Source organism: Delphinapterus leucas, chromosome 2 (genome assembly GCF_059928025.1).
Source record: "Delphinapterus leucas isolate spDelLeu-1000000601 "Yukka" chromosome 2, BTC_Dleu_Yukka2, whole genome shotgun sequence".
Taxonomy (NCBI): domain Eukaryota; kingdom Metazoa; phylum Chordata; class Mammalia; order Artiodactyla; family Monodontidae; genus Delphinapterus; species Delphinapterus leucas.
Window position 1 is genome coordinate 60,508,550 of NC_143130.1, and position 288,358 is coordinate 60,796,907.

Sequence of the window (288,358 nt, forward strand, 5' to 3'; positions counted from 1 at the left end):
AATAATAAAAATCACTGAAAGAGATGGGCAATTTTACAAACAGATTGAAGCATAGATGTATTTTAACTCAATGGGAAAAGATGGCATATTTAATAAATATCTTGCCCTAATCGATGTTGTTGGATGAATATAGAATTGGATGCCAACAATATGCCTTATAGAGGAATAAATTTCAGATGGGTTTTAAATCTGAATGTTGGGTAAAAAGTCACATCATACAAATAAATATTAGGAAGGCTATCCAGAAAGGCCTTCTTAAGTCAGACAGAAATCCCAGAATGATAAAGAAATAGATTGGCAGATTTGGCTACATGATAAGCCTTTAGCATATTTTCTTTTGGTCTTTTATATCTGCACTTTTACATTCTTGAGGTGATGCTATATATGATTTTCTTGTAACTTTTTTTACTTCCTTGTTGTTTCCCCATGGCATTTAAAACTTCAAAAATTCAATTTCAGTGTCTCAATATTCCATTTTATGCATGTGCTCTCATTTATTTAGAACTTAAAGTTTTTGAACAAAAGTCACAATTCCTTGAAATTATGTTTCAAAACTAGAAAACACATTCTATAACCTCTTGAATTGAAATTTGACATAGAAGACACATGGCATCCAGGGGTGCCAACTCTTAGGATGAGGCAGTTGGGTGCCATATGCCAAACTAGATCCTGTGCTCTCACACTCCTGTGGGAAAACAATGTTTAATGAGTTGTTAGCATCATTTGTTATAAATAAGGAAGACAATTACTAGGCCCTCTCTCTATACCATACCTACAGATAAGTAGAAGCTGGAGTACACTATCCCAAGGACCAGGTGCTGATTACAGATATGTGGAAATTAATGTGTGAAATCAACAAGGTATCCAGGAGATTTTCCTCTGATAGTACCCTAAGAATTTTTAGGAGTTTTAAGAGGAAGAATAAAAATTTGATTCTGGGGACTTTGCTGGTGGCACAGTGGTTAAGAATCTGCCTGCCAGTGCAGAGGACACGAGTTCCATCCCTGGTCCAGGAAGATCCCACATGCCACAGAGGAACTAAGCCCAGGTGCCACAACTACTGAGCCTGTGCTCTAGATCCCGTGAGCTGCAACTACTGAGACCGTGTGCCAAAATTGCTGAAGCCCGCACACCTAGCGCCTGTGCTCTTCAACAAGAGAAGCCACCGCAATGAGAAGCCCGCGCACTGCAACAAAGAGTAGCCCCCTGCTCGCTGCAACTAGAGAAAGCCCACACACAGCAACAAAGACCCAATGCAGCCAAAAGTAAATAAAATAAATAAATTTATTTTAAAAATTTGATTCTTCAAAATTATGGCAGTGATGTCCAAGTAACATAATGTTCTGGGACAGATGACCAGAAGGAAGGAGGGCAGCTTGAAGTGGTGTTACTACAGGTGAGTGTAGGTTCCTACTTCATTTTCTCTCTGGATAGAGTTTTTGTGGGGAGATGCTAGACATCATACATCTGAATTTTTGCAGTGCACTTAGTAAAGATGTAGCATAATGTAACTAAATTAAATAAAAACACACACAAACAACAAACAAAAAACTGCACTCAGGAGATTTGGGTTCAAATCCCTAAAGTGTCAACTACCTGTTGTTAATCGTGGAGAAGTCACTTTACCTCTGAGATCAAGTTTTCTATTTGTAAAATGAAGGTGCTGGATTTTAGGTTACTTCTAGGGTCCCTTCAAGCTATAACTCTCTGCTCTTGGAAATGCCTCATGGCAGTCCTATGATAATGATGGAAAAATGTAACCTTGATTTACCATTGCCATGACCAAAGAACACATTTTCTGTTAGTGATTTAGTTAAGCCTAGAAATGGGTCTTTAGTAGTTTGCTATGAGGCCATGTTTTCCTCCCTGTCTAGCTGTTTCATAAATGCTATGGAGCAGGGGTGGGCAAACATGCAGAGTTAGGCCCACAAGTGGAACCAAAAGGAGTCCAGATGACTTCTGACAGACAGGAGTTGTGGTGTGCTAAATCTAATCCAATTAAATTCAATACTGATGATAATGGAACAGTAAATTTAGGTTGAAAGATAAAATCAAAGAAACAAAGAACAGCTATTTAACACAAGAGGATATATGGGGATATATGTATATGTATAGCTGATTCACTTTGTTATGAAGCAGAAACTAACACACCACTGTAAAGCTATTATACTCTGATAAAGATGTTAAAAAAAAAAGAATAACAATAAAAAAAACAAGTAGAGAAAAGGAAACCCTTTCACTGTTGGTGGGAATGTAAATTGGTGCAGCCTCTATGGAAAACAGTATGGAGGTTCCTCAAAAAACTAAAAATAGAGCTACCATATGATCCAGCAATTGCACTCCTGGGTAAATATCCAAAGAAAAAGAAAACTGTAATTTGAAAATATACTGTACATGCAACCCAGTTTTCTTAGCAGCATTGTATACAATATGCAAGATATGGAAGCAACTTAAGTGTCCATCAACAGATGAATGGATAAAGAAGATGTGGGGTGTATGTGTGTGTGTGTGTGTATATATATATATATATATATATATATGAATATTACTCATTCTGTGTATACACACACACACACACACACACACACACACACACACACACACACACTGGAATATTACTCAGCCATAAAAAAGAATGAAATTCTGCCATTTGCAACAACTTGGATAGACCTAGAGGGTATTATGCTTGGTGAAATAAGTCAGACAGAGAAAGACAAATATTCTTTGTTCTCACTTATATGTAATATAAAAATAAAACAAACAAATGAACATAACAAAACAGAAACAAATATAGAGAACAAACTAGTGTTTACCAGTGGGAGAGGGGAGGGAAGAGGAGCAAGATAAGGGTAGGGGATTAAGATATACAGGCTAATATATATAAAATAAATAAGCAACAAGGACATATTGCATAGCATAGGGAAATATAGCCATTATTTTATAATAACTTCAAATGGAGTATAATCTATAAAAAATATTGAATCAACTATGTTGTACACCTGAAACTAATATAATATTGTAAATCAACTATTCAACAAAAATAAAATAAATTCTTAAAAATTTAAAATAAAAAAATGTTTAAATAAATAAATTTTTTAAGAAAAGCTGTCTCATAACCAGTAGCTTCATGCCAATTTCTGAAGCTACAGTAAACAGAATGGGAGAAATGGGTCCCAACTAGTCAAGGCAGTGGGCTTCTCTATCCTGTGGGCCAGATCATGTCTGAAGGGTTCTTGACCTGGGCTTCTCTATCCTGTGGGCCAGATCATGTCTGAAGTGTTCTTGACCTGAGCAAGGAAGGTCTAGAAGGAAGTAATCTCCTGATACCTGGGAGATTCTGTTAGAAATGGAAAGGAAAACTACTGCATGTTCTCTTATCCATGATAAAAATCCGTTGGGTGTATTTGTGTGGGTCTATTTCTGGGCTCTCTATTCTTTTCCATCAGTCTCTATGTCTCTCTCACCATGTATCTGTATGGTAAACCTTAATATTGTGTAGATTGATTCCTCCCACTTTATTCATCTTTTTCAAAATAGTTTTAACTATTCACATTCCATTGCCTTTCCACATAAGTATTATGATAATCTTATCTATATCTACAAAAAAAACGTGCTGCATTTTGAGAGGAATTGCACTAAACCTGTATAACAATCTGAAGAGTATTAGCACCTTCATATTAGTACATTAGTATTAGCATGTTGAGTCTTCCAAGCTATGGACACATTGTGTTTCTTCATTTATTTAGATCTTCGATTTCTTTCATTATTATTTTGTAGTGTTCAAATTACAAGTTCTATACATAAACTAAATATTCATTTTTAAATGAGTAATTATAAATAATATTGTATTTTTAATTTCAGTGTCCACATGTTCATTGATAACATAGAGAAATACACTTGATTTTTGTATGTTGATTTTGTATCATGGGACCTTGCCTTCTGCACTTCTTTGTTCTAGGAGTTTTTGTAGATTCCTTGAGATTTTCTACATAGAACATCATGTCATCTAGAAGTAGCAGAAGTTTTCTTTCCTTCCTGCCAATGTACACTGTTTATTTCCTTCTCATACCTGTTAAACTGTCTAGAACACCTAGCACTATATTGAATAAGAGTGATGAAAGTAGGTGTCATTGTTTTGTTGCCAATTTAGCAGAAAAGCATTCTGACTTTCACCATTAGGTATGTTAGTTGTAGTTTTTTGTAGATACTCTTTCTTAAATTGAGGAAGTTACCTTGTATTCCTGTTTCTCTCAGAATTTTTACATTGAAGGGGTGTTGAATTTTGTCAAATTTTTTATGCATCACTTTATATGATCATGTAATTTTCCTTCTTAGTCTGTTAATATGGTGGACTGCATTACTTGACTGTCAAATACTGAACCAGCATTGCATCCCTAAAATAAACCCTGCTTGATCGTGGTGTATAGTTATTTTTATATATGCTTGATCTGTTGGCTAATATGTTGTTAAGGATTTTTGCATCCAAATTCATGAGAGATTTTGCAGACTCCAGCTTCTCCTTGTATCCTCACATGGCCGAAAGAGAGTGAGAGAGCTCTCTGGGGTCTCTGATAAGGGCACTAATTCCATTCATGAGGGTTCCACCCTTATGACCTAATCACCTCCCAAAGGCCTCACCTCCTCATAACCTTGGGGGTTAGATTTTCAACATATGATTTGGGGCGTAACGTGAACATTCAGTCCATTGCATTAACCTTGATCATTTGATTAAGTTTGTATCTGCCAAGTGTCTCTAGTATAAAGTTGCCATTTGTAATTAATAAACATCTTCCTGGAGACATTTGAGACTACAATGGAGATATCTTCTTTCTCATTATACCTTCAAGTTGGCAAGGTGTGAGGTCTCAGAGGCAACTCTTGAAGCCATCCTGTTACACCACTGCATGAAGTCGGGTTGCCCGGTGATGGTGGTGTCAAGAGAATAAGCAGGGAAAATGAAAGAAGGCCATTCTCTATCAATGTCAGGATTTTATGGTTGCCCAGGTTGGGGAGAAAAGAGGAGAGGTAAGAGACAAAGAAGAAAAGAGAGAAGAGAGGAGAGACTAACTCATAGAGAAAGAGAGACACCTAAAGGGCCCATGGAGATGGAGAGGGAGAAGGGAAGGGAGAATCCAGTTTTTAAATCTTCATTGATCTGGTCAACAGGCATGTTTTACAAGGAAGATAAGTTCTCTTGTCTTTGAGGTACCAGTGAGGTGTACAGGTGGACATATTTTCAGGGAGTTGTGAATTGAAGGGTAGAAAAGAAAACAAGACAAGAAACTTGGGAGTCATCTGAATGGATCAGTTATCTGAAGGAGAGAGCTGAGCCAGGGACAGATTTGGGAGAACACCCATAGTTTGTTGGAAAAAGGGGTTTGAGAGAAACTGAAGTGGAGGGGAGATGAGGAGGGATCTGGTCATGAAGGATGATGGTATTGTGTATGAAGAATAGTTCCAGATGGCAGCTGTGTTCTGTTGTGTAAACTAAGGGCTGAAAGGTTAGTGACTTGGTGACTTTTGTGACTCTGGTTTCGGTTGGGTAGTAGGGACAGGATCCAGAGTTGGGTAGGGGAGATGGGAGTGCAGAGAATGGAGGAAGGGATGAAGAGAGCAACGAACAACAATTCTTGTGAGCAGTTCAACAAGGAATTGTGTTTGATAACGTGGCAGAAGGAAAAATAACTGTAATGTCACCTATACTAACAGTGGCAGCCAGACAGCACTCTGTTGCTAAAGAAGACTCATAAGGCCCCAAACGACAATACTTACGAGTCCACAGGTTATTGCTGAGAAAGGATATAATACAGCAACAAATATGAAGGTCGGGACTGCCTACCAGGAAGAGGCTCCCTCCAACTGGCCTCCCCTGCAGCAGAGACAATATGTAACTTCTGTCTTGGAATAATAGGTGGTTGCAAGGAACGCCTCAAAATGAGGCAGCCCAAATGGAGTCTCAGCTGGGACTTCTTATACCCCGCCAGTCACATAGGCACATTATTGCTACAAGACCAGCTTCAGCATCACAGCCCTCCCTCCACCTCACTGAAACTAGATAAAAACCATCCATCTCACTGTTATCCATAAACAATGCTGACAAGCTGGCTGAACCCACCCTGAAATTCACCTTGGAGCCATGGATCAAAAAAATGTACCAATATTCATCACTGCATTAAATACACCTCTTACATCAGCAAAACCGCTGAGGCTGATTCCAAGATGGCGGAATTAATCCCCATAGCACATCCCCTCTATTAATGTTATCTCATTAAACTCTTACAACCTTATCTGTTTAACAGGTACTATTACTCCTACTTTTAGAAAGGAAAACGTGATGCATAAAAAGAATAAATAAGTTGCCAAGGTAATACAGCAAGGAGGGAGTTGTCTCTATGGGACAGGAGGTCAAATAAAAGATGCCTTTTCAAGAAGAGCCCCCACCCCACCCCCCATTATGTTTGAAACAAGCTGAGGAAAAAACTAGCAGAGAGGAGGAGCTTGCAGGCATTGGGAAGGGAGGGGCAAAGGGATAATTGCAGAAGGTGGGTCTCTTGGGAAACAAAAAAAGGATGAGTTCCTGAGACTGCGTGAGAAGAGAGAGGGGATGGAATGTGTGGAGGCCAGGCCCAGGGGGTCTGCAGTGGGTAGCTCAGTGGTTCTCCAACCGGAGGGCTCGTGAAAACACTGATAGGCAGCCCCCCTGGTGTTTCTGATTCAGCAGGTTCTGGGTGGAGCCTGAGAACGTTAATTTCTAACAAATCTCCAGGTGATGCTGATGCGGTGGTCCAGGCACCCACTTTGGGAACCACTGCTCCGTGCAGGTGGGTCGGGTCGTCTGGAAGCAGAGGAGCTGGGATGGGAGGATGGGGTCCTGAAGGAGGGTCACCTCCTCTGGGACAGCCACAACGGGGAGCCTCACCGCTCTTGCCTGTCTCCCAGCAGAGGTCACGATACCAGGGAAACAACATAAATTAAAGGTATCAAAGGTTGCTAAAGGTCAAGATGTTAGAATAAAAAGTGTTTCCGCTGCTTAGCTTCCGTGTGAAAATTTCCCAGTTTAATGAAGAACAGGAGAGTAACCATTTTCATTCCTGATGTGAAAAAAAATTTCATCTTGAATAAGAAATGTAATTGTCACAGTATAATTTCAACCATTTTGAAATAGAAAATATCCCCGGTGGAGAAGGGAGAGGTTAGGAAAGAAGAACGCTTGGCTGCTATTGTTGGGAGAGAAGCAAAGCCCTCTCTGGAGGAGCAGTAACAGGCCTGTGGGCTTGGTTATCACAGAAGGACCTTCAGGCAGGCAAAACGCCTCTGGGGCTCCAGGAACATGGGGATGAGCTGACCACGGCCTTCCAACAGCAGGATAAAATATCATTAGCACCTCAGAGCATCTCAAGAAGAGGCACAATGTCAAAGCTTTGACTTGCATTCAGATTCTAGGTGACTTACTGCTGTGTGACCCTGGTCAGGTTACTTAACTCCTCTAGGCCCAGGACAGGTAGTCATTAAAGTAGGCATGCTAGCCCCTGTGGCACAGAATTATGGTCAAATATAAGCAGGGAGCAAATGGACTGTGGCTGGCATGTTGGAGACGCTCAAAAAGTCCCTTTTCTGCTTCAAGGTCAAACAGAAGACTCTTCAATTTCAAGCAGCTCTATGTCTGATTTTCTCAAAACCTGGTATGCAGTCACCCCTGAGGCCCTAAAATCACCGACCCTGGGCCTCTGTGGCCACGTGGTGGCACAGGCTGGTCTAGCGGGCTCCTCCCGACAGGGTTGGCCTGGCGTTTTCCCTTCACGGACCCTGTCCTGCTCCCAGATCCAGGCGTGGGGGAAGCAATTAGGGGCTGAAGGGCTCACTTCTAGGCGACAAGAGGCAACAGCTAGGACCCAGAGACCAGCAGGTGTGACATTTGCCTCTGTCTGTGAGTTGGTCTCAGAGGGCCCCGTGTCAGGTTTTCCAGGGCAGAGCGGCACTGCATGCCCTGTAGCCTCATGCATGTCCAATTCCAGGTGGCCCTAGATGTGTATGAGGAGGTAAATGTCTGGCAGGTCAATATTGCCTGGACAGTGACCACTTTTGTACTTCTGTCTGATTCCAACCTGCTTGAGACCCTGGGGTCTACTTTGCCCACCACCCTTGAGGGGACAAAAGGACCCCCTCTTTTTCCCATGCTGCACCCGTTTTGTTCCTTTTGATAATAAAATGCTTGTAGGTTGCCAATTTCAAACAAACGAACAAAAAATAACAATGCCCCAGGGATGACAGAGCTGGAAGGGCAGGAACGGAGTGAGTGGCTGGGCACAGCTGGGTGCTTTGCTGTGTGGTCCTGAGCAAGCTGACTGGCCTGGGTTCCGGACCATCAGGTGGGGTGCTGCGATGCTGCAGGGAGCAGAGCTGGGGAACACGGGTGAATACAGTCTCCCGGCAGCTGCATCAATATCACTGCTTTGACAGCCAGGTTGGTGGAGCAGAGTGGCTTCCACTGGAGTGGGACATGTAAAGGTTGCTGACACATCTTGTTAGAAGTTGGAGGGTTTCTTCATTGCTATTCACTGAGCACCTCCTGTACCCTTCCTACAAGGATGAAACTCTGGCTCTGAGTTGAAAAAGCAAGGCTTCGACTTTAGAAAAAAGTAGGGGAAATTTCAAGGTAATAAACAGTGGAAATGTGAAATTGAGATGCACCCACTGGAAATGCTTTAGATTGTTAAAGGAAAGGAAAACTGTCAAGGGCAGATTGCTCAGGGCCAGTTTCATGAACCTGGTGCAGCGTGAACAGCGTGTAGGAGTGATTCTGCCTAGCCAAGAGAGTCGTTTCAGATCCTACAGAGATGGGCGCCCATGGGTTGTCCTGATGCCTTCCAGCCCGGCAGAGCCCACCACGAAAGCAGCTGGCATCCTGGATGGAGCCCTAGGCCCAGAGCAAGCCCTCTGGCCTGCATGCAGTGTCCCCGTGTGGTGACCCGGGTCACGGCCCTCCTGGGACACCCACCTAGTGATAGTCGCTGACCCACATATGAGTAAACTGATAAACAGGGTCATTGTAGATTATCCACAGAAAATAGAGAGGGTGAGTCATTGAGGATAAAGGTCGGGGCGTATTCTTTATAAAGAGTGGTCCTGGGAGGCCTCTCTGAGGAGGGAACATTAAAGCCAAAGGATGAGGAGAAGCTGCCTTGGGAAACAGGCAGGGCAGAGGGAAGGGGGCCTCTCTGACATCCTGCTGTCACCTTGAGCCACCAGTGGGCCCCAAGGTTGGTGTGAAGTCCACATGGTGAGTGTGCTTAGGCAATTTAAAGCAAGTAGGGGGAAAAAGCTGAAAGAAAAAGTATTATCCATCTCAGAGCTGAGAGTGGGGTTGGCAGGGGGGTCAGGAAGCGTGCAGGGCATCGTCTTTGCAGGCGCAGCTCACGCTGCTGAGAATTCTCCTCCAGGGCAAAGTGGAAGGAGAGGTCTGTGCCCCCCCCCCCAGCCCTCTCCTCAGCTGCAGCCATGAGAATGCCCTGAGGGAACTCATGAACACCTAGTCCAGGTGCACAGAGCAGTCACTCAATAAATACCAGTCCCTGCCCCTTCTCTTGGGAATTCCTCAGGGTGTAGGTTCCAAGCCCAGCATCTCCTCTCTCTTCTCTGGGCCCCTGAGGCTCAGCAGGGAGCAGGCTGCCCTTCAGGCCCTGCTCTCCCAGCCGCTCTCCTGTTTCAAGGCACAGGGTCTTCAGGGAAAATATCCAACCTGCTTATACCCCACCTTCCACGGCTTCTCGCAAAGTAGGTGGTCAGTGAAAGTCTTCTGGTTGGATGATCAGCAAAGATTTCTTGCAGGATAAGGGACTTGAAGGGACCCTGGCTTGTGAAGGGCAGAGGGGCATTAGGATAGGTAGAGGGAAACCCGATGGAAAAACACAGCAGAACCTAGGTGGGAGTGGGAGGCACCAGGGTCTGGGTGGTCTGAGGGAAGAGGCCACCTCCAGGGAGGCCAGAGAGCCCCTGTGCGTGGTGACCTGCCTGGGGCCACCTGGAGTCTATCGGGCAGCCTCTGGGCCGCTGACAGCCTGGCTACCCTACTGGGTGACCACAGCTCCTTTTCACCTGCTGTTTGCCAGCAGTCAGGCCTGGGAGCGTGCCTGGTCTTCTTTCATCTTTAGCCCCTCTCTGTGCATATATTTTTACTTTAGAATAATGTCACCTTACAGCCGTGAGCCCCCTTCCGTCCCCGGAGTATTTTCAGAGGGCCCTCCCCATTGGTCTCTACCAGGACCCTTGGGACAGCGCAAGCCCATGGTAATAGATGAAGCAGAGTTGAAGTGGCTTCCCAGGGCCTCACCATCACGGTGTCCAAGCCAGCCACATCCTGCCTTTCAAGACAGCAATACGGGTCTAAAATGGCTATTTGATTTTAGAAACTTGTCTTCCAGGACTAAAGGGCATGCAAAGCATCAACACCCTTCCTTTTGGCTGATAGCCTTTCTCTCCCCTCACTGTGTTCTTGATCTAAACTTGCTTTTAAGTCACTGCAATGTTCTTGCATTTCTCTCTAGAGGAACTTGCATATTGAAAAGCACTTCAGACTCCCAAACCTTTACATAATTTATTACAGACATATTTTGTGCTTGCAATATCTTACGGTACAAAAAGAGAATCTCCCTTTTGTTTCCAGAAGTTGTTACAGACTTTTCCTGAATTTAAATTTCTTGAAACTTTAGCCAGGACGTGCTGCAAGTTTTGATTCCCTTAGAGAACTGGAAATCAAAGTGGGTTCCAGAAGGACTGAGGCCTCCACATTTTTTCTGTGCCTTCCTGAGTGGCAGAAGAACTGAGTGGTCAGTGTGTGAATTAAAGCCCGTTTCATAGAAATTCACTTTTCTTTTAAAGCTCTGAGGAAGGCTAAGAAATAAAGCCTGTCCCAACACATGTGGGTGAAGGTTATGTGTGGAGGAGGGCCCTGCGTTTTTACAGCAAGCGAGCCAGGCCTCCGAGGTGCACAGGCTCTGGGAGCCCAGGAGATGCTGGGAGGAACAGAGAAGCTTCATGAAGAACAGACATTCAAGCCGGGACGGGAGACCTCCCTCTCTGGGTTCTTGTGGGATTAAAAGAAATCCTGTGATGCATTCAGCCTGGTACCTTGTATGTAGTACGTGCTCAGTAAATAGGAGCTGCAGTGAAAACTCATAATCGTCACCTCTGCTAGAGTTTCTATGCCATCCACTAGCATGAAGTGGATGATGAACCTGGGGGAGAAATGATTTAAAATTTATTTTATTGAAGTATAGTTGATTTACAATGCTGTGTTAATTTCTACTGTATAGCAGAGTGATTCATTTATATATATTTTTTTCTTTCAATCAATTACGGTTTATCACAGGATATTGAATATAGTTCCCTGTGCTATACAGTAGGACTTTATTGTTTATCCATTCTATGTATAATACTCAGTAGTTTGCCTTCATGATTCTGAAATATTATTGTGGGAGACTTTTTATCCCACCTGACACTTCAGACAAAGGCACCTCTCTCTGTGGAGGCTTGAGAGCAGAATTGATCAGCCCCATGTGGTCCCGCTTCTGTGGGTCCCTTTCCACCCACCTCCATGCCTGGCACAGGCTTCTGTAGGCTCCAGGACCCAGCGCCAAGGATGCCAGGGCTGTGCCCAGGCTGTCTGCTAGCGGGTCTGCCTCTGCAACTCAGTTTAGTGCCTGGTTACTTCCCCTTTCGTCTTGGGCCCAAATGTATTGAGAAACAAATTGGTCGTTTGTCCAGACCACTGGGTGTTTTACACTGACAGGTTCGTGGTCCGAAGCAAGTCAGTAAAATTAAAATTTGGTACAACTAGCCCTCTTCTCTTTCACCTGGTCTTGACATTCCTTCTCTAGGAATCTTAGAAGTGGCTTTGTAAGATTGCTGCGAAATTTGTTGAGATTCTACTGGTTTTAAAGACTAATTACAGACTAATTGATATTGCAGTACTGTCTGTCTACTTGTCCAGGAAATATTCTCCCTTTATTGGGTGTCCATTCATGTTTTTCAGTGGAGTTCTATAGGTTTTTCAGATGATTCCTATACCTTTGTTATTAGTCTTTTTCATAAGGACCTTGTAGGACTTTTTACTCTGCATATGACTGTTTTCTTTCCCTCTCTTTTTTTTTTATTATAAACAATAGCATATGGACAAAGAAAATGCATTGAAAACTATGTGAATGGTTTAAAGAACAAAATACACAGCCATGCACCCATCACACAGGAGGAGCACGATTGTACCCCAGAATTCATGGATGTCCCCCATCCCCAACCCACAGAGGTCACCCCTGTCCTAAATCACCTATGTTTACACAGATCTCCCTCAACTTATGATGTGGTTACATCCCAATAAACCCATTGTAAATGGAAAATATCCCGAGTCAAAAATGCATGTAAGGGGCTTCCCTGGTGGTGCAGTGGTTGAGAGTCCGCCTGCCGATGCAGGGGACACGGGTTCGTGCCCCGGTCCAGGAAGATCCCACATGCTGCAGAGTGGCTGGGCCTGTGAGCCATGGCCGCTGAGCCTGCGTGTCCAGAGCCTGTGCTCTGCAACGGGAGAGGGCCACAACAGTGAGAGGCCTGCGTACCGCAAAAAAAAAAAAAAAAAATGCATGTAAGGACTTCCCTGGTGGTGCAGTGGTTAAGAATCCGCCTGCCAATACAGGGGACATGGGTTCGAGCCCTGGTCTGGGAAGATCCCACATGCTGCGGAGCAACTAAGCCCATGTGCCACAACTACTGAGCCTGTGCTCTAGAGCCCACGAGCCACAGCTACTGAGCCCATGTGCCACAACTACTGAAGCTTGCATGCCTAGAGCCCATGCTCCACAGCAAGAGAAGCCACCGCAATGAGAAGCCCATGTACTGCAATGAAGAGTAGCCCCCCCACTCGCTACAACTAGAGAAAGCCTGTGCACAGCAACAAAGACCCAAAGCAGCCAAAAATAAATAAACAAACAAATAAATAATGCATTTAATACACCTAACCTACCAAAAATCATAGTTTAGCCCAGCTTCCTTGAAACGTATGCAAAACACTTATATTAGCCTATAGTTGGGCGAAATCCTCTAACACAAAACCTATTTTATAATAAAGGGTTGAATATCTCATGTAATCTATTGAATACTGTACTTAAGTCAAAAAAACAGAATGGCTGTCTGGGTCCAAGATGGTTGTAAGTATATCGGTTGTTTACCCTTGGGATGGGGTGGTTCACTGCCACTGCCCAGCATCTCGAGAGAGGATCGTACTGCTTATCGCTAGCCTGAGAAAAGATCAAAATTCAAGAGCTACCATATGATCCTGCAATCCCACTCCTGGGTATATATCCAGAGAAAAACGTGGTTCAAAAGGATACATGCACCCCAATGTTCATTGCAGTGCTGTTTACAATAGCCAAGACAAGGAAGCAACCTAAATGTCCATCAACAGAGGAATGGATAAAGAAGATGTGGTACATATATACGGTGGAATATTACTCAGCCATAAAAAAGAATGAAATAATGCCATTTGCAGCAACATGGATGGACCTGGAGATTATCATACTAAGTGAAGTAAGTCAGACAGAGAAAGGCAAAAATCATATGATATCGTTTATATGGGGAATCTAAAAAAAAAGATACAAACTTATTTACAAAACAGAAACAGACTCACAGACTTACAGAGCGAACTTACAGTTACCCGGGGAAAGGATGGGGGGAGGGACAGATTGAGAGTTTGGGATTGACATGTACACACTGCTATATTTAAAATGGATAACTAACAAGGACCTACTGTATAGCACAGGGGACTCTTCTCAATACTCTGTAATAACATAAATGGAAAAAGAATTTGAAAAAGAATAGATACATGTATATGTATAACTGAATCACTCTGTTGTACGCCTGAAACAACATTGTTAATCAACTATACATCAGTATAAAATAATTTTTTTTAAATTTTGAAGTACGGTTTCTACTGAATGCATATAAATGTCACACCATCTTAAAGTCGAAAAAATGTAAGTGGAACCATCATAAGTCCGGGACCGTCTAGCTTGCCTAGCTAAACAGTGCCCGGATCTGCCTGCTATTTGCACTTTATATAAGTGGATTGTGTGCATCCTTCTGTGGCTTGCTTCTTTCCCTTAATATAGTTTATCTATCCAGCCATGTTGATGCTTGTAGCCGCCATGCACTCATTTTCCCTGAAATCCGGATTCGGCAGTTGATGAGCATCTGCTGGTTTCTGTGCTCATAGGAGCTTGTGTCTGCCCTCTGGTGCATGCGTGTGAGGATCAAAGGATGTGGGAGAGTTCCTGGGTGCAAGTGCATTACATCTAGGTCAGGATGTGCAGTTTGCGCCACAAACAATTGCACAACGTTTGCCTTTGACCAGCATCAAAAGAAAGTTACATTTTCTCCATATTATTGTCCATACATGGCGTTGTTCATTTAAAATTTTTTCCCAGTCTGGTAGGTATAAGCTATTATCTCTATGCGGTCTTATTTTTCATTTATTTTCATAAAAATTAGATTGTCAGAATTTTGTCCGTGTCTATCGCTTTTTTGTTCTTGCATTTCTGCAAAATTTCTACTTATTTCGATGGCCTATTTTTCCATTGGGTTGTTTGTCTTTTCTTATTAAATCTTAGGAATGCTTTAAATCATCTGAGTACCATTCCTTAATCAGTGATACGTTTGGTAAATATCTCCTCACAGTATGTGGTCTGTCTACTCACTTTCTTAACAGTTTTAAGACGCGAAGTTTTAACGCGAAGCAGTTAATAATTTATTTTAGCCATTTATTTTAGCCATTTTAGTCTTTTTTTTTTTTTTTTTTTTTTTTGTGCGGTACGCAGGCCTCTCACCGTCGCGGCCTCTCCCATTGCGGAGCACAGGCTCCGGACACGCAGGCTCAGCGGCCATGGCTTACGGGCCCAGCCGCTCTGCGGCATGTGGGATCTTCCCAGACCGGGGCACGAACCCGTGTCCCCTGCATCGGCAGGCGGACTCTCAACCACTGCGCCACCAGGGAAGCCCAGCCATTTTAGTCTTATTTTAAAAATTCTTCCTCTAAGTCATAAGAAATTGCCTATATTCTCTTCTAGAATTTATGTAGTTTAGCCTTAACTTAGAAATTTATTTTTGGTATGGTGGGGGTCCAATTTCATTATTTCAGTTTGCATAATAACTTGTCTTAGCATTGTATCGTGCAAAGTCTGTTCTTTTCCAACTGATCTGTAAAATCATCTGTCATGTATTAAATGTCCATATATATGTGATCCTTTTTCAGGTTTTCTATTCTGGGCTGCTTCTCTATGTGTCTATCCCTGTACCAATGACACACTGTCTTAACTTCTGTCATTTTGTGATGAGTCTGGTTACCCTGTAGGGCCTTTATCCACCTCACTCTTTTTCTTCGATGTGCATTGGACTTAGAGCTTCTAAATGCACTTTGGAATTAATTTGCAAGTCATATGCATGTGCACACCCCCCCATACCCTCCTACACACATGCCCTTTAAGATATTGAATGTAATTATATTGCACCTATAGAAGTATAATGTTTCCTAATCTATATCTCCACTTATTCAGACATACTTTATCTCCATGAGGTTTCTGTACACTTTTTGTTGCATTCAGTCCTGCATACTTTATATTGATGCTATTATAAATGGCATTTTTTGCTTTATTTTCAAATCTTTTTGGTTCATACACACAGAATTGATTTTGTGTATTAATTTTATATCTGAAAGCTTTTATTAACTCTAATGATTTATCAGCAAGATTATTTTCTATGTATAAAGTCATATTATCCACAAATAATGACAGGTTTCTCCTTTCTTTTAAATTTCTCATACCTTTTTTTTTAATTAATTAACTTATTTATGTGTCCTTACTGCACTGACTAAGACTTCCAGGAGATTGGTGACCTTCAGTGGTGATAGTGTGACCTTATCTTATTCCTGATCTTAAAGGAAAGGCAGTTAGCATTATTCAACATTTCACCATTAAGTGTAATATTGTAGTCGTTTTTTGAACGATATCCTATATTAGGTTAAAGAGCTTCTTTTCTATTCCTACTTTGCTAAGAGATATTTTCTTTTATCATGAATAAATGTTGAATTATATCAGTGTATATCTTTTGAAATGGTCATCTGATTTTTCTCTTTAATTTATAATGTGGTAAATGTATAAAGTCAGACTAGCCTTACACATTGATTTTATTTTGTTGGCTATTAATATTACTTTAAGATTTACAGTTTTAATCTTAGAATAAGATAACTCACTTTGTCCTTTTATTTTTAACCTTTAGTTTTTAATAAAAATCAGTTGATTAATCTAAATAAATACTAACTTACCATTTCTTTTAACTCACCATTGCTATTGTATCTCACCTTCTCCTGTTGGATTTATTTTTCTTTTTATTTGAGTATTTTCTCTGTAAATGTTTTCAGGAGTCTGTGGACAATGAATTTTCTGAGCCTCTGTGTGTCTGCATACATACATCACCTTTTGTCCATATAGTCCTAGGTTCCAAATTTTACTCCCCTCACCCCCTGTCTTAAAATATACTTCTCTTTGAATGCTGTGTGGCCAATGGAACAATCTTTAATTTGATTCTCATTCTTTTGTGTGTTTGTTTATTTTGAAACTATTTTATTGTGGGAAAATATACATAAGATAAAATGTACCATTTTAACCACTTATAAGTGTCCATTTAGTAGTATTAAGTACATTCACATTGTTGTGCAACCATCACCACCATCCCTTCCTAGAACTTTTTCATCTTACCCCATTGAAACTCTTTATCCATTAAATCCTAACTCACAATTCCTCATCTCCCAGCCCCTGGCAACTTCCATTCTACTTTCTGCCCCTAAGAATTTAACTACTCTGGCTACTTCACATAAGTGGAGTCATACAATGTTTGTCCTTTTATTACTAGCTTATTTCACTTATAATGTCCTCAAGGTTCATACATATTGTAACAAGTGTAAGAATTTCCTTCCTTTTTTAAAAAAATTTTTATTGGAGTATAGTTGATTTCCAATGTTGTGTTAGTTTCAGGTGTACAGCAAAGTGAATCAGTTATATGTATACATGTATCCACTCATTTTTAGATTCTTTTCCCATATAGACCATTACAGAGTATTGAGTAGAGTTCCCTGTGCTATACAGTAGGTCCTTATTAGTTATCTATTTTATATATAGTAGTGTGTATATGTTAATCCCAATCTTCCAATTTATCCCTCCCCCTCCTTACCTCCTGGTAACCATAAGTTTGTTTTCTACATTTTGGAAGATCTAAATAGACATTTCTCCAAAGAATACATATAGATGGCTAAAAAGCACATGAAAAGGTGCTCAATATCACTAATGATTAGAGAAATGTAAATCAAAACTACAATGAGGTATCACCTCACACTGATCAGAATGGCCGTCACCAAAAAATCTACAAACAATAAATGCTGGAAAGGGTGTGGAGAAAAGGGAACCCTCCTACACTGTTGGTGTGAATGTAAGCTGGTACAACCGCCAGGGAGAACAATATGGAGGTTCCTTAAGAAACTAAAAATAGAACTACCATGTGATCCAGCAGTCCCACTCCTGGGTATAGATTCAGAGAAAACATAATTTGAAAAGATACGTGCACCCCAACGTTCATTGCAGCGCTATTTACTTTAGCCAGGACATGGAAGCAACCTAAATGTCCATCAACAGAGGAATGGATAAAGATGTGGTTCATATATACAATGGAATATTACTCGGCCATAAAAAAAGAATGAGGGGACTTCTCTGGTGGCACAGTGGATAAGCCTCCACGCTCCTAATGCAGGGGGCCCAGCTTCAATCCCTGGTCAGGGAACTAGATCCCACATGCATGCCGTAACTAAGAGTTCACATGCCACAGCTAAAGAGCCCATGAGCCTCAACTAAGGAGCCCTGGAACCACAACTAAGGAGCCCACCTGCTGCAACTAACAGCCAGTGCATCCAAATAAATAATAAGTAAATAAATATTTTTAAAAATGTAATAATGCCATTTGCAGCAACATGGATGGAGCTAGAGATTGTCATACTGAGTGAAGTAAGTCAGACAAAGACAAATATCATATGATATCGCTTAAATGAATTTCCTTCATTGTATGGATAGACCTTATTTTGGTTATGTGTTCACTCATTGATGGGTACTTGAGTTACTTCCACCTTTTTGCTATTGTGAATAATTCTGCTATCAACAAGGCTGTACAAATATTTGTTCAAGTCTCTGCTTGAACAGATAAACCCAGAAGTAGAATTGCTATATCATATGGTAATTCTTTGTTTACGTTTTTGAGGGACCACTATATTGTTTTCTATAGAGGCTGTACCATTTTACATTCCCACCGGCAATGGAAAAGGGTTCCAATTTCCCTACATCCCTACCAACACTTGTGATTTTCTATTTGTTTGTTTTTTTAATAATCATCCTAGTGGCTATGAAGTGGTATCTCATTGTGGTTTCAGTTTGCATTTCTCTAGTGATTACTGATGTTGAGCATCTTTTCATGTGCTTATTGGCCATTTGTATATCTTCTTTGGAGAAATGGCTATTAAAGTTCTTTACCCATTTTTAAACTGGGTTGTTTGGGTTTTCTGTTGAGTTGTAGGAGTTCTTTATATATTCTGGGTATTAATCACTTATCAGATATATGATTTGCAAATATTTTCTCCCATCTCATGGGTTGCCTTTTCACTCTGTTGTTGGTATCATTTGATATGAAGATTTTAATTTTGATGAGGTCCAATTTTTTTGTTGCTTGTGCTTTTGGTGACATACCCGAGATATCATTGCCAAATCCAACGTCATGAAGATTTCCCTCTATGTTTTCTTCCAAAAGTTTTATACTTTTAGGCCTTACATAAAGGTTTTTTGATCCATTTGAGGTAATTTTTATATATGGTATAAGGTAAGGGTCCAACTTCATTCTTTCATATGTGGATATCCAAGTTTTCCCAACACGGTTAATTGAAAAGACTGTCCTTTCCTCATTGAATGGTCTTGACACCCTTGTCAAAAATTACTTGACCATATATGCAAGGGTTTATTTCTGGACTCTCTATTTTATACCACTGATCTGTCTATATAGCTGTATTTATGCCCAGACCACACTGTTTTGATGATTATAGCTTCATAGTAAGTTTCAAAATCAGGAAATGCGAGACCTTCAACTTTGTTCTCCTTTATCAAGATTGTTTTGGCTACTGATTCTCATTCTTTTGCATTTAGTGTCTTCCCATGTCTGTTTAAGAATTCAGCTAGGTTTATGAGGATGTGTGATTTATCCATGTGGATGGGAAAGGTCAAAGGAGAAACCAGCTGGGGGTCTGGAGGCTCAGGACCTGCAGGGACAGGATAGGCCATCCCCAGGCTCTGGGCACACCCCCTGACGGGGGCAATCCCTAGATGCAGGTGAGATCCTCAGACTTCACCCAGAACCTAGGTGTTAACATGGAGGAAAGCAAGGTCCCTGTACCCCATGTGGTATAGTCTCTGTAGGGTGCACAGAGGTGACCCAGCTCCTTCCCCTCACCTGTGCAGTCATGGTCCTCCTAGCTCACAAGCATCCTGGGGGTCTGATGACTGAAAGAAAACCCCACATTGCAGATAAGCAAGTGGATCTCAGGCGTCAAGATGCTGTTCATAACACTTGCCCCCATCACCACTGGGGATCACCTTGCACTCACCTGGACTGAGGTATGGTCCACAGGGACCCTCCTGACTCAGGATGCTATCAATAACACTTTGACCCCACACTGGAGCCTGGTGCACCCTACCAGGAATGAGGAGTGGTCATCAGCCTGACCTCTCAAATTCCCTGAGGATCACACCACAATCCCAGCAAGGATGATGAACAGCTTCCTAACTTTGTGATTCCCCATGGACTGTGCCACCTGAGGTTCTCCTGGGATGTCAGAAGTTGGGGTTCTGTCTGTGAGCGCCTCTGTGCACCTGCCCTGGAACATCAGCATAGCCTGTGAACTTCTCATGGCTCTGACCTCACAGTCACTTCTGTGAGTTGACACCTGCCTGGGAGACTTTTCCATTTATCCTGACCTACCCCCCAATGCCTGTATTTATTTAAAAATTAAAGGGTGGGATGGTGTGTGAAGGAGGGAGATTCACTATCAAGACCATTTCAAGTTCAAATTCTATCTTGATTGTGGTGGTGGTTACACAGTTGTACACATTTTGTTAAAATACATGTATTTTATTGTATGTAAATTATTTCTCAATAAAGTTAATTAAAAATTTTTAAAAGAGCATTTCAAGTTCATACCAAATATTTTAAATCATTTTAAAATTTGAAATATACAAATTTTAAAATATTTTTAAAAATTCTTAAATTTTAAATTCTCACTTTTAATGGAATGTGAATATTCTCTTTTATTCTTGTCTTTTCCAGAGCTCTCAGGGGCTGTGATCTCATGCCATTCACTGGGGCAATAATGGGCCATTTCCAGCAGGGACGATGCTGCGTTGCCCCCGGTGCCTAACTGCCACCCACCTCCAGAGAATCTCAGTGTCTGAAAAGTAAGTCCCGTGTTCATGGGGCCCCTTGGGACCGTGCTGGGGGGCCAAGTGCAGTCAACATCTCCAACAACAGAGCTTGTAGTGGTCCTGGGAACAAATGACCTGAAAATCAGGTTTAAATCCAGGGAGGAATGATATGTTAATTTATCTACTAAAGTCCATCAAGAGGAAATTGTGAAATGAATTTCGTGTTGCATTAAGATTTGTGTTTAGAATAGTAAACATTACCCTTAAAAAGAATGTGGCTGTAGTGAATGACCAACAGGTGATTTGATTTACACTAATGCAAAATTTATTAAGCAACTTTGTTGCCATCTGTAGCTATCATGATTGATTTTTAAAATGTTACGAGTCATTTAAACAAAAGACAAAAGTCTCATCTTAACATATTAATTGCTTTTATTTTTAATGTTCTTTGTTTTTGTCCAAAAATAGAATTTTTATCTAGCTGATATCAGAGCATAGCAATTCTTTTGCCTTATGACTCTTCAAACAAATATCTTCACTTACTTTTTTGCCTACTTTTCTTTTGATAAACTTCAGATTTATAGGAAAATGGAAAAATAGTATAGTGAATACATATAATCTTCACTCAGAGTTACCAGATGTTTACCCAAATACACACGTGAACAGATACATACACACATGGAGAGATTGTAAATATGGATTTGTGTGTTATGGATGTGTGTTCAGTTTTTGTCTCTGAATCATGTGAATCATGGGAAAGTAAGTTGCAGACATCATGACATACTTTGTAAATATCTCCTAAGTTCATAGATTGTCTTCTTCAAAGGTATACTATGATACCATTATCACTGTGGAAGTCAACACTGATAAAGTAACATTATCTAATATATAGTCCCAATTCAAATACCCCTGGTTGCCCAAAGTACTCTTTATAGCTGTTTTCCCTTATCTAGAATTCAATTACATGACATGCACTGAATCTGGTTATGTCTCTTTAAACCTGAACCAAAACTGTTTTTTGTGGTGCTGACTTTTTTTTTAAGAATCTAAGCCGTTTGTTTTATAGAGTATCTCACAGTTGTCTGACTGTTTCCCTCATGCTTAGCTCCAGGTAGACATCTTGTGTATTTGCCTCACATCAGTGGTCCCACCACATTATCGTGACCTGGTATTGGTAGTGAACGGTTCACCTGGCTAAGGTGATTTCTGCCAGAGCTCTCCTTTATGATGTTACCGTATTTATTCTTTTCTAATTAATAAGTAGTCTGTGGGGTGAGCTTTGAGACCATGGGAATATTCTCTTTCCCAGATAATTTTCACCCAATGGCTTTAGCATCCATTGCTGGTTGTATTATGATTTTTCAGGCCATGGGAATATTCCCTTTCCCAGATAATTTTCACCCAATCGCTCAATCAGTGCATCAGACTCTCTTTCCTGTCACATAGTCCTTCATTTTTCGCTTTTTCCACGGCTGTGAGATATCACACAAGAGAGTATCTGGGTGGTCAAGAGAAGGACTCTGAAATCAGACCATCTAAGGTGTGCCCCCTTGTCTCTGTCATACCCTGACCCGATGACCTTGGGCAAAGGCTTCACCTCATAAACCCTCAGTGCCCTTGTCGTTAACTCTGGAGACAAGAGTAAGTCCTGCGAGAGGTGTCCGGCAGGTCTGGAGCCATGGTTGGTGCTCACCGGGTATTATTACAGAGGCAGGGAGGATGGCTAAGTGCCCATTGGGTACTGCACCACCCCTGAGATGGTTTGTAAGCCATGAAAGCTGATTAAGACCTTTGGCCAAAAGGCTGATGAACCTGAACAACAGAGCAGAGGATCCCCCTGGTCTGAGTGCTCATAAGTGCTCATAAATCATAAGTCCCTGCGGTTAGGAGGTTGCATAGAGAAGCAAACTCACCATGGCAGGAAGCATCCACCAGCGAACAGTGTCCCAGTGAGGTGCCTCCACCACTGTTCTGGTTACTTCTCACGCTCTCCGTCACACTCCCCTCCTCCCTGCGCCATGCCTGGACCTCCCTGGCCTGCTGTCTGTTTGCGTTTCAGTCACAGGTTACTAATTGGACTTCTTGTCTGAAGGTTATTAGATTTCTTTCTGTTTAGATTAAGTACCCATGGTTTTATTGAGCTCTCTGGCCATGGAATCTTCCTTGAGAATGTTTTAGAAATTTTACCAAGGAAATAGCTTAGGAATATACATGTGATTTACAAGCTACACATGGACATGGATTAGACTGGGTCTAAAGGAGGGAAAAAAAGATTGCCGCTGGAGAACACTTCTAGCTAGAGTATTTTCAGAATGCTTCCTCTGTACATTTTACTTGTCTCGTTTTCTTGCCTGCAATGCTTTTGTTTTCTTTTTTTTTGTTTTTGATTAAAGTATAGTTGATTTACACTGTTTTGTTAACTACTGCTGTACAGCAAAGTGATTCAGTTATACATATATATACCTTCTTTTTTTATATTCTTTTCCATTATGGTTTGTCACAGGCTATTGAATATAGTTCCCTGTGCTATACAGTAGGGCCTTGTTGTTTACCAGTTCTCTATGTAAAAGTTTACATCTGCGAACCCCACCCTCCCCCTTGGCACCCTTCCCCACAATTCTTAAAAGCAAATGAGGGCTGCTCTGATAAAGGATGCCTGTGGCTGCATCCAGCGTGCTTCCTGCTTGTCAGGCTGAGCTTGTGGGATGTCTCTGTGGTGTCACCTCTTCTCCTGCCTCCTGGGGTGATGCCAGCCTGGCTGGCCCATGGTTAGCCAGGGCAGGCTAGGTCCTGCAGACCCGGGGGTGACACCTCTGTGTGGGGCATGGACCCCAGCCCAAAGCTCCCCTGAAGTCTCCCAACTCCTCCTTCCGTTTTCCTCCTTCTTAGCCGTTCACGAGCCGGGGACCCTCTGCCTGTCTCTGTGTCCCCTTGGGATGAGCTCCTTGGGGAAGGGACTAGGGTGCAAGTGTGACATAATACTTGATGGGATGGGTGAAGCTCAGTCGAAAATCAAATCTCTGCTTCTGCAGAAACACAGAAGAAATCACTTGGGTTTCTTTGTTTTTTTGAAATATAGTTGATTTACAACGTTGTGTTAGATTCAGGTTACAGCACAGTGATTCACTTATACATATATATATATAAATATATATATTCTTTTTTTACGTTCTCGTCCATTATAGGTTATTACAAGACATTGAATACAGTTCCCTGTGCTATACAGGAGGTCCTTGTTGGTTACTTGAGTTTCATTTGAACACATGGATAGAAATATCAGGGCTGCCTTTTTTCCGTTTCCCAAAGTGCACCCTGGGGAATTTCTGCCCACTTGGAAACCTGAGTTACCTGGTTTTGTGTAAGAGGCACACTCCCAGCCAGTGTGCTTGAGGATGGCACGGAGGTGGCTTGAAGCCAAGGAGAAGCCCCTCTTGGAGAAGCCTCCTCCCAGAGCTTGGCAGGTCCTGGGCCTCGCGGGGGGCCTCCCTGGCAGCCCTGGGCCGGGACCCTGAGTCCCTCTCTTCCCACTCCCTTTTTTCCACTTCCTCGCCCCTGACAGGAGCTGCGGTGGTTGGGGTGGCAGGGGGAGTCCTCTCCTGCAGCTGCTTGCCTGAGTCCTATAGGAGCTCACGTTTTTCTGGGGCAAGTGTGAGCAGGGCACTGTATTTGTCTGTGTCACACACACCCACACCTCCCCAGGAAGGACAGACCCTGCAACAGCCCCGGACTAGCTGGCATATCCGGGCCATGAGGAAGGACGGCGGAGCGGGGGGCCTGAGGTCCACTTGGGGGACCAGGCTCTGCCCACGGGTGCCAAACTGTAGGGCCGTGGGGTGGGGATGCTGTGCTCCACCCATGTGAAGCGTAAGCCTGTGGGCTCTGAGGTTCCAGGGTCTCAGGGTCAGGTGTTCACTCCCACTCTCCAGCAGGGTGGCCACGACCCCCAGGCTGCCCGGGGTTGGGGGGGGTCAGCAGTGTCTGGGGGGGGGGTTGTCCTCCCAGCAAAAAGAAAAAGAATTATTGAGATCAGTTGCCTCAAACTTGCTCTGACATTTCCTCCAAAGCTGCAATGCTTCTTATTTGGTCTTGATCCAATGCTTCGTGTTTGAGTGAAACTGGTTTCACCATTCTTTCCTCGGGGGAGTTGTACATATATATTTTCTGCTTAAAAATGCCATTTCTTTCTTAATTCAAACAGTTGATCCCATATCTTTAACTTCGTATGCATCCATTTAAGTATAGAAACAACCTTTTAAAAATTATGAGTTCTTTTTTATTTACAAAACAGAAATAGACCCACAGACATAGAAAACAAACTTACAGTTACAACCGGGGAAAGGGGGTGGGGGATAAAATCAGGAGTTTGGGATTAACATATACACACAACTGTATGTAAAATAGATGACAAGGACCTACTGTATAGCACAGGGAACAATACTCAATATCTTATAATGACCTATAAGGGGAAAGAATCTGAAAAAGGATATATATATATATATAACTGAATCACCGTGTAAAACAGGAATTGCTATCCTCATTTCAAAGGTGAAGCAGTGAGAGCCAGGGACGAAATTGATTGTCCCAGTTTATTTGCAGGGCTGTTTGCATTTGTATTTTAAGATAAGTGTTCGTAGTGACTAAAGATTGGAACTCAGGTATCCAAAGAACACAGTTAGTAGCTTAAACACATTCAGGTCATAAATTTGTCAGGTTAGTATAGGAAGCTGGTTGGGTTCTTAAAAATCTACCTATCTCAATGTCAGCTATTATAAAATGTTCAGAGCCATCCAGGTTGATGGATGTCTATAAATGTCTTTTTCCTTTTTATTTGTTTGTTCCTTTGTTTAGGTAAACTGGCTTGTTCTGTTTGGAGAGATAGAAACTTAGATAAGACTGAATTTTACCGGTCACTAACACGTGAATATTCAACAAATAGGAGCCTGTTAAAAAGCCCAAAAGCTGAAATTCTCCTGTGCTTGTGAAATTTAATTATGTTTTAATGGAAAAGAACTATGATATCTATTCCCTTTGTTTCACTTACTGTAAGTATGCTGGAAACTTCCAAGTGTAAATGTCCAGCTCACTGGAACTTCTATCTAAATGTCCCTTAGACCAGGGGTCCCCAGCCCCTGGGCCAGCAGACGCCTGTTAACCATCCGCAGCCTGTTAGGAACCGGGCCGCACAGCAGGAGGAGAGCGGCGGGCGAGCAAGCGAACTTCATCTGCTGCTCCCCATCGCTCCCCATCGCTCCCCATCGCTCCCCATCCCTCCCCATCGCTCCCCATCACTCCCCATCCCTCCCCATCGCTCCCCATCGCTCCCCATCTCTCCCCATCGCTCCCCATCGCTCCCCATCGCTCCCCATCCCTCCCCATCGCTCCCCATCCCTCCCCATCGCTCCCCATCCCTCCCCATCCCTCCCCATCGCTCCCCATCCTTCCCCATCCCTCCCCATCCCTCCCCATCGCTCCCCATCCTTCCCCATCCCTCCCCATACCTCCCCATCCCCATACAAAATCTCAGTTGTCTGTGTTCTGTTCCACTGAACTGTGTATCTATCCTTTCCCAAATACCACGCTGTCTTGACCACAGTAGGTTTATAATGCATTTTTAAACGGGTAGCGTGGATCCTCCAACTTCTCCTCTTTTTTCAAAATTGTTTTGGCTAATCTGGTTCCTTCATCTTTCCATATAAGTCTTAGAATCAGCTTGTCCATGTCTACAAAGAATCCTGCTGGGATGTTGAATGGGATTGCATTAAATTTGTAGATGATTTGAGGGTAATTGACAACTGTATTGTATTTTACAATCCATGCAAACAGTACATCTCACCATTTATTTTGGCCATGGTTGGTCTCTTTTGTTGTCTGAGTTTTGTGAGCTCCCTACAGTTTTGTTCCTGGAATATGTACTTGCTCTGTTGATCTCCAGGCCTGTAAACATCCTGTTCTATCTTTCTGGCTCTGTCCATACTTCCTCCACCCACACTCACATGAAGACCAGGTCTCTTCCTCTTCAGTTGAAGAATTCCTAGTTCTTCTGTGGTTTGCAGATGAGAGGTAACTTCCTCAGCTCCCCCTAATTCTCTCCTCCATGCCAACGTAGGACAGGCTTGTCTCTCTCATAGCACTAAGCACCACATAATGTCACTGCTTCTTTAATTTGTTCCTTTCAGCCACCAGCCTGAATACTCTTTGAAGGCAGAGCCCAGGCCTGATTTTGGATTGTATGCCTGGCACACAACACAGAGAAAGGGCTCAGTTAACAGCAGTTGATTATGGAAATGTAGAAATAAAGAAATGAAGGGAAGTGAAGGGGGAAAATAAACTAACAGTTAATGAGGCGCTAGTCTGTGTCAATCACTGTGCAGGGCAGAGATAGATAAATAGATTGATTGATACAGAAAAATTAGATCGACAGAAAGACAGTAAAACAGATAGACATAAACATGTAGAGAGAGAGAGAAAGATAGAAGAAGGTGGACAGACAGACAGACAGATAAAAGCAGAAAATCAGATGAATACATCGACAGACATATATATGTAGATAGACAAATGGGTTGAAAGACAGACATAGAGACCAGCAGATAGACAGACAGTTACTAGATTAGATAAACAGTCAGATAGACAGACAGTAGTAAGATAGATAGAAAATCAGGAGAAGGGGGGGTAGACTGACAGTGAGAAAGACAGATATTTATATGAATATATAGTGAGATAGATAAACATATAATCAGATAGGAGCCAAACAGAAAATGAGAGAGATTGAAAGGTAGACAGGTAGGTAGATAGGTGAGTAGGCAGATATGTAGGTGGGTAGAAATAGAGAAGGAAGGAAGGGAGGGAGGAAGGGGTAATATTTTTATTTTAGTTAATCTAACAAAACTCTAAGGAAGGTGTGGTATATTCCCCCCCGTATAGGTGAGGAAATAGATTCAAGGGGCTTTAGTGACCGTCCAAAGGTCATTCTTGCAGCGAATGGCAGCACCCAGGTCCAATCGGCCTGGCCTTTCTTCTTTGCTTCTCCAGTTCCCATCACTGCCTGACCAATCTGAGCCTTTCCTTTCTCTTGTTCCCTTCTGCTTGCATACTTGAGCCCACCTGTCATTTCTTGCTTACCTAATTGAATAGTTTCCGTGGAAAACAATGCTTCAAGTAATGTGTATTATATGAGCACAAGGGCAGAGAGCTCAGAAGGCCAGAAAGTAAAAGGAGGGCTGTGCCTCCTTCAGACATTTTCCTACACATGAGATTCTTTTTCCCTTCACTACTTTTAATTACTCTATAATACATGGACATTCTCATGTGCCTTAGAGAAATTTTCATATTGACACCTCTGAGGCAGGTCATGTCCTGGTGCCATAGGTGATGCAGCCGTTCCCCTTTGACAATCATTTTGGATATTTCTAACCGTGCTGCAAGGAACATCCTTATTCACACATCCTTGTGCACTTGAGCAAGGCTGACTCTATGGAAGATACCAAAAGGCAGAAGTACAGAGCTACAGGTTATTCACATTTAAAAAATTATATACTGAACAAAATGCCCTCTACTGACCTCACCATGAGCCCCATATATTCCCCCTAGCGGTGGAAAAAAGGACCCATTTCACCTCACCAGAGCTGATCTTTTCAAACTTAATTTTTTGAGGGGCCATTCTGGTGGGGTAGGGGCTGGGTGGGCATGGTTAATGGTTATCTTATTGTTTAATTTGTATTCCCCTCATTATTACTAAGGTTGATTATCTTTCCATATACTGATTTGTCATGTGAGCTCCCTGTAAACTGCACATTCATAAAATTTGACAAATTTTTCTTGTTCCATGTGTCTTTAATTATTCGTATATGTTCACTATTCTGAATGTCAATCCCTTGTTTATTATATATTTTCCAAAATTTTCTCCTGTTCTATCTAATTTTGAAGTTTTTACAGGATTTTTTTGTCATTCAGAAGTTTATTGATTTGGCATTTTTGCTATTATTTGTTTTATCACATTTTTCTGTGATGGGCTTTTGCTTTTTGTATCTTAAGAAGGCTTTCTGTATGAGTTAGGGCAGGCTAAATGCTACGACAAGCATTCCCCAAATCCTGGTGCTTTAACAAAGTACAGTTTTATTTTTTGCTGTATGTCAGCCCAGTGTGGGTAGCATGGAGAGCTCTCTCTCCCATTCTGTCTCTCTCTGTCTCTCACTCTGTCTCTGTCTCTCTCTCTCTCTCACACACACACATTTTCCATCCTCTCTCATTGGTCTCTGTCTGCCCCTTTCCACACTACTTTAATCAAGTACTTTATGTTGGATGTGTGGTGGAACACACTTCTGCATCCACTTTGAACTTTATCAAAAGCGCTTTGGAATTTCTTGCTTCTTTATTCTTCTAAGTTTTAGAAACTGTCAAATTCCATAAAAATTCTGTTGTGATGGCATTGAATTTATTGTAAGAATTAGAATCTTAAAAATATAGTCTTCTCATCCATTTATTTTTCTTTCTTTCCTTCAATAAAGATTGTTTTCTGTCCAAAAAAAAAGTTTCTCTCATGTTTGTTGTGTGATCCCTAGTTAATTATAGAAATTTTAATGAAATGGATCCTTTTTGTTTTTTATAAAAATGATTAATTGGCTAATGTTAGTATGTAAAAAAGGTATTGATTTTTGTGTGTTGGTCTTGTTCCAGCCATTTAAAATGTTCTCGTTTGTTCTAAGACTTGGTCATGGGCTTGTTCTGAACTTTGATGGCATTGCTTCTAAAGTTTGCATTATTAGGTAGGATCATTGTTATAAGTTTGGAATAGCCTTTAATAAGTAAAGGAAGTTTTCTTCTATTCCTGATTTGTTTCGAGTTAGTATAATGAAGGATGTGAGCTTTTCAGCATCTTTTGAGATGGCCATATGGTTTTTCTTCTGGAAAGTGTTAATATAGCATGTTAGCATTTGGCTAATATGTTTGGCTGTTAGTAACAGAGAGACAAAATAATAGGGGGTTTAATAAGAGGGTAATTTGCTTCTCTCTCGTGAGTCTGGGGTGAGCATTTCAGGGATGGCAACTCCACAAATCCCCAGGACTGCCTTCCTGCCAATTGTATCTCCCTGTACCCTTACTCCAATATCAAAGACCCTCGATGGGGCTGGGACTCCAGGGCCCTTCTTTGTCTTTTTATGTCTTTTTCTACAGTTGGATTCAGTTGCTAATCTTTTAAGGTTTTCATCTATGTTTATAAATGACATTGGCCTGTGACTTTCTCTTTTCTGTTGCTTCTTTTCTAATTCTGACATCTGAATCGTTTTCTCTTCATGTAGCAACTAGGAATAAGTTCCACTATAAATCACCAAGTATTTGACTTATTTGGCTTGAACAAATAGGTATTCATATGAGAAGAATGATGGGAAGTCCAGAGGGGTGAGGTCTAGGGCCTGGGCAGATGTTCAGTGATACCATCAGGGATGAACTTGTAACTCCACCAAACTTGCACTTTGCGTCTTGTCCTCTGACTTTCTACAATACCTCATAGACCCAAGATGGCGGGTATTCTTGGAGATGGTATTTCCTTGCTTAAGGCAGAAAGGAGGAGGAGAGGCAAGTGGGAAAGGACTGTCAGTTAAGCCTGACCCCTTCTATCAGGGAAGCAAAATCTTTCCGATAAACTCAACCCAGTTGACTCCTGTCTCCATCACATAGACCAGAATCGTTCAGTGTGGCTGCATCCAGATCGGTGGATCCCAGGTCAAGGGGGAGAGATTACCAGCAACTGGCTTTGACCCATTTTGATTCATCCCCTGGTACTAGGAATGTTTTCAGTCTCCCAAACTCAAGGGTTCTCCACTGCGACCTGATAAACCAAGACTTTACCAGCAGTAGGCTGGTACACTAGGCTGGTAAAGTCTACTAAGAAAATGAATGAGTACCTTTCCATTTCTTTCTACACTCTTGATCCATTTTTCACTCTGTTACCAAATTTTTGTGTCTTTGTTTTCCTAGCACAGCACCTCTCCATTCTCTACTCAGAAACTCCCAGCAGTTTCCCACTGGCCTCGTGTTAGAGTCCAGATACTCACCCTGACAGCCAGTGGGTCTGACCCTGACCTTTACCTGCAGTCACCATGCCCACAGCTCTCCTGCTCATGGTATTCCTGGATCTGGGGACATACAAGTGGGTTTTTGCCTCTTGGCCTGTGCTCATGGTGCTCACCGAGCTTGGAATGTCTTCTTTTCAGCCTTCCTAAATCCTCCTCAAAAACTCATCTTACATTTGGCCTTTTTCATTCTGCCAGGCAGAAGGAACTGCCCCCTTTCTAGTATCCTAATGATTTTGTTTATAAATCATATTATAGTGTTTATACTAGTCTGAGTGGAATCATGGTTATTTTCGAGCCTACCCATCAGAATGGAGTAGGAACTTGAATTTAATGTTTTTATTTCGTTTGTTCACTCAGCAGATTTTCTTAATTTCTGATATATTCCAGCTCATGGTGATGTTAATGCAAAAAATAGGAACCCTGCCCTCCAGGACAATGCTCAGAGAGAGAAGGAGGCAAGTAGGTCAGCAGTGGCAGCCCAGGACCTATACACCTGCTTGAAGTGTTCCTCTCCTGTCATGAGGCCATGGAAGGAGCCTGACCCTTTAGGCTTTTCTTTAGACTCTTTTAACTCGATAGCAAGTACATCGTTTCCCAGAAGACCTGAATAAGATGATTGAAATCAATAGTAGAAGTATAAACCTGATTAGTGAGTTGCTTGGATCTTTTTAAACCCTTGTTGATGCCATGTTAGTCTGGTTCAGACGTAGATTTTATGCCTGTGTAACAGCTAGATTTGTGAGGCTGGAGAATAAAAGCATAAATCCTTCAAAGCGAGGGAGTCTTGCAAGCATTCCAGTGCTGGAGGCTTGAATTGTGCAGGGAAGCTCTGCTGGAGATTTGCAAGGATGCAGTTATGCTCTGACATCCAAGTGCCCTTGGAAGGTGATCCTTCCTGGGAGTGGGCACCTTCCACAGTTGCAGGGTTGTCACTGTCCTCTACAGGTCAGAATAAGCACCACCATGTCTCATGGCCTTAAAAATGTACTTCCATCTTCAAGTATTATCTTCAAAATGGGTGATTATTATTTCTTGTGGATTCTCTAAGAATTGTCTTGTCTTTAATTTGAGTTCAGTGTGGGAAGCAGCATGGAAAAAGCAGTCTGTAACTCTTTGGGGATCTTGAGCCTTGAATGTGATGACAGCTGTACATCTGTTCTCATGTTAAGAACTGTTGAAGAATTAGAGATTTCACTTATTAACATGTCATTTCCATGCACACAATAGAAAACCTCAGTAGACCCTGCACTCAGTACTACTGCCAAAAGTATAAATTTTCGGAGAGACTTTTTTCCATCTTTCCATCCTGGGAGAAAAATCATTAAAAAGGTGTGATTGAGTGTCTACTAAGGAAATGTTTTACTTCTGATCATACATCGATGCACATACTGTGTTTCAAAGGCACCATACATTTGGACATGAGAACATTTGAAGACCCCATACCATTATAAAGGGTTGGTGAATGGCAACCTTAGGTGTAAGTGGGTCTTTGTGGGGATCATTACTCTGCTACTGGGCTCTCTGATCTTCAGTAAAATGGAACAGAGCCACCTGCTTCGCGGAGTTGTTGTCTGAATGAGAGTTAACCCGCCCATAAAGCCCTTATATACTCAACATCACCCTGGGCCCTTGGCAAATCGTAGTTGTTTTCCTCATTTCGCTATAGAGAGGGTTTATACCCATGGGAAGAATGTTTTTCATTGTCCAACTCCTTTCAAATAAATTTGGAAACTAAGATGAAATGGAATAAATCTGTAGGAAAGTACAGTCTAACACAACTGAATCCTATAGAAATAGAAAGTCTAAACAGGGTAATTTCCATAGAAAAAAAATAGAGGAGGTTGTAAAGGGTTCCCTTCCAAAGAAGCATCCGTAACAGATTGATTCACAGGGAATATCTACCAAACATTCAAATATTAGGTGACTTCAATGCTACTTAGGTTATTGCAAGAGAATTGAGAAGAAAGATAAACTTCTGATTTTGCTCTGCGTGTAGAATGTTGACTGTGAAACTTGACAAAGATTGCACATAAAAATAAAAACCATGTATCAAGCTAATGCATTAATATCAACATAGGAATTTTGAATAAAAACTAGCAAACTAAAGAAAAAAGCACACAAGAAAAGAAATACCAATGAATGATTAAAGGAGATTTAGTCCAGAAGTATGAGTAAGGTTTACTATTAGAAGTTTATTAATAGATCTTAAGAAAAATATCATGTGAAAGTCAACATCCATCCATGATAAAACTATTCAGTAAGGTATATGGGTACTTTCTAAACATATGTACACATGTGTGTATAGCCCAAAAGCCAGCAGCCAGCATCTTACCCAGTGTGGCAATACCACTAAAGTTAGGAGCAAAACAAAGATGCCCATTACCTCTATGAATAGTTAATATTATACTGAATTAGTCAATTTGATCAGGTAAGAGAAAACAGAGGCTTAAGAACTGAAAATTCAGAGTAACAATCTCTATTTGCATATGACGTGATTGTATATCTAGCAAACCAAAAATAAGTGAAAAAAAAGACCCATGGATAAATTTCTGCAAACATTAATTAAGAATTTAGTGAAGGAGCAGGATATAAATTTAACAGCCAGAAGTCAATAGCATTGTTTATAAATATGATAACCAGTTAACACACATAATGGGAGAAAAGATACCTTTTATGGATACCTAGGCATAAATGTAACAGGAAAATACAGAAATAGACCCAATTGCGTATGCAAATCTACCATATAGCGATGAAGACATCTGAAATCAGAGGGGCTTCCCCACTGATGGGTTTTTTTTTTCCTAAGTGGTATTAGAATAGCTGGATAGACAGGGAAAATGATAAAATTGGATCCATTCCTCACTTGATGCACCAAGATCAAGTCCAACTGCATCAGCGCTTTCAATATAAAAAAATAAAACCCTTCAGTTAGTAGCAGGAAACATGAGTGAATTCCTCTATAATCTGGCAATGGGAATTTTTTTTTCAGATTAAGAGTCAGAATCCAGAAGCATTAAAGGAAAAGATAGAAAACTATATATAAACTAGTTTTAACAGACACATTTTAGAACAGTTTTAAGTACACAGCAGAGTTGAGCGGAAAGTATGGACAATTCCCATATAACTCCTGTCCCCACACACGGAGCCTCCACCGCTGTCAGCATCCCACACCAAAGTGATACATGTGTTACAATCAGTGAACTTACACTGCTACATCCTCATCAACCAGGGTTCATAATGTACATCAGGGTTCACTCTTGGTGTTGTGCATTTGTTGGTTCGAAACCTTGGGAGTTCTCAGGGAGAAATTCAAAGCTGGCCCACGTTCTCATATTTAATGAAACTTAACTTACCCAAGGAAAGAAGCAAACAGATAAATGTGTGGAGTGCTTTCTAGGAAGTTGGATGGTTCTTTACTCTATTTGGTTATATAAACCTTATCATTTAAGGAGCTTATCATTTAAACTTGACATCAACTTGCTGATTTAATAAGGAACAAAAGCCTAATGCATAATAAAATGTGAGGGAAGTGCATTTTTAGCATTATTTCCATTTTAGCAATATTTCCCAAAGTGTGGAATAGCCCAGCCTGTGGATAAGCCTGGCCCCCAGCCTCCACATGTGACGTGCACAGTCCTCTGTGTGTGTGTGTGCGCGCACAAGAGAGATCTGCGTGTTAAGAGGGTGTCTCCGTGGCAATAGCTTTTGTCCTATCTAGTTGGGGTCCCTGCGTGTGTAGCGTGACAGAGTTTACACTGTCACAGGGGTTATAGGGTAGCACCGCTGCGACCGAGCACGACTGCGGTTGGTTGGTCAGGAGTCAGGCAGGACGCTGAGGGGAGCCGCACAAGAGACATCCTCGATGTGACAGACAGACCAGAGCACCTGTGAGTGTGCAGGACACCCTCCCAGGACTGTGGCCTCAGGGAATCAGGGGCCTGGGAGGGAGAGAGGGAGCCAGGGGTTGTGACAGGCTAGGCCAGGCTACAGTTGCCCAGACAGAAGGGCATGGGAAGGACCTCTGTGCTCTGGGCTCCCGGGTGACCCTCGCAGGGCTCCCAGCAAAAGAACGGCCACCTCAGTCTCACTGCCTGTTGAGGGGAAGGTAAAAGGCCGAGGACAGCTCTTGTCCCAAGAGGAAGACCAGGACACATCCCCTCAGCGCCACCCAGCTCTCCCTTCTCAAACCTCCATCACCTCACACACAGAGAGGAATCATGCAAATACCTTCTCAATAGATAACCAGCAAGGACCTACTGTGTAGCACAGGGAACTAATCTCAGTATCTTATAATAACCTATAAGGGAAAAGAATCTGGAAAAGAATATATATATGTATATATTTATATATATGTAAAACTGAATCACTTTGCTATACACCTGAAACTAACACAGCGTTGTAAATCAACTATACTTCAATTTAAAAAAATAAATAAAATCATTTATTAAAATATATAACATATATTTTTAAAGAGCACATAAATTATTTTTTAAAATACCTACTCAAGGATAAAGAGCGTGTCCCCCAAAATGTTTTTAGGAAAATGCCTAGCCAGGGGCCTGGTCCTCAGGACGTGGTTAGTGACTCTTCTGATTCTCAGAGAGTTGCCCCCATGCTGGTGGTTTGTGACCAGAGCCAAGGGTACAGCCCCCTTGTAGGCACATAGGTGGCCCTCGGGAAGGGAGCTGGCAGCTGGCGGCCCCCCACCATGGCCTCAAGGGAACAATGCTGTGTTCACTGTACCTGCTGCATAAGCCACAGAGACACCCCCGCCCACGTGGAGTCGTCCTCACAGGGCGGCTGGGAGCAGGAGAAGGGCAAGTTCATGGCTATGTAGAAATGGAAGGAAGGACTCTCGGTTTCATTTTCTATCAATTTTCACATAACAACCAGAAACTTCTGCTCTTCTCTCTTTTTTGAGACATTCAAACCACAGGATGTTACAACAGAAAGTGTCCTTAGCTCACTTAACCAAAGCGCTGTATTTTGCAGGGAAGGGGCCGGAGGCTCCAGGATGAGCTTGGATGGTGAGTGCAGAAGCAACTCCCCTGACCCCCCTGCCTGGGCTCCCCACAGAGTCCCACTGTGCATTTCCAGGCCTCCACTTCCATCTGCCCTGGACTCAGGGACTGGGGCACAGCCAGGAAGGAGGGTGCCTGTCATCCTGCCTGTGTCATACTCAGCAAGGTAGGGGCACACCGTGCCCCTGGTGCTGTCGGGAACGAGCACCTGCCTGTCTGCATCCATGCCTACACGTAATCAATTAGCAAACCTGCTGGTATTTCCAGCGGGACTGGGCGAGAGCAGTGAGAAGACATGCATCCCCTCTATCATCCAGGCTAGCTCTTCAGAGCTTCCAGAGGCAGCAGTTCGGTTCCTCAGTGGAGACCTGGGCAGGACAGTGTTGTCCTTATCATCACCGGTTGGATAATAGCTCACTTTTACTGAGCATGCGCTGTGGGCCGGTGTGTTTCATGCACTAACTCCTTCAAACTTTAGATCGGCTAAGAGGTACTATTATGATTTTAATCCACCAATGAGGAAGCTTAAACAGTGTACCTGAGGCCACACAGGCAGTGGTGGTGGAGCCACTTTGGCACCGAGAGACTGATTCCAGGGCCAAGCCCCATCCCCAGACTGCACTGCGTCTCCTAAGGCAAAGCCACAGCGGGAACAGCTTGACACACCCCTGTCCCCAGGGCAGGAGGCAAGACCCTCAGAGAAGTTCTGTCCAAGGGCCAAGATATAGAGCTGGGATATGGCCACCCAGGCCCTCACAGGGCTAGAACGGGCCAGGGGTGCCTTGGCCATGCAAGGCAGGTCGAGGGGCCTAGCAGTGCTCTCTGGAGGGCTGGCATGGGGCAGTGGGGGTGAGGATGGCCAAGGTGGCCAGGAGCCCGTGTCCCCACTGGCCTGGCTCCTCCTGTGTCGTCACAGCGCGTGAATGTGTGGCCTCAGTGGCATTAGGTTTAAGAAATAAGTCTTCAAGGGGACGTGCACATTAGCCTCTTGCACGCAAATGTTTGTACTTGAACGTGGCGAAAAGGTCATTTGAAGCCCACCCTTTAATTTCTGTCTGTGTGGAGGACAAGGCACAGAGGAGGAGGTGTGGGCATGAATCTGCATTGCAGCGTTGGTGAAAGCCGGTCTTGGTCCCAGGTTGGCAACCTGGTGTAAGTGTAGAAATGATTTAGGTTGAGTTATGCGCAACAGCCAAAAGTTGGAAACAACCAAGGGTCCAGCTACAGATGAATGGCTAAACAAGGTGTGATCCGTCCATATGGTGGATTATTATTCAGCCTTGTTGTGGCCTGCATTCTGTGACCTCCCAAAATTCATATGTTGAAGCCCTAACCCCCAATGTGATAGTATTAGGAGGTGGGGCCTGCGGGAGGTGATAGGGCTTAGGCGAAGTCATGAGGATAAAGCCCCCATGATACAGCTAGTGCCCTTTTGAGAAGATACCAGAGCGCTTGCTCACTCTGCCACGTGAGGACCCAGGGAGAAGGTGGCATCTACAAGCCAGGATGTGGGCTCCCACCAGACACCGGAGCTGCTGGCACCTTGATCTCGGACTTGCCAGCCTCCAGAACTATGAGAAATCAATGTCCCTTGTTTGAGCCATCTGGTCTGTGGCATTTTGTGACAGCATCCTGAACTAAGATGAGCCTTAAAAAGGAAAGAAATCCCAACACCTATTACAACACAGATGCACCTTGAAGACACCATGCCAAGCAAAATAAACCAGTCACTGAAGGACAGATATTATGTGATTTACTGATAGGAGGCTCCTGAAGCCATCAAATTCAGAAACAGAAAGTAGAGTGGTGGTTTCCAGGGGCTGGGGGAGGGGGGAAATGGGAGTTATTGTTTAATGCGGACAGAGTTTCTGTTGGGGAAGATGAAAAAGTTCTGAAGATGATGGTGGTGACGATGATGCACAATAATGCAGAATGTACTTAATACCACTGAACTGCACACTTAAAACGGTTAAAATGGTCAATTTCATGTTATGTATGTGTTACAACAATAAAAACATGCAAGATTCAATGTATTGATGGGGTGCTTACTATTAAGGTTGAAAACAGCTCTGTAATGGGAAAGGGATCCTCACTGAAATATAAGTACTTGCTACAAGGAAGAAATTTGAGACACCACCCCCCTTGCAGAAGCCCCCAGACGTGGGAGGTGATGGCCACCCAGTAAGTAGGTACCTGTAGGGCCCAGGAAGGCAGCGGGCTTGATGCAGGCAGTCAGCCGAGCCCCAGGTGCATCTCCTGTGACACGAAGCAAAGCCTCAGCCTCTGGCTGACTGTCAGGAGAGTAACATGCTCTTCTCTTCTGCTTTGTCCCCCAGGTGGCAGTGACCAAAGAAGAGGCTCTCCTGGCCAAGGCCCCAGTACATGGAGAGAAGGAAGACAGCAATCTTCTAATTGGAGCCATATACATTAGGTCAAAGCATTTTCTTATTTTCGAGCCACACCAACTCAAAAATCACACCCCAGTCAGAGCCATGTACAAGCTGGTGTAGTAACAGTGAGTGTCTCTGAGGTCACAGGCCCCACTGTCTCGTTCCTCCATCCTGGCACCTTCAATGAGCTTATTTCTCCAACTCTTACAAATGCTCAGGTGGGCTCAGAGAAGTTACACAGCATGACACAGCTCATCACAGGGGCAGAGCTGGGGCTGAGATTAGGCTAGCATTTCTGGCTCTAAAGCAGCAGCAGTCGGCACAAACCTAGCCCTCTGAGCAGAGCCCATCCAAGTGCTTATCCTGAAAAAGGAACGGGACACTCATCAATAGCATGGGATTTAAACTCACCCCACGACATGTAAAGTTAATTACATATTCATTAGGATAACATTTTCCATCACCTTTACTCAGCAAACTTTCTGTGAAGGTCCAAATAGTAAATATGTTTAGTTTTTAAATTTTAATTTGATCTGTTTATTTTATTTATTTATTTATGGCCACACTGCGTGGCATGCTGGATCTTAGTTTCCCGACCAAGGATCAAACCCATGCCCTCTGCAGTGGAAGCGCAGATTCTTAACCACTGGACCTCCAGGGAAGTCCAGTATGTTTGGTTTTGTGGGCCTTATGGTCTCTGTTTTAACTGCTTGACTCAGACACGTGCACAAGCAACCACAGACAGTACGATGAGTGGGCGTGGCTGGTTCCAATACAACTTTATTCACAAAGTCAAGTGGTGGACCATACTTTGCCAACCCCTTACTGAAGGAGACAGAGGGTGCATTTGTGCTTTATCAGGCATGACTGTATTACCACTGGTGGCCCTGGTTCACTGGTGGGAGTCACCCTCACATGCTGTGTGCTGGTTGGTTTTCCCCAGCAGCCGGCTGGCACAGTCGGCCTGTGGTCAAGCTGCAGGGCACTGTTTTATCCCCCTACCTGGGATTCTTCTGCCTAGGAAATCTGAGACCTTTATGAATTTTGTTGGATTGTTGTCGTGAGAATGACAACTCTTGGAAAGTTGGCGAACGGTTTGTCCTCTTCAGCAAGTGTAGTATTTCTGTCGACTCTGGATTGATGTGGAATCTTTCCTGAGAGCCAAGTGAGGGGGAGGGCTGAGGTGGGCACAGGGATGGGTCAGTGATAAAGGCGTAGGTGGGATATAGTGGCAACACAATTACATTTGTGGAAGTGTTACACGTCTGCATAACTTGGAAGGGGATTAGAAATCTAGCGACTCCAAATGAATCTTAAGATCCGGTGTTTAATTTTTCTAGACCAACCTAGACCATCCTTTTCAATCGGTAGTCACTGAAATAGACAGAACGCAAAGTAGGAAGCACTGAGCTGGGAATGCCCCCTCTCTCCTGTGGCAGCTACAAAGGGAAGACATTTGAGTCTGACTTTTATAATTTATTGTCACACATCAGGCAATCAGGCAATGTCCCACATTAGCTCAAATATATGGCACAGCGAGCAGAACTGGTTTCTTCTCTCCATCATGTTTGCCTCTCTGTTCTCTCCTGCAGATGGATGGTTTCTAGCCTGCTTCCAAACCCCACCTCGGCTGAGTGTTGGGCGGCCCTTCTACACGATCCTATGACTCTTGATATGGACGCAGTCCTGTCAGACTTTGTTCGGTCCACGGGGGCAGAACCTGGTCTGGCCAGAGACCTGCTGGAAGGTAGGCCTCCTCCAGCCCACCCCCCAACCCAGTGACAAAAGATAAGAAGGTTTCTCTTACCTGACGAGGGTGGTACTTGGACTCCTAAAAAAGCAAAAGAAGGTGTGGATGATGAAATCACTTTTGTTATTCTTGTCTTTCTTTGGGGAATGGAATAGATCACCCAACTCTCTACAGTAAAAGAGCAGAAGGCATTAGCTAAGCTTTGCTTTGCGTTAAAGCTTACACATACCGAGTCAAAATCTACCAATACCTATTTTTTAAAGAAAATATATCTAGTAAAGCAGAAATTAGAGAACATTCAAAAAAACACTTTTATTGGAGACCGTAGCTTCTTATCTTTGTCTTAGCTGAGACAAAAATACTTTAGGCCAAAGTTTTTGGTGAAAGAACACCTAATAGCCAATAAAATAGTTGAAAATAATTCACAAGCAAGAAGGCAAATTCATCCTCAAGCTTTTAGAGTAGATGCCATTCACTACATGAAAAATGTGCATAGTCCATATTTAGAATGTTTTCAGATAGTTATTCGGCTATAGTCATAATAAAATAAAAAGTAATGTTTAGTTTCAGTCTCTAGAATGGATTTACTTTGTGTATTTTTGAAATTTCTTTTTTCGTGGTGGGGTGAAGGGAAGAAGTGGGAAGAACCAATTACAACTTCTTAGGAGCGTCCTGTGTGTGAAAGGGGAAAATTTTTAAACAATTAATCTTTGCTTCATATGTATAAATTCCTACTTGTGAAATTAGCAAATACTTGGTCAAGTCGTGTTAAGTCACAATGATTCCTTCATTCACTTAGGGAAAAATATGAATTACTGTAGATTTGTATGACTGGAGGTAACTATTCGATCCTATTGAAAATTAGCCGCTTATTGGGGGATTCTGATAAAATGGGAGTAGTTTTTAAATTTCCCTGAACCTCCCAGAATTTCAAACAAACTCGGGGTTTACCATAAAATATGCTTAGAGAATATCAGTGATATATGTGAATCAAAGTGCTGTTCTAACATCTCCCTGATAGCTTTCACTGCTTTTCTTAATTTCAGTGAGCAGTCATATGGGGAAGTACGTTTACAGTGAGATTGGCAACAAGGGCTGGGGTCAAGTCCAGACTCAACATTTACTGGCTACGAGATGCAGGGCAAATTATTTCATTTCCCTTGAGCCTCAGTTTTTTTTCTGTACAATGAGCCTAACCCACTTTCCAGGGTGATCGTAAACATTAGGAGTTGTGATGTAAATGCTCAGGTGGAGTGAGCAGCGTGTAGAGATGCTCAGACAGTAGCAGAAGATCTTGTCCGTGGTTGCCCTCTTTGCAACTAGTACTGACCTCGCTGCTGAGGACTGGTTAGGCTTCAATTGGAAGCAAGAGTTGTCAACTCTTTTCTTTTTTCTTTAATTTTATTTTTTAAGGGAAAATACAGGAAAATGACTTTTTGTGTACAGTTCTAAGAATTCGAACATGTGTATAGATTTGTGTTACTATGACCGCTCTCAGAACACAGAACTGTCGCATCACCCCCAAGTACCCCTCCTGCTCTCTTTAACGCTGTGCCTTCCCCAACCCTGGGCACTGGCAACCCCTGCTCTGTTTTTTTATCACTTTGGCTTTGTCTCTTTCGAGAACTTTATATACATGGAGTCACGCAGAACCTAATCTTTTTAAACGGGCTTCCTTTCACTCAGCGTAATTATTTTGAGATTCATTTGAGCTGTTGTGTGTATCCATAGTTTGTTCCTTTGTTCTACTGAGTGGTACCCATTGTAGAGATGGACCATGGACTGTTTAGCCATTCACCTGTAGGGGGCATTCAGTTGTTTCCAGTTTTTACAGTTAGACTAGAACTGCGATACTCTTGAGAACAGGGGTTTTGTGAACACAGTTTTAATTTTTCTAGGGTAAACACAGGGGAGGGATTGCTGGTTCACATGGTAAGTATATGTTTAACTTTAAAAGAAGTTGCCAAACTGTTTTCCAGAGTACAATACCGTTTTGCATTTCCACCAGAAACGTGTGAGAGTGCCAGCTGCCCCACATCCTCACCAGCTCTTGGCTTTTTAAAAAAAAATTTAGCCATTGTAGTAGGTTTGGAATGGTATTTCCTCATCATTTTAGTTATCATTTCCCTAGTGACTAATGATGCTGAATTTTTTTCATGTTATAATTTTTCATCTGTGTATTTTCCCTGGCAAAATATCTGTTCAAGCCTTTTTCCTATTTCTCAGCAAAATTAGGTTGCTATTTTTTTTAGAGTTGAGTTTTGAGAGTTCTTTATATATTCTGAGTATAAATCCTTTGTCAGATACGTGATTTGCAAATATTTTCTCCCAGTCTGTGCTTGACTTTTCACTCTCTTAGCAATGCCCTTGGCAGAGCAGAAGTTTTTAATTTTGATGAAGTCCAAGTTATCATTTTTTTTTCTTTTATGGATCATGCTTTGGATGACATGTCTAAGAACCTTTGCATAACCAGGTCATGAAGATTTTCTCCTGTGTGAACTCTTAAAAGTTTTATACTTTTATGTTTTCATTTAGATTTCTGACTCATCTTGAGTTGATTTTTGTATAACGTGTGAGATTTAGGGTAAGGTTCATTTTTATGCGTATAGATGACTGGTTGTTCAAACCATTTTTTGAAAACCTTATCCTTCGTCCTTTGAATTGCCTTTGCACATTTGTCACAAACCAACTGAGGGTATCTGTAGGAAACTATTTATTGATGCTGGTTCAGTTCCACTGATGGCTATGTCCATTCCTTAGCCAATACTCCACCATCTTGATTACCATAGCTTTGTAGTGAGTCTCAAAATCAGCATGATTCTTCCAATTTTATTCTTCTTTTTCAAAAGTGTTTCAAGTATCCTATTTTTTTGCCTCTCCATATAAACTTGAAGATTGGGTTACCTCTATCTATAAAGTTTCCTGCTGGAATTTTTATTGGAATTATGTTAAATCTATAAATCAATGCTAACTATGTTACGTCTTCCAACCCATGAAGTCAGTGTAGCTATATTTTCCATTTATTTAGGCCTTATTTCAGTGCTTTCATGAACATTTTGTAGTTTTTAGCATATCAGATCCTGTACGTATTTTGTAAGATATATATCTAGGGAGGAATTGAACTTCTGTAGATGGTATTTTTTTTAAGTTCGGTTTCTAATTGTTCATTGCTCGTATATAATCAACATGCAATTGATTTTTCCATGTTGCCCTCATATCCTGCAATCTTACTAAACTCAATTATTTGTTCAAGAGTGTGTGTCTGTGTGTGTATTCCTTGAAATTTTCTATGTAGACAATTATGTTGTTTCCCTTCCAATGTGTATGCCTTTTATTTATATTTCTTACCTTACTCTTATTCTTCACTTATTCCTGTTTATTGCACTGGCTAAGACTTCCAGTTAGAGGTTGAATAAGAGTGGTGAAAGGGAACATCCTTGCCTTGTTCTTGATCTTAGAGGGAAAGCTTTCAGTCTTTCAGCTTTATATAGAATGGGTTTTTGTTGATATTCTTTGTCAGGTGAAGGAAATACCTTTCTGGTCCTAGTTTGCTGAAAGTTTTATCATGAATAGTTGTTAAGTTTTTCCCAAATGCATCTTCTACATCAGCTGATATGATTGAGTTGTTTCTATTCTTTAAACTGCTAATATAATGTATTGCATTGATTGCCTTCTAATAGTAAACCAGCCTTTCAGCCATTATTTCTTTAAAGATTTTTTCTGCTGCACATTTTTCTCCTCTCTTAATGGGACTTGGGTGATATAAAGGTTAGACCTTTTGTTATTGTCTTACAGGTCCCTACAGTTCTACTCAATTTGTTTTCCAGTCATTTCTCTGTCAATTTTTCAGATTGGATAACTTCTGTTGATCTACTTATAAATTTACTGAATCCCCTGTCATCTCCATTCTGTTACTGAGCCCATCCAATGACTTTTTATTTTATTTGTTGAATTTTTTCATTTCTAACATATCCACTTGATTCTTCTTTATATCTTCTGTTTCTTTGCTGAGACTTTCTGTATTTTTCAAGAGTGTTTGCTCTCTCTTACTGGTTAGAAAATATAATAACTGCTTTAAAGTCTTGGTCAGTTAATTTCAATATCTATGGCATCCCAGCATTGCTATTGAGATTTCCCTGGGTTTTTTGGTATAGTGAGTAAATTTCTATTGTATCCTAGATATTTTGAATATTATGTTTTGAGACTTTGGTTGTTTTTTAAATCTTATGGCAGATATTGTTATTTTTGTTTTAGGAAGTAATTAACCCCGTAGGGTTCAGACCACAAGTCCTCAGTTCCCCAAGACTTCTGTGGATCGTGGTTTCGACTTCAAGTCTTTGAGAAGTGCTGTTGGATCTGTCTGGTGTATGTACCACCTACTGGCCAGTCTGGGACTTAGGCAAGTCGTCTGTCCCATATTTTACTGCTCCAAGTCTCTGGAGTCTATTTAGGGTCAGATCCATACATGTGCAGTTCAGGGGTAAACCCAAGAGTTCATAAACAACTTTAAGGGGTTGCTTTCCCAAGCTCCTGCCTTATCATAATTGCCTCGATAGTTCTGCGTCCCTGGGACTCTGCTCTCCAGCCCTTCAGCCAGCACCCTGAGGCTGTGTTTGCCCCGCACTCCTGCACACTTGATTTGACTGCACCCATCTCAGAGCTGAGCAGAGGCCAGAGAGAGAGCAACAGCAGTGGGGCTCGCCACACCCGCTGGGATCCACAGCTCCTCTGATTAGAGAGGAAGGTTCTCGGCCTTCCTGTTCTGATTTCCTGCCATCTCCCATTGCTGCCACAGGATTGCTTGAGGTCTGGGGCACAAGAGAACTGAGGAAAAAAATTTAAGAAAAAAAAAGATAAATAAGGGACTTCTACACTCTCTCTGAACATTGTAGACCCCCTTCCTGCTTCTTGAGCCAGAGGAGAGGTCTCCTCTTGGAACCAATGCCCACTTCTGAGTTCTGGGCTGCACTGAGTTCACGTCAGAGAGACTAGAAATAAAAAGTGATAAACTCACCACCAGTTCTGTGGTCTTCTTCCTCAGTCTGCCTGCTCTCATTACTTCTCTGAATAATGAAGTAATAGGTGAAGTAATAATGAAGTAATAGTAGCAGGTGAATAGCTGCTTTCAGTAGGAGAGACGCAGTGGGGTGTCCTTCCTTCATATACCCTGGAACCTGTCTTCTGTTTTTACAAGTGGGAAGACCATGGTTACCTACGTATGGTGGGTTCTTTAAATTGTCAAAGTTATTTGGGTCAAGATTTTTCTAAAAGTCAGTGTTTCAAAGAACAAACTATTTTCATTGTGAGGTCTCAGATCTTTCTAAGGGTAAAAAAATTTCAATGATGGCAGAAGCTGGGTGAAAGGTACGTGGACCCTCTCTGTAGTGTTTTTTAAACTATTTGTGTGTTTTTATGGAAGCAACCTAAATGTCCATCGACAGATGAACAGATAAAGAAGACGTGGTATATATATACACACAATAGAATACTACTCAATTATTCATATAAAAAAGAATGAAATAATGCCATTTGCAGCAACATGGATGGACCTAGAGATTATCATACTGAGTGAAGTAAGCCAGACAGAGAAGACAATTATCATATGATATCACTTACATGTGGAATCTTAAAAAATGATACAGATGAACTTATTTACAAAACAGAAAAAGACCCGCAGACATGGAAAACAAACTTACAGTTACCAAAGGGGAAAGGTGGGAGGGGATAAATTAGGAGTTTGGGATTAACAGATACACACTACTATACATAAAACAGATAACCAACAAGGATCTACTGTATAGCACAGGGAACTATACTCAATAGTTTGTAATAACCTATAAGGGAAAAGAGTCTGAAAAAATGTATATATACCTACACATATATGTGTGTGTGTGTACGTATAACTGAATCACTTTGCTATACATCTGAAACTAACACAACATTGTAAAACAACTATACTTCAATTTTTAAAAAGAGTAAAGTAAAAAAAAAAAATTGTGTTTTTAATTAATTTATTTTTTTAAAAAATAAAAAGTTAAAAACACACAGTGATGGGAATCACAGTACAGCAGAGGAAGGGCAATGAGAAGAAAGAGTAGCAGAGGCTGATAGAAATCCGGCAAAAAAGGCAGGATAGGGACAACGGGATAAGCAGAGACAAAGGCAGAGGAAGTGAACAACAATCAGCCTCTGGGTGGAAGGGTGTGTCCTTACCTGGCCGCGGGCTTCCCTTTGCCAGTTGGTCAAGTGGTCCTTCTGAAACAAAGGTCAGGTTGGGTGACTTTGTTTCCCAGATTCCTCTGATATCCCCTCTACCTGCAGAATAAACTCCTTCACAAGCCACTCAAGTCCCTTCAGCATCCAGCCCTGCTCCATCCCTTCTACCTCATCTCCCACTGCATCCCTTCACCATCCTTCTCCCCAGACACACCATACACCTCTGTGCTTGTGTTTAAGCTCATGTCTAGTGCTGCCCACTCCCCCGCACACACACTCCGTCTCACCCTTTATTCTACTCCTCTTCCAAGTTAGACCACAAGCTCCATGACAGCAAGGACCCTTCCAGGTTTTGCCCACTTTGTCCCCCCACCATTGGCACATGCTAGCCCCTCAATAGTGTGATCTGGCTTCTGGGAACCAGGAACAAGCAACCAGCAGGAAATCCTCATGTGCATGGAGACAAACAATAAACAGCATAAATGAGTTAGATGGTATTTTAGTGGTTAATGCCATGGAGAAACCCGCATAAGGGGAGCAGGTATTGGGTGCGGGTATGGGTGCAATTTTAAGTTAAGGTTGTCAGAGAAGGCCTCACTAAAAAAAATGGAATCTGAACAAAGATTTGAGGTATGAGAGAGTGGATACCCGGGAAAGAAGTTTCTAGGAAGAGTTGGAATGAGTTGGTCATTCCTTGCCATTCCTCAGAACTTTGTAGACTTCTATTACAACAGATATTTGGTTGTGTCTTATTTGATAATTGATCACATACTTTTTTTCCTCATTAAATTAGAAGTTCTTTGGAAAATAATCTGAAAAAGAAAAAATACATATATACATATATATGTGTGTATGTACGTATAACTGAATCACTTTGCTATACATTTGAAATTAACACAACATTGTAAATTAACTATACTTCAGTTTTTTAAAAAAGTTAATAATGGAACCAATCTAAAGGGAGTTTCCCTGATTAAATTAAAGGGATATATAAAATATAAAGAAAAAGGAGTTCTTAAAAACAAGGGCAGTAGCATTGATGACAGTAGTTAGCATTTATGGGGCATTGTTCTATATCAGACACTAGGCTCTTTAAATGTGATGTCTTATTTAATCCATGCAACACATTAACAAAGTCTTAGCTTTCCCATTGTAGGCAAGAAAACCGAGGCCAAGAAAATTCCTTGAATTTACAGTCAGGACATAGCAGAACCACATGTGAATCCACTTGTGACACTAAATACCAGGTTTTTTTCTGCAAAACCGGATCACCTACCATTGATTCCTGTACCCACTGTGTCCTTGTAGAGTATAGCAGCATTTCGCATGCTATGTCCATTCGGAAGAATTTTAATGAATCACTGGAGGAATGTTTGAGTAACCCATTTTATGATGTGACTAATTAACTTTCAAATAAAGTACCACTTCAAGAGACCACAAAGACTCTTCAAAAACTAGAACTAATAGCTAACATTCATGTGCCAGGCACTGTCTGGCCACTTGACATATATTAAAAGTTGGTTAAAAAGATTTTCGAGTGGGAGGCCAAACACGTGGGTTCTTAAAGTGTCAGTTCCCTACTTAAAGAGAAAGCGACTCTCACACTTCTACAATAACTGTGAATTTCAGGCCTTACAGCTTTACCAAGATATTCTTTCCATGCCTCACTTATGTTGCTATCCATGGGGGACAAATATCCTTAAGCAAAGAAGCCAGGCTGCATTTAGAAAAAACATTAACTGGAAATTAACATCTCACATGTCCCTAGTCTAATTTTTCAGAATCTTTGTGGAATTTTCAAAATTAAGGACCATGGTGACAAGTGAGTTAAATCGTATTCTCAAAAATATATGTGCACGTAGGGAAGCTGTCCACGTATTTTAAAATGCATGTATGTTTACCAGTTGAGTTGGTAATTTGATAACCAAAGTTTCTAAAGTTGTTTATGAGGAAATATACCCTTTTCCAGTACTGGGTTCCTTGGGTTTGAAGTATATTTAGTTTGGAAATATGCAAATGGTGGTCCAGCTCGTATGGAGAGGCAACTCCCAATCACTTGCCAGTCATATTGACAGGTAATTCCATTAACCTTTATGTTTGGCCTTTGAAAATGTTCCTATGATACAGGGACAGCAGCTGCTGGCTTGGATAAATGCAGTAATGCTCCAAAGCATACACCCAAGAAATGGGGGAGAGATGGAGGCAACTCAGGGGAGCATGTATTTAGCAGAAGTCTCTCCTTAGCCTGACAGCTGATCATCCACCCCCAGCAAACCCACAAGGCTGCCATGGAACATTTCACAGGTGGGAGGAGCCCAAAGGCCCTCTGCCTGGAGCCTGGCCAGTCGCCGTGGCTGACCCAGGATGCTTTGGCTCCAAGAGTCACACTAACTTATTAAACACCCAGGAAACCAAAGTGGGCTCCAGAATGGTCACACTTTTAATTACAGTGAGAAATAAAAGTGTCCCAAGGCCAGATTCACCACATGTATTTACCCAGAGCATCCTTTCTCTGCAGTCAAGCTAGATCTGAAGCCCAGTCTTGAACACACGTCACCTGATTTACCAGGAGAATTCACTGCTCTAACTTTTTTCAAATTTGCATGATTAGAGGGCTGCTGTGAGCAAGTCCCACGTCCCTGAGTGGGAAGAAAAAAGCAGCCTGGTGACTGTGAATCCTGAGTGGGAATTAGAGGAGAAGGTCTGATGGCCTCTGGCCAGAGCCGGGATTACTTTTGAATCTAGAAATGATTACTGAAATGAAACCACAGGTTCCTCCCCCTACTGTCCGGTCCCCAGTGGGGGCAGCTCTGCCGTTAGATTAGTCGTATTTGAAATAACCAAAAAAAAAAGTCCTCTCCAGGATCCAATTTCCAAGACACCTCCTCTGGCATGGTCCCATTCAGGAGGAAACATTTTCTCCTTAGACGGGTGAGTGTATTTAAATACTTGTGAAAACAAACTGAGACCATTAGGACTACGTGTGGTAGTTCCGTTCTGGCACGCTAATCAATTAAGTAGATCCCTCGTTTCCTTTCCCTTAGGGAAGATTGTAACCCCAGGTACCATCACTGGCTGCTTGAAATTAAATGCTTCCTCTCTGGAAAGCCAACCACATCCACTTCGGTCTTTCTGGAGGATGTCTCCACCTGAGCTACCCACCTTTTTGTGTTCTTCTACCTTGCTCCCCTGATAGGCATGTTCCTCCAGGGCTCCTAGCCCTGTGTACTCAATAACGCAGACTAAATGGAATTTCATTGAAGAGGCATCCCCAGCAGCTTGTGGGTGGACTTCTTAATGGAGTATGTGATGCAGTCAGTAGGATCTGTGTCCCTTTAACCCCCTCCAAGTGTCTTCACTGCCACTCTCCCAGCCTCTTCTGCCCCTAGTCAAGCAGCTCACTGCTCAATACCTGATGATATTGAAGAATTATTGTCAGTTAGTTTTAGGTGTGATATTGTTACTGAGGTTATGCTAAGAAATGTACACACACTGAAATAGTGATGGATGAAATGGTATCACTCTGAGATTTGGGAGGTGGGGGAATGGGTGAGATTAGAAATGAAACAAGATTAGCCATGAGCTGATTATTTATTAAAACTGGGTGATGGATGCACATGGGTTCATAATAATCTTCTGTATATTTCTGGAGGCTTATACAACTTTCCATAACAATAGTTTAAAAACAGCATCAGGAAACTTTTGCTTCCAGCCAAGATGGAGCATTAGGAAATGGGCTTACCCTCATGCTTGAGAAAAGAGAAGAGAGCAGTGTGTAAGAAACAAGCCACTGAACTTTAGACAATGAAGGACAGTGATCCCTGAAAGATGGGAAACATACAAGGGTAGTCCTGTGGTTGCGGAGCTCATTGTCTTGAGAGTGTTTCCAGGATGTGGTGTGGAGAGAAGGATCCGAGATGGAGCCCAGCAGACTGCCTGTCTTGAGTCAGAGCTGAGAGTCGGGGAGTGAGGGAGATCAGAGCAGAGAGGAGAGAGATGCACAGGAAGAACGCCAGCGATGTACCAAGGGTTTGCCTCTGCTACTTGGCATGTGTGTAAGGAAGTTATGTGCAGCTGGGGAAAGAACCAACTAAGATTAGAGGGAACAGTGCCCACCAGCAACACAGAACTAAGTACAGTGTCTGTGCCCACCCATCAAATAGGAAAAGCACCGAGTGTGATTTCTAGAAGGGTGTTGCCTCAGTAATGGCAAATAATTAACCCTGGAATAAAAACTGCCCTGGTCACACCTAAAACCATAGAAGCAAGACCCAAAAGGATTAAATTGTTTCCAAGAAATGTAACTACATTCCAGAACACAGCTGAGTAATAGTTATTGGAATATAAACTCGTCCAGCACCAAACAATATAAAATTCACATTGTCTGTCATCCAATCAAAAGTTAGCAGGAATGCAAAGATGTGGGAAAGTATGACCCATAATGAGGAGAAATTATTCAGTCAAAACCAACCTAGAACTGACATAGATGGTAGTATTATCAGACAAGGACATTAAGAGTTATTAAAAGTTGTAAAAACAGCAGAGTTGAATAAATTGTATTCTGTATGTTCAAAAATCTAAGTAAGGATGTAGAAGATATTTTTAAAGACCCACATCAAACTTCCAGATATGAAAACTACATGAGTTTAAAAATTAACTCAATGAGATTAAGAGCAGATTGAATATTACAGAAAAACAAAGATTAATAAACATAGAGGCATAATAATAGAAACTATCCAAAATGAGACAGAGAAAATAAAATTAAAGAAATTTAAAGCATGTCAGTGAGTTGTGGAAGAAGTGCAGTTAACCTAAAATATGTGTAATTGAAATTCCTGAAGAGGGGCGTGAGGGACAGAAAAAAATAACTGAAGAAATGAGCAGTACGTAGGGGAAATTTCTATCACTAACCTTGTTAGAAAAAAAGAAAGGCCTCAAATCAATGACCTCAGTTTCCACCTTAAAAACTAGAAAAAGAAGAGCAAATTAAACCCAAAGCAAGCAGAAGCAATGAAACAATAAATATCAGAATAGAAGTAATGAAACAGAACAGAGAAAAATAATAGACAACTCAATGAACTCAAGAGTAAATTCATTGAGATCAATAACACTGATAAACCTCTAGCCAGATAATCAGGGAAAAAGAAGATAAATTAACAATATGAAGAATGAGAAATTACCTTAGTACAGATTGTATAGACACTAAAAGTATTATAAGGGAATATTATGGACAAGTTTATATTAATAATTACAACAACTTAGATGAAATTGACAAATTCCTTGAAAGGTGCAAACTACCAAAGGCGATGCAAGAAAAAGTAAATAACCTGGATCTCTCTCTATCTCTTAAAGTGATTTAAGTTGGAGTTAAAAGCCTTCACTCAAAGAAAGATGCAGGCACAGACACTTCACTGGTAAATTCTACCACACACAGAAGAAATTACAGCAGTTTTACACAAACTCTTCCAGAAAATCAAAGAAGAGCTATACTTGCCAATCCATGCTATGAGGCCGTAGTACCCTAATACAAAACCAAACGGTCCAGAGCAGATGTTCCTCATGAAGATCAATATGAAAACTCTAAACAAATTTTTAGCAAATTGAATTCAGTAATATATAAAAAGTATAATACATCATGACCAAGTGGGTTTTATCCCAAGAAAGCAAAACTAATTTAACATTCAAACATCAATCAATGTAATTTACCATATTGACAAACCAAAACACAGAAAACTATATGATCACCTCAATAGGAATGTAAAGAGTCTGACAAAATCCAACATTCATTCCTGATTTAAAAAATAAAAACTCTCAGAAAACTAGGAATAGAAGGGTACTTTCTCAATCTAATGTAGAGCATTTACAAAACAAACAAATAAGCAAACAAAAAGCCCTACAGCTACCAAGATACTTACTGGTGAAAGAAAGAATGCTTTCGCACTAAGACCAGGAACAAGACAAGGATGCCAACCCTCACCACTATATACATCATTTCCCTGGAGATCCTAGCCAGTGTAGTCAAGCAAGAAAATATAATTTCAAAAACCATCTAGATTGAAAAGGAAGAGTAAGCTATCTCTAGTCACAGAAGGCATAATGACCTATGTATAAGATCCAGTGGAATTTACAAAAAGTTATTGGAACCAATAAGTGAGTTCAGCAGTGTTACAGGATACAAGATTAATATGCAGATGTCAATTCCATTTCTGTATATCTGCAATGAATAATGGAAATTGAAATTTCAAAATATAACTTTTTCAATAGCATCAAAAGATATGAAATACTAGGGATAAATCTGACAACAGTGTGTAAGACCTATACACTGAAACTACAATGCATTGCTTAGAGAATTAAAGACCTAAATGAAAGGGGAGTTGTTGCACATCCATGACATCTCAATATTGTTGAGATGTCATTCTCCCCAAATTGATCTTTAAGCTCAACACAATTCCAGTCAAAATCTTAGCAGGCATTTTCTTGTAAAAATTGACAAGCTACTTTAATATTCAAAGAGAAATGCAAAAACCTAGAATAAACAAAAGAACTTTGAAAAATTAGAGCAAAGTTGCAGGCTAACAATATCTGTTATTAAGAATCATTATGGGGCTTCCCTGGTGGTGCAGTGGTTGAGAGTCCGCCTGCCGATGCAGGGGACACGGGTTCGTGCCCCGGTCCGGGAAGATCCCACATGCCGCAGAGCGGCTGGGCCCGTGAGGCATGGCCGCTGAGCCTGCGCGTCCGGAGCCTGTGCTCCGCAACGGGAGAGGCCACAACAGTGAGAGGCCCGCGTACCGCAAAAAAAAAAAAGAATCATTATGAAGGTCCATAATCAAAAGAGTGTGGAATTGGCATACAGATAGAGAAATAGATCAATGAAACATGGGTAAGTCAAGAAATAGCTCATATGTATTGACTCCTGAAATCCAGTAAAGAAACGAAGGCAATTCAGTGCAGAAAAAATAATCTTTTCAATAAATGACGGTGAAATAATTGGATATTCATGTACAAAAAAAACCCACTTTGAGCTATACCTCACGCATATACAAAAATTACCTCAAAATGGATGATAGACCTAAATGTAACACCTAAAACTCAAAAATATTTTAGAAAAACGCATAGGAGAAAATCTTAATGGCCTTAGGTTAGGCAAAGTTTTTTTTCCAGCTTTATTGAGATCTAATTGAAAAATAATATTGCAAGATATTTAAAGTGCACACATGATAATTTGATATATGTATACCCTGTGAAAGGATTTCCTTACCAAGTTAATTAACACATCCATCAACTGTTTGCCTTTTTCCTTTTTTTTGTAAAAGAATTTAAGCTCTACCCTCTTAGCAAATTTCAGTTATATAATACAGTGTTATCAACTATAGGAACCACATAATACATTAACCCCTCAGACCTTTTTCATCTTATAACAGAAAGTTTGTACCCTTTTACCAACCTCTCCCCATTTCCCCCACCTCCCAACCCCATGAAAACCACTTCTCTACTTTCCATTTCTATGAGTTCAAATTTTTTTTTAAGATTCCACATATAAGTGAGATCATACATTATTTGTCTTTGTCTGGCTTATATCACTTAGCATAATGCCCTCCAGGTTCATCCATGCTGTTGCAAATGACAGGATTTCCTCCATTTTTAAGGCTGAATAATATTCTATTGTGTATATATATTTTCTTTATCCTTTCATCCATCAGTGGACATTTATGTTGTTTCCATATATTGGCTATTGTGAATAATGCTGCAATGAACACGGGAGTACAGGTGTCTCTTGGAGATAATGATTTTGTCTCCATAGGATAAATACTCAGGAATGGGATTGCTGGATCCCATTGAACTGCCGGATATGGTAGTTCAATTTTTAATTTTCTGAGGAACCTCCATACTGTTTTCCATAGTGACTATACTAATTTACATTCCCACCAACAGCTCACAAGTGTTCTCTCTTTTTTCCGTATCCTTGCCAGCATTTGTTATCTCTTGTCTTTTTTAAAATAGACATCCTAACAGATGTGAGGTGATATCTCATCATGATTTTGATTTGCATTTCCCTGATGATTAGTGATGTCAAGCACCTTTTCGTATATTTGTTGGCCATTTGTATGTCTTCTTTGGAAAAATGTCTATTCAGGCCCTTTGTACATTTTTTAATTGGATTATTTGGGGGATTTGCTCCTGAGTTATAGGATTTCTTTGTATATTTTGAATATTAACTCCTTATCAGATATGCAGTTTACAAATATTTTCTCCCATTCCATAGGTTGCTTTTTTATTTTGCTGATGGTTTCCTTTGCTGTGCAAATGTTTTTTAGTTTGATGTAGTCCCACTTGTTTATTTTTTATTTTCATGCCAAATCTAAAAATCGTTGCCAAGACAAATGTCAAAGATCCAACTCTAATTTTCTCCTGAGAGGTCTTTAGGTCTTAGGTCCCAGTCTTAAATCAGTTCTGGTTGATTTTTGTATATGGTGTAAGATAGTGGTCCAGTTTCATACTTTTGCATGTGGCTGTCCAGTTTTCACAACACTATTTATTGAAGAAACTATCCTTTCCCCATTGTGTATTCTTGGCACCCCTGTTGAAATTAGTTGACTTTATACAATGTGGGTTTAGTTCTGGGCTCTCTATTCTGTTCCACTGACCTATGTGTATGCATTTATGCCAGCACCATACTGTTTTTAATACTGTCACTTTGTAATATAGTTTGAAATCAGAAAGTGGGATGCCTCTAGCTTTGTTCTTTCTCAGGATTGCTTTGGCTATTCAGGGTCTTTTGTGATTCCATACACATTTTAGGATTTTTTTCTACTTCTGTAGAAAATACCTTTGTAATTTTGATAGGGATGGCATTGAATCTATAAATGGCTTTGGGTAGTATAGACATTTTAACAATATTAATTCTCCCAACTTAATGGAATCTCTTTCCATTTATTTGTGTCTTCTTCAGTTTCTTTCATCAAATTCTTATAGTTTTAAGTGTACAGATCTTTCACTTCTGTGGTTAAATTTATTCCTAAATAAATGCTATTGTAATTTTCCTTTCTGATGATTTGTTGTTGGTGTATAGAAATGCAAATGATTTTGTATATTAATTTTGTATCCTGAAAATTTACTCAGTTTGTTTATTAGGTCCAACAGCATTTTGGTGCAGTCTTTATAAATATAATATTATTTTTTATACATAAGATCACGTCATCTGCAAATAGAGACAATTTTGCTTCTTCCTTCTGATTTTGATGCCTTTTATTTCTCTTTCTTGTCTAATTGCCCTTGCTAGGACATCCAGTACTATGCAGAATAAAAGTGGTGAAAGTGGGCATCCTTGTCTTGTTCCTGATCTTAGAGGAAAATCTTTCAGCTTTTCACCATTGAGTATGATGTTAGCTGTGGGCTTGCCCTATGTGGCCTTTATTATGTTGAGGTATGTTTTCTTTATACCAATTTTGTTGAGAGTTTGTATCATGAAATGAAGTTAACTTCTGTCAAATGCTTTTTCTGCATCTATTGAGATGATCCATTGGTGATATAGATATCCATGTTATGATATTTATTCTCCATTGCATCAATGTGATGTATCACATTGATTGACTTGTGGGTGTTGAAACATCTTTGCATCCCTGGAATAAATCCCACTTGATCATGGTGTATGATCCTTTTAATGTATTATTGAATTCAATTTTCTAGTATTTTGTTGAGGAATTTTGCATCTATGTTTATCAGGGATATTGGTCAAAAATATTCTTTTCTTGTATTGTCCTTGTCTGGCTTTGGTATCAGGGTAATGCTGGCCTGATAAAAGGATTTTGAAAGTGTTCCTTCCTCTTCTGTTTTTTTCTTGGAAGAGTTTGAGAAGGATTGGCATTAGTTCTGCTTTAAATGTTTGCCAGAATTCATGAGTGAGGCCATCTAGTCCTGGACTTTTCTTTGTTGGGAGGTTTTTGATTACTGATTCAGTCTCATTGCTAGTAATTAGTCTGTTCAAGTTCTCTATTTCTTCATGATTGAGTCTTAATAAGTTTTATGTTTCTAGGAATTTTTCCATTTCTTCTAGGTTGTCCAATTTGTTGGCATATAATTGTTCATAGCGGCCTCTTATGATCCTTTGCATTTCTGTGGTCTCAGTTGTAATGTGTCCTCTTTAACTTATAATTTTATTTATTTGAGTCTTCTCTTTCTTAAGTCTAGCTAAAGATTTCTCTGTTTTGTTTATCTTTTTAAAAAACAGCTCTAAATTACCTTTATTTTTTTCTATTGTTTTTCTGGTTTCTATTTTATTTATTTCCACTCTGGTATTTGTTATTTCTTTCCTTCTACTATGGGCTTACTTTTAGTCCTTTTCTAGTTCCTTGAGGTGTAGAGTTAGGATATTTAATTGAGATCTTTCTTTTTTCTTAATTTAAGCATTTATCATTAAAAAGGTCCCTCATAGAACTGCTTTTACAGCAAATCATAAGTTTTGGTGTGTTGTGTTTCCATTTTCATTTGTTTCAAGATTTTCTTTATTTCTCTTTTGATTTCTTCTTTGACTCATTGGTTGTTCAGGAACATGTTTTTAAATCTCCACATATTTGTGAATTTTCCAGTTTTCTTGTAATTGATTTCTAGTTTCATACCAATGTGGTCACAAATGATACGTAGCATGATTTCAGTCTTTTTTAATTTTTTAAGACTTGTTTTGTGGCCTAACATATGACCTGTCCTGGAGAATGTTCCATGTGCACTTGAGAAGAATGTGTGATCTGTTGCTGTTGGATGGGATGTTCTGTATATGTCTGTTAGGCTTATGGGTTCTAAAGTATGTTTAAATCCAGATGTTCCTTTATTGTTTTTTATCTAGATGATTTATCCATTGTTGAAAGTGTGATCCTGAAGTGCCCTGCAATTATTGTTTTGCTGTGTATTTTTCTCCCTTCAGATCTGTTAATATTTGCTTTATATATTTAGGTCCTCCTATGTTGGGTACATAGTTATTTACAAATGTTATGTCCTCTTGATGAATTGACCCCTTTATCATCATATAATAACCTTCTTTGTCTTTTGTTACCATTTCTGACTTAAAGTGGTTTTTGTCTAAGTATGGCTACCCCAGCTTTCTTTTGGTTTCCACTTGAATGGCATATCTTCTTTATCCCTTCATTTTCAGACTATGTGTGTCCTTAAAACTGAAGTGAATCTCTTATAGGCAACGTATAGTTGGGTGTTGTTTTTTCATCCATTCAACTACTCTTTGGATTGGAGAACTTAGTCCATTTACATTCAAAGTAATTATTGATAGATAGAGACTTACTTTTGCCATTTTGTTCATTGTTCTCTGGATTCTTAAAAAAAAATTCCTTTGTTCCTTTCTTCCTCTTCTTCTGGCTTCCATTATGATTTGATGATTTTCTATAATGGTATTCTTTTTTTTTTTTACTTTATCTTTTGCATATCTACTGTAGGCTTTTGCCTTGTGGTTACCATGAGGCTTACATAAAACTTATTGTATTTATAATAGTCTATTTTAAGCTCAAACAACTTAACTTTGAACACATGCAAAAGCTCTACATTTTTACACTCCTCCACATTTCATATTTTTTGTCAAAATTTCTTTATACATTCTGTATCCATTAACAAATTATTATAGTTGTCGTTATTTTTAATACTTTTGTCTTTGAACCTTTATGATAGAATTATATGATTTACCTACCACCATTACAAAATTAGCATATTCAAAATTTAACCTTATATTTACCTCTACTAGTGAGTTTTATACTTCATATATTTTATGTTACTAATTAGCATTCTTTTGTTTCATCTTGAAGAATTCCCTTTAACATTTCTTGTAAAGCTGGTCAAATGGTAATGAAAGTGTTCAACTTTTGTTTGTCTGGAAAACTCTTTATCTCTCCTTCAATTCTGAAGGACAACTTTGCTGGGTAGAGTATTTTTGGATGGCAGTTTTTGCCTCTCAGCTCTTTGAATACCATCCCACCCCTTTCTGGCCTGCAAAGTTTCTGCTGAAAAATTTGCTGATAGTCTTATAGAGATTCCCTTGTACGTAACACATTGCTTTTCTCTTGCTGCTCTTAAGATTCTCTCCTTGTCTTTAACTTTTAACAGTTTCATTATAATATGTCTCAGTGTGGGTCTATTTGGATTGAGCTTGTTTAGAACTCTCTGGGCTTCCTGGATCTGGATGTTCTTTTCCCTACATTAGGGTAGTTTTCAGCCATTATTTCTTTGAATAAACTTTCTGCCCCTTTCTCTCCCTTCTTCTCAAACCCCTGTAATGTGTAATTAATCCTCTTGATTGTGTCCCCCCAAAATCTCTTCACTCTTTTTCATTCTTTTTTCTTTTTGCTCCTCTGATTTGATGAATGCTCTGCTCTGTCTTCTGGTTCATTGATCCTTTCTTCTATTTGATGTAGTCTGACGTTGACCCTCTCTACTGAATTTTTCAGTTCAGTTACTGTATTCTTTAGATCTGTGATTTCTGCTTGGTACTTTTTTATATTTTCTCTTTGCTGAAATTCTTACTTTGTTCAGGTGTTGCTCTCTTGACCTTGGTGAGCAACTTTATGGCCATTATTTGGAATTCTCTATGATGTAAATCACTTATCTCCATTTCATTAAGATCTCTTTCTGGAGATTTATCTTGTTCTTCTGTTTGAAATATGTTCTTCTATTTATTCATCTTCCTTGACTCTCTGTGTTAGTGTCTGTGCATTAGATAAAACAACCACCTCCCCCAGTCTTGGCACGGTGGTCTTGTGTAGTTAGATGAAACTTACCATTCAGCCCAGCCTAAGCTTTTAATTGTCTCTCAAAACTTTGTGATTTTTCCAAGCTGCCTTTTTGTTCTTAGTGGCTCCCAGAAGTTGAGAATGTGCCAAGACCTGTCAGTGTTCCAAGGGAAGGATCATAGTTAGCACCTAGATGCAGGCCAATTAGAAGCTGGACCCACAGGCACCTGCTGGGGAAGTATATAGTTAAGGTCCTTCCAGGGACAAACTTAGAGAAGAGCCAGTTTTTCCTGCTCCCTCTGTGCCAAGCCTGGGTATATAGCTATGGTGTGTGTGTGTGTGTGTGTGTGTGTGTGTGTGTGTTGGGGTGGGGTGGAGGTGGGGGGGTGCTCCTGTACCCATTAAGAACTGTTTCTTCATTTGCTACAGTCCTGTGGGACTTATGAATGTAAGTCCTATTGGCTATCAGAGTGAGGAGATCCTGGGGTCCATTCCTCATTCAGCAGCCACAAAATATGGGGCTCTAGGCATGTGTACAAGTCCCTTCCAGGGAAATATTGATGTCTTGGTTTTATTGTTGGAGCTGGCTGGAGGAAGAAGGTGGGGGAGGTGTCCATCAGTTTCCCCAGTCTCTGGGGAAGATCACTTCCAACCCCTAGATACCTTCTCTCCCTCAAGTAGCAGCTTTTAAAATATGCAGATAGGGCTTCCCTGGTGGTGCAGTGGTTGAGAGTCCACCTGCCGATGCAGGGGACACGGGTTTGTGCCCTGGTCCGGGAAGATCCCACATGCCGCAGAGCGGTTAGGCCCGTGAGCCATGGCCACTGAGCCTGCGTGTCCGGAGCCTGTGCTCCGCAACGGGAGAGGCCACAACAGTGAGAGGACCACGTACCGCAAAAAAATAAAATTAAAAAAAAAATTAATAAAATATGCAGATAAACCCCTTTCAGGGAAAGACTGAGAGAGTGGCATTTTAGCTTTTGCTCCCTCTGTACCAGGCCTTGGGATGATAACCTGTTAAGAACTACTTCACTTTCTCTAGTCCTATGAAATTCATGAGTGGAAGCCCTGTTGGCTCTCAGATCCAGACAATCCAGGGACCTATCCCTCAGGTGGCAGCCATAGAAGCTGGGGTGCAGATGAGGCTACAAGCTCCTCCAGGGAGATATTGGTGACTTGGAGTGGGCTGGAGGGAGAAGATGGATAGGGTGTCTGCCAGCTTCCTAGGTCTTCAGGAAGCATCATAGCTGGCCCCTAGATGCGTGCTAAATTAGAAGCCTGGCCCTCAGGCAGCTTTTAAAGTACACAGATAAACAGACCCCTTTCAGGCAAAGACTGGGAGATGGACGTTTTTGCTTCTCCCTCTGCACTGAGTCCTGGTGGTGAGGGGATATATACAGTGAGGTGCCCATTAAGAACTGCTTCTTTGTTTGCTATAGTCTTGTGGGTCTCCTGGATACAAGCCCCACTGGCTTTCACATCTAGGTGTTTGGGGGGGGTCGATTTCTCAGATGGGAGTATTAAAATTTGAGGAGCTAAATGTGGGGTCCAAACCCTTTGCTTCTCAGGAAGAAGCTGGGGGTTAGGGATTCCCCTCCCAAATGTATGACACAGTACTAAGGTAGGGTTTATGGCAAGATTGTGTCTTAGCCTTTTCTTCCTGTTTCAATGTGGGTATTTTCTTGTTCACCGGATATGTGAGTCACATGACTTATTTCTGGATCTCTCTCAGAGGGCATTGCTCTGTGTTTAGTTGTACTTTCAGTGCATCTGTGGAAGGGGGGGGGTTGCTCCAGAGACTCCTGTGTTGCCATCTTAGTTAACTCACCTAGGCAAAGATTTTTTAGATATGACCAAAACCAAAAACATGATTCATAACAGAAAAAATGATAAATTGGACTTCATCATAATTAACAACTTCTTTTTATAGTGTTAAGAAAACTAAAAGGTAAACCACACATTGGAAGACAATACTTGCAAACCATAGATCTAATAAAGGTTTTGTTTCCAAAATGTGTGTACGGAATTCTCAAAACTCAATTAAAAATAAAACTACCCAGTTAAAAAATGAGCAAAAGATTTGATCAGCCACTTCACCAGATAAGATAAATGAGTGTCAAATAAGCACATGAAAAGGAGCTCAGCATTATTAGTCATTAGAGAAATGCAAATGAAAACCAGAATGAGATACTACTACACATTTATTGAATGACTAAAGCCAAAAATACTGACCATAGCAAGTTTTGGCAAGCTCATGGAGGGACTGGTATCCTCATACACTTGTGGCAATGTGAAATGCTTCAGCCACTCAGAAACAATTTGGTGGCATCTTAAAAATTAATGTATCTTAGCATGCAACCCATCAATTTCACTCGGGTATTTATTTACCAAACAGAACAGAAAGCATTTGTCCATACAAAAACTTGTACAAAGATATTCTTGTATTTATTTGTAACAGCTAAAAACTGGAAACAACTCAAATGTCCATCAACAGATAAATAGATAAAAAATATATGGTATAGCCATACAAAGGAATACTACTCAGCAATCAAGAGGACTGAACTATCCATACATGCAACAGCGTTGATGAGTCTCAAGATAATTATGCTGAGTGAAAGAAGCCAGACAGTACTTACTGTACAATTCCACTTATATAAAACTCCAGAAAACGCACACTCATCCATAATGACATAAAACAGATCAGTGACAGCCTCAGACAGCACAAGGGGGAGCAGGCCAGAGGGATCACAAAGCAGCCCGAGGAGTCTTTTGAAAATGATGGATGTGTTCACTATCTTGATTGTGGTGATGGTTTTGTAGTATATACGTATGTAAAAACTTACCAAATTGTATACTTCAAATATGTTCATTTTATTCCATGTCAATTTTATAAAGCTATTAAAGACAGCACCTGGAACCTGGGATATGGGGTACCATTGCCCTCACTTATGGCTGAAATGACCATGCTCCCCTTCTCCATGCTCGGGGGAGACCAACAAGCATCTGGGCAGAGGCTGTTCCTCCTGTGCTTGGGTAAGCAAGGTGACTGAGGGGAGAGTGCCCTTCCCAAAGGACCTCCATGTGTAGCCACAGCTGTCCTTGCAAATGCCAGACAGCCTAAAGTGAACAAATGTCACAGTTTTCAGATCTTCACTTGCTTGTGAGTCTCACATTTAACCTTCAGCTAAATCAACTTTTAGAAGACCAAACTCATGCTCTAAACCTTAGAATTGTAACATTTACATTCTTTTAGGTTGAATGAGATAGTCCCTGGGCCGTGTTTCCCAAAGTATTGTACACACCCCACTGTCTCCTTTTTGAAATGTCCAGTTAACATTAACCACCCTGGAAATGCATATCCGGGGTAGGGCTGATGAGGGCTCCACATGAATGGCCTCTGATGAACTCATCTCTTTCTGAGGTAGAGAGTAAAACTGACATGAAGCAAGTATAAACATTATATTCCAAGTCCATGAAAACATTGTCAAAATAGACACTGTCTAGCACCCCCAAGTTATAAACAGTTTCATACAGACAGACCTCACTTCTCTCATATGTCCTGCACTAGTTTACATGAAAGTAAACTTTGTGCTGTCTCCTCCACATTCTACCAGGGTTGGTTTGTGTGCCCAGATATGGCAGAAGTGATGGGATGTCCCGTCCAAGATTACATTGTGAAAACATGCAGAAAAGTTGAAAGACTTATTCAGTGGATGCCCATGCACCTACCACCTATATTCTACAATCAACATTTTATTCTACTTGCTTTATCACATGTATTTTCTCTGTCCATTCTTCTCTCTACCCATCAATCCATCTAATTTTTCATGTATTTTGAAATAAGTTGCAGATATGTCACTTACATTTTACCTTAAATACCATCGACTAGGTTACAATATTTGTTTATGCTTCTTTTTTAAGTAAAATCCATGCAATAAATGCACAAACCTTATGTGTACCACTAACAAATTTTGCAAAATGCACACACTTGTGTGACCCAAACTGTTAACAAAATATAAAGTACTACCATGGTTTCAGAAAGTTCCCTCACTCCTTTTCCTAGTCAAAACTCATCCCCACATCTCCCCAGCCCCCAGTGACCATTGTTCCAACTTTTTTCCATCTTGATTGGTTTTGCTTGTTCCATAACCTCACAAAAATCGAATCATCAGTATGTGCTGTTTTTGTGCCTGTTAATCTCACTGAGAATGATTTTGAGATTCATTCGTGTTGTGTATTCGTGTAGTTCATTTCATTGCTGAGTGGTCTTGCAATTATGTGTATATACCACAGTTCATTTATTTGTTCACTGTTTGATGGGCATCTGAGTGGTTTCCAGATCTGGCTATTATGAATAAAACTGCTACAAACATTCTTGTACAAGTCTTTTTATGGATATGTGATTTCATTTTTCTTGGATAAATACATAGGAGTAGCTATCTAGGATCATAGGTAGATATAGCTGGATCATATGTGGGTATGTGGGTATGTGTTCAGTTTTAGAGAAACTGCAGGACCTTTTCATATAATGTTTGTACTGTTTTACACTCCCACTGTAATGGTGCATGAGAGTTCTAGTTGCTCCATAATTTTGCCAACACTTAGTACTGTTGTCTTCTTTACTTCAGCCATTCTGGTGCACATGTAGTGATATCCTGCAGCACTTCTTCTTAAAATTAGGAATGTTTACGTCATCAAAGTCTAGTGTCATGGTGCATTTGTTATGCATTGCTACATACTGAATAATCCCAAACTTTAGCAGCTTAAACCAGCAATCATATATCTTCTCACACCATTTCTGAGGACTAAGAACCCAGGCATGGCTTAGCTGTGTGGTCCTGGCTCTATCTTTCATGAGGTTGCAGTCAAGTTGGGGTTATGTCATCTGAAGCTTGACTGGGGCTGGGGGATCTGCTCCAGGCTCCTCACATGGTAGCCGGCAGGTCTCCACTCTTCACTGGCGCTTATTGGGGGACATCAGTGTCTCACTACATGCCTGAGTATCCTCAGAAGATGTGAGTTGATTTAGAAAGAGAGACAGAGGGAGAGGGATAGAGGGACCCCAAGATGGAAACCACAGTATTTCACAATGTAATCTTGGATGAGACATCCCATCACTTCTGCCATATCTGGGTACACAAACCAACCCTGGTAGAATGTGGAGGGGATGGCACAAAGGTGTAAGTAACAGTAGGTAGGATCCCTGGGGGGCTGTCTTGGAGTCTTGCTACCATACATGGAAGAAGATAGAAACAGCTACTGGCAGGGGAGGGAAATTGTTGTCAGGGCTGATTGGAATATCAATCAGCTGAAGTGTTTCTGTGAAATTTGCTGAAGTTGGTTAGACTATCCTGTATCCAAGTTCTAGTCCACCACTTCCTGGCCTGCTAGGATCACTGGACAAAGGAGTTAAATCTGAGCCTCAGTTTCTACAGATGTAAAATGGTGGTGTGATTAAATGAAATCATGTATGTACAGCACCAAGCACATAAAAGGGTCCCAGTAGAGGGCAATTATCAATACTTCATACACATGGCAGTTTTATGCCCTTCACACAATGTAATTTTATTTCATTTCAGTGTTGAGGACTAGATGTGCCAAAGTCCATCTGGAAAGATCCCAATGGACTACTGATAAGCCCTTGGAAAAGACCAGTTTCAGATTCATTTTCTTTTTATTTCCTGATATTTAGGAAGTTTTATTCTATCACTGTGTATCATTTGCCTTATTAGTCATGGTTGTTCCTCTAACAGTTTGTTGTGAACTGTTAATGTTTATGTCGTGATTTTGGAGCTATTAGCATACTTCCCTCTTCTTCTTGCCAGAATTATTTTGGTGATAATAATCAGACCTATAAGAATAAATACCACTGCTTTTAATTTGGTATTAAATTTGGACTAAGAATGAATCATAATAGGCTAATTTAAAAGGTACAAGTGTATAAAACTACATACTTATTTATATTTTTATATTTGTATTTATAAATATGCTATTTATATTTTGTTGCATATTAATAACTTTTTCCCTGCTTTTTAATAGTTCATTTCTTTTTAATAAGTAAAGCATGCACATAATACAAACCCTAACAGGGACAAAATGCTGTTCAGTGGAAAGCCTCTCCATCTCCCCTTGCTCCCATTCTTCTAGTTTCTATCCCCAGATGCTTTTAAAATCAAATGTATTCTACGTAGCCACCTAACATGTCACATTGTGCAAAACCTGGTACAAAGTCATTTACAAAGTATTTGCAATTTAAAACCAAAAAAATAATGTTTTAAAGGTTCTTATTGAAGTATTGTATGCACATAGAAATTACAAAACTTATAAGTATACAGTCTAATGAATTCTCATACTTCATCACTGATAACCATCACTGATAACAAATCAAAAACTATGACATTATCAGTAGCCCGTAAGTCCCTTTCTTTCCCTCTTCCTGTCACTAACCTTCCTTCTCCCCACAGGTAACCACAACCATGGCTTCTAATACCTTAGATTAGTTTTTTTCTGTTCTTGACCTTTGTATACATGGAATCATACAATATATTCTTGTGTGTCTGGCTTCTTTTGCATATAGATGGAGATGGAGAGAGATAGAGACAGAGAGAGAGAGAGAGAGAGATCCGTCTTTCCAGGGTTATTGATTATGTTAAGTCTTTCCAAAGAACAACCTTTTGGCTTTATTAATTCTTTCTATTGTTAGTTGTCTATTTCTTGAAGTTCTGGCCTTATCTTTATAAATGCTTAGTATATTTGGTTATAGTTCTATCAACTCACTGATTTTTCTTTGTTTTAACAATTTTTTGTTCCTTTTTCTCCTTCCTTTGTTATCTTTTGGTTTAAATTGCTATTCTTTTTAACTAATTAACATGGATACTTCCATCAGGGATTGGCAAATTTTTCTGCAAAAGGACAGATAGTAAACACACTAGGCTTTGCAAGCCATGTATGGTCTCTGTCACATTCTTTTTTAACTATTTAAAAATGTAAAAGCTGTTCTTACCCCGTGCATCACACAAAAACAGGCAGGCTGGAATTGGCCTACGGGCCATAATTTGCCAACCCCCAACTTAGATTATTGATGTTCGGTTCAACCTCTTCTTTTCATGTATTTATATTGAAGGCTAGACATTTCTGCTAAATTCCCAAGCTTTTGAAAATTTTCCATTTATCTTTTTGTCGTTGATTTCTAACACACACACAAAACAAGACAAGCGCAAGCACTGACTGACTCATCTGGTAAAGATACAACAAACCACCTTTGGATTCAGTTTATTACTTATATAGACAGTGAAAGGAAGAGTAGCCAGAGGTGCGAGGCCCTAGGTCCTCATCGCTCACACCAAGAAGGGCAACACCGAAACACTGGAGCCACATGTCTGCAGTGTGAGCCATGGGATTCCCATGGCTGAGGAGCCGACTATAGGCTGCATTTAAATCTATACTAATTTCATCCTCTTGTTCTGAAGAAGCACTTTGTTCAAACCTCCAACTGTGATTGTGGACGTGTATATTTCTCCTTTATTTTCTGTTGGCTTTTGCTTTGTATACTTTGAGATTAAGTACATTCAGTCTTGTCACATCTTCCTATTGGACTGACTCCTTTAGAATGATAAACACTTTTTCTTCTAACTTTATTAAAGTTTTATTTTCCTTAAAATCTACTTTTCCGAAATGAGTATTTCTACATTAGCTTTCATTTGGTTAGTGTTTGCACATATATGTTTTTCTATCTTTTTACTTTCAACCTTCCTGACACCTTGTATTTAAGATGTAGCTCTTCTAAGCAATATATAATTAGGGTTTTTTTTTTCATCCAGTCTGATAATCTATCTATAACATGGAGTATTTCGTTTACCTACACTGGATGTGATAACTGATATATTTGGTTATAGATCTGGCATCGCACTGTTTTCTGTTTTTCCAATCTGTTCTTTGTTCCCTTTTTCCATCCTTCTTGGCTTATTTTGTATCAATCAAAATGTTTATTATCAATTTTCCCCTTCTAGTTTATTAGCCATGCATCCCTTCCTATTCTTTTAGCAGTTACTGTAGAGATTATAACATGCATCCTTGACAACAGAGTTCCCCTTAAATTAGTGCCTCTATGACACTTCAGATAGTTCAAGGAATTTAGAATTTAACTCCATTTACCCCCTCCTGTCTTTCATGCTAATGCTGTCCCGTAATTTGATTCTATTTTAAACCCCATAAAGCAAACATTATTCTCTATGGAGTCAGTACTCATTTAGACATTTAGAAACTTTCCACTGCTCTTTATTCTATCCTGTACCTCTGGGCTTCAATCTGGGATCATTTCCTTCTGTCTAAAGAACACCCTTAAGTATTTTCCTTACTGTGGTCCACTAGCAATAAATGCTCTCAGACTTTGTTTACCTGGATTTTTTTAAATTTTGCTTTTACTTTTGGAAGATAATTTTTACAAGATATAAGGATCTAGACTGGCATTTGTTTTCTTTCAGCCCTTTGAATATATCATTCCATCTTCTTCTGGACTTCATTATTCCATTGAGAAGTCAATGTCTATCTCCTTATTGCTCATTTGAAGGTAATGTGTCTTTTTTTCTCTTCCTGGTTGTAAAATTCTGTTCTTCATCTTAGGTTTCCAGCAGTTCTATTAAAATGTGCCTACTTGTGTTTTCCTTCTGTTTTTCCTCCTTGGGGTTCATACCACTTCTGAATCTGTGGCTTGGTATCTTTCATTAATTTCAGAAAATTCTGTCGTTATCTTTTTAAAAATATTGCTTCTGTCCCATCCTCTATACTGTATTCTTTCTTTCTAGGATTCAATTATATGTATTTTGGATCTGATGCTCCTTGTCTGTGCTTATGCTTATGCACTTACACTTATATTTCTTGTCCACCACCCTCCCACCCCCACTTTGACTGTGCATGCATATGTGTATGTGTGTGTGTCTGTATGTGCACATGCACACACAAGCTTCAGACTGGAGTTTTCCTTCTGACCTGTCTTCCAGTTTATTAATTCTCTTTATGTGTGTACCAAGTCAGCTCTCAAACATACCCATTGAGCTCTTATTTTTAGTTATTCTATTTTTCAGTTCCAGAGGGTCCACTTGGCTTATTTTATATTTCCCAGTTCTCTGCCAAAATTCTTTAATTTCAACATATTTGTTATAATTATTTTAAAATATATGTTTGTCTAGATCTCCTGTTTTTCTGTTCCTGCTGTTTGATTTTCTGTTATTTTTCTGTCCTGTCTTAATTTCTCATAATCCTGATCATTTTAACAAATGCTGGCTATTGGATTAGATATTAAAATTTTGTGATACAAATTTAGGCTCTGGTTTATCATTTTCCAGAGGTGATTCAACTTGTTTATTTCAGGAAGTTTGGATGGGGGTATTAGCAATGCAAGACCACTTTAATGAGAGAATCAGAGATTTAAGTGATCTGAAGTTGGACTTATCTCTATACTATGACTGCTCTACTTCTAGTTCACTCTGACTCTTGGGATACCATCCTTTCAGTTCCCAGCTGAAAGCCCAGGGTGTTGACCAAGGTCTGTTCTTCTCCATGGGCCCTGAATTCTAGTTTTTGTCTTCCCAGATCCAGATTTGTTGAAAGCTCTGCTCACCTTTTCAGCCTCTGAGCCACTGCTCTCATCATTGGTGATACCTGCAGTGGGGAAAGCGGCTCTCAGTGCAAGGCTCACCTCTCCTATCTTCAGCCTCCTCCCAGATCTTAGCCTTAAAATTCTTCACTGCCCTTGTATTCTCTGATGTCACCTAACAGCCTTCTTTCTTACATTTTGCCATGTTTTCTAGTTATTCCAATGTGAGTGTTGGTCTGAAACAACCTAGTCCTCCATTGCCAGAAACAAAACTCCCAAATATGGTTTGAGTTTGTTTACTGTGATATCACTGATCAATGCTTCAGTATTAGAATAAGCATGCAGTAGTTTTGTATATGATATTTTTTAATCAAAGAATCCCAAACTGGCTGATGTCAGCATTATATAGCTATTCTTGAAATAGAATAGTATTACTTAACTCACATGTGGAAAAGGGTGGTTGTAAATATTACCTATTTAATCTCCAGATGGACTACTGCCTTCCAAAACAGAAGTTGTACATTAGACAGTTAATGTGACAGATGTCAACATCAGCTATGTAGCTTTACAGGATTGTTGTTTACACAGATGAATTGTGTACAGGATGTATAATTCCATTGTTGTTAGATGTCATACATTTTGGCAGTAAAGGGAACTTTTCAAAACCACGAACACAGATTGTCTGCCATGGTTTACATTTTACAAGTAATGTTAGAAAATTCAGTTAATTTTGTTAGCCATCTACATTCTGACCAATTTATTTTAAAGAACTCCATGTACCAACAGTACTAAGTGACTTCCCATGTTGAGAGGAATTTGACATGTTTCCAACTCTCTACTTCTGTGCGTTTGTGTGTGTGTGTGTTTATAACTGGACGCCTCTAAAAGCCTGCCCCAGGTCTGCAGCACTTTGTATCTCCCTGAGGCTAAAATCAACTTGCCAGGGCTTTGCAAGTGAAGATGGTAAAATAGTAAAGTTTCACAATAACTCTGTGGATCTAGCAAGAGATGCTGATGTGAAATCTAGGTTATTCTGCGTTTGCTTGGGCCAAACATTGCAAGCCAAGAGCATCCATGACTGGAATATTAGGATGTATGTGGACCACTGGATTCAAACCGGTGATTTTGGTGGAGGCTTATCTAGATGTTTAACTTTGGTTGAGATAAATGAGCTGTGTTCTTAATAATGTTCTTCTGTAATGGAGACTGGACTCTAAGAATATCCAGAAAGGCCCACTGATGTTGATACTGGCGCTGCTCCCATGGTGTGACATTCGTGGGTTCCCCATAGCCGCCATGGAGATAGCTCAGTACTGGGGGCGTGAGCCTCATCCATCATCACTTCCTGCCTATGTGTAGCCAGCACAGTCTTTCTCGTGGTTGGAGAAAGGCAGTGGGGTGGGAGGAGGGCCCTACTCCAGAACCAAGGCTGGCAGACTCTTCATGCAGCACTGGGGCAACCACACGGGAGTGTAGCTATCGGAGTTCCTGACTTAAGTAATGGAATGTTTGGCCCGAGGCATAGATTAAGCCCTTCCAGAAAACGAGTCTGAAAAACTAACTGATCGTTCTCCACTTTCAACAGTTCATTCCATGATTTCAGGCCTCAGTTCCCAGCAGATTTGTGATGGGGGTGGGTGAGCATGAAGGTGCCCCAGCCATGCAGGGTCCACACTGCTGGTGTGCGTGCACATTTAGAACTGCCCCCGGCCCCACCCCTTCAGGATGCAGGCTCAGAGCCTACCGCGGAGCATCAGTCATCTGCTCATCTGGGCCTGGGTGGGGCACTCAGAGGAGGGCAGCTTGGGTTTCAAATGCAGGCAGCCCCACACAACTGAATGCATGCGTGGCTGCAGTCCCCAGCGCACCCCTGTGCATCCAGTGCATCCCCCACATCCTTCACGATTCAGCGACCCTTTGTGTCTGTGGCTGCCCTGAGGGAGACAGAGTAATAGCTGCCCCCCAGGAGGCTAAGTGTGTACATGCAACAGTACACACACACACACACTGCACAGTCACCATCCATACCCACCACACACACACACACACACCACACAACATATTCACCCTGCACACCCACCGTTCAACCCCTGCCAGACAGCACACACGCTAATCACATAATACACATCACACACACATGACACGTGCACACATCTCATGTGCATGCATATATCTCACATGCATGCACACTTTACATGGGTGCGCATGCCCCTTTGTGCACACACACCGTGCACTCAGATCTCACATGCACACCACACACAATGTGCACACACAACATACAACATACGTATCATGCACCAGTCACACCACACATGCTATGCAATCCAGGATATAATACACCACACACACCCTACAAGCCATACATACCACACATGCAAAACACCCCCTCACCCCCACCACAAATGCATGCAGAGCCTACACACAGACCTCACACATGCCACACAGCACAACACATGGCGTACACTCACTGCACATGCACATGCCATCGACAGAAACCCATACCCACTCCACCCCCACCCCACAAATAACTCACACATGCGCAATACACACACACAGGACACACGAGCGTGCTCTGCACCATGAATCTGTCAGCCCTTTCTCTGCCTCTGCCTTTGATCCTGTGTCCTGGCCCCTCCCTGTCCCCTCTGACCACTCCCTGAGGGCCCTGTGTGAACAAGAGCAGAGTAAGGGCCTCATCTGGACAGAAAGAGGAAAAGAATAGGTTGTAAATGTTTCAGTTGGGATTGAAAACATGTATATATATTATAAATATATAATGTATACATATGTATATTTTAAAATGATACACACACATAACTTTTGTGCTTATGTACAATTTGCTGTTTCTGGACCTTAAGAATTCAATTTGTGTCTCTCTACCATAGTGACAGGTAATTTGGGAAACACACAGAACATAGAATATAAAATCTGAATGTAATATGTACATAAAACTTGTCCACACTGGCTCTTGTTCTTGGGCCCCTGGGACCCCATTTGTCTTCCTTCTCACTTCCCAGGCAACAGGAAGCTGTGGTCCAGAGAGTGAGCATTTTACACACCTGGGTTCCAGGTGGGGCTACATTCCTTGCACCTGTGTGAGCTTACCATGCTGCTTGATTTCTTTAAGCTGTTTGGTTTTCTTCAAAGCCAAAGCAGACATCACCATCATCATCCTGTCTACAGCAGGACTGTCATGAGTATTAAAGGAGATGTCAGGTGTAAAGTAGCACAATTCCTGACACATAGTAGGTATATGCAAATCCCTCCCATCACAAACAAACTCAAAAGCAAAGAAACAGACAAATATAGAAGATTGGGCCTTCTCCTGTGGCTAGTACATTCTAGCCACACTGAACCCCCAGGCCGGAGCCCCATCCTCAGCACTCCTCAGCTGCCTCCCTCCTGTGCTGCCCTGCATCCCTCCTCAGCTGCCTCCCTAACCTGCTCCTCATGGTCTTGCTCACAGAAGCTTCTGGCTGCTGCGAAGGCTCACTCGGGCCTGACAGTCTCGGGCAGGACCTGCTTTCCAGTCCACCAGCCCATCTAAAGCCCAACGAGTGGAGGTGAGGGGCGAGGCTTTGTCTGTCTGGGCTTGGTGCTTGACCTGGCCCTGAGCGCCCTCCCCTGGATTCCCCAGTGGGAGCCACACGTTGTTCTTCCAACCCATGTTTCTGGCCACCTGCATGAGCCAGTTCCTGACTCCGTGCACCTTAGGTAAAGCTCTCCTTTACGTGCTGCCCTGGCAGTTGTTTGCAAGCTTTTTTCTTTTTTTAAATTCTTTTCCATTATGGTTTATTACAGGATATTGAATAGAGTTCCCTGTGCTATATACTAGGACAGTGTTGTTTATCTATTTTGTACAAAGTAGTTGGTATCTGCTAATCCCAAACTCCTAATTTATCCCTCCTCCACCCCTTTTCCCCTTTGGTAACCATAAGTTTGTTTTCTATGTCTGTGAGTCTGTTTCTGTTTTGTAAATAAGTTCATTTGTATCATATTTTAGATTCCACATATAAGCGATATCATATGATATTTGTCTTTCTCTGTCTGACTTACCTCACTTACTATGATAATCTCTAGGTCCATCCATGTTGCTGCAAATGGCATTATTTCATTCTTTTTTATGGTGAATATTCCATTGTCTATATATACCACATATTTTGTATCTATTAATCTGTTGTTGGACATTTAGGTTGCTTCGATATCTTGGCTATTGTAAATAGTGATGCAACGAACATTGGGGGGCATGTATCTTTTCAACTTACAGTTTTCTCTGGATAAATGCCCAGAAGTGGGATTACTGGATCATATGGTAACTCTATTTTTAGTTTTTTCAGGAACCTCCATACTGTTCTCCATAGTGGCTGCACCAATTTATATTCCCACCAACAGTGTAGGAGGGTTCCCTTTTCTCCACACCCTTTCCAGCATTTATTGTTTGTAGATTTTTTTGATGATGGCCATTCTGACTGGTGTGAGGTGATATCTCATTGTAGTTCTCTGATAATTAGTGATGTGGAGCATCTTTTTATGCGTCTGTTGGTCATCTGTATGTCTTCTTTGGAGAAATGTCTATTTAGGTTTTCTGCCTATTATTTGATTGGGCTGTTTTTGTTATTGAGTTGTATGAGCTGTTTGTGTATTTTGGAAATTAAGCCCTTATCAGTCACATCATTGCAGGCTTTTTTCTGAATGTGGTTTGTTTCTTTTTTTAACATCTTTATTGGAGTATAATTCCTTTACAAAGGTGTGTTTATAACAAAGTGAATCAGCTATACATGTACATATATCCCTGTATCTTCTCCCTCTTGTGTCTCCCTCCCACACACCCTATCCCACCACTCTAGGTGATCACAAAGCAAAAAGCTGATCTCCCTGTGCTATGTGGCTGCTTCCCACTAGCTATCGGTTTTACATTTGGTGTGTATATATATGTCCGTGCCACTCTCTCACTTTGTCCCAACTTACCCTTCCCTCTCCCCGTGTCCTCAGGTCCATGCTCTACGTCCGCATCTTTAATCCTGTCCTGCCCCTAGATTGTTCAGAATTTTTTTTTTAGATTCCATATATATGTGTTAGCATAGGGTATTTGTTTTTCTCTTTCTGACTTACTTCACTCTGTATGACAGACTCTAGGTCCATCCACCTCATTACAAATAACTCAATTTCATTTCTTTTTATGGCTGAGTAATATTCCATTGTATATATGTGCCACATCTTCTTTATCCATTCATCTGTCGATGGACACATACATTGCTTCCATGTCCTGGCTATTGTAAATAGAGCTGCAATGAACATTGTGGTACATGACTCTTTTTGAATTATGGTTTTCTCAGGGTATATGCCCAGTCGTGGAATTGCTGGGTCATATGGTAGTTCTATTTTTAGTTTTTTAAGGAACCTCTGTACTGTTCTCCATAGTGGCTGTATCAACTTACATTCCCACCAACAGTGCAAGGGTGTTCCCTTTTCTCCACAGCCTCTCCAGCATTTATTGTTTGTAGATTTTTGGATGATGGCCATTCTGACTGGTGTGAGGTGATACCTCATTGTAGTTTTGATTTGCATTTCTCTAATGATTAGTGATGTTGAACATCCTTTCATGTGTTTGTTGGCAATCTGTATATTTTCTTTGGAGAAATGTCTATTTAGGTCTTCTGCCCATTTTTGCATTGGGTTGTTTGGTTTTTTTGATATTGAGCTGCATGAGCTGCTTGTAAGTTTTGGAGATTAATCCTTTATCAGTTGTTTTATTTGCAAATATTTTCTCCCATTCTGAGGGTTGTCTTTTCATCTTGTTTATGGTTTCCTTTGCTGTGCAAAAGCTTTTAAGTTTCATTAGGTCCCATTTGTTTATTTTTGTTTTTACTTCCATTTCTCTAGGAGGTGGGTCAAAAAGGATCTTTCTGTGATGTATGTCATAGAGTGTTCGGCCTATGTTTTCCTCTAAGAGTTTTATAGCGTCTAGCCTTACATTTAGGCCTTTAATCCATTTTGAGTTTATTTTTGTCTATGGTGTTAGGGAGTGTTCTAATTTCATTCTTTTACATGTAGCTGTCCAGTTTTCCCAGCACCACTTATTGAAGAGGCTGTCTTTTCTCCATTGTATATTCTTGCCTCCTTTATCAAAAATAAGGTGACTATATGTGCGTGGGTTTATCTCTGGGCTTTCAATCCTGTTCCATTGATCTACCTTTCTGTTTTTATGCCAGTACCATACTGTCTTGATTACTGTAGCTTTGTAGCATAGTCTGAAATTCGGGAGACGGATTCCTCCAGCTCCATTTTTCTTTCTCAAGATTGCTTTCGCTATTTGGGGGCTTTTGTGCTTCCATACAAATTGTAAAATTTTTTGTTCTAGTTCTGTGAAAAATGCCATTGGTAGTTTGATAGGGATGGCATTGAATCTGTAGATTGCTTTGGGTAGTATAGTCATTTTCAGTGTTGATTCTTGCAATCCAAGTACATGGTATATCTCTCCATCTGTTGGTTTCATCTTTAATTTCTTTCATCATTGTCTTATAGTTTTCTGCATACAGGTCTTTTGTCTCCTTAGGTAGGTTTATTCCTTGCTATTTTATTCTTTTTGTTGCAATGGTAAATGGGAGTGTTTCCTTAATTTCTCTTTCAAATTTTTCATCATTAGTGTATAGGAATGCAAGAGATTTCTGTGCATTAATTTTGTATCCTGCTACTTTACCAAATTCATTGATTAGCTCTAATAGTTTACTGGTAGCATCTTTAGGATTCTCTATGTATACTATCATGTCATCTGCAAAGAGTGACAGCCTTACTTCTTCTTTTCCGATTTGGATTCCTTTTATTTCTTTTTCTTTTCTGATTGCTGTGGCTAAAACTTCCAAAACTATGTTGAATAATAGTGGTGAGAGTGGACAACCTTGTCTTGTTCCTGATCTAAGAGGAAATGGTTTCAGTTTTTCACCATTGAGAATGATGTTGGCTGTGGGTTTGTCATATATGGCCTTTATTATGTTGAGGAAAGTGCCCTCTATGCCTATGTTCTGGAGGGTTTTTATCATAAACGTGTGTTAAATTTTGTCAAAAGCTTTTTCTGCATCTATTGAGATGATCATATGGTTTTTATCCTTCAATTTGTTAATATGCTTTATCACATTGATTGATTTGCATATACTGAAGAATGCTTGCATCCCTCGGATAAACCCCCACTTGATTATGGTGTATGATCTTTTTAATGTGCTGTTGGATTCTGTTTGCTAGTATTTTGTTGAGGATTTTTGCACCTCTGTTCATCAGTGATATTGACCTGTAGTTTTCTTTCTTTGTTACATCTTTGTCTGGTTTTGGTATCAGGGTGATGGTGGCCTCGTAGTATGAGTTTGGGAGTGTTCCTCCCTCTGCTATATTTTGGAAGAGTTTGAGAAGGATGAGTGTTAGCTCTTCTCTAAATGTTTGATAGAATTTGCCTGTGAAGCCATCTGGTCCTGGGCTTTTGTTTTCTGGAAGATTTTTAATCACAGTCTCAATTTCAGTGCTTGTGATTGGTCTGTTTATATTTTCTATTTCTTCCTGGTTCAGTCTCAGAAGGTTGTGCTTTTCTAAGAATTTGTCCACTTCTTCCAGGTTTTCCATTTTATTGGCATAGAGTTGCTTGTAGTAATCTCTCATGATCCTTTGTATTTCTGCAGTGTCAGTTGTTACTTCTCCTTTTTCATTTCTAATTCCATTGATTTGACTCTTCTCCCTTTTTTTCTTGATGAGTCTGGCTAATTGTTTATGAATTTTGTTTATCTTCTCAAAAAATCAGCTTTTAGTTTTATTGATCTTTGCTATTGTTTCCTTCATTTCTTTTTCATTTATTTCTGATATGATCTTTATTATTTCTTTCCTTCTGCTAACTTTGGCGTTTTTTGTTCTTCTTTCTCTAATTGCTTTAGGTGTAAGGTTAGGTTGTTTATTTGAGATGTTTCTTGTTTCTTGTGGTAGGAATGTATTGCTATAAACTTCCCTCTTAGAACTGCTTTTGCTGCATCCCATAGGTTATGGCTCATCATGTTTTCATTGTCATTTGTTTCTAGGTATTTTTTTATTTCCTCTTTGATTTCTTCAGTGATCTCTTGGTTATTAAGTAGTGTATTGTTTAGCCTTCATGTGTTTGTACAGATTTTTTTCCTGTTATTGCTATCTAGTCTAATAGCATTGTGGTCAGAAAAGATACTTGATATGATTTCAATTTTCTTTAATTTGCTAAGGCTTGATTTGTGACCCAAGGTATGATCTATGTTGGTGAATGTTCCATGAGCACTTGAGAAGAAAGTGTATTCTGTTGTTTTTGTATGGAGTGTCCTATAAACATCAATTAAGCCCATCTTCTTAAATGTGTCATTTAAAGCTTGTGTTTCCTTATTTATTTTCATTTTGGATGATCTGTCCATTGGTGAAAGTGGGGTGTTAAAGTCCCCTACTATGATTGTGTTACTGTCGATTTCCCCTTTTATGGCTCTTAGCATTTGCCTTATGTATTGAGGTGCTCCTATGTTGGGTGCATAAATATTTATAATTGTTATATCTTCTTCTTGGATTGATCCCTTGATCATTATGTAGTGTCCTTCCTTGTCTCTTGTAACATTCTTTATTTTAAAGTCTATTTTGTCTGATATGAGAATTGCTACTCCAGCTTTCTTTTGATTTCCATTTGCATGGAATATGTTTTTCCATCCCCTCATTTTCAGTCTGTATATGTCCCTGGGTCTGAAATGGGTCTCTTGTAGACAGCATATATATGGGTCTTGTTTTTGTATCCATTCAGCCAGTCTATGTCCTTTGGTGGGAGCATTTAATCCATTTACATTTAAGGTAATTATCGATGTGTATGTTCCTATTACCATTTTCTTAATTGTTTTGGGTTTGTTATTGTAGGCCTTTTCCTTCTCTTCTGTTTTTGCCTAGAGAAGTTCCTTTAGCGTTTGTTGCAAAGCTGGTTTGGTGGTGCTGAATTCTCTTAGCTTTTGCTTGTCTGTAAAGCTTTTAATTTCTCCATCAAATCTGAATGAGGTCCTTGCTGGGTAGAGTAATCTTGGTGGTAGGTTTTTCCCGTTCATCATTTTAAATATGTCTTGCCACTCCCTTCTGGCTTGCAGAGTTTCTGCTGAAAGATCAGCTGTTAACCTTACGGGGATTCCCTTGTATATTATTTGTTGTCTTTCCCTTGCTGCTTTTAATATTTTTTCTTTGTATTTAATTTTTGATAGTTTGATTAATATGTGTCTTGGCATGTTTTTCCTTGGATTTATCCTGTATGGGACTCTCTGCACTTCCTGGACTTGATTGACTATTTCCTTTCACATAGAGGGAAGTTTTCAAGTATAATCTCTTCAAATATTTTCTCAGTCGCTTTCTTTTCTCTTTTTCTTCTGGGACCCCTATAATTCGAATGTTGGTGTGCTTAATGTTGTCCCAGATGTCTCTGAGACTGTCCTCAATTCTTTTCATTCTTTTTTCTTTCTTCTGCTCTGTGGTAGTTATTTCCACTATTTTATCTTCCAGGTCACATATCTGTTTTTCTGCCTCAGTTATCCTGCTATTGATTCCTTCTAGAGGTTTTTTGTTTGTTCGTTTTTTGTTTTTTTTTTTTTGTGGTACGTGGGTCTCTCACTGTTGTGGCCTCTCCCGTTGCGGATCACAGGCTCTAGATGTGCAGGCTCAGCAGCCATGGCTCACGGGCCCAGCTACTCCATGACGTGTGGGATCTTCCTGGACCTGGGCACGAACCTGTGTCCCCTGCATCGCAGGCGGACTCTCAACCACTGCGCCACCAGGGAAGCCCTAGAGTATTTTTAATTTCATTTATTGTGTTGTTCATCATTGTCTGTCTGCTCTTTAGTTCTTCTATGTCCTTGTTAAACGTTTCTTTTATTTTCTCCATTCTATTTCCAAGATTTTAGATCATCTTTATTATCATTACTCTGAATTCTTTTTCAGGTAGACTGCCTATTTCCTCTTCATTTGTTTGGTCTGGTGGGTTTTTACCCTGCTCCTTCATCTGCTATGTGTTTCTCTGTCTTCTTATGTTGCTTAACATACTGTGTTTGGGGTCTCCTTTTTACAGGCTGCAGGTTTGTTGTTCCCATTGTTTTTGGTGTCTGCCCCCAGTGGCTAAGGCTGGTTCAGTGAGTTGTTTAGGCTTCCTGGTGGAGGGGACTGCTGCCTGTGTTCTGGTGGATGAGGCTGGATCTTGTCTTTCTGGTGGACAGGAACGTGTCCGGTGGTGTGGTTTGGGATGTCTGTGACCTTATTATTATTTGAGGCAGCCTCTCTGCTAATGGGTGGGGTTGTGTTCCTTTCTTGCTAGTTATTTGTCATAGGGTGTCCGGCACTGTAGCTTGCTGGTTGTTAGTTGAGCTGGGTCTTAGTGTTGAGATAGAGATGTCTGGGAGAGCTTTTGCTGTTTGATATTACATAGAGCCTGGAGGTCTCTGGTGGACCAATATCCTGAACTCGGCTCTCCCACCTCAGAGGCACAGACCTGACACCCAGCCAGAGCACCAAGACCCTGTCAGCCACATGGCTCAGAAGAAAGGGAGAAAGAAAGAAAGAAAAAGAAAGGAAGGAAGGAAGGAAGGAAGGAAAGAAAGAAAGAAAGGGAGAGGGCAAGAGGGAGGGAGGGAGGGAAAGAAAGAAAGAAAGAAAATATAAAGAAATAAAGTTATTAAAATAAAAAAGTGAAAAGTAATAAAAATAGAGAAAAAAGAAAGAAAAAAAGAAGTGAACAACCAAATCAATAAACAAATCTACCAATGATAATAAACTCTAAATACTAAACTAAGATAAACATAAAACCAGAAACCAGTCAGTCACATACAGCAAACCCCTAGTCTACAGTTGCTCCCAAAGTCCACTGCCTCAATTTTGGGATGATTCGTTGTCTATTCAGGTATTCCACAGATGCAGGGTACATCAAGTTGATTGTGGAGATTTAATCCGCTGCTCCTGAGGCTGCTGGGAGAAGTTTCCCTTTCTCTTCTTTGTTCTCACAGCTCCTGGGGTTCAGCTTTGGATAGGCCCTGCCTCTACATGTAGGTCGCCTGAGCGTGTCTGTTGCCTCTCAGACAGGATGGGGTTAAAGTAACGGCTCTTTAGGGGTCTCTGGCTCACTCAGGTGGGGGGGAAGGGAGGTGTATGGAATGCAGGGCAAGCCTGAGGTGGCAGAGGCCAACATGACGTTGCAACAGCCTGAGGCACACTGTGTGTTCTCCCGGGGAAGTTGTCCCTGGATCACAGGATCCTGGATAGTGACCTGTGCTTGCACACAGGCTTCTTGTTGGCTGCAGTATCAGCCTTAGCATTTCATGCCCTCTCTGGTGTCCACAGTGATAGTCGCGGCTCACGCCTGTCTCTGGAGCTCGTTTAGGCGGTACTCTGAATCCCCTCTCCTCACGCACCCCGGAACAATGGTCTCTTGCCTCTTAGGCAGTTCCAGACTTTTTTCCAGACTCCCTCCCGACTAGCTGTGGCACACTAGCCCCCTTCAGGCTGTGTTCACGCAGCCAACCTCAGTCCTCTCCCTGGGATCTGACCTCCAAAGCCTGAGTCTCAGCTCCCAACCCCCATCCACCCCGGCGGGTGAGCAGACAAGCCTCTCAGGCTGGTGAGTACTGGTCGGCACCAATCCTCTGTGCGGGAATCTCTCCGCTTTGCCCTCTGCACCCCTGTTGCTGCGCTCTCCTCCATGGCTCCGAAGCTTCCCACCCGCCGCCCCCCATCTCTGCCAGTGAAGGGGCTTCCTAGTGTGTTGAAACTTTTCCTCCTTCACAGCTCCCTCCCCAAGGTGCTGGTCCCGTCCCTATTCTTTTGTCTCTATATTTTCTTTTATCTTTTGCCCTACCCAGGTTCATGGGGAGTTTCTTGCCTTTTGGGAAGCCTGAGGTCTTCTGCCAGCGTTCAGCAGGTGTTCTGTAGGAGTTGTTCCACATGTAGATGTATTTCTGATGTATTTGTGGGGAGGAAGGTGATCTCCACGTCTTACTCCTCCACCATCTTGAAGGTCTCTGAATGTGGTTTTGACTAAAATCTTAGGGAAGGCCCACAGGTCAGATGGGTGGAGCTGCTCTGGCTGCCACAAGGGCCAAGTGCCTGAGCCTCCCTTAGGGACAGCATCACTGCTGCAGAACCACTAGGCTCACTGGGCCCCCAACAACCACGTCCCCGGCAAACCTATTCTGGCTCCCTTGGAACCTCCAGGGTTCACCCAGCCCATCCGAGCTCAGGCCGTGGCAGAGCAGGCAATTGTCATGCTTTTCTGAAAGCCTGAGAGCTCCTCTACTTTTCCTGACCCCCCACCATCCATCCATCCATCAGGAAATCCTGCTGAATTCCCTTCAAGAAGCCCTAGCCCTTCCACTAGGACCACAATCCAAGCCCTATGAGCCTCTGTCTCCTTCTCTCTGCTCTTCTCTTCAGGGTAAAATGTAAAATATGAGTCATTTACATAAAAATTTTAGGTTCAGCTTGTCAGGTTCCCAAATGAAAACAATTGTCTGGAATTTGATTGAGATGGCATTGAGTCTGTGAGGACCTGGGGTAGGACAGCCCTGCAGTGGAGAAGAGAGCTGGAGGACTTTGAGTACCTGCCTTCCAGCTGCAGTGAGGGACCGCGAGGAGAGATGAGCCATGTATCACAGGAGAGGCTAGAGTCCGGAAGTGGACCCACAACATTGTCAACTGATGTGTTTTTAGAAAAGTCACCACGGGAAAGGAAAGGAAAGTCTTTTCAACAATAGGTTCAGGAACACCTATACAATACTATGTTTAAAAGTAAAGAAAGAAAAAAGAACCTTGACCCTCTGCCTCATACCATATACGTACATTACTTCAAGGTAGGTTGCAGACTAAACATGAAGCAAAAACTATGAAGCTTCTAGAAGAAGGCATGGGGGAGAAAATCTTCATGACCCTAGGGTTAGCAAACATGCTTCAGAGAGGCCAAAAAAGGTACTAATGGTAAAGGGGAGAACAAAGGATAAATTGAATTTCATCAAAATCAGAAGTCTGTGCATCAAAAGTCACTGTTAAATGGCGAAGTCACAAACTGGGAAATAACATTCATGAAACATATCTGATAAAGCACTTGTATACATATAAGAACTTCAAATTATTAGTAATGTATAAATGTATAAAATAATATATAATTTATAAATATCAATAATATATAAACAGCAACTGAAGATTAACTATAAAAATAACCCAATAAATATGTGAGCAAAAGACTTTCAAAAAAGAAGATATGTGAATGACCAGTAAGCACATGGCAAGATTTTCAAGTCAGTCACTTGAAATCACTACACAGTGATTTCTATCTGTGTAGTGATAGAAATACTACACAGATAGTGTAGTATCACTACACAGCCACCAAAATGGCTAAATTTAAGAAGACTAAGAATACCAAGTGGTGGGATTCCCTGGTAGCGCAGTGGTTGAGAGTCTGCCTGCCAATGCAGGGGACATGGGTTCGAGCCCTGGTCTGGGAAGATCCCACGTGCCGCGGAGCAACTAGGCCCGTGCGCCACAACTACTGAGTCTGCGCGTCTGAAGCCTGTGCTCCGCAACAAGAGAGGCCACGAGAGTGAGAGGCCTGCGCACCGCGATGAAGAGTGGCCCCTGCTTGCCGCAACTAGAGAAAGCCCTCGCACAGAAACGAAGACCCAACACAGCCAAAAATAAATATAAAAATAAATAAATAAATTTTTTTAAAAAAGACCTAAAGAAGAAATACATGGTCAATATCTTTAAAAAAAAAAAAAAAAAAGAATACCAAGTGGTAGGAGGATGCAGAATAATGGAACTGTCTTGTGTTGCTGGTAGGAGAGCAAAGTGATAAACCACTTTGGAAAACACTTTGGCGATTTCTTATTAAATTAGGAATACACCTTCCCCTTGATCCAGCAACTCTACTCTTGGGTGTTTACTGCAGAAAAATGGAAACAGATGTCCACAAAACAGCCTGTACTTGAATGTTCATAGCAGCTTTATTCATAATCACCTAAATCTAGAAACCACTAAATGCCCCTCCAAAAGTGAGTGGATGGACCAAGCATGATATACCCATACAAAACAGAATACTGCTCAGCAATAAAAAAGAAATAAACTGTTGATGCTACAACATGAATAAACCCTAGAGACCTTAATCTGAGCGAAGAGGCCAGACACAGAAGAGTTCCTATTGCGGGATTCCATTTAGATGAAGCTCAACACAGTAGCTATGTGATAGACAAAGTTCTAAAGATGCCCCCACAATTCCCGTTCCCTGCTATTCAGTCAGACAAGGATCCAGGTGCTGCTGGGAATGGACTTCGCAAGTCGAACTCTGGTTGCTCATCATCTGACTTTAAAATAGAGAGATTTCCTGGATTTTCTGGGCGGGCACAAGGTCATCTCAAGGGCGCTTGAAAGCAGAATTATGAGGCAGTGAGTTCAATGAGGGAGAAAAGGTCAGAGAGATCTGAAGTGTGTAGAGGACGCCACCCACCATCGCTGGCTTGAAGAAGGAGGAGGGGCCCCAAGCCAGGGAACAAGGGAGCCTCTGGGAGCTGACGGTGACCTCCTGAGAGGGACCCCATGCTGCTTCCGTGCAGAACTGAATCCCACCACAAGGCGGAGGAGCCTGGAAGTGGATGTAGCCCTGCCCACACCTTGACCCTGAGATCATCAGTGGATGCTGGCCTAAACCACGAAGTGTGTGATCATTTGTTACGAAGCGATAGGAAGCTACCACTGAGGGACTGAGAAAGGATGTGCCCCCTTCCTGGTGCGATGGACGTGGTCTAGGTCTTGCTGTGGCCGTGGTTACACACATGGGCACTTAAAACCATCGAACTCAACATGAATCTGGGCATTCATTCCACAGTGTATATAGATGCCACGAATACGTTAAAAGAGTCAAGAATGTCAGAACATTCTTTCTGCAGCTGCCAGTCTGCCAATGGTCTCATCACCCCCAAAACAAAACCCTGCGGCTCTGCGGCACCCACTCCATGCTTGGGCTGCCTCGCTCCTCTGTGGATACACGGCAGCCACACAGGCCCATGGCAGGGGCTGGCCTCGCTGTTGTAATGACTGAGAATGCTGTCCTCCAAAGGGCCTCAGGACTCCTTCCTTATTTCTTTGGACCTCTCACTTTATTAGGGAATTCTTTGGTGCCAGAATGCTTAACCAGCACAGAGTAGGTGCCTCCTGAATCCCGTAGAGTGCACGCACAGGCCTGCTGGGCAGGTGTGGTATCCTGGCCCTCAGGCCTTACAGAGCCCGTGGGTCCCCACCCTGAACCCAACTCTGCCATCACCCTCACCTGCTTCTCCTGGACGCTCTGCCTTCTCCACCAGGGAACCTGAGAAGGGTGAAGCCACTGCGCTTCCGAATCCCAATCCCTATGTGGTTATAACTTGACTATTATTCAGCATAAGCAGAGAATATCCTAGGAGGCCAAGCAGGCTTCCTCTCTCAGCTGTGCAGACGGCTGACTGCCCGGGGCAGCTGTTTAAATGTGCTCTCAATGGCTCACTTTGAGGGGCCAGTCCTCCTCAAGGGCCCTTGCTCCCCAGGGAAGAACCTGGCTGGGGTGTGACGCCTGGACCCCGGTGGCTGAGGCAGACTCCATTTCCAGCCTTGGGGTACATATACACTGTGGGAGGGAGCTGGTGGACCTCCTGGTAGGATTGGATGGAAAAAGCTAGAAGGCTTTCTTAGAAGCCACAGATTGTTGGCAAACATCCAAGAGACATAAAGTGATTTACTTCTTAGCTCTCCAGGATTCAGTTTGATTTCAGTTTTAAACTGCTACCTCTGGAATTTTTAACAGAAACAATTAAACCAAAAGGAGTAAATTTCTTTCTTTCTTCTTCTTATTACTTTTTTTTGTAAATTTGTTTCTTAACGACTGTGCAGCTCCAGGGCACAGAACACAGAGCCGGGACCTCACTCAGGGTGGACAGGCACCAACATTAGAAAGTCAGCGAAGCAGACTGGAATTTTCAGGACTGAATCTTTCCTTTGGACAGTTGACTCGACTGTCTTTGATTTTATGAATATCAGTATCCAGATTCTTTTTTTTTTTTAAACATCTTTATTGGAGTATAATTGCTTTACAATGGTGTGTTAGTTTCTGCTTTATAACAAAGTGAATCAGTTATACATATACATATGTTCCCATATCTATTCCCTTTTGCGTCTCCCTCCCTCCCGCCCTCCCTATCCCACCCCTCTAGGTGGTTACAAACCACCGAGCTGATCTCCCTGTGCTATGCGGCTGCTTCCCACTAGCTATCTACCTTACGTTTGGTAGTGTATATATGTCCATGCCACTCTCTCACTTTGTCACAGCTAACCCTTCCCCCTCCCCATATCCTCAAGTCCATGCTCTAGTAGGTCTGTGTCTTTATTCCCGTCTTACCCCCTAGGTTCTTCATGACTTTTTTTTCTTAGATTCCATATGTATGTGTTAGCATACGGTATTTGTTTTTCTCTTTCTGACTTCACTCTGTATGACAGACTCTAGGTCCATCCACCTCATTACAAATAACTCAATTTCATTTCTTTTTATGGCTGAGTAATATTCCATTGTATATATGTACCACATCTTCTTTATGCATTCCTCTGTTGATGGACACTTAGGTTGCTTCCATGTCCTGGCTATTGTAAATAGAGCTGCAATGAACATTTTGGTACATGTTCTCAGGGTATATGCCTAGTAGTGGGATTGCTGGGTCGTATGGTAGTTCTATTTGTATTTTTTTAAGGAACCTCCATACTGTTCTCCATAGTAGCTGTATCAATTTACATTCCCACCAAGAGTGCAAGAGGGTTCCCTTTTCTCCACACCGTCTCCAGCATTTATTGTTTCTAGATTTTTTGATGATGGCCATTCTGACCGGTGTGAGATGATATCTCATTGTAGTTTTGATCTGCATTTCTCTAATGATTAATGATGTTGAGCATTCTTTCATGTGTTTGTTAGCAGTCTGCCATCTTCTTTGGAGAAATGTCTATTTAGGTCTTCTGCCCATTTTTGGATTAGGTTGTTTGTTTTTTTGTTATTGAGCTGCATGAGCTGCTTGTAAATTTTGGAGATTAATCCTTTGTCAGTTGCTTCATTTGCAAATATTTTCTCCCATTCTGAGGGTTGTCTTTTGGTCTTCTTTATGGTTTCCTTTGCTGTGCAAAAGCTTTTAAGTTTCCTTAGGTCCCATTTGTTTATTTTTGTTTTTATTTCCATTTCTCTAGGAGGTGGGTCAAAAAGGATCTTGCTGTGATTTATGTCGTAGAGTGTTCTGCCTATGTTTTCCTCTAAGAGTTTGATTTCAAGATCAAAGGCCAGAAGCAACAAGGTCCTACTGTATAGCCCAGGGAACTATATTCAATATCCTCTAGTAATCTATGATGGAAAAGAATCTGAAAAAGGATATATGTATATGTATAACTGAATCACTTTGCTATACAGCAGAAATTAACACAACATTGTAAATCAAGTATACTTCAATAAAATACATGTTTTTAAAAAAAAGATTAAAGGCCAGGAAATCTTACTTTAGTTGATGAAGCTGCTGCTGCTGCTGATGATTTCGGTGAGAAGCATGAGACTGGCTGCAGACAAGGTGAGAAGCCTGAGCCCCAAGGATGCTGTCTGCAGCATGAGGTTTTATCTTGGACAGGTCTCCATCTTACCTGAAGTGATAGTAGGGACGGTGTGGCTTAGACACCAGGCAGAATGGCAGGCGGGGTGTGTGACTGGGTACAAGATGCCCACGGAATTCATTTGTTTGTCTTCCAAATCAAGTGATCCTTAAAATAATCCTTCTGAGACTGAAATCAAATTATGCATTTTTTAAACTTCACCGGAGAGTATCATTTTGGTCCTCTCTGGTCACAGCCTGCAGCCCAGCCCCGCTGACCCCTGTTGTATCAGCGAGCCAAGGACGGCCTCCGAGGTTGGTTTGTTCTTCACTGCAGGCTGAGACCGCGGAGCTCCAAAGCCTGCCCGCCCAAACTCATGTTTTTACACATCCAGTTGTTTTAAACACAGCCCCATTGAGCACACCGTTAGCCGTTGAGAGCCTGCCTGCTTTGCATTCCCTGCAGACCTTCCCCCAGCATCTGCTCACTGTTGATAAGACTGAGCCTGTGGCTGTAAGACCCCAAGCCACTGCTGTCCTTCAGACCTCCCTGACCTCGAGACTCCCCGGGCTGCTGAGCGATATCACCCGACACCGAAGCCTCCACTCCATCCCTGTCTCCCTGGGAGTCCCCTTGCGCTCCTCCTCTTCTGAGTAGAGACTCCCAGGTAGCCTCTGGACGGTCTCCTGCTGGGAGATGCACACATGTCGGAGCATTGCCCAGGAAAGCTCGCTTGTGCCCCGGCTGCCTGCTGCTCATATCTTTTTCCCTTGATCAGCCCCCACATCTCTGGAGCCCCCAACACCTCTGCAATTCTCTGGCAAAAGGTGATTTTACAAGCCTCTGAGCCTTCATATATGCTGTTCCTCTTTTTCTGGGAAGTCTGCACTCCCCGCTCTTGAATAATGGGGGTGTCGGCCTCTGTGCAGACCCCCCCTCTGGCTCTCTGTCCACACCTCTCAGCCATTCCAGTCCACAGCATCAGCTCACGTCTGTCTTACCTTTGCCCTGTTGGCCTCTTAAAAGCATACATGAGGGGACTTCCCTGGTGGTGCAGTGGTTAAGAACCCGCCTGCCAACATGCAGGGGACACGGGTTCGAGCCCTGGTCCGGGAAGATCCCACATGCCGCGGAGCAACTAAGCCCGTGTGCCACAGCTACTGAGCCTGCGCTCTAGGCCCGCAAACCACAGCTACTGAGCCCGCATGCCACAACTACTGAGCCCGCATGCTGCAACTACCGAAGCCCGTGCGCCTAGAGCCCGTGCTCTGCAGCAAGAGAAGCCACCTCAATGAGAAGCCTGTGTACCGCAACGAAGAGTAGCCCCCGCTCGCCACAACTAGAGAAAGCCTGTGCACAGCAACAAAGACCCAACGCAGCCAAAAAAAAAGGTACACATGGGTCCTTACATTTATATCATCAGCACCTCGGGATGTCTCAGGAGCTGGGTGTCTGCTGAAGACTCCTCGTAGTGCAGCATCGGGGCAGTCCCTGTCCTGAGCTTCTGGCTGTTCGGTTTAGATGTTGCTTCAGCTTCTCTGAAGCTGTTTCATCATGCACTTGCATCATTGTTTAGATTAATTGTGTCCTGAGTGTACAGAGCCCAAGCACCTGGAAATGCAAGAAAGTTATGCTTTGTTTATAAGCTCTGGAGAGTGTGAGACCCCAGAATAGAACTTCTCGGACTGTAAGTTCGTAGTCATTTATGTATTCACACAACAATGTAATAATTTCATTTGTGGAGTAATTCAACAAATCTGCTGTGTATATAGAAATTATCTTTCTTTCATTCAGTTGCTGTATATGCATGACCAAATTGAAGGTTGTCTTTTCAGAATTCTTTTATTAGTATGTTTTAAAATATACTAACTAGATTATATTTCACATCACTGTGACATTGGTAGTTTCAATACTTACTTTACAGGCTAACACAAAATACTTATCACTCGATGCTAAAATTGAATGTTTTCATTTACTTTTCTATATTATTTAACCAGTTGCCCAAAGTGGTTGAGTTCAAAATTCATTTTGGTTTTTGAATATGTGCATATTTGTTCAAAACAAAACCAAAAGGGAGCCAATTAATTACCTAGACAAACAAGCCATGTTTACCCAGCATTCAGGTAAACTGAAGCCTGCATTTTAATGCTAATTAAATTAATTCAAACATTAGTATGAATTCCTCAAAGAAAATTAAGAAAATACAACAAAATGAGGAAATAAGATCACTCATGATCATACCCTTTAAAGAGAATCCCAGCGATGTTTTACCATCTCCTCTTTCAGTTCTTCTTATACATATGTATGCATACACGTATGTGCAGATGTAATACACACATATACATGCCCAGGATTTGTTGTATATATAGACATATTTTTTCAAATGTTTGCAGTAGGGACATCTAGTGGTTTGCCAAAGTCCGTCCCCTTCTCCCTGAGAGGGACCTCCATCCCCCAGGCCCCTGGACTTGGACCAGTCACGTGATTGGTTCCCACCATGTAAGGGCCATGACAATGACAGTCACGGCCAGCACAGCCCATCTGAGGGGATGAGGCTTGAGGGGCGACCGTAGTGGAGCAGGGGACAGATGTGTGAGCTTCTGGGCTCTACCCCCTCTGACTGAGGGGCTAGGGTCCCCAGGGTAGCCTTGGGGGCCACGTGTTACAGGCGGCCCCTGGATCTCAGGGTGACCATACGGAGTCTGCGTGTGAAGGGAACACACCTTCTGCTGTGAGCTACTGAACAGGGGCGGGGTTGGGGGCTGCCGATTACCGCAGCTTAACCTACACTAACTAGTACATTATTTTTATTAAATACTGAGACAATACATAATCATATTTATCAGAATTAATTATAAAAAGAATGCACTTTTAAAGCACCCAGCTTTTAAAATGGGGGAGTGGAATTTGTCATGAACTTGGAAGCCCTCTGTGGGTTTCTCCCCAACTGCATCTCATTGCCCCTCCCCACCACAGTCCCCACCACCTGGGTTGTGGGTTCACTTGCATCACTTGTGCATCTTCAGGGTTTTACCCACTGTGTCTGTACCTCTAGTCGATACTCTGTTTCAAGTTGCATGTTTTGAACTTTGCATAAATTGACTGAGACTATATGAATCTTTAGGGACTTGCTTCTTTCCTGCAACAGTATGCCTCTGAGATCCCTCTGGGCTGTTATGTGAAGTTTAATTGACTTTTCCTTGCTGCATAACACTCCATTGTTTGAAGAGACCGAAATGTTCATTGGTTCATTCTACTTTCAATAGACATTTGGGCTGTTTCTTGTTTCTGCTGTTATGACCCAGGGCGCCATGCACGCTTTTTAAAGGCTCCTTGGGCATGTGGTGGGTGCAGAGGCGTCTCTCGATATAGGAATTCCTATATATGGACCATGGGGCCCAGAGTCTATGGCATTTTAGAGGGAATGGCTGAGAACAGCCTCGCTGATGAGGTGGTACCTCAGGAGAGACCTCAAGGAGCTAAAGGAGAAAACAGTGCTGGTGTCTGGGACATGAGTATTCCAAGCAGAAGGAAAAGAGCAAGTGCCAGGACCCTGTGGCCAGACAGTCCTAGCTAGGAGACCGGAGCAGCCGCATCCCCAAGAGGAGGAGGTGACATCACAGGGTTGTCACAGGTGCCCCGGGGCCAGAGAGCAAAGAATCTGGGGGTGACAGAGAGGAGTTATTTGGAAAGTTACTGGAAGTCTCTGGGGTTGAAAAGGAGAGGAATATGACAAGGTTTCCATTTTTAAAGGGCCACTCTGGCTGCCTGGTGAGCAGGGCACAAAGGAGCAGCGGGGGCCGGGAGCCTCTTGCAATAATCCAGGCAAGAGGTGCAGCTGACCTAAGGTAGGAAGGGTGGAGATTCTGAGAGGGGATTAGATCGAGAGAATATATTTTAAAGCCTAAAGGATTGGCTGGTGTGGGCTGTGAGACTGAGAACAGACTGAAAGTTGACGGCATGGATTTTCATGTCAAAGTCAGTCTCTGTGAGGCCAGAGGCCAGAGGAAGCTCAAGCCTTGGGCTTGGGCTACATCAGGCCTGGGCCGCCCTTGGATGCCTGGATTCATTTGCCTGAGCTGCTGTAACCGAGGGCCACAGACTGGTCAGCTTAAACAAGACACTTCTTCTCATCATTCTGGAGGCTGGTAGGTCCCAGAACTGGGCACAGGCCGATGCGGCCTCTGGTGAAGGCTCTTATCCTGGCTGGCAGACTTCTGGCTGTGTCCTCACATGACCTTTCCTCTGTGCCCTCATGGGGTGAAAAGGGAGAGATCTCTGAGGTTGCTATCTCTTCTTATAAGGACACCAGCCCTATTAGGTTAGGGTCCCAACCTTTATGACCTAATATAACCTTCATTTCTCTCTCCAAATGCAGTCACCCTGGGGGTTAGGGCTTCAATATATGAATTTTGGAGGGACACAGTTTGGTGCACAGCAACCTCCAAGGTGAGATGCTGAGTCAGGAGTTGACCCAGGGACAAAAATCCAGGGGAAGTCAGTACGCAGAGGGAGGAGCCTGACAGGACAACCGGAGAGCGAGTACGGATGGGGAAGGGAAGGGGCCCCAGGGCTGGAGGCCTGTCAGCAGGCAGAGGTCGGGAGTCTGAGAAGGATCCAGAAGGAGACCCAGGAGGACCACGAGTGGGAAGGAGGCCAAACAGAGCGTGGTGTCCTGTCCCAGTGCCATACACAGGATGTGGTCAAAGAAGGGAGTGATTGCCTCTGAGGGTCTGTGGGAGCCATGGGTACAGGTCACAAGGGTAGCATCAGTGGGGGGTGGGAATGGGGGACCAGGGCTCAGGCAGTGATGGTAGGGGAACGGGTCACAACAGTGAGTGCAGAGAACAAGTCTAGAGTCCAGCCTCAGGTGCCTGTGTCCCTGGGGTCATTCCAGATCCCCCACTCCTTTGGCTCTGTGGCCAGTGTTTCCCATAATAGTGTTGATTTGGTCTCTTGTGTCTGAAATTCATAGTGTATACGTTATTAGCACTTTTATCTTGTTTTTTCCTTTTTACAGTATAGAGCTTCAATTACTTAGCATAATGCATTTGAGATCTGTTCATGTTTTTCCATGAATCAGTGGTTTGTTCATCCTTACTAAGGAGTATCCACTGTATGGGTGAACCACGGGGGTTTTTATGAGCAGTTGCCCATTTTGGTATTTATGAATACAATCACAGAATTTCATGTGAACATAGGTCTTCATTTCTCTTGGGTGAAAACGTAGGAAGGAGATTGCTAAATCACGGAGTAAATGTATGTTCAACTTTATAAAGAACAGACAAACCGGTTTCAAAGGCCATATCCTGTTGCATTCTCATGACAATGTATGGAATTTCCAGTTGACCCACATCCCCTCCTGCACTTGGTATTGTCACGTTTCTTTAAACAGCTCTAATAGATGATAAAAAGTGTGGATTTGGTTCCTGCTTCCAAATCCACTGAGCACCTGCTTCCAGTGCAGCCACGCCTCTAAACAGCAGAAGCCTCTACACTACATTGTTTCCTAACTTTTAGAATCTTAAGACTTAGAGTACTCCTTAGACTTTCAACCATCTCTCCTTAAGGTTGCCAAGACTGGGGCTCAGAGAGGAGACAGAGATTCCCAAGGTCACAGAGCAAAGTCAAGGCAGGCCTATGATGAGAACATGGTGCCCAATGCTGGCTGCTTTTCCCACGGGCCTTGGACTCACACGGGCTAGTATGCAGGGCACCCGGGGCAAACACCTGTGCTCCTCATGGCCCTGGGAGGGTCTCATGTAGAAATCCCAGCTCCCAGTCATTGGAGGGCTTGCCAGTTACTGCAGCAGAGCTGTGTTTCGAATTTAGAGATATTTGACTCATTCACATTGTTTGTCTAGGATATAGACATTCATTCCAGTTAAAAGTTAGTTAATTTTAGAAACGGACTGTCTCAGCTGAGGCTGATGGGTCCCAGTTATCAATCTCCCCTCTCTGTGTGGCCTTTGTGGTCTGTATCCATAGCCCCATGTCTCCATGGTCCTTCTATCTTAGAGGAAAGAAGCTGGATAAATGCATTTGCTCCTAGAGTAATATTAAGGGTTGGATGACAGGCACCTAATAGTAACTGGCCAGGAGCCTCCCCCCAGGGACAGCACAGGGTGGACCAGTATGTCCTTGCCCTTCAGAATGTCTGCCAAGCATCCACCCAGACCCCACCTACCGTTCTCTATTTTTTCTGTATTTTATTATGTCCATCCATATATGCATACATGTGTAATATTGCATTAATAGATTATAACATACATATCATTTATTTCTTTTCTGCTTGGTTCCCCGTACCTTCTTCTCAGCTGCTAGAAACCCATATTAGCAACCTTATATGTATACTTCTGTATTTTTCTCCAAGCTCAAATAATTATCTACAGATATGTATGTAATATATATGTATAATATATACATACACACATACTTATGTACGTGTATGTGTGCATACACATATGAATACAGTCAGAATCTGTCAGGAAATCTTGAGCTTTGCAAGTGTGATGGATTTTAATACAGGCACCTAGATGCTCACATCACCACTGAAGGGTTGGGAGAGGGAAGGCCAGGGAAACCACGGAGAGAAGCAGGTGAGAAGGGAGTCACCCTCAACCTCAGGGATGTCACCGGGGTCGGGCTGCTGTCACCATCTCCTGCATTAAAGCACTAAAGCCCTTCTTGGAGGGCTTCCTCTGGAAGCAGCTGTGACTCACGGGCTACTGAGGACAGGACTCCCCAGAGCCCCCCGACCCCGGGAGCTGTGTGTCCCTGCTGCTCCTCTTGCAGCCTTGCAAACCTTGCATGAGTGCTTCTTGGAACCTGTCAGGAAAACAATCTGGGAAGTGTCATTGCAGGCTTCTTCCCCATTTCCAGAGAATGAAAAAGAGGGGTGCAGGGGAGGCAGCCACTGAGTTGGCAATGGGCTCTCCGGCACTCACCCCTTTGTCCAATCCCCATCCATATACATCCTTTGACGCATATCTAAATGAGCAAGCAGCACATTAATGTCACATCCTGCCTACTCCACACCGTCCATCATGCAGGTAAAAATGCTTCACTTCCCACCAACCGTGGAGACAGGAAGTCCACGAGGCACTGGACCCATCTTGAATTTTGCTTATCCCTCACCTGGTTGGATTGTGACCATCTCTGATAAACTGTAACTTGAGGACTGAATTAAGAGCTTATGCTTAGCCTTCCTTATATTCTATGACATGGAAGGGAGAAGGGTACTCGGTTCATCTTACCGATAGATAAATAACAAAGTGAGGGGGAAAATCTGCAAGCCGTTGTGGTCTTGAACCTGGCCCCTGGCCGACTCTGGTTTGGGTGTTTGTAATGCCTTCCCCAGGGCACTTGCCCTGCTCTACTTGCCCTCACCCAGCTCCCAGACCTTCATATCCAGAGTCTGTGCCATTAACTCAGGATCCTTTTCTGCCATTCGCATGCTGGGCAGGTCCTGGTTTAACAGTTGTAAAATCTACTCCTCTGCGCTTCCTTCAAATTTCTGCTGGCGAAATTCTTGCAGCTCTTTTGATGTTTGTGAGACCTCTTCCCAGGCCATCTTCCTAGTTACAAATCTGAAAACTAAAAAGAGCTGGGCATCTCCCTGTAGGGCATCTGCACAGGCAAGGTCATTGCTGGGTCTTCAGACAGCAGGGGGCTAGCCTCAGTCAAGGGAGGAGGGGTGCTTCTGCTGGCTCAGGAGACTCAAGGCCCCCACATTCATTAGAACCCACCTCACTGTTCTCAGGACCCCATGCAGCTGTGAAGCCCTCATCCTTCCTGCTCACTGTCCTACCTTGTTCATGGGAAACCTGGCAAGGCTTTGAATTAAGCTTGCACAACTCAGCCACTTGCAGCAGCAAAAAGGTCTAGATTTGGAATCAACAGCATAGCTATATGAGCTCAGAGGTTCCTAAAGGGAGGTCGTGAGGGCTCTGATTCCACAGCCGTGCCTGGAGCCAAGCCCCTCGCGCCTTTTTGTCCAGCATGCTGCCCGGTGCAGTGGGAAGGGGAGCCCACCACAGTCCTGTTGGCTCTCCCACAGTGGCAGAGAACCAGTCTCATCTCTGTACTTCTGCATTCTTGGCACCGCGTCCAGTACCACCTGTATCCATCAGCATTGGGTGGGGAAGATGGAAGCCACTCCAGTATTCCCGGGGGGATGGGAGCTAGAGGGTTAGGAAGCCACAGAAGTGTGTACCCTTGGAGGAAATTGTGCTCAGGACGGGTTGCTGTGCAGAGCGGTCGCCGGCACTCACTGGGAGTCCTCGCAGCCTCAGGGGTCCCAGGCACCTCCACCACCACCCACCCAGTGGCTGGATCACCAAAGCAGGAGCTTCTCGGGGCGTGGCCCCAAACCTCCAGCCAGCCTCACGCCTGCTCTCTGCCCAGGCATCTGCTCGCAACCCTCTGTAGAAAACTGGCCTGAGGTGCTCCTCCAAATCTTGCATGAATACCTATCACTGGAGCCCGTCCCAGAACAATAACCAGGAAGGGGATTCTGGGAACAGCTCCGTGGGTTCCTCTCCTGCATTGCAGGCAGGGTGTGCAAAGACAGCGGGGGCAGGAAAGCACGTGGATGCTGGGCATGGACCAGGCAGGGCCGGTCCTTCTGTCACCAAAGGTGATTGTATAGAACACACTTTCATCGTAGTGCTTCTCAGTCAACAATCCTTCACTGAAACCCCCTCACATCAGTTGTATGTGCACATTCATTCTCTTCAGTGGCTGAGTAATCTCCACCTGTGGATTACCGTAATTCAGCCAGCCATTCGACCAGTCAGCTTGGTCCTGGACACCTCCCTCCCCACTCCCTCCCTGAGGGTCAAACACTGGGAGAACCCCCACCTCTCTGTCCTCACTGTCGCCGGGGGGGCACCTCATCTCTCATCTGTGCTGGTACAGTCACCGCCTAACGTTCCTTCTGCCTTTAGCTTGGCCCAGTTCTAATGCAGTCTGCTGTTTCATCAGAGTGATTGTTCTTGAATGCAAATACTTAATTTTTCTACAATAAAAATTTGATCCAGCCCCACTCCTGTTGGGGAATGCTTCAGTGACTGGTCTTTGTCCTGGGATAAAGTCCAGACTTCATGGCAAACTTCACAAGACCCTTCAGGGAATGCGCTCTCTCAGCATCTCCGTCTCCCTGCATCCTTCAGTTTCCCTAACCAGGCCTCTCCTGTCTTCTCCCCTCTGGGCTTCACTCACACATAACTGCCTTCAGTGTTTGAATGTGCCAGGTGATGATACTTCCAGGTTTACTCACGTGCTATCCTCTCTCTGCTCACCTGCTCCTGACTTTTTGCCAAAATAGCTTTTACTCTGCTATGAGGTCTCAGCCAAATAAGACATCCTCCAGAGAGCACCTCTGATCATCCTCCAAGTCTGAGTTAGACGTCCTCCTATGTCAGACCCTGTACTCATGCACAACACTTAGGTCTCATTGTAGTCCTCTGGTCTCCTGACTCTTTTCTCTATATTAGTTAGCTGGTTGCTGGCAGTAATCTATCCAAACTCTTATTCAGCTTCTTTTTTTCCCCTCACTCAGCTATTCTTAGCTCTTGTCCTTTTCATGTTCATGCTTGTTACCTCATGTTTGCAAGATGATTGCCACAGCCCCAGGTCTCATATCTGTGTTCCAGTCAGTAAGAATGGGGAGTAACAGCACAAGGCAACCCTCCTCTTAAGTCTACATTCCTTTAAATCAGAAATAAAAATTCTTTTCCGACACCTCCCAACAGAATTTGGCCCAGATGTGAGCACTGAGGAATGACAACATCTAGAGATTTAGTGAAGGAGGAAGAGACGCTGTTAAAGGAGAGGAATAGAGCAGCCATTGGAGTAAGAGAATGTAGTGTCTTGAAAGAAGTGAGAGTGACAGACACCATGCTGTGCATTAGATACTGCTTCCCCCACCACCCCAAAAAAGAGAGTGAATCAAGAAGGAGGCTGAGAGGTCAGCTATATGAATGGGGGCAGATCAGTGACCTTGGATTTGTCTACATCAAAGTCATTGGTCATTTTGAAAAGAGCTGCTTCATAGAGCAGTGATCACAAAAGCCATCCTACAGCGAGTCAGAGAATTAAGTTTCACAAATATAACATCTCTTGTCCTTCAACCTTTGTTTAAATTGTCTGCACATACTAGCCTCTCTATAGTTGGCAATGGAATACAAAATAATACTAATGTTTTTTAAGTTTTCTATATGCAAAATATCAGTCATATAATTTGGTTATATTGTGATTTTTTTATATTTGGACAAGCATCTGGTGAACTATGACCTCTTGGAAGATTAGTTGAGGCAGCCTTTGGACTAATTTCCTTCTACACATTTCTATAAAAATAAACTAACTAAAACCGATCTTATAATTACCAGCTAGCTTAGAGGACTGGTTATTTCAATTGGTTCTATTTCTGTCTGCATTTAATGGCCCGGAAATTTGACATTGTTTCCTGCAAACGTAAATAAGATCTTCCACTTATAGCAATATGGCAGATGAAACATTATGGAAAAGTTCTCACTCAAAATACTTAAAATACTGGGTAATTTACTTTAAATCCTTTTTAAATTTTATTTACTGTTTGTTTTAGATAGTTAATGTATTCAAACAGTTCGAAACTTAAAAGAGGAAGTGTACGCCCTTCTGTGCCCTCTACCCGACTCCTCCCTGACCCCTGGGTCACCACTTGTGTTAGTTTCTTATTTAGCCTTCCAGTTTTTGTGTAAGCAGATGCAAGTAGACATTCATATATGTATTTTTCTATCCTTACTCAAAAGGTGGTATTATGAATATTTGACACCTTGCTTATTTCACACCTAGTGTATGCTGGAGACCTTCCTGTGGACCCACATCATTCCTTCATGTAACAACAGAACATTATGTCAGGGGAGTGGACTGTGGTTTACTTAATATTCTTCTATAGATGGACACTTAGCTTTTTTCCATTATTTTGCTGTTGTAAACAATGCTGCAGTGACCGTATTGTACATACCTCATATTTATGTGTATAGGTATTTCTATAGGATAAATTCCCAGAAGTGGGTTGGCTGAATCACAGGATAAGGGTGTTGTAATTTTGGTGAATCCTGGGAAATTGTCTTGCTTGGGGGATATATCATTCCATAGTTCCACCAGCCAGCAGCTGAGCAAGATGGTTTGCACACTAAATTGGTAACCAGGTGGTTGCCAACTTTTCATTTTGCCCCTCTGATATGTGTGAAATAACTTCTCGGATTTTTTCTAGTATATTTGTAAATTGCATTTCTTTTGTGAATAAAATCAAGCATCTTTCCGTATGTTTCATAGACATATGAAATTCTTTTTCTGTGTGAACTGTCTGTTCATGTCCTTTGCCTGTGTGTCTTTTGAGTAGTTAATCTTTTTTTTTTCTTATTGGTTTCTGGGCAAAACACATACACATACACACATGCACATGCATGCACACACACCACACAGGAGAAAACAGAGGGTGTCATGTCTGCTCTGTGTGCCCAGATGGGGAGCCACAGCTGCTTGGGGCTCACAGCTGAGACCTCTGCAGGTGACATCCCAGCCAGAGAATATCACCTCACCCAAGACTCTCCCCCTCCTGGGGGCGCCTCCATGTGGTGCCTTCTTTATGTCTGAGTATAATGGCCTGGCCCCTTACCACACTGTGGACACCTCTGAAGGGCCACCCCCACTCCCATGCCACCTGCCAATTCAGCCAAGGCCCTACTGAACCTTCTTGATGGGTCAGCTGCTGCTCCCACCCAGTCCTGCCACCTCATCCCCCACAGCATGCCCCCTCCTCAGATTTTCTTGGGAACAGAACTGCCTCAGAGATGACGCCTTGTATGTGATAGGAGTTGCAAACATTTTCCCAGATTGACATTTTGTATGTATTTAAGTCTCTCCAGGACTTCCCCTTACATTCCATGGTTTTGTCTGATTGTTCATATACCAATTGTTGAGGCAGTGGAGTGGGTTTGGTGACTGCAAGTGCCCCTCCCTCCTTACTGCTCTTATGTTTCAGAGCCTCTCTAGTTATTCTTGCTTAGTTTTCCAAATGAACTTGAAACTCAGTTTGTCTGATTCCAAGAAGAAAAAAAAAACGTGCTTATATTTCTTACAGGATTATATTAAATTTACAAATTAGCTTAGGAAGAAATGATGATACTGAGTCTTCCAAACTAAGAACATAGTGTGTGCGGTTCTACTTTTGTGCCTTTCAGGGATATTATAATGTTTCCACCTATGTGTTTTACACATCTCTTTTAAGTTCATCTCTTGGTATTTTTTCTTTTAGTTGCCATCATAAATGGAATGTTCTCTTCCATTATGTCTTCTAACTTATTTTTGTTTATATAAGAAGGCTATTTTTCATGTATGTCAGTTTTGCATCAAGGCTGTTCACAGACTATGTCTGGCTCTCTGCCTCCCCCTAGTGGGGACATGAGTGCATTGCCCCTCCTGGCCCCTGTAGTTGGATGGTCCCTTTGACTAGTTCTGGCCACGGGGTTGTGAACACAAATGAGGTGTCACTTCTGAGCCAGTGTTTGATCCTTAGTTGGAGATGCTCCAGGGATCTCTGTCCTTCTGCCACACTGATGGGCGGTTTTTAAGAGCAGCTGCTCTGTCAGCCTGAATCCTGAAGTGAGAAGGTGTGACACAGATCTGGGGCCGACCCACAGCAGACTCGTGGGCTGAGCAAAAAGCAAACCTCTGTTGTGGTTGTCTCACGGGTTTAGAAGCTATTGCCATAAACAGCAGGTGTTCTTTTGTTAATAGTCCATGTCAGTGTGTTTATCTTAGCATCTCATGGTAACTTCTGTTTTATATGGTTTCTACTTTTTATTTAATATGCATATATTTGTATTTCTTATGTCTTGTTTTAATATGTGCTGGGGATTTGTTCTAACCGGGTCTGGTAAGACACACACACAGAAATGACTGTCATGAAGCAAGAAAGTTTTACTCCCAGTTCCCTAGAGGCAGGAGGCATGGCACCCAGGGCCACCTGGAGAAGCACCAGGGTCAGAAGGCAAAGGGGCTGAGGGGAACACGTGGGCTAGGATTTACTATGGTTTCTGCAAGGAGGAATGGGCAAGATGGGGTAGGTGGATTTAGTATTGGCTGGTGTGAATCATTGCAGCAGGTTCCAGGGTGGAGGGGCTGCCATATGCTGTCTCTGGCCTTGGGTGTTTAGCACAAGGGAACATTGGCCCAGAGCATGAGGGCCTGACAGAGGAGGTGGTTGGGGGTGTGGACTCTGGATTGGCTCCTTCTTCATATGAAAGGCATGCTTGCAGGAGAGTCATTTGCCATCACCAAGAATTAGAGAGTTCTGAGAAGGGCGATTTCTCCCAGGTCAGCAAGACCTCAAAACTACAGAAAATAAAAAAGCAGGATTAATTCATCTCCACTGTGGACTGAACCCTTTAGCATTATAAAGTGGCCTTCCACATCTTACTTAATGCCTTTTGACCTAAATTCTATTTGTTTGATATAAGATTATGATCCCTATATTGCCTTTTGTTGTTATTATTGTTGCTATTGTTTTATCTTTGCCTGATAAACCATGGTTCCTCCCCTTTAGTTATAACCTTTCTGAATCACTTTTCTGAATATATCTCCCATATACAGCACAAGTTGATCTTTGTTTTTGAGGTAATATGACAATTCTTTTCTTTAAATAGCTGCATTAAACCTGTTTAAATTTATTGCTATGACAGATATGGTTGGTCTTAATTCTGTCGTATTATATTTACTATTAATATATAAATATTTAAATGACTTTCACTGTATTTTATTAGCTTTTTATTTTTAAATGTTTTTCTGATATTTAGGAAAGTTATGTTTTTTATCTAGTGGTTACTTTTTAAAATTCTACCTTTATGTACTATCCTCTTTCCCTTTTTCCTTTTTTTTAATGTAATTATTTTTTATTGAAGTATAGTTAATTACAATGTTGTGTTAGTTTCAAGTATATAGCAAAGTGATTCAGTTATACATATATATGTATTCTTTTTCAGTTTCTTTTCCATTATAGGTTACTATAAGATATTGCATATAGTTCCCTGTGCTATACAGTAGGTCATTGTTTACCTATTTTATAGATAGTAGTGTGTATATGTTAATCCCAAATTTCTAGTTTATCTCTCCCCACCTACCCTGCTATCACCGTTGGTAACCATAAGTTTGTTTTCTGTGTCTGTGAGTCTATTTCTGTTTTGTAAATAAGTTCATTTGTATCATGTTTTTAGATTCCACATATAAGTGGTATAATATGGTATTTGTCTTTCTCTCACTTACTTCACTTAGTATGATAATCTCTAGGTCCATCCATGTTGCTGCAAATGGCATTATTTCATTCCCTTTATGGCTGAGTAATGTTCCATTGTATATATGTACCACATCTTCTTTATCCATTCATCTGTCGATGGACATTTAGGTTGCTTCCATGTCCTGGCTATTGTAAATAGTGCTGCAGTGAACATTGGGGTGCATGTGTCTTTTCAAATTAGACTTTTCTTTAGATATATGCCCAGAGTGGGATTGCAGGATCATATGGCAACTCTATTTTTAGTTTTTTAAGGAACCTCCATACTGTTCTCCATAGTGGCTGTACCAATTTATTTCCCACCAACAGTGTAGGAGGATTCCCTTTTCTCCACACCCTTTCCAGCATTTATTGTTTGTAGATTTTTTTGATGATGGCCATTCTGAAGGGTGTGAGGAGATACCTCATTGTAGTTTTTTTTTTTTTTTTTTTTTTTGCGGTACGCGGGCCTCTCACTGTTGTGGCCTCTCCCGTTGTGGAGCACAGGCTCCAGACGCGCAGGCTCAGCAGCCATGGCTCACGGGCCCAGCCGCTCTGCGGCATGTGGGATCTTCCCGGACCGGGGCACGAACCCGTGTCCCCTGCATTGGAAGGCGGACTCTCAACCACTGCGCCACCAGGGAAGCCCCTCATTGTAGTTTTGATTTGCATTTCTCTAATAATTAGTGATACTGAGCATCTTTTCATGTGCCCGCTGGCCATCTATATGTTTTCCTTAGAGAAATATCTATTTAGGTCTTCGGCCATTTTTTTTCGAACAATATGTTCATTTTATTTTATTACATTTTATTTTTGACTTGAATAATATATATATTTTTATATAGCATGTTCTTATAAGTCATCAGTTTTATACATATCACTGTATACATGTCAATCCCAATCACTCAATTCGTCACACCACCACCCCCACCCCCCCGCCACTTTCCCCCCTTGGTATCCATACGTTTGTTCCCTGCATCTGTATCTCAATTTCTGCCCTGCAAACCAGTTCATCTGTACCATTTTTCTAGGTTCCACATATACATGTTAATATACGATATTTGTTTTTCTCTTTCTGACTTACTTTACTCTGTATGACAGTCTCTAGATCCATCCATGTCTCAACAGATGACCCAATTTCGTTCCTTTTTATGGCTGAGTAATATTCCATTGTATACAGGTACCACATCTTCTTTATCCATTCGTATGTCAATGGGCATTTAGATTGCTTCCATGACCTGGCTATTGTAAATAGTGCTGCAATGAACATTGGGGTGCATGTGTCTTTTTGAATTATGGTTTTCTCTGGATATATGCCCAGTAGTGAGATTGCTGGATCATATGGTAATTCTAATTTTTGATTTTTAATGAACCTCCATACTGTTCTCCATAGTGGCTGTATCAATTTATATTCCCACCAACAGTGCAAGAGGGTTCCCTTTTCTCCAAACCCTCTCCAGCATTTATTGTTTGTAGATTTTCTGATGGTGCCCATTCTAACTGGTGTGAGGTGATACCTCATTATAGTTTTGATTTGCATTTCTCAAACAATTAGTGATGTGGAGCAGCTTTTCATGTGCTTCTTGGCCATCTGTATGTCTTCTTTGGAGAAATGTCTATTTAGGTCTTCTGCCCATTTTTGGATTGGGTTTTTTGTTTTTTTAATATTGAGCTCCATGAGCTGTTTATATATTTTGGAGATTAATCCTTTGTCCGTTGATTCGTTTGAAAATATTTTCTCCCATTCTGAGGGTTGTCTTTTCATCTTGTTTATGGTTTCCTTTACTGTGCAAAAGCTCTTAAGTTTCATTAGGTCCCATTTGTTTATTTTTATTTTTATTTCCATTACTCTAGGAGGTGGATCAAAAAAGATCTTGCTGTGATTTATGTCACAGAGTGTTCTTCCTTTTTTTTCCTCTAAGAGTTTTATAGTGTCCGGTCTTATATTTAGGTCTGTAATCCATTTTGAGTTTATTTTTGTATATGGTGTTAGAGAATGTTCTAATTTCATTCTTTTACATGTAACTGTCCAATTTTCCCAGCACCACTTATTGAAGAGACTGTCTTTTCTCCATTGTATATCCTTGCCTCCTTTGTCATAGATTAGATGACCATAGGTGCGTGGGTTTATCTCTGGGCTTTCTATCTTGTTCCATTGATCTATGTTTCTGTTTTTGTGCCAGTACCATATTGTCTTGATTACTGTAGCTTTATAGTAGTCTGAAGTCAGAGAGTCTGATTCCTCCAGCTCCGTTATTTTGTTTTTTGTTTTTTATTTTTTTCTTTTTTCGGTACGTGAGCCTTTCACCGCGCAGGCTCAGCGGCCATGGCTCATGGGGCTAGCTGCTACATGGCATGTGGGATCTTCCCAGGCCGGGGCACGAACCCGTGTCCCCTGCATCGGCAGGCGGACTCTCAACAATTGCGCCACCAGGGAAGCTCACCAGCTCTGTTTTTTTCCCTAAAGACTGCTTTGGCTATTCGGGGTCTTTTGTGTCTCCATACAAATTTTAAGATTTTTTGTTCTACTTCCGAAAAACATGCCATTGGTAATTTTTAGGGATTGCATTGAATCTGTATTTTGCTTTGGGTAGTATAGTCATTTTCACAATACTGATTCTTCCAATCCAAGAACATGGTATATCTCTCCATCTGTTGGTATCACCTTTAATTTCTTTCATCAGTGTCTTATAGTTTTCTGCATACAGGTCTTTTGTCTCCCTAGGTAGGTTTATTCCTAGGTATTTTATTCTTTTTGTAGCAATGGTAAATGGGAGTGTTTCCTTAATTTCTCTTTCAGATTTTTGATCATTAGTGTATAGGAATGCAAGAGGTTTCTGTGCATTAATTTTGTATCCTACAACTTTACCAAATTCATTGATTAGCTCTAGTAGTTTTCTGGTGGCATCTTTAGGATTCTATGTATAGTATCATGTCATCTGAAAACAGTGACAGTTTTACTTCTTTTCTAATTTGGATTCCTTTTATTTCTTTTTCTTCTCTGATTGCCATGGCTAGGACTTCCAAAACTATGTTGAATAATATTGGCGAGAGTGGACATCCTTGTCTTGTTCCTGATCTTAGAGGAAATGCTTTCAGTTTTTCACCATTGAGAATGATGTTTGCTGCGGGTTTGTCATATATAGCCTTTATTATGTTGAGGTAGGTTCCCTCTATGCCCACTTTCTGGAGAGTTTTTTTATCATAAATGGGTGTTGAATTTTGTCAAAAGCTTTTTCTGCATCTATTGAGATGATCATATGGTTTTTATTCTTCAATTTGTTAATTTGGTGTATCACATTGATTGATTTGCATATACTTAAGAATCCTTGCATCCCTGGGATAAATCCCACTTGGTCATGGTGTATGATCCTTTTAATGTGTTGTTGGATTCTGTTTGCTAGTATTTTGTTGAGGATTTTTGCATCTATATTCATCAGTGATATTGGTCTGTAATTTTTTTTTATAGTATCTTTGTCTGGTTTTGGTATCAGGGTGATGGTGGCCTCATAGAATGAGTTTGGGAGTTTTCCTTCTTCTGCAATTTTTTGGAAGAGTTTGGCAAGGATGAGTGTTAGCTCTTCTCTAAATGTTTGATAGACTTCACCTGTAAAGCCATCTGGTCCTGGACTTTTGTTTGCTGGAAGATTTTTAATCACAGTTTCAATTTCAGTGCTTGTGATTGGTCTGTTCATATTTTCTATTTCTTCCTGGTTCAGTCTTGGAAGGTTATACCTTTCTTAGAATTTGTCCATTTCTTCCAGGTTGTCCATTTTATTGGCATGTAGTTGCTTGTAGTAGTCTCTTAGGATGCTTTGTATTTCTGTGGAGTCTGTTTTAACTTCTCCTTTTTCGTTTCTAATTTTATTGATTTGAGTCCTCTCCCTCTTTTTCTTGATGAGTCTGGCTAATGGTTTATCAATTTTGTTTATCTTCTCAAAGAACCAGCTTTTAGTTTTATTGATCTTTGTTATGGTTTTCTTTGTTTCTATTTCATTTATTTCTGCTCTGATCTTGATGATTTCTTTCCTTCTGCTAACTTTGGGTTTTGTTTGTTCTTCTTTCTCTAGTTCCTTTAGGTGTAAGGTTAGATTGTTTATTTGAGATTTTTCTTGTTTCTTGAGGTAGGCTTGTATAGCTATAAACTTCCCTCTTAGAACTGCTTTTGCTGCATCCCATAGGTTTTGAATCATCGTGTTTTCATTGGCATTTGTCTCTAGGTATTTTTTTATTTCCTCTTTGATTTCTTCAGTGATCTCTTGGTTATTTAGTAATGTATTTTTTAGCCTCCATGTGTTTGTGTTTTTTACTTTTTTCCCCCTGTTATTGATTTCTAATATCATAGCGCTGTGGTCAGAAAAGATGCTTGATATGATTTCAATTTTCTTAAATTTACTGAGGCTTGATTTGTGACCCAAGATGTGATTTATCCTGGAGAATGTTCCATGTGCACTTGAGAAGAAAGTATAATCTGCTGTTTTTGGACGGAATGTCCTATAAATATCAATTAAATCTATCTGGTCTACTGTGTCATTTAAAGCTTCTGTTTCCTTATTTATTTTCATTTTGGATGATCTGTCTGTTGGTGTAAGTGAGGTGTTAAAGTCTCCCACTATTATTGTGTTACTGTCGATTTCCTCTTTTAGAGCTGTTAGCAGTTGCCTTATGTATTGAGGTACTCCTATATTGGGTGCATATATATTTATAATTGTTATATCTTCTTCTTGGATTGATTCCCTGATCGTTATGTAGTGTCCTTCCTTGTCTCTTGTAACATTCTTTATTTTAAAGTCTATTTTATCTGATATGAGTATCGCTACTCCAGCTTTCTTTTGATTTCCGTTTGCATGGAATATCTTTTTCCATCCCCTCACTTTCAGTCTGAATGTATCCCTAGATCTGAAGTGGGTCTCTTGTAGACAGCATATATACGGGTCTTGTTTTTGTATCCATTCAGCCTGTGTCTTTTGGTTGGAGCATTTAATCCATTCACGTTTAAGGTAATTATCAATATGTATGTTCCTATTACCATTTTCTTAATTGTTTTGGGTTTGTTTTTGTAGGTCCTTTTCTTCTCTTGTGTTTCCCACTTAGAGAAGTTCCTTTAGCATTTTTTGTAGAGCTGGTTTGGTGGTGCTGAATTCTCTTAGCTTTTGCTTGTCTGTAAAACTTTTGATTTCTCCATTGAATCTGAATGAGATCCTTGCCAGGTAGAGTAATCTTGGTTGTAGGTTCTTCCCTTTCATCACTTTATGTATATCATGCCACTCTCTTCTGGCTTGTAGAGTTTCTGCTGAGAAATCAGCTGTTAACCTTATGGGAGTTCCCTTGTATGTTATTTGTCATTTTTCCCTTGCTGCTTTTACTAATTTTTCTTTGTCTTTAATCTTTGCCAATTTGATTGCTGTGTTTCTCCTTGGGTTTATCCTGTATGGGACTCTCTGCGCTTCCTGGACTTGGGTAGCTATTTCCTTTCCCATGTTAGGGAAATTTTCGACTATAATCTCTTCAAATATTTTCTCTGGTCCTTTCTCTCTCTCTTCTCCTTCTTGGACCCCTATAATGCAAATGTTGTTGTGTTTAATGTTGTCCCAGAGGTCTCTTAGGCTGTCTTCATTTCTTTTCATTCTTTTTCTTTATTCTGTTCCACAGCAATGAATTCCACCATTCTGTCTTCCAGGTCACTTATCCGTTCTTCTGCCTCAGTTATTCTGCTATTGATTCCTTCTAGTGTATTTTTCATTTCAGTTATTGTATTGTTCATCTCTGTGTGTTTGTTCTTTAATTCTTCTAGGTCTTTTTTTAACATTTCTTGCATCTTCTTGATCTTTGCCTCCATTCTTTTTCCAAGGTCCTGGATCATCTTCACTATCATTATTCTGAATTCTTTTTCTGGAAGGTTGCCTATCTCCATTTCACTTAGTTGTTATTCTGGGGTTTTATCTTGTTCCTTCATCTGGTACATAGCCCTCTGCCTTTTCATCTTGTCTACCTTTCTGTGAATGTGGTTTTTGTTCCACAGGCTGCAGGATTGTAGTTCTTCTTGCTTCTGCTGTCTGCCCTCCGGTGGATGAGGCTACCTAAGAGGCGTATGCCTCTTCTGCCATTTTTTGATTGGTTTTTTTTTTTTTTTTTTTGTATTAAGCTGTATGAGCTGTTTGTATAATTTGGAAATTAAGCCCTTGTCAGTCACATCATTTGCAAATTTTTTCTCCCATTCCATAGGTTGTTTTTTTGTTTCATTTATTGTTTCCTTTGCTGTGAAAAAGATTTTAAGTTTAATTTGATCCCATTTATTTATTTTTGGTTTTATTTCTGTTACTCTATGGGATGGGTCCAAAAAAATATTGCTGAGATTTATGTCAAAGAGTGTTCTGCCTATGTTTTCCTCTAGGAGTTTTATAGTATCTGGTCTTACATTTAGGTCTTTAATACATTTTGAGTTTATTTTTGTATATGGTGTTAGAGAATGTTCTAATTTCATTTTTTTACATTTAGCTGTCTAATTTTCCCAACATCACTTATTGAAGAGACTGTCTTTTCTCCCTTGTTTCTTGCCTACTTTGCCATAGATTAATTGACTGTAAGTGTGTGTGTTTAGTTCTGGGCTTTGGACGTCCTAGCCATAGCAATCAGAGAATAAAAAGAAATAAAAGGAATCCAAATTGGAAAAGAAGAAGTAAAACTGTTACTGTTTGCAGATGACATGATGCTATACATAGAAAAAGATACTACCAGAAAGCTACTAGAGCTCATCAACGAATTCAGTAAAGTTGCTGGATACAAAATTAATACACAGAAATTTTTTGCATTTCTATACACTAACAACAAAAGGTCAGAAAGAAAAATTAAGGAAACAATCCCATTTACCATTGCATAAAAAAAATACCTAGGAATGGACTTACCTAAGGAGACAAGAGACCTGTACTATGAAAACTATAAGACACTGATGAAAGAAATTGAAGATGACACAAACAGATGGAAATATATACCATGTTCTTTGATTGGAAAAATCAATATTGTTAAAATGACCATACTCCCCAAGGCAATCTACAGATTCAATGCAATCCCTATCAAATTACCAATGGCATTTTTCACAGAACGAGAACAAAAAATTTTTAACTTTGTATGGAAACACAAAAGACCCCAAATAGCCAAAACAATCTTAAGAAAGAAGAACAGAGATGGAGGTAGCATACTCCCTGACTTCAGACCATACTACAAAGCCACAGTCATCAAAACAGTATGGTACTGGCACAAAAACAGACATATAGATCAATGGAATCAGTTAGCTTTTTATTTTTTAAAGTTATATTTTTATCTAGTGGTTACTTTTAAAACTGCTACCTTGATGTACTATCCTCTTTCCCTTTTCCTTATAGTTGGTTCCAATGATCTGCCTCAATAAAACTAGTTTATATCTTCTTCCTCCTTCCTCTCTCTCTTCTACCATCCAGTTTAGTTAGTAGTATGTCATTCACATGTTTCTAGTGTTTTCCTTTGTACTATTATGTATGTTCACATATTTATATTTGATCTGCTGACTTTAAGTACTATTTTGTACTCCCATGTAGTACAGCTGAAGCAACTGTAAGTGGACTTTACTTTCTACTTTCTACCATTTTTTTGTGTGTGTGTGGTACGTGGGCCTCTCACTGTTGTGGCCTCTCCCGTTGCAGAGCACAGGCTCTGGACGCACAGGCTCCGCGGCCATGGCTCACGGGCCTAGCCGCTCTGCGGCATGTGGGATCTTCCCGGACCGGGGCACGAACCCATGTCCCCTGCATCGGCAGGCGGACTCTCAACCAATGCACCAACAGGGAAGCCCCTTTCTACCATTTTTGTTTTGGCAGAATGTTCTCCTCTGTCATTTGTATCTGTACCTTTGCTTTTACTTAGCTGTACAGTTAACTACATTTAGTTCTGCCTCAATTTCCCTTTGCCAAACCTCCATTCATTCTTGATTGGCTGGAACTCATCTTCTAGTAGTTTTCTCAAGAGAGATCCATTTGACTAATGTTTCCTGAACTCAGACCTGTTTTAAATGATTTGTCTGTAGCCTTTATCCATGAAGGAATGGCCTATATGGGTATAAGCATTCTTAGCTCACACTTCTTTACTTCTTTCAGTATCTTGTAAATGTGGCCCATTATCTTCAGGCATTGAATTTGGCTTCCAAGAAGTATGTTACCAGCCTGACTGTTTTTCCTTTTTGCTGAAATATTCAAATAATTCTCTTTATCTTTAAAACATAATCATATTATAAGGCTATATCATTGTATTGATTATACTAAGACAGTTTCCTCATATACAATGTGCCCTTTCAGTGTGTAGGATCAAGTATTTATGTCAGAAGTTCTCTCTTTTGAAAGGCTCAATCTGTGATTGCTGGTCTTAGATTTCTCTCCAAAAACTACCATCTCCTCTGCTCCTGATTTTCCTCCTCTTTTCCCTGATTGGATACCCAAGATCACTCTATGATGGCTATCCATTTTTGTTTCTTCTTAATTAATGAAAGGATATTGAGGAGACTGTATGTTTTAAATTGTTTTAGTATTTACATTTGTGTGCAAATAATTTTTTCTGAAATGATGAGATAAAGCAGAATATATATGCATGGTACCATGTATTTTTTTAATTTCTCTTTTTAAGAATCAGCAAAAGAGGGAATCACAAGCACCCAGAATGTGAACCACAGTGCCTGTCCAATGTGATATGGTTTCATGTGACAAACGCTCTTCCTTGTCTTAAAATTTCGTGAAACTTTATTATCACAGCATTTTACAAATTTAGTTAGCATATCATTTTGTTGAGGTTGCCTGATTATAAGGAAATAATAAAGTACCTCCATATGGTAAAAAGAAGTTTTCTATTTTAATCATAGCTTTAAAATTATTTTTTCTTTTCCATTGTTTTAGATTTCTTAACTTTGGGCTCCAGTGATGTGTACATGGCATTTCCTTCACCTATAATCTCTATCTACCATTTCCCTGTAACCCTTTGTTTCTTTATTTCTATTTCATTTTGCTCACTTTACTAATTTTCATTTTTATGGTCCTTACTGTGCTATCTGTACTTGTTTTCTGTCTGGTCCCTTATAACTGGACTTCATCTCTGAAATTAACTCTTTTCTTTTTTCCCTGAGTTTAGTCAGTTCCTGTTTCACATCTTCCTGTGGGCTCATATATCTCTGCTTCATCATTTTCCTTAATGGATGTAAAGCTTTAGAGACAAAACAAAATAAGCTGTTTAACCTGAGATCAGACCCTGCTTGATGTTCCTCTTAAGACAATAAAAAATAAAATGAATTAAAAGTTTAAAGCACAAGCACATCACCAGTAAACTGTGCTAGAGGGTAAAACCTGTACCTGCTGGTACCCCAGTCACCTGCTGTATGTGACAATAAAAAACTGAGGAAGCACCCGGAAGGAAACATTTATCAGGCAACTGTCTCCATCTCCTTGAGGTCTTCCAGACAGTGATACTGTCCTACCAGAAATACTGTCCTTGGAGAAATACTGTTGGAACATCACTGGAAACCCTCAGGTCGGCTGCAGGAGAAAAATGAATATTTCTAACTGTGCAAATTACTCTTGCAAATAAATTAGGATTCTGTGCATATAGAATCAGACAGGAATAGAGATTGGATAGTTGACTAGCATCTTCCATCTTTGAACATTTGGCCTTGAAGCTTAGGATACAAACTGTAACTAGATTTATGATTATTCCCATAGAGATGGACTTAATCTTCAAAAGAGAATATATTATAAATTAAGAGAAGAAAAGAAAAACAAGAAGAAAAGTGGAGGGAATCCATGTGCTTTAAGGACAGGGAAAGGCAAAGCAGCCAGAAAAGGGGACATGGAGTGTTTAGAGTCATAGTAAAGACGTCTGTTAAGATGTCGTGTTGGAGAGAAGCCTTCTGGTGTCCTCCCAGCAGCCTGGTGTCTTGCCGGTGTTTGGGAGATGGCAAAAGTGACACCTGAATGAGAATTTCACATAGTACAGGTGAGTCTGTGGGGAACAGAGCAAGGACCCAGCAGGTGAAAACAGTGGCAAGGTGGGGATGGAGGGATCTGGGAAGTAGGGCAAGTCCTGTTATGGAGTCATGATGGGCGGCCACGGGAGAGGGAGGTTTCAAGGGTGGTCAGCAGCCAGGAGCCGTGACTCCCAAAACAAGGTCAGGTTCAAAGGAACTGTAGCCCCAAAAGCTTAGGTTTTGATCAAGACAGACCTGGATTTGAATCTCAGTTCTGTCACTTTCCAGCTGGATCTCAACCATAAGTGACAGAAGTTAGGCATAAGTGAAAATTTATCATGAATGGTTGTAACACTAAGAGCTTTCTGTGTGCTAAGAACTTTACAAATGTAGTCTCCTCGCCTCACTTACTCCTCCTAGGAATTTTCATCAGGTGGATTTTATTATCCCAATTGTTCAGAAATGTAACCCAAGGTTTCACGCGGTGGTATTCTGTATTCACTGTCACAGAAGTAGCCAGGAGGTAGGTCCAGGCCCAAAGCCTGAGCTCTTTACTGATCTGCTGGACCGATGCCCCCCTCTAATGAGTGTTCTGGCTTCAGGGCTCACAGCCTGTGGCCACCGCAGTCACCTGGCTATGGATTCCATCTGGCCTCAGCCCGTTGCATCACTGTGGTGGTGTCACCATGGTGGGCCTCTGTGCCCTTCCACCTCATCCTCCCTCCATGCAACACCTTTTGGGACTCTCCAAGACTTACAGTGGAGAAGATGAAAGGGATCTTGAAATGTATGCTCTCTGAGCACCAAACCCTGCTCCCAGGCCACCAGAGGCCCACTCCTGTCCCTCTCCTCTAGGTTTTGTGCTTTTAGATACAACCTGTACAACCCGCCAGTGTCAAACTCATCCCTGGGGCGTCCCCTGTCCACGCGTCTATCCATCACCACTGGCATTCCTGGTTGTCCTGAGCTGCAGTCTTTGGGACTGGGCAGAGCAGGAAGCAGATCTCGAGGGGGCTCTGACCCCCTAAACATCTGATGAGTGTGTCTGTCTTCCTTCCGTCTTGCTTGCTTCCCTCTCAGTGGCCTCTTGGACCCTTTTCAAGTGCACAGACCCTGGAGTCCTGGATCCTTGAGGAGTTCTCTAAAATCTGAAATCAAGCACTTGGGGATCGTTTGGGAGCTGGGCTTTGTGGACAGTGCCACCCCCTCCTCCATCTTCGCTCTCACCTGACACTGGATCCCCGTTTGCTAAGAGGTGCGGCCCAGGTTAGAACCAGGATGCTTGCTGGTTAAGGATATGGGCAGGTGTGTAGCAAAGTGAACAGGAGCCCAGGGCAGTGATGGGAGAAGACAATGTATGCAAGAGCAAGTGGGAAAAATCAACGAGTGAGAGGTCCCCAGGTGGGAGAGCAGAGCAGACCGGCCTTTGCTGATGGCTGGACACGTGCTTCTCAGCGTTGCCCCAGCTGATCCTCTAACAGAGGCACACGTTGCCCCAGCTGATGCTCTAACAGAGGCACCCCCACCCTGGAGTTCTGGTCCACAGAAGCCACGCGTGAGCGCTGTGGTCCTGCCTTCATACTCGGGCCTGATCACCTGTGATGGAACGTGAATCAGGGGGCTCTGAAAGGGTCTCCTGTTGGGAACAGACAGGAACAGCAGAACAGGCTCTTTCCAGTTGGTGGGAGAAGCACAGTGGTCTGGCTCCTGAAAGCAGGAGCTAGGGGGCCACAGCTCTGCCAGGACTGGGTCTTATGTCCATGGCAGCCCTGCAGGGGAGATGCAGCTTGGTGGACAGATCCAGAATGGAGGGTTCATATGCAAACACTATGGTGTAGCAATCCTCTAAGCCTCACTTTCTGTTTGTGTGGAGCCAGGACAATGCCTGCTCCTTGTGGGGCTTGGGGGCGATGACACCCCCGGCTACACCTGGGTGCTCCATGCGGGCTCTTTCCCTTCACAGCCAGGATTCGTGGGGCTGGTGTCATTGCTAATACACACTCCCATATTTAACGTGTTTGCATTTCGTGATAGGATCGCAATCCGGGTGCTTCTCCTCCACCTCCCCTCTCCTTGACCTTCCTCCCAGACACAGGTTTGGCCCTCCCTGGGGCACCTGCCACCCTTGGCCCTACTTTAGGGCAAGGTGCCCACCCAGGTCATTGCCCCTGCTAAGGAATAATGTCCCTAAGGCAGGGCCTTGTCTTGCCCTTCTTGGACTGCACCCTGGAACGAGGATGCCCATTTGATAGACACAAGCACTTAGACTCGAAAGCACTTAGACAGGCAGTGTGTGTACACTGTGATTGTTAGTCGTGTGTAAGAGTGAAAGTGCATGCTTGCATTTCTGCTTCAGCTGGTTACCCTAAAACGACTCTCTCATCACCGCCACGTTGCACGATACAACTACTAACAGTAGTGGGGCTGCATTCCACCCATGTCCCCACCTGTCACCACTTACAAAAGTGCCCCCAGATCCTGGGTTTTTTTGAATAACCCGGATGGTTTCATTTCCTTTTCTTCCCCACTGAGATGTGCAAAAATGCTTCAGTGGTGTCTTTGTTAGCTGACTGTGGAGGAAAAAAATATGATTAAATTGTACATGTCCATGTGATAGAATTTAAACATTTTGATTGATAGTATCAAGTCTGCAGCAGAAAAAAGTAGAAAGACCAGAGGAAGATGTTCAGATATTATTTTAGACGTTCAAAGCCTCATTCTGTTGTCTACACCGCATAATTCATCGTATTGTTAGTCGATATAGTGAATATTGCAATTTGAAGTTAATTCGGAGAGGATAAGATTTTATTCACTCTTTAAAATTAGAGCTAAGCTTTTAATTCTTTGCCTTTAAAAAGCACATGGTTGGGACTTCCCTGGGGGTCCAATGGTTAAGACTTCGCCTTCCAATGCAGGGGGTGTGGGTTCAATCCCTGGTCAGGGAGCTAAGATCCCACGTGCCTCCTGGCCAAAAAACCAAAACATAAAACAGAAGCAAAACTGTAACAAATTCAATAAAGACTTTAAAAAGTGGTCCATATCAAAAAAAAAAAATCTTTAAGAAGCACATGGTTGCCTAATGGAATCGGATGCGGTGTGTGCCACCTTCTTCCTTCTGTTAGAAGTCCACTAAGTCTTAGAGTCAGGGATTAGAGCCTCCACACTGAGTCCAGCCCCCCATGAGCTCCCCCTCATGCTGTGAACCCCCAGCACCCATCCCTGCTGAGCGCTGCCTGGGACGGGCACAGCTGTCCCGCTTGGAGTCTCACCCAGTTCAGCACCTGAGCTCTGAGTTTGCCTCCCACCGAGCCTCCCACACAGCCCTTTGGAGGCTCTGCCCTCTCCAAGCTAAGCTTCAAGAAAAAGGTGAAATACTGAGCAAAAGCCCAAAGAAAACATGAGAATTCTTTTCATTCCTTTTTTTTTCCACTGGGAACTTCTTTTCCATTTTTTTTTTTTTTTTTTTTTTTGCACTCAATGTTTTGCTCCCCTTGGAAATTAAGCTCTATGACTTGGTTTTCAGAGGCGTGGAATGTTCTGCAGGGTGTGTGAATCTAAGGGTAGCATCCTTAGATACTACATGATGTACTACCGTAGGTACATCACGTACTTCAGAGGGATGGATCTCAGGCGTGGGTGTGAAATTCTACTCTTAGAGAGTACGCGTCAGGCCATTTTACTCCTTCGAAAGCTGAGAACTAAAACTACACAGGCCTACTGTATAGCACAGGGAACTATATTCAATATCTTGTAATAACCTACAATGGAAAAGAATCTGAAAAAGAATAGATCTGTGTATGTGTATGTATAACTGAATCTCTTTGCTATACACCTGAAGCATTGTAATCAACTATATTTCAATTTTTTAAAAAAGTGTCTTTTCAGGGTAATGAAAAGTGTTCTGGGATCGTGTAGTGTGGATGGTTGCACAACTCTGTGAGTATACTAAAAAGCACTGAGTGAAAAACCAAAAACAGAAAAGAACCAAAAGAAAAATGAGAACTACTGGTGGGGAGTTCATGACTGAACACGTGCTAACAGAGACCCTTCTTTGCGTGATTCTTTCCTAAAATGTGACCATTGTTCATGCATCAGTATTGTAATGTCTTGTCATTTCTCGTCTCCAGGCAAAAACTGGGACCTGACGGCCGCTCTGAGTGACTATGAGCAGCTCCGACAGGTGCACACAGCCAACCTGCCGCCTGTGTTCAACGAGGGCAGGTGCCCCAAGCAGCCCGAGCGAGAGCACCCCCCACCTGCGCACACGGCCGAACGGCCCTGCCCGCCCAGGCAGGACGACATCGCCCAAGGTACCAGCTGAGGGACCCGCCCTGCACCAGCTCCCTGGCCAGCACTCCCTGGCTTGCTTGGGGGCTGGGGAGGGGGGAAAACAGAAGGGCGAGGTCATCGCCTCCCAGCTGCAGGCAGATGGGGCTCTCTGGGCACCACACCTCATACTCCTTTACAGCTTCCGTTCCCGCCTCAGAAAAATTGGAGAGTGTGTCCACTTCTCTGGGACCCCACATTCCTCCTGGAGTCCTGGTTTTTCCAGACCCAACATCTCTGCTCCCTGCAATTATTTCTCAAGTAGCATAGAAGCCTCCAAACCTGTTCGAGATTGATGTTCATCATCCGATGTGCTTCGTTTTCCATGTCTTAATTACAGAAATGAGAAAAGCTCATTGTAACGAAGGAAACAATGCGAAGATCTATGAAAGAAACATAAGAGTTTTCTTCTCCACACCTCCCAAACCTCAGGGAGACTGACCAGTGGTCCCAGCTTGTTCTGTCTTCTCTGCTCCTTCTTAGTTTGCTTGTTCAAGGTGCAAACGCATCAGAGTCGAATGCACATAATGCACTTGGCAGAGTGCTTGTTTCATTGAACAATAAATCACAAACATTCTCTCTAAATATTTTATTCCACAGCATATGATCATTTTTAAACCATGCCTGTTCATCGTGATTCTGATTTTTCTTGGATTTTGTTGTTGGTGGTGGTTTTTGACACTATAGGCACTGCTAAAATAAACTTTATACCTGTAATTTGTATGTACTAGTGCTGTTATTTCTATAGGTTGGCATTTCCAAGGTGGATTAGCTGTGCCAACACATGTGTTTTTTTATTTGATAACTTCAAGACTTCGTTCCCAAACACATTTCTGTTCACCATGTGTGAAACTGGGTGTTTCCCTTCATTCTTGCCAGGACTGGGCGTTCTCATGATGGTTTTACATTGTTTTTCTACTCCGAAGGGCAAAAATAGTGTATTTTAACTTTCATCTTGTCATTTGCTTGTTAGCCAAGTTGGATTTCCCCCTCTGTGACATGCTTGTTCACATACTTTGCCCATTTCTCCATTGATTTGTTTGCATTTTTCTTATCAATTTGTAGCATTCTTTATAATGAAGACTATAAAACATTTTGTGTATATATATATATATGTATACACATGTCTATATATACATCCCACTGCATTTTTTGCCTTATGACTCTTCACAGAGTATTCTGCCTTACAGAATGTTTACATTACTATACATTCATGGCTAATGGGTGTCCTTTTTCACTTTAGAAGTTCTCCTGGAGTGCAAAGTTACTAGCATGTGTTCCCATATTTGTTTTTAAACTTTGTTCTTAGGTCTTATAATAAATTTGAAATTTTTACGAATAATAGCTAAGGATCTAGTTTTGCTTCTCTGGATTGAGAATGAGGTATTCTAGCACATTTACTGAATAAAGCATTCCTTTCCCACTGAACTAAAATGCCAACTTTGCTGTACATTAACTTCCCCAAAATGTATTTGGCTCTGTTTCTGGACTCTGTCTCTTTGTGTGCCCACCCAGCCTGTTACACTTGACTCTTGTAGTTTCATATAGTATTACTCTCTGCAAAGGCAAGTTCCTTTATTGCTGTTCTTTTCCAAAACTTTTTCACTATTTTTGGATATTTATTCTGCCATAGTAACCTTAAAATTGGAATTCTGATTGGAATTGGATTGGATTTTTATTTTATTTTAGGAATAATTAGCATAATGTAATATTGTTTTTCCATCCAAGAACATTGCATATACCTCTGCATTTATTCACATTCTGTTAAGAGTTTAGGCACAGAGAAAAGCAACTTACTTTTTGTATATTTATCTTTTATCCAGTCATTACATAAGTTCTTTTATTAATACTAATTATTTGTTCTCAGAGAATATCTTGGGTTTTCTAAATATATAATCATAGGATCTGAAATAATTTAATATTCCTCTTAAAATTTACACAATGAATTCCACTTCTCCTATTGTATTAGGTCAACCCTCCCAAACCGTTGTGAGTCAATGTTGTCTGTTTCTTTTAGCTCAGCCTTATTATTCAAGCTACATTGGAATCTCTATCTTGGATTATTCTTCTATGCTTACTCTGTTGTCTAGAAAAGCCACACTTGAGTTAGAAAGTTTAATACTCATTACTTGTTTCTTCTCTTAGCTTCATCCTTTCCACTACGCTTTGGGGCTGTATTGGTAGGTGCATATGTATCCGTAATTGTTAGGTCATCTGGCTCTAATATGCTTTGTTACCAATATTTAGAGTGTCTCTTTGTCCCACATAATTGTTTTTATCTTTATTTTTTTTATTTTTTTTTAATTTTTGGCTGCATTGAGTCTTAGTTGCAGCATGCAGGATCTTCATTGAGGCATGCGGGATCTTTCATTGCGACGTGCAGGCTCTTCGTTGTGGCAAGCAGGCTTCTCTCTAGTTGTGGCGTGGGGGTTTTCTCTTCTCTAGTTGTGGCATGCAGTCTCCAGAGCACGTGGGCTCTGTAGTTTGAGGCATGCGGGCTCTAACTGAGGCTCACGAGCTCAGTAGTTGTGGTGCGCGGGCTTAGTTGCCCCGCGGCATGTGGGATCTTTGTTCCCCGACCAAGGATTGAACCCGTGTCCCCTGCATTGGAAGGCAGATTCCATACCACTGGACCACCAGGGAAGTTCCTGTTTTTATCTTTAAATCTGTTTTAGTTGATGTTAAACCTCTACTCTGCCTTTCTGTTGGTTCATATTTGGAATGACATTTTTTCAGCCATTATTTCAACCTTTCCTCATCCTTTTATATCAAATGTGATTCTTGGAAGTAATTTATCATCAGGTATTATTTTATTATCCAATACGAGTCTGTCTTTTAAGCAGTGAATTTAATCCACTTACTTTATTTTTATTATTGTCGTATCTGTGCTGCTTTATGTTGTGTGTTTTATTCACCATGCTTTTTGTATGTATCTTTCTCCTTTTCTATCTTTTCTGGCTAATTAAATTTTTCAACTGGCTTGAAAGTTATACATTCTCCTTATGTTATACTTACCCCTGTTCTATTAAAACCTATATTTAGGTTTTCTCCCTATTAATTTTTAAAACTTATCAACAACTATATTTTACCCTGAAAAAGACATGTGTCTTTGTTTTTATCTTCTCCCTCCTGCCTCCATGTGCCCTCAAACATATTTAGGTTCTTTCTGTTGCTTGTTCAGACCACAATCAACTTCTTTATTTACTCACATTTATCTTTTGCTGAAAGAATACTTTTTCAAAGACTATTTTCTAAAAGAATTTTTGCATGATCAATCTCCTAACGCTGTCAGTACCTAGAGGAGTTTACATGACATACTTAAATTTTTGTTCAGCAGAATAAGAATTCTGGGTCCAAATTATTTTCCTTTAAAAACATTCCATTCCTCCATTGTCTTCTTGCATCTTAATTTCACATCTTCTAAGAGATTTCCTTCACTTGCTCTTCTAACATCCTAATTTATTCTTCACATGAATCCGTTCTGTTAATCAGCATTCACATTATTTCATTCCAAATTAGCCTTTCTCATTATTATTACTATTTCACATTCTCATATTCTCTCTCTTTGAACATATTTACTAGGCTTACTTTATTTTTTTTAAAGTCTTTATTGAATTTGTTACAATATTGCTTCTGTCTTATGTCTTGGTTTTTTGGCCCCAAGGCATGTGAGATCTTAGCTCCCTGACCAGGGCTTGAACCCGCACCCCCTGCATTGGAAGGTGAAGTCTTAACCATTGGACTGCCAGGGAAGTCCCATCTACTAGGCTTACTTTAAAATCATGTCCTCCTGTGCATTCCAGCCCCGGGTACTTTGTGGACTTTCTGTAACTGTGTTTGCACTGCTCAGATGTTTCCTAAGTTTTCCCTGTGAACACACAGCACCTTGCAGTTACCAGCCATCTTAGCTCATGGTATCAGGGGAAAGGGACAAAGACATGGGCTCTGGTTTGCCTTCCTGTGAATGAGAGCATGGGGGGAAGCACACTCAAGTTGGTGAGTTCTGAATGCTTTAATATGGGCTCAAAATGTTCTCCACTGGCTCTCTTCCCCACAGTTGGCTTTATTCCTTAGGGAACTTCTCAGCTCATCTGTTCTAGAAATTGCTCATTTGCAGGGGCTACCACCTTCTATTCTGTCAGCTCACAGGGGGCGTAGGAGAGAAGAGAGAAGGCTCCAGGCCTGGCCAGCCCACCTGTTCCCATCGTGGTTGGAGCCCCATCCCAGCTGAACATAAGCATTGCCCTGACGCTCTTCCAGCTGGCTTTGGCCAAGGTGGGGCTGGCCCACGCTGTGGTGGTGATGGTTCAGGCAGTGAGCCACCAAGGGCTAGCTGGGGAGAGGAAAGGCACAGCCAGAACACCTGCCCTCAGCCCCCACCCATGGAACCCAGCCCACTCCCACTGTTCTGCTCCTGTGGGCTTCCTGGGTGGATTAGGAAGAGGGTGCTTAGCTGTGGTCACTGACTTGTCGATCTTGTTGTATTGTTCTTAAGTTCTCCTTCATTCTGCCCTTAGTTCTGACTCTGGTGGAACCACCTCTTCTAATCATTTGGTTCAGTCTTTCCCCCAGGCCTTCTGTGACTGTGTGTTCCTTCAGAACCACACAGGACCGCCTCCTGACATCTCTCATGCAGTGGAAGTCCAGAGAGCTGACAACTTGGCAGTTCCTGCCCTTTTCAAGTGGCAAACAATCTAAACCATTATCTCACCCTCCCAGGAAAGGGGCTAGAAGGATCCTCTCTGTTTTCACACAGATTCCAGAATCAGGGCCTTATACTGATACCTGCTGCTATCTGATTTTTATCAGATATTATTTAAGGGGAAAAAAAAGAGAAGTCTATCATAAGATAATTTCATTAACTGAGGCTTGTGAACAAACATATGTATTTTTAATAAAATAGAAATTGTAATTTCTGCATTAGATCTATATATCCTTTAATTGAATTCTTCCTGAAATCACAGTGCCCTAAAATGGAAAATAAAGTCCTCCATATTCTAAATTCTAAATCAGCAACAATGACTCATGAACCAAATCTGGCCACTGCCTGTTTTTTTTAATAAAGTTTTATTGGAACCCATAAAACTTGATTTATTTATTTGCTGTCTATGGCTGTCTATGTCTGCTTTATTTATTTATTATTTATTCACTGTCTATGGCTGCTTTAATACTACAAAGACAGAGTTGAGTAGTTGTGACTGAGACTTGTATGGCCCACAAAGCCTAAAATATTTATATCTGTCCCTTTTAGAAAAGTTTTGTCTACCTGCTTTAAAATATACCCAGGATTTGTTTTACTCAGGTATAGTGAGACACGCAGACATGGACATGGCTATCTTAGGGGAAGCGGTTCTTATACTCACAGTTCCCTAGAAACAGGAGGCATGGCACACCCTGAAGGGACACACGGGGAAGCACCAGGGTTGATCAGGAGGCCAAGGGGACAGAGGAAAACAAGGGCAGGAGCCTGTATTGTGTTTCTGTGGGAAAGATAAGGCAGGGTAAACAGACTTAGGACTGGCCAGTTTGAGTAGTTTCTGCAGCTCTCTGGGGCATAGGGGCCATCTCTCGTTGTCTGGCACCTGAGCCTGGGGTAATTAGGGCAGGAACATGGCTTGCTGGTGTAAGAACCAGATAGAGAAGGTGATCCAGAATATGGGCTCTGAGTTGGTTGGTTTGCATAGGAAAGATGTGCTCCTGCGTGAGTCCTTTGCTATCTCTAAGAATTGGCTAATTCTGTAGGGAAATCCTCTCCCCATTCACGGAGGCCCTGGATGCCAGAGCCTCAAGAATACAGAAAATAAGAAAACAGAGTTAAGACACATCCCCTGGCCTAAATCATAGATGGTTTTTTTTTTGTTTGATTCTTTGTTTTGGGTTTTTTTAATTTATTTTTTAATTGAAGTATGGTTGATTTATAATGTGTTAATCTCTGCTATACAGCAGAGTGATTCAGCTACACATACGTATACATCTTTTTCATACTCTTCTCCATTATAGTTCATCACAGGATACTGAGTATAGTTCCCTCTGCTACACAAAATCATAGATGTTTGAGTTGGCTTTGTCAAGGGATGGGAAATTCTCTAATTCCCTCACTATTTTTTTAAAAGCTCTCTGTACTTCTCTGGGGCATAACTTTGAACATGGTAATTCCTGTTTTATTTATTTTATTTATCCTTCCAAAGGAAGGATTGCTGCGTTCATGTTTAAAGAATCAGTTTGTGAGTGTGTCTGTGTGTGTGTCTGTGTGTGTGTGATTACATATATGCATTCATGGACGTGGTAGTTGGGAGGAGTTAGAATTAGGAGTGTATGTTTCTTGTTATATGATCTTTAACATAATTTACTTTTAGTTCAAAAAGATTTTTCCCTTCATGTGAAGTCTTCATGTGAAGATTCCAAATACTTAATATTTGGAACAGCTTAATAGCATCATATTACACTGTGAGTCACAACGTTTCCAAGGTCCTCATCAATTGGCAATAGGTGCTGATTGATAAGCCAAGAAGGCGTATGGATGACCCCACCCAGCACATTCCCTCTGTTGGGAGAAGTGCAGGTTCACGTCACCTCAGGTGTTTGAGCAACCCATCGGGTCCTGAAGGATGGGGCAGTTCCTACTTTCCCAGATTCCAGAAGGCAAGAGATGTGACCTCAGCAAGGCTTGTGAGGGGGAGAGGGGCAGGGGGTCTCCTCTAATCCCGCACTGGGGGAACTGGACCAGGCACAGGACAAGTGGCTGACCCACGTGCTCTGCAGATCCTCTACCACATGGCCTCTTTGGTCTGCTGTTTCTTCTCGTCCTTCTTCAAAATACAACATACTTAAACACCTTGAATTCATCTCAGAATGAAATTGAAGGTGAATCAAAACTATCCGTTTGATAGACAGACACTGTCTCTGAGATGTACTGTGAAGAATAAGACCATCATTTTTTGAGATTGCCATGACAACAGAAAATCCAGGCAGAGAAGCATGTAATGGCTTTACATTTGTGTCCTGGGAATCTTCATGCAGGATGTGTTTATCAGAGTAATTTTTTTAACCTCTTTATTGGAGTATAATTGCTTTACAATGGTGTGTTAGTTTCTGCTTTATAACAAAGTGAATCAGTTATACATATACATATGTTCCCATATCTCTTCCCTCTTGCGTCTCCCTCCCTCCCACCCTCCCTATCCCACCCCTCCAGGCGGTCACAAAGCACAGAGCTGATTTCCCTATGCTATGCGACTGCTTCCCACTAGCTATCTATTTTACGTTTGGTACTGTATATATGTCCATGCCACTCTCTCACTTTGTCTCAGCTTACCCTTCTCCCTCCCCATAACCTCAAGTCCATTCTCTAGTAGGTGTGTGTCTTTATTCCCGTCTTACCCCTAGGTACTTCATGACATTTTTTTTTCTTAGATTCCATATATATGTGTTAGCATACGGTATTTGTCTTTCTCTTTCTGACTTACTTCACTCTGTATGACAGACTCTAAGTCCATCCACCTCACTACAAATAACTCAATTTTGTTTCTTTTCATGGCTGAGTAATATTCCATTGTATATATGTGCCACATCTTCTTTATCCATTCATCTGTTGATGGACACTTAGGTTACTTCCATGTCCAGGCTATTGTAAATACAGCTGCAATGAACATTGTGGTACATGACTCTTTTTGAATTATGGTTTTCTCAGGGTATATGCCCAGTCGTGGAATTGCTGGGTCGTATGGTAGTTCTATTTTTAGTTTTTTAAGGAACCTCCATACTGTTCTCCATTGTGGCTGTATCAATTTACATTCCCACCAGCAGTGCAAGAGGGTTCCCTTTTCTCCACACTCTCTCCAGCATTTATTGTTTCTAGATTTTTTGATGATCGCCATTCTGACCAGTGTGAGATGATACCTCATTATAGTTTTGATTTGCATTTCTCTAATGATTAATGATGTTCAGCATTCTTTCATGTGTTTGTTGGCAATCTGTATATTTTCTTTGGAGAAATGTCTATTTAAGTCTTCTGCCCATTTTTGGATTGGGTTGTTTGTTTTTTTTGTTATTGAGCTGCATGAGCTGCTTGTAAGTTTTCGAGACTAATCCTTTATCAGTTGTTTCATTTGCAAATATTTTCTCCCATTCTGAGGGTTGTCTTTTGGTCTTCTTTATGGTTTCCTTTGCTGTGCAAAAGCTTTTAAGTTTCATTAGGTTCCATTTGTTTATTTTTGTTTTTATTTCCATTTCTCTAGGAGGTGGGTCAAAAGGGATCTTGCTGTGATTTATGTCATAGAGTGTTCTGCCTATGTTTTCCTCTAAGACTTTGATAGTGTCTGGCTTTACATTTAGGTCTTTAATCCATTTTGAGTTTATTTTTGTGTATGGTGTTAGGGAGTGTTCTAATTTCATTCTTTTACAGGTACCTGTCCAGTTTTCCCAGCACCACTTATTGAAGAGCCTATCTTTTCTCCACTGTATATTCTTGCCTCCTTTATCAAAGATGAGGTGACCATATGTGCGTGGGTTTATCTCTGGGCTTTCTATCCTGTTCCATTGATCTATATTTCTGTTTTTGTGCCACTACAATACTTTCTTGATTACTGTAGCTTTGTAGTATAGTCTGAAGTCAGGGAGCCTGATTCCACCAGCTCCATTTTTAATTCTCAAGATTGCTTTGGCTATTCGGGACCTTTTGTGTTTCCATACAAATTGTGAAATTTTTTGTTCTAGTTCTGTGAAAAATGCCAGTTTGATAGGGATTGCATTGAATCTGCATTGAATCTGTAGATTGCTTTTGGTAGTAGAGTCATTTTCACAATGTTGATTCTTCCAATCCAAGAACATGGTATATCTCTCCATCTATTTGTATCATCTTTAATGTCTTTCATCAGTGTCTTATAATTTTCTGCATACAGGTCTTTTGTCTCCTTAGGTAGGTTTATTCCTAGATATTTTATTCTTTTTGTTGCAGTGGTAAATGGGAGTGTTTTCTTAATTTCACTTTCAGATTTTTCATCACTAGTGGATAAGAATGCCAGAGATTTCTGTGCATTAATTTTGTATCCTGCTACTTTACCAAATTCATTGATTAGATCTAGTAGTTTTCTGGTAGCATCTTTAGGATTCTCTGTGTATAGTATCATATCATCTGCAAACAGTGACAGCTTTACTTCTTCTTTTCCGATTTGGATTCCTTTTATTTCTTTTTCTTCTCTGATTGCTGTGGCTAAAACTTCCAAAACTATGTTGAATAAGAGTGGTGAGAGTGGGCAACCTTTTCTTGTTCCTGATCTTAGTGGGAATGGTTTCACTTTTTCACCATTGAGGACGATGTTGTCTGTGGGTTTGTCATATATGGCTTTTATTATCTTGAGGAAAGTTCCCTCTATGCCTACTTTCTGCAGGGTTTTTATCATAAATGGGTGTTGAATTTTGTTGAAAGCTTTCTCTGCACCTATTGAGATGATCATATGGTTTTTCTCCTTCAATTTGTTAATATGGTGTATCTCTTTGATTGATTTGCGTATATTGAAGAACCCTTGCATTCCTGGAATAAACCCCACTTGATTATGGTGTATGATCCTTTTAATGTGCTGTTGGATTCTGTTTGCTAGTATTTTGTTGCGGATTTTTGCATCTATGTTCATCAGTGATATTGGCCTGTAGTTTTCTTTCTTTGTGACATCTTAATCTGGTTTTGATATCAGGGTGATGGTGGCCTCATAGAATGAGTTTGGGAGTGTTCCTCCCTCTGCTATATTTTGGAAGAGTTTGAGAAGGATAGGTGTTAGCTCTTCTTTTAGTGTTTGATAGAATTTGCCTGTGAAGCCATCTGGTCGTGGGCTTTTGTTTTCTGGAAGATTTTTAATCACCGTTTCAATTTCAGTGCTTGTGATTGGTCTGTTCATATTTTCTATTTCTTCCTGATTCAGTCTCAGCAGGTTGTGCATTTCTAAGAATTTGTCCATTTCTTCCAGGATGTCCATTTTATTGGCATGTAGTTGCTTGTAGTAATCTCTCATGATCCTTTGTATTTCTGCAATGTCAGTTGCAACTTCTCCTTTTTCATTTCTAGATGTATTGATTTGAGTCTTCTCCCTTTTTCTCTTGATGAGTCTGGCTAATGGTGTATGCATTTTGTTTATCTTCTCAAAGAACCAGCTTTTAGTTTTATTGATCTTTGCTATCATTTCCTTCATTTCTTTTTCATTTATTTCTGATCTAATCTTTATGATTTCTTTCCTTCTGCTAACTTTGGAGTTTTTTTGTTCTTCTTTCTCTAATTGCTTTAGGTGCAAGGTTAAGTTGTTTATTTGAGATGTTTCCTGTTTCTTAAGGTAGGTTTGTATTGCTATAGACTTCCCTCTTAGAACTGCTTTTGCTGCATCCCATAGGTTTTGGGTCGTCATGTCTCCATTGTCATTTGTTTCTAGGTATTTTTTGATTTCCTCTTTGATTTCTTCAGTGATCACTTCATTATTAAGTAGTGTATTGTTTAGCCTCCATGTGTTTGTATTTTTTACAGATCTCTTCCTGTAATTGATATCTAGTCTCATAGCGTTGTGTTCGGAAAAGATACTTGATACGATTTCAATTTTCTTAAATTTACTAAGGCTAGACTTGTGACCCAAGATATGATCTATCCTGGGGAATATTCCATGAGCACTTGAGAAAAATGTGTATTCTGTTGTTTTTGGATGGAATGACCTATAAATATCAATCGAGTCCATCTTATTTAATGTATCATTTAAAGCTTGTGTTTCCTTAATTATTGTCATTTTGGATGATCTGTCCATTGGTGAAAGCGAGGTGTTAAAGTCCCCTACTATGATTGTGTTACTGTCGATTTCCCCTTTTATGGCTTTTAGTATTTGCCTTATGTATTGAGGTGCTCCTATGTTGGGTGCATAAATATTTACAATTGTTATATCTTCTTCCTGGATCGATCCCTTGATCATTATGTAGTGTCCTTCTTTGTCTCTTGTAACAGTCTTTATTTTAAAGTCTATTTTGTCTGATATGAGAATTGCTACTCCAGCTTTCTTCTGATTTCCATTTGCATGGAATATCTTTTTCCATCCCCTCACTTTCATTCTGTATGTGTCCCTAGGTCTGAAGTGGGTCTCTTGTAGACAGCATATATACGGGTCTTGTTTTTGTATCCATTCAGCCAGTCTGTGTCCTTTGGTGGGAGCATTTAATCCATTTACATTTAAGGTAATTATCAATATGTATGTTCCTATTCGCATTTTCTTAATTGTTTTGGGTTTGTTATTGTAGGTCTTTTCCTTCCCTTGTCTTTTTTGCCTAGAGAAGTTCCTTTAGCATTTGTTGTAAAGCTGGTTTGGTGGTACTGAACTCTCTCAGCTTTTGCTTGTCTGTAAAGCTTTTAATTTCTCCATCAAATCTGAATGAGATCCTTGCTGGGTAGAGTAATCTTGGTTGTAGGTTTTTCTCCTTCATCACTTTAAATATGTCCTGCCACTCCCTTCTGGCTTGCAGAGTTTCTGGTGAAAGATCAGCTGTTAACCTAATGGGATTCCCTTGTGTGTTATTTGTTGTTTTTCCCTTGCTGCTTTTAATATGTTTTCTTTGTATTTAATTTTTGACAGTTTGATTAATATGTGTCTTGGCGTATTTCTTCTTGGATTTATCCTGTATGGGATTCTCTGTGCTTCCTGGACTTGATTGACAATTTCCTTTCCCATATTAGGGAACTTTTCAACTATAATCTCTTCAAATATTTTCTCAGTCCCTTTCTTTTTCTCTTCTTCTTCTGGGATCCCTATAATTTGAATGTTGGTGCGTTTAATGTTGTCCCAGAGGTCTCTGAAACTGTCCTCAGTTCTTTTCATTCTTATATCTTTATTCTGCTCTGCAGTAGTTATTTCCACTATTTTATCTTCCAGGTAACTTATCCGTTCTTCTGCCCCAGTTATTGTGCTATTGATCCCTTCTAGAGTATTTTTAATTTCATTTATTGTGTTGTTCATCATTGCTTGTTTCCTCTTTAGTTCTTCTAGGTCCTTGTTAAATGTTTCTTGCATTTTGTCTATTCTGTTTCCAAGATTTTGTATCATCTTTACTATCATTATTCTGAATTCTTTTTCAGGTAGATTGCCTATTTCCTCTTCATTTGTTAGGTCTGGTGGGTTTTTACATTGCTCCTTAATCTGCTGTGTGTTTTTCTGTCTTTTCATTTTGCTTATCTTACTGTGTTTGGGTTCTCCTGTTCGCAGGCTGCACGTTCGTAGTTCCCGTTGTTTTTGGTGTCTGTCCTCAGTGGCTAAGGTTGGTTCATTGGGGTGTGTAGGTTTCCTGATGGAGGGGCCTAGTGCCTGTTTTCTGGTGTATGAGGCTGGATCTTGTCTTTCTGGTGGGCAGGTCCACGTCTGGTGCTGTGTTTTAGGGTGTCTGTGGCCTTATTATGATTTTAGGCAGCCTCTCTGCTAATGGACGGGGCTGTGTTCCTGTCTTGCTAGTTGTTTGGCATAGGGTGTCCAGCACTGTAGCTTTTGGCCATTGAGTGAAGCTGGGTAGTGGTGTTGACATGGAGATCTCAGGGAGATTTTCACTGTTTGATATTACATGGAGCTGGGAGGTCTCTTGTGGACCAGTGTCCTGAAGTTGGCTCTCCCACCTCAGAGGCACAGCACTGACTCCTGGCTGGACCTGAGAGGCACAGCACTGACTCCTGGCTGGAGCACCAAGAGACTGTCCTCCACACGGCTCAGAATAAAAAGGAGAAAAAATAAGAAAGAAAGAAAGAAAATAAAGAAAGAAAGAAAGAAAGAAGGAAAGAAAGAAAGGAAGAAAGAAAGAAAGAAAGAAAAGAAAGAATAAAATAAAGTAAGATAAATTAAGTTATTAAAATATAAAATAATTATTAAGAAAAATAATTTTAAGTGGAAAAAAAAAATGGACGGACAGAGCCCTAGGACAAATGGTGAAAGCAAAGCTATACAGACAAAATCTCACACAGAAGCATACATATACATACTCACAAAAAGAGGAAACGGGGAAAAAATCATAAATCTTGCTCCCAAAGTCCACCTCCTCAATTTGGGATGATTCGTTGTCTATTCATGTATTCCACAGATGCAGGGTACATCAAGTTGATTGTGGAGCTTTAATCCGCTGCTTCTGAGGCTGCTGGGAGAAATTTCCTTTTCCCTTCTTTGTTCGCGCAGCTCCTGGGGTTCAGCTTTGGATTGGGCCCCGCCTCTGCATGTAGGTCGCCTGAGGGCATCTGTTCTTCGCTCAGACAGGACGGGGTTAAAGGAGCCGCTAATTCGGGGGCTCTGGCTCACTCAGGCCGTGGGGAGGGAGGGGTACAGATGCCAGGCGAGCCTGCGGCGGCAGAGGCCAGCATGACGTTGCACCAGCCTGAGGCGCGCTGTGTGTTCTCCCGGGGAAGTTGTCCCTGGATCACGGGACCCTGGCAGTGGCGGGCTGCACAGGCTCCCGGGAGGGGAGGTGTGGATAGTGACCTGTGCTTGCACACAGGCTTCTAGGTGGCGGCAGCAGCAGCCTTAGCGTCTCATGCTGGGTCCATGCTGATAGCCACGGCTCATGCCCGTCTCTGGAGCTCCTTTAAGCGGCGCTCTTAATCCCCTCTCCTCGCGCACCAGGAAACAAAGAGGGAAGAAAGAGTCTCTTGTCTCTTCGGCAGCTCCAGACTTTTCCCGGACTCCCTCCTGGCTAGCCGTGGCGCACTAGCCCCCTTCAGGCTGTGTTCACGCAGCCAACCCCAGTCCTCTCCCTGGGATCTGACCTCCGAAGCCAGAGCCTTAGTTCCCAGCCCCCACCCGCCCCGGTGGGTGAGCAGACAAGCCTCTCGGGCTGGTGAGTGCTGGTCGGCACCGATCCTCTGTGCGGGAATCTTTCCGCTTTGCGCTCCGCACCCCTGTTGCTGTGCTCTCCTCCATGACTCTGAAGCTTCGCCCCTCTGCCACCCGCAGTCTCTGCACACGAAGGGGCTTCCTAGTGTGTGGCAACCTTTCCTCCTTCACAGCTCCCTCCCACTGGTGCAGGTCCCATCCCTATTCTTTTGTCTCTGTTTTTTCTTTTTTCTTTTGCCCTACCCAGGTACGTGGGGAATTTCTTGCCTTTTGGGAGGTCTGAGGTCTTCTGCCAGCGTCCAGTGGGTGTTCTATAGGAGCAGTTCCACGTGTAGATGTATTTCTGATGTATTTGTGGGGAGGAAGGTGATCTCCGCGTCCTACTCCTCCGCCATCTTCTCCTGTCTCCCAGAGTAACTTTAATAAAGGTGACCTATCTTAAAATACAAGCCTCAGTGGAGGAAGCTGAGTGGATTGCTTCTCACTTTAAAAATATAAATGCGGGCTTCCCTGGTGGTGCACTGGTTGAGAGTCCGCCTGCCGATGCAGGGGGCATGGGTTCATGCCCCGGTCCGGGAAGATCCCACATGCTGCAGAGCGGCTGGGCCCGTGAGCCATGGCCTCTGAGCCTGTGCGTCCGGAGCCTGTGCTCCGCAACGGGAGAGGCCACAACAGTGAGAGGCCCGCGTACCACAAAAAAAAAAAAGAAAAAGATATATATATAAATGCATAAAAACAAAGGCAGTCCCCCGTGTAGCATTTCATTCCAGAGGAGGGCAGCTCTGTTGAGCTGAATTCCATGTAGCTTAAGACCCAGGAAGCAAGTCTGGTGATCTTTAAGGATGCTGAGCATTTGTGTGGCGGACTTACGCTTAGCCTCCTTCTAAGCGGTTTCATGACTAAGTGCCATGTGCCAGGCTGTGGTGACGTTAGCCCAGCATGAGGGAGGCCTACAGAGAACACTGGGGGGGTGGCAGGGCTGGTGCGGCGGGTAATGGGTGTATGGGTGTCCATGGGTGTGCCTCTGTGTGCGCATGTGCGCGTGTGCCGCATGAGTGTGTCATGTGTGTTTACACGTGTGTGTCATGTGTGCGTGCACGTGTATGTGTGCGCACGGGTGGGGTGTGTCATGTGTATATGGTCACATGTGGGATGTGTGTCGTGTGTACATCCGCGTGTGTGAGCATGTGTGCGCGTGTGTCGTGTGCACACGTGTGGGATGTGTCGAGTGCTCATGCAGAGGCCTGCATCTCTCAACCCCCCTCGTCTCCCTCCCCCCACCCCCACAGAGAAGCGGCTCTCGCGCGGGATCTCCCACGCCAGCTCAGCCATCGTGTCCCTGGCGCGGTCCCACGTGGCGAGCGAGTGCAGCAACGAGCAGTTTCCACTGGAGATGCCCATCTACACGTTCCAGCTGCCGGACCTGAGCGTGTACAGCGAGGACTTCCGGAGCTTCGTGGAGCGAGACTTGATCGAGCAGGCGACAATGGTGGCTCTGGAGCAGGCGGGTAAGTACCCCCCAGGCAGGTCCGCCTGGTCGGGAGGAGGGGCGGGGGCGAGAGGGATGCGCGATCCAGCTCCACACGCTGTCGGGCTCGGGTGCCTGCGGGCCCTGCCCGGCCCTAGCCTGGAGCCGGTGGATGTGGAGCAAGGACCACGTGGTGCCCAGATCTCCTGAGTGTTCCCTTTGTCGCTAATACAGCCTGGCCAGGTCAGCCCCCCTACAAAGAGAACCCTAGGCTGCTTTGCCTTACTTCTCTCCTTTCCCATCCAATCCCTGGCCCCCAGTTGGGTGCGGAACAAAAGATAAGAAAGACCCTGTGCTTGGAGAGAAATAAGAGACCCTGTCAATTCCTGTGGACACAGGCAAGTTAGGTGACCTCTTTGAGCCTCAGTGCTCCAGTCTGCAAAGACTTGGAGAAGACGGATGCCAGCCTGGTGAGGCTGTGCTGTTAGATGGCACGTGCCCTACCAAGCTGCTTCTCTCCCACCCTCACCGGCACCCCAGCCTCCAGGTTAAGGAAACATAAAATTTGACTTTGGTTTCTTCCCTCTCCTTAATGTTTCTCTGACATCCTGATGAGGATGAGATTCAGGGAGCAAACCAAAACTTGTCTTCTTTGAAGTGCCTAAGGATAAAATAACTAGTTCCAAACAAATTCTGCAACAGATGTTGGTTCTTCCTGAGAAGCGCGGCCCCTTTCTCACTCATAATCATTTGCATTGTAAATCTTTGCACAGTCACACGTTCAGGGGGTTCTCAGACATGCATGTAGAGGATTCTACGCCCTTCCTCTCAGGCCCCTGTGCATCTCCCGTGGGGGCACAAAATCCACACAGGTAAAGAGGGGACGGTGGTTAGTGGGGCCTTACTTGTGCTAGGCAACCTGGCGGTCAGGTCTCAGCACAGGGCTCGGGGGCCTCACCTGTGGCGTGTTTGCTTTGAGAACAGGATCTGCAATCCTGATAACTGTGTTGGATCTGATGTTGTGACCACGGAAAAATCATTTTCTCGGCTGCTGCACAGCTGCCAAAAGCAACCCAGAGACCGACACCCACACCTGGCTCTGTCTTACCTCCAGGTCTTTTACTGATCGACAAACATAAAACAGCCTCTCTAGATTACCTGCAATCTTAAAGCCCTCCTTCTGGAGGCTGGTTATTTTAAAGATGACTCTTTGAGAGTAATTCAGATGAGATATTTTAAACCAAAGAGTCACTATTCATAGAGAAGGGAAAATTGGTATAGGTTAAGAAAGAAAATATTTCGTGAGCTAATTTCTCTTGAAGGGTACGGCAGCCGAGCCCTTGCCAAAGTTCAGCCGCAAGCGTTGCCAGTAGCACCGGTAATTGCTGCCTCATTTAAGCTGAGTCCTGGGACTTCCCTGGTGGTCCAGTGGTTAAGAATACGCCTTCCAATGAACGGGGCGCGGGTTCCATCCCTGGTGGGGGAACTAAGATCCCACATGCCACGGGGCAGCTAAGCCCACGCACCACAACTACAGAGCCCACGCGCTCTGAAGCCCATGCACCACAGCTAGAGAGAAGCCCAGACGCCACAACAAAAGATCCTGCATGCCTCAACTAAGACCTGATGCGGCCAAATAAATAAATAAATAAATATTTAAAAAATAAAAACTAAAGCTCGAGTCCTGGTAAAGGGCATGGATTCCACCGTGCCAGCCTTTTCCGCCAGCTTTGTCATGCTCAGCAAGAGCCCTTGCTCCTTTGGAAGGTCTCTTGTGGGGTTTTTTCCATAAATCACATATTAGTTTTTATCACTTACATTTTACCTTCCAGACCGGCATTTGCAAAGGGTGCTATTTTACCCTAACTGTCCAATTTTGGAAAACACCTTTTACAAACCCAAACTTAAGGAGTTAAGATGCTACATTCGCCCACAGTACCTTATTTCCGTCACGTGCCAAGAGGATGGAGAGAAGGGACAGCAGGGTGGCCCACCCGGGGCTGCGGACAGCACCCCATCAGTACCGCAGGAGGCCTTGGGGAGGCCAACTGGTGCCCCGGCCTTCAGGAATGTGATCCTGGGCAAGGAGGGTCTGACCGTCAGGGTTCAACGAGGACTGGAAGGTGAGGACTGGAAAATCACAGAGGGCAGAATACACGTTCATTCCTCTCCCCCTGCCACCACCACCGTCCATCAACTTCTCTGAACTTCTCTTTAAGCGGTAGACCCGATCATCCTTCAGGCTCTTTCCGTGCCAGATCCTGGTGGAGATACTGGCTGAGGCCGGCGAGTCCTGCTCAGCCCCCCACCCCAGCTGAGTGAGGAGGCCAGGCGCTGGGAGGTGGCCCAGGCTGCGCCCCTTGGGCCCTGCTGTCACTCTCCGTGGGGCAGACAGAGCTCCACCGAGGAACAGTAGGGAGAAAGCTGCTCACTGTGGCCAGGTGTAGCGTGTCCATTCCTCCGTCCAGTAATTAGTGCTCAGATCGCTGTGAATCAACCATTGATAATCAATATTATTTACTGTGTTCATGGGAGATGGAAATACAGATGTCAAAAAAATTTTAGAGAAAAATATCTACTTGTTCAAGACATAATTCAAGTTGTGTTTGGAAGGAAATGTAAACTCTGTCCTAGGGCCTCAGGGTGGGGGACGTGCCCCTCCCCGGGGGCTGGATGGGAACCCAGGGCTCATGTGGTCCAGAAAATGGGCCAAGGACTTCCCTGGTGGTGCAGTGGTTAAGAATCCGCCTGCCAGCGCAGGGGACACGGGTTCGAGCCCTGGTCCAGGAAGATCCCACATGTTGTGGAGCAACTAAGCCCGTGCACCACAACTACTGAGCCTGCACTCTAGAGCCCGCATGCCACAGCTACTGAGCCCACATGCTGCAACTACTGAAGCCCACGCGCCTAGAGCCTTGCTCCTCAACAAGAGAAGCCACCACAATGAGAAGCCCGCGCACAGCAACGGAGAGTAGCCCCCGCTCACTGCAACTAGAGAAAGTACACATGCAGCAACAAAGACCCAACACAGCCAAAAACAAAATAAACAAATTTTTAAAAAAGAAAGAAAATGGGCCAAGAAGATGGCCTGTGTTGCCTATGGTCCAGCTGTCCCTCCCAGGGACCCAGCTCCACTCCCTCGGAGCCCAGCGTAGGGCGGGTATCCAGAATGGTCCTCCAGCTCCCCAAGGCACGTGGGCAGCCCCACCTGTTTGAGGAGTCTGTGTATCGAGTAGTGAAGCTTCACCTCCCACAGAACCCACAGGAGAGGGAGTGCCATTCTCCTCGGGCCTTAAAACCCCGGAGGGCATGACGTACTCCCACCCCATGACAGTTGGGGACAACAGGAGGGCCACATTTTCAGGACATAAAACCGCTGACCTCCTGAGAGAGGAAGGAAGATGAGAATGCAAGAAAGCATTTGTTTCTCAACCGGGTTATCCTGCTGCATTCACACGTAAGAAGACGCAGAAATCATGGGTCTCTCAGTTTGGAAAGTAACATCTGGCACCCCTTTGGGATACCCCCACAGTGTGGATGAGATGGTGTGATGCTCCAGCGAGTTCGTGGCTCCAAAGGCAGAGGCATGTCTGCATACAGCAGTTACTGCACACACGGGACACTGAGGTCTAGACGTCAGAAAGTGTGGGGACACCTCTGAGTTGTGGTGTTGAGTCTGTCTCCACGGGAGGAGAGTTGGATTGGAGCAAATCTGGCAGAGAAGCCCTGAAATGTGCAGGTTTTCATGTGAGTCAGCGCAGCCCCGCCTTATCCCAAATCAGCTGAGAGGCCCCCTGGAGCCTCACTTCCTTCCATCTTAAAGTCGTAGGCAGGACAGCTGCCAAGACAGATTCAGCCAAGGCAAGCTTGACCTGCACTCTTACAGACACCCCACCCAGGTGCTGGGTGTCCCATCGCTGCGAACAACGCAGGTGAAATTGCTGCGCTCATGGAGATGAAGTTCTAGTGGGGAAGAAAGGTGACAAGGTGGGCCATCAATATGGCGTGAGGCCACGAGGTAGGGGCTCTGAAGTGGAGGGAGGGAGCACGAGGCAGGGCTCTTGAGGGCAGGGAGGAATGAGCCATGGACACCATCAAAGCCTTGGCACATTTAAGTAAGGCGGGACACGGGAGCGGATGGAGTGAGGACTGGAGGGGTTGGAAAGGAAGGTGAGAGAATGGTAGCAGGGGCCAGGGAACACTCCTGAGCCTTGGGGTTCACAGAAGGGAGGCTGTGCAGCCCCGGAAGGGCTTTGAGAAGGGGTGGTGACGTGTTTGGATTCACACTGACACGTCCTGGCTGCCGTGTTGAGAGTGGACTCTGCAGAGGAAAAAGGAGCAGGAACAGCGTGGTGGGCAGCTGCTGCGTTAGCCCAGCGCCATGGGGGCAGCAGTGGAGGTGATGAGAAGCAGCTAGATGTGAAGGCAGGACCAGTTTTGAGGAAAGACCTGCAGGTCTCGCTGATGGATTGGATGGGGCAATGGCAGAAAGAGAGGAGTCGAGCGTGACCCTGAAAATGTTGCCTTTAGCACATGGGTAGATGGTGGTGCTGTGCAGAGATGCAGACCCTTGGAGGAGGGGTTGGGGGGGATGGAGAAGCAAAGTCTGAGATCCTGGTGAGACTTGGAAAATTGCTGTCCAGTTGAAAATGTGGGTGTGGAGCTCAGGAACAGTCTGGGCTAAGGATGCAGATATGGGAGTTAGTGTGGGATGAAATCTGCAGGAGGGATATGCCCATCGTAGGGGCCTCCCACAGCACCCCTGACACAGCCCTGTGCACTGTTGGGTACCAGGTGGATGAGGGAGTCTGGAGCATGGGCAGAAACATAAGGGAGACAGACCAGGAGCAAATCATCACAGTCCCATTGGAGGAAATCTCAGAAGCACGTGCACAGCACAGTGATGCCCAGAGAAGGGAGGTCAGTGGCGCTGGGTGTGTGGGGTGGCTGCAGAAGGGCAGGGATATTAAAGGGAATCACAGGGTCATATTTAGGGCAAAAATGTGCTCGTCTTTCTGCTAGAGAATTGTCCCATTGTTTTCTTTCATCTAAGTGTCTTCATGGGTGACAAGCAAAATGACATCTTTTCTTTTTTAGCATCTTCATTAGAGTATAATTGCTTTACAATGGTGCATTAGTTTCTGCTGTACAACAAAGTGAATCAGCTATACGTTTACATATATCCCCATATCCCCTCCCTCTTGTGTCTCCCTCCCACCCTCCTTATCCCACCCCTCTAGGTGGTCACAAAGCACCGAGCTGATCTCCCTGTGCTATGTGGCTGCTTCCCACTAGCTATCTGTTTTACATTTGGGAGTGTATGTAAGTCAATGCCACTCTCCCACTTTGTCCCAGCTTACCCTTCCCCCTGCCCGTGTCCTCAAGTCCATTCTCTATGTCTGTGTCTTTATTCCTGTCCTGCCCCTAGGTTCTTCAGAACTTTTTCTTTCTTTTTTTAGATTCCATATATATGTGTTAGCATATGGTATTTATTTTTCTCTTTCTGACTTCCTTCACTCTGTATGACAGATTCTAGGTCCATCCACCTTACTACAAATAACTCAATTTCGTTTTTTTTTATGGCTGAGTAATATTCCATTGTATATATGTGCCGCATCTTCTTTATCCATTCGTCTGTCGATGGACACTTAGGTTGCTTCCATGTCCTGGCTATTGTAAATAGTGCTGCAATGAACATTGTGATACATATGACATCTTATTTTAAACTATGCAGTAACCACCCAAATTAAGTGGTCCTATTATCATGTTACTTGGAAAAGGCAGAATAAGTGATTAATGGCCCCTCACCACTACGTAATACTACAGCCTTCCCTTAGTGATGTTCATCTGATTTTCATCTCTGTAGGAGCTCAAGATTTCTTTTTTGTTTTTTAACATTCACAGTATTCATTCCCATGTTTTTTTTTCTGTTCTTAAATGAAGTCATTGTGTGGGGAGATGTGAACTACCACCCTGTCCAAGCTTGGAATAGGAACTTTGAACCATATTCTCAATCCCACTTCTCCTGCAAAAAATCCTTTATCTTGGGCATCCCATTCTGGATCTAGCTGGAGATGTTAGAATAGCACTGGGCCATTTTTGTTCTCCAGAGGCTGGAAGGTGCTGGCATTTACCATAGCTGGGTGATCTTCCATAGTAGCCACAGCTGACTAACAGCCCCAGGAATGCTCTCAACTGGGTAAGAGTCTTAACTTCCAGGACCAAACTTAAATCAAACCACTAAAATCTTGCCTTCCATCCCCTAGCCACATAACTAAGTCTTGTTGTGATTCAATTATGTGAAAAGTGTGACTGGATATGTGGGCTGAATTGATATTTAGAAAATGATAAATTTCCCATAAGAAATGTGAATGAAAGGTAGCATGTCTAGGGAAGGTGGCTTGTTGAAGATGGCATTAATTCTCAGATCACAAAAGGTTAATTCTAGGTGTAGGAGATTCCTTCTAGATGAAGGATGACTTCTAGTGTGCAAGATTACTTCGAGATGAAACATGCGGTGCTGGTGAATTCACACCACCGTGCTTCCCCTCCTGTGTCCAGAGTCCTGGGCAAGGTGGGGAAACAGCCCCCCTGGAGGAGGGGGCTTAGGGTCTGATGGGAGCAGATTCTGTCTGGTTAAGCCTGGCTTCATGGGGTGCCCTATTTGACATATATGAGCAGTTAATTAGTGCTTAAGTTTTTGAAGATAATGAAGTGTCATCTGACACACATGCTGATTTCCAAGGCATCCTCTCCCTGACCTGGGAACACATTGGTGACCAGCCCTGGGACATATTTTCTAGAAGGTGAGCGTGGTGGTGAAGAGGAGGAGGCTTAGAAGGAGAATTTGGGCAAGAACACTGTCTGAATTGTATCAAAGGGGCACCTTTTCAGGTGGTATTCCCACCCCGAAATGTACGTGCTTCCCCTGATTTCTCAGAAGCCCCAGGGAGAGCCTTGAATCATTGCGGGGAGACAGTGCTAGTTACATTAGGATCTCAGATCGTGAGGTGAACGGGAAGGAAAAGAAGAAATCTGTGTTCTAGAGGATGAGAGTGGGGTCAGATAAAGCGGCTTCTGTAAGTTACGGGAGTGCGTTCCCTTCCCTCTGGGCAGGACAGCCCCACGCCTGACCTCGTGTAATGACGCTGTCTCCCTCAAGCTCAGGTCACACTTTCTCTCCGTCCTCCCATCAGCACACGGGAGGCCTGGGGGGCCCAGACCCCATCTCCCAGTGTGTATCAGCCATCCTGAGCCCAAGCCCGGCACAGAGATGCAGTTCTGCCAGAGGTAGACACACCTGCAGAGGGCCTGTGGAGTACATGATGCAGTACAGACATACAGCAACCTGGGGGCAAGGATTAAGCGTGCTTGGGGACACCACTGAAAAGAAGTACTCCTTCAAATCTCTGGAAGTGACTGGGGATGAGGTGGCCGGCAGTCCCTGCACCAAGGTCCCACATCTCCAGGACTGAGGGGCAGTGACAGAAAGTTGATGCTGCTAAGTATGCCCGGCATGTCGCTGGTGTGGGTCCCTAGAGGGAGGGTGCAAGTCTGGAGGGAGGAGAGATGGCTCAGAAGTGACAGGGGGAGCAGGGGCGCTCCTGGTCCCTGAGGGGTATGAGAGGTGCATCCATGTTGTTAAGTGTAATTATAGTTTATTTTTTCTCATAATTAGTGTTGCAATGTACAGGCAGACCTCTGATTTTTTGGGTCTGGTTCCAGACCACCACAGTAAAGCAAATAATGCAACAAAGAAAGTCTCACGAATTTTTTGGTTTTCCAGTGCATATAACAGTTATGTTTATACTATATCGTGCAACAGCACATTTAATAAACCAATGTACATACCTTAATTAAAAATACTTTATTGCTAAAGAAATGCTAACCATCATCTGGGTCTTCATGAGTCATAGTAGTAACATCAAAGATCACTGATCACTGTAATAATATAATAATAATGAAAAAGTTTGATATATTGTGAGAATTACCAAAATGTGACCCAGAGACACAGTTAGAGAAAATGCTGCTGGAAAATGATGCTGACAGACTTGCTTGATGCAGTGTTGCCACAAACATTCAGTTTGTAAAAAGCTCACTAAAGCCAAGTGCAATAGAACAAGATGTGCCTTTGTGCACATACTACAAATTATTTATCCATCATATTATGATGGACGTTTGGTGTCATGGTCAATCTGGGCTGCCATAATAAAACACCACAGACTGGGTGGCTTAAACAACAGAAATATATTTTCTATCAGTCCTGGAGGCTGGAAGTCCCAGATCAAGGTGCCAACTGATCCTGTTTCTGGTGAGGGCTTTCCTCCCGGCTTGTATACAAGCACCTTCTTGTCTTCATGTGGTCTTTCCTGTGAAAGACCCTCGGGGGAGAAAGGGAGGCAGAATGAGCTCTCTGGTGTCTCTTACAAGGACATTGATCCTGTTCAGATCAGGGCCCCACCTTTCTGACCTCATTTAACGTTAATTACTCCCTTAGAGGCCCCATCTCCAAATATAGCCACACCAGGGTTAGGGCTTCAACATACGAATATGGGGGAACACATTCAGTCCGTAACAGTTGGGTTGTTTCCAATTTTTGATTATTGTAAAGAGTGTCATTATGGAATTCTTGTACATGTTTTCAATGAACACATGAATATGTTTCTGAAGATACATACCTAGGAGTGGTATTGTTACGGAGTCCAAGCTCGTACTGCTCTCAGCACAATAGGCCAATAAATCGAAAGATGAATTGTTGGGGCAAGGGATAACAACTTTAATTGGAAAGCCAGGTAACCAAGAAGATGGTGGACTTGCGTCCCAAAAATCATCTTGCCTGAGTTAGAATTCAGGCTTCTTTTATACTAAAAGGGAAGGGAGTAAAGTCAAACACTTCCTGGTTCCCATCAGCCTCCGGAGGGGAGGTGTTAATTTCTTCCTCCAGCAGTTATTCACAGGTGGGCCTGGTCAGGATGTTTCCTGTGAGCTAAACAGAGGTATTTTAGCTTAATGCTCATTACCTGGGAGGCAGGGTTCGCAGAGATGGGCCGTTATGTATAATTTAAGCTTAGAGGAAACATCCCTTTAGTGATTCATTTGTAATAGAACACAAAGTTTCTTCCCTATTACAATATTGCTGGATTATAGGATTTACATATATTCAGCTTTATAACAGTTTTTCAAATAGTTTTCTGAAGTGTGGATGTACCATTTCGCTCTTCCACTGTTGAGGGTTCTGGATAGCCCACATTTTTTGTCTTTCCATTTTAGTCACTGTGTTGGAAGTGTGGTAGTCCCATAGTGGCTTTAATTTCTATTTTCTGGTGGCTGATAAAGTTGAGTACCTTTTCATGTTACTGGCCATTTGAATATCCTCTTTTGTTGGGTGCCTTTTCAGCATTTTGCCCATTTTTACCTTTGTCTTTTTGATTGATTTGTGGGAATTCCTTACACATTCTGAATATGAGTCCTTTATCAGATGTGTATCACAGACTCCACCCACTCTATGGGCTGCCCTTTTACTCTCTGACTGATACACTTTAATGAACAGATGATCTTAATACTAAAGTAGTTAAATTTACCTTTTTTTTCTTTACTTCGAGAACTTCTATTTTGGTTTAAGAAATCTTTGCCTACCCCAGGTTTCTGAAGATAAAAACTTCTGCCTTTCACATTTAAATCTACAACCCACCTAAAAATAACTTTTATATATGGTGTGACATGTGGTGAAAGTCCGTTTTCCCGTATGTTTACACACCTGCCCTGGTACCATTGTTGAAACCATTCTTTCTCTATTATGCTGCAAGGTAAACTTTGACATAAAGCAGGTGATTGTATATGTGTGGTCTGATTCAGACTTTATTTTGTTCCATTGGTATTTCTGTCCTTGGAACAAAATGACCACAGTTTAAGTCTTACCATGCAGTGTAAGTCCTCCAGCTTTGTTTTTCTTCTTGTGATTTGTCTTTGCTATTCACAGCCTTTGCATTTCTATATAAATTAATGTATATGAACTCTATATAGAATAATTATATATTTAATATGGAACCTATGTAAGTTAATTACATATAAATTAATCTATAGATCAATTGAGAGAAAATTGATATCTCTGCAATGTTAAATCTCCTAGTCATGGTCATGGTATGTTCCTTAATTCTCTCACAAATATTTTTTAGTTTTCAAAGTAAAGGACTTGAATGTTATTCATTAGATTATCTCTATGCATTTTATGTATTTTTTTATTGTAAAACACATCTTTCAAATGCCAGCAACAGCTGAGATATAGAAATACAATTTCTTCTTATTTATTGATCTTGTATTCTAGAACCTTTCTAAATTTACTTATAAATTCTAGTAATTTGTAGAATCTTTTGGACTTTCTAGGTTCATGACCTATAAACCGCAAAGAATGATAGTTTTATTTTTTCCTTTCCAGTTGGTGGGGGGTGGTTCTTTTTGTCTTGTTGCATTGGGTAGACCCTCCAGGAAATTTTTGAATTGGAGAGTTAATAGCAGATATCCTTGGCTAGTTTCCAGTCTCAGAGTGAAATTTGTACTATTTCACCATTAAATATGATGTTAGCTGTAGCATTTTTGTAGATACTACATATCAGATTAAGGCAGTCACCTTCCATTCCTGGTTCGCTATGTTTTTATCATTCATAAATGATATTGAAAGTTATCAAATGCTTTTTCTTCATCTGTTGAAGTGATCATATGATTTTCCTCCTTTTTTTCAGTACACTGGTGGATTATATTGTTGATTTTCAAATGTTTACCCACTCGTACATTCCTGGAGTAAACCTCATTTAGTTATGATATCATGCCTTTTGTGTATCGTTAAATTTGATTTGCTAGTGTTTCGATTAGGATTTTGACATCGATGTTCATGGGAAATATTGATCTTTCATCTCCTGTAATGTTCTCATTAGGTTTTATTTTTTCTTTTGCATTTCAGATAAACAACTAATACTTTATTCTAGTATAAGTATTCCTTTTTTTAACATCTTTATTAGAGTATAATTGGTTTACAATGATGTGTTAGTTTCTGCTTTATAACAAAGTGAATCAGTTATACATATATGTATGTCCCCATATATCTTTCCTCTTGCATCTCCCTCCTTCCCACCCTCCCTATCCCACCCCCTAGGTGGTCACAAAGCACCGAGCTGATCTCCCTCTGCTATGTGGCTGTTTCCCACTAGCTATCTGTTTTATATTTGGTAGTGTATATATGTCCATGACACTCTCTCACTTTGTCCCAGCTTACCCTTCCCCTTCCCCGTATCCTCAAGTCCATTCTCTAGTAGGTCTGCATCTTTATTCCTGTCTTGCCCTTAGGTTCTTCTGACCATTTTTTTTTTTTTTAGATTCCATATATATGTGTTAGCATAGGGTATTTGTTTTTCTTTTTCTCACTTACTTCACTCTGTATGACAGACTCCAGGTCCATCCACCTCACTACAAATAACTCAATTTCATTTCTTTTTATGACTGAGTAATATTCCTTTCTGTATATGTGCCACATCTTCTTTATCCATTCATCTGTCGATAGACACTTAGGTTGCTTCCATTTCCTGGCTATTGTAAATAGTGCTACAGTGAACATTGTGGTACATGACTCTTTTTGAATTATGGTTTTCTCAGGGTATATGCCCAGTACTGGGATTGCTGGGTCATATGGTAGTTCTATTTGTATTTTTTTAAGGAACCACCATACTGTTCTCCATAGTGGCTGTATCAATTTACATTCCCACCAACAGTGCAAGAGGGTTCCCATTTCTGCACACCCATTCCAACGTTTATTGTTTGTAGATTTTTTGATGATGGCCATTCTGACCGGTGTGAGGTGATAACTCATTGCAGGTTTGATTTGCATTTCTCTAATGATTAGTGATGTTGAGTATCCTTCATCTGTATATCTTCTTTGAAGAAATGTCTATTTAGGTCTTCTGCCCATTTTTGGATTGGGTTGTTTGTTTTTTTGATATTGAGCTGCATGAGCTGCTTGTAAATTTTGGAGATTAATCCTTTGTCAGTTGCTTCGTTTGCAAATATTTTCTCCCATTCTGAGAGTTCTCTTTTCATCTTGTTTATGGTTTCCTTTGCTGTGCAAAAGCTTTTAAGTTTCATTAGGTCCCATTTGTTTATTTTTCTTTGCATTTATATTTCTCAAGGACGTGGGTCAAAAAAGATCTTGCTGTGATTTATGTCATAGAGGGTTCTGCCTATATTTTCCTCTAAAAGTTTTATAGTGTCTGGCCTTACATTTAGGTCTTTAATCCATTTTGAGTTTATTTTTGTCTATGGTGTTAGGGAGTGTTCTAATTTCATTCTTTTACTTGTAGCTGTCCAGTTTTCTCAGCACCACCTATTGAAGAGGCTGTCTTTTCTCCATTGTATATTCTTGCCTCCTTTATCAAAAATAAGGTGACTATATGTGTGTGGATTTATCTCTGGGTTTTCTATCCTGTTCCATTGATCTATATTTCTGTTTTTGTGCCAGTACCAAACTGTCTTGATTACAGTAGCTTTGTAGAATAGTCTGAAGTCAGAGAGCCTGATTCCTCCAGCTCCGTTTTTCTTTCTCAATATTGCTTTGGCTATTTGGTGTTTTTTATGGTTCCATACAAATTGTGAAATTTTTTGTTCTAGCTCTATGAAAAATGCCATTGATAGTTCGATAGGGATTGCATTGAATCTATAGATTGCTTTGGGCAGTAGAGTCATTTTCACAGTGTTGATTCTTCCAATCCAAAAACATGGTATATCTCTCTATCTGTTTGTATCATCTTTAACTTCTTTCATAAGTATCTTATAGTTTTCTCCATACAGGTCTTTTTTCTCCTTAGGTAGGTTTATTCCTAGGTATTTTATTCATTTTGTTGCAGTGCTAAATGGGAGTGTTTCCTTAATTTCTCTTTCAGAGTTTTCATCATTAGTGTATAGGAATGCAAGGGATTTCTGTGCATTAACTTTGTACCCTGCTACTTTACCAAATTCATCAATTATCTCCAGTAGTTTTCTGGTAGCATCCTTAGGATTCTCTATGTATGGTATCATGTCATCTGCAAACAGTGACAGCTTTACTTCTTCTTTTCCACTTTGGATTCCTTTTCTTTCTTTTTCTTCTCTGATGGCTGTGGCTAAAACTTCCAAAACTTTGTTGAATAAGAGTTTTGAGAGTGGGCAACCTTGTCTTGTTCCTAATCTTAGAGGAAATGTTTTCTGTTTTTCACCATTGAGAACGATGTTAGCTGTGGGTTTGTCATATATGGCCTTTATTATGTTGAGGTAAGTTCTCTCTATGCCTACTTTCTGGAGGGTTTTTATCATAAATGGGTGTTGAATTTTGTCAAAAGTTTTTTCTACATCTGTTGAGATAATCATATGGTTTTTCTCCTTCAATTTGTTAATATGGTGTATCACATTGACTGATTTGCATATATTGAAGATCCTTGCATTCCTGGGTTAAACCCCACTTGATCATGGTGTATGATCCTTTTAATGTGCTGTTGGATTCTGTTTGCTAGTATTTTGTTGCGGATTTTTGCATCTATGTTCATCAGTGATACTGACCTGTAGTTTTCTTTCTTTGTGACATCTTTGTCTGGTTTCAGTATCAGGGTTATGGTGGCCTCATAGAATGAGTTTGGGAGTGTTCCTCCCCCTGCTATATTTTGGAAGAGTTTGAGAAGGTTTGGTGTTAGCTTTTCTCTAAATGTTTGATAGAATTTTCCTGTGAAGCCATCTGGTCCTGGGCTTTTGTTTGTTGGAAAATTTTTCATCACAGTCTCTATTTCAGTGCTTGTGATTGGTCTGTTTATATTTTCTATTTCTTCCTGGTTCTGTCTCAGAAGGTTGTACTTTCCTAAGAATTTGTCCATTTCTTCCAGGTTGTCCATTTTATTGGCATAGAGTTGCTTGTAGTAATCTCTCATGATCCTTTGTATTTCTGCAGTGTCAGTTGCAACTTCTCCTTTTTCCTTTCTAGTTGTATTGATTTGAGTCTTCTCCCTTTTTCTCTTGATGAGTCTGGCTAATGGTTTATCAATTTTGTTTATCTTCTCAAAGAACCAGCTTTTAGTTTTATTGATCTTTGCTATCGTTTCCTTCATTTCTTTTTCATTTATTTCTGATCTGATCTTTATGATTTCTTTCCTTTTGCTACTTTTAGGGGGTTTTTTGTTCTTCTTTCTCTAATAGCTTTAGGTGTAAGGTTAAGTTGTTTATTTGAGATGTTTCTTGTTTCTTGAGGTATAATTGTATTGCTATAAACTTCTCTCTTAGAACTGCTTTTGCTGCATCCCATAGGTTTTGGGTCATCATGTTTTCATTGTCATTTGTTTCTAGGTTTTGTTTTTTTTTTTCTTGTGGTACGTGGGCCTCTCACTGTTGTGGCCTCTCCCTTTGTGGAGCACAGGCTCCGGACGCGCAGGCTCAGCGGCCATGGCTCACGGGCCCAGCCACTCCGCAGCATGTGAGATCTTCCTGGACCGGGGCACGAACCTGTGTCCCCTGCATCGGCAGGTGGACTCTCAACCACTGCGCCACCAGGGAAGCCCTAGGTATTTTTTGATTTCATCTTTAATATCTTCAGTGATCTCTTGGTTATTTAATAGTGTATTGTTTAGCCTCCCTGTGTTTGTATTTTTTACAGATTTTTTCCTGTAGTTGATATCTAGTCTCATAGCATTGTGGTCGGAAAAGATACTTGATATGATTTCAATTTTCTTAATTTTACTAGGGCTTGTTTTGTGACCCAAGATATGATCTATCCTGGAGAATGTTCCATGAACAGTTGAGAAGAAAGTGTATTCTGTTGTTTTTGGATGGAATGTCCTATAAATATCAATTAAATCCGTCTTGTTTAATGTATCATTGAAAGCTTGTGTTTCCTTATTTATTTTCATTTTGGATTATCTGTCCATTGGTGAAAATGGGGTGTTAAAGTCCCCTACTATGATTGTGTTACTGTTGATTTCCCCTTTTATTGCTGTTAGCGTTTGCCTTATGTATTGAGGTGCTCCTGTGCTGGGTGCATAAATATTTACAATTGTTATGTCTTCTTCTTGGATTGATCCCTTGATCATTATGTAGTGTTGTTCTTTGTCTCTTGTAATAGTCTTTATTTTAAAGTCCATTTTGCATGATATGAGAATTGCTACTCCAGCTCTCTTTTGATTTCCATTTGAATGGAATATCTTTTTCCATCCCCTCACTTTCTGTCTGTATATGTCCCTAGGTCTGAAATGGGTCTCTTGTAGACAGCATATATACGGGTCTTGTTTTTGCATCCATTCAGCCACTCTACTATGACTTTTGGTTGGAGGATTTAATCCATTTACATTTAAGGTAGTTATCGATACGTATGTTCCTATTACCATTTTCTTAATTGTTTTGGGTTTGTTACTGTAGGTCTTTTCCTTCTCTTGTATTTCCTGCCTAGAGAAGTTCCTTTAGCATTTGTTGTAAAGCTGGTGTGGTGGTGCTGAATTCTCTTAGCTTTTGCTTGTCTGTAAACTTTTAATTTCTCCATCGAATCTGAATAAGATCCTTCCTCAGTAGAGTAATCTTGGTTGTAGGTTTTTCCCTTTCATCACTTTAAATATGTCCTGCCACTCCCTTCTGACTTGTGGAGTTTCTGCTGAAAGATCAGCTGTTAACCTTATGGGGATTCCCTTGTGTGTTATTTGTTGTTTTTCCCTTGCTGCTTTTAATATGTTTTCTTTGTATTTAATTTTTGATAGTTTGATTAATATGTGTCTTGGCGTGTTTCTCCTTGGATTTATCCTGTATGGGACTCTCTGCACTTCCTGGACTTCACTGACTGTTTCCTTTCCCATATTAAGGAAGTTTTCAACTATAATCGCTTCAAATATTTTCTCAGTCCCTTTCTTTTCCTGTTTGTCTTCTGGGACCCCTATAATTCGAATGTTGGTGCGTTTAATGTTGTCCCAGAGGTCTCTGAGACTGTCCTCAATTATTTTCATTCTTTTTTCTTTCTTCTGCTCTGTGGTAGTTATTTCCACTATTTTATCTTCCGGGTCACTTATCTGTTCTTCTGTCTCAGTTATTCTATTGATTCCTTCTAGAGTATTTTTAATTTCATTTATTGTGTTGTTCATCATTGTTTGTTTTCTCTTTAGTTCTTCTAGGTCCTTGTTAAATGTTTCTTGTATTTTCTCCATTCTATTTCCAAGATTTTGGGTCATATTTACTATCATTACTCTGAATTCTTTTTCAGGTAGACTGCCTATTTCCTCTTCATTTGTTTGGTCTGGTGGGTTTTTGCCTTTCTCCTTCATCTGCTGTGTGTTTCTCTGTCTTCTCATTTTGCTTAACTTACTTTGTTTGAGGTCTCCTTTTCACAGGCTGCAAGTTCGTAGTTCTCGTTGTTTTTGGTGTCTCCCCCCAGTGGCTAAGGTCGGTTCACTGCGTTGTGTAGGCTTCCTTGTGGAGGGGACTGGTGCCTGTGTTCTGGTGGATGAGGCTGGATCTTGTCTTTCTGGTGGGCAGGAACACGTCTGGTGGTGTATTTTGGGGTGTCTGTGACCTTATTATGATTTTAGACATCCTCTCTGCTATTGGGAGGGGTTGTGTTCCTGTCTTGACAGTTGTTTGGCATAGTGTGTCTAGCACTATAGCTTGCTTGTTGTTGAGTGGAGCTGTGTCTTAGCGTTGAGATGGAGATCTCTGGGAGTGCTTTAGCCATTTGATATTATGTGGAGCCAGGAGGTCTCTGTTGGACCAGTGTTCTGAACTTGGCTCTCCCACCTCAGAGGCATAGGCCTGAAACCTGGCTGGAGCATGAAGACCCTGTTAGCCACATGGCTCAGGAGAAAAGGGAGAAGAAAAGAAAAGAAAAGAAAGTTATTAAAATAAAAAATTATTAAAAATATAATAATTAAAAAGTAATTAAAAAAAGAAAGAAAGAAGAGAGCAACCAAACCAAATAACAAATCCACCAATGATAACAAGCGCTAAAAACTATACTAAAAACAAAACAAAAACACGGACAGACAGAACCCTAGGACAAATGGTAAAAGCAAAGCTATATAGACAGACTCACAGAAAGAAGCATACACATACACACTCAGAAAAAGGAAATATATATATATATATTAAAAAAAAGAAGAGAGCAACCAAATCAATAAACAAATCTACCAATGATACTAAACTCTATATACTAAACTAAGATAAACATAAAACCAGAAACAAATTATTTTCAGAAAGCAAACCCCAAGTCTACAGTTGCTCCCAACGTCCACCACCTCAATTTTGGGATGATTCGTTGTCTATTCACGTATTCCACAGATGCAGCGTACATCAAGTTGATTGTGGAGGTTTAATCTGCTGCTCCTGTGGGATCCTCCTCTTTGTTCACACAGCTCCCAGGATTCAACTTTGGATTTAGCCCTGCCTCTGCATGTAGGTCGCCTGAGGGCGTCTGTTCTTTGCTCAGAAAGGACAGGGTTAAAGTAGCAGCTAATTAGGGGTCTCTGGCTCACTCTGGCCGGGTTGGAGAGGGAGGGGTACGGAGTGCGGGGCAAGCCTGCAGCGGCAGAGACCAGCATGACGTTGCACCAGCCTGAGGCGTGCCGTGTGTTCTCCTGGGGAAGTTGTCCCTGGATCACGGGACCCTGGCAGTGGTGGGCTCCTGGGAGGGGAGGTGTGGATAGTGACCTGTGCTTGCACACAGGCTTCTTGGTGGCTGCAGCAGCAGCCTTAGTGTCTCATGCCCATCCTGATGTCCACGCTGATAGCCACGGCTCGTGCCTGTCTCTGGAGCTTATTTAGGCAGTGCTCTGAATCCCCTCTCCTCACGCACCCCAAAACAATGGACTCTTGCCTCTTGGTCAGTTCAAGACTTTTTCCCGGACTCCCTCCTGGCTAGCTGTGGCACACTAGCCCCCTTCAGGCTGTGTTCAAGCAGCCAACCCCAGTCCTCTCCCTGGGATCTGACCTCCAAAGCCTGAGACTCAGCTCCCAACCCCCATCCACCCCGGCGGGTGAGCAAAGAAGCCTCTCAGGCTGGTGAGTGCTGGTCGGCACCGATCCTCTGTGTGGGAATCTCTCCGCTTTGCCCTCTGCACCCCTGTTGCTGCGCTCTTCTCTGTGGCTCCGAAGCTTCCCCCCGCCACCCCCCGTCTCCCCCAGTGAAGGGGCTTCCTAGTGAGTGGAAACTTTTCCTCCTTCACAGCTCCCTCCCAGAGGTGCAGGTCCCGTCCCTATTCTTTTGTCCCTGTTTTTTTCTTTTTTCTTTTGCCCTACCCAGGTACGTGGGGAGTTTCTTGCCTTTGGGGAAGTCTGAGATCTTCTGCCAGCGTTCAGTAGGTGTTCTGTAGGAATTGTTCCACATGTAGATGTATTTCTGATGTATTTGTGGGGAGGAAGGTGATCTCCACTTCTTACTCCTCCACCATCTTGAAGGTCTCTCTCTACATTTTTATTTTTTTTTCGGTATGCAGGCCTCTCACTGTTGTGGCCTCTCCCGTTGCGGAGCACAGGCTCCGGACGTGCAGGCTCAGCGGCCATGGCTCACGGGCCTAGCCACTCCACGGCATGTGGGATCTTCCCACACCGGGGCACGAACCCGTGTCCCCTGCATCGGCAGGCAGACTCGCAACCACTGCGCCACTAGGGAAACCCTCTTTCTACATTTTTAATGTTTCTTTTCTAACTTCCTGAGATGAATGCTTAATTCATTAATTCTTAGCCCCTCTTCTTTTCTCTTATAAGCATTGAAAGTTATTAATTCTCTCTGATTATTTTAGCTACATCCCACAAGTTTTGAAACGTAGTGTTTTCACTATTATACAGCCCCCAAAATTTTTCTAATTTTCACTTTGATTTATTCTTTGACCCATGAATTATTGGAACTGTTTCTCAATTTCTAAATATATGGAAAATCTTTGAAATATTCCTAGTTACTGTTATTATTGACTTCTAGCTTAATTGCTCTGTGGTCAGAGCACATGGTCTATATGTGTACATACTTTTGCTTTATAGCCCAAAATATGGTTTATTTTTTAATTTTCCATGTGTGTTTGAAAAGAATATAGTCTTCTGTTGGGACTGCATTGTTTTGCATATGTCCATTTTGTCATTAATTGTGTTTTTCAAATTTATATATCTATTTTTTATACTTGTTCTTTTAATTACTGCGAGAGATGCATTAAAATCTCCCATTGTGATTGTACACTTGTCTGTATCTTCTTTTATTTTTATAGATACTTAATCATATCTAAATCTGAAGATATGTTATTAGATACAGCAACTAAAGTTACATATTTATGAATTGAGTTACTTAACATTGTGAAGTGCCTATTTAATTCTAGTTATGCTTTTTGCCTTTGATATTAATACAGTTATCCTAGCTTTCTTTATGTTAAAATTTGCACCATTTGTCATACTTTAACCTTTAGCACTTTGGATGCCTATGTTTTACGTGTCTTTTGTAAACAGCATGTGGTTGCTTTATTCTTAAAATCAGTTTGACAACTTTTATCTTTTAGTGAATGCAGTAATTTTTAGTGTAACCACTATTTATCCCTGTTCTATGTGGGTTTTTTTCTTCCTTTACAAGCCCTCCTTTAAATCTTCTGATTATTTTTTAATCATTTTATTCTTTTCCTCTACTAGTTTTGAAGGTATACACTCTCTATCAGTTATTGAGAGGTTGCCTTAAAAAATCTAACATGCATATGAATCACATCTCAGATTAATCAACATCTTAACCTATGCCCAGATAATACTGGGACCTTACACTGGATTCATTTTATTCACCACCCCTCCTGATTTATAAGTTAGTGTCATTTATCGATACTTTAGTTCTGTGTTTTTAATCTCATCAGACATTATTATTATTGTTTTATGCAGTCAGTGTTCATTTAGCGTTACCCATATATTTACCATTTCTGTTTCTCTTCATTTCTTCTTACATATCAGATCCTCCTTCTATTTGAAGTTCATCCTTTAGAATTTTCTTGGATGAGTGTCTTCTGTGTTACTCTCTCAGTTTTTATTAGTTTTAAAATGTGTTTGTTTTACCCCCATTTCTGAAAAACATTTTTCTTAGAAATAGTATCCTAGGTTACCAGTTATTTTCATTCAGCACATTGAAGATATTATTCTGTTTTCCATTGTTTCTTTTGAGACATTAGCTGTCAGTCTGCCACTCCTTTGAGAATAATCTTTTTAAAGTCTGCTCTAAGATCTTTTCTTTGTCTTTAATACTCTGCGGTTTCACAAGAATTTGCTAAGGAACATATTATTTTTGTTTGTTTTACTTGAAATGTCTTAGCCTTATTAAATCTGTGAATTTATTTCTATATATTTCTTTTGGAAAATCCTCAGTCAGAATCTCTTCACTATTGCCTTGCCTCATTTTTTTCCAAATTTCAGTTAGACATTGTTAGAACTTTTCAATCTGTTCTTCTTGTCTCATAACCTCTTTTTTGTATTCTCTCTCTCTGTCTTTTTTTCCCTCTTAGTTGCATTCTGGGTAATGTCTTCTGACTTATCTTCAAGTATATTAATTTTTTTCTCAGTGATGTCTAATCTGTTATTAAACTGATTCTGAGTTTTTTATCTTAATTGTCATCTTCCATTTTTAACTTCTATTTTTGTTTTCCAAACCTACCTCCTATTCTTTGGTCGTGTTCTGTTTCATTCTTTTATGTCTTTAACATTTTAAATATACTTGTTTATAGTCTCTAGCTGACAATTCTTAACCTCAAGTTCATAGATATCTATGAATAGCTGATTTTGTGTCTGTGGCTCTTACATAGCTTGTTTCCTGTTAGGTTTGTAATTTGGGGTTGTGAGCAGGACATTTATCTGTGGGAATCTTGTATGGCCTGTGTTGAGAGTGTACTCAGTGACGTTGAGCAATATATTTGTTTGATCGTTTTTGCCAGACTCCCAAGGGAAATTACCATCTTATAATCAACTTTTATGGTAATTTCTTGGCTTAGGGGTTCCAAGCCACAAATCAATTTTAGCTCAAATCAGAGCCAAGTCAATAATTACAACATTTATGGGAGAAGTTGTTTTGGGCTTTCTTTTTTTTTCTCCTGTGCTAATCCCAGTCTAGAAGAGACAAATGTACTTCTCAGCTTCCTTTGCCAGTAGGAAAATTACTTCTAATCCTTGGACTCAAGGAATAGTTTTTGAGGGTCCTAACATTATGTTTGGGGGAGTAGGGAAGGGGTCCTCAATCCCAATTCCCCACATCACAGGCCTCAAGGCCTTTTTTCTGGTTCTTGTGTAGCGATTAAATGGGCAAAATGTCTCCACCCACAGGTAGTTGCAGGTTAAGAGCATATTTCTAATTTCCATTCCATATTTATCTTTTGGTCATTAGGGATTTACCACACTTTATTTCAATCTTAGATATATGTTTCAAAGGATTGTTGACGCAGAGGACTTTTATTTTCTCTGATCCTTTTTTCTCTTTAAACCTATGTCCTCCCCCTTGTCTCAGAGATGGGAGCTTCTCTCTTCTAACGTTGGATGACAAAGCCTTCCTCTCCCACTGTCTTTGCTGTTCTACACACATGCACACAATTTAAAATAATTTATTATTTTGAATTACTTTTTGTTAAGCCTTACAGAGAAATTGAGAATAATTAAATAGAGAATAACAAAAGTAAATATCATGGGAGGTTGTAGGGATGTAAGAAATAGTTCAGAGTGTTTAGAGTCATTTTCTTTGGTCCCTTGGACTTGGTACCTATAAGGCTAGCTGAGCTCCTATTCCTCCCTTATATTCCTAACAGGATTCCTTTCCCCTTACACCTACTCAACTTTTTTCTTTAAAGTCTCTTTCTCCAAATACCACAACCTAAACAATGAAGGTAGGCAAAAAAATTGTCATGCTATTTGCAGACACCTACTTGATTCAAGAGTGTAATTTGCATTTCCAATGACCTCTAGACAGTGCTTCTCAAGCCATGTGTACCGAAGGGCCACTTTTTAAAAAATTCCCAATGTGCTATGAACTGATACTTCTATAAAATTCAATAAAAGTACTGCAGCGAAATAAAATTAAAAAACAAACAGGCAGTAATTTTAAATGGCCAATGGTACTGTCGCCTGGGTGAAGTTTGATGGTGCAAGGAGGGTGATGAGACAGGGTCACTCTTGGGTTGGAGGAGGGAGGAATTAACCAAAAGTGAACAAAGTTGTGAGTCAATCAGAAAATGAACAAGGTTCACCTATGTTCACACCCAAAGAAGTGGTGGACTGTCTTCTCTTTCTGGCACTCACCTCTCAGAATCAGATGGCCATACACCATTATGTGAAGCTTTGGATGAAGCAATGAGGTGAAACAAGGAAACAAGCAAAACCTCTAAAAAAAAAATACTGCAGCAAAGCCCAGTAGAAGCTCCTAGATGGCTCCTCACCTCCTTGTGCACCAATGGACCTTACGGAGCAGTACCAGGCAGTCTGCACAAAAAGAGCTTCCTTTTCTTAGATGTTTCCTCTGTGAATGCAAAAGCAACCCTGCTTACCCCCAAAAGGACCTTAGTATGTGAAGGTACTTTTTAAGCCAAAGGGTATTGGTTCATTCAGTCATTTACCGTTGGTTTATTTGTAAGTACACTCCTTGATTTAACCAAGGGTTTTGAACCTGTTTTAACAAAAACACATATACAATGCTTTCTATACGTCAAGCCCTGTTTTAAGTGATTTTCAAATGTTAAATAATATATTATTCATAAAAACTCTATTAGGTCAATACTGTTACTATCCCCATTTTTCAGAAGAGGGGACCAAGACACAGAGAGGTTAGTAACTTGCCCAAGGTCACACCACTAAGAAACAGTGGAACTGAGATTTGAACTCATGAAGTCTACCCCCAGAGTTCCTGCACTTAACCACTCTGACAGCTGCCTCTCCAAGCCCTTCACTATATTAGACCCTTTGGTCTCAGTTCTTCAAATACAGATTTTCCAAAGCCCACTTTATGGGTGAATAATTCATTCCAGCATCATCGTCAACTTTGGCCATTATTGCATAAAGCTCTGAATCAAGGATGAGCAGGTCTTCTGTCTCCTTTGTGGGAAGAGTGATGATTGATTAGCATGTCTGCCTTGAAAAGGATGGTGATTTATGAATGTTGTCTGCATGGATGTGAAAGGGCATGGACATGATATGTGTCAGAGGAATCACCTGTAAGCTTCAGGGCTCTGTGCCTCTGAAAAAATAAAACATTATAACCAAACTGTTAAAATTCCAACTCATCTATTGAAGAGGAGAAAATTTCAGTCCAACAAGTATCAGTTAGGTTCAGTCCAACAAGCATCAGTTAGGTTCCCCCCAAATATGTTTAACTGAATTCAACCAATCTTTTAAAACTTAAGACAAGTGAGTCAATTCCTTTACAAGTGAGGAATTGTCTTTGGCACCAGAATAGAATGTCTCCACTCATATGTGTAAAACTGCGGGACAGACTCACATGGCCTTCATTTTCAAATCTACGGAAAGTTGGAAGATTAGTATCTATAAATCTTGCACCAAGAATCACCAATTTTCAGTTTTGTCACATTTGCTTTATTTCTCTCTCTCGCTCTCTCTCTCTCTCTCTCTCTCTCTCTATATATATATATATGTATAAAAATACACATATATATATAAAAAACTTATACATAAGTATATAAAACTTTTCCTGAACCATTTGACTCTGTATTGCAAATATGTATCTTCTGAAAATTCTCCTATAAAACCAGAACACTATCACTCCTAAGAAAAATAGCATTCACTTAATATGCTATCTAATACAGAGCTCATATTCATATTTTCCCAGTTAGCCCCCAAATCTCATTTTTAATTTGTTTTTCATTCCAAGACCCAAAGTTTCTGTGTTGCATTTGGTTATGGCTCTTTAGTCTCTCTACAAGAATGTCCCATATCTTTTCTTTTCTTTTGTTTTTTGTGATAATAATTTTTTGAGTCCCAGCCAATTATTCCATATTCCATTCCTCTATAAGCTTGCTCTGCCTGGACACTGGTGAGCCCAGAGAGTGGGGGTGGGAGGGAGACAGAGACCACAGGGGAAGGAACATGGGAGAGAAGGAGATAATATGGTTTTGATGTAGAAACTAGAGGCAGAGCCTTGTGCACAGCACACATTTTTCAACATTTAATGGCATATTAATGTTGCTTATGATATGACTTAAAAGACATTATCTTCATGTTACATAATGAAAAAGTTACCAAATTCATGTGGTGGTCCCTCTGGGGAGGAAGGAATGAGAATGAAAATTGGGGAGGCACATAAAGGGAACTTAAACTTGATCTTTAGTGTTGTTTTCTTTTATTCAATACATTGAAAGGCATGAGCTGAAGCAGATTATGACAGAGAGTTGGCATTTGCTTGGTCCTGAGGGATGGGAGTATTGCTCTCAGCCCTTTTTAAAACTTTCAAAGAAAAAATAGATAGAGAAACCAGCAAGAGAGAGCAAGAGCATACCGGAAAGGGGGACTGGGTGCCCCTGGTCTCTCCAAAGAAGCCTGGTAGAAGGACTGGTCTGCGACTTCATAGACACACACACACACACACACACACATATATTTTGGCCCCGCTGCACAGCATGCGGAATCTTACTTCACTTGAGCTGCAGCTCTGCTACTTGGTGAAGAATCTGTTTTTTGAAATGATAGCGGCTCAGAGACGTTAAAACTGCTTGCCCCAAACTCAACCATGTCCGACTGAATTAGACCAGCTTTGTTCATGATCTGATTTTGCCCTGGGTGAGAGGGCTCCTTTAAGAGTCAGTGCACCCTGGGTGGTTTATTTCTCTCCCTGAGTCTGTTTCCTCGTCTGTAAAATGGGAACATGCACCCCACACAGAGCTGGCGGGCGTACCGTGGGTCCTGCTGTGAGCAGGAGAGACCCTAACACAGCCTGCGGGAGTTCCACCTTTCCATCCCACATTTTTATACCCCACACACAGTAAGTCTGGGGGCAGGGCTGGCAGCTCCGCAGTGTCCTGGGTGAGGGGGAGTGGGGAACCCAGGCACACCCACCTTTCTGCTCCTCCCTCCTGTCCTCGGCTGGCAGGTCAGTGCTGCCTCCACTCGGCTATAGTGTGGCTGTAGATGCACCCAGTGACACATCCTCACCCAGCATCATCCAGGGCAGCAAGGGAGAGGCCCCATGTTCCCTTTTGAAGGGCGACCAACAATTTCCCAGTAGCTGCCCAGCACATTTCCTGTTACATCTCATGGGCCAAGTGGCAGCCTGTGGCCACACCAACGCCCGTCCCTGCCAAGGGGCATGGAGCTACACAGATTGTCTTGAACACATCAAACTTGGCTCTCCACAGGGCCAGGCAGGGAATCTCCTCTCACCTGAGAAACACCAGACAGATCAGGGGTTTGTGAGTAAGAATGGGAGGTCAGTCATAAATGCAGACCACAGGCCTCTTAGCATGTCCCCTCCCGCTCCCCCCATTTCCATGACAGGCCCCCAACCCCACCCCGTCCGCTGCACCTACTGGCTCTTGCGAGTAGCCACTGCCAACTCAGACCCCATTCAGAGGATGGATGGGGTCCAGCCACTTTCATATTTGATGTGTCGGGCTCTTAGGTGTGACAGCCACTCTGTTGAGTTTCATACCTTATAAGCAAGAATCTTGTCATTTTCTTTCACTTTGTGGCAACCCAGTTTTCATTTCTCCCAGCCTGGTTGTTTATAAAAAGGCTTTGTAAAAGTAAGGTGAGACAGGTTGCTAATTCACAGTCTGGAAAAACAAAATTACTAAGTGCAGACATGTTGTTTCTAATTATGTCTCCAACCAGCCATCCAGGGGCACTGTCACGTGAGGCCCTTGATTGCATTTCTCATTTAGCCTTAGTAAGATGACTTGCGCATGGCGAGAATTTACCAATTTGTTAGCATAAGCATCAGTGTCTTCATGTAATAAATGCTGGTCTATTTAATTTTGTAATGTTAATTTTAATACGTTCTCCTTCAGAAATAAGGGTACCATTATTTTATATTAATAAACTCACTTATCATTAAAATGCAGTTTCTGAATCTTAGTCAAAAAAGCACTGTAGAGCTGATAAGTACCCCCATTTAAATGAAACCCTGGCAAGGTTTATTATATTAAACTTGGTTAATGTGGTAATCTATTAGGCTCTGACTCTCTCTCTGACTCGGAACTAAATGTACTTTTGAGGCCCTTAATTTTCTAGTATTACTTGCAGTTCTTATCCTTCATGTTTCATTATTTATTTACTGAAACAATAACACCCTTTATTAAAATGTATTCTTAATAATGACAGATGGCTTATTAAATAATGTGATGCCCCTCCAACTGTTCCAATCCTCTTAGTATTATTCTTTCCTAAAAGAAAAAAAAAGTTTTAATTAAGTACTTTCACAACTTGTTGGAAATAGGTATCATAAACATTCTCACGGGCTTCCCTGGTGGCGCAGTGGTTGAGAGTCCGCCTGCCGATGCAGGGGACACGGGTTTGTGCCCTGGTCCAGGAGGATTCCACATGCGGCAGAGCGGCTGGGCCTGTGAGCCATGGCCGCTGAGCCTGCGTGTCCAGAGCCTGTGCTCCGCAATGGGAGAGGCCGCAACAGTGAGAGGCCCGCGTACCGCAAAAAACAACAACAACAACAAAAAAAAATTCTCACTTGATTGAAATTTCACAAAGAGTTGAAGGCCCTAAGAGCTGACCATTAGATTTCATTCCCAAATATGTCACTAGTAATTTCACATAACATTAGAAATATAAGATAAAACCATTCATAAACTGGAAACAATTTTACAAGCAATTTTAATATAACCCAGAAATGGTCAGGATGGAATTAAATTTTCCGGCCAGCTCTGTGTAACCCCCTACACTGTTCATCCTGATCATTACTAGGGAAGAGCTGAATGAGGATGATCCCTTTCTAGGGCAGACATACAGTGAGCAAACTGCCATACTAAGGCACCATTATGGATGGGATGTTTGTGTCTCCCCCAAATCCACATGTTGAAGCCCTAACACCCCGCTCCATGTGATGTTATTTATAGATGGGGCCTTGGAGAGGTAATTAAGTTTAGATGATGGCAAGAGGGTGGGGCCCCATGATGGAATTAGTGTCCTTCTAAGAAGAGAAAGAGAAACCAGAGTTTGCTCTCTTCCTGCCATATGAGGACACAGTGAGAAGGCGGCTGTCTGCAAACCAGAAAGAGAGCCCTTGCCAGCACCTTGCTCTTGGACTTCCAGCCTCCAGAACTGTGATCAATATATTTCCACTGTTTAGTCCTCCCAGTCTATGGTATTTTGTTATAGCAGCATGAGCTGACTAAAACAGGTACACACCCAGAAGAGGAGAGAGGGAGAGCCAGAAATCATTTGAGTCTCTTTTTTAGAGGACAACCCAATATTCAGCTGTACCCGATGCCTGGGGGTGGTAGGGAATGTGGAAAGCTCATTGCATATCTCCACTATCAGCCCATCACTGAGTGCCCTTTTTATTTATTATTATTTTTTTTTTTTTGCTTAATATATCTTGAAGGTTTTTTATTGTCAGCACATGGAAACCCATCTCATTCTTTCTTTTTTTTTTAACGTCTTTATTGGAGTATAATTGCTTTAAATGGTGTGTTAGTTTCTGCTTTATAACAAAGTGAGTCAGTTATACATATACATATGTTCCCATATCTCTTCCCTCTTGCGTCTGCCTCCCTCCCACCCTCCCTATCCCACCCCTCTAGGCAGTCACAAAACACTGAGTTGATCTCCCTGTGCTATGCGGCTGCTTCCCACTAACTATCTAATTTACGTTTGGTAGTGTATATATGTCCATGACACTCTCTCACTTTGTTACAGCTTACCCTTCTCCCTCCCCATAACCTCAAGTCCATTCTCTAGTAGGTGTGTGTCTTTATTCCCATCTTACCCCTAGGTACTTCATGACATTTTTTTTTCTTAGATTCCATATATATGTGTTAGCATACGGTATTTGTCTTTCTCTTTCTGACTTACTTCACTCTGTATGACAGACTCTAAGTCCATCCACCTCACTACAAATAACTCAATTTCATTTCTTTTTATGGCCGAGTAATATTCCATTGTATATATGTGCCACATCTTCTTTATCCATTCATCCGATGATGGACACATAGGTTGCTTCCATGTCCTGGCTACTGTAAATAGAGCTGCAATGAACATTGTGGTACATGACTCTTTTTGAATTATGGTTTTCTCAGGGTGTATGCCCAGTAGTGGGATTGCTGGGTCATATGGTAGTTCTGTTTGTAGTTTTTTAAGGAACCTCCATACTGTTCTCCATAGTGCCTGTACCAATTCACACTCCCACCAGCAGTGCAAGAGTGTTCCCTTTTCTCATTGTCAGACTGAACGTGGCCTGGAAAGCCAAAAGCATATCATGTATTAGTTTCAAGGGTCACAGTGGTGTGGCCTGAGTTAACTCTGTTAAAAGTGTCAACAGCGGTGAGGCGAAGCTGACAGTCAGCCCTCCAGGAGCAGGCAGGGGCAGGGCATCCTCCTCCACCACAAGACAAACGGGTTGACTTGGCAGGAGTCCCAGGTGTGTCATGCAGTGGCAGCCTCTGCATCAGACCTAGGAGTCCTTCCTTCATTGGCCCTGTGTGGTGGCAGTCACCATGTGCAGTGCAGCAAGGGGTCCAGGCAGCAGTGGTGGTGGTCTGAGAGGTGCAGCCTCAACAAACAGCTTGATTCCAGTTAGTCTCATCGGAGGACGGGCCCTCACCATGCCCGTGGACAAGACTGACCCAGATAGTTTGATCAGCATGTGTGATTTCTCATCACATTTCCTGGCTCCAAAAAAGTGTGTCTTTAATCTACCAGTCTGTAGTTTTCCAAGTAACAGACCAAACCAGTAGGCCAAACAGCCCAAGGGTCAGTAAAGACATAGCAAACTTCCTCCAGGGAGTGCTGGCCAGAGCTATGAGAACAGACTTGAGCCCTGCCCACTGGACAGAATGACCAAGTCCACTTTGGTATCTGCAGAGCTGGCACTGGAGCCACACAGCCACCATGGTCCAGCCACCACTACCAGGCTCAGCTTAGCTGATGCATCAGTGCACAGCCTAGGCATTCAGGGGCTTCCTTGCGTCCAGGGCCCTGCTGAGCCAGCAGCTCTGCTTCAGGCTCAGAGTGGGGGATAGTTTCTTCCAGAGGGGCAGCTGCTACTTCATGTAAAACCCAGAGGCTGCTGTGACCAGGCCTGCTGTGTGATTGAATACACCATTTGCATCTGACGAGTGATGCTCACTGGGCCCTTCTCACCTTGTTTTGCACTGAAGCTGAGTTGACGACCCCAAAATGGGAATATCAGGCCAGGGTCACTGGGCCTCCACGGGGGAGATGTCCAGTTTTGGCTGGAGTCCAGCAGCAGGTTAATTGCAGCTTTCCCAAAGGGATGAACATGGTAGCCATGTCAGGGATGTGACAAGTCTGAAACCCCAAGGGGCACTTCTGGGTGGATGCCGCCTCCCCTTGCCAGAGGTTCCGGTCAGCGAGAGCACTGGCCACAGACACTTGGAACTCAAAGGGCCCCCAAAAGTAGCAAATATGCCAAGAGTTTGCTGGACCACTTCCAACATAGCCTGATAGGCTGGCTCTACTCACAGGAGGCTGATTTGCAAGTTGGAGGTCATAAAAGACCAACTAGAATGCCCAGCTGAGGTACATTGCATCTTCAACCCAGAGCCTAAGGAGGAGCCTTCTTTTGGCAGGGGGGGTGTGGGGGCTGAAGATACAGCAGTTTTCCTTGACTGCCAGAGGGATTGAGCATTGCGAATCCCCAACAGCATCCCAAGGAACTTGACTTGGCAAGGAGGCCCCTGAATTTTGGGGGGACTTATCAGCCACCCAGCTGGCTGAGCTGTGATTTCACACAGTTCAGGCCCCGAGGCTGAGCTTCTGATGTGCAGGTCAGCAGTCACCATCTACAAGGTGAAACCTTGGACACAGTGGGTAGAGCCCTCACATGCAGCCGTGACCCATCCACAAGGAGTAAATGGCAGGAGCATTTTCCCCATTGGCCCTTCTCTACCTTTGGCTCTTCTGGTCAGGAGAATCCCCTCTGGCACTTATGGGATGGGATGTCCATGCATGTGGACTTAATCCCTGTGGTACATTCAAGTGTAGAAGCAGCAACAAGATTGCCCTGGATTAGACCCAAGGGCGCTACCGCTCACAGGATCCCGCGAGCTTCTGTTCCCCACTATGAGCATACCCAACCCCCATCAGTTGAACTCAGATGCCCCTTCCCCCTGTGACTGTGTGGGATGGTGACTTTGGCACCTTTCTCCAACATAGCCATAAAAGTTTGAGCTCCTCTCCTCCATGCGGTGTCCCAGCTCACTTGGACAGGTACATGTGACCTCTGGTCCTCCTCTGGGGCAGGGAGACCTGGGCCCCATCCCTACGACTTTTCATGAAAGCAGCTGATGTCAGGGTAGAGAAGTAGGGAGGGGCCAGGAGGTACAGAGGGAGAGAGCCAGGTGCAGTTACTTTCACATCTGAGCACTTTTGCAGTTCAGCCAAATGAACTTCCAGTGGTCTGGTCCACCAGAAGCCCTGTATCAACTTTGGGGGCTCCTTGGAGCCACACAGGAAGGGAGTGAGCATCAGCCCCCATTCAGCCCTACCTCTCACTGCTTCACCTCTAAACAGTTGTTGATAGGACAGTTAGGCCCTTAGTCACTGGCCCTTGGCCTATCACCTGGGTAAGAGAGTTCCCTACAGGATCCTAGGGCATCTTTTCCCATCTCCTAACCTAGCCCAAGAGGCCCCATGTCCTGTCTATTTTAGAAAGCCCGGTGTCTGTTGGAATCTCATCCCCATCTTCAAAAACTGTCCAGAACTGTGAAGATCCTACTCTGCTTGCAAGCTAGCTAGTCAGCCCAACACAGGTTCAAGGATGCTGGCAAAAGACATGAGACTCCTGGGTCAGAGACAGAGGACTTCATCACTCACAGCATAGCAAGCAGCACGAGTTCCATGTTTATGTCAGTTTCCCTTGCCCTCCAAACCCCATGGGTGTTGCAGAAGCAGAGATGGGGGGATACCATGCACACAGTGGATTTGTGTCAAAGCTCAGAGCCCCAAGCTTAGGAAACCCCAACACAGTCAAGTCAGTTGAAAATATAACAGTACTAAATGTGTATACACCTAAGATTTAGCCTAAAATATATATAAAGCAAAAATTGACAGACTCGAAAGAGAAATAGACAAATCTAAAATCAAAACTGGAGATTTTTAACAGAATTCTCTTGATATATGATAGAATCAATATTCAAAAAAATCAGTAGGGATCAAATGAACATAAATAAAGAGCTTAACCTAATTTACATATATACCACATGGCACCTACCAATTGCAGAATAAATATATATTTTTTTCAAGTAAACAATTTTCCAAATTGACTACATGGTGGGACATAAAGATTGTAACAATAAATTTCAAAGGATTTGAAATCATTCAGAGTATGTGCTCGGACCACACAATGAAATATCCCTCTTTATCTCATGTCTTAATGATGTCTACTTCATCTGATAGCAGTAAAAGTTTACCAGCTTTACTTTTACTTATTTTTGAATGATATATCTTTCTCTGCCTACTTACTGTCAAATTTCTGTGTCATTAAATTTATAGTTTCTTTTGTCAACAGTATATAGTTGGTTTTTAAGGAGGGCTGACAGTGTCTTTTAATTGGAATATTTAGTCCATCCACATTTAATATAAATGCTCTTTTGGTTTAAATCTGTTATCTTGTTGTTTGTTTTTTGTTATTGTGTTTCTTTTTTCTCTTTCTTGTACTCTTTTGAATTATTTAAGAATGTTTATCATTATGTTTTCCCCTCTACTATCTTGTTAGTTATACATTTCTTATTATTCTTTTTGTGGTTACACTAGAGTTTACAACATGCATTTTTGAGTTATTAGAATTTATCTTAAGTTAGCACTTTTACCTCTTTCTGGTCAATGTATGAACCTTAGAATTTATGTCATTTGTTACAGACTCCCATATTTTGTGTTGTTGCTGTCATGTGTTTTAATTCTACATATAATTTGATCCCCAAAAGCCATTACTAGTATTGCTTTAAACAATCAATATTTACCAACATATTTGCCCTTTCAGGTCTCTTTATTCCTTTTGTATACCCTGCCTCCCATAGAGTCATTTTCCTTCTGTCTGGAGATCTCCCTTTAGAATTCTTTACTGCAGGTGTGCTGGTGATGAATTTTTTCTTTCTATTTTTCTGGGGTATAGAATTCTAAATTGGTAATAATCACCTTTCTTCAAAACACCTTGCTGAGATTACGATAGAAATTGCATTTAATCTATGCATCAATTTAGAGAGAATTCACATCTTTACTGTGTTAAAAGTCTTCCAGTTCATGAATATGGTATGTCTCTCCAGTTGTTTAGATCTTCTTTGATTTCTTTCATCAGCATTTTATAGTTTTTAGCATACAAGTACTGAAGATGTTATTTTATACCTATACTTCAGTATTTAATTTTTGAGCTATTGTAAATAGTATGATATTTAAAAATTTGAGGCCCATGTGTTCAGAGTTAGTATGTCAAAATACCATTGATTTGTATATGTTGATCATGTATTCTGTGACCTTGACAAAATCATTTATGAGTTATAGTATTTTTTGTAGCTTCCTTCTGATTTTCTACATAAACCATCCTGTCATCTGCAAATAAGGACAGTGCTAGGTCTTTCTTTCTGATATGTGTTACTTTTATTTCTTTTTCTTGACTTATTTCACTAGCTAGGACTTCCAGTACTATGTTGAAGAGCAGGTAGAGAGAGAGCATCCTCACCTTTTCCCAGTCTTAAGGGGAAAGAATTCAGTCTTTAACATTTAAGTATGATGTTAGCTGTATGGTTTTTGTAGATGTTCTTTACCAAGTTGAGAAAGTTCCCCTCTGTTCCTAGTTTTAATGGGAGTTTTTGTCATGAATGAGTATCAAATTTTGTCAAATGCTTTTCTGCATTGATGATATGATCAAGTGATTTTTCTTCTTTAAACTGTTAATATGGTGAATTATATTAATTGATTGATTTTCAAATATTAAACTAGCCTTGCATCCCAGTAATAAACCCCACTTAAGCATAGTGTATAATTTTTCTATAAAAATGCTGAGTTCTACTTGTTTATATTTTGTTAAGAATTGTGTATCATATGCATGAGTGGTATTGATCTGTACTTTTCTCCTTTTTGTATTTTCTTTGTCTGGTTTTGGTATCAAGGTAATACTGGCCATTTTCTGCAGGAGTTTGTATAGGATTTGTTGAGTGTGTCTATTTGTATAGTCTTTTTAGTGGTTGTTCTACATATTATGTTATATACACATACTTTATCAAAGCATACACATAAAGTGCTGACACTTTACCACTTTTATGAAGCATAGAAACCTTACCTGCCTTTATGCTCCTTTATCCTCCACCATCTATAATTGTCTTAAATATTTCTTCTACACACATTGAGACAATGTTATAATTTTTTCTTCATCAGACATAATTTAGAAAATTCAAGAGGAGAAGGAAAGTCTCTGTATTCATTCATATTTTTGCTCTTTCCATGTTGTTCCTTCCTAATGTTTGAAGATTTCCTCTTTTGTCATTTCCTTTCTGTCTAGAGAACTTCCTTTAGCCATTCTTTTAAATTAGGTCTACTGGAAACCTAAATTCTCTTAGTTTTCCTTCATCTAAGAATGTGTTGATTTCCCCTTTATTTCTGAAGGATACTTCTGTTGTACATAGAATTCTGGATTGATGGCTCTTTTCTTTTAGCACTGGAAAAACATTGTTCCACTTCTTTCTGATCTCTATGGTTTCTGATAAGAAATTCACTGTCATTACAATTGTTTTCCCCATATAGGTAAGGAGTTGTTTCTCTTTAGAAGCTTTCAAGGCTTTTTCTTTGTCTTTAGTTTACAGAAATTGGACTATGATGTGTTTTGGCATGAATTTCCATAGGTTTTTCCCATTTAGAATTTTCTCAGCTTCTTGAATTCATATATTTATAGTTTTGTTTGTTTACAAAAATTGGGAAGCTTTCAGTGATTATTTCTTTGAATACTTTTCTCAGCTCTACCCTATTTCTCCTCTCCTATGGGACTATGGTCACGTGATCTTTTTTAGTTTATTTTCTCTCCATTATTCAGTTTCTGTAATTTCTATGTTATACCTTGTCATCCACATATTCTTTCTTCTATTCTCTCCATTCTGTTATCGAGCACATCCATTGAATTTTTTTAACCAATTGTTGGATTATTTTAGTTCCAAAATCCTAATTTGGCTTTTCTTTGTATATTCTTTTGTTGTTGTTGTTGAGACTTTTTTTGGCTGACATTTTTCTTTTTTTTTTCATTTGTTTCAAGCCTGTTTGTAATTGCTTGTTGAGACATTTTTTATGATGCCTGCTTTAAAATCTCTGTCAGATAATTCTAACATCTGTGTCATCTGTGTTGGTGTTGGCTAGTTGTCTTTCCTCATTCCATTTGAGGTCTTCCTGGTTCTTGGTGTAAATAATTTTCAGTTGAAAATTGTATATTTTGAGTATTAAGTTATAAGACTCTGAATCATTTAAATCTTGTGTTTTAGCAGACCTTCTCTGACACCATTCCATTAGGTGTAGGACGCCATTGATTCACAGACATCAGATGGGGGTGGACGTACACGTTTTCCACACTGCCTCTGCTGGAACCTAATGTGGCATGGGCTTCTTGGTACTGCTGGGCGGTAGTGGGGGAACCTCATCACCATCAGATTGGGGTGAAAGTCCAGGCTCCCCATATGTTCTCCATTTGGTAAGGGTGGAATCCTCATTACCATCCAGCAGGGTTCGAGTGCTGACTCCACACCACCTGGCAGTGGGGGAGGGGGTAGAGAGTGACTCATGGCAGCCTGGCAAGGATGAAGTCTCAGCTCCCCACTTGGCCTCTGCTAGAAGAGTGGTGGGAGGGCTACAGTTTGTTCTGTGGGTGTGGCTGGAATAGAACAGCTGTTTTCTAAGCAGTGGCTGTCTGGCTAAGAGGCCCCTCTCCTGGTGTTCTGACTAGAGAGAGCATGATTTTTTTGACAGCCTCCATTATTTCCAGATTGCAACCTTCTCTAGCATCTACTCTGGGGTTTGTGAGGCAAAGAGGAACCCAGGGCACCTACCACCAGGTTGTGCCTCAAGTCCTGATGTTCCTAGCCAGTCTGCCTTCTTCTCTCCACCTTTCAGTCTTCCCATGTTGTTTTATACGTAACGTCCAGGGGTTTTAGTTGTAGTTAGTAGAAAGGGCAGTGGAGAGGATGTCTACTCTGTCTTCCTGCAAGCAGAAGTCTCGAGATGTGTTGATGAAATTTAACATGACTTACCAAAATAGCTACAATGTCAGACAAAGACAAATATAACATGACATCACTTATATGTAGAATCTTAAAAAAATAATAATACAAATGAACTTATTTACAAAACAGAAATAGACCCACAGACACAGAAAACAAATTTATGGTTACCAAAGGGGAAAGGGGGGATAAATTAGGAGTCTGGGATTAACAGATACACATTACTATATATAAAATAGATAAACAACAAGGACCTACTCTATAGCACAGGGAAATATATTCAATATCTTGTAATAAGCTATAATGGAAAAGAATCTGAAAAATTATATATATATATATATATATATATATATACATGTATGTATAACTGAACCACCTTGCTGTACACCTGGAACATTGTACATCAACTATACGTCAATTAAAAAAATTAAATATAAACCATACTCTCAAAGGTGTGTATGCATCAACAAAGAAGGATGGTATTTTTTTAGAAAAATAAATTTTGGGAGGGGAAACTGTGTTCAAGGAAATTACACAAAGAAAAATTTTACATTTTGTGTAAAATGTGTTCCCAGATTCAAGGAGAGAAGGCTTTAGTCTTGAGTTTCTTGCTAGTTGATGGGAGAATTTGGCCGTTTTTTATCTTAGGAAAAAAATCTATATTTTTTTTTAGAATAAGTAGCCATAACCCTCCACCTTACCAATGAAGTTCTCTAGAATCCTCTAGAAAATCATCCGCCAATGTTTAAGCTTACTTAGCAAACATCCCTGCCTGTCCTGGGATTCTAAACGTGAGCTTCTGTTCCAGGTCGCCTGAACTGGTGGTCCACCGTGTGCACGAGCTGTAAACGGCTTCTTCCTTTGGCCACGACAGGGGACGGGAACTGCCTTTTACACGCTGCCTCACTGGGTAAGCCCCACAGTGTAGACAGAGGGTGGCAGTGCCCAGGCCTGCTCTGTGCGTCATTAAAGGACAATCATATACTAAGTAGAGCCACGTGCATTACTGTCATCTGGAAGAGTCCCCAAGGGATGGAGCCAACAATTCCTGCCCTTCTTGTCAAGCAGCTGGCAGGCTTGGTGGGGACATAGAGCACACACGAGAAAAGACCTGTCCTGATAGAAGGAGGCCTGAGCAGAGCTGCAGGGATGGGCATTAGACATCGTGATCTAGAGCAATCAAAGAGGACTTCCTGGAGGAAGTGAGATTTCACTGAGACTTGAAGAACTTGAAAGACTATAAAAAAGGACCTTCCAGGCAGGGAGACCACATAGATAAAGCAGAAAGGCAGAAATTAACGTGGTGTTTGGGGTCGGGGCTAAGCCCTGTTGGGCTCGAGCAGGAAGTCTGGGGAGCAGTGCATGAGGTTGGGTAGGTCTGGGGCCACCACATTGACTGCAGCTGATGCACTCAGACTGACAAAAAGACAGACATAGGTACTGCTTGGGTAAATAACATGGCACAGTCAGAATACACCACAGAGAGGTCAGCAACCTCCTCCAATGGAGATGCGAGCTTCCTGGTTACAAAAAGCGACACCAGCAAATGCACAAGTGTGGGTGGCAATATTTGGATGATGGAAGGTCACGGTAGACTTTCTGGAAGCTCACTTAACCCCTCTGGACCCAGGCTTACAACACAGGCAGAACTGAATTTGTGCCGGGGACCCCAGTATCAGTGCCAGTGGCGCCTTATCAGTCCTGCAGTATGAGGACCCTCTCCAGGGATGGGCCCCTCCGACGAGAGTATGGTCCTTGTTGGTCAAACTCGCCTCCCCAGGTAAACATGACCTTAACCCGATGCTGTGTCCCAGAGCAAGGACGCCCCAGACCTTGCTTCAGACCTGTAGTGAGGCCTATTCTGTAAGAGGTGGGCTGAGATGAGCCTGAAAAGGCTTAGAGGGTAATGAGGGGACCTGGAAAGGGCCCCGAGATGCCCAGAGGAGGATGGAGCCCAAGAGCAAAGGGAACATCCCACATTCCATGGGCTTGACAAGGAGTGATGGGGAAGACAAGGGTACCCACCCACCTCCTCCCTTTCAAAACTAACGCATTTCTGTCTGTTGACTCCACATTCATCATAGTAAAATATCAATCAGCAATCCCACTGCCCAGCGATGGCTGCTTTTAACATTTTGGTATATTGTCTTCCACACTTTTGTCTATTCTTCCAGTGAAATTAAGATCTCACGGTGTTCACAGTTTGTAATCCAACATTTTTCCCTTAAAATTGTATTGAGAATTTTCCATGCTGTTCTTCAAAATCATATTTTTGCTAGTTGTGTCCTATTCCATCGTAATGTATTCACTGTCTCCCTCTTATGGAACTTATTTCATCTTGTTCTGTATAAAACCTGGAGAAGGAAAACGAAAGAAGAGATCTCTCCTCTGTGTCAACCAGCAGCCTCTTTACAAAGTTTCAGGCATGGAAATGCCTTTGTCCTTCTGAAACTGCAGCATGCAGAGGCACTGTCCCCGGCATGACCATGGGTGGATAAGGCCACAAACCAGCTGGCCACACGCCACTGTGGTCCTGTCTGATGGCATGTGTTTCCCCATGAGCACAGCAGGCCCTCCAGGTCTGCCTGGGAAGAGAAAGCCTTCTGCAGGTGTCCCTCACCCCAGCTGCAAGAGAGGCTAGGCCAAGACTGAGCCTGGGACTCGTGGCCTGTTGGTTCTTTTCTCCCAGTACTTTGTTCCCCTTTTGTACTTAAATTGCTGAACCCCACAGGAGCAGGACTGCCCGAAGTGGCCATACCACACTCACCAGCAATGCTTACTGGACCTGCTGACCAGCCCTGGCATTGACCTAGGGTGTGGGGCACACATAGAAATGACGGTAATCCTGGAGTCAGGCTTGTGGGCAAACATGTATGGGACAAGGAGACCCTCTTTGCAAAAGAGACCCAAACAAGGAGCCATGGCCTGTAGACTGGACCCGGGACTTGCCCTGCCTGGGAGGAGGCTGCAGGCAGGTCTGAGGGATGAGAAAGCTCAGCTCAGCCTGTTCATAAAAGGAGTGTTGATAGCCACCTCCCTCCGCCTGTGCTGCAGAAAAAGACCAAAGCCTCCCTGGACAGAAAGCCCGCAGCAGCCCAAGGTTATCTGCGTGTCTTTGCACTAAAGGATGTACAGCCAGTTTGGGCTTTTGATCAGCAGTCGGTGCGGGTCACTGCTCTCTGAAAGCTCTCCAGGGGGTCCCAGCTCACTTCAAGTCCACCTTTCCAGTCTCCACCTCTCCACCCTCCATCCCAGCTCCAGCCACCTTTCCCTCCCTAGTATGCCACGTGGGCCTCCTTGGGGCCAGCCCTGGCCTCTTCCTGTGACTCAGCCCCATCCTTCACCACTCAAGTCTTTGCTCCAATGTCTCCACTCACACCGTGACCAAACCACCCACCACTCTGCCCTCTTGGCCTGCTTCATCCCCCCGACGGTGCTGCTGCCCGCAACATAGGGTGTTACATGCTAATTCGATACCTGCCTCTCCTCCCCTCATTGTGGGCTCCGTGAGATTTTAGGAATTCAGTCTGTCCTGGTTGCTGCTGTGGATATTCCCAGCACTCAGGATGGTGCCTCACCCCTATTGTGAAATAAGTATGGAATTAAGTGGAATTAAGTGGATTCAATTAAACAAATGAATGAATGAATGAATTCCCCCACTCTCTCCCTGTAGCCAGAGCTGCATCTCTCTTTCACGATGCTTCTTCCATTGGTTGGGTTTCTTGGCCACTTCTGAGCTGCGCCAAAGGCATACTCAGAGATGCTGGTTTGTCTTTATTGACCCCTGGGCACCCGGCACAGGCCGGGAGGGGCACTTCCTTCAGAAGCAGGTGCTCTCCGCGGGCCCCAGATGTGTGCTGAGATGCCTCAGGGCTACAGACAACAGATGCGGCAGACCCCCGATGAAGTCTGACTGCCATCCTGGCTCTGGGCCCTGTGTGAGGGCACATCACCGATTGTCCCCACAGGCTCTCTCCCACTCGAACACAAGGCCCGAACCACAAACATTATATCCCTCAGAGCAAACCTGAGAGGTTGAGGGCAGCCTGCCAAGGGCCCCTGAGACAGGCAGCACTTAGCGAAACTGTTGTTGCTCTAAGGAGGGGCCGTGCTCCTTCACCGCTGCCTGCATCCACGGGAAACATCACAAGGGAGCACAGAGGGCAGCTGCTTGCTAATCGTCAGAACTGAACAGCTGGCTACCGAGCTAGTCTGCTCACACAGCTGCGGGGGCCAAGGCTGGACGGCGGTGGTGGCCCCAGCGCCTGCCGGCCTGCCCCCCTCCTCCTCATGTCCCTTCTCTCTCCTCTGCCCCTCACGGGCCTCCCGGCTGCAGGAATGTGGGGCTTTCACGACCGGGACCTGGTTTTGCGGAAAGCTCTCTACACCATGATGAGGACGGGGGCCGAGAGGGAGGCCCTGAAGCGAAGATGGAGGTGGCAGCAGACGCAGCAGAACAAGGAGGTAGGTACCTGTCGGCGTGGCAGAGCCGGGACCACGCCGCGCGTGGCCAAAGCCAGGGCGGGGTCTGGATCTGGGCCCCGAGGTCAAGTCTGTCTTGTGAGATCAGCAGCAATGGCTCCGTCCCCCACTCAGACCCACCAAAGAGGAGCCCGTTGCGACAGTCAGGCCCTGCCCACAGCGACCAGACGCCCATTTCCCCCACCCGTCCTGGTGTAATTATGAAAACCAATCACCTTCACTCGCAAGGCTGTCCCGACCTGAATGGTGAATTAGATGGTCACCCGTCAGGTCACTGCCGGTGCAGCCACAGATTGGCCCTGGCACGGCCCACAGCCCCAGCCCCAGTGTGTGTGCTCAGTCCAGAGGGAATCTTCATCCCTGAACCTCGGTGAGCACTGGCCCTTTGCTGGCCTGGAAGCCCTTGAAGATGGGTCTGCCTGGGTCCCTACACACGTGTCAGTGGTCGGTGCTCTGCCCGGTGCGCGTACAGGTTACACTGGTCGTTCTCACCCCTGGGAATGACCCCTATTGCTGGGTGGACTCCCAACGGCATGGAGGTTGGAGATTGGGGGTTCTGAACAAATTCTGTCAAGAGCAAATGGGGATGGTCCTCGGCCACTAACAGGTGCCCCAGGCCCAGGGGCTGACGAAACCGGGAGGTGAGGCTCTCGGCCAGGATCGCCTGGGTGGAGGGTAAGGAGTGGCCGCCCCCTCCTGAGCCCGCCCCCCTTTGTGCCAGTCAGGGCTGGTGTACACGGAGGAAGAGTGGGAGCGAGAGTGGACAGAGCTGCTGAAGCTGGCCTCCAGCGAGCCACGCACGCACATCAGCAAGCACGGCGGCTCGGGCGGGGGGTAAGTGCTGCCCCGGCCGTGCCCCCACCCCCAGCGGCATGGGAAGTTGGGGAGGATGCGGGACCCCCAAGCTGGGGGCGACATGAGGACGACTCCCGCCTTCAGACCTAAGATTCTACCAAGGATGCAGGGCAGGTGGTGGGGGGGCAGGCGGGACAGCAGGACCCTGCCAGATGTTTGGGCGAAAGTGTGCACAGTCCCCATGTGCATCTCATGAGCTCACGTGTGCCCCCCGACACCACAGCAGGGAGGGACTCACCGCCCAGCCAGCCTCGGAAGGGCCCACACTGCCCACGCACTCACCAGGCTCTGAAGCCTCAGGCTGCTGATTTGGGTTTTTTCATCTGAACATCTAATTTCTGGCTTTAAGAAGTCACAGTGAAACAAAAGATGGTTAGGCAAGCCCAGCGTCTCGCAGACAGGCTCCAGGGACATCCTGCGTGTTCCTGGCACCCAGGCTCTACTGCTCTGCACACGTGGGCAGCGGCTGTTCTTCCTGCAGACACGGCTGGACCGTCCCCACGTGGGAATGAAGGTGCAGCCAACAGGGCAGCTGCAGCCCCTTTGGCCCCAGCTTTTTGAAACCGAGGGCCAGGTTGTCACCCCCCAGAAAACGTCTCAGCCAAACACAAGAGAGGATGCTTGTTGACAGCGGGGAGACCCGAGAAAGGATCAGAGGCTCTAGACAGCCCCTGCAGGCAGTGCATCCCAGGCCCTACCCTGCCCCCATGCATCTCTGCATCTGGGTCCTCAGCCTCTGCAGCAGGACCTAGCGCTTTCCAGGCTGGCACCAGACAGAGGCCCTTCAAAGACAAGGCTTAGAGATGATAAGGGAACCTGTAAACGCTATTCCTACAGGGTTGTTTTGTCACTTTGTTTTTTTGTGTTTTTTTAAGTGGACCACTTTTAAAGTCTGTATTGAATTTGTTACAATATTGCTTCTGTTTTACATTTTGTTTTATTGGCCCCGAAGCATGTGGGATCTTAATTCCCCGACCAGGAATTGAACCCGCACCCCCTGCATTAGAAGGCGAAAGTCTCAATCACTGGACAGCCAGGGAATTCCCTGTCACTTTGTTTTAATCGGGAGACTTGTCAACACCAAAAGTCTGTCTTGTTTAGGACATTTGGGGACAAATATCCTAAAGACTCAATCCATTCCTGAAAGCCTGCTCTCTACTTTCCCACACTGCTGAGTCTTGCCTGGGATGCGTCTAAAGGGTTCCTCGCCATCCTTTTCCCCATTGTCCCTCCAGCCCATGCTGCTCTGTAGACGCTGGTACATTGGATCCTGCTTGGTGACTCTTCCAGGGTGGGGAAGATGTGGGGAATGACAGCAGTAATGATAAGAGTAACAGGTCACAGTCACCACATACTGTGTCCCCCCCGAGTCCTCCCATCCAGGAGGCACTTGACTGACAGTCACATGGCTGGTTCGGGCCATCTGACTCCTAAGGCCATGGCCTGGGCACTGCTGCTGCTCCCTGGGACCCCAGAGGACTCAGAGCAGGAGAGTGGGGGCAGGCAGCAGACGACATCTGTTTGTCCCTGTCACCCCTCACAGGGACTCGGGTTTGCCAAGGTCGAGGCAGGACCACCACATAGAGGCCCCTAGGTGATGGGCAGCGGCTGTGTCCCCTACTGTCCCCTGCTCTTTCTCCCACTCCTTAAGCCCTGAGGATATGGGGTCGGGGGAGAAGATGCTGGACCAGCTGACCACTCGCCCGGCGCTCGGGCATTGCTGAGACCTGCCAACCCGATGGTAGCTGCCCTGTGCCTCCAAATGTTCCCCTCCTCGCAGGACCCCTTCACCATTAGTTTGGTTTCAGTTGTAAAGATGGAAGTGTTTTTGGCCACACCACGCAACTCTGACCAGGGATTGAACCCGGGTCACGGCAATGAAAGCCTGTAATCCTAACCACTAGGCCACCAGGGAACTCCCGCCCTGGTCTTTTTAAGTTCCCTCCATGCAACTTGGACCAGAAGGTTTGGGGAGCAGGTAAGCATCATGCTGGCCACTAGTGTCCTCTTCTGTGAGAGGTGCTGGGTGGGCAACCCCGGGTGCAGGCAGGATTCTGACACGTGCCAGGGCCTCGGGAGGATCCGTTTGCCTGTCGCTCTGCACAGATCATGGCACAGAAATGCTCTGCAGGTGGTGTCCCAGCCCCATGTCTGGTTTCTCCTGGATTTTAAATGGTCCCAGGGGCTCCAATTCTCCCCCACCCCATGCCCTCCCAAGCCAGGGCACAGGGTTTTTTTGTTTTGTTTGTTTGTTTTTTAACATCTTTATTGGAGTATAAGTGCTTTACAATGGTGTGTTAGTTTCTGCTTTATAACAAAGTAAATCAGTTATACATATACATATGTTCCCATATCTCTTCCCTCTTGCGTCTCCCTCCCTCCCACCCTCCCTATCCCACCCCTCTAGGCAGTCACAAAACACTGAGTTGATCTCCCTGTGCTATGCAGCTGCTTCCCACTAGCTATCTAATTTACGTTTGGTAGTGTATATATGTCCATGACACTCTCTCACTTTGTCACAGCTTACCCTTCTCCCTCCCCATAACCTCAAGTCCATTCTCTAGTAGGTGTGTGTCTTTATTCCCGTCTTACCCCTAGGTACTTCATGACATTTTTTTTTCTTAGATTCCATATATATGTGTTAGCATACGGTATTTGTCTTTCTCTTTCTGACTTACTTCACTCTGTATGACAGACTCTAGGTCCATCCACCTCACTACAAATAACTCAGTTTTGTTTCTTTTTATGGCTGAGTAATATTCCATTGTATATATGTGGAGGGCGCAGGGTTTTCTGGCCCAATAACTGCAGTCTGCAGAGCTGTGTGTGGGCTCCGGACGGTCACCTGGACCCACAGCAGCAGGTAGATCCCAGACGCAGGTGGGGAGCTTCTAGAACCAAGGCTGTTTTGGTTCTGACACGTTACTATGGTAACATTTGAGCTCTGTGAGAGAGACCTCACAGAGGCTTTTAGTCACTCTCACGGGACCTCCCCACATCCTCCTCCCTGGAGAGCTCTTATGCGGTCACACCACAGAGAACAGGACTGTTTCCTCCTTCTAGGAGGTGTACCCCTGCTGGGGGGTTCACCTTCTCTTGGGGTGCAAAAGTCCAAAAGAGAGACTTTTCTTGAGCAAGCTGTCAGCATCTCTGCATTTTGCCTCTGTCTTCTCTTGGCAAGGGGAAGAGGGTCCCCTCCTCGTGCTGAGCTGAGGGACGGGGAGCATCCCTGGGGCTCCAGGCTTGCGGAGACTGAGCGCGGATCCTGGGAGGAGGCCTGGGCCACGCTGTCTTCAGGACTCTGCCTATGAGGGAGAAGCCCAGAGGCCAGGCCTGAAGGGCGGGCGCAGCCATTGGCTTGGGGCACCACTACCTCTGTCCAGGGAATGGAGGGCAGAGACCCTCAGCTGGGGGGAGGTCTGAAGACCTGCAAAAGCACGTCCTTGGAAATGGAGTCAGCATTAGGACCTCCCCCAAGCCCAGCGGGCACCCAAAGGAGGACAGCCAAGATGGCCTTGGCTGCCCTCTGGCCTCTCCTGTCTGGCCTGCGCTGGCCCCTCAGGGGGCACAGGTGCTGCCAGAGAACGGGGAGGAGGTGAAGCGAGAAACAGAGAAGAACCGGCTAGGCCTGCAGTGGGCTCGGCTCAGGGCTGATGTGATAGCCCCCTGAACAGAACTAGGAAAAGTGACCAGAAAGGCCACACAGACTTCCCAGAATTTATCCTGAGGAAAGGAGAGAGCTGGGCAAATGAGTGCATTTGCAGGTACAATGGCGAGAAAAACTACAGTGGCTTTCCTCGTGTTTCCCCTACGCCCTGGGAACCTGGCCACCATGGTGAGTGACAAGTGCAAGCACTGCTCCTGCCCAGCCAGCCCCTGGCCGCCTGGCCCTGGGACAGATGGAGACAGACGCCACACTGCGGCTCCCAGCATGGACACTGGCCCAGTATCTTTTTTTTTCCAGAAAGCAACCAGGTTAAGTATCTGAAGAGGCCGGAAGGGACCAAGGGCCAGACCCAGGGATGCGCTTGGCCTGCTTCTTGCCTTCCTCCTGCACGACTCGCAGTGGCCGGTCCCCAGGCTCACTGGCCAAGCCCCAGCAGGAGACCCTGGAGGCAGGGATGCCTGTCCACGACTTGACCACGGACAAGGGTGGAGACCAGGCTGGGGTCTGGGCAGGGCGGGCCACCAGCCAGAGAGCCACCGTGGACAGGCTGCTCAGGACTGGTGACCACAGAGCGGGATGCCCTCCAAGACCTCAGGAAGGCAAGGCCAGTGTGAGCTCCCTGCTGAGTTCAGATGCGTGAGAAAGATGGGGTGGCACCTGCACCCACAGACGCGGCAAACATGGTGAGAGCCGAGGCAGGCAGAGGCGGGGGCTTCCACGCAGGCGCACTCAGAACTACAGGACCCGTTGTCTCTGCTGCTCCTACTTGCAAATCAAAACGTGTATGTTTCTCTGTGGCTAAAATGAGAAATCAGACGTTCTGTGTTGCTGCTCCTCCAGAGACCCTCTGAGGCACGACGTGTGAAGTGTGACCTCCTTCACACTGCTGCTGGGGTTTACAGCCCCTCCACCAAAGGTGAACTAGGCTCGCCCGTCACCAGGGCTGCAAGTGGGGCCATGAGGAAGAGGGCTGCTCCCCAGAAGGAAAAGGAAGACACGGAGGAGAGAAGAAAATAAGTCCAGCCTAAGTCATGCAGGTCTGCAGGGAAAGCAGTGCTGAGGTGAAGTTGTCCGTCACCGGCTGGCACGTGCAGCACTGCCCCCCCCCCGCCATGCTGGACACTGCGGGAAGAGGGGGTGTGTGCAACGGGAGGAATCCATTACTTGTTCCAAAACCGGTAAAATCTCTGAAAGCAGTTAGTTAGTGGTGGCCTCTGGGTGCTTCATCTGGTTTCAAGGCAACTGAGAACTAGGAAGGGGGGATGCCTGGTGGACCCTGACCAGAGGCCCAGACTCAGATGACCTGGGTTAGAGTCCCAGGCTGGGCGTGTGATCTCAGGCCCGTCTCCCAAGCTCTCTGAACGTCCGTGTTGTTCAGATGTAAAATGCACTTGGTAATAACGTCCCTGCCAGGCTGTATCGGTTTTTGATGGTTGTGGAGAAAACCACACCAAAACTGGGTGGCTTAAAGCAGACCCACTGGATTTGCTCGTATGCTGGGGGTCAGCAGTCTGGTCTGGAATTGCCTGGAGCTGCCCCTGGGGCTGCATCATCTGGCAGTTGGTGTGGGTGGGGCTGCGTAGTCCAGGATGGCCTGGTTCACAGCTCTGGCTCTCGCTGGGCCTCTGTCCAGATGGGCTTTCATCCTTGAGAAGGCTCAGGCTCCTTACAACATGGATCAGAGCAGGAAGAGGAGGCAGCCACCATTGTGGAGGCACGGCTCAACTCTCTGCTTGCATCGTGTTTACTAATGTCCCACTTGCCAAAGCAAGTCCCATGGCTGAGCCAGCCTCTGGGCAGAGAAAGAGACTCCATCCTTAATAAGAGGAGGGGCAAGGTCACATTGCAAATAGACAAGTACACAGCAGTAAGAAGGCTCTGTGGCCATGAAAGCAATCAGCCACATTCTCTGATGCTGTTGGGATGAGGCGGTGAAATCATGGGTTTGAAAGTGTTTGGAAAGAAGTTTATACAACTGTAAAAATAATGTTTATTAAGACATTGTCACACTCAGCCTGTGAGTTGGCCTGCCTGCTGCCTATATGGTATGTTGTAAAGGCCCATCCCAAATACTTGAAATGTGTTCCTTTTCCCTGACTTTCCACTGGTTCATCTCACTGTCCATAGTGTAGTGGTTATCACATTCGCCTCACACTCGCTCATCTCAGTGTCTGATATTCCACCCTTAGAAATTCATTCCTTTGAGTCTTGAAAACGTTGGAGCTTTTAGGGGCTTTCAGGAGTCTCTGACTGTAGAGCAGATCGTTCCTGTGAGCTTATATGTCAGGGTTACTGCACTGTATACTCTGCAGCCTGACCTCCAGAGCCTGGACCTCTGGGAATGGAACACAAAAACAGCTTATAGGATTGCACTGGACACAGTGAGGATTGGAGAGAGGAAGGCATGAACCTCTGCTGGGCACCTACCTGCCTTACATACTACCTAAGTGTCACCACCTTACACCCTTTATCTCCACTTTATAAATTAGGCATCATCCTCCTTTGTACGTTGGAAAACTAATGCTCTGAGAGATTAATTGACTTACCTCCAGTTTGTAACTGGTGGGGCTAGAATGCAGACCCAGACCTGAGTCCAGAACCCTGCAGTTTCCCAGAGCATACACTGTGACAAGATTTATAGCTTCTCAAGAAAGAGTGTACTTGCAAATAGACTTTTTTGGGTCCTTGCGTATCTGAATCTGTCTTTATTCTGTCTCACCCTTGGTGGATAGTTTGTCTGGGTATAAAATTCTAACTTTAAATTCATGGAATGAATGATGTCATCAAAGGAAATAAATCAGACAGAAAGCTATCAGCTTCCTGGCACTAAGTCCAGGTTGGCTAATTTGAAATAAAACAATTATATGAAATCAAAGACTAAATATATTCAACTTCTTACTTTGTCTTTATAGGCTCTGAAAAAGATTTATTCATTAACTCAACATGTATTAATTTCCTGCTATGTGCTGTGCATTTGCACATACACTATCTCATTCTGCCATCACAGTAACCCTGTGAGATAAGGATTGTAACTCTCATTTAAAGTATGAGGAAACTTGGATTCAGGATAAAAATGATTTGTCCAGGGTAATCTACTGAGTGGAAAAGCCATAGTTCAAATTCAGGTAGTCTGCCTCCCAGGTTCCCTGGTCCCTGCTTTTCCTCCTACCCCTTGGCTCAGAAGCCTCTGTCTCTGTTTATAGAGAATTGGGTTCTTGCTCTTTTCTGTGAGTGATAGAATAAGGCCTATTTGAATAAGGCCTCTTTGTTTTCTAGTCCAATTCTAGGATGTTTCAAGGGAGTATCATTTCAGATCCCAGCCTTCATTAACAACAGACTAAACCTTTACCATCAGTTGTCTTTCTCTGTGAATGTACAGAAAGGCATTTTCCAACTCAGCCTCCCTGAGTCTCCCTTTCCTCCTTGCCAAATATTGAAAACCTTTGTAAGCGTTAGTTCTATGATGAATTAATGAAAGGAATTATTTTAAATTACCAAGCAATATCCAACAATCACTATACTCCTGGGAGGCAGGGAGAAAACCAGGACCCTCTCAGTTTGAAGAATACAATGTAGACCCCATTAGGGAAATGAAAATTAAAACCACTACATACCTGTAAGAAGGTCGAAAATAAAATATACTGGCAATACCAGTTGGTGGTGAGAATGCAAAGCAAATTTTACATCACATTGTTGGTGATGTAAAATGACACAACCCCTCTGGAATACAGTTTGACAGATTCTTGTAAATTTAAAAATACGTTTGCCATATGACCCAGCAGTCCTACTCCTAAGTATTTACCCTAAAGCTGTGGTTCTTAACCAGGGATGATTTTGCCCCCATGGGACATTTGGCAAGGTCTAGAGATATTTTGGTTGTCACAACTGGAGGGTGGGCCGGATACTGCTAGAATCTAATGAGCAGAAGCCAGGGATGCTGCTAAACCTTCTAAGATGCACAGAACAGCCCCCCAAAACAAAGAATTATCTGGTCCAAAATTTCAATAGTGCCAAGACTGAGAAAATCTGCCCCAAAGAAATGAAAATGTACATTCACACAAAGGTCTATGTAAAATATTTATAGAAGTTCTACTCATAATTGCCAAAAACTGGAAATAACTCAAATGTCCATTGATAAACAAATTGGAGTACATCAATATTATGGAATACTATTCATGAATTAAAAACAAACTATTGATACATGCAACAACTTGCATGAAAGGATCAAGTCTCAAAAAGTTATATGTTGTATGTATGATGTCATTTGTATGACATTATCCAAAAGGCAAAACTATAGTGATGGAGAACAGATCAGTGTTCCATTTACTTACACATGAATGTCCGACTTTCCAATATCATTTCTTGAAAAGACTATTCTTTCATCACTGAATTGCTTTTACCTTTTTCAAAAACCAATAGGCAATATTTATATGGGTTTTGAAGGGAGTTTTCTATTATGTTCCATTGAAATATGTGTCAATGCTTTTGACAATATCACCCTCTTGAATACTGTCACTTTATAATAAGTCTTAAAATTGGGTAGCATCATTCCTCCAACTTTATTCTCTTTTTTCAATATTTCTGGTCTTTTTTTTTTTTCTTGCTTTCCCATACAAATTTATAGAATCACCTTATCTATATCTGAAAACTATCCTGCTAGGATTTTTATTGGTATTGCATTAAATCTATACATGAATTTGGGGAGGATTGAAATCTTTAAAATGTTGAGTCTACTTACACATCTTTTTCCATGTATTAGGGAGACACTATATGTCTCTTCATTTATTTAGATCTTCTTTGATTTGTTTCATTAGCATTTTATAATTTTCATCACACAAGTTCCATACATGTTTTATTAGATTTATATCTGAATATTTCATTTGGAGCTATTGTAAACGTGTGTGTGTGTGTGTGTGTGTGTGTGTACATGCACATGTGTATGTGTTTTCATTTGGGTCTGCAATTATTCATTGCTAGTTATAGAAATGTGATTTGATGTTCGTTTTGACTTTGTATTCTGTGATGTTATGAAACTCATTTATCAGCACTAAGAGGTTTTTTGTAGATTCCTCGGGATTTTCCACATAGGCATTCATATCATCTATGAGTAGGGATAGTTTTATTTCTTCCTTTCCAATCTCTATGCCTTTTATTTCTTTTTCTTGACTTATCGCACTAACTAGGATTTCTAGTATGATGTTGAGTGGACATGGTGAGAGAGGACACCCTTCCCTCGTTACCAGTCTTAGTCAGAAATATTTCATCAATATGATGTTTGTTATAGGTTTTTAGTAGGTATCTTTTATCAGGTTGAGGAAGTTTCTTCCTATTCCTTTTGTCAAGAGTTTCTGTCATTAATGAAAGCTGAATTTTATCAAATACATTTCTACATCAATTAATATGATCATGTGGATTTTTTTTGTCTTTAGACCATTAATGTGGTGGGTTACATTGAATGATATTTGAATATTGAACGAGGGATTCCATTGCAGGGAATCCTTGCATTCCAGGGATTAATTCCACTTTCTCTTGGTGTACGGAACTTTTTATTTTGTTCATTCAATTTGGCAATATTATGTTGAGAATTTTTGCATCTGTGGCCATGGAGGTTATTGGAATGTAGTTTTCTTTTTATATACTACTGTCTTTGTCTAGTTTTGGTATCAGAGTAATGCTAGTCTCATAAAACAAGTTGGGAACTATTACCTCCTCTTCTATTTTCTAGAAGAGATTGTATAGAACTGGTAATATTTATTCTTTAAATGTTTGGTAGACTTCACTGAACCTATGAAATCATCTGCAACCAAACATTTCCTTTTCAGAAGTTTATTAACTATAAATTCAATTTCTTTGATAGTTACAGAAAACAGAAATAAGTAGGTTTGGGTAGCTTGTGGTTTTTGAGAAATTGTTCCATTTCATCTAAGTTGTTGAATTTATGTGCATAATATTGTTTGTAATTTTCCCTTTTTTAACTTATAAATATCTTGGAGGGACTTTAGTGATATTCCCTTTCTTTTCAGACTCAGCAATTAGTGTCTTTCTCTTTTTTTTTTTTTTTTTGGTCAGCCTTGCTAAAGTTCTATCAATTTTATTAAAGTTATTTTAAAAGAACCAGTTTTGGCTCAATTGATTATCCCTATTGATTTTTAGATTTTAATTTCATTGGTTTCTGCTCTTACCTTTAGAGTTTCCCTCCTTCTGCTTGCTTTGGGTTTATTTTGCACTGATTTTTCTACTTTTTTCAGGTGAAAGCTCAGATTATTGATTTGAGATCTTTCTTTTTTGTAATATATGCATTTTGGGGCTATAAATTTCCCGCTAAGAACTGCTTAGCTGCATACAACAAATTTTGATACGTTGCATTTTTATTTTCATTCTGTTTAAAATATTTTCTAATTTCCCTTGAGACTTTCTCTTTTACCACTGAATTATTTAAAAGTGTATTGTGTAATATGTTTTTGTTGTCTTTCTTTACTAATTCTAGTTTAATTGCATTATGGTCTGAGAACATAATTGGTATGATTTAAATTATTTAAAATGTGTTCAGTTTTGTTAAGAAGTAAGCATATTGTCTATCTTTGTGAATATTCTATGTGCATTTTAAAAAGATGTGTATTCTGTACTTGTTAGATGGAGTATTCTGTTGATGTCAGTTAGATCCAATCGACTGATGGTTTTGTTCAAATTTTTTATACCTTTGATGATTTTCTGTCTACTTGTCCTTTCAGTTACCAAGAGAGAAGTTTGTAGCCCTACAATTATACTTGTGGCTGTTTCTGTTTCTCCTTTCAGTTTTGTCAGGTTTTTTTTCTAAGTATTTTGAAGTCTTATTGTTAAATCCACGTTCATTTAGGACTATTCTATCTTCTTACTGAATTTTATCCTTTTATCATTATGTAGTATTTCTCTTTATCTGGGGCAATTTTCTTTGCTCTGAAGTCTACTTTGCCTGACATTGATAAAGCTTCTCTAGTTTTCTCTTGATTAAAATTTTCATGATCTGTAATTTTCCATCCTCTTACCTTTAACCTACCTATATCATTATATTTGAAGTGAGTTTCTTCAACACAGCAAATAGTTTTTATTGATTCTAACAATTTCTATCTTTTAACTGCTGCATTTAAACAATCTGTATTTAATGTAATGATTGACATGCTTGAATTTAGGTTTTTCATTTTATTATTTGTTCTCTTTTTCCTTTTGTGTTTTTTTTTGTTCCTATGTTCCCCTTTCCTTGTTTCAGTTATTTGAATTTTTAAGTTTCTATTTTAATTTAACTTTTGTGATTTTAACATCTCTTCATATAATTTTTAAGTGGTGGCTGTAGTAATTACAATATACATATTTTAAGCAATCCCTTTTGGAATTCAAGTGAAATTCAAAATCCTTGTCACAATATGGTTCCCTTATCTTCTCCTTTATGTTTTAATTTTCTTATGTATTGCATCTACATACTTTAACTACCCCACCAGCCAATATAATTATTTTAATGTGAGTCTTCAAATATATATTAAAGAACTCAAGAGGCAAAGGATAGTCTGTTAATATGTATGCAGATCATGACGGTATCTGTTGTGCTTCCTTCATTTCTGATATTCCAGCATTTCTTCTTGTATCATTTTCTTTCAATCTGAACATTTTCCTTTAATTTTTTTAGGGAGATTTGGTGGTTATGTATCCCCTTTTCTTCATCTGAGAATATGTTTATTTCACCTTTATACCTGAAGGATATTTTTACTGGATATAGAATTCTAGTTTAACATCCTTTAAAAATCTTGTTTCTCCTTCTTCTGTCTTCCAGTGGTTCCCGATGAGAAACCTACAGTCATTGGAATTATTGTTCCCCTGTTGAGAGTGTCACTTTTATCTGGCTGCTTTCAACATTTTTCCTCTGTCCTTAGGTTTCAGCAATTTGATTTTGTTGTGTCTGGCCATGAGTTTCTTTAGGTTTATCCTCTTTAGTTCTCTGAGCTTCTTAAATCTACAGGTTTGTATCTTTGCACAGCTTAGAAAGCTTTCAGTCATTATTTATTTTAATATTTTTTTTCTTTTTAGGGGCACTGTAATCTTTCTCCTTATTGGACCCTCATGACATGAGTATTACACCTTTGGCATTGACTGACAAGTCACTGAAATCCTCATTTTTTTAAAATAAATAAATATTTATTTATTTATTCATTTATTTTTGGCTGTGTTGGGTCTTCGTTTCTGTGCGAGGGCCTCCTCTAGTTGCGGCAAGCGGGGGCCGCTCTTCATCGCAGTGAGCGGGCCTCTCACCATCGCGGCCTCTCCCATTGTGGAGCGCGGGCTCCAGACATGCAGGCTCAGCAGCTGTGGCTCACGGGCCCAGCCACTCCGTGGCATGTGGGATCCTCCCAGACCAGGGCTCGAACCCGTGTCCCCTGCACTGGCAGGCAGACTCTCAACCACTGCGCCACCAGGGAAGCCCTGAAATCCTCGTTTTGTCAATCTTTTCTTCTCCCTCTTCTTCAGATTGGGTCATCTGTTGATCCATCTTCAGATTTACTGACCCTTTTTCTTTCTCATCTCCAATCTGCTCTTGAGTCCACTCAGTGACTTTTTTCTTCCAATTGCTGTATATTTAGGTTCTAAAATTCCCATCACTTATTGGAGCATTTTCATAATGACTTCTTTAAAATCTTTGTCAGATCATTCCGATATCTACCAACTCAGAGTTGGTGTCTTTTGATTGTTCTCTTCCTTGGGCATTGAGATTTTTGTGGTTCTTCATATGTCGAGTACATTTGGATTGCATCCTGGACATTTTGGATCTTATGAGATTCTGAGTCTTGTTTATAATCTAAGAAAAATGTTGACTTTTTCATTCTATCAGGTAGGTTCATACTGTAAATTTCAACCTGCCTTCTCTAGGCTGTGGTTTTCAAAGCTTTGCTGTCCTATTTGGCTAAGCTTCACATTATGCAGTCTGTGACCTGGGCGGGGGTCTCTTCAGTAAGTCGTCAGAGCCTTTGGTGTACTGATTAGGACAGATCCACGCATGCACAGCTCAGAGCTGGGGAGAGGGGAGTCCAGGAGTTCATAAACAACCTCATGGGATTGTTTCCTGAAGCCCTCTTTTTATAATCTTCCAGGTACTTTTTGGATCCCTGGGACTCCCTTTTCTGTCCTCAAGCCAGAATGCACCACTGTGCACATAGCCCTGTCCTGCACCCTGCTCATGCAGGACTTGTGTATGTTTTATATTGTCTCCCCTTCAGACTGCAGTATCCTGTTGGTGCAGCCAACCCAATGCTTCTTTTTGATTCTTTTCCAAACCCTAGCTCAGTGCTGGCCACTTGGGGCTGTGTGTACCTACAGAGCCAGATCCAGGAGCAGCAGGCACGGAGCTAAGCACTTGTGCCTCCACACACCCCCAGGGGAGGCCTTCCTGCCTGGAGCCCATGACACCAGTGCCCAGACCTGAACCATTAGCAGGCGGGGAGCAAAGGCCAGCCCTCGTGGGATGAGTGCTCACACCATTTTCCCACACAGCCTTTGACTGGGAGCTCGTGCAGGGAGGGCTGGCCTTCTTAGAGGATAAGGATTCCCTAGAGATGGGGAAGAATAGCATCATCAGGCAGGAATTAGAGCCATGTCGTCTACTGAGCACATGTGTTATGTTCTGCGTCAAGCAGGGCTGCAAAGCTGTTCTTATCAGGGCCAATGACAGAAACCTGAGTTTCAGAAAATTAAGTCAGTTCCCAGCATCCCACAGCCCAGAAGAGACAGAGCCAGGATCTGAACTTGGAACTGACCACAATATAAACCCATGCTCTTATCAAATGCAAAACAGGCATGAAAAGCAAGAATCAAGAACTTATCCTGAGATTTGTGATGAAAGTAATCAATTTTGTTCTTTAACCTTTTATAAAAGAAAAGCTTACTTGCTCACCATTGGATGAGACAGGTTATGGAGGCTGAGAGGCTGTTTGAACAAAGAGAAAAAGAGGCTGAGAGAGGGGGGCCGTTTCAAGGACTCTTGGGCAGCCCCCACAGAGTGACTGACACCCCAGGCCCCTATCTCTCTTGTGTGCTGCTCATTTTGTAACTGACTTTCCCTAATTTCATTGCTGTGCCTACATAATTTCATAATATGTTTGCTGCCTTTCTTTTTTATTGGACTTTTTCAGAAATAACTAGAATCCTAAATGGTTACCTGATGTACAGTCTCAGAGATATGAACTTAAGTCAGTCTTTTAAGGAAAGGTGAGTGGCATGCCACTGCTGGGAGGTGCCGACCCCGCAGGGTCAGGGCTTGGCCCCTTGTGGAAAAGGAGGCTGTCTTACAAATATTCCTCAAGGTGCTGTGACTTTTACCAGTGAACCAAGCAGGAAGAATGTTTGTTCACCTAACGAGTTCTCACATTTGCAAATGTGGAATCCAGGTCAAATTTTTAAAGACATTGCTAATTGAAAATACGATTGAAGCCAGCTCTTCATCTGTCAGGAGCCTTCCCTGACCTTCCTGTTTAAAGCAGCCCCTTTTTACCTCTGTGCTTATAACACCTGATAGTTATTTGTTTGATCATCTGTTAATTGTCTCTACCGCTTAGACCTGCATACATGTGCACACATGCACACACACACACACACACACACACACACACCTAGCAACAGTGCTATACCCAGAGCAGATACTCAGTAAATATTTGTCACACAAATGACCCCAGCGTATTCATTTTAGACAGTGAAATGAGTCCTCACCCCCAGGCTACCCTGGCCACCGCTGAGAAGCTCCTGTCTGAGCCCGAGACCCTCTTGGTCCCCTCAAAGTGCCAGGGGTGCCACCATCCTTCCCTCCTGGATCCCCAGGCCATAGCGTTTAGTAAGGCCCCAGCAGCCTACACTGTGCCTTAGGAAATCTTTTTGAAAAGCTTCCCGTCTGGGCAGACACAGTTCCTGACTGGATACAAAGGCCCACAGCAGGGCACCGGCTGGCCTCAGCCCCTGTGAGCCCCTCAGGCTGACTCTCCAGCCCCCCTCTGTACCTATGTGCCAGCTCATCAAAGATGTCGTCGTGGCTCCAAACCCTGCCTGGGAGAAGGGGTCGAGTCCCACCACTGGCAGAAATGCTGCCGTGCAGCTGTGAGAGGGGAGGAGACCCACATACTATGACGGAGGCCTCTCTGGGATGTACTGTTAAGAGGAAAATCAAGGGTCAGAATAGCCCATGTAGTGCCCTGCCTTTCACCTAGAGGTAGGGGGAGGGTATGTGTATAGAATCTAAATATGCACATACATTCATATCCCTATATATGTGCGCGTATGCACACACACACAAACACATATATGCTTATATTTTTTTAATTTTTATTGAAATATAGTTGATTTACAATGTTGTGTTAGTTTCAGGTGTACAGCAAGGTGATTCAGTTGTACACGCATATATATACCTATATTCTTTTTCAGATTCTTTTCCATTACAGGTCATTACAAGATACTGAGTATAGTTCCCTGTGCCGTACAGTAGGTCCTTGTTGTTTATTGATTTTATATGTAGTAGTGTGTGTCTGCTAATCCCAAACTCTTAATTTACCCCCCCCAACCTTTCCCCTTGGTAACCATAAGTTTGTTTTCTATGTCTGTGGGTCTGTTTCTGTTTTGTAAATAAGTTCATTTGTATCATTTTTTAGATTCCACATGTAAGTGATACCACATGATATTTGTCTTTCTCTGACTTACTTCACTTAGTGTGATCATCTCTAGGTCCATCCATGTATGCTTATACGTTTGGATGGGAGGGTACACCAGAAACTGATAACTATGTCACCATAGATAATCACCATGGATGATGACTCTACAATTTATCATCCAAATTGGTACATTTGGAGGAGGGAGAGTGGCCACTGGACATTGGTGACCCATAAAGCAGGACTTTCCTAAGCAAAACAGGAGGTGTGGTCACCTCACCTTGGGGAGGGGGACAGGGGAAGTGTCCTGGGGGGCCTGCACCCAAGCTGTGCCTCTGTGCGGCCGGGTGACTGCCCTTGGGCAAGACCCCACCGGCTGCCCAGACTGGCTTCCTTGTCCATGACATGGGCTCTTGCTGGGGTGACCTCTAAGGCTGTGGCTGCCGTTTAAGCCAGGACACCCCCTAATCTGCACTGTGCCTTTTCATTCCTGCCACCGACTTCCATGCCATCTGGACCTCACTCCACCGCTCTTGCTTCTTGGTCCCACCAGGAGGGGGCGGGGTCTGGCCCAGCCTCTGTCCAGGTCACCCCTTGTCTTCCTCAGGGGGTTTTCACTGGGTGGGTGGGGTATCCCTATGCTCCTGATTCCCCCTCCCCAGGTACACACTGAAGAAGAGGGAACAGGTGTGCTGTGGCCTAGAGCATGTGAGGAAGCTCTCAGACACGCCCAGATGTGAGGATGAAGCAGTTATATTGCTTGTTAGTTTTCTTAACAGTCAACACCAATTAGGTGTTGTATTTTAGGGATTTTTAAGTGTTTTTTCCCAGAGGCGAGATCCTATTTACAATCCCGCATCTAGCATTTGCTCAGTAAGCTCACAGGAAGATGATGTGAAGCCTTGGGATGAGAAGTGGACGTTAATATTCAGGACTGGTTTTGCTGGAGCTGATTTCTACCAACGGGCTCCATCACAGTAACTCACATGCGCAGGTCACTGTTCCAAAGTGTCGTCCCAGTCATGAGCCCATTTGCCCCTCAGAGGAGCCTGAGGAGTTGTCGAGCCAATGTTCCAGCCTGCGTTTAATGAACAGGAATAGTCACTGAGGCTTTTGAAGCACAAGGGCATGGCCATGGTTTTGAAGGGAAAGCACAGAACCAGGACCCACCCCCAGTTCAAATTTGCTCCCTGCACCCTGGGAGCAAGGAGCTGGAGCAAGTAAGGAAGGATATTGGGATTCTCCAGCTACGCCCAGGGTAGAGCTGGGACCCTCTCTGCAACCTCCTGGGCCACTGAGCAGAATCACAGTTGACTTTTGGCTCTCATGTTCAACACCAAAACAGGAGTGAAGAAAGGTCGCTCTGCTCCAGGCTCATCTCCATAACCCCTTCCCAGTTGGGCCTATACCCCCATCACTGCTGCCCATGTCTGGCCATGAGGCCTCCAGATGTATATGGTGAAACTGCATGCTTCAGCCCTAGCACAGATCTGGGATGGATGGACAGACAGGTGAACAGGTGGATGGGTGGATGGATGGATGGATGGATGTATGGATGGATGGACAAATGGATGGGTGGATGGATGGATAAATGGATGGGTGGATGGGTAGATAGGTGAATTGATGGACAAATGGATGATTGGATGGATGGATATATGGGTAGATGGATGGATGGATGGGTGAATAGACAAATGGATGATTGGATGGATGGCTGGACAGGTGAACAGATGGATGGTGGGTGGATGAGTGGATGGAGGGATAAAAGATGGCTGGATGGACAGATGTTACCTGGGGGCCTCTGCAGTGCCTTTCATGGTGCCAGCTTGTAGCAAGTACTCAATAAATATGTGCTGTTTTTTCAGTTTGAAATACAATGGCCCTGCTTTGAGTTTTGCATGAGCAGAAAGCCACGCCACTACAGTGGTGCCTAATACTTAGTCAGACGTTGCACCGTGGTTGTTGCGGGTCCCCTCTGCGTAGCTGGTCAGGTATTTTTCTCTTGAGTACGCAGACTGTAAGTCTGTGTTCTGTCTTCTCCGTGCTGCTGCTTGTCTCGTTCAGCCATACGCCTGCCTGTGAGCTCTCACCGTGTGACAGGGGTGAGTGAGCACCCGCTCAGAGCCCTTGACCTCACATACCCTCTGAGCTGTGGCTGGACAGGATAACTACCCAGGATGTTTGGAAATGCACGCCCAAGAGCATTGTGTTAGACCCAGCCTGTGTGTATGTATTTAACACACTCTTCTTCCACTTCCCTTCCCTCCCTGAAAAATTCAGTCCTAGATCCATAGGTTCATCAAAGCAAGGTGGGCACCTGCAGTGGGCAGAGTGGGGGGTGGTAGGACACAGAGACCAAGGTCAGGGTGTCAGAGCCAGACAGAGTGAAGAGGGCAACTCAGGGGAAGGGAAGCAGCATTGGTTGGGGGCTGTTTACATACCAGGATCAAATAAGGAAATAGCTTAAGATTGGTAGAAACCAGGTTTCTCACTTTCGGAGAAAGGAGTTACAAGTAGAATGAACTCTGGGGTGTTAGATTGGAATTGGGAGTATCAGGGGACTCAAAGTTTCAGATAGATAGATGATAGGTAGATAGATAATAGATGGATGGATAGATAGATGACAGATGAAAATGTCTGTGTACACATGTGGGTGTGTACACACGCACACACACACGCGTTCCCCAGCTCTACTTACTGAGTCTAGGAGCAATGACATCAGCGATAATCATATTTTGGCTTCTAAACACCATTATCCACTATCTTAAAAATAAAAACAAAAAAAACCAGGAGAAATGGCTGAATCCAGGGCTGAAGCAGAAGAGATACAAGATGAATCTTGTTGACTGAAAAAAAAATACACAACCTAAAAGTTGAGAGTTATGTTTTATTCGATGGATAGAACTGAGGACTTAGGCCAGGGACACAGACTGTCAGGTGGCTCTGAGGGACTGCTCCAAAGAGGTAAGGAGGGGAACCAGGATACATAGGCATTTTTGTAACAAATACCGGGTAGTCAGAACATCAAAAGATTACTATTAATTAAAGAAAACCAGACATCTCAAGTTAAGGAATTTAGTGCTTTTCTGTGTATGGAAGATGCAAGAGTCTGGGCTTACTGAAATCATTCCTATCGATATGTACCTCAGCTCTCTGGGGCCAGTATCCTGTGTTTTTTCATCCTGAGTCCCCTCAGTGTGCACCGTCGGGGGTGGCTGCTACAGCTGACTGTTAGATGCGGGGGGGGGGGGGCCATCCTGCTTCCATCCTGAGGTCCTTCAGGGCTCACCGTCAGGGCACCTGTAGTGGCTGATGGCTGCACCAGCCTTTGTTTACTGAAATGGCAGACGGCGTTTTTGGTTCACAACCTTGACCATCTTCTTGTGCTGGAAAGCAAGGATGTGCTCTAAAAAATGACGGGGACTGTCACACAGACACAGATTCCACTTGAACAAGCCCCACTGACTAGGGCGGGTATCTGAGCATCAAAATAATCACATGGATGGATTATAACACAGTGAATCAAATAGAAGCCTGGAATCAGTAAATGTATCAAGGCTTGGTGAGGAGTGGAATATGTCTGTAGATTCCAAGTTCCTCCCCATTAAATGCTTATTAATTACGGAGAGGAAGGGAGCAGCTCTGCAAGGGGGAGCCTGGCTGACGGCCACGAGAGAGATCCACCCAACTGGACACCACGAGAAGGATGCAGTGTGACCCAATCTGCTCTGATTGTGAGGAAACACACACCCAGACCATGGACATTCTACACAATACTGGGTCTGTGGTCTTCAAAACGGCCTAGGTCTTGAATGTCAAGTACCCTGAGGAATGTTCCAGACTGAGGACGGCTAAAGAGACACCACAGCTGAATGCAGTACACCATCCAGAACTGGGGCAGATGGCACGTGGTGACTGGGGTCTTTCACGGTGACAGATGCATTGTTGCCTTCGTGATTAGACAAATTCCCAGTTCTGATGGTGATGCAGGAGAATATATCTGCAGGAACGTAACCCCACTCACAGAAAATACACACGAAGTTCTGCTGGGTGATGGGATTTCAGGTTGGCAATTTACTTTCAAATGGTTCAGAAGGACAAAAAAGCTACTTATACTCTGCAAATTTTTTGTGAGCTTTTAGGTGCTGCCATTTTTTTTTAAGTCTTAAAATAAGGTATATTGAGTCACCAAAAAAAGAACAAGAAAAAACTATTGGTACAATAACAACAAAACTCCCCAGGTGATTATGAGGCATCCCCAAGGATTCAGAGCCTTTGTTTTAGAAGCCACACAAGCAGTTGGCTGCAGGCTATGTACATAGAACCCTTTCCCCAGGCCACCCCACCCCAGAATTCTCAAGCAGGGCCACACTTGCTAACTCTGCCCCACCTGCTTAGAGACCACCCTCAGTTAATTCTGGGTGCCCCGCCCCATTCGAGTGCCCAAGAGGCCCCATCAACCTCAGGGCACTGGCCTTCCTCTCTCCATGCTTCTTCCCTTTGGACTGGCCTGGTTGTTGAGACACATCAAGGCTACAGTTCTCTGCCCATGTCCTAGAGTCATGAGTGATGCAGGTTTTGGAGCCCACTCTTCCCCTGAGCCTCAGAGAAGAGCCAGGGGATGGCTGGGGAGGGTCCGAGTGGCCTGGGTTGGGCATTCTGTCACTCCCTCCACTACCACTCAAGGCAGCCTTCTTACCACCATCTTCAGTCGGGGTATCCCCTAGAAAGGCCCACAGACCTTGGTAGCAGTGGACCCACCGGCCCATCAGACGTGCCCAGGCACACCTGACCCCCTGAGGGTAAAGCTTCAGCCTAAGCTGCTGGTTGTGAGCACGAACCAAAGGGGGAACCTCCATGCTGCTTGCCCCAACTGCATCCTCGTCAACCCGCCCAGAGAACCAGCCCCCATGTTGTCACACACTCTGGGCGCCTCTGCCCCCAGGGAGACTGCATCTTAAAGGGACCTGGCTGCCCACGTTGCCGGGTTCTCTGCTTCAGCTTCTCTCCTGAGACCACCCACCCCAGGGTCAGGGTGGAGAGCTGGGTTCAGTGTGCTTGCCAATATCGAGTGGCGTGGAGGGGGGCCGTGGCCTCAGCTGGCCTCGACGGCCAGGGTCCACGCAGGGAAGGGCCACAGGGAGGTGTTTTGTCCTCCACTCCCTGTCCCGACTCGCTCCAGTGACAGGCTTGCTTCACTGTGTCCCCAGCATGGACAACGCCGAGGACCCTGTGTACGAGAGTCTGGAGGAGTTCCACGTTTTCGTCCTTGCCCACATATTAAGGAGGCCCATCGTCGTTGTAGCAGATACGATGCTGAGGGACTCAGGCGGGGAAGGTAAGTTTACTCATAATGAAACAGATGTATTTTATTCATCACCCAGAAAGCGTAACATCCCAAGTAAGGAAGGGACTGTCCAACGTAATGGCTGAGCCTCCAGAAGGACACAGAGCCTTACTCTGCCTGGACAAAGGTCTTATTTCTCCTCGTTTCTCCTCGACTCCACATGTTTCTGGCTCCTCCCAGTAGAGAAGGGATTACTCTTTTTTATTTTTTTATTTTTTTTATATTTTTTTTTGGCCGTGCCACACGGCTTGTGGGATCTTAGTTCCCCGACCAGGGATTGGACCCGGGCCCTCAGCAGTGAAAGTGCAGAGTCCTAACCACTGGACAGCCAGGGAATTCCCAGGAGAGATTACTCTTGGCCGTCCATCCACCCTGTGTGTCCACGGCAGGAGAAATGTGGCTGAGTGGGGGTGGGGATGAACCCCGAGGGGCTCCCGGCCCACCTGTTGCCCACACCCTCCAGCAGTGCCGGCCTCATCCCAGGGCCACTTGGCCACTCAGCCACTCCAGTCCCCTCCTGCCCCTCGCATGTGTCTTAAAGAAGAAACAAGAAAGGCAGAAAATGCAAAGTCATCCGCAAGGCTGTGATGGGACCAGGGCTGGGGGAGAAGGAGGAAGGGATGGAGGACTTCCCAAGGCCGGTACCTGCTGCACTGCCAATCACGTGCACCCTCTCCCTCGGCCAGGCCACTACCTCCCAGGGTAGACACTGCCTCCCGCTTTACAGACGAGGAGCCCGAAGCTCAGAGAGGCCACACAATGTGCCCCCGCCTTCAGCTGAAGCCTTGAGGAAGCAGGGTCAACCCAGGCAGGGAGGGCTCCACGTGTGTCCTCCCTCTAGCCTTTCTGCTGGAGCCCACAGGGCACCATGCTCTCTGAAAAGGAGGGACACAGGAGGGGCCAGGATGGTGGATGGACCAGGAAGGTCACCCTAGTGTAAGTGTCCTGCCTCTCGTGGCTGTGGTTACCACAGAAGGCAGGGAGCTGGGAGTACCTTGGTCACTCCCAGTGACACAGGCCTGCCGGGGTCTGCAGCTCTCTGGGTGCAGAGCCCGGCCTCCCATCGGGGTCCCTGTACTCATCAGATCCCACAGAGCTGGGTCCACACTTCCTTCCTTTGCACCTGTCCTGGAGGGTGCAGCCCTCTCAAAGGCGGACCCACCCTGCCTCTCAGCAGAGAGGGGGGCAGAACCATGGTCACTGATATAGACAAAGCAAGGGTGGGGAGGAATCCTGAGCTCATCAAAGACAACCCTGATGTCGACTGTCTTTTCCTTCCACAGAAGGGCAGTGAGTCACTGAGTCTGAGGCCAAGAGGCAAGGTTCTTTGTAATTAAAAAACAGATGCCGTGTCAGGGCAGGTATTTCCAGTAGTTACCGTATTTCAGTGAGGATTTAGGCTTTTTCCCCCTTTTGGTAAGGAAATGAACAAGACTGTGTCCCGGTTGCTAAAGGAGCTGATCCCCGTCCTTCATTTCCCATCTGACTCACGACTTGGGCCTGGAGTGCTCTCACTGAGCTTCTCAAAACCTAGAACAAATAAGCTCTCACGCAGCACATACGTTGTTCTGTATGCAGATGCTTTTGTGAACACAGGAGAGGAATAAGTACATTCAGGAAAACACGGGTTTCTAGGTGGCCATCAGCACACGTCCTGGCTGACCATCTGGGGTGGGCGTTTTGATCACCTTGGCCAGACTCAGGGCAGCAGGCAGGCCCGGCAGGTCACAGCAGAATCCCCTCAGCCCTGCTTGTTCCTAGGGTGCAGCTTGACAGGTCGCAGGGACAAACGAGCCAGGAGGACTCTGCCCAAGGAGGCAGGTGGAGCAGGGTGCCCTGGTCAGGTACAGGACTTGGGGTCTAATGGGCCTGGCCCCTGCGAGCCTGGGCTTCCCTATCCATCGGTGGCAAGCATCACCTAGCTCCCAGGGAGCTCCTGCCAGGTGGGTGGAGGCCCCTCTGCTGTGGAGTAGGTGACAGATGACAACGCCCGGGGCTGCAGCCTGAGCCCGCCCTCCCTTCCCTCCGCCCTGTCACCTCCCCCAGGATGGTGAGGGATGCTGTCCACGCCCCCTCCAGATCCACATGCCCTCACCCTTGTTTGTGTCTGCAGCATTTGCTCCAATCCCCTTCGGAGGGATTTACCTGCCCTTGGAGGTGCCTCCCAACAGATGCCACTGCTCACCTCTGGTTCTTGCCTACGACCAAGCGCATTTCTCTGCCCTTGTGTCCATGGAGCAGAGAGACCAGCAGAGAGAACAAGGTACGCCCGCCACCACCTAACAGTGCAAGGTGGGGAAGGGGTGGGCCGGGAGGGGCAGGAGGCGGAATATGGAGACCTCCCTGGGAAGCGCACTCAGCAATGATAGGTTTTGCCTAAAACTACCATATGCATGCAAAAAAATATCATTGAAAATAATGCCATTTGCAGCATCATGGATGGAATGGACTTAGATTATCGTTATCATAGATTATCATACTAAGAAACTTAGATTATTATAGTAAGTGATGTCAGACAAAGACAAATATCATACGATATCACTTATACGTGGGATCTAAAAAAAACGATACAAATGAACTTATTTACAAAACAGAAACAGACTCAGACTGAAAACAAACTTATGGTCACCAAAGGGGAAAGGGGAGGAGGGAAAAATTAGGAGTTTGGGATTAACATATACACACTATTATATATAAAATAGATGAATAACAAGAAACTACTATACAGCACTATACTCAATATTTTCTAATAACCTCTAAGGAAAAAGAATCTGAAAAAGAATATATACGTATATATGTATAACTGAATCACTTTGCTTGTACACCTGAAACTAACACAACATTGTAAATCAATTATACTTCCGTTTTTAAAAAAAGAAAATAATGCCACAGACAACTTTTAATTTAAATTATGAAGCAAATTAATAATCAAGCCACCCTTAAATAACTTTCACTGTGGTTCCCTTTCACATGTACGCATATACTATATGGATGTAATTAATCTCAGATGTAATTTTTTTTTCTTTTTTTTTTTGCGGTACGCGGGCCTCTCTCACTGTTGTGGCCTCTCCTGTTGCAGAGCACAGGCTCCAGACGCGCAGGCTCAGCGGCCGTGGCTCATGGGCCCAGCCGCTCCGCGACATGTGGGATCTTCCCGGACCGGGGCACGAACCTGTGTCCCCTGCATCAGCAGGAGGACTCTCAACCACTGTGCCACCGGGGAAGCCCTCAGATGTAATTTTTAAAAGCCCGTCTACTTTGTTAGACCAACCAGATGATCAAAATACTAAAACTCTGGACTAGTAATAAACTTACACTTAATAAACAAACAAATAAATAAATAATTAAAAGCCCATCTAGTGCAGAGAGTCAGCAAATTACAGCCCACTGCCTGTTTGTAAATAAAGTTTTATCGGAACACAGCCACACTTGTTCAAAGACGTATTGTCTGTGGCTACTGCTTTTGTGCCCTAACAGCAGAGTTGAGAAGCAACCCCAGAGGCTGTGTGGCCTGCAAAGACTAAAATATTTACTAATGAGCGCTTTACGGAAAATGTTTGCCAGCCTCTGCTCTAAAGTAAGCTTTTGAATCAAAAGATGGATTTTTCCATTCAATTCATTACATGGGAGTTTCCTGCCAGGAGCCATTTCAGTGCTGCAGAGAGGCTTGCCGGGCTGGGCCCACAGGCTGTGCACTGCACAACTCCAACCACCAGTCACATAGACTCATGTGGGGCCTGTCTTCAGTCAATGCAATATGTGTCTGCTGTGGAAATGGCGGGATTTTGTTTGGAATGTTAACTGCTGATGGATGGGTGACTAACTGAGCAAATAAAGGGAAGCTCTTCCTTTTTCACTTCTGTGTCTGGTTAGACAGAGAACTCCCAGGATACTAAAAGAAGGAAAGACTGACCAGTTTCAGGGTCCCTGCCATAGGATGTGGTCCCAGGAAATCCATGGTGGCTCATCCTGTGGTGATGTGAGTCCAGAAGGAGAGGGAGCAGGGCTGCCACTGGCTGTAAGGGGACTATCACGTCCTTTTCCTGTGCTATTTACAGACATCTCACTTTAGCCATAGGAAGACATGTTTCGTCATTAAGGCCTAGGTGCCATTTGCCTTTTCTGTTGTCTCTCTGCGTGTTGGCCAGTGAGAGCTGGCACCTCCCTCATGGCTTCCAGCTCTTCTCAAAGCTCACCGTGGCTTTTGAGAGACAGGAGGGCCCTTTCTCTGCAGCCTCACCCTATCAGCAAGTGATTGAAAAGACCAAAAGCCTTTCATTTAGAAGCCAGATGTTGGCCATGAATATTAAGAAGAAACTTAATCAGGATAGTAGGTCAGAGGCTCCTAACTGGGCAGCTCAGGACTTTGGCTTCTATAGAAGAGCTGTACAGAAAAAAATGAAAAAAAACTCTAAAAGAAAGGTGAAATAATAAATCCATGATTTAAAGGTGAAACATTTTAGAAACAATTAACATATCGAGTATAAATTTTGGAGAATCTGAATAAAATTGGCTGTGTTTCATTTAGAAAATTTTAAAAAGAGGGCCCTTCTCAGGACCAGGGATCCAGGCCAGGTGCGGGGCCTCTCATCCAGTCTCCCAGAGACTCTGTGGTCAGGGAGAGATCAAAGTCCCAGGGCTGGCATCTCCAATTGCTGAGCAGGGCCTTCAGAGCCCAGCTCCCTCCTCACAGAGGCACTGAGCTTTCTTTCAGGCCTTCCAGATACTGCTTATGGATGCTTTCAAGGCCAATATGAAGGTGCTCTTCAATAAAAGGACAAATGTGGAGGGGTTACCGCCTAGCAAGGGAGTGTTGCAGAGGTGCAGGTGGTTTCACCTCTAAAGACTTTTTTCCCATAAGTGGATTCTGGTCCCAGTGTGGGTTCTGAGCAGCTGTGTCGTGGGCTCCTGCAGCTCCACCTGCTGGCTTGCTCCTAATAGCAGTGTGGTCCCTGCCTCCTCAGCCCTCACATGACCAATATGCAGGGCTGCACATTGACCCGTTCAGTCCTCACGAACATCGCACAAGCAGAAGCAAAGCACGTGTAAGCGGCTCCCACTGGCTGGGTAACCTCTGTGCTACACGTCAGGCCCTCACACATTGGGAAAGAATACAAATGCTCTGCAGACTTTGAGGCTTTAAGTACTGCTACCGACACATCCCCTGTGCCACCCTCACTGAGCTGGTGGGTACTGGTAGGTGCAACCCTGCTTCCTGCTCCTCCCACTGGCCTGAAGTCCAGTGGTCCTGCATGCAGTATTTGTTTGGGCGGCCAAGGGCCCATTCAGTGAAGCACCTGTTGCATCCAGGTTTGGGGACCCAAAGATGACAGTGTCCTTGCCTTGGGGCCCTTACCACCTTGTAGGGGAGACAGGCACCCCCATCAAGCCACATACTATACAAGGCAGGATGTTTCCCGAGCAGTCACGAGCTCCATTCAGCAGGGGAGCAATTACTCTAATTGGGAAGAACAGACAGATAGACCTGAGCAGAAGTGCTGGGCTGATGCAGGGATGTTGCTGGTGGGTGGCTGGCATGTCGCTGGTGTGGCCCAGCAAGCACATGTCATAGGAGCGTGATGGTGTTGGGCCTGGGTGCTGCCGTGTCCTCACCGCGTTGCCCGAGGGGCGCCATGTGCCCTCCCAGCCTGTCCCCTTCTCTGTTGCCGGTACAATAACACCCATCCCCCTGGAAATGAATGCTTTCTCCTCCCCTTCCTCACCCTCATTCCCTCCCCCCTCCCCTGTCCTCTGCTCTTCCTCTTCCTTTCTGCCCACTCTCCCATTTGGTCTCTTTTCATTTGACACATTTAAGGACATCACCACTTAATTATGAAGTGACCACCATGGTCACTTCCACACATTGAAGTCCTCAGTCACCCCTGGGAATGACATTGCCTGTCCCAAAGCCAGGCCTGTCCCCTGATCCTTAAATGTTGCTTCTAAGATAAACCTAAAGGCCTTGACTGGCTCCCTTCCTGGCCACCATTAGTGCCCAGCATCTCCCTGAAAGGACCTGCCATGGGCAGGAGGAACAGAGCAGACATTGTCCGGGGAGCCATCACCAGAGGAAGCCTACCCCAGGGTTCCTGTGGGGCACTGTCCTACCTTCCAGCCCGACAGTAGAGGCTGTCGGGGGCTTTCTGCAAATACCAGATCCTAGCAATTCTGCCATTGTTACCCAGTGGTTGAGGATGGTGGGGAGAAGCTGAGAAGACGTCAGGAACCTGCTCAGGGAACAGACTCAGCCTCTCTTCTCAGCCTTTATGATGCCAAGAAAATGGAAGCAACCACAGAGGGCCATGATATTAGCCCCCAAAAGAAGATAGTTCAGAATAGCATTGGGATGCAAGGGGCTCAAAGGAGAAAATGGCTGCTGCTGCTGCTTCTCTAACAGGGAGTCCTGAGGTAGGTGGTCCAGGGCTGGTGCATCAGCTCTAGACATTCTCAGGTACTCAGGCTCCAGCCTCTCCCTGCTCCACCATCCTTATTGTGTGGTTTCAGCCTTATGGTCATAGAATAGGTGCTGCAGCTCCAGGCATCACATCCGTATTCCAGGCTGGACCAAATGCCTCTCTTCTTGAAACTTTGTCATTTCAGTTGGGAAGAACACCTTCCCTCGACACGTGCTGGCATCTTACTAAGGCTGAGCTCTATACTTGCAGTTTCCCGGCTTCAGAGCAGCCTGAGAAGTGAGTGCAGTGGAGGAAGAAGGGGGTGAGGTGATGGGTGGGGGTTCAGTGAGCCAGCTCTGAATCAGGGAGAGGATGTGATGTTTCCAGGCAGTTCCATCTGGACTCTTCTCTTTATTTCACCAGCAATGACCACTCATCTGGGGAAGAGCAAAAGTGCAAAAATGGGTTCTTTACCAACTTGGGTCCTCATCTGGAAATAAACCACGTTGGCTGTTAGGTTCTTAATTCCCTAAAAAGTGGTGGTGCGTGAGACTGTCAGTGCTGCTCCTTAGGAGAAAATCCATTCTCTTTCAACGCAGAAAGAGAAGAAGCCTTACTCCCAGGGCCGCGGTGTACCGCCCGTGGGTGTCAGGTTCCTGGGCTGCCTGGGTGAGGGTGGCGCATGCGTCTTAAGGTCCTGGCCGTGGCCACGCCCCCACAGGAGGAAGAGCCGGGGCGGGGGCGGTCCTGCTGAGAGACAGACCTGGCGCCACGCGGCTGACTTGATGGCACACTCCTGTCCCCCCCCCACAACATCTAAATGCCACCAGGAAGTTTCATGCCCAGAGGCTTTCTCTCCTAGAGCCCTGGTTCTGTGCCAGAACCCACCCCACCCCAAAGCGGGCAGGAGCCTTCTGACCCTGCTGAACTGAGACCTCGGCCTGGCCCGGGGCTTTTCACTCCGCCTTCCAGAAAGTCTCCAGCTCTGTGCCTTCAAGCTGCGTTGCACTCTGCCCCCAGGGAGCCTCCCAGGAAGCTCTTTACAGACACTAAGGTCACCACCCCCATAGCATCCTTGCCTACGAGGACCAAGGATGCTCAGTGAGAGGAAAGATAGTGGGAAACCATCCTCTTCCTTCCTGCCCTTCCCTGCCGTGTGGGGCTTCCGTCCGTTCACAGGGCTTCCTGGTTGCAGGTTAGAGCCCCTTCGACCGCAGGTCACCAAAACCCGACATGGCTCAGACAGGAAGAGGGCTGGTTGTCACACACACCACACTCTCAACATTGTGGGGCAGGCAGGCCCCCCGGGGCAGGTGGGGCGTTTCAGGAATGTTGGAGATGACCAGGCCCCTCCATCCTGCCTGCAGCCTCCTCACCTTCTGTTCCAGGCAAGCCCCTGCCGCCATCCCCTGCTGCAAGCAGGTCCTGTTCGCCCCCAAACTCCGGTGTCTAAGAGCATGGCCAGATCTGGGGCAGGAAGTATGCACAAAGATCCTATCGCATCTTGTTCTGGAAGAAACAAGGCATCTTCAAAGACCGCGAGGGTAGTGTCAGAAGGGCTTCCGGGCTGATGGACGAGGCTCCCACAGGATGAGAGGGACAGTGAGGACCACCACTGGAAAGAGTAGAAACATGATGAAGTTGCTTCGGTCCAGGAATTCATGATGATGCTCGGGGAAAGCCTCCCTCATCAGCTCTCCAGGAAGCTCAGGTCCACCACCTTGGAAACATAAAAAGCAGGAAAGTATCAGGCGAGATCCTGCGTTTCCATGGTGAACTAGTGACGGGACCTTCCTCTGAGTTCAGGTACCCTGGCTTGTCATGAAGGGACAGGTGTTGGTAAGGGCTGAATTCATGTGTTGAAGAGCTAACCCCCAGGCCTCAGGCTGCGACTGTATTTGGAGATGGGGTCTTCAGAGGAGTAATTAAAATACAGTGAGGTGATCAGGGTGGACCCTCATCCACTGTGACTGGTGGTCTTATAAGAAGAGGAGGTTAGGACACAGACACACACGGAGAGGAGATTGCAGGAGGACACAGAGAAGACAGTCACCTGCAAGCCAAGGAGAGAAGCCTTAAAAAGAAACAACTCTGCTGACACCTTGTCCTTGGACTTCCAGCCTCCAGACTGTGAGAGAATAAATGTCTGCTCTTTAAGCCCCTCACTCTGTGTACCACTGTTATGGCCACCCGAGCAAACCAATTCAGACAGAATGAGAATACCAGGTTTTTCAAGCCCATGGGAATGAATGAGAAACTGCCATGTTTCTCATTATTTCTGGCTCAGTTCATCACTGTCACCTTCTTGACCAGCGGATGCTGCGTTCAGATCCATCAGGGGCCTGGTCAGAGTGTGTGAGCTCCCCACCCCTCAGCAGCTCATGCGTGGGGGTCCTGGGACCTGTCGTAGCTGGTGGCGGACTTTTTACAAAGTAATATTCTGCAAGCTCTGTAGATCCAGGTCCCAGCAGATGTTTGGAACGTGGCTAGTCTCTCAACTCTCCAGAGGAAGGGGTGGTCCCACTGGGAGGCCCAGCAGAACAAAGAGCAGGCCCACTGTATGCATGGTCGAGAGCCCCCAAAGCCTGCCGTGGGCACCAGCTGCTCTGAGAGCAAGGTCTGGGTCTGGGGATGAGCAGCTGGCCCGTGGTCCAGGCGACAGGCTGTGGGCGGGCTCCAGCTCTCTTGTGCACACCCACAAGGGCCTGAGCCACGGGGAGGTTCATTCAACAAGTATTCAGTGTGACAGCACACTTGTGACAGTGACAGTACCGGACAGCCCACACCTGACATGGTAAGAGCTTGGAGTTGAATTCCTTCCATCCCGGGGTCAGCCAGGCCTCAGGCATGGGTCTGAGCGGAGCTGAGCCTCACCAGGTGAGCTGGGCCCCAGAGACAGCTTATAAGTGGCCATAACAAGCTCCGCTACCAGGTGCCCCAAACTCAGGGGCTGGTGTCCTCAGACTGGAGGCCTTAGGAAGGAGGGCTGGGGGGCGGTGGGGCTCTTTGTCACGCACCTGCTGGCCCCATCGGTTCTCTCGCCTGCAGCCCTCCTTCAGTGCGGCAGACAAGAAAACAGAGTCCCAGCCTGTGCCCTTGCTCGGCTAGGAGAGGGACTAAGAAAGTACAGTAACACCAGTTTCTAGCATGGAACCGGGCATCATTCTCTGAAGCCAAGATAAGAGACTCTCAGACCACAGCTGGGCCCAGGCTCAGGACCGAGCCACCAGGCCTGTGGTCTCGGAGCCTGGGGAGGAGGCAAGGGTGTAGGACACAGAGCATCAAGGTCCAGGGCACCTGCTGGTCCCCCACGGCCGAGCAGAGCCGTCGCCCTGCCCCAAGCAAAGGACACCTTGTGGAGGGCGCCCCCCACCCCGGACCTCCCAGCACCCTGGGATGGAGGCTGACAGGTACAGTCATCACAGGCCCAGAGAGAGCAGCTGTCTTGTTCTTGCGTGAGGAACGATGTTCTGGGAGCCTGAGAACGAGACAAAACATGTTGTAGGATGTGACATGGGACTGCCTTCTTCCCGCCACTCCCTTTCTTCTGCTTGGCCCAGTGCATCTCATCTGAATGTGTCCAAGCTCCTGGCGGCTTAAAAATTCCATGAGGTGTCCTTTAAACCTCTCGTCCTTCCCTGTGTTGAAACTATGTTGGGAAAGAACCCACTGCTCCCTTACAGCTCTTTCTGCCTCCCCCGCCGCCCCCGCCCCCCCCCCCCGCTGCTGCTGAGGTTGACTGGCTTCTAGGAAGAACCCCGCTGTGTCCTGCAGGCTGGGGTTCCCGTGGGGAGAAGGCAGGGCTTGCTTGCAGTGGGCAGGCTTGGGCTGGAGGGATTGGTCAGGTGTGGGCAAGCTGAGTGGGCAAGGCTTTGCCAGCGCATTTTGGGACTTTTTGTAAATAAGTTACCCGTACTTTCGTGGTAACTTCCACAGATGATTGATGGTCCCCTGCTTTCTCCACGGGGAGGATGTTAGTCCTTTGCCCCCAGGACACCTGGACCCTAGTTCTGCAGCTTGCAGGAAGGATCCTCCCATGCCCACAGCATGGTGCCCGTGGCCTCCCTGTGCCACGTCCTCAGATGGCTCTGCAAAACTCAGACCTGGGCTGAGTCTGCACCCCACAGTCACGCCAGTACTTGCAGGCACTTCCTGTGTGCAGGCCTGGTCTAGGTCCTTTCCAAGGGCAACACTTGACCCTCTGCATGTTCTGCGCCCACTTGACAGAGGAGGACACTGAGGAAGGAGGGCCATCCCCAGGGAATGGTCACAGCCGGTGAAGGGTCACTAGGGCAGGTTAGCAGGGTGGATGGTGCGACTTCCAAAAAGCAGACTTGGCCAAACAGGGTGATAATCAGGGAACAGGCATCTCCCAGAGACAAGGTCCGGGAAGTGGTACCCAAGCCAAAGTTTGCTTGGGATATAACGGCAACTCACACCTGGTGACTTAGGGACCTTCAGGATGGGAGAAGGTGGGGGAGGGGTGCCTCGCTTCCTGGGAGATGTTAATACCATCTGTTTCTATTCTTTTTAAATAAATAAATAAATATATATATATATATATATATAGTAATTATTTCAATAGTTTTTCCTCCTAAATGCAAACAGCCTGAGAGCCTCTGGGGCCACATCCAGGGGCCACATGTGGGTCAGGGTGCCCTCACAGTGTCCCTGTGCCTTCCCTAGGGGTTCCCGCTCAGGTGACCCAGAGAGCCGCGTTCTGCAGCCTCTAAAGAGCCAACTGGTCACAGACGGAGGAGGGGATGCTGATGTGAACAGGGGCTTGGACAGTGATGCCCACGCAGCTGTCAGACAGCTCTGAAGGCTGAGACTGACATCCATGGATGATCACACCAGAGTTTGTAGTTTATTTACTGGAAACAGACTCAACACACCCAAAATGTGATATTTGAAAAAAAAGAAAAAAAAGCTTTTGCAAGAGCAGCCTGAAACTTTATCTCTTGCCACTTAGAAACAATACCCCACGTTTACAAAACTGAGCAATTTGGGAATTTTGTGGTGCCAAACAGAATAACCCCACACTACAGGACATGAACTCTGTCTTCAATCTGTATTTTATGCACAGCTCATAGTTAAATTAAATGCCAATCTATATTTTATGATTTCCCGAACCATATATAATGTGACATTTCATTTCCAGTCTATTTGACGACAAACTGTGCTTTTTCTTACAGGATTGATTTATAATAAACAGCACCTCTCTCCCATTAAGTAGAAATTGGTCTTAACAGGCTATGAATATTATTAAATATTCCATTTAAATGGATTTTATAATATAATTTTGTTAATATAGCTATCTAAAATGAAGTGATTTTTACTTAAAAATCACTTCTTCATCATATTCTAATGAAACTGGCCCATCTGTGGACCTGTCTGAATACAATAATGGGAGGAATTACGTACCAACCCACCTGTTACTGGACATTATAAGAATCAGATGAACTCATAGTAGCAAGAAGGCTTGTAGAAACCAGGAAGTGCGTAAAAAATGCAAATTCCCTGCATTGTCTTTGCAATCAGCCTCCTTCCTCTTCAGCCACTTTCTAGGCTTGCAGCTTGCCACTAAAAGACACACTCGGCGTGGGCGTGCAGAGCCAACTTGCCTCCCCGCGTGGTCTGCAGGCAGCCTTGCTGAACCGCTCGCCCCGTTCCTTTGCTGCTCCTGCTGTAGCCTCGAGCATGGCCCCTGGAGGCCTGGGCCACACCTGCAAAGGCCCCTCACTGTTGGAGAAGAGGAAGAGTCTCTGGGGGCATCCAAACTCTTAGCTCAGACCCTGCACCCCAGGGCCCGGGGACCAGACGAGGGGTGTCATCTTTGACATTGTTGGTTCTTGACCCAAGAATATCTCGAAGGGCCCCTACGTGACCAGGAGCCATGTGTGGAACTTCAAGGCCGTGAGCTCTGTCCTGGCCTTGCAGGGGGACGCGAATTCAGAGAGCTGGGTCTTGCTGATCAAATGCCCAAGAGTCCAGTTGTCCACCAACACCTGCATCACCCCAAGGACCATCAGCTCTGGAGCCTGAGACTCAGTTCCAGAGAGATGCCAGCTGTGCTCAGCTACACGGAAAGAACTGGCCACGGGTCTTTCACGAGGAAATCGGGGCCTGGAGAGATGAGGGAGCAGGAGGCACAGACACAGGCTCCCCCAGGCCTCCCCAGGGTGTCTAAGCCACAGAAAGAGTGGCCCCAGGAGCACCCCCAGCCGCCATCTCCCCCACTCCTGAATCAGCCCAGCCCCCATCTCCATATGAAGTGCCGTCTCTCCCTCAGGCTGCCCCAGGCTCCCTGTGGACCTGCAGGCTTCTGATGGATGGTGTCAGAACAGGACACGGCCTTCATCAATCCTCCTGCAGAAGAGAAGGAAAACAAAGCCCCAGGCACCTGTCCTGCCCCCCGGACATGGGGAGGGAACCTCTTGGTCAGCCAGCGTGACAGCCTGCTTCTGCTCTCCGAGAAGCCCCCCTCAACACCGTCCCCCAGGGCTGCGTCTGATGCATGAGAGGACACGTATCCAGAAGAAATGGCCGGCTTCCTGATAACCTGAGTCGGCTCAGAGAATTGTCTCTGGGGACGTTTTTCTGGGGAAAGGGCCTGTGGGAAAGAAAGCATCCTGATCAGAGCCTAGTGGGTGGTCTGGAGCGTGAGGCCATGGGCAGCTCATCGAGCAGGAACTCACCACTTTCCTTGCGTTTGTGGAGGGGACAGGGCTGCCATTGCTTTGCACCTCGAGGTCTCATGAAGCAAATCCTCATAAAGCAAGTCTGATCTTTCCCAGAGGCGCAAGGATGCAAGGTTCTCGCCCAGCCAGGGACTCTACGTCAGGCCCGCTGGAGGTTGTTCTCAGGCACTGGTGAGCCACAGCCAAGGCCGCCATGGGGGTGGGAGCAGGAAGAGGAGAAGGATGACAAGGACCACCTTTCGGAGGCTCCTGTTCTTCACTGGCCAGATCCTGGATGTCTTGAAGCCAGATGTCCTGTGTTTCTCATCTTTGTGTCTCCAGCACCAAGACACCTGGAGGCAATTAAATGTTGAATGAATAAATGAATGAATGAACGAGATTAGATGCTCACGATCTACTAATTTCAGATAATTCAAAAAAAGGCAGGGTGACACAGTAGTGGAAGACAAAGTACACAATGTGGAGTGAGGCAGACCTGCTTTTCAATCACAGCTCCAGCTTTGGCTTGGAGTCACTTATGTACCAGAGTTTCACTTCCTATTCTGTAAAACTGGAGCAAAAATCCTGTAGCTGGTATAAGACTTGTAAGTAATGAATACAGAGCTCCTGACACAGTACCTGGTATTGACGGAGAGTTCGACACAGAGATCAATGGAACAGAATATGGAACCCAGGAATAACCCCACAAAATATGATTTTGACAGAGAAACAAAATAAATTCAATAGAGGATGGATAGTCTTTTCAAACAAATGGTGATGAAGTGATTGGACATCCATAAGAAAAAAAAAAAAAAAAAACTTAAACCCAAGCCTCATTTATACAAAAATTAACTCAAAATTAACCATAAAGTAAATGTAAAATGCACAACTATGGACCTAGAGGTAGGTGAAGAGTTGGGTTTTTTTAATATAAATTTATTTTTTTTACTGATTTATTTTTGGCTGCATTGGGTCTTCGTTGCTGAGCGCGGGCTTTCTCTAGTTGCGGCACACGGGGGCTACTCTTCATTGCAGTGTGCGGGCTTCTCATTGCGGTGGCTTCTCTTGTTGCGGAGCACAGGCTGTAGGCGTGCAGGCTTCAGTAGTTGTGGCACGCAGGCTCAGTAGTTGTGGCTCGCAGGCTCTACAACACAGGCTCAGTAGTTGTGGCACACGGGCTTTGTTGCTCCGTGGCATGTGGGATCTTCCCGGACCAGGGATCGAACCCGTGTCCCCTGCATTGTCAGGCAGATTCTCAACCACTGCGCCACCAGGGAAGCCCCAAGAGTTCTTATATATGTGTCCTGTTTGTTCTGTGTCTCTGGAAATCCCTGACTAATAGAACCACGAATCTGTTCTTCATCTCTAGAATTTTGTCATTTCCAGCATGTTGCATAACTGGAATCATACAGAGAATGCAGTCTTTTGGGATTGGAATGATCCCCCAAAAAAGATGAAATTAATAACTTGGACCTCTGCTCTGCAAAAAGAGAAAGAGAAAAAGAGAGGGGGGTACAGGAAGGGAGGGAAGGAAGAAAGAAGGAAAGACAAGTTATAGACTGGGAGAAAATATTTGAAAACCACCTATCAACAAAGGACTTACATCTGAAATATACAAAGAACCCTCAAAACTCAATAGCAAAAAAAATCTCCAAACCATCCAAATACAAAATGGGAAAAGACATGAACAGACATTTTACCAAAGAGGATATACGGATGGCAAATAAGCACGTGAAAAGATGGTCCACATTAGAACCACTGTAAGACGTCACTACACACCTATCAGAATGACTAAAATCTTAAAAATTGACGACACCAAATGCTGGAGAGGACGTGGAATAACCAGATTGCTCCTGTATTGCTGGTGAGAATGTAAAAATGGTTCAGTGACTCTGGAAAACAGTTTGGCAGCTTCTTATAAAAGGAAACATCACTTACCATATAACCTAGCAATTGTAATCCTGGGCATTTATCCCAGAAAAATGAAAAGTTATGTTCACACAAAAGCCTGTACACAAATGTTTATAGCCGCTTTATCTGTGATATCCAAAAACTGGAAACAACCCAAATGTCTTTCCCGGGTGCATGGTTCAACATACTGTCTATACCACAGAATCCTAGTCAGCAATAAAAATGAATGACTATGACTCATGCAATTACTTGGGTGGATCTCAAGGGAATTATGCTGAAGGGAAAAAACCAATCCCCAAAGACTGCATTCTGTATGATTCTAGATCTATAGCATTCTTGAAATGACAAAATTATAGAGATGGAAAACAGATTAGTGGTTCTGTTAATCAGGGATGTCCAGAGAAACAGAACCTATGGGATACATACAGATATATATATAAGAGGAGATTTATTATAGGACTTTGTTCACATAATTATGGAGGCCAAGTTCTACCATCTGCCGACTGCGAGCTGAAGAACCAGGAAAGCCAGTGGTGTAATTCAGTCCGAGTCCAAACGCCCAAGAACCAGTAGCACCGATGTCTGCGGGCAGGAGAAGATCAATGTCCCAGCTCAAAGAGAGCAAATTCCTCCTTCCTTGGCTCTTTTGTGCTATTCGAGCCCTCCATGAAATGGATGCTGCCTGCCCATGTTGGTGAGGGCAGTTCTCTGTACCCAGTCTATCAATTCCAATGCTAATCTTTACCGGGACCACCTCCCAGACACACCCAGACATTATGTGTACCAGCTCTCTGGACATCCCCTAGCCCAGGCACGTTGATACATAACATTAACCATCACAGCGGTGGACAGGGATTAGGGACCGATAGGATTATTTAGAAGCACACTGTTTAAATTTCAAATAGTTGAGGATTCTCCAAATATCTTTCTTGGTTATGGGTACATAGTTTTATTTAGTTATGGTCTGAGAACAAACTTTTTATGATTTCTATTCTTCTAAATCTGTGAAGGTTGGCCAAGAATATGTTCCACCTTGGTGAATATTCCATGGGGTCTTGAAAAGAATGCGTGTTCTGCTGTTGTTGGGTTCCATAAATGTCCATTAATTCAAGGTCTCTGATGACATAGTTCAGTTTTCTATATCTTTGCTGATTTTCTAATTGTTCTGTCGTTTCCTAAGGGAAAAGTGGCAGTCTCCATCCATAATGAATGTGTCTTTCTCCTTTCATTTTTGTTAGTATTTGCTTCATGTACTCTGAAGCCCATGCACACATGTAGGATTGTGATAGCTTCATGGAGAATTGTAATGTTCTTCTATATCTTTGGTAAAAGGCCTTGCACTGGAGCCACTCCAGTTTTTTTTTTTATTAGTATCTTTTAACCTATGTATGTCTTCATATTTAAAATGGATTTCTTACAGTCAGTATATACTTGAGTTTTGCTTTTATATCCAATCTGACAATGTCATTTATTAATTGGTACATTTTAACTATTTACGTTTAATGGTAGCTCTTTTCTATTTGTTCCATCTGTTTTTTGTTCTTTTTTTCTCTTTCCCTGTCTCCTTTTTCTTACTTTTTAATTTTTATTGGAGTATAGTTGACTTACAATGTTGTGTTAGGTTCAGGTGTACAGCAAAGTGAATCAGTTATACATATACATATATCCACTCTTTTTTAGATTCTTTTCCCATATAAGCCATTACAAAGTATTGAGTGGAGTTCCCTATGCTGTACAGTAGGTCCTTATTAGTTACCTATTTTATATATAGTAGTGTGTATATGTCAATCCCAATCTCCCAATTTATCCCTCCCCTGCCCTTACCCCCTGGTAACCACAGATTTGTTTTCTACATCTGTAACTCTATTTCTGTTTTGTACATAAGTTCATTTGTACCCTTTTTTTAGATTTCACATATAAGTGATATCATATGGTATTTGTCTTTCTCTGTCTGACCTACTTCACTCAGTACGACAGTCTCTAGGTCCATCATATTGCTGAAAATGGCATTATTTAGTTCTTTTTTATGGCTAATATTCCATTGTATATATGTACCACATCTTCTTTATCCATTTTTCTGTTGATAGACATTTTGGGTAGTTCTATGTCTTAGCTATTGCAAATAGTGCTGCTATGAACATTGAGATGCATGTATCTTTTTGAATTATGGTTTTCTCCGGATATATGCCCAGGAGTGGGATTGCTGGATCATATGGTATTGGGTTGGCCAAAAAGTTCGTTTGGGTTTTTCCAAACATCTTATGGAAAAACCCAAACAAACGTTTTGGCCAACCCAATAGTTCTATTTTTAGTTTTTGTTTTGTTTTGTTTTGTTTTTTTGCGGTACGCGGGCCTCTCACTGTTGTGGCCTCTCCCGTTGCGGAGCCCAGGCTCCAGACACGCAGGCTCAGCAGCCATGGCTCACGGGCGCAGCCGCTCCGCGGCATGTGGGATCTTCCCGGACCAGGGCACGAACCCATGTCCGCCTGAATCGGCAGGCGGACTCTCAACCACTGCGCCACCAGGGAAGCCCTATTTTTAGTTTTTTAAGGATCTTTCGCTTCTTTCATTGGTGTTAATTGAGCTTCTTAATGGTTCCATTTATCTCCACTGTTGATTTACTATTATACCTGTATTTTTAATTATTAGTGATTTCCCTCGTGTTTACAGTGAACATCTTTAATTACTGAGACTCTGTTTTCAAGTAACATTCTACTTCATGTGTTGTATACAGATCTCATGACAATGTATTCCCAACCCCTCCCTCCCATCCTCTGGGCTATTATTATCAAGCTCTTTTACATGTGCTATAAACATGTAATACACTATTGCTCTCTTTGCCTTACTTCTCAGAGTAATTAAAAGGAAGAAAGCTGAATTTTATTTTCAAATTCATTTATTTTATTTCCATCACTTTTCATTTCTTTGTGTAAATCCAAGTTTCTACTGGGAACATATTCTTCCCCTTAAAGAATTTCGTTTAACATTTCTTAGTGCAGGTATACAGAGGACGAGTTTTCTCATTTTTGTCTGAGAAAGTTCTCCTTCGTGCTTCAGAGATATTTTTGCTGTGTACAGAATTCTGGATTAGCAGGGTTTTTTCATCCAGCACTTTAAAGATATAACTCCATTGTCTTCTGTCTTACCTGTTTTATCACGAGAGGTCTGCTGTGATCCTTAGAATTGTTTCTCTGTATGTAATGTGTCTTCTTCCCCTGCTGCCTTCAAGATTTTCTCTTTGTCTTTGGTTTTTAGCAGTTTGAATATACTATGTATACAGATTTGCTGCTGTTGTTTTTCCTGCTTGTTTTTTTCTTAGCCTCTTTGGTCTGTGGTGGAGTTTGTCATTCATTTTGGAAATATTTAGATAAATAATGTCAGCCATTATTTATTTAAATATCTCTTCTGTTTTTTTCTGTCCCTCTTTTCCTTCTGGGATTACACTTACACAGATCTGGTGCTGTCTGATACTGCCCCGCCGACCTTGGGTATTCTGTTCTGCAACCCCTTTTTTCTCTTTCTGTTTCAGTCTGATTAATGTCTATTGACCTATCTTACTGTTCACAGCTTCTTTCCTCAGGTGTGTAAAGTCTACTGATCAGCCCCTCAAAGTCATTCTTTACTTCTATTATTGTGTATTTTTATTTCTAGCATTTCGATTTGACTCTTTCTTACTCTCTGCTGAAATTAACCATCAAATTCTGCATGGTATCTACTTTTTCTATTAGAGTCTTCAACTTGTTAATCAGTTGTTTTATTTTTTTTATCTTTATTAACTTTGTTACAATATTGCTTCTATTTTATGTTTTTTGGGTTTTTGGCCACAAGGCATGTGGGATCTTAGCTCCCTGACCAGGGATCAAACCCGCACCCCCTGCATGGGAATGCAAAGTCTTAACCACTGGACCACCAGGGAAGTCCCTAATCGGTTATTTTAAATCACATCCTATAGTTTCGATACCTGTGTCATATCTGTCTTGTTCTGTCACCTGTCTTTTCTCTTGTCAATGTGTTGGTTTTCTCCTGTCTTTTCTTATGCCAAAAATGTTTCGTGGAAAGCTAGCCATCTTGAGTAGGGCAGTAAAGACTAAGGCATATCGTTCTGATTCCTTCCCTTTTGCTGCACGGAGTTTGGATGAGCCTAGTCAGGATCTGATGCTGCCCTGGTTATCCAGCCTTCAAATCCTTCTAGTTGTATCTTGTGTTTATGGTGGGGCTGGTATTTCCCATTGTCTGCTATACCTTTGTGCTGAGCCTCACCTCGGTGAGGGTCTCTCTCCATATTCTTGCCCCTTTTCTAGCAGTAGATTGCTGTTACTCACAGCTTGTTAGCCTGGGTGCAGGAGGCAGAGCCCAGAAGGGTAATGTTTCTGTTGTTCTGATTAAGCCTCTATCTTTGGTGGGTGCTGTGTCCCTGGATCTGGGGGGAGGGAGTGACTGGAAAGGCCCAGTGCCCTAAGACCAACAGTGTGTGTTGCCCTGCTCTCTGCAGTTCCTTCCTTAGCAGATGGGAAAGGTCCGTGAAGGACACTTTCTCAGAATTCTGGCCAGTCTTTTTGTGAGCACCAGGTCAGGTCCCATGGAGAGGGGCCTGCAAGTTCTTGTGAATTTCCCTTATGTCTGTGGCCCCCAAGGTTCTGTATTCTTTCACTAGGCTACACCCTTCCTTTACCAACTTGTTAACAATTTTAGCTGAATTCTTCTTAGTGGGGTCCAGCTTAGTGGGGTCCAATTAAGCTCATGTCCATCCCTCCTCAAAGGCACCTGTCTTTCCATCTGTGGCTGGCCAGTTGCCTGTGACTTCAGCTCTCAGACGGGTCAAAGGAAAGTTGTGAATCTGCAGTTCGTCTAGCTCGTTGTTATTATACTGGTGGGACATTGCTCCTTCGGCTTTTTACATCCCAAACAGAAACCAGAGGTCTCCACTCTGTTTTGGAAAATAAGTAGTGAAAATTGGTTGCTGCTTCGGTTATCCTTTGTCCAGGCTAGTTTGAGATGATGCCTATATGTTTCCAGGTTAAAAGATAGAAGAGAGTTTTTTCAAAGGGGAAAAAAAAGGTTGCAGGTTTATTTTGAAAAGTATTTGCTGTTCCTGACATTTGCCACCAGAGGGCAAGTCACCGCATCACTCCCCCTCTTACTGGGTGAGGCCAGGTTTCCAACAGGGAAAAGTAAGTGTGTAAAGTGAGAGGCAGAGGCAACGGAAGTACCTGAGGCTCACAGAGGCCTGTTTTCGAGGCCGCTCTAGGCTGTACAGCTACAGGTGGGGCTCCTGGGCCCTGCAGCCCCAGCCCTGACCAGCGGGCCACAGCCGTGCCCTCTGCACAGAAGACACCTTCTGACATCCAGGCTGAGAGGCTGCCAGGAGCCTGCTGGATGGTCAGGCTCTAGCACCTTCAGGTGATTCCAACCTTCTGCTTTGTGTGTTGGGGCGGGGGAGCTGGGGGGGGGTCAGGGTGGGGAGTCCAGGAAGTCCATTCCAGCCCAGCTACTGAGTGTAGGAATTTCCAGGAGCCCTTTGGTAGGGAGGCTGAGGGGGGCTGTACAGCTGTACTACTTTAGCTGGTTTATCTGAAACAAATAAACCAAAATCACAGTGGCTTCATGCGATAGGAGTTTGGTTCTCCTGCAGATAAAGTCTAAAACAGGTGTTCCTGACGGGCAGGCAGGTCCCCTCCAAGTGGGGAGTCAGGAGCGCATTCCTGATATCTTGTAGGGCTGCCATCAGCAGAAGGCGTCACGGCGGGAAGGGGTGAATGGGAGAAGGCGCACCCACCCCACAACCACATCGCCCAGGGCTTCCCCCAGCACTTCTGCTCGCGTCCCATGGGTGCGAGTAAGCATGTGCTCTTTCCTAATGCTAGGGTGGGGGCCTGGGCAGGCGCCCTCAAGGCACCTCTCCCCTGGGAAGGTGGACAACCAGACCCCAAATCGTCCACGTTGCACCCACAGAAACTTCTCCTAACAGATTATTCTAGAACAATGTTTCCCAGATTTGCTTGATTTTAAGACCCACAGAGGATGTTTATTTAAAAGAGTCCTTGGGCCCGTTTCCTGGACACTGGTTTGGCCATCTGCATGGCCATCTGCATGGCGCCTGGAGTGGGTGCCTTTACCAAGCCCTCCAGGGAGCCATGCCGCCCTGTCTACAGAGGGAGCCTCTACCCCCTGCCCACACCCATGGGTGGGAGGCCGGGGCAACCCTCTCTCTGTTGTCGTGGTGACCCTTGGAACTATGGGACTAGCTCCTGGGTATGGCCCAAGGGAGGCTGGTCCTGAGCTATCCTGCAGCCCTCCCTGGGTGTGACTACCCTGCAGCTCAGCCTGGGGAGGGGCAGCCTGTGTGTCACAGCCACATCAAGGCAGGACTGAGCAGTCTGTGGCCTAGGCAGACCAAGTGGCCCCTGACCTCCCAAACCAGAGCACAGTGCCGCCCAGCCACATCGAGATGAAAAGGAAATTCTGGAGCAGAGCTGTGTTTCCCTTATGTGAGGGTTAGGGGCTGGGGTAGAGGAAGAGAATTATTTGTGTGTCTTTAGCGACTGGAGGGCAGCACTGAGTCAATGTTTCTGATTTCTTACCAGAAAATCAATTATTAGCGGTATTCAATCGTAGATTTTATGTATTTATTGTTTATTGATTTGTCTTTTCTGTTTTTGCCATGATTCCCTTGTCATGAATCTTGGGGAAGTGACACCAGGTTCATGACCAGCATGGGGTGGGGGAGGGGGGGAAGTAAGGAGAAGGTAAGGTAAACCCCAGGAAGGAGCAAGGCCCCGTGCATCCTGGAGTGGTGCCTGGGGGCTCAGTGTCCCCAAAGATGGGGCTCTCGGTGCCAAAGGAAAGCAGCGTGTGGGAGGCCCCATGTGTTCAATCAGGCACAGGCAACATCTGGCCGCCAGCACAGGAGCAGGAAAGAGGTGCTCCAGGGCCTGAATAGGCAAGGATAAGCCTGAAACAGGGAGGCCCCCATCCATGAGCTTTCAGCTCCTAGCCCACTTCCCCCTCTAGAAAGGGGCCCGGCCACAACTGGCTCCTAGGCCGGTGCGACAGCGGAGGCGAGACCTCCCTGTGGAGGCCGCATCAGGGTCTAAGTGTCACACCTGAAGGTGCACCAGGCCCCGCACCCACACGTGCCAGCCCCAGCGTTTGGGCAGGCTGGTTCCCCGGGCAGCACTCAGGGCAGCACATAGCAGCTGGCCTGGCGGAGCCCCAGTTTGTGCTACTCTGCTGGGGCTGATGCTCAGGTGAGGCCTGCAGGGGAGCTTAGTGCAGTCCCCACGCAAGGCTGCTGCCCAGAGGGCAGAAATGGGATGGCTCCTATTCTCTCCCCGCATTCTTTCTGCCCCTGACAAGAGTAAGCCCATCACTAGGGAGCTGATCCCACCAGGCTCAGAAGCTCCCAGCAGATCCCAGACAAACCTGTAAACAGCAGCCTCCAGCCCAGCCTTTCTGAGGAGGGCAGGGGTGTGTTTTGATGAATCCATCCCTGGGTGCAGTATGGAGCCCATCTCTCCTCACTGCCTTGTCCACCTACGTGTTCCCTCCTCAGAAGGCTCACTGGTCAGCCCTAGAAAAGCTTGCCAAAGCTCCCTCAGCCTGCTGTTCACCCTCAGGGCGCTATCACCACCTGACAGCCTGAGCTGTATGTCACCTGTTCATCCTGTCCCTAGTACAGGATGTGAGCTCCCTGTGGCAAGGGCCACAGGGTCCGTGGGTCCCGCAGCAACACAGAGCAGATGCGCAGGCAGCCCTCGCTCCCCTTCTCTGGGAGGAGATGGGCGGGCCTGGCCCCAAGCCCCCTCCCAGGTGACCTTGCTCACTGCGCTGTCTGGCCTGGGTCGTTCGTTAGAAACCACAGAAGCAGTAATAGCTGTTTTTTGTCTGCTGCCCAAGGACGGCAGCTGTCTTTTGACCCAGGTCAAGCCCAGGTCTCCAAATGCTCTTCAGCCTCCACAATAAAGAGGAAACTTTTTAAACCGTGGTGCATTTGAAACCTCCGGCCTTAACACCCCTCCTGGCATAGAGGTCCTGTGTACAACTCCATTCGGTTTCCTCAATCATGGAGACACCTGGTCTCGGTGGCCTTTTCCTGTCTTCCCTGGGGGTCACGGGGACTTCGAGCCTCCCGTCCCCACCCCCGAGCCACCTGGCACGGGTCTCTCTCTTTTGCGTTCCAGCCGTGATCCCCCTGACGGATTCAGAGCACAAGCTGTTGCCTCTGCACTTTGCGGTGGACCCCGGGAAGGACTGGGAGTGGGGGAAAGACGACAATGATAACGCCCGGCTGGCCCAGTAAGACCCTACCCTGTGTCCCCTCCCCTGGCGCCCTACGGGGCGGTCTGTCTCCGGGCTTTCCAGGGAGGGGCTGGACACGGCGCCCCTGCTCCTCGGGGCTGGCTGGCTGCACTGGCGGGGTGCGCGAGGGCGAGCTGGGGCGCATCTCACTCGGTGTTCCTCTCTCGATAGCCTGATCCTGTCGCTAGAAGCCAAGCTGAACCTTCTGCACAGCTACATGAATGTGACGTGGATCCGGATCCCCTCTGAGACCCGGGTGAGCCTGGCGCGCGCGCCGGGACGGACGGCAGGCGCACTCGGCCCGGGGCGGGCAGGCGAAGTGCATCCCAGCCTTGCCCGCGGCCCCGCCGCCCTGCCGACCCGGCTGGGCTGCAACGCGTGCCTCTGTGCGCCTGTGCCTGAGAGTCTGGACGTAGGCGCGCGCTCCGGCTAGGGGAGTTTTTGTCCCCTTACTTTCTCCAGAGCGACAGGAATAAACACGCCCACTCAGAAAACAAACCGTAGGCAACTCACAACACAAAACTCTCTCTTGCCGAGGTGGGAACACGATGTGCTGCCACGGAGCGGAATTAACTACAAAACTGTGTGTGGGTCCTTGGAAAAGGCAGGGAACGGAGGGCGCGATTCCTCGGCACCCCCTCCTTTTCTTCTTCTCTCCCCTCTTTTTCTCCCCTCCATGAGGGGAGGGCTGTGAGACAGGGGGCTGGCGCCCCACTTGGCCCCCTCCCCCAGGGAGGACCCATGCTGGCCCTGCCTCCAGATGCTAAGAGGAATTCGCTTTAAGTATCTGACTGATGTTTTTGTGATCTCAGTAGTAAAGTCCCAGGAAAAGGGATTTGTTTAAAAAACAAAAATTACAAATAATTGGCCCTCCCCAGACATAAATTTACTTACCCATAAAGTGGGGCTCGTAACGAATACTTTTTAAGTTTCATGAGGAAAGCAAGGAGGGCAGTGCCTGGCACACAGTACCCAGGACAAACTGGCACTGCTCAGAGTGCTTTGTACTCCAGCGTTTACATGTATCTAAACTTCACAGGGCTCCCTGAGGCAGGTCCCGATACCCCATGTTACTGATGGCACGAGTGACAGTGGATGGCAGTCTGGCTCCAGAGTCCAGCTGCCTGGAGTATGTCATGACGTGGCTTTGGGTGTTCTTTTCTCGCCCCCACGAGGGCTGTGAAGGCAGCGGCTTTAGATCGAGAATCAGGAGACTCTCAAGCTGGGACACAGCTCGGGTTTCGGGCAGTGAGGCTGGAAGCCACACCGCGGCGGCGGGGTCTGCCTCCACCGGCCGCGTGGGGCCAACTGATCTCTAACCTCCTCCCGTCCCTGCCCTCCCTCTCCCCTGCAGGCCCCTCTGGCGCAGCCGGAGTCCCCGACGGCCTCGGCGGGGGAGGACGTGCAGTCCCTGCCCGACTCGCTGGACTCGGACCGCGACTCGGTGTGCAGCAACTCCAACAGCAATAACGGCAAGAATGGCAAGGACAAGGAGAAGGAGAAGCAGCGCAAGGACAAGGACAAGACCCGCGCGGACTCTGTGGCCAACAAGCTGGGCAGCTTCAGCAAGACGCTGGGCATCAAGCTGAAGAAGAACATGGGCGGCCTGGGCGGCCTGGTGCACGGCAAGATGAGCCGCGCGAACTCCGCCAACGGCAAGCACAGCGACCCGCCCGAGCGCGGCAAGGAGAAGAAGGCCAAGGCGCGCAAGGGCAGCAAGGAGGAGTCGGGCGCCTCGGCCAGCACGTCGCCCTCGGAGAAGACCACGCCGTCGCCCACGGACAAGACGGCGGGCGCGTCGCCGGCCGACAAGGGCGGCGGGCCCCGCGGCGACGCCTGGAAGTACAGCACGGACGTGAAGCTGAGCCTCAACATCCTGCGCGCCGCCATGCAGGGCGAGCGCAAGTTCATATTCGCCGGCCTGCTGCTCACCAGCCACCGGCACCAGTTCCACGAAGAGATGATCGGCTATTACCTGACCAGCGCGCAGGAGCGCTTCAGCGCCGAGCAGGAGCAGCGGCGCCGCGATGCCGCCGCCGCCGCCGCCTCCACGGCCAAGCGGCCGCCGCGCAGGCCAGAGGCCGAGGGCGCGCCGGGCCCCGAGCGCGCCTCGCCGGGCCCGCCGGCCGGGCCTCCCACGCAGCTGGTGCTCAAGCTCAAGGAGCGCCCGAGCCCCGGGCCGGCGGCGGGCACGCGGGCGGCGCGGGCAGCGGCGGGCGGCGCGGCCTCCCCGGGCCCCGGCGGCGGCGCGCGACGCGCGGGTGCCAGCGGACCGGTCCCGGGCCGCAGCCCCCCGGCGCCGGGGCGCCAGAGCGTCATCCACGTGCAGGCGGCGGGCGCGCGGGACGAGGCGTGCGCCCCGGCCGTGGGCGCGCTGCGGCCGTGCGCCACGTACCCGCAGCAGAACCGCTCGCTGTCGTCGCAGAGCTACAGCCCGGCTCGCGCCGCTGCCTTGCGCACCGTCAACACGGTCGAGTCGCTGGCGCGCGCCGTCCCAATAACCCTGCCCAGCGCGGCGGGGGCGGCGGGCGCGGCCGAGCCCAAGTCGCAGACCTACACCAACGGCTTCGGCGCGGCGCGCGACGGCCTGGAGTTTGCCGACGCCGACGCGCCGGCCGCGCGATCGAACGGTGAGGGCGGCTGGGGCGGCCCCGGCGCGGGGCCGGCGCAGCGGCGCTGCCAGCGCGAGAACTGCGCGTTCTACGGACGCGCAGAGACCGAGCACTACTGCTCGTACTGCTACCGCGAGGAGCTGCGGCGGCGGCGCGAGGCGCGCGCGGCCCGGCCCTGAGCGCGCGCCGCGGCCCCGCCGCCTGGGCTGTCCTCTCCACGCTGTTGGTGTCTCCTCCGCGCCCTGGTCCACCGGGAGGCCGGCGATCCTCTGTCCGTGCTGTGTACGTGTTTGGTCAAACGTTCCTAATGGTGCCTGAACCTACACTGACGCCACTCAGGTAGTAGACGGATAGGAAACAAGTCATACTGTTGGAAGTGGGTGTGCTAGCTAGCATCTGCCTCGTACCTGTGGAAACTCAATAGCCATTGCAAGGGTATTTTTGTTCTTCAATAAGAGAAATAAAGAAATTTGCAGCCCTTTGTTTTTAGAAGGGAGTGTTTTACATGCCTTTTTTTTTTTTTTTTTTTTTTTCTTTTTTCCCTAACCCGGCGACTGACCTCTTCCATGTAGCGGTCACCTGCGTGCGCTTGTTGCCACCTAGGATTTCGAAGCAAACGCGCGGCCCCGGGACCGCGGTGGAGGCTCTGCCTCGGGCTCCCACCTGTGCCCCTCCCGGGTCCCTGGAGGACAGGGCGGTTGGCCTCCCACTGGCGCCCTGGTGGTCCCTGTGACCCTTTAGGAATACACGGCTCCATCTCATAAGCAAAACCTCCTCCCACAGTCCCCGGCTCGAGCGACATTCACACTGCCATCAAAGTCGCGGGCGTCTGTAGGATGGGCACCGGACAACCTACCTCGCAGGGCGCGGTGAGGTGTAGCGATCACTCCCGGTGCCGGGCAGCTCAGGCGACAGGAGCTTTCCAAAGACACCTTGGGGCCCAAAGGCAAGGTTCCCAACTCACAATTTGGAGTTGACCATATATGAGCAAAGATGACAGCCTGCTCACATTTCTCCTTCGAAGACACTTCCACAATGCTCTGTCACCAGAGTGGCCCCTAGGAAGCGACCATCGGTGCCCCAGGAGAGAGGCGAGAACTTGACCCTGCGGTCACTGTGTAAGCCCCCTCTAAGCCGCCCTGAAACCCGGCCTGCGCCTCTTTCCAGAGGGGAGGGGCTGAGGGCCGCCGGGAAGGAAGCCCACCCCCACCTCCACCTCCACCCGCATCTGTCTGGGATCAGCCAGGTGGAGGGGCACCGCTCCCATCGGGGTCCCCTCTGCAGGGTGCGGGTAACCCTGACTGTGGCTCCAGAGCACATAAGGGGCAGCCCCATCCCTGAGCGGTCCCTATTTTGGTGCCTCCTTACATTTCTTGAGGAAAAAATAATGTGTCCTTAGCTACCCTGTTCTGAGCAGCAATATGCAGCGTCTTCCTTCCAAGATTACCTCTGGAGAATACCGTTCTTGGCCAAGGACACTGAGGCGTTAAACCTGCCTCACTAAGGAAAGATCTCGTTTCCAAGAAATACAGATACGATGGGTAAAATCCTCACTAGCAAAAGAATCCTTTAAAACCTGTGAGAGCCTTAGAATAGCCTCTAATAATCCCAAGAAAGAGAGGAGAAAGCACCCAGCTTCTCTGTGGGTGTATCTTCAGAAAACACAGGAGGTAGACCATCTCTTCATTGGCGCCAGCTTCTCCTTCTCCAGAAAGGATGCTTTCCCCCGAGATAAAGAACAGAAAGAAAAAAAAAAATACGGAAGGGGATTTTTGTTTTTACTTGTTTGAAGAATTATTGATATAATAAACTAATTTGAGTATCTCCTGTGAGTAATTTCTTTTTGTTTTTAATTATCCACAGCACGTGGAGTTTTCAGTAATTTATTCAAGGTTTACATAAGTGGTTCCTTAAAATTATTTATTAAATAGGATCTTAAATTTTTCGAAAGTTTTACTTTTCGTGCTAAATGATACTTTCAGTGTGTGGTAATTACTAACATTCATGTCCTTCATATTACTGGGGTTTCTTTTGTTAAAAAAAAAAGTAGTTTTTAAAAATTCTCTCCTCAAGAGGGTTTGTGGCAGCTTTTTGGACTGATTCTTCACGTCATGCTGACCAACTGCTTTGCCATCCAAAGCTGTGAGGTCATGGAAAATAAATATGGCTTCATGTGTAGACGCCAGTTCCTGCCCTGCATCTCACAGAAGGTGGAACAGCCAGCCTGGAAAATGCTCCCCTGCGCATTCAGAAACCAAACACACACGCACAGGAAGTCAAGGAGGCAGAAAGTAATCTCGTGTTTGTTTTTTAATTTTTTTAACATGAAAACAGCCAACCAGAAATTTCCAAAACGGGCTGTGCAAGTATTTTATCTTTCTCATGCTCTCTGCCAGGTTAAAAAAAAAGAAAGAAAGAAAAAAAAAGGCAAACTGAGAATACAAATGGTCCATTTGTAGTACCAGAGGAAAAAGGAAAACCTTTAAAACCAGGCAGTGTTATTTGTAGGTAATATCAAAAAACAGTGACCTGTTCTAGCTCCTCGGATTTCAGGGTCACCACCACCACACCCACATCTGACATATATGCCATAAATAAGAGCCTGAGATCCAACCCCAGACCCCACCCCCAGGCTCCTCCCCTCCCCCCCCCACAACATGGAAGACCCCTGCACCGGCCGCTCCATGTGCAGGGCGCCTGTGGGTGTCGCTCCCATCTGGTACGATGCCCTCCATCCACATCGTTTACAAATAGGCGTCTCCTCTTGTGAGAGATCTGGATCCATCCTTCCTGTAAAAACAATGTTAAAAACTGAGAGAGCCCACTGTTCCCTTAAATGTGCTGGTCCAGCCACCCACCCCACCCCCGCCCCAGTGTTCACAAGAGACCTTTAGCCCTGGTCCCAAGCCAGACATCTCTCAGGCGAAATGAGTTCATCAGGCTGGACGGGAACTATTAGAAACTGCTGTGTCTCTCACGTGTGGGTCAAGAGGTCCTCTAATGCCCTTCTGTGACTTGGGGGCCCTTTGTGGAGTGGGAGGAAAAGGAAGTGGATTGGGGGTGCTAGAGAAAAGGAAGACGGCCAGTTCCGATTCTAGAAAGGACATGAGCCCCACCTAGGCACAGGTCCTGGACACGGGCTGAGCAGCTGCCCCACCTGTGGGCCGCCTTCCCCAGCCGGTCTGACCTGGCCAAACTTCCCTTTCTGGAAAGGTCAGATGTCTCTTAAGTGACAGCAAGTTTCCAGAAGGATCCCAGATACTTCTAAACCCCAGTGGAGGTTATTTCAGTCATTTGCTTCACACTTCCTGCAACTGCGTTACCTGGGTATATGACTTTTTAAAAAATAATATATTGTGAAAGGAAGGCGTTTTTAAGTGTATTCTGTTTGTAGATTTTATGCTGTTATGTTGAGATTTTACAAGCCAAGTTTAAACTGTACTATAGAAATTATTTTTATATTATTTTCAGAATATGCCAGAGAGCAATATTTTGCACCCTTATATTGTCACAGGGTTACCCCCTTGGAGGGCTAACTTTAGGTTGGGTGGGGCTCCGCTGTGGGCTCTTGGGGGTGAAATGCTTTCTGCTATTTGTTCAAATCCCCTCTTAAAGTGGAACTGTGTAAATGTCTCTTCTTTTTCCATGGAAAGCTTGATTTGTTTTCTGCTTCTGGATTTTGGTACTGCATCTTTCCTCTTAAATGAATACTTTCTATTCACTAAGTTACTGTGGACCTTTTTCTTGCCTATCACCACCCAGTGGCTCCAGTGGCGTTCTGAAAAGTTGGGATCTGTTACTTTACAAACTTTATGTTTTCCAAAGTGATTTGATTTATTAATTCTGGTAGCTTACCATCAGGAATTTAGTGACTCAAGATAGCAGGGGGCACACCTCGAGGTGTGAAATCCTCCAGACAGTGCCCACCGCCTCTGGGGCAGGGCCGTGGCTACGTGGCTCTCACCTCCTTGCTTAGCGACTTCAAGCTTATTTTGAAAACTACTCTACTTTGCAGAAATAAACTTAACCGATCAAAATATATTTCACGTTGGTTAAGAAAAAAGGGCTGTACCCATCAGTGGTGGGAAATTTGTGTGAGGAAAAAAAAAAAGGCTTTGCCAAACCATGTGTTCCATTCTCTGTGTCTTTCATGTTTACTAAGAGACGTGGAGTAATGCACGTTTGGGAGGGTTTCTTTCTTTAGGACACGATTCAGTTTTCCTCACTGTGGTGTGGACTTTACAAATTAAGTTCCTCGAGTGCTTTTTTCTTTTTCTTTGTTCCAACGGTTATAATAAATAAGAAGAAAACGTGTGTCGTGGTTGAGCCGACCCTGCCTTGTCAGACCCCAGCCGCTGTGACATTGCCTCTGTCCAGAGTCTGGTTCTGCTGTCATCCGAGCACAAGCACATCCAAGAAAGGGCCCCACAGTGGCTGGCACCCCTGGCACCAGGGAGCAGGTACCCCCTTCCAAAAAGCCTTAAAGCGGTGGCTCTCTGGAGACCTCCGGGCCCCACCTTGCCCTTCAGTCCTAACTATAAGTTCTCCTTGCTACTGGAACTGGGCCGCTTTGGTGTGGGGCTCCAGGGTGGGGAGAGGTGCCCAGCTTCATTCTTGTTTCTGTCTCATCCCCCCAGTGCCCAGATCCACTCTCCAGCACAGGTCCCAGCGGCCCAGAGCATGATTCTAACGGTGGATCTGCTGACACGGGGTTGGGCCCAGGGCGCTTCATCCCCAGGAGACCCACAGGGCACACATGATGACGAGGGGCCCCACACTCCCCTCAGGAGGCCTGGAGGCTGCAGGGAGCGCTCCGAGGCACCCTGATCAGGAAGACTTTCACGATTGCTCCGAGCAATGTGCAAGATGGTCTGTTCGCAGTCATGTGGGTAACTTTGTTCCCCAAAACCAGTCCTTCCTCTTCACTCCATGCCCACCCCCAGCAGAGAATAGAGAGAGGGCTGCACTGCACAGACCTCTCGGGAACAAGTGTGTAGTCTGTGCTGTGTCAAGATGCCGTGCTCCTCCACCCCCACCCCCACCCCCCACCGGCTGACTTAATACACACATCACTGCAGGAACAGCACAGAAACCAGAATCTCCAAACAAGGCTAAAATATTACTATTTCCATTTTATTTTGCAAAATAATTTGCTGAAATTTCAATTTTTGCTGTTTGATGCTTGCAAAAAGAGTCCCACCCTAATTATGTATGTACAAAATGATGCCCATTGCTTATCCTTTTTTATTCCTCCAAGAGAGCATCTCAAGAATACACACACACACACACACACACACACACACACACATGCACCATCAGTTCTTTAATGTAAGATGAGAGGTACCACTGGCTTTTTAAATATAGGCTGAATATGCTCAAGACCAAAGCAACCCATTATTTTAAAGAGGATAAATTAGTGGAGCCAGCTCCTTGAGAACATCTGTGATAGAACAGACACTGAAGGATGACTTTAAAGAAACAACTAGGTTCTTACAAAGACCACTCCCACCCCTGTACTTCTCCAACCTCTGCCCCAGTGACACAAGCCTGGCCCAGAGCCTTTGCACATGCCCTCTGCCTGGAATGTCCTCTCCCAACACCCACCCTCAGCCACCCTTCACTACCTGCCAGTCTTTGTTCCAGTGTCACCTCTCAATGAGGCTCTCCCTGACTTCTTTACTTAATAAGCCAACACATCCCACCCTCCCTGCCGCCTCCCTGTGCGTCTTCCTCTTGTGCATTTATCGCCACCTGAGGGCTGCGTGTGAATTATTCATTCATTGTATGCCTCCCTCCAGCCCCCATAGAATGTAAGCTCCACGCGGGCAGGAATTTTTGTATGTTTTGCTCACTGCTGTACTTCTGGTGCCTACAACAGCGCCTGACATATATTAGGTGCTGGATAAACACTTGTTGAAAAAAGAAAATGAAATCAATGATTTGATAGCTATTAAGAAGCCTAAAAGTATCAGTTGCAGCCTTTATCAAGTCGAGATTCTACTCTTGCCCCTAAATGGGGAGAATTTGAGCTGATACAGCAGCCTGGCTGCTTCTCCAGCCTGTGGTTTACGAAGGCCGGATACAGCAGTGAGCACCAGACCTGATGGTGGCGGGTCTCCCGTGTAAACGCCGCCCCGGGGGCCCTCCCTCATAGAGAAGGTACTCCGCTGTTTACAGAGGGCCCTCTGGGACAGGATGAGGTGGGGACAGTTTCCTCCAGGGCACCTCTCGTGATCACAACCCCTCCATGAGGTCGTCATGGGCCTGGACCATTCTGGAGAGTCCCTTATAATGGGTCCTTAGGACGCTGTGCCTTCACAGTGTCTCCAGGGAGATAGGCCTTCCTTCCTAGACCAAACTCAGTGGCAGCAGATGACCCTGCCCAGGAAAGGGCATCAGCCTGACCACCAGCAGGACCCGTTCTTATGTCACCAAAAGCAGGCCTTCAGGGAAGGGGAGCTGCTCACACAGGTGTGGGGGGACTGCGTTGACAAAGTTGGAGGCCCCCTGTCGCCCCTTGGTCACAGGTGTGTGTGTACTGCAGGGGCAGAGCCTGGACATAGCAGAGCCAAACAACACAGCCTCCTCGGCCAGGCCCCCTGGTGGCCTCGCCCACCAGCAGGGGAGGGATGCTTCCCCCTCTGAACTTCCTACCCCTGTGGGATGATCTTCCCAACCACCTAACCTTGGTGTTTACTTCTAGGTCCTTTGGCCAAATGTGTTTTCCTCTACCAGTTGTTGGCAAAATACTGTTACAAGCTTCTCATAGGACCCTTGTCCTACTGTGGCCTGGTTAAAAGCCTTTGTCCTTCTCTTGTTCCCTTTCCGTGGTTTTGATGTCACTTCTCTGGGTGCCATATTTTAGGGTCCCCCATTTGGGGGGCCAGGAGCTCCCTCGTCGCACCCCCTCGGCAGCTGCCGAGCAGACAGTGAGTGAGCCCGCACGTGTGTGTCCCTTCGCTTGAACTGCCAAATAAACAAGGCCCCTTTCATTGCTGCCCTGACACACGCGGGTGTGGCAGACATGCTCCTGGCCAGTGCTCAGAGAGGGCGACCTTTCCAGGGCTGCTTCCTTGGCCCTCGCAAAACCTCCTCCAAGGCAGGAGCCCTGCAGCCCGTCCAGTTTTTCCTGCTTGCCTGGAATGGAATCCAAACGCCTGCCCTGGAGTGATGATTTGGTAGGTGGGAGTGGGGCAGCTTGTCCCCACTAACTTGTGACCAAAACTAGTAAAGCCACCGTGAGCACAGTTGGAGACGGGCAAGTGGCCCAGAGCCCCTGTACGCGAGGCAAACGCCACCTCCCAGAGCCAGCCATCATTCAACACCCCGAGGAAGCCCGGGGCCCTCCACCACCCACGGGGCCCTTAGAGCCACAGGGGGCTCCCCTGAGTCTGCGCTCAGAACCTGAACCCCGTTCACCCTCAGCTTTGACCCGTGTGTCTCGTTTTAACTGATGATTGCTGATACGTATTTGCTTGGTTCCTTCCAACACGCATTGGCAAGTGAATGTAGTTCCTCTGTTTCTTTCCCTTTCTTCTTTCTTTTACTGCCTCATTTGACTGATTTGGGATGAAATACATGACTTTGTTTCCCCAGTTTACTTGTTACCATGGACGAAGGAAAACATTGAGTCAGAAAGGGGTCAGAAATCCCTGTTACTTCAACCAAGCTGTCCAGAACCCTTTTCTGATTCAATGCAAATATTCTTTTCCATCTGGTCTATCGTTGGAGAAGGAACCCATTGTAAGAGCTTGTCTTTGGTGGTTGGGTTGTTACTTTGTAAAGTATTAAAGCACTAAACCGATTTTTGCAATATGTAGTAAATCTTGCTTTCATTTTGGAAAACTTCCAGTAATGACTACTACTGCACTTTTTATAGAAGAACTGTATTTCATTTCTTTCTTTTATGAAAGATTATTTCAAGTAACAATAGCTCTGTAATCCGTGTGATACGGCTTCTCCATTACTTGACATGGAGAGAAGCTTTGATGCCTACTCAATAAAATTAACATGTTTGTAAAGCACTGGCTGGTCCAATTATTTACCCACTCCGGTGTCCCTGGTAAAACACCATCTAAGAAAAGTTTTATGGCACGGAGGAAGAGGATTCTAACAGGTGTCCATCCTTACCCATTTTTATTTTAAGTGTTCTTCCAATCAGATGAGATGTAAACCTAGGTATCACAGTTTTAGTATGTGAGACAAGAGTTTCTGTCCTTTTTAAATGGTCGGGACACTTTCTGTCAAAATGAAAACAATAGAGCTTCCCTTAATGTGTGTTCGCCAGAGGTCAGCAAGACGGCAACTGGGAGGCCACAGAGAATGAGAGGATTTTACTGTGGATTTTTATTTGCACATGTTTTTCTGTGCAGGAGAGGCATGGTGTCTGTAAAAGAAAGTAAGTCGTTTCCCCGTGGGCTGCGGGCCTGTCCCAGGCAGGCGATGGGCTCCAGCACAGTCATAGCCGAGCACCTCCCAGGAGCTGGGGCAGGGGCAGTGGCGGTGGTGGTGGCGGCCACCACGTGCTGTGCTCTGCCTCAGGCACATCATGGACATCGTGGGATTCTATCCAGGCAACAACCCTGCGAGTTGGATGTCAAAATCCCTGTTGTGTAGACAAGAAGGGAAGTTTGGCAAGGTAAGTGGCGAAACCAAGATTGCAGCTCTAATTTGCCTGATGGAAGAACCCGCGCTCCCAGCTGCAGGGCCACCCAGGAGCAACTCCCAGCCTGTCCAGTGGGTGGACTTGACACACAAGGAGAAGGAGAAGGAGAGGAAAGATGCTCAGCTGGCCTGTGGGGTGCACTGTGGCCCTGGGGACAGCGTCCGGCCAGGGCTCCACCTTCCATTTCTGGTTCGGACGTTCTTCTCCACTAGAAAATAGGAGACTGTACCTAGTTCTTGCAGGACAGGTGGAGAATCCCACATGAAAGGTACACTCCTCCACCAGCAGCTTTGAGAGGTGCTTAAAAGGCTTTACAGGATGGTGGTGGGAGCCCTGCACAGGAAGAAAGAAATTCTGGCCCCTAAATTACAGTGACCTTGAGAAAGGCATCTCCCCTTTCCAGGTCCCAGTTTTCTATAAAATTTCAGTATATTCTGTAAAATGAGGGACTTGAGGGAAGGATCTCTAAATCCCCAGCAAGTCATGGAATCCATGTATCATTTAGGAAAACAGAAGTCATATCAGTTATTTTAACAGAGAGAATTTAATATGGGGACTTGGTTGAACAGGGATCAGAAGACTGAAAAGAACAAAAAGGGCCCATGGAGGCAGCATGGAGAAAGTGAAGCTCATCACAGGGCTGGGGGCAAAGCTCAGGGGCCAGGTGGTTATGAGCTACAAGCATGAGGGGTGGGGGTCACCCAGGGCTGGAAGCAGGCCTCTGAGGAGGAAGAGCTGGTGTCTCTGAGGGGGACATGGTTCGGCAGGACCTTCTGTGTGGGGGAAAACATAATTAGAACAAACTGCAGCTGGCAAGGGGCGAACTGTTGCCAGGACAACGCTGAGAGATACTGGAAGTAAAAGAGCAAGTCCTCTGTGTGTGTGTGTGTGTGTGTGTGTGTGTGTGTGTGTGTGCGCGTGTGCACATGTGCGTGCATGCACGCCCATGTGCATGTATGCATATGTATGTGTGTACATATACACGTATTGTCTGTATACACACACACGCACACACACACGCACACTCACACACACACCCCAAGCAAGGAGGAAAATGAGAATAGACAAGCCGCGTGTCTGTCACTGGCCGGGGACCATGGCTGACATCCCTGACCTCCTCCTTCCAGAATGAGTCTGGTTTCCTTTGCCCTCAGCCAGGACCTCAGCTTGTTGGGATCTTTCATTTCTGATGAAATAACCCAAACTTTCATTCCCGAGAGGTCTGAATCATCACAAGCCCCCTGTTGGATGCTGTAGTTGACCATTAACTTTTATTGGGGGTGTGGATGTAATAAAAGGCACCCCCAAGAGTCCCCTGAATGCCACAGATCAACCCCTCTGTGTAGCAGCAGCTCCGTGTTTCCTTGATGATTAGAGTTCGTCACCAGCCAAATAATAGCTCCCTCCTCTGCGTTGAGGCGGTGGCCTGAGAAGCCCCCATGGCTGGGTCTCAGCCTCCGGACCAGTGACACCCTGAATGGCTCCTGGAGGAGGACCTCCCTCCCCGGGAACGGGGTGGGGGCGGGAAAGCACAGGTTCTTGGTTACGAGGCAAAATGGTGACAAGAGCCACTCCCACTCCCAGACCGTGTGTTCTGGCCATGGGACAGACCCCACCGTATGGCCGTGGCTGAGTCAAATCATCAGGTCCATCTGTAAGACCGAGCTCCTGCCTTTGCAGGAGCTGCCTCCCTGCTGGCACCATCGCTCAATCTCCAGTGGGCTGTTCCTGGCTCCATCAGGCCAGCTGCTCCCGGATCAGCTGGATACGCAGTGAGTGAAGCCCCTGTGTGTGATCCCATAGCCATGAAGCTGAAATTCTTCTGCAGAAGCAACACTGTGTGGAGCTCCATCATGGTGAGCAAGGCATCCTTTGAACCCATGAATGGTAGTTTTTGGCAGAAGTGTTGCAGGCAGGGAAGGCACACCTGAATCCAGAATACATGTATTCCAGTGAGAGAAATGGCCTTACTTCATAATAGAAAGGGTCCAGCGCAATCAGCCAGCCACGTCTGACTGGCCACCCTAGGGAGGGAACCATACGGAGGCTCTGCACCGTTCCCCACTGCCAAATGTCACTCACGCTCAGCAGGGGCGGCCTCCAGGCTGGCCTTGAGGAGGGGAAATCGTGTAGTTTCGCTCATCCTCAGCCTCCATCGCTGCAAACGGGTCCCTCTGTACTGGGGCCGATTGAGCCCGGAGAAAGGGTTGGCTGACATCACAGGACCTGCCATCTTGTCCAACCGATTCCTGAGAGCCTCCTCTGCACAGGGTACATTTAATGAGCATAAACATGGGACATGATATCTCCACGCTCTAGGAGAGCCGTCCCCAGACATCTTCCTTCGTCACCACACCTCCTTGAATCCTATTCTTTCCAAGTTCCTGACTGTCCAGTCAACTATTTGTCCCTGCCCATAAATCAGTGTGGATTGGGATTCCTCGACAGTGGTGCTAATGATGTTTGGGGCCAGATCGTTCTTTTTGGCAGTCCTGTGTGCATGGTAAGATGTGCAGCAAGTCCCTGGCTGACCTCTACTCACTAGATGCCAATAGCTCTCTCCACCTGGATGTGACAATCAAAAATGTCTCCAGACATTGCCAAATATCCCCAAGGCGGTGGGGGCAGGGGAAGAATCACTGGTGTAGGTGAATTCTTCTGGCTGTCTTTCATTCCAGAAAAGTGATAACCATTTGTTCTGCTCAAGCTCTGTCCACTGGGATGATTTCCCTTCCCCACCATCTTCCAGGGACACTTGAGACTGGGGCTGTAATGCCCTCATAGCCTGCTCTCAGCTGGAGCCAGCATGTCACAGAGAACCACCTGAAAGCAAGCCTCCTCCGTCATTTGGTTACTGGGAACTTCCCAGGAGGTATCGATTGCGGGAGAGGAGGCCACAAGCAAGAGGACATGTTGCAGGGTCTGAGCCACCTGTTCACGCAACTGCGTGTGCCTTCTGGGTTTTCTTAGGCTCTCACACACCATCTCCATGAGATGACAGATTGCAGCCACATAGACCCGACTTCCTGGGAGTGCGGGGCAGATCACACCCAGCCCATAATGCACTGAGCTCAGGACTGTAGTCCACTGATGTCCCCTCAGCTGTTCAGTCCCCACCAGGACCCAGTAGCAGCCAGGACCTCTTTCTTGGAGAGAAGAATAGTCACATGCAGAGGAGGGCATGGCTTTGTCCAGAACTCTGGTGCTCTGCACGGTGGTCTGCCCACTGGTAGCATTGCTGTTGGCCACAAACACTGAGTGTCACTGGGTCTATTAGGAGATGAAGTCCAGGGGCCCCACTCACACCTGGTGACCTTACAGGTTCCTTGGTAAAGGCTTTGGGGGGGTACACCCAAATGGCCAATATGTTGCCTTCAAACTCCAGCAAACATCATGCCTGCTTTTTTTAGGTATAATGATGTCTCTTTCACTGTATTGGGCTGTCCTGAAACACTCCATGGTCTCCCCACAGCTTTGTCAAGAGGATGGGCCCCTGAATATTTGTGGGGGGGTTTCTCCCTCTTTTGTGTCTCAGGGAGGCAGGTGCAATCTGCATGAGGACATCAATTGTGGGGTCCAGTGTGATGTTCTTCCGGGCCTCTGCCAGCTGTGCTGTGGCAGGAAAACAGGATGAGTCCCAGACACCCCCGGACATGAGCAAACTGCTCCTGGTGGTCCTTGCAGATGCCCAGGGAGAACCAAAGCCACCCATCAGCGCCCACGCTGTGGAACGATAAAGGGATGCATTAGGAAACTTCTCGAGTCATTGATAGCCCCACGAATCTCTGCAATTCCTCCAGGATGCAAAGTAATCACCTTTGATTTACTCTCATGCTAGGGAGGGGAAGTGCCAGGACTTTCACTTTTGTCCCATTTCTACCAAAGTAGCATCCACTCCAAGGCGGGAGAACTGATGTGGGGGCTCAGCCAGCTGCCAAGGGTAACCCCTCCAACCACGCACTGGAAGCTGAGGAGATGACCACAGACCCACCAGCACCATGGGCACCCACACCTGGGACAAAACTCTTTTTGTCTCCTGACCTCCACAGGCCCCCATTTTGACTGTGGAACCACGGTCGTATTTTGAAGTCACCAGAAATGAGTGACAACTCAGAGCCAGTGCTGAGTACCCTGAATTATCAAAGTATTCCTGTCTCCCCACGGTTACAGGGGAAGAGACATCTGTCAGAACACGTCTGTCAGTTGCAGGCCACAGCTGCCCTCGGGAAAGGTTTCAGGCCCCTTGGAGGAGATGTGGAGGGGATGTGCAGTGTCAGCCGGGTGATACGGCAGGGCTTTCTCAGGGGAGCCAAGGGGCTCCAGACATGTGAAGTGGCTCAGACCTGCCAAGTCCATGAACAGCTGTGACTCTACAGTGTGGTTACTTAAGCAAGGAATTTTTCTCTCAAACCAAAAGTGATTTTTTTATAACATCAGTTTTATTGAGGCGTATTTTATGTACAGCCAAAGGCACAAATATCAAACGTACAGTGGGGTGCGTTTTGACAAATGTCTGCTCCCTGGTCACAACCAGCATGGTCGAGATGCAGAACATCACCCTCACACCCTGCCCCACCGAGTGCATCCCACCCCCAAAAGCAGCTCTTATCCAGACTGCTCTAGATTTGCTCTGTCCTTACAAACATACAAAGGGAATCAATACATGTACTGTTTGGTGCCAATTCTCATTTGTTCCACTGGTTTGGGGGATTCACCCACATTGGTATCGTATCAGTCATTTGTAACTTTTTATTGCTGGGCATTGTGACTGTAGCACAATTTGTGTATCCACTTTCCTGTTAATGGACAGGTTGCTTCCAGTTTGGGGCTATTATGAATAAAGTCACTATGAGCCTTCGTGAATGTTTTGTGGACATAAAGTTTCATTTCTTCTGGATAAATACAAATGAAGCAAAATTGCTGGCTCACAGAATGAGTGTATATTTCACTTTATTAGAAATTTCCAAACAGTGTTCCAAGTAGGTTGTATGGTTTTCCAATCCCACCAGCAAATGGTTTTGGTTACCTGAGACATGAACATACCCTGTCCTTCTTTTCTGGCGCCCACGCAGTAGGCCCCAAGGCCTTCCAACAACCCCCCTCCCTGGAGCAGCCCGGGTGGACGTGGGCTCTCGGCACACACAGGCTTTTACACGCTTTTCTCTGGGAGGCTGAGCTCCGTCTGCCCTCTGCCCTGGCCAGACTCACACGCGTGCATCTCCTTGCTCGGGTGTTCGGCTCCTGGACATCGGAACTGTTGTCTGACTTCCCCGATGCCCAGGGGGCCCAGACCATGGGTGTGACCGGCACATTTTCTCTCCGTGCAGAAGAGGAGCCCTCCCCTGTGTGCCCAGGTGAGCCCAGCAAGCAAACGCCCAGGGAACGGGGGCGACTACCTGCTCTGCATTTTCCAGGTAGCAGCTGGGAGCGGGGCACTGGGGCTGAGCTCAGCTCTAAGCAGGGATCGCCAGGTAAGGAAGACTTCTCAGAGAGCTGAGAGTTGAATCAGACAGAGAAGGGGATAAACGGCTGTCCAGCAGGCAGAGTGAACACTCCTTACACAAACACTGATCAGGAGCTGCTTTGTGCTGAGCTCATCAGTGCTGGGGACCCGCCCATGAATACGACAGACCAGCTTCCTTCCCCACCCCCGGGAGGTGGGGGGGGGGGGGGCGGGGAGGGGAGAAGGCAGAAAGGCGGCAGCAACCGGTTAGTGTAGAGGCTGCTGGGAAGAGGATGGACAGGGACAGTGGCCCCATGGCCGTGGCCACTTCAGCCCTGAGTCCCAGGACTGGGGAAGGCTTTGGGGAGCCCCTGCAGGGGACTTGGGGCCATCCTGGCACAGCCTGGCCACTCTCCCACCAACAGGGAGGATCACCATTGCAGCTGGTGGACCAAGAAACCATGGCCCAGAGAGAGTAAGAGCCTCCTCCCCAGGTCCCACAGCAAAGAAGCAGCGGATGGGCTGCAGACAGCACCATTGGCCCCGAGGTTCGTGCTTGTCCTGGACGTGCTTGCGGAGAGAGGGGAAGCTGAGGGTTTCAGGAACACCATGTGTCCAGCAGCTGGTGGCGCTGGCCAGGCCTAGAGGTAGGGGGACAAGAAGACCTTCCCCTCTGGCCTCTTCACCTCCCCTTGTCAATCACACACCCCACACAGGGGCCCCAAAGGCAAGTCGCCAGCCCAGCCCAGGCTGCCCCCCAGGAAGACAGCGCAGCCCTCCCGGCACTGCACTCAGCTATCCCTGGCCTCTGTCCCCTGCCTGTCTGACCAGAACCCACACGATGTGCACAGCGCTGTCTGAACTTTCGACCAAAGGCCAGCACCCACGCTCATTCTGGCAGGACGGGTGCCCTAGAACGAGCCCTGAGGTGGTGGCCAAGGCCCCCTGGCAGAGAAGTGGGGACAGTCCTGCCTTCCTGGGGCCCCCTCTACCCTGGCAGAGCCCTGAAATCCATCAGGTCCAAATGTGTGGTCTGAATGTTTGAACCTCCAGATCTCAGTAAAAGCAGCACAGTTGCTGGAATGAGCACTCACCATGGGACCTGGGTTGGGAGCATCCGTGCCTCGTGCCCTCTGCCTCTGGAAAGCCCGGCAGCCCGAGGAAGGGGGCTGGGAGGAGAGGACGGTGAGCCCCAAGGACAAGCAAGCAACTCAGAGGATGGCAGGGGTGTGAACAAACAAGGGGTCAAACTGCTTCTTGCCTGTCAGTCCAAGGATCTTGGAAAATAGGTGGCCACGATCAGTGACATGAGAGGGAAAGCCATTTTATGACCACCACGGAAGGAAAGCTCCCCAGGTGGGATGGTGTGGGCTAAACCCCCAACCAGGGGACATGAATGCAGAAGCTGACAGCTAAGTCCACTAATGGAGCAGACAGCGTCCCCTGGGGGGAGGGCTGGACCACGACGCACCGCAGGAAGAGCAGAGGGGCTGCTGCCCGCGATGCCGGAGTGAGGTCTGGACCCTCCCAGGATGGACACACAGCAGGAACTGGCCGGCTCCAGAGGTTTTTGGATTCGTGAGGAAGGAGAAATCTTGGTGCTGGACCCAAGAGGATGTTGTCTGGACAAGAGAATGTGGATGAGGAGGCCGGCACCCTAAGGAGCAGCACTTGGCTGAGGTCTGTCACCCATGGCTGGCCCTTGAGTCCCCCCGCTGTTTCTCCCTTCTCCACCTGGGACCTTCTGGCTAAGGCAGACCTCGGAGGTCTGCAGGGTCAGTTCCTGACCACAATAAAGAGAGTTGCACTATTTTTTTGGTTTCCCAATGCATATAAAATTTATGTTCCCATGCTGGAGAAGGTGTGGAGAAAAGGGAACCCTCCTGCACTGCTGGTGGGAATATAAATTGGTGCAGCCACTATGGAGAACAGTATGGAGGTTCCTTAAAAAACTAAAAATAGAGCTACCCTATGATCCAGCATTCCCACTCCTGGGCATATATCCAGAGAAAACTGTAATTGGAAAAGATACGTGCACCCCAATGTTCATTGCAGCACAGTTTACAACAGTCAAGACATGGAAGCAGCAAAATGTCCATCGACAGATGAATGGATAAAGAAGAGGCGGTACATATATACAATGGAATATTACTCAGCCATAAAAAAAGAACAAAATAATGCCATTTTCAGGGACTGGATGGACCTGGAGATTATCACACTAAGTGAAGTCAGTCAGATAAAGACAAATATCATATGATATCACTTATATGTGGAATTTAAAATATGATAGAACTGAACTTATTTACAAAACAGAAATAGACTCACAGACACAGAAAACAAACTTGTGTTTACCAAAGGGGAAAGGGGTGGGAAGGGATTAAATTGGAGTTTGGGATTAGCAGATACACACTAACAACAAGGTCCTACTGTACGGCACAGGGAACTATACTCAGTATCTTGTAATGACCTGTAATGGAAAAGAATCTGAAAAACAATAGATACGTATGTATAACTGAATCACTTTGCTGTACACCTGAAACTAACACAATGTTGTAAATTTACTATACTTCAATTTAAAAATCATTAAAAAATAAAAGTTATGTTCCCAGTATACTGTAATTATTAAGTGTGCAATAGCATGTCTTTTAAAAAACAATATACATACCTTAATTTAAAAATACTTTATTTCTAAAAAATACTAACCATCATCTGAACCCTCAGAAAGCAACATCAAAGATCCCTGATCACAGATCATCGTAACAATATAATGATAATGAAAAAGTTTGAAATACTGCCAGAATTACCAAACTTTGACAGAGACACGAAGCGAGCAAATGCTGTTGGGAAAATGGTGCGTATAGACTTGCTCAACACAGGATTGCCACCAACCTTCAATCTGTAAAAAATGCAGTAAAGTGCAGTGCAATCAAAGGAGGTCTGCTGTCCTGTGATGACCGTGACACCTGTCCAGTCACTGTGTCCACCCTGTGAGACGGGCCAACAGCAGTGTTATTAAGGGGGTGTCAGAGCCAGAGGAGACCACACGTTCTGGGCACAACAAATACTAACGACAACGAAACTGCATCTGGAGATGTCTTTGGATGAGTGGTTGGTGGCTCCTGTGCTTCTAAAAAAAAAGGCTTTGCTGCATTCTTAGGACTTTTGGCTTTGTCCTTATGGTGTGCAAAGCTGCATTTAAGTTGTAAACAGAGACCCATATGATGATAAGAAAGTGCAGGGAGTAAATTTTTTACCTTCGACTCAGTCTTGGAGGGCTTTTAACTGCTTTTTGTTTTCTGTAGATAGATTTGAAGCCATAAAAGGGAGAAGGCTATGCGTCCTGGGCAGCGTAAATTACACTGACCCAAATGGCGGACTAACGTGTCCTTTGGATCTGGGACTAATTCTAATTCTGTTGATTAATCATCTTAAACTTCAACAGTAGTAAATGTATTAATTCTGCCCTTCACACGCAATCCAGCTGGAGAGTACGGGTGACTTTTGTATTTGCTTCTGGGGCCGAGAGAAGGTAACCAGCCTGCCTGCGGCCGCCACGCCCAGCCGCGCCACGCCCCCCCGGCAGACAGACCAAGCAGGGGCGTTGGAGCCACAAGCAGCCCAGCGCTGCCCCCTGGTGGTCGGGGCCTCCACGCAGGGCCTGAGGCACTGGGGAGGCTGTGAAGGATGGTCTCCCAAGCTCTCCTCTCCTGAGGTGTCAGGAGGGCCAGGAAACCCACAACAGCAATTTCATCGTGTTGTTTCCTTTACCCAGAAGGGGACAAAATACTCTGCAAATTGTCTTTAGCAAACCCATCACTTACTTCTCCTTTCAAATCCAAGACCGGTTGATTCTGTAGTTCTAGATTTTGCCGCAGTTTGTGATCTGTGATCACACCCGACAATAACTATGGTGCACCCAACAGTAACTAAATCAGAAGTTTGGACTCAACACAACATTTTGTTTATGATAAAATAAAGCCCAGTCTCTTTGCCACCGACAAGTGATTTGGGAAATGCCCAATGCATCCATTTCCCTGCTGGGAAATAGAAATGAATAATGATACCAAAAAACATCCACTTCAAAAACAACTTTTTATTTAAAGATAATCAGTTCCATCAGTTAGATTTTTTGACACCATGTGTTAAAAAAATCCTTTTCTGGATGCCTCAAAGAGGGATGCAATAGATATAATCACAAACCACTGCCTCCAGAGGAAAATGCTTCAAAAGTGGTTTTAATGGTCTCAAGGTTAGGATCCCATTGAATATTTTTTAAGGCACCTCTCCACCAACAATAACCCCCCAAAAATGCTAGGGATCTTTCCCATTTGGTTAATGCTTGTGATGATCCACTGCCACAGGTGTTGTTATTCTGGTAGCCATATTGCAGGTGCTTTGTGATCGTGGATGAAACCCGTTGGGTACCCACTCCTGCAGGTGTGCTGAGCTCCCAGATGCTGAAGAGTAGACAGAGAAAACAGTGAGTAAGGAGAGGGCAGAGGGCTCCTGGGCAGAACCTGGCTGTGAGGAACACTTGTTCGTGACCTGCGTCCCGCGAAAGCTGTCCGATAATAGTTGTAAGCCTCCTTTGTCTTTAGTTTCTTTTTTTTTTATTTTGGCATCAGATGCTGCAAATGGACATCCTTCTCCATGTTTTTTAAAAATATATTTATTTATTTATTTAGGCTGCACTGGATCTTAGTTGCAGCACGCGGGATCTTCGTTGTGGCACGCGGGCTCCTTAGTTGCCACATGTGAACTCTTAGTTGTGACATGCATGTGGGATATAGTTCCCCCCGACCAGGGATCGAACCCAGGCCCCCTGCATTGGGAGCACGGATTCTTACTCACTGGACCACCAGGGAAGTCCCTGTCTTTGCCTTCTGTTATAGATGGTTATAGACAGAATATTTGTGTCCGCCTCAAAATTCATATGTTGAAATACGATGGTGTTTGGAGGTGGCACCTTTGGAAGGTGATTAGGTCATGAGGGAGAGCCTTGTGATGGGATTAATGTCTTTATAAGGAGAGGCCAGAGAGCTTCTTCTTCCTCTCTCTCCCCACCCCCGCACCCCCCTCCCCCCAGGGAGGGCACAGCAAGAAGATGGCCATCTGCAAATACCAAAGCAAGCCCTTACCAGGAAGCATATCTGCTGGCAGCTCATCACCAAGGGCAGAGCCCTGGAATGCTTCCCAGTACCTAGCCTCCACCCTGGCACTCAGGCTCCTGAGGGCAGGGTCCTGTGGTCCTGCTACCCCCACCCCTCTCCCCCCTTCCCCCTCTGCCTGGCCTGGAGCTGAGAAAGTACTCAGTGAACCTCTGCTGGGGGAGAAGCACAGAGAGGGTGAAGGACCAGAGGCCCGGCAGGGGCAGAAGGAATGCCTGGGGTGGGCACCTTTCAAGAGTACCGGAGGCAAGGCCCAGGAGGCCAAGGGTGGGACAGGGTGGGGAGGGCAAGCTGGGCAGAATGAAGACCAGCGGGGCTGGGAGGACTGACACTGGGAGAGGGCCCACCAGGAGCTACCTCTTCTCAGGGCTGGTCCTGCAGGAAGAGGCCCACACAGCATCCTCCAGTCAGCTGCTTCGTGAAGGAAAAGCAAGCCTCAGATAGAAGGGTCTGGGCAGGGTGGCCAGGTTTAGAAAGAAAACATAAAATATAGGGTACTCAGTTAAATTTCAATTTCTGATAAACAACGAATACCATTTTTAGTATAAGTATGTCCCATGCGCTATTTGGGACATACACTAAAAACAATTTTCCATTGACTTTCCATTCAAAGTCAACTGGTGTAGGAGTCCGTTTGGGCTGCTACAACAGAATACCATGGCCTGGGTGGCTTATAAACAACAGGTGTTTATTTCTCACAGCTCTGGAGGCTGGGAGTCCAAAATCAAGGTGCTGGCAGGTTCACGCGTGGTGAGAGCCCACTTCCTGGTTCATATATGGCCAACCTCTCCCTGGGTCCTCATCTGGCAGGGGGTGCGAGGGAGCTCTCTGAGGTCTCTTATAAAGACACTAATCCCATTCATGAAGGTCCCACCCTCATGACCTAATCACCTCCCAAAGGCCCCACCTCCTCATACCATCACGTTGGAGATTAGGATTAACATAAGAATTAGGGGGAGCAGGGCTGCCACATAAACTTTGAGTCCACAGCATGTGGGCAACAAGGATTTTCTCTGGCAAGCCCAGCCTAGCAACTCCTCAGGGACAGATGTCCCTTCAACTATCTGGGCACAGAGGTGGGAGAAGGGCCCTCAACACTTATGCTGACATTAAACCATCATGAAAACTCCATCGCCAGAATTCATGATCCCATGCCTGACTCCCCTGAGTTGAGGACCTGCTCTCGAGGGGGAAGCAAATCTGGGAGAAAGGAAACAAAAGCAGGGAACCCATCACTCCTGGTCACCCATCACCGGAGGGCTTGGCCTTGTGACAGACCTGCTGGCCAAGTGGGCTTGGAGGGGCTGGGGGAAAGAGGGCTGGGTGGCCCAGGATGCACTGGCTGAAGGGCCCCTCAGCTCCAGGTTCGGAGGGACCGTCTAGTGCTCAGGCCTCCACAGCCCTGGAACACGGAGGCTACTCCTTCCTGACTGTGGGAATTCACCTACTCGAGTCTGAGAAATGGGCCAATGGGCAGAGCAGAACAGCAGGGTCTGAGACAGAGCTCTGGAGGCCTCTTCAAGGACAGCAGCAGCAGGTGGGGAAGGCGCCAACCCTCTCCCTGCTCCCAGCGTGGACGTGGGTGTGAGGCTGCTGCATCTGACAGCCTTGCCGGCCCCTGAGATAAAAGGCTCCCTGGTCTCGGACCTGGCAGGGTGGCTGCAAGCCTGGCTCTGATGCAGCCTCCACAGAAGAGGAGATGAGTGTACAGGAGGCCTTGGCTGAGCAGAGTGAGTGCCTCTGTGTGTGTGTGTGTGTGTGTGCGTGTGTCTGTGCCTGGCAGCATGTCTGCATAGGTGAGGGGTCTGTGGGTCTCCTGTGCACACATTGTGACCATGGAGGGGCACATTTCTTCCTCCACAGCTGTCCCCCCAGTTCTGCCCAAGGGAGGCTAAGAGGGGGAAACAGGCCTGCTCCGTTGCAGGCTGAGATCCTGCTGGTACCCCTCTCCTGCTGGAAGGCATCCTGTGGGGGTTTCCTTCTGGCCTGGAGGCACCTGGTGCCTTCCTCTGCAGCAGCCTGGGGTCCACCGTGGGCAGGGGCCGCTGGGGTGGGAAGGTTTGACGTGAGTCGCTCTTAGCTCCGGTCCAGATGGCTCCTCAGGCCAAAGCGGCTGCTGGCCGTGCCGTGTGGGACAGGAGCCCAGGTATGTCTGGAAGCCCCAGTAAATAAACAGGAAATTCCCAAGCAGCTCATGCCAGGCTCACTTTTTCCCAAAGAGATGTTTTGATAAAACTGTGAATGGATTTTAAACATGCATGATAGAAGGACATGGAAAGCAGACTTAAAAGGGATGGAATCCTGATTTAGGTAAAGGAAACAGTGATGCAGGGAGTTGGGGTCTGACACCCATACCCCAAGGCAACAGCCGTAGCCTGCAGAGCTCACGTGCTGTCCGGGTGTCCAGGCCCGCGTGAGCCTGGAGAAGGATGCCTGGGCAAGCGCTTCCACACCCGTGGGAGCTGACTGTGCACACGTCAAAGTCAGCTTCGAAAGCAGAATCCCGCTTTACGGCAGCAGACATGGGCCACTGTGTGAGTGGGCAATCCTAGACTGAAACTGGGCCATTTCGTGAGCAGTAGGTGTCTCTTTGGTCACAAGCTCAACTTTGTCATTTGTCTTCACTCAATTTCGAGTACCTTTGCATGATAAAATCCTCCAGGCAGAAGCACTGAGTCAGTTGTGTGCAAACACATGTGGAGTGACACTGCTGGTGCCACAGCACATGGAGGCGGGCAGAGCCAGGAGTGGCCAGACACTAGCCATGCAGCCACCAACCTCAGCCACATGCCCAGTGGGGGCCAAAGGAGCAGAGCCAGGGTGCCCCAGAGAGGTGACAAGTGCCACCTGTTGCCACACCACCCTGGGGGCGGGGGCTGGGGGGAGCTGGAGAGACACTCAGCACCAGATGAGGCGGTGTCGATGCCCACCGAGCTCACCCCACCCAGGACCAGGCTGAGAGGAGCACCGGGTCCCATGTCCCTGCTGACCCGCCGGCCAGAGGAGCAGGAGGCAGCTGGCAAGGGCAAGCTGCTCCTGCACTAGGGCGGGAAGAGCGGCATTTTCTTGCACTTAGAAGGCAAGCAGAGTCAATGTGGGGCCCAGCTTAAGCGTGATTCGTCAACCTCCATCTTTATCCCCTCAAGCTCTGGTTCATCCCTCCCAAAGTTGGCCCCATAACCAAGCCTGTCTTCTGTGTCTCACGTTCCATACCTCTGCCTGGGCCAAGCCACCCAGGACGGGAGGCGGCCACAAGTGGGATTCCTAGGCCATCGGGGTCTGGGACCCACTTGCGGACCTAGAGGGTAGCGGAGGCCTCCAGCCAGGACCCAGAGTGCCTTCTGCTGCCTGGGGGCCTGTGGGTGGGCTCCACCCAATTGTTACCGACCAGGGTTCTTGGCCTCCTTAATCAATAGAAATTGATCAGAGGACAGACAAGAAATTCAGGCAAGGCTTTACTGGGGCCCCTATTGCAGCAGGGAGGAGAGAGAACAAGTAACAGTTTCCTTTGCTAGCTCCCTCCCTGGGGCTGGGGGGACTGGCGAGCTGATTCCTAATATGGGGTGAGGGAAGGGGTGTGTCCAGGGTCAGGCCGGAGGGGTGGCTTAGGTGATCTGCCCACCCCCTTGGTGGTGCTGTGTGCAGGGGGCATGCGCAGTACCCTACTTTTGCTCCCCACACCCTGTTTTTGCTCCTGGCTCTTCAGAAGCGGCAGTTGGGGGTTTTTTTGGTCTCTTTGTATCTTGTTGCCCATAATTTGCACCAACTGCGCATGCACACAGTTATTTTTAGTCCCTTATAGCTTCTTGGTATTCTGTTGCTCCAGGAGACCTTTGTCCAGGTGCAAGCACTGCAGCAAAGGGTCCCAGGTCCCAGGTCAGTGACTCCCACTCCTGAATTCACTGCTGAGTGTGGGCTGGTGGCGCAGACCAAGCCTGAGTCTGATACACTGTGTGGTATAGCAGCCCCATTCTGATACCGGTGGGTTCGGGCCCCACGTGGATGATCAGACCCTTCACCTGGGCCCCACCATCCAGGGTTCTGCATTCACCCAGCACTGTCTGGAGGCCACTTAGAAAGGACACAATGACAGCTCTTGGACCTCATGAAGACAATGCTGCTTCCCACCCTGTGGACCTGAAACCTCCTCCTATAGAACAGGCGTCTCTGGTCACATTTGAAGAATGAGGAGTTGGTCAGATGAACGATCTGCTCTTTTAAAACTTGCAGACAGTCGTACAGAGGCTGTCCTGTGACCAAGATGGAATCAGACTAGACCTCAATGCCAAAAACACAACAGAAAAATCTATAAACACTGAAAGTTACACAACACACTTCTAAATAATCCATGCATCAAAGAAGAAATCTCACTGGAAAGTTTTAAATACATGGAAATGAATGAAAATTGTGACGGTTAACTGTATGTGTCACCTTGACTTGGCCACAGTGAGGCAGGAGATAGATGGGTCCCATGCTGAGCAGCTGGAGTTTGTCCCCTGTGGACAGATACTCCAAAATAGCAGGAGTGAGAGAGGAGCTGAACCTTGCCCAGATAAAAGGTAGAAACCACATATTTCTCATTCTCAAGGTCAAGGAGACCTTCCCAACCATACATGCGCAGAAAGGCTCCTTAGAGGTCAAAAAGGGAGTGATGTCAACCTACCCATATGCCTCTTCACTAGAATCCATCTTGGCTAAGTGATGCACGTGCACACACGCGAGGACCCTGAGATAAACCAAATACAGACTCAGAATGAGGCAAAGCAAGATGACTGGCCAAATGAAGCCCAGAAGAAGTGCCCCATATAAGTGATTCAAACTACCATGAGGGCGCAGCTCTCTCTCTCTGAGCCCTCCCATTTGTCTATCCACACGTACTCTTTTTCCTCCTAATAAACACTTTACCTGTTTCACTACTTTCTGTTTCTTTGTGGAAATTCATTTTCTGCAAAGCCATACAGGCCAGGGCCTTGTCACTGGCCACTGGTCTAGTGGCTAGGATTCAGCACTCTCACTGCCTTGGCCTGTGAGTTCAATCTCTGGCCAGGAACTGAAATCCTTCAAGCCACTGCAGGCCGAGGCCAACCAAGATCAACAGGATGCTCCTATCTCTGGCTAAATGTTACTTCTGAGTGTAGCTGTGAGGGTGTTTTTGGAAGAGATTTTTAGCATTTGATTTGGGAGCCTGAGCAAAGCAGATGGTCCTCCCCAATTTGGGTAGGCATCATCCAATCTGGTGAGGATCTGATAGAACAAAGAGGCAGAGGAAGGTTGGATTGGCTCTCTGCCTAACTGCATGAGCTGGGGCATTGATCTTTTCTTGCCTTCAGTGCTGCTGGTCCCCAGGCCTTCAGCCTTGGACTAGCTCTTGGACCTTCAAACTACATGACATACTTTCCTGGGTCTCTAACTTGTAGATGAGAGATCACAGAACTTCTCAGCCTCTGTAATTGCATGAGCCAATACCTTACAACAAATATCTCTCTATAGTTAGATAGATATTTATATCTATCTATCTATAAATACATATATATATCTATTTATATATGTATATGTGTATAAATATATCTTTTAGATGTGATTAACATTTAAATCAGTAGATCCTGAGTAAAGCAGATTACCCTCCATAATATGGATGGGACTCATCCAATCAGTTGAAGGCCCTTTTGTTGTTGAGATTTCACACCATACAAAAAACTAACTCAAAATGAATCATAGAACTAAATGAAACACCTAAGACTATAAAACTTTTCATAGGAAATAGAAATAAATCTTCATTGCCTTGGGTTAGGCTAGATAAGACACCGAAAGCAAAGACAACAAAAGAAAAAAAATAGATAAATTGCACTTCACAAAATTAAATAATTTTGTGCTTCAAAGGACACAAAAAAGTAAGAGGACAACCCACAAAACGGGAGGGGGAAAATTGCAGATCATATATCTGATAAGGAACTTGCATTTAGAATACATAAAGAACTATGACGTCCTAACAACAAAAAGTCAAATAATCCAACTAAAAATGGGCGAATAACCCAATTAGAAACGAACAGATATTTCAACAAACAAGACATAAAAAGATGCTCAACATCATTAACCATCAGGGAAATACAAATCAAATCCACAATTAGATATCAGTTCACACTTACCAGACTAGATCTGACTAGAATGAAAGTCAGATCACAACAAATGCTGGCAAGGATGTGGAGAAATCAGGACACTCATACACTGCTGGCATGAATGTAAAATCATGCCACCACTTTGGAAAATGGTCTGGCAGTTCTTAAAATGGTTAAGGATAGAGATCCTGTATGGCCCAACAATTCCACTCCTAGGTCTATTCCCAAGAAAAATGAAAACATATGCCGACACAAATACTTATACACTGATGTTCACAACAGCCTTATTCATAATAGGCAAACACACGAAATATCCATCAATTGAAGAGTGGATGAATGAAATCTGGTATATCTATACAACAGAATATTAACTGGCAATAAAAATAAAGTATTGATACAGGCTGCAAAATCAGCAGCAGTGATTCTGAATCAACCCCCACCTCTCCCTTCAGCACCATAAAGCTTTGTTCAGACACATCCGTGGTCATGTGAACTTTTCACTTTTTTTAATGGAGGAGTTTATTTTAGGACCAGGAACCTTTTGGGGGGACTGGTGAGTGCATGGAGTAGAGGGGACACCATGGCAGATGCCCCTTCCCGGGTGCCTAGACTGGGTTTGAGCTCTTGGTATTGAGAGTGAGGGCAGGAGCTGAGGAATAGAAGTTTCTGGAGCAATGTGGAAGATGTCTGAGCCATGGGGTTATAGTCAGAGGTCACCTAACCTTTGAGGACAAAGTCTTGGAGGTCAGACTGGGGCCAAGAGGAGTTCTGCTTGGTCCAGGTGACAAAGTGTGGCTTAGAACTGACGGACCCCATCAGTCTTTCCACTGTTATGGGAAGACAGGCCATTTTCTGCAGAGGTCTGTGTCCTTGGCAATGGGACATGGGGGTGCACTGTGTCTTCATAGTTTGTGTATAATTTAGGTATAAGAAGGACTTGCCTATTACTTTGTGGTCATAGGCTGGTGACCCATGAGCCATATCTACATCAAATTTTATTTTTAAAAAGACCACTTTCCTTCCCAGCAGTCAAGAAATATTTATAAAAAATGATTACATATTGGGCCATAAAGGAAAATCTCAATAAATACCAAAAGGCAGAAAAGTGTACGGAAGTCCTAAAACCTCAGTGCAATAAATGTACAAGTTAATAACTTGTTTAATTTTTAAAATGCAAATCATACCTCAACCCTAAAAATCTACCCACTGGAAACTGAAAATAAAAACACTCTCCTAGATAAATGTTGTATGACAGAAGAAATGGAAACTGCAATTAACACAGACAGGAACGATGAGAAAACTGCCCAGCCAAACTCCCAGGACATGGCCACCACCTGTTCTATAACCAAGCAAGAAGGAATGAATAGAAATGAGATGTCTTCAAAAACGAGAAATAAGACGTGAGGACTGTGTTTTGGGCATGCACAAGGATAAAAACAAAAGTAAATGAGTTAGAAGAGAAAAAAAAATATTGAGTCTTGATGAATAAAATGAAGCCCTATTCTATGATGAGACTCATCCTTGCAGGCCAGGGGCCAGGGACTGGCATCCTCCTCCCAGCTGTGGGCCTCCAACTGGGCCTCTCAGAGCCCCATCCCTTCCTGCATCTGCCCCAGGCCAGCTGGGGTCATTGAGGTTGAGTGTAAATCACAACACCCTGGACTGGGACCTGTAGGAGAGATGCCAAGTGCACTGGCGATGGAAGACCCGGCTGTGAGCCACGTTGTGAAGAAGTCCTGGGTACCAATGTGTCCCCCTTTCTAAGTCAGCCTAATTAATTAAATTCATCCTAATTTAACTGCCTAGTAACTCTGGATAACCAGACTGGATCCTTTGTTCTTTGTAGATCTCACCTCCTGATCTCTGTTCTCTCCAATCTAAGGGCACAGAATGAAGGAAGAGAGTGGCTCCACAGGCCCTGGCAGCCCATGACATCCATCCCCCACCCTCCCCCCTGCCCACCTCCAGCAAAGCCTAGGTGGCTCTGGCCAAAGAAAAATTTGTGTCCTGGCAAAACGCCTCCTGGGGGCAGGTGGGTGTTTTCGAAACAACGCTCCCTGCTGAGCCCCAGGGGAATTTATTTTGCAGATTCATGAGCAAAATAAATGTCATTGTTAAGCCACTAAGTTTGGGGATGGTTTGCCACACAACCATAGTGACTGGGAAGACTGCATGGATGTCGAAATTGAAGACGGGTAAGTCTGAATCTCCTGCTGTGCGAAGACGGAAGTGCCTTGGACTGACGTATTTATGCTTCAGTAAAAAAAGTTGTTGTTGTTGGGGGCTTCCCTGGTGGCGCAGTGGTTGAGAGTCTGCCTGCTGATGCAAGGGACACGGGTTCGTGTCCCGGTCCGGGAAGATCCTACATGTCGCGGAGCGGCTGGGCCCGTGAGCCATGGCCGCTGAGCCTGCACGTCTGGAGCCTGTGCTCCGCAACAGGGGAGGCCACAACAGTGAGAGGCCCGCGTACCGCAAAAAAAAAAAAAAGTTGTTGTTGGGATAGCCCCTGAGACAATGTACATAAAGTGGCTGGCGACGCGCCTGGCACACAGCACGTACTCAAGCAGTAAACAGTAGCGGCCATCGCTATCATCACCCGCCCCTCTCCCAGTACAGGTAAGTGTTCAGCAAATGGTGTTATGTGGGAATTAGCTGCCCCGTCGCGGGAACCACAGAAAAGACACCAAGGGTTTTCTGTGGCCACTGACGTGCCTTGCTTTTTCTTTCATTCATGGACCTCTTTCTATTAAAGGTTTGTCTTTGAAAACTGGTCTCCAGCCAGCTTCCAGGTTTAAAAATAGGCTCTGGGTTTAGCTGAGGCCGGGTGCGCGGTTTGGCGGTGCGCTAGGGCAGGGGAGCTGCGCAGCAGGGCCGGCGCCGCGGGGTCGCGGAAGGTCGCGCGCGTTGGCTGGGGCGCAGGGGCACGTGGGGGCGGCGGAGGGCCTGGGGGCGCGGGCGTCTCCCCGTAGGGCCGCAGGTACCGCCCTCCCTGGCAGGTCACCGTGACCTCGGCGCCGCGCTCGCCCAGACTTGCGCTTTCCGCTCTCTCCGCGGGGCGTTTCCCGGGACAGGAAATGTCGGCGAGGTTAGCGCGGGCCACCCGCTGCCTTGCCTGTGGGCGGCCGCAAGTGCCACAGAAGGGGCGACTGAGCGAGCGGCGGGGTTCAGAGTGTCCCCGGGCGTTCTGCACCTCGACCCCCGACCCCGTCACGAAGCCGCGAGCTGGGCGGGAGGAGGCGTCTTAGTGCCCTTGACTCGCATCGACAGTTCTGCTAAAGTGAGGTCCGTGCGCAGGTGAAAGTCCCTGGGCGCCGGGGGCCAGGCTGGACCCCGCCTCCCCTCCAGGAGCCCCAGTATGTCGAGAGGCAGGCGAGCACAGACGTGGTTCCAAGATGAAGCTACAAGCTCAGCCTGCAGGAGAGTCCAGGATGGGGTCCGCATGGACCTCCTGGGGAAGGTCGTCCAGGAGCCTGATATGAGCCGGTGTGAAGGGATTGGTATGACCGCACCCATCCAAGCGGGCAGCGAGGCCCCATGGCAGGAACAGGAGGGAAAGGCCCTGGACAGCAAAGATCCTGGGGAGAGGACTCCGGAGGATGCTCAGTTTGGTTAGAGCTTAAGGTTGAGAGAATGTTGGATGGGCAAGATTAACACTCATAGGCCATTCAGACCTTTAGCTCAAATGAGCACCCCATCAGCCAGCCAGGAATATTTGATAGAGGAGAAGGAAGGCAGGGGTGTAGATCCTGAGAGACTGAAAGGATGAACAGACTGGGGCCATCTCAGAGCAAAGCAAGGTCTCAAATTGTCCAAAAGACTGTCAAGGTGTATTTGTCAGGAGAGGTCACCCTATGCTACAGCAACAAACAGCCCCAGATCTTAGAGTCTGAGCACAGCAAAGGTTTATTTCACTTCTGTACGTTTGTTTCTCACACACAGTACACTTCAGATCTGGGCCACTCTCAGGGATGCGATTAACCAAGTGGCAGGTGGCCCTCCAAGCTGCACCCACCCTGTGGCTCTGTCTCCCCTCAAGACCTCCTATCTGGTCAATGTGCATGGAAGAGGGAGAGGGCCTGGAGAATCATGCCTCGCCCTGGATGTCACAGACAGCATTCCACTCACAGTGCACAGCCACCACCAGTCACATGACCCTTGACTGTAAGGGAGTTAGCAGTGTCATCTCCCAAGAAACTGGAAGCAGAGGGAGACCAGATGTTCGGCAACAGAAGTTTCCATCCAAAGGGCCTGAGCCCCAAGGACCAACTCTGCCTACACTCTGCTTTGGCAGGAGGCTGGCTTATTCCCCAGGCCCTGCCAGAGTCAACTGTCAGCGACATAAATGCACAGCCTTCTGATTGGCTTGTTAAACGTCAAATTAGCAAAGTTTTGGGTAAAATGACTAGGGTTAGCTGAATCCACTCTCATACGGACCACCCCTCTCCTCTCCAGGTGAGGTCCCTGCTGGAAACACAAGCACTAGGACGGTGAGCAGAGAATTTAGCAGGGGAATACACTGCCCTGTCTGCCCAACTTACTCTTCCCTCTTGCCCTCACAGGAGTGGGCATATGACCCTGGGCTGGCCAAGCTCTGCCTCCCTAGCACAGGGGCCCATCTGGGCTGGGCGTACAACCAAGGGGACCAATCAGAGTGGCCTTAAGGACTTGAGTTCTCTGCTGTGAGGCTCTAGCTTGTTTAAATGGAGCTGTTAATGGCCAGCTTGACACTCTGACCATGTGGGGGAGCTGGCTGCAGGAAGAAGCGAAAGGGGGATGGGGGACAGAATAGAATTATGTACAGAGAGGTTGACATGTTGACTATGGATGCAATGTGAGCTCCTGGATCCAGCTATGCCTGAAGCTAGTAATCCTGTTACACAGCCAATAAATTTCCTCTTTCTGTTTAAGCTAATTTGAACTGTATCTTCAAACAATTACAAAAAAAAAAAAAGTTCCTGAGTAATACAATTACTAAATGGCCTTTGGCCCCACACCCTAACACAGAATTCTTCTTAGCTGGGCTGTACTGCTAATATCCCTCCTCCAGCTGAAGCTAGGGTTCTAGGGCCCTCCTTTTCCCTAAGGCCAAGCTGTTAGTGAAAGAAAAGCAAGTTACCTGGCCTGGGTGTGGGAGTAGGAAAGACCCAGGCCTTTCTACTGGGGCTGTGTTTATCCCTGGGGACATACCTCTCACACCCAATCTTCCCTTTTCTCTTCAGCCTCATGTCCTGTGGTTCCAGGGGTCAGGGCCTGATGGAAGTGGGGTGCCCCCAGGACTGCTAGAGAGCCCCAGCTCCTCAGATATAGGGGGCACGGGGGCCAGCGGAGCAAGCCTTCTCTGTTCCCCCAGGGGAAGCATCTGGGGACCAATACCCCACTGCAAGGTCAGGGGCTGGTGAGGGACAGGGTTTGGGGAACAGAGACCCTTTCCAGTGAGCTTGGGTGGAGATCACAGCCATCCACATGAGGGCTCGTGGGCTTGGAACACGCACAGCTTCTGTCTCTCAGGCTCTGTTCACGGCCTTTGGGATCTCGCTCCTCTGACCCGTTCTTTCCACATCTGCCCTTTGCACAAGGTCTCTGCTGTCTGGTGGACTGTCCTGGCTGCCTCAGCCCTGCAGTCTCAGTCCCCAGCTCCTACAAACTTTGGGTTCAAAGGTCTTACCATGGAGCCCAAGGTCTAGGAGGTAGAGTTGACAAATACAGGACACCCATGCAACATTGGGGCCATGCTGATACTAAAAATGTATTCATTGTTTATTTCAAATTCAAATATAACTGGACAGCTTGTATTTTTATTTGCTAAACGTGGCAACAGTAGTGGGAGGAAGCACCAGCAGGGAGCAGGGCTGACATAGAAAAAGGACCCCAGGCTTGCCTCCTGCCAGTTCTCTTTCCTGGGCTGCACCCCATCCCACAGATACTCGGGCTCTAAAGCAAGGGGTCTTCCCTTACAAGGGGAGCTGGAGATGACTGCAGAGGCACCCAGAGCAAACCCCAGCATGAAGGAAGATAGCTGCCCTGCCCACATTCCCCACCCGGGTCACCTGCCAAGCCCCTCTGACCAGCAGATCCTCTCCGTGCATGAAGTCACTCTGGGCAATTATGGTGTAAAATCTCGCAGCAGCTCTGGGGGCCGTTAAATGGTTGGGTGTATCTCTAATCTGGCCCAGTGACTGTCTTTCCATGGAAAGATAATAAACATTCACTGCCTCTCACCCTTGCCCACACTCAATGTCAGGTCCCAGGGGAACACCAGTACACCATGAATGGCTGGGAACCAGGGCTGGTGCCCACACGTCTGGCTGAGCTGGTGGGGGGGCAGCCTGCACCCTGCAGCCCCCACACCACCCCCCTCCATGGTTGCTTAACTCCCCGGGAGACCGGCCTGCAGCAGGCTTGCATCTGTGGTCCCTGCAGCCTGGGTGGACCTAAGCTGCGGGAGGGTCGTGTCTGGATATCTAGTTCCATCGCTGGCCACAGAGCCCTGCAAGAAAGTGCCCATCAGAAAGGGCCGTGGGCACTTTCTCAGATGGGCATCATTGTCACCTGGCGTGGAATAAAGGGGCTCCACAGCCACGTGGCACTCACAGCAACCGTGGACAAAGTCTCTCTGAACAGCCTCTTGGGTCCCCCCATCCTCCCCCCACCCCCGCCACACACACACAGGGCACACCTGGGTGAACTGACACTGCCCTCACCTTCAACTCCTCCCACCCACTGCGGTGGGCAGGGCCACCAGGCCTCTCATCCCAACATGATTAGGAAGAAGCACCTCCACCCTGAGCACCTCCTGCCACACGAGGTGAGCTGGCTGTGCTTTGATCATTATCATCACCACCCACATTTAGAAGAAACAGGGCTCGCTCGGAGGGGCAGCGAGTGCCGCATGTGGCCACGTGGGCGCCTGTCTTTGGAGGTGTGGCCTCAAGTTCCTCCTACCTGGACCCCCCAAACACTTGGCCCCCTAGGAAATCCCGAGTCTGGGGTAGTGCTCCCAGGCCTGCCCCATGGGCAGGGGCAAACCTTCCTGCGCTCAGGTCCAAAGCACACGTGCAGCTGACTGCGTGGAGCTCAGGTGCCAGGGACTGGGTGCGGGACTGTGGGGCCCCACACACACAACTCCTTCCTTTTCAGTGCCTGCCAAGCATCGATTGTGACCCACTGATGTGTGGACATAGTTCAGTGGGAGGTGGCCAGCGGAAAATGGATTGGATCACACATCAAGTATATCACACTTAGGGTGAGTTGATGTTGTTTCCTAAAATTTGCATCAGTTACAGATACACATTTATGTTTGTTTACATGCATCTATACAGAAAATGTGCGTGTATCACAGGTAGGGTGAATGTGGGGCACATACAGAGAGTGTTTCTTATGAAAATTGTATCCATTATAGATAAATGTATACACATGTGCACACATTATACACACATGCATATATATATACATGTGTACACTCATGTGTGTATGGGGTTGCTATGTGAATTGTATTATCTCCTGTGAGTCACAGCCAAGAAAGTTTGAGAAACTCTCTTTTATTCTGTTTACCTAAAGAGAAAGAAAAACTAACAAGCCAAAGGTCCCTTGGCTTTTCAGGAAACAGGCAGCAGATGTTTTTAGCGCAGGCTCTGAAGGTTGAGGAGAGGTGTGGCTGGCCGCCACAGGCACTGGAGGGTGTGTTGACATTGCCCGTGGATGTCCAGGAAAGCGCTTGGACATAAGAGGCAGGAAACCTCGGCTCCAAGACCACGGCCAATACCCCAGCTTCTCGGATCTTCCACGTTCCTCACCTGCCTTACCTGTACACATGAAGGTCCTTATGTGTGGCCCTAAGGAGACCCTCCTTCCTTCTCATTCTCACCAGCAGAGGTTTTTAACTTGCAGAGAAAAATCAAGTCATCCCCAACGTCCCTTACAGTGACAACGGCCTCTTAGAACCAACCTCACCCTCCTAGTGTGCAACTCACAAAGGAAAGAGACATAGACAAAAACTTAAAACAAGCAACAACAACACACACGGAATCCATCACCTCCCTCAGCCAGAGTGTGTAAGATACACTCAGGAAGGAAGTGGCTGGGTGATTCAAAGAGGCCGAGCTGCAATGTCTCAGGAAAGGAATATATTCCTGGAAATATTCCTGGAATATTTTCCTGGAAAGGAAAAGGCCTGCCGTGTCTGTGGTTGGGAACAAGGTTTCAGATGTAGCCTTGGCCAGTGCCCCCTCCTCGACCCCCGCCGGCACTCTAGACACAACAGCAAGGGTGGATGGGTGCAGGAAGGTGCCCAGCGGGCCCAAGCAAACTTCCTCCCGCTGGGCCTCGGGCTGTGGTCCAGGGCCGGCAGGCAGGCCTGGGCAGCTGCAGTCTGCAGGGCCGAGGGAAGACCTCCAAGAAGCCTGTTTCTCCATGTGCTCCCAGCCGCTGACTCACCCACAAGCCTGTTTTTGATTTCTTGTCATAACCAGCTTCAGGCCCTGGCAGATCCAGCCCTATGGAGGGTGTCATTCCCTAGCAGAATCCCTTCCACACCCCTGCAACCCGGGAGGACCCAGCTCTGAGCTCATCCTGCCGCTGCCACCCCACAGGTCCAGGCTCAGTGGGTGGCCAGCACCCTGATTTGTCTGTGCAGTTTGTTCTCTGCCTTTCCTCTGTCCTCCGTCTAAGAGCCCATCCCCATCCCCAGAGCCTAGCTTAAGGCCACCTCCTCTCCCTTGCTGAGACTGATCCGGCATTTTACCATGTCAGCAGCCGTGTGTCTAGCTGCGTGAGCCTGAGGAAGATGATGAACTCTCTGAGCCACATTCCCCATCTGTAGGAGGGGGATAATCAAGTTGCCAGCTGAGGCAAGATCATGGCTACAAGGCACTGAGCCTGTGCATGGTACCCCTGGCTCCATGAATGTCATCACCAGCAGTCATGATGATAACTGGCCTTCCAACCTCCAACAGACATAATCTCTCTGCAGTAGGACTTATTGGTCCTGGCTCCATCTTCCCTTAGTGCCTATAGAATCATCCCTGCATACAGCATGTGATCAGAAAAGAAAGGTGAGGGGATGTGTCTCCTAGCTGTCTGGGGACCCTGCACGGTGGAGGGCAGCTAAGAGCCAGAGGGTGGCAAACAGCAGCCCCTGCGGGAGGGGCAGGAGCAGCTGGGGTGGCCACACCTCGGCTGCCGGGGACTGGTCTGGGGCCAACGTCCACGGCCCAGCGCCCAAGACATTGGTCAGTGTTGGCCCTCCTCCAACCAGGCAGGGGCCGGGCTACGTCCAGACCTTGCAGGCTGAGTGCCCAGTGTGGGTGTGTCTTTGAGTTGACGTTTCCTGGGGCCCTTGAAGCCTCTAGAATCCAAGCCCCCAGGCTGGCTGGGCATCCCCACCCCTGACCTTAGGCGGGAAGAAACCAAGCACACTCACCCACAGAGGCCAGAGCTGACCAGGGCGCTGGGTTGTCACAGCCGCAGTGCCTGCGGGGCGGCCGACGACGATGAGCAGGGGAGGCTGGATGCTCCTCTTCCTCCTCCAGAGGCGGGTGAAGTAAGGAGGACAAAAGGTGGCATTCCAGGGCCCTGCACGTGCTCAGGCAGAGGGAGACCCTGAGAGGACAGCTGTCTCAGCCTGGAGCGGGGTGACTGGGCCTCCTGTGTGTTCTAATGAGACGGGTGGCCGGACGAGTTGGTCCAGGGAGAGGAGAGGCTGGGCCCTGTCCTGTGTCGTAGACGCACTGAGGACAAGAAGCCAGGCCACCACCAGCAGCGGTCAGACGCCCCTGTGGGCCTGTCTCCTGCTTCTGCACATCCTGATGAAGTTGAGAAAGGTGAAGGTGGGGTGGTCCGTGCAGTTCATTTGAATATCTTTACTGGTGTTGAGGGCACAGTTGCTGAGGTCACTTAGATTTTCCAGGCGGAGGCTCATGTTCCTCAAGTTAAAACAAACACGTTGTTCTTGAGAATTTCGGGACAGAGAATTGTTGAGGGTTTCTGGCTCTTCCCAAACAAATGGGCTATTCTCAGGCTCGTGAAATAGAGAGGCCTGCAGGACCAAGGCCAAGAGGGTGCCAGGCCCTGCGCAGACCAGCAAGGCTGGCCTTGGATGGATTGGCCCAGCACCAGGGCCCAAGAGGGGCACCTTTCAAAGAAGGGTTATGGAGGGGAATCTCAGTGGGGTGAACCCAGGGGATCACGTTTCCCTTATGATCAAAAGCGAGGACCTGGTCACCCCACCTAGACGTGAGCCACAGCACGGGGCCTGAAAGCCAGAGCCAGCTGGGGCTCGCCTGGCCATCCCATCGAGGGGCTTCTCGGCCTCCGTGCTGCTAGACATCACACAGGATCCCCTGATCCACTAGCTCTCTACTCTCCCCTGCAATCTCCTCTCTCCTCAGGCCTCCTCCCTCCCCAGCTCCTGCCTGAGAAAAGACACAGCAGAGAGAAATTCTGAGACCTCTGCCTGCCAGCCCTGTGCTCAGGACCTTCTCTCCTGTCCCACCTGGGGTACAGCCCAACCTCCATTGGTGCACCCAGGATGGAGTTGCAGATTTACCAGATTTACCCTTCCTCCCCAAACTACCGACACTACCAGACAAACTCGGTGAACAACAGAACATTGGGCGAGGAAGGATGGTGGTCCCTGGGAGATGGGAAATGGATGGGGTGAGCCCTGCTCCCTGCCTGAGAGGTTTATGGGCTGCAGAGCACACCGGGGGCTTCCTGGATGAATACAGAGGGCTCCCCAAGTTCAGGAGATGGAGCTGGACATCCAGGGAGATAAAGGAAGCTAGAGTTTTAGGACAGAGGACCTAAACGGAGACCACTGCCAAGAGAGAGCCCTGGTGATCTGCAGAGTACTCACACGTGCCTGTGAAGAGTGCCTTAAGTGGGGAGAGACCAGTACCCTGTGTCCACTTGGGGTTTCACCGGCCAGACTGGAACCTCAGATTCACTGGGTATCAGGAAAGAGTGCTCAGGGGTTAACCCAGACTCTTAGATCTAGACATACACAGCTCCAAACTCACCTGACAAATCACAAAAGTAAGACCATAGAAGATCAAACAACTTCTAAGTAACTTTATTGCATCTCAGAAAAAAGCTCAAGAATATTTCTCAGAATACAAAAATATCAAGCCTACAACCTGGTAAAATCTACACCACCTGGCATCCAAATAAAATGGACTTGCCCCCCAAAATGTAATGATTAAAAAATAAAAATTTTAAAAACCAAGGGGAAAAAATTAAAAACAAACAAACAAAAAAGAATGACCTTGCCTATGAAGAAGCAAGAAAACACATCCCTAAGGAAGAGAGCTGGGCCTGGTCAGCTGGCCAGCACAGAGCGTCTTCTGTGGGCCAAAGGCCGGGCCTGCCTGGGAAGCAGCGATGAGGGAGTAGAGGTCAGGAGGGTCTCCTCTCCTAGCACAGGAGCTCCTCTAAATGCTGGAGGACGACGAGGGGGACAAGGTAGGGAAGAGGTCATCAGATACACAAAAGAACGAGGAAAGAATCTGGTTCCACATCCCCCTCCAGTAATACTACATGAAAGGGTTTTCATACTTGCCCTAATTTCTATTTTTCCTCTTTATTGTGAATATACATCCAGAAAAAATGTTTAAAATATGTGTTCAACTAAGCAAATTATAGCCAAGCAAACCCGTGTGTCACCACCAGTCAAATGCATCCCAGTGGTACCTCCTCGCTCCCTGCCCCCTGCCCGGATCTCTGCCCCCAGGCATTTGCAGGAAGCCCTTCCTGAAATGGTTTTATAGTTGACCAGGTGTCCTTGTGCCCAGTGATGATAGTGAGAGCTGCGTGTCTCTGTAACATCCGTCAATGGAATCAAGCAGTGTATGCACAGCTTTAGATCAACCTTCTTTCTCTCAATATTATGTACTTTGAAGATTTAACACTGTTGCTGGATGCATCTGTAGTTCATTCTATTCCTGCTATGTAGAATTCAGTGTATGAATATGCTTTCTTTTTTAGTCCATTACACTATGGATGGACATTTGCATTGTTTCCATTTGGGGACTGCTATAACAAAAATACCATAGACTGGGTGGCTAAAACAACAAACATTTATTTTGCACAGTTCTGGAGGTGGGAAGTCCAAGATGAGGGAGACTGCATGGTCAGAGGTCGGGTTCTGGTGAAAGCCATCTAGACATCTTCGTGATTTAAAGATGGCTGTCTTCCCGTGTGATCTCACATGGCAGAGAGAGAGAGAAACTCTGGTGTCTCTTGTATAAGGTCACTAATCCCACGTGAGGGCCCCACCGTCATGACCTCCCAAAGGCCCCACTTCCAAATACCATCACATTGGGGATTGAGTTTCAACGTATGGATCTGGGGGACACATTCAGTCCATGGCAGAGGCTATGATCAACATATTGCTAAGAACATACTTGCGTATGTTTTTGGCTGCAACACACACACGTGCTAGTAAGTAGCTCCTAGAGGAACTGCAGGCTCGTGGGTGTGCAAATCTTCAGCTTAGAAGACACTGGCACACCATTCTCCAAAGTGATTACAGCACCAGCAGTGTTAAGAGTTCCTGTGATTTCACACCCTTACCAACCCCTGCCAGTGCCAGTCCTGTTGTGTGGAGCTAGTTCGCTGTGATTTTAACTTGCATGGTTAAAGCACATGTGTATGTTATTGTCCATTTGGATGCCCTCTCTTTGGAAATACCTGCCCATTTTTCCATTTTACTCGCTGTTCTATATCTTTCTTACTCATTTTTAGATGTACTTTATATATTCTGGATATGAACCCCCTGCTGGTTACATGTGTTGCAAATATCTTCTTCCACTCTGTGACTTAACGTTTCTCTTTTAATGATATCATTGATAAAGAAAAGTTCCGTAATTTAAATGAATCAAAGCCATCAAACATTTTCTTTATCATTAGTGTCTTTTGAATCTCGCTTAAAAGACCTTTCTCTAGGCCAAGATCATGAAGTTATTCTTCTATATTTTCTTCTACAGCTATATTATTTGCTTTTCATCTTTCTTTTTCATTGTTAAAATACATATAACATGGTATTTACCATATTAATTATTAAGTTCATTCACACTCTTCTGCAACCATCAGCACCGCTCATTTCCAGAATTTTTCATATTCTCAAACTGAAACTCTGTACCCATAAAATAATAATTCCCCATCCCCCCTCCTCCCAGCCCCTGGTAGAAGCCATTCCCGTCTCTATGAATTTGACTACTCTAAGTACCTCATGTAAGTGCAATCATACTATACTTGTCCTTTGGCATGTCTTATTTCACATAGCATCATGTCCTCAAGGTTCATTCATGTTATGTGTTAGAATTTTCTTCCTTTTTTAAGGACTTTTTCATCTTTTCAAGCCTATACTTTTATGCACTTGGACTTTTCTCTCCTCAGTATATACTGAAAAGACTGTCCTTTCCCCATTGCTCCTGCAGGGCCACCTTTTGTCGTGAGTCAAATGAGCTTATGTGCCTGGGCCTGTTTCTGGGCTCTTTATTTTGATCCATTGGTTTATTTTATATTTTTGAGCCAATAATCAGGCCGAATTCATGGGCTTGCCACCAATGCAGCTGCTCAGGGCCCCATGCTCAGAAGAGCCCAGCACTTGATGTAATATTCGCCTACTAATGTCTTAGAATTCTTGAAAGGCCTCACATTTTCATTTTACACTGGGTCCTGAAAATTACACAGCCAGTCTTGCCAGTAACACATTGTATTATTTTAGTTTTATAGTAAATTTGAAAACTTCCCACTTTCCTCCAATACTTCTTTAAGACTATCTTGGCTATTTTTGGTCCTTGCCATTTCCATATAAAATTTAGAATCAGCTTCTCAAGTTCCACCAAAAAAACCCCAAAGCTGCTGCTTTTGTGATTAAGATTACATTAAATCTATAGATCAGTTTATGGAGAATTGAAAATACTGAGACTTCCGGTCCAAAAACATAGTTAATTCCTCCAAATACTTAGATCTCTTAACATCTAAAAAAGATTTTTACATTTTCATCCCTATGCATGTTGTACAAATATCCAAGGAAGCTGACTTTCTTAAACTGTGGTAAAAATATGTAACATAATACTTACTATCTTAAACATTATTAAGCATATAGTATTGTTAACTCTGCCCACATTATTGTACAAGGGTCTCTAGGAGTTTCTCATCTTGCAATTCTATACAGCTCCTCACTTCCGCCTCCCATTAACCCCTGGAAATCATCGTTCTACCTTCTGCTTGCAAGTTTACTATTTTAGATCCCTGATATTGATACAAGTAGAATGATACTGTATTTGTCTTTCTGTGACTGGCTTCTTTCACTTAGCATAATGTCCTCAAGGTTCATCCATGTTGTAGCATGTGTCAGAATTTCCTTCCTTTTTAAGACTGAAAAATATTCTATTATATGTATAGACCACGTTTTCTTTACCCACTCCTGTTGACAGACTTTTTTTTTAATAGATCTTTATTGGAGTATAATTACTTCACAATACTGTGTTAGTTCCAACACTTGGATATTGTGAATAATGTTTCAGTGAACATAGATGCACAAATATCTCTTTGAGATCCTGTTTTCAATTCTTTTGGATGTACATCCAGAAGTGAGATTGTTGGAGTATATGGTAATTCTATCTTTAATTTTTTGAGGAACTGCCGTGCTGTTTTCCATAGGGGCTGCAGTCAGACAGATTAGATTGAATTATTAGAGGAAGTATCATTAACTATGAAAAAGTGATGACTATCTCGTTTTGGATTTAAAAGCTTTTATCATGGGGACTTCCCTGGCGGTCCAATGGTTAAGACTTCACCTTCCAGTGCAGGGGGTGTGGGTTCGATCCCTGGTCGGAGAGTTAAGATCTCACATGCCTCACAGCCAAAAAAAAACAAAACATAGAACAGAAGCAATGTCGTAACAAATTCAGTAAAAACTTTAAAAATGGTCCACATCAAAAAAAATCTTTAAAAAGAAAGTTTTTATCAGAGGCAAACCAAGAGAATCACAATAGTTTAAGATATTCCAATAGCCGTTTGAAATTGTTCACTAGAGTGTTTCTGCTGCCAGAGCAGAAAAATCTGCCAGTCTAGTAGAGTTTGCCAGAAGTTGATACAACAAAAATAACATTCAAGGATACAAATGATCAATAGGACTTAAAATAGACTTACAAACTGTATCAGTATTACACCATTAAGATATATGTACACACACATAAAGTTCTTGACCATCTCCATAAATCCAATTTCAGCCATTTTAGAACTTTAGAAACATACATCTATGTATTCAAAACAAGTAAAAAATAGGGACTTCCCTGGTTGTCCAGTGGTTAAGACTCCATGTTCCCAATGCAGGGGGGCATGGGTTCAATCCCTGGTCGGGGAAGATCCTGCATGCCTTGCAGTGTGGACTAAAAAAAAAAAAAAAACTAAAAAATACTAGTCACACCAACACTTTTACAATCTTTCTTTTTTTTTAATTTTATTTTTGGCTGAGTTGGGTCTTCGTGGGTCTTCGTTGCTGTGCGCGGGCTTCAGTAGTTGTGGCTTGCAGGCTCTAGAGCACCGGCTCAATAGTAGTGGCACACAGGCGGCTTAGTTGCTCCATGGCATGTGGGATCTTCCCGGACCAGGGCTTGAACCCGTGTCCCCTGCACTGGCAGGTGGATTCTAAGCCACTGTACCACCAAGGAAGCCCAACCCTTTACAATCATTAAGGCTATTTTCACAAACATAAACTATTCACCAAGAACATACGTAGAAATTGCCTTTAACTAAATATTATTCTATTTAGTATACTGCTCATTTTTTAAAAAACTACAACTGTTAAAAAATGTTGATGCATCTTAAATATTTGTGCTAAAAAAGTTACCAGAAACAAAATACTAAAAACATTTTTGACTTGGTAATGCATTATCCCATTTCTCTTTGGCTAAATGTAAAATCAGTTTTTATTACCTGAGCACAACATTAATAGAGAAAAGGGAAAGGGAACCCCCAGGATTCAAACTTTGCCAGACAATCCAACAAATAGAAGTTAAATGTACTCATTTTAAATGTTAGCTTTTACCTTTAACATACTCAGTGCTTACTCTGCATATTATATTTGCAAATAAAATTGACTTTGGTAGTATTTTCTCACAAGTCATTAATTACACAAAGCTTATCTTGCTCCCATAAATAGTCAATCTTCTATCTTTCCCCTCAAATGCTCTTTCCAACTACTGGACCTTTAGCAGGTCAGTAAGATGAATGGCAAGATAGCAATGCTTTATGTGACCCACTAAGCAAGCAGTTAAGACACCCATAGAGAGAAGATGAGGAACTATGAATCTATGAAAATATATGAAAAAGGCAGCTCTCACTAAAGCTACCAACCATTGAAATCTGGTATTATACGACGACTAAAAAGTGCCTTTGGTTTTTAAGTAAAAACAAAAGACACATTTTTCATTTTCACTGAGAATTTTATTGAACAACATATTTACCCTTTTGTTCCACTACCTTGTGCCATTTTTCAGGCAACTCATAATTCCATCTTCCCAAAACTTTTCATCTTTTTGAGCAAAGGACTGTTCCAGGTGCCTTTTACAGTCTTCCAGGGAATTGAAGTTTTTTTCTGTTAAGAGAATTTTGTAAAGACCAAAATAAATGGAAATCTGAAAGTGCAGTGTCTGGTGAATACGGCGGATGAATCAGAACTTCCCAGCCAAGATATAACAGTTTTTGCCTGGTCATCAAAGAAACATGCGGTCTTGTGGTATCCTGATGGAAGACTATGCATTTTCTGTTTACTAATTCCGGACGCTGCTTTCAGTTGGTCTAAATGGGAGCAGTACTTGTTGGAATTAATCGTTTTGTTTTCCAGAAGGAGCTCATAATAGAGGACTCCCTTTCAATTTCACCATATACACATCACCTTCTTTGGATGAAGACTGGCCTTTGGTGCGGTTGCTGGCGGTTCATTTCGCTTGCCCCACGATCTCTTCCGTTCCACATTATTGTACAGTATCCATCTTTCATCACCCGTCACAATTGGTTTTAAAAATGGAATGTTTTCGTTACATTTAAGTAGAGAATCGCATGTGGAAATATGGTCAAGAAGGTTTTGGGTTTTTTTTCTGCTTAACTCGGGGGTCCCCAACCCCCAGGCCGCAGATTGGTAACGGTGCGCAGCCTGTTAGGAACCAGGCCGCACAGCAGGAGGTGGGCGGCAGGCAAGCTAGTGAAGCTTCATCTGCCGCTCTCCATCGCTCCCCATTGCCCACATTACAGCCTGAACCATCCCCGCCGCCGCCCCCCACCCCCCACCCCCGTCCATCTGTGGAAAAACTGTCTTCCACGAAACCGGTCCCTGGTGCCAAAACGGTTGGGGACTGCTGGCTTAACTTATGTGGAACCCAAACATCAAAGCGATTGACATAACCAAGCTGGTGCAAATGATTTTCAGCACTTGATCTGTATATTTTGAGTATGTCGGCTATCTCCGCGTGGTATAATGTTGATTGTTCTCAGTGAATGTCTCAATTTGATCGCTATCACCTTCAACTGGTCTACCAGACTGTGGAGCATCATCCAGCAAGAAACTTCACAAACCACTTTTGACATGTTCGATCAGTCACAGCACCTTCTCCATACACTGCACAAATCTTTTTTTGCATTTCAGTTGCATTTTTACCTTTCTTGAAATAATAAAGCATAATATGCTGAAAATGTTGCTTTTTTTTTCCATCTTCAATATTAAAATGGCCACACAAAAATTCACCAATTTTGATAAGTTTTTTTTAAATGCACGCTGGTATAACAGCTGTCACAATACAATCTAACAAAATTGTTTTGAACGAAGTTAAAGACAACTAAATGCTACCAGAGCCAGCTTACAGGAAAACCGAATGAACTTTTTGGCTAACCCAAGCTTCATAAAGAAGAGGCCCATGAAAGCACAGCACTCTCTCACCTGTAAAAGTAAAAAAGAGAAAAGAAGTACTAGGTTAGTTATGATTTCTCTTCATATTTAAGAATACTCACATCTGGGAGAGCCATCACACTTGTATTACGATATTTCTCAAAAAATTAGGCAAGTGAGTAAGGCAATGTATCCATCAACACTTCAGATCAAACTTGAATATAACAAAAAAACCTTAGCATCTAATGTAAACGACTAAAAACAATTAGGATATCAACCTATTTAAATCGTCAAATCATGTATCACCTGCTAAGCAAATAAAATCTACTATAGCCATCTACTGGTAGGGTTGGTTTATTTTTCAATATACATCTGGGATTTAAAGAAATTTTAAGACCTTATGCTCTACTTATTCTTTCTCTGCTTCCAACCCTTTTAAACTGATTAAACTAAGAAAAACATTCTATACATAAAAATTTCAATGTGCATCAGATACAGCTGTTTTTTTTTTAAAGAGGTCCCACTATGTTCATGCCTTCAGTGTGGTCAATGATGCTTGGGTATTGGGCTGCTTCAATAAACAGCAACAACAACAAAAACCAGACAAGAATTCTAACCTTTGGAATTTACACTCCATGTTGAACCTACCATTAAGACTTGCAAGACTAAATGTTAGGGACTGGAATAAGATCTGGAAGACATCCCTGCTCATCAGACAAATCAGGCAGGCAATTCTTGGCAGTACCTCAAAATATCATTTGATTGTAGAAGAAATAGATTTCTCACATTATTTTCAGTCCACTTGATTTCAACAGACCCAGAGGTAACCGAAGTGCCAACACAGTCAGCTCTTTTAGCTCTAAAATTAAAATAGCCTACTAGCTCAATTCTGAAGCGACTATAGAGCAGTATGGGTGACACTGATATGTAACCAAATAGTTTTACACAATTTACTGGATTTCATATTTTAACTGTTTTCATAAACAATAAGAAGGGTGACTGATAAGCTACTTGGGAAGGTCACAGGGAAGGGCCCAAGCTGAGGAAAACAACTGGTACAAAAGCATAGAAGAAACATGATATAAATTCTTGTGCAGTGGTCCACTCTGAGAAACCACTGCCTGAGGCTGCTAGGCCTATGCAGAACTTAGAGTGGAGACTAAAAACAGGGAGACCAAAGACTTTTCCAAACAGGGATAGAACAGAAATATGTATGAATCAAAAGCAGTGAGGACAGCTAAGCCAAAGCAGAAACAGTTTAAACTGACTTCCAGCATGGTGGGAGCATTAATCAGAAAAGGAAATGGAGGGAGGGGGTTTCAGATCAATTTTGGAATAAGTTACAGTGGCTACAGGATGTCCAAACTGGAGCCATCTAGTAAGCAGTTGAGTATATACGTCTGCAGCTCAAGAGAAAGCTGGGCTGGAGCCATTGCTGAATACTGTGGACAAGAATGAGACCATGGGGATGTAGATAAGGTTTAGGGCCTAAGCAGCAGCACCAAAGATCAGACCTCTGTGCCTAATTTAACTCTCCAGGTACTCTTTAAAGCACCCTGAAAGTGGCCTTACTCCCCTCTCCCTCCTTTTGGCTGCTGCCACCAAAGACAACTGAACTGAGGCTAAGACCCTGGCCCTAACCTCCTGTTGAAAAAATATACAGTAAGTTGAGGAGTATGAGCCAAGATAACAAATGCCTATTTTTTCACGGAAGTGGAAACACTGTTAATTGGGGAAGGAGCAACCCACTGTCTCAGATATGGTTTTTTAAACCTTAATCCTTGCTAGTATCAAACTATAAAGGTAATTTTGCCCAATGTTCTCAAATTCAAGGGTGATGAGATTCCAATTCCCCATCCTCCCACTGGTTTGCTTACTGGGAACATTACTCAAAGTCCAGCATCAGTCAGTCTCCTGACAAGCCAAAAGAGTCTCCCCCGCTGACAATGGGCTAGATGCCCAATAGTCTTCTTTACCTTATGCTTTAACATTTCAAGTGGAAGACCAAGTCCGGTGCAAACCAGTCACTGGGCTTATAAACTGCTTGTAACATATGTTGTATCATTATTAAATTAAGAAAAACTTTCAAGTTTAAAAGAATCATGAAAAAAACTATTTCTGATCATTCATATTCCCACCATTACAGAAGCTCAATTCTTCTGCAGTGTTTTAATACAATTTTTAGTTCCAACAGAATATTCCTTTTTCCTTACAAGATATTCTCTGAAAATGTCTTATAAATAACTTTAATTATAACTTCTTAAAGATGGTTATACAACTCAACTTTGACACAAGAGTAGAAAACATGTCTGGAAAGCGATGGTTACTGCAGATTCTTGGGTAGCTTCAGAACCTTACAGGGGGGCTTCCCCGGTAGCACAGTGGTTAAGAATCCGCCTGCCACTGCAGGGGACACAGGTTCGAGCCCTGGTCTAGGAAGATCCCACATGCTGCAGAGCAACTGAGCCTATGCTCCACAACTACTGAGCCAGAGTGCCACAACTACTGAAGCCCATGCACCTAGAGCCCGTGGTTCACAACAAGAGAAGCCACCACAATGAGAAGCCCGCACACCGCAACTAGAGAAAGCCCGCATGGAGCAACAAAGACCCGATGCAGCCAAAAATTAATTAAATCTTGCAGATACATTGGTTCCTACTCTTGTCTAATTCAACACTATAGCAGCACATGGATTCTCCTTCACTATTATCTCCTCTCACTCTACCATCCCTCTAGTTTAGAACTAAAGCACTTCCTCCGGAAAGCCATCCTTAACTGTCCCAGACCTGGGTGATTCTCCTTTGATATCCTACAGTGGGGATTAATTTTTTGCACCATGGACCCTTCAGTCTGATTAAGCCTTTGGGCCTTTTCCCAGAATTTTTCTACAAACACGTAAAACAGTATTACAAAGGAAACCAACTGTACTGAAATAGTTTTCAAAACATTTAAAATATCATGTTCTATGGTATTATATGAGCTCCTTAACTGATGTAAACATTTAGCTGCTGATCCAATAACTACCACAATTCTGAAGTAATGAAGAGCATACATTACATCCGAATGTATCTCCCACAACTGTAATGCTGGGATGTGAAAACATACAGCTAATAGTACTGTGGGGTTTTTTGTTTTTTTACTTTTCTTTTATTTATTTTTTTGTTTTTTTGGTTGCATTGGGTCTTAGTTGCAGCGTGCAGACTCTTCATTGTGGTGCGCGGGCTCCTCTCTAGTTGTGGCATGCTGGTTTTCTCTCTATATTTGTGGCATGCGGGCTCCAGAGCACACGGGCTCTGTAGTTGAGGAGCGCAAGCTCAGTAGTTCTGGCGCGTGGACTTAGCTGCCCAGCGGAATGTGGGATCTTAGTTCCCCCACCAGGGATGGAACTAGCGTCCCCTGCACTGGAAAGCTGATTCTTTACCACTGGACCACCAGGGAAGTCCCGGGTTTTCTTTGCTTTTTTTGTGGGGGAGGGGATCTACATTCATAACTGAAATACTAAATTTTAGCGAGACAATAGAAAAAAAACTTTTTCCCGTCCAAGTTCACGGATCTTCTGAATTATAAACACTGACCCTAGATTAAGAATCCCTGCTGTAAAACATCTAGTTTAAAAAAAATAAAAGCAATCTATAGAACTCACACAACTTCTCAGGGTGGGAGAAAGCAGGTATTAAGAGTCAGTTATAGCAGAAACACCCTTGGAAACCTGTTAAATATTCCATAAAGTTACAGTATAATTGTGTTTTGTGTACATGACTCAAAGTAATTCTAACTCACATTAAAGTTTGAAAATCCCTACAACAACTTTTGCAGACGTCTCGACATCCATTGTAACTAACACATACACCCATAATAATGAATAGGAATTTTAAAATGTTCTTGCTTGACTTACAGAATTTTACTTCCATTTTAGTTTACTATTAAGCCTCCACTTTAATATAATAGATGCGTTAATTGTGAAAATTAAAGAGTTGCCTTCCACTGGAAATCAAGTTCTACCGTCAGCCAAGGCATGTCGATCAAAGACTATAAAAACTCAACTTTCGAATCACTGTTAATCACATATTATTGCAATTAGTCAAACAACTGCTGTACTTAAAAGATGACACCAAGGCAATGGGACTTATAAATGGAAACAGAATACCATTAAGGTAGTTTTTATTTATTGTTTTACAAGCAACTGCACAGCAAGAGCGCACTCACATTCCCATAGGATGCTGGCACTCGGCTTTTCAGAAAGCAAAGGGATGCCTTTGGACGCTCGCGCTTTTTCTTTTCAGAAGGCAAAGGGATGCCTTCGGACGCTCGCGCTTTTTTTCTCCTGTCCCCACCCACCTCTTTGGGGTAAGCACCGGGGAACAGGTCCCCGGACGGTGGCGGTGGAAGAAGGGGGCGCTGCATCTGCCCTAAAGCGGCGTCTGCGGTTGGGAGCCGGGGGATCAAGGCGCTGGCGGACAAGATGGGACGGCCATCTTCCAGCGGCAGTTTCACAACGCAGTTCTCCCGCCCCCAGGCGCGAAGCCCCCCCCCCGCCCCGCCCAGCCGCAGCCCGGAGGCTCCACTGAGCGCGACCACCTCGGGGCTCGAGGTCGCCCCCGGAGCACCAGCCGTTGGCCGCCCACGCAGCCGGAGGGCCCCGCACCGGCGCCCGAAACCGCCGCCGCTCCCTCCCCTCCCTTCATGCCACATCTCTTCCCCTAACGGCCACCTTGGCGCACCCGTCGCCTCCCTGCAATAGGCTACTTTCTCCAGTCCTTCTTCCTCAGAACAAACACTGCACTAAGGCTTTGCCACGCGGCAACGGGTCCCTCTGCCACTCTAACGCCTGCCTAACCCTTTCGCTTCACAAGGTTTTGTCTCCTCATGACGCACCGAAATAACCCGCCGCGATGCGCTTTCCCCGCACAAAGACCTGCCCGCTGCCTCCTCGCAGCGCAGCCCTTGCCGCCCCCGGTCCCCGAACCTCAACCAACCCAGCCCGCCTGCCTCCCTCTCCTGCGCCTGTTACCGAGCCCAGCCTTGTTCTGCTCGCCGCAAGACAGGCCAATAAATCGGGTGCTGAGTTGTTGGAACAAGGAATAACAATTTTAATCAGAAAGCTAGCCGACCCAAAAGATGGCAGACTAACAACTCAAAAAAAAAAAACAAAACCATTTTACCTCAATCCAAATTCCCGCTCCTTTTATAGAGAAGAGGGGAAGGGGAGCGGCCCACTGTGGCGCCCACCAATGGCTGAGCGGGACCACTTACCGGTGGCTCACAGACAGTTGCTCGCTTCGGGGAGGGGCCCGCTGCTGCGCCCACCAATGGCTGAGTGGCGGTTGCTGGAGCAGCGAGGCTGCTAGGACTCGCGTGTGCCCCTCCCCTATTGCAATTCTTCTCCCTCTCCCTTAACACGCTGTTAGACGCCTTTTCCCCAGGGGCTCAGACTCACCCTCCTGGAATTTAGGCTTCAGGCCATGCTTCAGAGCCATTTGTAAGCGATCGCAGCCGCCTCCACCTTCTCCTACCTCCCCCGACTACTGCCCCCTACTCTATCCCACCCAACTCTGCGTCAGACGTGCCGTCAGGCACCGCCATCTCTACATCCTGGGCCGGATTTACCAGCACCCGTGGAGCCGACAGCATCGCGACCCACGCAGCCGCTGCTCCAGCCAATGGCAGCCCGCTGCGCACGTGGCCCTACGCCGGCGCCGTCCCGGGGCAAGCCCGGATTGGTAGCTCCAAGGCACTTGAGGCGCCGCGAGGTGGGGGAGGGCCGGCGGCTTCTTCCCATCCCCCACCCACTAATGCTCTGCCCCTCCCCCACCCCCTGACTGCCTGGGATTTTTAAAGCTTAAATTTGATTTTGTGTGTTGTTGGGGCGATGGGAAGGGAGGCGGCGCCTCACCCGCAATAAAAGAATGGGAAAGGCCCAGTTTCGGAGGCCCTCAGGCAATATAGGGCCACAAAGATGTGGGCTTTGAAATGACCTGAGAGAAAAGGCTACCTCTGAAGCCTACTTTCAATAGCATCTCGACTAGTATCTTCAAAGGAAAGCTTTAGGGTCAGCAATCTGGCCGGAAGAGGGTAGGTAATGGAGTCTGCGTCTAGAAGTTTCGTTGTTTAGCAAGCCCACTGCCGGTTTATTTGGTGGGACTGACGGCCATCTGTCGGGTCCTGCTCCTCCCCTTCTCCAGCCCCGGTCCTGCGGAAATGAGGACGGAGAGGGAGACACAAGGCAGGCTGGGGGGAGTCGAAGTCTGGCTTTTTGAGATAATGGAGTTCAGCCCAACTCCGAAAGAGGCCAACGTGAATAATACCACACGATACCGAGGTCGGGGTTCTGCACCTGCCCTATTTGTGCAAATTTTTGTTACCTAATTTCTTTGAGCTATTATTGAATATACACACAAATGAATTTCCTCATGTCGGTTCCCCTGTGCAAAAAGTGTGTAGTTTTCTCAGCTGCAAAATGGGAAGAATAATAGTACCTTTCCATCCGTTTACTGTGAGAATTGCATGGAAAGGCTTAATGCGGTGTTAAACAGTGAATTGGTGCTTAAGAAACGTTAAGGAGGATAAATCCCAAAGTCCTTAGCTTGGCATTTGAAGTCCTTCCACAAACAGTCCCCAACCATCCTCCAGGCTTTATACTTGTCTCATCAGTGCCTTTTCTAACCCGCCCCCCCCAACATGCTATGCACCCCGTGAATTCCAGACGCCTCTCCATTTATCTGACGCCAACTTCTCCTTCAGTCTTCCCTTAACACAACCCCTTCTTTGACCACAGAAACCCACAGAGAACCCTCACTCCATTGTCTGTACAGCATTTGGTCTGTACTGCTTAGAGCATCAAAAGGGGCAAGGGTCTCTTTGTGACCACACCACCACACCAAAACCCTGAAGTACACTTCTTTTTTTAACGTTTTGAATACAAAATATTTCAAAATAATTCAAAATTCAATAACTCAAAAAATTTTAATATAAAAATGAAGATAGTGAAAAGTCCCTTTCCTACTTCAGTCCCTCATCTGCCCCTTTCCCCAGCAAAGGTACTACCCCGTTGGTACCCAATTATTCCTCCCCCAACAAAATAAATACACACAAATTCCAAATATGTCTATTTCATTTCTAAACAAGGGAGTGCATATCTCTAAATGGTAAGGGCTTTTTAAAAACACAATACCATTATTACATTTAAAAATAAATGCTTCCTTAATATCTTCAAGTATCCAGTGAGTGTTCAAATTCCCAGGATTGTCTCATACAATCTAAATGATTGTATTGTGTATGTCACATTATAATCTTATGATTGGTTGGTTCAAATCAGGATCCAAACACGGTCCATGTATGTCATTCGATTGAGTTCACTCTGTCACTCTCTTTCTCTTGCCGTTTATTTGTTGAAGAAACTGGACCACCGAGAATTAGCACACTTTCTTAAAGTGATTTATTTATTGAATAATTGAATATAAAGCCTCCAAATATGAGTTCGATGGGAGAAGAAAATGTGTTTAACTTAGTGTATCTTTGAATATATTATTTTAGTGCAAACAGTTATAAATCATTAGCCAACATAATAAATCACCAGCCAACAATAAGAAAATATAGTTTGAGATTGCACTCATTTCTAAATATTACTTCTGAAGGAGCTGTGATCATAATGTCCTCACTTGAGCTGAATGTAGGTCCACATCTAAACAAACCATTGCTTTTCCTACAGCTTTGGAAATGAAAGGAAAGGAAAGGAAGATGATGACAACTATTTAATATAAGTTTGAAATGAAATGAAGATGATGGCAACTATTAATATAACGTATTCTAAAATAAATTTAAAATCAAAATCACCTCCCCATAGAACAATGATTGCATTAGTTTCCTGGGGCTACCATAACAAAATACCACCAACTGGATGGCTTAAACAACAAATGCATTGTCTCACAGTTCTGGAGGCCAGAAGTCCAAGATCAAGGTGTTGGTAGGGTTGGTTTTTTCTGAGGGTCCTGAGGGAGAATCTGTTCCAGGATTTTTACCTAGCTTTTGGTTGTTTGCTGTCAATCTTTGGCATTCCTTGGCTTATAAACACATCACTCTGATCTCTGCCTTTATTTCACGCGGCATTTTCCCATGTGTCCAAATGTGCATTTCTGGGTGCCTACCTGTGTCCATATTTCCCTCTTTTATAAAGACACAAGTCATATTGGATTAAGCGTGCATTCTACTCTGATATGACCTCATCTTAACTAATTACATCTGCAACAACCCTATTTCCAAATAAGGTCACATTCTGAAGTACTAGGGGTTAGAACTACAAAATACGAATATCAGGGGGACACAAATTCAACCCATAACACTGACCTTCAACTTAAAATGGATATATATTTAAAAGTAAGTATATCTTCATTGACTTCTCATCAATTTACCAGTTTGATTTTTCTCTGACAGAGTTTGCCTTTTAAAAAATTCTACTTCACCTCCCATCCCCTAGAGATTAAATATTCCTTTGTAATAACAGGAGTATTTAGGGGTCTTCATTTTCGATTGCGAAATTTTCCATGTGTTTCTTCCAAAGTCTGAAATAGTATCTTGAATTGATGATAATAACATATGGTAATCGTGGAGAATGTTTGAGAATTGCTGGGAATGACAGGAAATATTTAAGCAAGGAAAGAATTTGCAGCTGTGAACGTAGAAGCAAAGTTTTGCCCTAAGAAATTGAGTTCTTTTAGGAAAACATATGAAGGAAAAAATAATTACTTGCTTTGAGATATGGTTTTTTTAAAATTGAGGTATAGTTGATTTACAATGTGTTATTTTCTGTTGTACAGCAAAGTGATTCAGTTACACACACACGTGCACACACACATACATACACATTCTTTTTTCTATTACTTTCCATTATGGTTTATCACAGGATATTGAATATGTTTTGAGACTGCAAAATTGCTACAGTAAAAATGTTCAGTTTGGATCACTGACTTAGAAAAAAAGAATTACGAAACTCCTATGTCTGTTCACAATAGCTATCATCACTAAAACAATCTTACAGTGGTTTAAACAGCCCATAATAATCACTAGCCCTTCCCAAATGCACAAAGTAAATTACTTAGAGGAGTTCAAGGATATGAAATTAATGTGCATAGTAAACCCTGTGAATCAGAGCTGATCTCCAAACTAATTTTCAGTATCACAGAGCATAAAGTTAAAATTACACATTTCAAACATTTTGACAGAGATCACTTCAGCAATATTTATGAACCCCACAATTTCATTAATTTTTCATGTCTTCTATCTCCTAACCTTTGGCATTCCACTGACCTTCAAATAGACCACTCAGTAACAAATATTTTTATACACAGATAACCTTTAACTGTGTATTTATAATATGAAATTGTTTTCTAGTTTTATTGTTCCTTTTTAACTTGTTCAGTCTTAATAATTTTTAATGTGTTGAACTGTTTGAAAATAAGTAACTCCGGATTGAAGTCAGTTACGTGTTGAATTGTTTGAAAGTAAGATCGTCTAGATTGAGTTCAATTATTATGGACCATATGAAGTAATAGCGAATTGGAAAAAACGCAGAAAGGCAACCGCCCAACGTGGGGCTCGAACCCACGACCCTGGGATTAAGAGTCCCATGCTCTACCGACTGAGCTAGCCGGGCAGCTGAGCAGCGCCCTTTTTCTAAATCTTTTCAAAGTAATAAGATTGTTTTAACTTGTTCCAAGACTTATATTTTGTATCTAAATTTTTTCCCATAATTTTTTTGGGTAAAGTTTTATACTACTCTCAAAATTGTGTTTCATTTCCGATTCTGTGCACACAAACTTTTACTGTTTAATAAATGTTTAAATGGCCCTCTAGTGGTCAGCGGTAAAGCGGGCTGATGCAGGCGCCCCTGAATTCCCGCTGACAGGACGGAAGTGAGCGTGGGGTGCCTCCTGTTTATCCCCGAGATCCCCGCTGAGAGAGCGCTCACCTCCTGCCGCTCCGGGGACCAAGAATGTTCTCGACACCTGCGTGGCCGGACACAGCAGCTGGGTCTGGAGGAACGTCCTGCGTACCTTCTAAAGAAGATCAGAATCCAAAGCACGTGTAGAGCTGGCTGGCCTCTCGGGGGCCCCCGTGTGGCTTTGAGGTATCTGGCATTTTTCTACGACACGACGGTGGTTCAACGAAGCCATGCCCCATTGTTCACATAGTAGAAGATTATTAAAAAGCTAACGCAGTCTCAGAAATTAATTGAATTAATTGTGGTGTTTGCTCACACACAGAACTAAAAGGTAAAGACATTTATCCTACAGTATGATAACACCTCTGTGTGGGAAGGGACCATTATTTCAAAACTCTCCCCACTAGAACGAAAAAAGTTAAAGATTTATTCTGCTTTTCTAGTAGTAACCAAATAGTCCCAGTTGATGAGGGAGTGCTCTACTTTATAGGGTGGGGGAAAAAACGTAGGATTAGAAAAAGCGTAAATCGGCAAACCCTTGTAAACGAGGATTATCCTTCAAGGTTAAACCATTATGTTAATAATTGTTAAGGGTCACACAGGTTCAAAGCAACACTACACGGGTTACTTCCTAGATTCAAGAGTAACTGTACAATGGAAGAATCAAGCTGTCACCACCCTAACTGAGAAATTAATCTGAGTTTTGCTAGTGGTTTACTAAACTTCAATGAGATTGTGTGTCTTCAATGGTGATATAATCTGAAGTACACAAGATCAATGGTCATTACTTATTCTAGCCAAAAAATACTTTATGTGGATCTATCAACCATTAGATATTAATTCCAGTTTACAGGAAATAAAGAGAGGAACCAGACAAATGACAGCAGAAGGAAGCAATAGCACAAAATCAGAAAGTGGGAAATTCTGCAGGACAATACTTCAACAAGTATTGTATTTTTAAAAAATGACTTTTGCTAGGTTGAAAGAGATACAGTGGCCATAATAATCGATGCAATAGGTGATCCTGGATTGGCTACCATTCTGTATTGTGTATGTGTTTCTTTTTTTTTAATTATGGTAAAATAAACATAACATAAAATTTACTACGTTAACCATTTTTAAGTGCACAGTTCAGTGGCATTAGTACATTCACAGTGTTGTGCAACCCTCACCACCATCCAACTCCAGAACTATTTCATCTTCCCAAATTGAAACTCTGTACCCATTAAACAACTCCCTATTCTCCCCTCAGCCCCTGGCAACTGCCGTTCTACTTTTTGTCTCCATAAATTTGACTACTCTAGGTGCCTCATGTAAGTGGAATCATATAATATTTTATCTTTTTGTGTCTAGCTTATTCCACTTAGCATAATGTTTTCAAAGTTCATCCATGTTGTAGCATACCTCCGAATATCCTTTCTTGTTAAGGCTGAATAAATATTCCATCTCATGAATATACCACATTTTGTTTATCCATTCATCAGTTGATGGGCATTTGGGTTGCTTCCACCTTTTGACTATTGTGAATAATTCTGCTCTGAGTGTCGGTGTACAAATATCTGTTCGATTCCCTGCTTTCAATTCTTTTGGGTGTATATCCAGAAATGGAATTGCTGGATCATATGGTAATTCTATGTGTAATTTTTTGAGGAAGTTCCTTTGTAATTTTAACCTTTATGTGAGTCACCTCCATAATGTGGGCCTCTGTTTCTTCATCTACAAAATATGGGGAGGTGGGGAGAGAAGGGATGAGAGTGAGAGAGGGAAGGCTAAGAAAAGGGACGGCTTAAGGAAGTCTCTAAGGAGCTCATGACCACATAGACCCCTGGACAGAAGTGCTGGTCGCTTCCATTGAGTTTCACTGAGTGAGTGTAAGAAGAAATGCTTTTCTTATTCAGAACAGGCACAACTTGATTTCCGCTAGATGTTGGGCCTGGGGAGGCCTAAAGGTGGAGGATGGAGGATGGGTGGCCAAGGTTGCACAGGCTGGTGGCACTGCTGGGGCCCGTCTGCCTCATACCATCTCAACCCAGCATTTCCTTCTCTACTCCCTCAACTTCTCCGTTTGCCTGTTTGTGTTCAGAGAGAAGGGGGAGAAGACAGTGTCTAGGCCATCCTGAAACACAAAAACACTTGAGGGGCTTCCCTGGTGGCGCAGTGGTTGAGAGTCCGCCTGCCGTTGCAGGGGACACGGGTTCGTGCCCCGGTCCGGGAAGATCCCACATGCCGCTAGAGCGGCTGGGCCCGTGAGCCATGGTTGCTGAGCCTGCGCGTCCGGAGCCTGTGCTCTGCAACGGGAGAGGCCACAGCAGTGAGAGGCCCGCGTACCGCAAAAAAAAACCCCAAAACACTTGAAATTTTAATAGGGAAATTTCATTGAAAGGAATACCATCTTCCAGTGTCACCATGGAGATGGCTGAGATGAGCACTATGAAGACCCTGGTACTCCCGTCTCCTTTCCTCCTCCCTCTGGGTACCAGCTGAAGCTAAACCACACTCCTCAGTGGTCTGGGGAGATCTTTGCAGCCAGCATGCTGATCTTTCTGCTATTTCCCTTAAATCTTTCCAAGGTCATCCACTGCCTCAGGATGAAGCCCAAATTACAAACTCCTTAATGAAGCCTGTCTGGTCTTGCCTGATCAAGATCAAGTTGCCTCTCTGGCTTCGATTACCCACCCCTACCTGTACTAGATGCTCCAACCCTACTGGGGTAGAAAGAGCAAAGCCATGGACTTTCCAGCTTCCACGATGCCAAGTGCACTTCTCAATATTTAAGTTGCAAGATAAATGTTTACTTGTGCCATCTTCTCAGTGTGTTTAATGATAGGATATACAACTTCATTTGGAAAAAGGGTCAAATGTCTGAACAATGCCGCAAATGCCCCTATGAATAGAAGACCTGGAGCAGTAGGACTTCCTGCTGTCCCCCGTGTGAGGCTCTGGTTCCCACCCTTGATTTGCTCTGTGATGTCAGAGCAAATGTGACGTCAGATGCTCTTTCCCACTCTGGTCCCCAGATTCTTCACCTACATAACAAGGAGACTGACACACAAGGACCCTGCAGGGCGGTCTCTCCTCTGGCATCGTGTGCTTCTTTGACCTTCCCTGAGACCAGCTGGTAAACTCTGGACGGGCTCCCACGCCCTTCCCACTCAGGTCCCAAATGGCATCCCTGCAGGTTGAAAGGACAGAAAGGAAATTGTGAGACGGCATGCTCACAATGGTGCCTTTGTACCCAGCATAGCCTCTTTGTTCTTTTCAGCTCAATCTCCCAGTCTTCCAGGTCAATATCCATTCCCCAGCCCTGAAAGTGGTGGGCAGCAGGACTCGTGTGGAAGCAAGCCAAGAGCATTCAGCAAGCACTTAATACTAATAGCTACCAATTGTGGAGTCTCCACTCTGCGAAGTGCCTCCATGTTCTCAAAGGACCTTCAGCTGGATTAAATGACTTGTCCAAGACTATACAGCTAACATGTAGCAGAGCTGGGCTTGACACATCCCTGTCAAGCTGGTGCTGGGGCACCTTCAAGGCCTCCAATGTCATAACCACTTCTTCTTGTACCCCTTCTCCTTTTCCACGACCCAGGCACTTTGCAAAGTACTGTACTGTATATGTGTTAATTCATTTCAGCCTCATAACAATCCTAGGAGGAAAGTGTTGTTGTTATTACCATCATAAGGCTAAGGAAACTGAGACATGGAGTGGTTAACTAACGTGCTCAAGGACACACAGCTAATGAATCCGTACGGTCAGACTGCTCAAGATGGCTGTTCTGTTGCTCTCCGTACATCCCCTGCTTGACCACTCCCTCCTTACTCACAGGACTGTCCAATCCCCTTAATCATAGGGCTTAATCAGTAACTAACTAGGTGTTTGCCCCCTGCCCCAGCTTCTGGTTTCCCTGGTAACTGATGAGCCCCAACCTATTGTCAGTCCCCCCTCCCCCTATATATGGTAGCTTCCTTTTCCCTGCGAGTATGAAGATGGCTGCCATGTCCTATCTGCTGTACACTGTGGAGTGTTGCTCCAGGACCTTTTGCTTCAGGTGTGTAAGATTCCATATTGTTGACGTCTCTGTTACTGTCTACGGGCTTTTTCTTTGGTCTTGCAGCTGGGCAATTATAAGGCTTGCAGGCCTGTTGGGTACAATGCAACGAATCCTAGAGCTGGAACTTGGATAAGGCAGTCTAGCTCCGGCACCCATGCTTTGGTCATTATTCACCAGTCAGCTAACAAATTCTTAAATCTGACCTTTCATTTCCTGGGGTTTATGAAGCATTTCTTGGTTGGTTGAAAAGGAATTATAGTCGAAAGGGCTCTGGTGTTACAGGACTAGGCAGATGAGTGAAGGGGCCAGGGCTGCCTGTGAGAGTAGAGGTTTGATCTAAAGGGGCAGCCACTGCCGGGCATGCAGGCCGAGGACCACCAGCTCTTCTGACTTTATTTAAAAAGGAACCAGAAATCTGGACTTTAAGCAAAAATTCCTGATTTTCAAATGTTGACAACTAACTTTTTTTAAATGCCAAAACGTGCTCGCTGAACAGAACCCACCCATGGGTCACTTGTAACCTGCAGGCTGCCAGTCTACATCTCTGGAGTAGACTGAGTCAGTCAGTCCCTGAACCTTCCAGGATTGGTTCAGTGGTGGAGATAGGCCTCCCTGCCCTCCTGCCATCTCAGACATGATGGGGAGAGGCTCCTGCCACCAAGGGTTAGAGCAGAGGCCCCATGCCTCGCTACCAAAGACATCCCCTCCTGGGCCAGAACCCCCCACCCTGAGACCCCCAGTCCTCAGGGAATTACCACCTGATCTGGTGGGTCAGACCAGGATTCCAGGCTCAATTTGAACACTTCTTACCCAGAGACTGTCCTCTGTCTCCCTAGGACTGCAGCTGTGGAGGGAGGGGCTGCTCCAGCCATGCCGTTGTCCAGTCTTTTTTTTTTTTTTTTTTGAAAGTACTATCAAGTTTTGTAGGAGAAAGGAAAGAGAGGGTTTTTTTTATTAATTTATTTTATTTTTGGCTGTGTTGGGTCTTCGTTGCTGCGCACGAACTTTCTCTAGTTGCGGTGCACGGGCTTCTCACTGCGGTGGCTTCACTTATTGCAGAGCATGGGCTCTAGGCCCACAGGCGTCTTCAGTAGTTGTGGTGCACGGGCTTAGTTGCTCCACAGCATGTGGGATCTTCCAGGACCAGGGATTGAACCCATGTTCCCTGCATTGGCAGGCAGATTCTTAACCACTGCACCACCAGGGAAGCCCCCGTTGTCCAATCTTGGCACACACAGTGGGCACACGAGAAGCCTCTACATTCCTGGGGAGGGGCAAGTCACTGGCATGTATGTACCTTTGACCTCCAGCCCTCTTAGTCCATTTGGGAGCCTGTTCATTGCATGGAGTCTTAGAGCTGGAAGTTGCCCAACTGCTCATTTACAAAGTAGGAAATAAGTCCCCATAGGGCCATTTTAAAATCTCAGACTTGAACAGATATTTGTACACCAATGTTCATAATAGCCAAAAGATAGAAACAACTTAATTGCCTAGCAACAGATCAGTGGATAAACAAAATATAGTATATGCATACAGTGGAATAGTATTCAGTCATAAAAAGGAATGAAATTTTGACATATGCTACAACATAGATGGACCTTAAAAAATTATGCTAAGTGAAATAAGCCAAGCACAGAAGCAACATTGTAAATATTGTTCCACTTATATGAGGTACCTAGAATAGTCAAATTCGTAGAGACAGAAAGTAGAATAGAGGTTACCAGGGTCTGGGAAAAGCAAGGAAGGGAGAGGTATTGTGAAATGAGTATGCAGTTTCAGTTGGGGATGATGAAAAAGTTTCAGGTATAGACAGTTGTAATAGTTATACAACACTGTGAATATATTTATTGCCACTGAATTGTATACTTACAAATGGTTATAAATATTATATTTTACCACAATAAAAAATATCCGAAGCCCTCAGTACACTTATTAGTGGAGTCCCCACCCAAACACCGTATCAAACATATTAACATTTTAGAAAGCTCTATGCGTTGAGGAAGGCAAGGATTTCTGCTTCTGGCTATGTTGTACCAGCTTGTAGCAGACCAACTATCCTGCCAAGATCTACTAGGAAAGCTGGATAAAATACGAAAAGCGGCTGAGACAGAAGACAGAAGAGTGGTTCCATTTTGGGAAAGTAGTAATGGAAGAGGGTGTGAGAGGACCTCCAGGGATGTTGGTCATGGTCTCTTTCTTGATTTGGGTGCTGTTTACCTGAGTGTGTTCACTTTGTGAAAATTTGAGTTAAACATTTACGACATTTGTGCTTTTTAAAATATTAACATTATACTTTAATACAAAAATTTATGAAAAGTCCTATCTGAGTTGAATTGATGTAGTGTTATGCCTTTAGATATTTATGTACTCATGCATTCATTCACAAGTTTCTTTTTTTTAAAAGCATTCTTGCAAGCCCTTGGCACTGTGTCTGAAGGAAAAAATGTCCCTGGTCTGGAGAAGGGATGGAGACTGCCCAGATTTCCCCCAGAAGGTTGGACTGGGCAGATCTAGGACTAGAAATCAGAGCCCCCTCATGCAAATGCACTTTTCTTTTTTTTTATTTTATTTTATTGAAGTATAGTTGATTTACAGTGTCGTGTTAATTTCTGCTGTACAGCAAAGTGATTTAGTTATACATATCTATATTCTTTTTCATATTCTTCTCCATTATGGCTTATCACAGGATACTGAAAATAGTTCCCTGTGCTATACAGGAGGACCTTGTTTATCCATCCTATACATAATAGTTTGCATCTGCTAATCCCAAACTCCCAATCCTTCACTCTCCCACTGCCTTTCCCCCTTGGCAACCACAAGTCTGTTCTCTATGTCTGTGAGTCTGTTTCTGTTTTGTAGATAGGTTCATTTGTGTCATATTTTAGATTCCACATATAAATGGTATATAGAGCTGGGTCTTTTGGCTACTTCCAGGTAGGAGTTCAATTGGAAGAGAAATTTGCTGCACTGGAAGGAAGAAGTCAGTGTTGGAACCCCAGGAAGGGAGACAGACATCCTGGCCCTCAACCCTTCTTGTTTTCCTCAGGACTGTGCTGCTGGGGGCTAACCAGCAGACCAGTGAATACAACGCTGGGGCCAGGCCCTTCTCCCAGAAGAGAATGGCATGGGTCAAAGTCCTCATCCGGTGTCCGTACCCTCCCGCATATATTAATTCATTAAACAAACATTTATTAAATGCCACATTTATTAATGCCTACTGTGTAGCTAGCACAATCAGGTCCAAAAAACTAAACTCAAGAAATTAAAAGCTAGATAGAGCCTTGGAGGTCACTGACTCTAACCTGCTTATCTCATGGATAGGGAGCCAGAGAGGCCCAGAGGGAAAAGGGCCTTGCTTTTGCCAAAAAGCAAATGAGGAGCAGACTTGGGACAGAGTCCTAGGTCTCCTGATGCCCAGGCCAGTGCCCTTTCTACCAGCCCCCAGCCCTTTCATCCACTCCACCTCCACCTAGCCACATCCAAATTCCTCCCTTGTTATATAATTGTAGCTCTCTATGTGGAAAACATGAGCACCCTTCAGAACTTCAACTCTGTTCTGATAATTTAAGGAGAAAAGATGCTCTGGTGAAAAGCCTCTGTGTGGAAACTATTAAATATTTAACAGCAGATTTGAGTTCTCGACTGGAGGGGCCAAGAGAGAGAAGTCTTAAATTTTCATTCACAGAGAATCCCAGTGTCTTCACTGACCCCTAGCTGACTCCCCCAAACCTTGGAGGAAGGGATAGACTGGATCCAGAGCCATCAGGGACCGGAGGTAACAACAGCAACCTTTTATTGAGTGCTTACTATATGATAGGCAATTTGTAGTCAAATTTCAGAGCAAGTCAGATAGGAATTTCCCACATATGGGGAAATCAAGGCTCAGAAAGATACGTAGATTTGCTCAAGGTCACACGGAAAGTTAGGGACAGAGCTGTCCGGATCCTCACCCAAACTACAAAGCAACAGAAAGACATGCCAGCACATTGCTAAACAGTCTCTCAAAATACACACCATGTGGATCCTGGCATATACCAAAAGAAATGTTTATAGAGATCAAAGTTAAACAGCTCCGAGAGAGCTTTTAGATTGTCCTTTGTACAATAGAGCAAAGCAGTCAAAGACTGGCCAAGCTGGAGACTCAGGCAAAGTGCTCAGAGCAAGCAGAGCCTGGGCAGCGTTAAGAGTCCCAGCCACTTTGGGCCCCCCGTGCCCACCCCGCTCCCAGGCTAAGCCATTGGTCCTGATGGGTCCAAGTGACTGGCTGCATCAGATATCTTTGCTTTTTTCATATTTTTCCTAGAACCTCTCTTGGAGACATATAGACAGGGAAGACAGAGAAACCATGACCCACAGGGGTTAGGGTGATCACCATCCAGGTTTGCCCAGTCTTAACACTGAAAGTTCCAGCTTCTTGGAAACCAGTCCCAGGCAAATGGTTGCTCACCCTGTGTCAGGGTGGCCTGCTTTCCTCCTGGGACCTTGTCAAACTGAGAAATCCAGGCTGTGACATGGGCTCCCTGTGTTACCTTGGACAGTGCCCTCCTCTTCCTGGACCTCAGTTTCCTCTAAAACAGGGGCGTGGCTAGGACCTCTGAGGAGGGTGCTTCTAGCTTACACATTCCTTGGTTTATAAGTCTATATCTTGCTGACCAAATTAATGGTATCTTTCTGTCCCCATATTGCCATCTCCCTCTACAATAATCCAAGGTGACAACTGGATTCCTTCAGGAATGACCCTTCCCACTCCACGCCCCCTCCCCTGTCCTGCCCCCCACACCCTTCCTTTGTCCATTCATTAAGTGTGTCAATTAGGAGGTGATTATTCATCCTAACTACAGAAGAAGGGCGTTTAAAATGGAGCTCACTCCACCCTCGGGGAAGTGAAAGTGGGTTTACAGATTCCTGTTTACTTGACACTTTTTTTTTTTTTTTTTTTTTTGCGGTACGCGGGCCTCTCACTGTGGTGGTCTCTCCCGTTGCGGAGCACAGGCTCCGGATGCGCAGGCTCAGCGGCCATGGTTCATGGGCCCAGCCGCTCCGCGGCATGTGGGATCTTCCCGGACCGGGGCACGAACCCGTGTCCCCTGCATCGGCAGGCGGACTCTCAACCACTGCACCACCAGGGAAGCCCTACTTGACATTTTAATCAGCGAGCTAAGAGCAGAGAAACTTTAAGTGGAAGGGTCAAGAGTCAGGGCCACACACATTTCCATTTCAGCAAGGAATCTTCCAGCACCCACATCAGCCCAGAGGCTATCGTGAGGGTGAGACAAACATATTGGAGAAGCAAGGTCCCTGGCTTGGAGGACCACCTGCTCAGCCCAGGGAGGGGGTTGTACTCATAGGGACCCGGGGTGCCCTGAGGGTCCCCAGGAAGTGGGGGAAGCCCAAACAAATGGTGGCTGGAGGGCATGACTTTATCAGTGCAAACCTGCCATAACTGGGAGGCCGGAAACGTTCTTTCAGTCAGGCCCAAGCCACTGTTTGTGGTCCCTGAGTGCTTTAAAAGAGATAGCTGAAAATGCTTTAAGAGGTGGGGAGGGCAGGGGCAGGAAAGGGGATTCAGATTCAGGTTGCTGAAAGGCCAGGGGACAGCAGCCAGGCCAGCAGAGCAGCACGGCACAAAATAAGCAGGGAATGTGGGACACAGGCCAGTGCCCCTTCTAGCAGGCTTGACACCCCAGGTAGAGGGGACAGCGTGAGTGGATTCGCGCGGGGTCCAGGGTCCAGAGAAGGCTGGAGAGGGAGCCCATGGTGCAGGCACAGGCTTCTGGGCTTTACCTTGTTAGTTCCTGCTTCTCATACTGGGGTTCTCTGTGATGCTAACACAGGGTGTATTTGGAGCATCAGTCACTTGAGGATGGGGACATTATTTTTATTGTGGAATAAACACGGATATAGTATGAAGCAGACTGCAGACTGGATGAATTTTGAAGATGAAACTCAAGGTTTTAAGGAACATTTCACTCACAGCTGAATGCAGAGCCTTTCAGAGTACTTCAGTGGAGAAGTCTGGGGGAGCACTGCCAGACAGCAGGGACCCAGAGAAGGGTTTAAAGCAGAGAAGTGGCAAGGTCAGCTTTCCAGTTTACGGCCTGCAGGAGTGTCAGAGGAGGGTAGGAAGGCTACAGAAAAGCGTCCTTTGAGCTCGGCCTTGATGTAGGCTGGGATTTCGACAGGGAAAGATGGGGCTGGGAGGGGTTCCTGGGTGGGGGGCACATGAGGCTGCTGACGCTGGAATGACAGCCTGGGACAGTGGGATGCTGGGAGTTGATTGCCATGTCCTGGGTGTAGGGAAGGCCTATACTTCCTTTCTAAGAAGGCCACACAGTCACGCCAGCTAAGAACACATCAGCTAAGAATACATTAGGGTTTTGATATGTAGTTATGAACTTGAACTCCAGACCAGCTTTGAATCTCAGCTCTGCCAGTTAGCTACAGTGGAACCTTGCACAATTTATTCACCTACTCCATGCCTCATTTTTCTCACCTAGGAAATGGGGATCTATAAACAACAAGGCATTTGGAACAGGCCTGACTCAGCAAACACTCAATAAATGTTAGCTCTTCATATTTTCATTGCTCAGTTTCGAATGTTTTCTAATTTCCATTATGATTTAGTTTTTGCATTATTTAGAAGCTTTTTCTCAAACATAGGATTTTGTTTTCTTAATTTTGTTGTTATTGATTTCCAACTTCAATGGACTGTGATTGGAAACTGTATGTCTGTATAGTAAGGATTTATTAGTTTTTGTTGAAAGTTGTTCTATGGCTAGTTCGTGGTTAATTTTTTTTTAAGTATTTCATGAACACTGGAAAGAATGTATATTCTCTAACTGTTGGGTGCAGGGTTTTATACTTATGCATTTGATCAAGCTTGTTAATTGTGTTGTTGAAATTTTCTATACCCTAATTGTTTTTAACCTGTCGAGCTCTCAGTTACTGAGAGAGGTATGTTAAAAATCTGCCACCATGATCATGGATTTAGCCATTTCTCCCTTGCAATTCTACCAGTTGTTTTTATGTGAATATAAGCTAAACTTTTTCAAATATCTTACTGGAGAATTGTTATTTTATATCATTATATAATGATCTTCTTTATCCCTAATAATGCTTTTACGCCTTCAGACCCCATTAATGCTTTAATGCCTTCAGCATTGTTATAGGTGTTAACAATGCTAGACCAATGGAATAGTACCGCCATTTGTATTTGCTCGGATTCGTATTTGCTAGGTGTGCCATTTTCCATCCTTTTTACTTTCAATCTGTTTTTGCCCTTATGTTTAGGTGTGTCTGTGTAAAGAGCATAAAGCAGGATTATGGGGTTATTTTTAAAATCCAGTCTGACAATCTCTGGCCATAAATTGCTTGTGTGTGTGTGGTGTGCATGTGTCCTTGTCCCCGGAGCCAGCACAGGGCCTGACACACAGTCAGCCTTCAAGAAATGTTTGCTAAATGTCAAATTGATCCCCATGGCCAGAATGAAAACATACGGTAATGAGTGCTATCACGTATTGGGACTACTATTCGGGAGGCCCAGTGCCAATGCTGCAGAGAGCATGGTCTCAAGTACAAGTGGGGGCGGTTGAGGTCCAGGGAGGTCAGATGATCTGCTCAAGGATCACACAGCCCAGAAGCGCCTCAGGGCCTGTGCTTTTTCCTCCAAGGCCACTACCTCTACTGTAAGCACTCCCTCTTTACCTTTGTGCTGCCTATCGTCCCCCACTCAATGCCAGCCTCCCCGAGCCCAAACCCTCTATTGCAGCTCCATGTTAGACCATGTGGGGTGAGTCCATGCTTCTAGCCTCCCCAGGCTGCTGGTCACCAGGGAGGCTGGAAGGAATGAGTGGAAGCTACAGACTTTAGCCAGAGGTGAGCACCCCTCCCCAACCCTCCTCCACAGGCAAGCTCAGCTCATAGGATGTCTGCATTAGTTTCCTAGGGCTGCCATAACAAATTAGCACAAATGGGGTGGCTTAACAGAAATTTATTCTCTCCCAGTTCTCTGGAGGCTAGAAGTCTGAGATCAAGGTGTCAGCAGGGCCACGTTCCTTTGGAAGGCTCTAGGGAAGAATCCTTCCTTGCCACTTCCAGCTTCCGGTGGGTTGCTGGCAACCCTCGGCTTGGAGATGGACCACTCCAGTCTCTGTTTCCATCTTCATACACCACTCTCCTGTCTGTGTGTCTGTCTTCATGTGACCTTCTTATAAGGACACCAGTCATTGGGTTTAGGGCCAAGCCTAATCCATTATGACTTCATCTTAACTTGATTACATCTGCAAGGACCCTATTTCCAAATAGGGTTATATTCACAGGTACCTGGGGTTGGATTTCAGTGTACCTTCTGGGAGGACACAACTCAGTTCACAGCAACATCTGCTTTCAAATATGGTTGGCAACCTGAGGATCATCCTGTCTATAACTGACCCCCAACTCATAGGGACTCTGGATCCTCTCATCCCCACAAGCTGTCACTCCTCCATCACCCCCTCTCTCCTCAGTGTTCAACCTCCGCCATTCTGCTCCCTCCCACCAGCATCTAAAGGGCCACCACCTTCCCCCACAGCCCTTTGTGACCTCTCACCCTCTGGCCTCCATCACGGGCCACTTTGAAAGAGCTGTCTACATTTGCAATCTCTAGCTTCTCCCCTCCCCTCCTGTCCTCCAGCTGCTAGAATCTGACTTTCCCCATCCAGCCTTTCCCATTTTTTCCCAGGAGGTATAATGGTCAGACTCCAGACATCAGACAGTGTCTTGATGTCTCTGCTTTAGCCCAAGGCCACCCTCCTCTTGCAACCCCCACATCTGCAAGGGCCTCTGGAACATTTACCCTCTGAGCTCCTATTAAGTTAAAACAACTGTGGAAGGTAGGGAGCCATGAGCCGTCTCTACATTAACTCATATCATTTCTGTCTTGATTAACTCCAGTCTGACAACTCATATTAGAGGCAGGCAGGATGGCGGGCCTGGGATGGTATCAGCTGTTGCCAGTTGCCTATATGCCACTTCCGTACTTGGAGCCTCAGTTTGCTCCTCCATGAAATGGGGATAATGCAACCTGGTTCCCAAGGATGCTGTGAGGATGAATGGGGGTGATGTCATAAAGGAGGTCTGGAGAATGTAATAGGTTGAATGAAGGTGGGTTCCAGAGCAGGTTCAGGCCAGTTGGCCCAGTTCACAGAAGCCTGGATTTTAGGAGCAGTCTTCTGGAACCCCGGGGAGGCTTTGGAAGACCCTGCTCAGGCTGAGGGAAAGGGGAAAGAGACGAAAGACCATATCATACACAGGCAAACAGGAGAGTGAGGACACACAGAGCAGTTGTCACTCATTCATCAAACATTTATTGAGAGCCTACCGTATAAGCAATACAAGCAAGACTCAGACACAGATATTTAAAGTTTATGACTGAAGAAGAAATGGAAACATACTCAGCATCCAGTTTGCTATCCTTCATGGGCAGAGCATTGCACAGGGGACCAGGAAGACCTGTGTGCCTGCCCTTGTCCTCCAAGGTGGGCAGAGGAACTGCAGGGATGCCAGCAGAGTGGAAAGCCGAGAGCCATAACAGAGAAAAGACTCGAGGCACACAAGGAAGGGGTGCAAAGCAGGACACGAGGGCCCCAAAAATTTTCACAGAGAGCAGGCTGGGGTTGAGGAAAGGTCTAGAACATCTGCCTGGGGTTCCAACATTTGAAATGCTCCATGGAGGACCTGGGAGTGAGGTGACTTGGAAGAGAAAGAAAGGCTCAGCTGCCCCTGTCCTGAAGGGAAAAGAGAAAGGTGGCCAGGGTTGGGAGGGACTCCCGGGCTGTGTGACTCAGGGTAGGGGTGCAGGAACGCGTCCTGTCCTCTTCAGGGAAGAATTCAGCAGAGTAAGCTTGCCAAGGCTGAGGCACTGGGGCCTGGCTGCTACAAGGGGCCAGGGGGTCATCTCTGCAAGCTGAAGATGTCTTTAAGCCAGCCACCCACACACCTCCTGGCACAGGGTCCACGGTTCTATACCTCCTCCCACTTGGAGGGGCTTCAGAAGTCTGAGCATCCCCTCACACCTCTCCCCTACATGCCACTGAGGAGGCTGGGATGTGCTGGGTTAATGACCATATAAGATGTCCTTGCGAGTCATTCAGGCCATCACTCCCCACTCTTCTCCCCTCCGCTGCAGCACCTGACACCACAGCCGACCCAGGGTCCATTCACTCATTCAGAGGCACCTGGCTCCTTTGTTGCCTCTATGCCTGGGACACAAGTTGTCCTTTGGCCTCTTTGAGCATTTTACCCCCATTCTTGGCATCTGGCAGATGAGCCAAAAGCGATTAAGAGTGTGGGCTTTGGGGGCTTCCCTGGTGGCGCAGTGGTTGAGAGTCAGCCTGCCGATGCAGGGGACGCGGGTTCGTGCCCCGGTCCAGGAAGATCCCGCATGCTGTGGAGAGACTGGGCCCGTGAGCCATGGCCGCTGAGCCTGCGTGTCTGGAGCCTGTGCTCCGCAATGGGAGAGGCCACGATAGTGACAGGCCCGCGTACTGCAAAAAAAAAAAAAAAAAAAAAAAGAGTTTGGGCTTTGGAATCAGGCAGGGAGCTGCAGTTTGAAATGCTTGCTATGCCGCCTCACAAGCTGTGTGACCTTGGGCAATTCCCTAACTTCTCTGAGCCTTCGTTTCCTCCTTACAATGTGAATAATACTACACACCTCAAAATCCTTTTTGAGGACCAAGACATACAAAAGCCCTGTGCCTGCCTCATTGCCCAGTGCTCAACAAATGCCAGCTCGCTACTTTTCTTGCTCAACAAGTTTTGGTGTTTGTTCTTTCCCTCAGAAATCTCATTTATTCTGCACTTCTGCATGTGCATTTCCCTCATGCCCCTCTTAACATCTAGTGACGATGCACTCTTCTAGCTCACCTTTCCAGACAGTCTTCTCAGAGTGCCCCGTCCCCCGTGACTTCCTCCTCACTATCCCCTCAGTGCTGGGGTCAGGACCATGCTGAATGCACCCCTGACTGGGGGCTGTCCTTCTGGGGCACACCCGGCTCCTATTTCCACACACAAGGCAGTTGCAAGGGAAGCCTCAAGAGTGCTGGCTCAGAGCTGGGCCCATGGTTTGAGACTACCAATACAGGTATTTGATCTGACCCTCCACAGGAGCCACAGTCCTCTTCTGGGCAACATGATGCTTTTATGACATGAGTCAGTAAAAGTTCACCCTGACCTTGATAAAGGGAACAGTTCACAAGAACTAAGAGTTAAATGAACAGTGTTGTGGCGAGAAATGACCCTAAAAACAGTTTGCAAGTAAAGAGTGATTAGAAAAGAACACAGAGGGGGTAAAAAATTAATCATTTATCTGGAAATTATTACAGGGAATTATCAACCCACTCATTTTATAGATAAGAAACCGAGGCTCAGACAGGCAGAGTGACCTGCTTAAGGTACAGAGCATGGTGGAGCAAGGGCTTCTGATCAGGCTGGCTCCAAGTTGAATGTCTTTGCCTCCCATACCCTAGGGCCCACTGTATGGTATTTATGGAGTCATTAGTGTAACTTTCTACAATATTCTTTAAACAGAATGATTTTAGAAATGACCATTGCCCTCAGGTTCTATTGAATAAGCTATTATTTCTTATTTAGAGCACTTGCAGCTCCCACACAGGTCTCATGTTCTCTTGGGAGAGCACCCCATGTCCCACCGTTTTAGTTCTTATGGCTGGTCCCGTGGACAGCAGGGAATGGGCTGCAGGAAGACAGGTGAGAACTGTAGTAGTGGCTCCTTATCCCTCCTGTTGCTTCCACAAAGCACATTTCTCTGCACATGAGGGAGAAATGAGCTGCAAGAGACCCACTTTTAAAATAACACTGAGAAAAATAAGCAAGGCTTGGAGCTATCAGTGAATCACTACAGTTCTTTACTTTGCAAAACATTATTTTCTTTTTAAGCGGACAAGTACTCCAAGGAATACAGGTTCTTCTGTACTGTGGTACTTTAGAGGAACAATGGTATCACCCACACCATGAGGCACAGGGACTCTCATTCCATCAAGGGCTAGCTGTGGGCCTCACTCCCACCCTCCTTCCAGCGGCTCTGGGATGACAAATCTGCAGACATTTGAGTTGACCCAAGATCCTTCGTGGGCTCCTGACTTGGACACCAGGCAGTGGGGAATAGGTTTTTTTTCCTCTACCTTCAAGCATCAAGTCTTCCTCTGTCAGAAGTATCAGGCATGAAATTTATGAGCAAGTATTTGCAAGGATGCAAATACAAATTCTGACCTCTGATGACCTAATCTCCTCAACTGATGTGTGCTGAGAATGCTTTATGGTGGCTCTGCATCAATATGAGGATCGAGTGCTGTCCACCAGAGAAGGGATTTCAATCAGTTGCCTTTTGATTTACCTTCAGTGGTGCATTTGGAGAGCAGGGGGAGAAGATGTTGTTAAGGCCTATATCATGCAAACACTCCCACCTGTCCCATTTCAGTTACAGGCCTCCAGGCTCAAAGGGATTGCCGAAATCATCTAGCAACTACACACCCCCATCTGATGCATCAATTCTGTGTCCAACAGTCTCTGTTGTAATAACTCCAAAGGCAGGGAGCTCACTATATCATGAAGCTCAGGTGCTCAAAAATGGGAAAGGTCTGCCCTAACGAGGGATGGAAACCTGCTTCCCATGACTTCTCTCCCACAGGTCCCAGTTCTGTCCTATGTGAGCCACTCAGGTCACTGCTGCTCTACCCCACTGCCCCCACCCCCGCAAGCTGCATAGCTCCAGGCCTTCTGGCTGCTCCTTGCAGCCACTTTTCATGCAACAGCTAGCATGTTCAGGGTCATAGCATACTGCTGGATGAGTGATGGTGGGGTCAGCCAAGCCCCCAGGATCCAGGGAGGACAAGAAACAGGCAGGCCTTGCAGATGAAAGCTCAGAAATCTTGAGCCATCAAGGGCTACCTGATATCCCTGAAGTCCCTCCACTCTAGGTTTCTGAAAACAGCGCACACCCCTCTCTCACAGCTCCCTTATAACAACAAAAGGGGGGAGATCAGCTCGGTGCTTTGTGACCGCCTGGAGGGGTGGGATAGGGAGGGTGGGAGGGAGGGAGACGCAAGGGGGAAGAGATATGGGAACATATGTATATGTATAACTGATTCACTTTGTTATAAAGCAGAAACTAACACACCATTGTAAAGCAATTATACTCCAATAAAGATGTTAAAAAAAAAACTCATGAAAAAATAAAAACAAAAGGGAACATAAAGCAGGAGTCAGATTAAGTGCCTTAGAGGACGATGAATGGAGCTCACACTGTTTGCAGGGGTTGTGCCAGGAGGCTCAAAGGGCTAGACGTGGGAGTCCCCCGGGTTCATCTAATCCTTACCTCTCCTTGTACAGATGAGGGAACTGAGGCCAGGGAGGAAGGGACTCACCCTGGGTCACACAGGTTAGTGGTGAACTCCTGGTCTTAAGTAATCTCCCCGGCCAAAGGGCCTGCTTCTCCATTGGAACCCAGAACACGGGCCCTAAAGTCAGCCACTGCTCCTTGACATCATCACTCCAAACCCAAGTGGCATAATCTGCCGCATCACTCTTGGTACCGACGGAGCAGCGGGTGGTCCTTACTGAGAGGTGTGGTTCTGAGGGTTCAGGCCTAATCAGAGAGCGCGGTAGCTGGGGCAGGGCAGTCGGAGAACAGTCGGAGGTCCATGGGGCGCTTGGCCCGGCCGGCCGCAGAGCTCTCGCAGGCCCTGGCGGAAGTCGCGGCGCAGCAGGCAGTAGAGCATCGGATTGAGGCAGTTGTTGGAGCGCGCCAGGCAGATGGACAGGGGGAAGAGGAAGGCCTGAGACAGGAAGTAGGCGCGGTCCCAGGGCACGATGTTCAGCTTGACCAGCACCCCCCAGAGCGTAAGTGCTTGGTTGGGCAGCCAGCAGAGCACGAAGGCCAGCAGCACGAAGGCCA

At 44.7% G+C, this 288,358-nt stretch overlaps 1 protein-coding gene, 1 non-coding gene and 1 pseudogene across 3 annotated transcripts; 1 reads left to right on the top strand and 2 right to left on the bottom strand.

Moving 5' to 3' along the window:
* The first annotated feature begins 38,843 nt into the window (after positions 1–38,843).
* Positions 38,844–217,318, top strand: LOC111177912 (OTU domain-containing protein 7A). 2 transcript variants are annotated; one of them, XM_089906927.1, is made up of 11 exons: positions 38,844–39,777; positions 114,386–114,568; positions 129,700–129,918; positions 166,050–166,151; positions 169,578–169,705; positions 170,445–170,557; positions 191,107–191,234; positions 193,357–193,506; positions 214,410–214,524; positions 214,699–214,783; positions 215,882–217,318. In XM_089906927.1, the coding sequence occupies exons 1-11, from the start codon at positions 39,558–39,560 to the stop codon at positions 217,316–217,318; spliced, it is 2,880 nt and encodes a 959-aa protein (XP_089763053.1). In that variant the 5' UTR covers positions 38,844–39,557. The 2 variants fall into 2 exon arrangements, with proteins under 2 accessions (XP_089763053.1, XP_089763054.1); XM_089906928.1 differs by having other exon boundaries at positions 170,466–170,557.
* Positions 217,319–269,997: 52,679 nt separating this feature from the next.
* On the bottom strand, positions 269,998–270,070 carry TRNAK-CUU (transfer RNA lysine (anticodon CUU)). The gene has a single exon. It is a non-coding gene; the product is annotated as a tRNA-Lys (tRNA).
* A 14,569-nt stretch (positions 270,071–284,639) lies between these two features.
* LOC149750152 (relaxin-3 receptor 2-like) overlaps positions 284,640–288,358 on the bottom strand; it is a 4,565-nt pseudogene continuing 846 nt past the window's right edge.

Coding starts and splice junctions, on each gene's coding strand:
- LOC111177912 (XM_089906927.1), top strand. CDS start 39,558: ATGGCACAGCGAGCAGAACTGGTTTCTTCTCTCCATCATGTTTGCCTC. Junction 129,919..166,049: donor GGTGGCTCTGGAGCAGGCGG/GTAAGTACCCCC, acceptor CTTCTGTTCCAG/GTCGCCTGAACTGGTGGTCC. Junction 166,152..169,577: donor TTTACACGCTGCCTCACTGG/GTAAGCCCCACA, acceptor TCCCGGCTGCAG/GAATGTGGGGCTTTCACGAC.